At 41.0% G+C, this 249,132-nt stretch overlaps 1 protein-coding gene across 1 annotated transcript; it reads left to right on the top strand.

The window, feature by feature from the left end:
- The first annotated feature begins 51,792 nt into the window (after positions 1-51,792).
- Positions 51,793-232,521, top strand: LOC136877075 (shootin-1). Its single transcript, XM_067150892.2, has 11 exons — positions 51,793-51,962; positions 179,588-179,934; positions 188,028-188,141; positions 194,249-194,343; positions 199,283-199,454; positions 203,094-203,368; positions 203,458-203,619; positions 217,824-217,962; positions 225,188-225,433; positions 225,577-225,638; positions 231,834-232,521. The coding sequence occupies exons 2-11, from the start codon at positions 179,643-179,645 to the stop codon at positions 231,969-231,971; spliced, it is 1,695 nt and encodes a 564-aa protein (XP_067006993.2). The 5' UTR covers positions 51,793-51,962; positions 179,588-179,642; the 3' UTR covers positions 231,972-232,521.
- The last annotated feature ends 16,611 nt before the right edge of the window (positions 232,522-249,132 follow it).

The following is a 249,132-nucleotide window of genomic DNA, read 5'->3' on the forward strand; positions in this document are numbered from 1 at the left end:
CCTGAGCATTAACAGAGAAATATCCCTTTCGATTACGATATATTTCGGCCCAATTGCCTCCAGGTGATTGGATTCTTACATGTGTGCAATCTATTGCACGTAGAACAAACACCAGGAAAACGGCTTATTTCATAGAAGTCGCGGATAATTTGCTGACGCTCTTCTACTGAAGGGAATGTTATATACCTCCTTCTCATGGATGCTATTGCTGCAGACACTCGACCAACAACTCTATTAACAGCGGCTTTAGAAATTCCAGCATTGTCTCCGGCCATTATGTGAAAATAACCAGTAGCAAAAACTCGTAATATTATCAGTACCTGCACCATTGGAGAAAGAGGTAAGTTTCTCTTCGTAGGATATTCTAACCTCACTTGAATTTCGTCAACAACCTTAGCAACGACTGTTTTCGATAACCTGTATCTATGAAGAAATTTCGGATCCGTCAAATTTTCAGTCATTACGTCGCTGAACTCTTCTTCGATCAGGATTGTTTTGTAAACGATCTAAATAGAGCAATTCCGCCTCGAAAGCGAGATTCACAGCAGCCATTTTGGAACAGGTTGCTAAATGCTAATGTTAGCCATTTAACATTGCAAATGTCTGATGTTAACTTTAATACGCAGTTTAACATTTGTTAATGTTAACATTTGTTGATGAAACGCAAATTTTCTTAAATCGTATGTTAAAATGATTTAACACCTTGTTAAGTACTAACATGTGTTGATGAAACCGGGCCTCAGTGACATCTTCTGATAAACCGTAGAGTTAGTTCGGTTTTTAAAGTTCAGGGTTTCTCCTGTAGAGTAGATTAAATTGGCGCAAGATTTGAACTTGCGTCGTAGAGGTGTATCGCCCGGTACAATTATTATTATTATTATTATTATTATTATTATTATTATTATTATTATTATTATTATTATTATTATTATTATTATTATTATTATTATTATTATTCGTTGGGATCGTCTAGGACCACTTTAAGTCTTGCTACATTTGGCAGTTTGTTTCGCTTTCTTTTGAGCCAAGAATTCCCTCATTCTCTGTGAGTGGGCCAGCTTACGTTCCTCTGTCCAGGTGGTACCTTGTCTTCTTTTCGGTTGCTTGTCTCGATTTAATCCATTCGTCAGTATCTTTTTGCGGAAGAGATCTCTATTGAAAGCGTCTTCGGGCTTTATATGTAGCATTTGGAGGTCTTCTTTGGAGTTCATAAACCAGGGCATTGTGGTTTTCGGTTTGGAGTCAAAAAGGTGAAAGATCTGTTTAGTCAGCCTGTTTCCGTCCATTCGTTTCAGATGACCGTAATATCATGCCCGTCCCTTACGGATTGTTTCTGTAATTTTCTCAATTTTACTGTACACTTCTTTGTTGGATTTTTATAATGGGTGCCATTCTTGTAATTGGATCACATGATACTTCTGATGATTTTGCGCTCTTTTTTCTCCAGTTCTTCGAGGAGTTCTTTATTAGCATTTAGGGATAGGGTTTTGGCTGCATATATAACTACTGGCTTCAGAACAGTTTCATAATGATGTAGTTTAGTATTTTGGAACAAGCATTTCTTATTGTAGCTTGAGCGCGACGTTCTGATAGGCTATTCCAAGTTTGTGTACTCGTTCCTTAAGTGCTTCTTTGTCCAGTCCATTTTTCATTTTGATCACCCAGATACTTAAATTTTTCTACTCGGTTGATCTTCCCGTATTTTGTCTGGAGTTTTGCTGGGGCATCTTTGATGTTAGTCATTACTTCGGTTTTTTCAAAAGATATCTGCAAGCCAGTTTGTTCAGCGATTTCTTTTAGGAGGTCGATTTGCATCCTAGCAGTTTCTACATCGTTTGGGAGAATGGCGATGTCGTCAGCAAACGCTAGACGGTCGATCATGATCCCTTTAGATTTTGTTCCCATTCTCAGAGGACTATAATCAGCTCCTAATAATGTTGTTACCGGGCGAGTTGGCCGAGCGCATAGAGGCGCGCGGCTGTGAGCTTGCATCCGGGAGATAGTAGGTTCGAATCCCACTATCTGCAGCCCTGAAAATGGTTTTCCGTGGTTTCCCATTTTCACACCAGGCAAATGCTGGGGCTGTACCTTAATTAAGGCCACGGCCGCTTCCTTCCAACTCCTAGGCCTTTCCTATCCCATCGTCGCCATAAGACCTATCTGTGTCGGTGCGACGTAAAGCCCCTAGCAAAAAAAAAATTTAAAAATAATTTTGTTCACCAGGTCCTAATGATCTTTCCGAGCACGCAGTTGAAAAGCATTGGAGAGAGCCCATCACCTTGTCTGACTCCTGACTTGACCTCGAAGGAATCTGATAGGCATCCTAGGAACTTTATTTTGGATTTTGTGTCAGTCAGGGTGGCTCTAATTAATGCCAACAGTTTCATATCAACCCCGAATTCGTTGAGGATGTGTAGTAGAACCTCGAGGTCTATCGAATCGTAGGCCTTCTTAAAGTCCATAAAGACTGACAAGTACTGTTTGGACTTGAGATCACAATGCCTGATGATCGTTTTGAGGTTGTGGATCTGTTCAGTAGTTGAATGACCCTTCCTGAAGCCCCCTTGGTATTCGCCTATTTGATGTTCGACTTGGGTTTCTAAACGCTCCAGGATTGCAAGTGATCGAATTTTGTACGTTACCGGTAGCAGGGATATTCCTCTGTAGTTGCTGACGTTTTTCATGCGCCTGTTTTGTGTAATGGATGGATCAACGCCGCTTTTCAGTCTTCGGGTAGGATTTCTTCTTTCCAAATTTGTTCTCCATCCGCCGGGCCTTTCGCCTTCAACAGCGTCATATGCCCTCACTCCGTATAAACACTGCGGATGGTTTGGAATTTAATCCAGGCTTTTGACACGCTATCCAGTGGTTATACATTGTATACCACTACTTCTACCCAGCTGGCCAACTTTCTGATGGTGAAAATCTTTGCACCAACGGGAATCGAACAGGCTAACCACGGCTGTCAGACCAATTAGACTTGATGCCTTAACGGTCGTGGTCAACAGGAGAGCCCCAGCCCCATAACCTCAGTGGTTTTGCTTGTGAACAGTGAAACAGCATTGCTGTGCGTCCTGTTTGTGCTATGGAGTAAGAAACATGAATTTTCATGCAGCGTGCAGTTATTAGTATACGTGTATAACTCCTCATGGCACCCCACAAAAAATGACTCATTGTCAGTATAATCTAGTGCATCATCTTGATATAGAAAGTTTCAGCATGTCGGAAAACCAGTTTGCTACATCCTGTGATAGTGTGTTACAGTCTTCTTTCTTAATCCATTTACCCTTCAGGGTTGGTTTTTCCCTCGGATTCAGCGAGGAATCCCACCTCTACCACCTAGGGCAGTGCCCTAGAGCGTGAGATTTTTCGTCGGGAATACAACTGGGTAAGAGGACCAGTACTTCGCCCAGGCGGCCTCACCTGCTATGCTGAACAGGGGCCTTGTTGGGGATGGGATAGACAAGGAAGTGGGAAAGATGCGTCCGTGGCCTTAAGTTAGATACCATCCCGGCATTTGCCTGGAGACCATGAGAAGCGGGAAACCACGGAAAACCGGTTCAAGGATGACTGAAGTGGGAATCGAACACCCTCTACTCACTTGACCTCCCGAGGCTGAGTGGACCCGGTTCCAGCCCTCGTACCATTTTTCAAATTTCGTGGGAGAGGCGGGAATTGAACCCAGGTCGCCGGGGGTGGCAGCTAATTACGCTAAGCACTACGCCACACAGGCGGAATTATTCAGTATGTCGAATTTCTTTTCAAGAAATATGACGTCTTAATACAAATGATTGTCTTTAGTACCAATTCTATTTTTAGCTGAATTATCTTATTAGTTCAAACTGTTTAATTTTCTTCAAGACTTGATCTTAATATTGTATCCAAATGGTACTGAGCGTTGTAACTGGGGAAACCTGTTACATTCTCAACAGTTCCTACATAAATACATATATACAAACATAAATAGACATGTCCTTTAGTATGACAAACGCATCACACAACGACAATCAGGACTTGGTGAAAGATGTGGAAGTTAGCCAAATGGGAAACAACTGTTGGAGTAGGCGCCTTTCCCATGAGCAGTATTGGAGGAGGTCCCGTCTTGTTGAAGAACTTGCTTGGCCATATCAAGTTTGTCCAGCAGATACATTGTTACTAATCTCCCTGATGTGACGTTAATTCTGTTTCCATTTGAACAAGCAATGAAGTACGGACCATTGATCCCGTGGGAAGACTCAGCGGCCTGCATACCCACTCAGTTTCTTCGAATGCAATAGTATCTGTGCTTATACATTCGGTTTCTCCCCCAGAGAAATTGAGCATTTTCTTATTGACATGGCCACTCACTAGCACATCACATTCGTCATCGATCTTGACACACATTGAACATAACACGTACACTCAAGTGTGGTTCCTTCTGAAGTCACCATGACTACGTCCCAATCATGCATTCACAATTCAAATTATACCGAGTTCTCTTAATATTCGACGTTTACTTTTCATAAGAGAAAAAAAAACATTTGGCAGATTCGGCCTTTATTGCCATTGGTTCTCAGACTTCCAGACTTCCCTTTGTTATGAGTTTCAACTGAACTTGTTCTCATAAACATGTCCGTCCTATGGAGATTTTTTATTTTTTTCAGAGAGCTGGACTTTGAAATTCTATTTTCAAACCCTCGAGCACAAGTTTCAAAGATACACCATGGGTAGCCGGTTCGAATCCCGTTCGTCGAAAAATGTTCACCATCAGAATGTTGACCGGCAGGGTAGGAGGGGCGGTGGTATACAATTTCCAATCACTTGTTTGCGTGCTAAAAGCCTGGATTCAATTCCAAACCTCTCCGCAGTATTTATACGGAGCGAGGGCATATCACGCTGTTCATGGTGATTGGTCCGTCGGATGGAGATGTTAAGCTTTGAGCAGACCCCTTGGTGTTATTCGACAGGAGTAGGCTACGTGCCGACACCGGGTTTCACCCTCTCACTATCTCGTTTTCATCATCCGACATTCAGACGCGCAGGTCGCCCATGGGAACCTAATAGAAAGACCAGCACCAGGCGAGCCGGACTTGTCTTCGAGCACTCCCGGCACCAAAAGCCATGCGATAAGTAAGTAATGTTCCACAGCCCAGACCATGCTGCATGACGTATTAACTAACCCCATGGCACTACGGCCCTGGATGGCCTTGGCCTACCAAGCGACCGCTGCTCAGCCCGAAGGCCAGCAGATTACGAGATGTCGTGTGGTCAGCACGACGAATCCTCTCGACCGTTATACTTGGCTTTCTAGACCGAGGCCGCTATCTCACCGTCAGATAGCTCCTCAATTCTAATCACGTAGGCAGAGTGGACCTCAAACCAGGTAAAAGTATCTGACCTGGCCGGGAATCGAACCCAGTGCCTCCGGTTAAGAGGGAGGCACGCTCCCCCTACACCACGAGACCGGCTGCGTGACGTATTGCAGCAGAGTTAATTCAGTTGCCTCATAACCTATGATAAAATACTATTTTTAATAGACTATAATACGTCGTATACGAACGTCGGTTACATTTGATCGGGGAGGGGGGGGGAGTGTACGCTCTACTACTCCATGCTTCTTGATTAATGTCGGCCCTTACCGCGTAATTTCTGATACATTTCATCCATCTTTACGCTATAGTTCTATTAATAATAATAATAATAATAATAATAACTTCGTGTGGCTATTTCTTTTTTTTTTTTTTTTTTTTGCTAGTTGCTTTACGTCGCACCGACATAGATACGTCTTATGGCGACGATGGAACAGCGAAGGGCTGGGAGTGGGAAGGAAGCGGCCGTGGCCTTAATTAAGGTACAGCCCCAGCATTTGCCTGGTGTGAAAATGGGAAACCACGGAAAACCATCTTCAGGGCTGCCGACAGTGGGGTTCGAACCTACTATCTCCCGAATACTGGATACTGGCCGCACTTAAGCGACTGCAGCTATCGAGCTCGGTGTGGCTATTTCTAGCCGAGTGCAGCCCTTGTAAGGCACACCCTCCGATGAGGGTGGGCGGCATCTGCCATGTGTAGGTAACTGCGTGTTATTGTAGTGGAGGATAGTGTTATGTGTGGTGTATGAGTTGCAGGGATGTTGGGGGCAGCACAAACATCCTGCCTCCGGGCCACTGGAATTAACCAATGCAGGTTAAAATCCCCGACCCGGCCGGGAATCGAACCCGGGACCCTCTGGACCGAAGGCCAGTACGCTGACCATTCAGCCAACGAGTCGGACATAGTTCTATTTATAGGTATTGATGGATTCACCACATTTCAAGAAGGTCACGTCTCCAGACACGATTATTTTCCTCGGGTGAAGATGTAGGTTGGGCACTTGTTAGTAGCGTCATGAGTGTTTAACGAGGTCGGCAATTTATATTTCTATCAAAGTTCGGAAGTAACGACTCGGGCCCTGAAATAACACCGACCTCAGCCAAGATCGAACCCGAACCGACTGCGCCACCAAAGTCAGCTGTTTCGAAGTGAGTAAACATAGCTCGAAGGCGGCAGTACTCAGCCCTCACACATGTCTGGTACTGGTGCAAGACAATGCTCATCCCACATCAGTTTCTGAAGCCCCATAAAACACATCTTCGTATACGATAAATGTTCGAGTAGATCAACTTCCTACAGCAGTTACAGGAAGTTCTGTTATAGGAGTGGCTTGAAATTCCGTGAAAGCCATTTGAGGGCTGATAAGAAGTAGTCTAAGTAAAGACGCTATGCTGCTGGAAGCTCAGATTACTGACTCCCCGAAGAGAAGACAGCATGCAGTATGACACGTCGTTTTCTGTTCTTTCTAAGACAATTTTATTTTACAACCCATCACCTTTTATTTGTTCTTAATACAACGGACAATAGTTCATTCTAAATGTTAACGTTACTGTCATAAGTAAAGAATAAGATGTTTGCTTTTTAGCTTTATACAAATTCTTCTTCTTTTATTCTTCTTCTACTACCGCACTCCGGTGGGGATGCAAGTGCGAAGTGTGCTGCACGTATGGATTGGCGATGTTTTACGGCAGGATGCCCTTACTTAGTAGCGGAATGTATTCACTTTTGCATTTTTTTTTCATTTTTCTGTAATAGTTGTATAATATAACAAACGGGCGAGTTGGCCGTGTGGGCGCGCAGCTGTGAGTTTGAATCCGGGAGATAGTGGGTTTAAAGCCCACTGTCGGGAGCCCTGAAGATGGTTTTCAGTGGTTTCCCATCTTCACAACAAGCAAATGCTTGGGCTGTACCTTAATTAACGCCTCGGCTGCTTCCTTCCCACTCCTAAGCCTGTGCTGTCTCATCGTCGCCATAAGGCACATATGTGTCGGTGCGACGTAAAAAAAGGTTGTAACTAAAACAATGGTAGTATATCATGTTGTTTTATATGAAGAAGCATATAGTGAGACAAGCATATATATCCAATGCCCGAGCCAAAGGAATTAGCTTAGCAGGGTTACAATCCCCGACCCGGCCGGGCATCGAATACGGAACCCTCTGGACTGAAGGCTACGACGTTGATCATTCAGCCAAAGTAGCTTCGTACAATTAATAATAATATGAGTATCGTGATAAATATCTTATATCATTTTCTAGCACCTTGTTGGTGGGATTACTGAGAAGTTCCGCAATCTTGCTATTATAATCAACGGTGTTCATAACCACAGTAGCATTGCCTTTATCAGCCTTCAACACGACCTAGTCGTTGTTCATTTTCAGTTGTTTAAGAGCGTACCACTCTTTGGAAGTAAGGTTGGTCGTGTTGAAGGCTGATAAAGACAATGCTACTGTGGTTATGAACACCGTTGACTATAATAGCAAGATTGAGGAACTTCTCAGTGAGCCCACCTACAATGTGCTAAAAAATGATCCTACCAACGCCATCGATAGGAAAACAGCGTCTCTTCTTAAGGCTAGCTCGATTCCGAGTGATGTTTCTCGTGGTTTGCCACTGCAGGCTTCTACAGTTCCCCGACTTTATGGCCTTCCTAAGATCCATAAAAACGGACTTCCCCTTACAAGGGGGCATTCCCTACTCGTCACCACCGATTACGCTCAAATTTATAGAACATGCAGGGCTTGGCTAGAAATGAAAGTACCCGAAGTGAGAACTCCAGATGGCCAAGCGTATAGAAAATAAAAATAAAAATAGAAAAATGTTCACGCGGCTCTCGCACCGGACTTACATTAGTCCGCACGCCGAGCAGTTGTTGGCGTAGCGGTAAGAACTTCGACTAGTAATTCGGTGGTCGGGAGTTCGGCTCCCCGTGTGGAGAACATTTTTCTCAAATTTTATATTCTTCTTTTCCTTTTCTTCTTCTTCTTCTTAATCTGTTTATCCTCCAGGTTCGGTTTTTCCCTCGGACGCAGCGAGGGATCCCACCTCTACCGCCTCAAGGGCAGTGTCCTTTAGCTTCAGACTTTGGGTCGGGAGATACAACTGGGGAGAATGACCTTATATTACTAATTTATTTTAATTTATTTTATTTATTTATATGCAAAAGGCATATAGGACGTCATTTTTTAATGAGCGCACAATTGTAGAAAATTTGGAGTTGCGAACTTTCCCGCCGTGTTCAAACAGAAGTTCTTCTTTTTTCTCCCTTACAAAAATCACGTAGTATAAATTGATCCTACGACGAATAACAGAAATATTTCGTTTTTGCATGTTTATCAATTTCCTGCATTCTACCACTGATAATGCTAATGTTTTTTTGTTTGCTATTTGCTTTACATCGTACCGACACAGATAGATCTTATGGCGACGATGGGACAGGAAAGGGCTAGGAATGGGTAGGAAGCGACCGTAGCCTTAAGTAGGGTACAACCCCAGCATTTGCATGGTGTGAAAATGGTAAACCACGGATAAGCATCGTTAGGGCTGCCGACAGTGGGGTTCGAACCCACTATCTCCCGAACACTGGATACTGGCCGCACTTACGCGACTGTAGCTATCGAGCTCGGTAGGTAGAGATAGTGTTAGGGGATATGTCACCTGGGCAACAACCGTAAATTTAGATCACTGGTGATTGATTGATTGATTGATTGATTGATTGATTGATTGATTGATTGATTGATTGATTGATTGATTGATTGATTGATTGATTGATTGATTGATTGATTGATTGATTGATTGATTGATTGATCCCATGCCCTGGTGATTTTAAACTTTCAATTTCTCGGCCCGTACTGGGATACACTGGTTCTGTTTTAGTTTGCATAATCTAAGACGTAGTCTTTCTCTCCATTCTTCTTGATCCTCCAGTTCTTTCTTTCCGCAGTGCAGTTTTTTATATGACTAACGAAGCTATCGAACAGGTCGGCCGTGTAAGAAAACAGAGAAACCAAGTTAAAAGTAGCGCAGACTGTCACTTTTAATGAACAATATAGAGAAGCACAGACTCACTCCTCGCCAACAGTCCTGCTGTACACTTCCGATGTACCAATGCCAAGTTCCAGTGTTGGAATGATAAGTAGGGCGAAGACGCGTTGAATACATGCATGTAACTTAACATAAATTCATGAAGAAACCGTGAAATCGATTACCAGTTCCCATGCGAAGAACGGGTACATATCCTAACAATAATAATAATAATAATAATAATAATAATAATAATAATAATAATAATAATAATAATAATAATAATAATAATAATAATAATAATAATGTTAATAATAATAATCCCTTGCTTCATTTACAACTATAGTACCGTTTAGAATCTAAAAATTGCCAAAATAGTCAGGCTTTGGCACAGACGGTATATTGAAGTATCGGTACCGCTAACCTTTCTAATGCCATTAACATGTAGGAGGAGTAGAAGAACAGAATTTACAATTACGCCTGTCTTTTATAGAAATAATGTTTCGCTAAAATTAGCATTACCGAGCTCGGTAGCTGCAGTCGCTTAAGTGCGGCCAGTATCCAGTAATCGGGAGATAGTGGGTTCGAGCCCCACTGTCGGCAGCCCTGAAGATGTTTTTCCGTGGTTTCCCATTTTCACACCAGGCAAATGCCGGGGCTGTACCTTAATTAAGGCCACGGCCGCTTCTTTCCAATTCCTAGGCCTTCCCTGTCCCATCGTCGCCATAAGACATATCTGTGTCGGTGCGAAGTAAAGCAAATAGCAAACAAACAAAACAAAAAAAAAACACATTAGCATTATCAGTGGTAGAATGCAGGAAATTGATAAACATGCAAAAACGAAATATTTCTGTTATTCGTCGTAGGATCAATTTATACTACGTGATTTTTGTTTTTTTTTTTTTTTTTTTGCTAGTGGCTTTACGTCGCACCGACACAGAGAGGTCTTATGGCGACGATTGGCTAAGAATGGGATACCACGGAAAACCATCTTCAGGGCTGCCGACAGTGGGATTCGAAACCACTATCTCCGGGATACAAGCTCACAGCTGCGCGCCCCTAACCGCACGGCTAACTCGCCCGGTATATACTACGTGTAAGATCGGGAAATGTATGTTATACAACTTTTATTATGTAGATAGTTGAGGGCCTCACCTAAACTACTGTTTCACCCAGCGTATAACCTAGATTGTAATGTCTTCTCCGTTCATCTCAAATACCGACTTTCATTACGCATTATATACTGGCAAATGTACCCGTGCTTCGCTACGGTATTCTACATTGTATACGGATTTCTCCGTAAAGTACTGTAAAGGCAGCGAGTAAGGTATATTAAATTGCATGTCTCTTAGCGCTATCCGAGAAACAAAACAGGGAGGACACCATACTGTACGTTGTTTCCAATGTAAGGTAGGCATCGGGGAACTTTTGTTGATAACGGCAGGCCACATTTCCTGCTGCCAATCAAAATCGAGTTCCGCAGTTTCTACTATAACGGCAAGCTCACTTGGCAACTGCCATTCACACTAGAGATGGAGAGTTTTCATTATAAAGACAGGCCACTTCTCCTAATGCCAGTCACAATCGAGCTGGAGAGATTTGATTATAATCGAGAAATGCAGCGTTATCTAACGTATCGACAATCAAGACACGACAATAAGTCATAGAACCAAAGTTGTAGATCTCTCCAAATTGAACGGCGATTGTGCTATCTGTTTTGTAATGCGACTTACCGTTTAGCCGCAACTACCCCGAAACGAAGGTCTGCGCCGTCATTAAAATGCATCCATTTTCTCTATTTTACGGGGCCAAAAGTTATACATTTGAAGAGCTTGGAATTTTTCCTCAAAGAAAAGAATGTCCAGGTTTTGGGATTAGCACTCGCATACATGCGGAGTAATTAAGGAATAAAGTAATGCAGTTAAGGAAGTTGAAATTAATAGAAAATAGGAGTATAACTGAGGACCGCTGTATAGGACAAATATGTAAATACCAAGTGGATGGTATGAGTTACGGATATAAGAAGGTGGTAACAGAGGAGAAATTTATCCGCAGGGATTCTTAGGTAAATAGGTAAGAATATGAATTATGGTGTTATTACTTAAGCCTAAAAAGGCAAGGCAGAGGCAAGAAATTAAAGCGGAAAACAGAAGTAGAATAGAAATACAGTAAAAATTATAGAAAATACCAGAAAACACCATACGGTGTGAAATAAAGGGCTACAGTCCGTGGTAGTGTTCAAATATTATCAGTGCCCTTTAATGCTATTCGAGGACAATTGTAACCTCCAACGGTATTCCGCCAATACCCTGCGAATGGCCGATTGACGTCTCTCTTGCTTTCTACCCAAGGAACAACCACGAGTTTACAGGAATGATGACGAAAATGGCAATACGTTACGTCCCTGTTGGCAAGCTGTCAGAGACGTTGCCATGGTAACATGTAGGTTCGTTGTCGGTCTGTCGGTCACTCAATGCAGAAGCATGAAACCCGCAGAAAATAGTAATTTTCTCCGTAATTTGCATAGTAAGAGAAATTATGTACATAACAAGAGTTGTTTATAATGAAGGGAAGTTTCACATGTAGTCCACGGATTTTACAGAAAATCAATAGTATAAGAAAAATGGAAGAACAGCGCTATACTTTTTCCTATAAATCCCCGTCTATTCAGAGATTTTTAAATCATGTGCATATTAAAACCTTCCCCCGGACGAGTATACTCTAAATATGAAGTTTGGTCGAGATCTATCTAGCCGTCTCACCGTGATGGTGGAACAAACAGACAAACAGACACGAAAAATAAAAACCACTGATACGGTCTTGAGTTGATCTAAAATGGATAAATATCTGAAAAATTGGCCAAACAAACGAAATTACAGACAGCAGACCCTCTACAGCTTTCGTTATATAGATTTCGGAGTCGATTTTCCACAACAAATTTGTTTTCGAACAGCACAAAATTGTAAATGATCTTGTGGCGACATCACAACTGCGCTAGAGTTCCACAGCCAAAAAGTGCGTCAGGTGACAGTACTAAGAAAGGGTAAGGAATCACCATGACGGTCGCTAGGCAACAAAATCAACACCTTCATTAGTCGTTGTGTTCATTACTGAGCGTCGTGACCTCATAACTCCATTTGCAACCTTGGCAAGATGCCTCCATCCCGAGCGGTTTTCACATTTCGTTAATATGATCTGAAGTGGTAGCCCAGTGACTTTCTTCGCCTGATCTATCCATCTGCTTGCTGTTCTTTCTCGTGGTCTTGACTTGACTTACTTGACTTATTTCCTGTTGCTCCCTATGGAGCATAGGGCCTTGGCGAAATTTCTCCACACAGTACGGTTCCTGGCCATTCACTTCACTTCGCTCCAGGTCTTGTCAACCTCTGCGATTTCCTTTTCGATTGCCTTCTTGGGTCGACCTCGCTTTCTGGAGCCTTGAGAGTTAAAGAATAGCGCCGCCCTCTCAACAGCTCCGTCCGGCTTTCTTAACGTGTGTCCAATCCAGCGCCATTTCCTCTCCTTAATCTGGATGTCAATCGGCTGCTGATTGGTCATGGTCCAAAGATCTTCATTCGAGATTATATCCGACCACCTCACATTTGTTATGCGACGTAGACATCTATTAATGAACACCTGTAGCTGGTCATTGATCTGTTTTGTAACTTTCCATGTTTCACAGCCGTACAGAAGAATCGACTTTACATTTCTGTTGAAGAGGCGAAGCTTAGTCTTCCTGGAGATGTTTCTATTCTTCCACACGGGGTAGAGCTGGACAAACGCACCATTTGCCTTCCGAATACGGCTTCGAACATCTTCCTCTGTTCCCCCATTCATTGTAACTATACTTCCAAGGTAGAGGAAGGACTCAACTCGCTCAATTTCCTTTCCATTTACTGTCAAGCTGGTCATGACATCCGAATTAATCCTCAGCTCTTTAGTCTTGCTTGTGTTGATCATGAGACCTCACGTTCCGCTTCCTTCTGCAACCTACTCAGTTTATCTTCTATGTCACGGTACCGCTGTGCCATAAGACAAATGTCGTCTGCGAAGTCAAAATCTTCAAGCCTTTCTCTCATCCCCCATTGAACACCCCTATTCCGTCCTCCTATTACCTTGTTCATCACACTGTCTAGGACCAACAAGAACAGAGTAGGAGAAAGAACACACCCCTGTCTCACTCCAGACTAGACGTTTATCTTTTCTGTTAGTTTCCCTTCATGAAGAACCTGACACTCATACCCTTCGTACATCTCTTTCATGAACTTGATAATCTTTGATGGAATTCTGTATTCCTTGAGGGTCTTCCACATGATTCTTTGGTTTACAGAATCGAAGGCTTTCTCGAAGTCCACGAATGCGAGGTAGAGGATATTCCGCCATTCCACACTCTGTTCTATGATGATTCGGAGTGTATTGATGAGATCCACACAGCTGCGATGTTGCCGAAATCCCGCCTGTTCCTTTCGACGCCTTCTTTCTACTGAATCCTTTATGCGATTCAGGATGACTCGCGACAGCGCTTTGCTAGGAATTGAGAGCAAGGTGATACCCCTCCAGTTGTTGGAGTTTGTTGTATACCCTTTTTTCGGTAACTTGACTATCAGACCCTTCTTCCAGTCAGTCGGTATTTCCTCCTCTTTCCATATCTTCTCCAGCAGTATGTGCAGCAATTTGATTGTAGTATCAAGGTCTGCTTTCAGTATTTCCGCTGGAATGTTGTCCAGACCAGGTGCCTTCACACATTTTTCATTTGTTTCAACGCTGTCCGTATCTCACCCTGGGTTGGAGGGTCAAAACCGATGCCTGGATACCCTTCTGCTTCTTCTTCATCTTCTCCTTGCTGCTCATTTTCCAGTCCAACATCTCTATTAAAAACCTCCACAAAGTGTTCCCTCCATCTACTCAGCTGTTGTTCGCACGTAGTGAGGATCTCGCCTCTCTTGCTCTTCAAAGGCCTAGTTTTATTAAAACCTTTCTTCGAAAGCATCTTTGTGATGTCATAAAGCTCCTTTATAATCCCTCTTTTTGTCGCCTGTTCTGCTTTCTCTGCCTGTTCATCAATCCACTTCCTGTGATCCTTTCGCACACTCCTCTTTACTTCCCCATCAGCTATTGAATACTCAGCTTGTGTTTGAGCCTTCTGCTGTCTGGTTTTTATATATATTTAGCTTAGCCTTTATCTCCTTCCTATAATTTATCTTGTCTCAGGTCTGATCAGATACCCATTCCTTCAGCAGGTAGTTTTTGTACCCGAGCTGCTTCTCACTTGTTTCCACATATATGTTCTTTACCTCGTTCCATACAGCCTCCACATCCATCTCAGAATCCAACACCTCGAATCTGTTGCTACGTTCCAGTTGAAATTGTTCCAATGTCTGCTGATTCTTTAGCTTACCAACATCAAACTTCTTGTGCCGAGTGATGAACTTTTGGTGGGCTGCCACGATCTTTATACGGAAGTTGGCGACAACAAGATGATGGTCACTGCCAATGTCCGCTCCTCTCTTTTTCCTAACATTTTCCAAACTCCTTCTGAACCTTCTGATCACCGCAATGTGATCAATTATGTTTTCCGCGACTTGATCAGGAGACACCCATGTGACCTTATGACACCGCCTATGCGGGAACACCGAGCCACCTATCACCAAGTCTTGGCTGGCGCAATAATCCGTAAACTTTTCCCCATGTTCATTCATCTCGCCAAGATCGTGTATACCCACGATGTGTTCCAATCCTTCGTTTTTTTGAGCCAACCTTCGCGTTGAAGTCTCCCATAACTATGAGAATATTCTTCTTACTGTTTTTCATTGTTGCATCTTGCAACATTTGGTGGAATTCTTCCCTTCTTTCCAACTCCGATTGTTCTGTAGGTGCATAGCATTGGTGTCGTGGCCTACCTGTCCTGAGAGACGTTCTAGTTGGTTGGTCACCAGGTCATTGGTGTTGATGTATTACCTGTCCTGCCGAGCGGTAAAATAGGGAAGTAAATTGTAGGTGCGAGCTCTGTCCCGCAACTCCCGAAATAAAAGATGAATTAACTTCACTGTCCTTTATTACCCAGGACGATTATGTACACTATTTACAAGTTCATTTACAGATTCTGGATAAGTCGGTCTGGCGAGAGTTTGCTTCACGAGCCTACCCTACGGCTACGCGCTAAGTCCGAATTCTGCCCTGCGGCATTTATGTACACTTCACTGTCACGACTGACTGCTCGAAAGAGCCTGGTCCTGAGAGTACGAATTACTGGTCGAGAGAGAGCCCCGCGCCATGTTTGCTTAGGGTTATATCTGCTCTCCTTGAAGCAAAGGTCGATCCCTTCCCATTACCTTAGGGGTGGATCCATGGGAGTTACCTAGCTGCTCGCCTTGTAGGAGGCGCCCTCAATTACTATTCTGGACTAATTGTTTCAATAGGTGCTGCCCCCTGGGCACTACTGTCTCTGTCCTACTCTTGCACTCTTGTTTCCTTGTCTTTACTAGAGTGCGACTGTACTGGCTTTGTTCCCTTTGTCGGCGAGCCGCCTGCTCTCGTACCTACTCTGCTTGTCAATAAGAAACAAGCAAACATCCGCTGTTGTCAACATGTTTTCGTAGGCGCGTTTCACAAGCTCTCTGTTTGACTAATTCTCTCCACTACTGGTAACTTCATTGAAAAGCTTCTTCATCCTTCTAATTATTAAATCCGAATATAATTACCATAAAAATGTTCTGACACTACAAGGTGTCCCGTATTACTGGTTATTAATCTGACACTGATTTACTTCCCTTGATATGTAAGATTGAATCTAGGCTGTGAATTCCGGCTGCCGTTCCTCTGACAATCCACCGGTTCGAACCCTTGGGGAGGTCGCTACACGACATTGGATAATGGTCACATTCCTGATCTTAGTCTTGAACCTAGCAGTTAGAAGCCTACTGGAAATCGGCTTCCACTCCATAAGACTTCTCACTGCATTTCTACTGAGCAGCAACCCCACTCCATCCCTGTGCTCTTCATCCTCACTACCAGAATATAGAAATGTAATTCCATCTGTTGTCTGTATCTCACCAAATCCTGGCCATCTCACCTCACTCAATCCCAGAATATCCAACCCGTAGTTCTTCATTTCCCATGTCACTTATTTCAGTCTGCCTTTCTCCTCAAGTTCCTCACATTCCAGAAACCAATTTTCGTTATCCTCTTTATGCCGAAGGTCGTCATCAGGTTATCCATCCGGTTTTGTAATTTCGCTTCAGTTTCTATAATCAGTTTATTTAAGAAGAGCGAGTGATTGACCCACTTCTTCCGAGTGCCTTGACGGGGCTGCCATCTTAATCCTGAGGCACCAGGCTGATTTTCTGTCGGGGTTTCCTCCCTTAGCCTTTGAAGCTCCCACTTCTACTGCAAGGCAGCAGTTCTTATTCTATTTACCCAGAATAGGAGGGTTGTTCCTTCCGCCAGTTCCACCGTTCCGAAGTCCCTCTTCTCCGCCTTCACTACCGTTGAATTCTTCACCGTAACCCTGGCAAGGGACCCTTACATGGGAGTACCAGCCGGGTCAGCTGGACCAAGGTTTTTTAAAGAGGTGTTACTCCTCTATCACTCGCCCTTTGTCCTGACTTGTGATAGGCAGAGCCTGGCTTCCCAAACATTGGGTCCAGGCTGGTGGGGCTCCTCGTGGTGTGCTGCCTTCAATTTTGCCTTGTAAAATTACTTTTTCCAAGTTCTCTCCGTCTCGTCTTAAAGTGTGGACAAGGAACTGAAGGTAACGCTCACTCACACGGGAAAATAGGCGTTTCTTGATGCAGAGTTAGTCCAGAATGGAAACATTAGTTCTTCTTTCTGTCCAGAGTACACGTAGCATTCCCCGCCAACACCACATCTCAAAGGCATCAATGAGCTTTTTGTCTTTAGCATTCACGGTCCAGGTTTCACAGCCGTACAAAAAGACGGAGAACACTAGTGATTCTACCAGGCGCACCTTCGTGGCTTTTGATATTGCCCGGGTCTGCCAGATCTTAGTAAGTTTAACCATTGCAGCACGACCTAAGACAATACGTAATTTTACCTCTTTATCACAGCTTCCCGTGTCATTGATGACAGACCCCAAGTATACAAATTCCTAACTATATCCAGGTCCTCTAAGCATCTCGTAAGTTGCATTTGACCTTGCCGATCAACTACCATTAGTTTGGTCTTTATCATGTTTATCTCTAGACCATACTGAAGACTAGTGTTCTTCACCCTTGTAAGCAGGTCATGAAGTTCCTCTTCACTACCAGCGATGAGGGAAGTGTCATCTGCAAAGCTCAGGTTATTCATTTTTCTGCCACCAATCGAGATTCCACCATTCCAGCCACTGAGAGATCTTTCGATGACACACTCTGCATAGATGTTGTAGAGTTGAGGCGACAAAAACACAATAGATAATTTTACGTCCGTGCTAAGACTGACAACAAGATTAAAAGAGGTAAGCAAACTGCACGTTCCTGTACTTCGAATAATAAAGCAGTAAACCTTGTCTAATATTAATGTTGTATTTAATGTGTTTACATGTAAGTAAACGACCATATTGTTAATTAGCTACCCACGACGTGATTGATATCGTGTGATACAGTTTTCTACCACAAAGTCAGTGCTTTTCATACGCTAGTGACCGCCGTCGCTATGGAACAATTCACAACAGCAGCTACAGCAATTGCAAGAGCAAAATCGTATCCTACAACAGCAACTACAGCAGCAAACGCCGCAATCACCACCCTCACAGGTTACGTGTTGGAATTAAGTTACCTGTTTTCTGGCCAGGCAACCCGGTGCTATGGTTCGCTCAGGCGGAAGCGCAGTTTAATGCATCCGGCATCACCCAAGACGCAACAAAATTCGCGTATGTTGTTTCCCAGCTGAACAGTAGCTATGCCGCGGAAGCTGAAGATATTATTACCAACCCTCCTGCGCAAAATGTATGCGCGTACTTGCGTACCGAACTCATTTGGCGTCTTTCTCTATCGGAAGAGCAACGCGTTCGTCAACTGCCCATGGAGGTGGAGCTCGGATACCGAAAGCCATCCCAGTTCTTACGACACCTTAGGACATTTACGGGCAGCACACATGAACAAGACAGCCTCCTAAGAGAGTTAAGGATACAGCGCCTGCCGTCACAAGTACAGGCCATTTTACAAATACAGAGTGAGATTCCGCTAGATAAGGTTGCCGTCCTGGCCGACAAAATACTTAAGGTTTCACCCATGTCACTTCCAGTCACTGTTCACGCCATAAACATACCACCAGTTAGTGAGGTAGGCCAGCTCGCGAAGAGGATAGACGAACTCTCACACCAGATGGCAGCACTGCAAACTTCCATCCGCGCACGCTCACGTTCTCGGGATCGGCCAAGCCGTCCTAACAACAGCCGCAGGTCTTCTTCGACAGCCTGTGCACAAGGTGGTACCATCGTCGCTTCCGCGAAAACGCACAGTAATGTGAATCACCTTGTAGCTTCCCGTCAAACTCCAACGGCAACCAGTGACGACGGTAAATGGTTGCCCAACAGATGGAAACCGCCTCTTTATCACGGATAAGAGCAGTAACATGAATTTCTGATCGACACTGGGTCGGATTTGTGTTGCTTCTCGCATAAATTCCTGAAGGGGCGGCGCCATCAGACCAGTTATGAACTCACAGCCGCCAAAAATTCCACAATTCACACATACAGGACTCTTCAGTTGAAAATGAACCTCGAACGCCGACAAGAACTTTCATGGAAATTTTTTGTTGCCGACGTCGCACTTCCTATCATTGGATCACACTTCCTCGCCTATTACCATCTTCTGCCGGACTGTCGTAACAAACAATCGGTCGACGGCATCACAGGCTTATCATTGTACGTCCAACCTACTAACTCTTTACAGCCCAGGGTGAAGACTCTCAATGTACCGACTACGTTTCATGAAATTTTAAAGGAATTTCTTGACCTCACTCGTCCATCTGGAGCCCCGCGAGAAGTACGCCATCCTACGGTACATTTCATCTGCACTACACCAGGACCACCTGTCTCCTGCCGAGCTCATCGTCTCGCCCCGACGCATCTTTGCCGCCTGTAAAGAAAGCGTCGCTCAAGCTACCCTCCTAGCGCATCCCGATCCGCAAGCACAATTGGGATTGTTCACAGATGCATCCAATGACGCTATTGGATCCAGCCTCCAGCAATATGTGTACGATGCCTGGCCCCTAGCCTTCTTATCTAGGAAACTATCTCCGAATCAAACCGAATGGACAGTCTACTAGCGAGAGTTACTTGCAATTTGCGCAGCAGTGCAGCACTTCAGATACATTTTGGAAGCCCAGAAGTTTACAATTTATACAGACCACAAGCCCCTGACTTACGTCTTCTACCAACGTCGCGACAAACTTACACCTGTGAAGTTGAACCAGTTATCGTCCATCTCTCAGTTCATAACGGACATTCAGAACATTGAAGGCTCGTACAACGTAGTCGCAGATGCACTGTCTCGCATCAACGGAATTAACAGTAGCACCTTGGACTTCTGCGCTTTGGCACGATCACAACGATCACAGAAAGGGGTTGCAGAACTCCTTGATCTGTTGAACCGCGAATCAGCACTTCGTTTGCAGCAAGTCCGGATACCAGGAACCAAAATCACTTTGTTCTGCGACACTTCAACGCGTCGACCCAGACCTTTTCGCAGACAAGTTTTTGACTCTCTTCACGGTCTAAGTCATCTTGGTGCCAGAGCGACCGCCCATTTAGCATCCGAACGCTTCGTATGGCCCCACATGCAAACAGACTGCTGTGCATGTCAACGCTCGAAGGTCACGTGCCATATCAACGCTCCAATTGGCAACTTTACCCCATCGTCTGCTCGCTTCCAATTGAATCTCTGACAGCTACAAGGAAGGAGATGTTCCGCAAGGCAGTGATATATTTGGAATACGTAACACCTATGCGCAAAATGGAATGGTTATCGTCCTCACAACCGATGGAACGAAGATGCACTTAAACACTCCTGCAGAATTAAATAGTTTGATTAGACGGTTATGCGAAATCAGCACTAGGAAATAATTATGACTGTGCTCTTATTATTGCTATGATATAGTATTCTATGTTTTAAGTTAGTTATAGTAAGTGTGTGTGTGTTTGTGTGAATCAGCTGGAAGTTATGTTTTATGCTATATCAAGGTAAGCCGCTATCTGTTTATTCTCAACTCCTGTAACATTGTCATTCACTTCTTTTGCGAACACAGACTTGGACACAGACACCACTCCTTCTTTCTCCTTAGCACCGATTATACTCCTCTTACCGCTCTCTCTTTCCAGATTCTCTCTCCAGATATTTCTGTTCATAGTATTTTAGAAACGGAAGTGAAAACATTTCCACGAGCTTTGTTGTGTGTTCATGTTAACAGTCAATCTATTGTAGCTCACCATGATGAAATGTAAGGCATATTTGAAGATAGTTTATTTCATACAATTGCTGTAAGTGACAGTTGGCTATGTAGTTCAATTCCTTCCAGTATGGTTGAAATACAAGGGTATCGTATTCATCGATTTGATAGGATGATCAGGCGTGGAGTTGGTGTTGCGTTGTTTTGTAAGCTTAATCTCAGGAGTACAGTGGAACAAATTTCTACTCCTATTACAAATCCTGTTCCTGAAATTACGTTTGTTGAAATTGTTACAGACACTGTTAAAGTAATTGAGGTTGTTTACAGGCCTCCAAATGCAGGGGGCATTGGTGAGTTAGAGGACAATTTAATGAGACTTTTGCAATCTTATGAACACGTGATTGTTCTCAGCGACTTAAATACAAGTTTGTTAACTCGGGCTAGTGAAACAATACGTTTTCGAGACATTTTTATCTCCTGTAACATGACAATATTGTCCTCGGAACCAACTAACCACGTTCATACTTCCACCGTCTGTTCTGATACATTCATTGATCTCACGAAAACCAATAATCCACACAAGGTTCTTAAACACGGTCAAATACCTGTTCCTGGAATATCAACTCATGTTCTTATGTATTTAGCGTATTCGCTAAGAGTTCATGAATATAGGTTGAAATACGTGACTTTTAGAAACTTTAAAAGTATAGATTTCCAACACCTGAAACAAGATGTATGTGAATGTCCTTGGGGTGACATAATACTAATGAATGATATAGATGAAAAATTCGAAAATATTAATTTTCATATTCATGGACTTTACAATAAGCATGCCCTTAAGCGCTGTGTGAAAGTAACACGCCCACGCTCCCCGTGGCTGACAACTGAAATCAAATCTCTGATGGCTCAGCGTGATGCGTTGTATACTGTAGACGTTACAGACGAAATGTATCAGCTGACACATTTGAACAATACCCTATATTGCGAAATCGAATTAAACAAATTATCCGCAATAAGAAGTTCGATTACTTCCGGCGTCTATCCAATAATATAAACGTTGGTAGTACTTGGCGACAACTTCGTTCATTAGGTTTGGAAGGCTTCCTGTGAACCTTGCTAAACTAGAAATGCCACTTGACGAGATTAATAGACACTTTTCAAAGGATGCTTTTACTCCTGAGCACGATATTGTGCAGGCAACCATTAAGTCGATAGTACGACAACAATCATCTGATCGCCCATGTTTCGAATTTCTAACTGTCTCAGGGTCTGAAGTGAGACGAGAACTGATTTTAATTAAATCCCATGCAACGGGGGTGGATGAAATCCCTATTTTATTTATTACTAACATTATGGATATTATATTGCCTATTTACTGACTTATGTAATGCACATCTCTCCCACGGTTATTTTCCGAAAAAGTGGAAAGAAGCACAAGTTGTCCCAGTTCCGAAAAGGTCGCCAGCTAATATAGCATCTGACTTTCGTCCTGTATGCATTCTTTCAGCACTGTCTAAAGCTCTAGAAAAGTTTATCTATAAGCAACTTGAACAATACCTGGAAAAATATTCTCTGCGTGACCCTTTCCAAATTGGTTTCAAGAAAGGACATAGCAGAGGGACGGCACTGAGAAGAATTACAGACGACGTTAGACGAGCTATAGATGTGCGGAAAGTAAGTATGCTTGTTTTACTTGACTTCAGTAGTGCGTTTGACACAGTAAATATTGACATATTGTTACCGAAACTACAAAGATTTAATCTGCGTCCCTCTGCTGTTCAGCTATTTGCTTCATACCTCACCAATCGGCGACGACGTGTTGTTATACACGGCATGATCACTGACTAGAAGACGAAGCAAACAGGTGTCCCACAGGGATCCGTGCTAGGACCTCTTCTGTTTACTCTATATATCAATGATATCTCTTCTCAGTTCAGCAAATGTAGGTATCAGTTATATGCAGGTGATCTACAAGTATATTATCACTATAAAGCTGTTGATATTGAGTGTAGAATTCACCAGATGAATTCTATTTTAAATTTGATTAGCTCCTATTCTAATAAGAACTGTTTATTAATTAATCCTAAAAAAGACACAGGCTATTATAATAGGGCAACAAAGGCAGCTAAATATCCTAAACAAGAAGTTATTGCCTTGACTTTTGCTTTGTGGTGTAGCTATACCATTTCAGAAGTCGGTAAAAGTCTTGGGATTATCATAAGCGACACATTAGACTGGAGTGAGCACATAACATGCATCTGTAGAAAAATTCACTCGTCACTTCACCCTTTCAAGACTCGCCGATCACTTCTTCCACTAAGTATGATAATTAAACTTATTCAGACCGTCATATTTACCGTACTTAATTATTGTGATATTGAAATGATAGATGCCACCATGGAACAAAAATGGAAATTAAAGAGGGCAATGAACTCATGCATTAGGTTTATATTTTCAATTAAATTTTCAACTCCTATCTCCCCTATTATAAAATTCTCTCCTAGTTAAAATCGATAAACTACGATATCTTCACATTGTAACTCTCGTATTTCGTCTGTTGAATGAATCTAAATCCCAGTATTTATCCTCAAAGTTTAATTTACTCTCCTCCTCTCATTAACATAACACACGATCGACTACCACACTCTCAATCCCTGCACATCGCTCATCATCATATAACCGCTCCGTTCAAGTGTATGGTGCAAGGCTATGGAATTCCCTTCCAGTCAGTGTTAGGAATTGCACTTCTTTGGCTTTTTTCAAGCGATCTTGCCAAGATTACCTATTTAATGTATAACCAGCTTGTATTAATGGAAGATTGAATGAGGTTAGAATTTTTATTTTATTATTTCATTATTCTGTTTTATGAAGTTTAGTTTAGATATTATATGGTTAAGTGTAAGAGATGGCTGTGAGCCTTAACTTAGTCACAAATGAAAGCATGAAATAAATAAATAAATAAATAAATAAATAAATAAATAAATAAATAAATAAATAAATAAATAAATAAATACATAAATTCAAGGGGACGAATAAAGAAAAGGATCCCCGAAAGCGTCGTAAACCTGATGAAATGTTGCATGCACTTGAAAGTAGTAGCCAGCCAAATCGCCACTTGTCAATCTTCAACGATATTATACCTTCTTTGCAAACATTTGTTGATGATGATGATGAAATCATCAAATTCCAAATAGGTGTCCTTCAACTCATAGAGAATATTAAGCGTTCCAAAAGACAAAGCTTTTATCAGTCTCCAGCCGTTTCCGGTGTGCAAACACAACATGTTCACTCCAGGTCAGCCGCTGACAGTTCAAGGAAATTTCCCGTACGTTATGCTTGTGGCCCATACAACGTCGGCGTTAGAAACCAGTCAGACGGATAGTGCATCTCCGCCGTTATCAACTTCTTCACATAATACAGATATAGACTTTACCTCCTGTAAGATAAGCTAATAAAATGTCTATAGTGAATTTCTTACTTTCTGTACGTTATGTCAATAAAGAATTTTCAGCAAATAACTATACAATATAGTGTGTTACTTACCTTATTTCAATAGCTAACGTCTGCTCAGGTTGAATGCAATTCCTTATCTTGGTGTTCTGACGCTGAAGAGTAAATTTTAACCGCTTATGTAAATCGTCGAAGGTAAAAAAGGACATACGAAAATAGTTAAAGAACTCTCTTCTATCTTTTCTTAGATCTTCAAATAGCGTATAAAACAGACCTGATTCGTCCCTCTTTTCATTTATTGGGTGAGCTCAACGAATTCTATTCCTTTTGTTTTTTCGGTAACGTCTATACAAAAGCCAACTTGGCAAAAATGAAAATGAAAATCCACAGCCTGTTTCCAGTCATTCGACCGGGTCAGGAATGAAGCCCCCATCTAGTGGCGAGGATAGAAAAATGTGCCGGCTGGCGAAGCCTGTCGCACTCCTCTGGGGCAATGAGAAATGACTGACGGATGAAATGAAATGTTAATAGAGAGTGTTGCTGGAATCAAATATGACGGGGAAAATCGGAGTATCCGGAGAAAAACCTGTCCACCTCCGCTTTGTCCAGCACAAATCTCACATGGAGTGACCGGGATTTGAACCACGGTATCCAGCGGTGAGAGGCCGGCACATGGCAATAATACTGTGTAATAATCCATACAGTACAAGAGCTAGCGTATGACTGAACGTCCGGTTTCAACCGGCAAGTATGAAAATGAAACTCAGACCGGTGTGTGTGAATGGAGCCTAAAGGCATCAAGTCTATACCCGGTTTGAGTCCCATCTCACCATCAGAATGTTCGTCGGCAGGGTAGGAGAGGTGATGAAATGAAATGAAATGGCGTGTGGCCTCCAGAGTGGCCTGGTGCAGTTCTTTTGATTTGATTGCTTGTGCCAGGCTCCTCACTCTCACCTATCGACGCCCGTAAGCGACCTGAGCGTCGTGATAAGGATGAAATGATGATGAAGACGGCACATACTTCCAGTCCCCGTGCCAGGAGAATTAACCAAGTATGGTTAAAATTCCCGACCCTGTCAGGAATCGAACCCGGGACCCCTGTGACCAAAGACCAGCACGCTAACCATTTAGCCATGGAGTTGGGCAGGAGAGGTGATGCTATACAGTTTGTAATCACTAGACTGCGTGCTAAAAGCTTAGATTCAATTCCAAACTTCCCTCAGTATTCATATAGAGTGAGGGCATATGAGCTGTTGATGGTAATTCGTCCGTCGGATGGAGACGTTAATTCGTTAAACAGACCACTCGTTGTTCGACAAGAGTAGGCTAAGTACCGACACCAGGTTTCACCCCCTGCCTATTTGATTATCAATATCACACCATATCGGCAGGTCGCCCCTGGACGTCAAATAGAAAGACCTACGTCAAATGAGCCGAACATTTCTTCGGACACTCCCAGCACTAAAAGCGATACGATAAATAAATAATGAAGTGGACTCAGTAAAAGGAACCATCCTCTTTCAGGAATACTGCATTGTCCGGATCTGAACATAACGTGGTCCCTGTGCGAGCCGGAACGGAGTCTACGTACTGCCCATGTTCTCGGTGTATGTCCACGGCAATGTCAGACACCATAGAATCAGATCTAGAATTGCACTAGCATTCTCCCACTGGTAACGAAAATTGCTGACGGTGGAAGCAACCGGAAAATACGACATGATTGCTTCCGACCGTTTGGCGTATGATACTGGATGTGAAATCGACGCCAGTCGGCCAGGAGAAGTCGACGCAGAGACGAACCAACTAATTACTTCAAAGAAGCATATACCATTTCTAGTGTAAGGGCTGTTGGACCTATCATCGGAGCAAGAGAAAAATTTCAAAATTTGTAGTTTTTTTAAGTATGGATATACTCAAGAATATAGCTATTTTGACCACCAAAGGATCCATACAAATGATCAGAAATCACATATACAGTCGTCAGTAATATTGCGGAGAAGAGAACTCCATGTATTTATTGGTATACTTTGTCAGGTTTGGGCAGCCCTTTTCTAATGAAGCACATACATCCGGCTACCTTGGGTGTGATTCGGTGGACTTCGCTCTTTTTGGTAGGGAAAATTCTAGAGATATAAAATATATATTTTTTTAATTGTAATGAAATATGTGGTGTTCCTTAACCATATGAATTTATTAAACAAAATAACTATTCTAATTCACTGGCAGAAATCTGAGTTTCATTTAGCCTATCTTATTTTTCCCTGGGTTCTCTTTTGGTTGTCTCATGCATAATTTGAAATGTATTGATATTTCTCCAAATGTCCTCATTAAATTATATTATGCGTATAAACCAAAACATTACATCAATATATAAAGACTATACACGCATTTTTTTTTAACCTGCAGTTTCACCTCTTCATTTTGTATACTGGCCACTGTATGAAGAAAATCTCCAATTGTTCCCTGGAAAGCCCTAAATGAACACTCAGACACCGTCACAGTGAGGGGGATAGTGGGTTAGCACACACACCGAGACTAGTGTGAAATCTCACCCTTTGGATGGGGGTAGCAGAACAATACCGACTGTATTCCCTGCCTGTCGTAAGAGGCGACTAAAAGGAACCCCAGAGGCTCTGAATTTGGGAGCGTGGTTTGGCGACCACGGAGCCCTTATTCGAGTCTTTAATTTTCACATCCTTCGTGACCCTTGGATTTCTTTCGCCGATACCTTCATTTTTCGAAGTGTCGGGTCCCTTCTAGTTTTCTCTCCAATTAGCCTAGTCGTACTTCCTCTTAAAACAATAATCACCACCACCACTAGTGTGAAATCTATTCGTCTTGGACCAAATTCATCTGGGTATCTTCATGGCGATGGATGGAATGTTGCGAAATTCTGAAGGAGCGAACACCTCCGTAGCATTCTAGATACTGAAGATAGGATTTTTGTTCAAATATGCGACAAGGGCCTCTAAAAACATGACCAGTTTTGGCGATAGAAGTTGTAGATTTGTATTAATTTCAACCGCAGAATTCACATGTATGAATTTATTTTCAAATCATCTTCTGTTTCCTGATGAACGACAGGACTACTGAGCTCTAACATTCAGATGAGTACTCCACAGCGGATGGATCTAGTCGTGTTTGGCATGTGAAGACTGACTTAGGTCAACGTGCTCTCCACTCAGCGGCAGGTATGTCGACCAGAGTCCTTGTGGCAACCAGTATGAACATCGTGTGACCCTAAACCGGAACAGTATGAATGTTCGACATCAGGCCCTCGCACGAGCGGACTTGATCATGTTTTACAGCCGGATGCTCTATCAGATCCTATGTGGAGGGATGTATTCACTAAGTTTATCTAGATCTAGCTTTTACTTGACGTTTCGATAAGTGTTGTCAAGTTTAAGACAAGTGATGGTCAACTTTGTTTCCGCGCAGTATAAACAAATAGCAGGCACATCAGCTGAATGAATTACTCGCGAATGTAGGGTTCACTAGGAAAATGCAAGATCTCAAAACAGATATGATCACTCGCCAGCACTTGCCTTGCATTACTTTGGGGATATGCCAATATTTATGAAACACGAAAACAAAGAGCTAGGAGATAGCTAGGAGATAGGGATCTGCGCTCGGATGGCCTTCATTTAAACCGCAGTGGTACGTATAAGTTAGGAAATTTGTTTGGAAGGGTAATAGGGAGGTACATTCAGGGAAACAGGATGGCCTAGGGAGCGGTGATAAGGGAACAGGGAACTGTAAATCAAGTAGGGATGACATAAAATTGTTAGTGTTGAACTGTAGAAGTATTGTAAAGAAAGGAATAGAATTAAGTAATTTAATAGATATATATTTACCAGATATTGTAATAGGAGTTGAATCATGGCTGAGAAATGATATAATGGATGCAGAAATTTTCTCACGGCACTGGAGTGTGTATCGTAGAGATAGGATAGGAAAGGTGGGAGGGGGAGTTTTCATTCTGGTGAAAGAAGAATTTGTAAGCTACGAAAAAGTTAAAGATGAGACACATGAAATTCTAGGTGTAAGGCTCATTTCTAAAGATAATAGGCAACTTGATATATTTGGAGTGTACAGATCGGGAAAGGGTAGCACTGATGCGGATTCGGAATTATTTCATAGGATAGTCAGCTATGTGCGAAACGACATGGAAAGAAATGTGATTGTAGCGGGAGATCTGAATTTGCCAGATGTCAATTGGGAAGGAAATGCGAACGACAGGAAGCATGACCAACAAATGGCAAATAAGTTAATATGGGAAGGACAGCTGATTCAGAAAGTGATGGAACCAACCAGAGGGAAAAATATTTTGGATGTGGTGCTGATAAAACCAGATGAGCTCTATAGGGAAACTGAAGTAATAGATGGTATTAGTGATCATGAAGCTGTTTTTGTGGTAGTTAAAAATAAATGTGATAGAAAGGAAGGTCTTAAAAGTAGGACTGTTAGGCAGTACCATATGGCTGATAAAGCAGGTATGAGGCAGTTTCTAAAAAGTAACTATGATCGGTGGAAAACGGTAAATAAAAATGTAAACAGACTCTGGGATGGGTTTAAAGAAATTGTTGAGGAATGCGAAAACAGGTTTGTACCTTTAAGGGTGGTAAGAAATGGTAAAGACCCACCTTATTATAATAGAGAAATAAAGAGACTAAGAAGGAGGTGCAGACTGGAAAGAAATAGAGTTAGAAATGGCTGTGGAAGTAAGGAGAAATTGAAGGAACTTACTAGAAAATTGAATCTAGCAAAGAAGGCAGCTAAGGATAACATGAAGGCAAGCATATTTGGCAGTCATACAAATTTTAGTGAAAAATGGAAGGGTATGTATAGGTATTTTAAGGCAGAAACAGGTTCCAAGAAGGACATTCCAGGAATAATTAATGAACAAGGGGAGTGTGTATGTGAGGATCTTCAAAAGGCAGAAGTATTCAGTCAGCAGTATGTAAAGATTGTTGGTTACAAGGATAATGTCGAGATAGAGGAAGAGACTAAGGCCAAAGAAGTAATAAAATTTACATATGATAACAATGACATTTACAATAAGATACAAAAGTTGAAAACTAGAAAAGCGGCTGGAATTGATCAGATTTCTGGGGATATACTAAAGACAATGGGTTGGGATATAGTACCATATCTGAAGTACTTATTTGATTATTGTTTGGTAGGAGGAGCTATACCAGATGAATGGAGAGTTGCTATAGTAGCCCCTGTGTATAAAGGAAAGGGTGATAGACATAAAGCTGAAAATTACAGGCCAGTAAGTTTGACATGCATTGTATGTAAGCTTTGGGAAGGCATTCTTTCTGATTATATTAGACATGTTTGTGAAATTAATAACTGGTTCGATAGAAGGCAATTCGGTTTTAGGAAAGGTTATTCCACTGAAGCTCAACTTACAGGATTCCAGCAAGATATAGCAGATATCTTGGATTCTGGATGTCAAATGGACTGTATCACGATTGACATGTCTAAAGCATTTGATAGGGTGGATCATGGGAGACTACTGGCAAAAATGAGTGAAATTGGACTAGACAAAAGAGTGACTGAATGGGTTGCTATATTTCTAGAAAATAGATCTCAGAGAGTTAGAGTAGGTGAAGCTTTGTCTGACCCTGTAATAATTGAGAGGGGAGTTCCTCAAGGCAGTGTTATCGGACCTTTATGTTTTCTTATATATATAAATGATATGAGTAAAGGAGTGGAATCGGAGGTAAGGCTTTTTGCGGATGATGTTATTCTCTATAGAGTGATAAATAAGTTACAAGATTGTGAGCAACTGCAACGTGACCTCGAAAATATTGTGAGATGGACAGCAGGCAATGGTATGTTGATAAACGGGGCTAAAAGTCAGGTTGTGAGTTTCACAAATAGGAAAAGTCCTCTCAGTTTTAATTACTGCGTTGATGGGGTGAAAGTTCCTTTTGGGGATCATTGTAAGTATCTAGGTGTTAATATAAGGAAAGATCTTCACTGGGGTAATCACATAAATGGGATTGTAAATAAAGGGTACCGATCTCTGCACATGGTTATGAGGGTGTTTAGGGGTTGTAGTAAGGATGTAAAAGAGAGTGCATATAAGTCTCTGGTAAGACCCCAACTAGAGTATGGTTCCAGTGTATGGGACCCTCACCAGGATTACCTGATTCAAGAACTGGAAAAAATCCAAAGAAAAGCAGCTCGATTTGTTCTGGGTGATTTCCGACAAAAGAGTAGCGTTACAAAAATGTTGCAATGTTTGGGTTGGGAAGAATTGAGAGAAAGAAGAAGAGCTGCTCGACTAAGTGGTATGTTCCGAGCTGTCAGCGGTGAGATGGCGTGGAATGACATTAGTAGACGAATAGGTTTGAATGGCGTCTATAAAAGTAGGAAAGATCACAATATGAAGATAAAGTTGGAATTCAAGAGGACAAACTGGGGCAAATATTCATTTATAGGAAGGGGAGTTAGGGATTGGAATAACTTACCAAGGGAGATGTTCAATAAATTTCCAATTTCTTTGAAATCATTTCGGAAAAGGCTAGGAAAGCAACAGATAGGGAATCTGCCACCTGGGCGACTGCCCTAAATGCAGATCAGTATTGATTGATTGATTGATAGGATTAACGAGGAAACCAATAGAAATATCCCGCGCTTAGAAATTTAACGTAAGAAAAGTAACACGCATATACAAAATAATAATACGCAAGATACTAGGAATTGACAACAAATGACAATGAACATAATAACAACACACGATAATGCACTTATTATGACGATATCGAGGCTGTCAATTGTAAGAAAAATTACTTGAAAAATACACTTCAAACAAGCACACTAACCTACTGCAAACGAATCAATAATGAAGATCTTCAAACAATAAATAAAATGTAGCCTATAACTACTGTATATCCTAATACGAAATGAAAGAACAAACCTAAAATGACGGAATAACCTCACTAAAATTCCTATAAAATATATAACCGTAAACGTAACAAGACGCTAAACACTACACTATTTACTACGCATCACAAAGGAATTTAAATAAATGGTACCAAGTGGTAACGAAATATTAGAAAGAAAGAAAAAACACACCGAAGTGTAAACTACAATGAAAGTTGAGGTACAAAGCCACGTGCTGTAAACAAAAATATAATCAGCAATACGGGGTCGTCTGAGCCAATAGAATTTCTTCTTTTTACAACATGGCGCCAAACGTCAAGTAATTTTGTAGAGGTGTGTGTGTGTGTGTGTGTGTGTGTGTGTGTGTGTGTGTGTGTGTGTGTGTGTGTGCGTGTGTGTGTGTGTGTGTGTGGGGGGGGGGGCGAAGAAATGGAGTGTCCCAGGGCAAAAACTCTGCCCTTTTACTCATCTATGTCCAAGGAATAGCCGATGAGTCGGGAAATCTCAATTCATTCCACTGGCGGGGGGGGGGGTAAAAACTATATATCTTATAGGTAGAGGACCCACAAGTCATTAATTTGGAAAATATCATTAGTGGCGGTGAAGAGGAAGGAGTCTTCTTAACAAACGGCGCTTTTCAGGGTATAATTTAAAGGTATTTAGTGAACGGGTGGTGCTAACATTTGGAAGGAAAAGGCCGAAATGACTTAAGGCGGGTCATACATGAGCCAAGGGCCGCAGTATTTATAACGAGTGTTAGGCTTCTTGGTCCTGATGACCCGTTTTAGTGCGAGATGCCCTGATCGGTAGACTGGGCTTGGAGTATTCTAGCCTTGGTCATCTTGGTTAACTTATTTATCCGAGTTCGAATAGTCGGAATACGGACTTCAGTGCGTATCTTTCTATTAGATCTCAGAATGGGAGTTCTTGTCATCTTTCTGAGTATTTTGTTTTGGAATACTTCTAATTTAGAAAGAGGAGTTTTGGGAATATAGCCCCAGGCCTCGCACCCGTAAAGCAGTATGGGCCTGATACATGCTAAATAGAGCTTTCTCTTGATGGAGTTTGAGATGTATCTATTATAAAGCAGAGGTTTCAGGTTGGCCACACGTACCCATGCTCGTTGCAGGGCCTGTTCTATATTCCTTCTCCAGATAAGACTTTTGTCCATTGTTAAGCCGAGATATTTGATTTGATTAGTCCAGGACAGGGGGGTATTGCTAATATGAAGATGACCAAGTCTAGGCTAGATCTCATGCTTCTATAGTGGACGGTACTGTCATGTGTTGTGTGCATTGAGAGTGAGACAAAAACACAAACACCCACTCCTCGAGCCAGATGAATAAACCATACGCGGATAAAATTCCCGATGCGGCCGGGAATCGAACTGAGGGTCCTTTAAACCGTAGGCCGCATTGCTGGCCACATCATATTCTATGATAAAGGATTTTTTTTTTCAAAAAAGAAGTAGAATTTAAAGTTTTGTCAGATAAAGCTGAAATCATTGTTCTGCCTTGGGACCTGTATCCCCATTTATAAGAAAATCTAAACTGACGCTTACCATCACTTTGTGACTTTTACTCTCATCTTGTCGAGCCCTGAGAGTGTGTCAATCAACAGCTCACGGCACTGAGGGCTGGAGAACGATTACTCTTATCTCTCTCATTACCAAGTTATAAGGGCAGCCTTGTTGTAGCTGTTCACCACCGCTATCTCTTGTGGATGGCAATGTGGGCTCACGTCATTTCCGCCCATAACATGTCACTATTTCTGTCTGGCCATGAAGTCCATGGTACTCTGCCTGTCTTCCTGACTCAGTTCGGGAACTTCCACTTGCGTAGGAATTCTTCCGGTGTATACACTTCCGCTAGAGATGACCACCACACCACGCAGCCAAGACCGACTCCAATCCTCAGACCGTAATATATATTTTTAAAAAACATGGAGGCCAAAGTAGCCGAACTGCTGGTATTGGCTAACTCGAAAATATCATGTACATATTGTATATATTACATAAACGGCAGTAATTTAACATGATAAATATAACATCACGTTTCAAAACGCTTCGCCAACAAGTACGTACCACATATACCGTAATCAACTAAAATAACATATACTCTACTAAAAAAAGAGAACAAGAAGCTGATTATTTAGAAGTTTCAATTAGTCAAATAACATTTTCTCTTAGATCTCACTTCGCTGGATGGATGAAAATACAAGATAAAACTGTTAAAATGATATTTATAACACCATTTTGAATGTTTCAAAATAAATTAAGGTGCAAAATTCCTCAAACTATTCGCTCTCACGATAACTATGAAACAATGTGTTGCCTTAGTTTCGAAGTGGTGGGCAATTGCTTATATTCAGCACCCAATGAAAGATAAGTACACGCGAAAGAATAAAGTTATTGGCTTTACATTCCACTAACTACTTTTTTTACGGTTTTCGGAGACGCCGAAGTGCCGGAATTTAGTCCAGCAGTCCTTTTACGTACCAGTAAATCTAACGGCACGAGGCTGACGTATTTGAGCACATTTAAATACCACCGTGTTGAGTCAGGATCGAACCTGTCAACTTGGGGTCAGGAGGCCAGCGCCTTAACCGGCTGAGCTACTCAGCCCAAGTACACCCGAAATGATTATGTTAACCCAATGAACGGCCCTGGTAATGCTAACATAATGTTGACATATGGCATAGCAGCACTTCACACAATGATGGTAACCATAGTAATGAAACGTTCAGACACTAAAGATATACCGTAATAGGTTTTTACCCATTAAAGAACATGAGTGCAAAAGCTCTATTGACTCTAAACTTTGATATTTAACTACATGGACGAGCTTCAGTGTGGTATAGTCTGATTGATAACAGATAACAGATAACCACAGCATGAATCGGAAGGTGTTGGTAGTGTAAAACCCTGTGTTACAAACCCAGCTAAACCCTCCAAGTCACTATTTCTTCTGTGTAACGGTATTATACAAATTGCTACCTTTTGTCACAATTCAGTTTTGTAATACTCCAAGATCCAGCCAAACATTTCCGCAGTCAAGCACAGATTATTGTAAAATACACTTGCATCTAAATCACTCGACACTTTTAAGCACATAGACACTGACGGAATATCACAATATCAATTATATTCTATCTAAGTTAATATTTTTCGAGGAACACGAATAGGTTCGCCGTTTGGAATTAGAGAAAAGTCTTCCCTAACCTCAGACTTATCCTCGAAATGATGTATGCACACCACAGTTATCGATTTCAAAATAATTACAATGTATATTCCTAATCCACTTCTCTCTTAACGTTTTATTCCGTAGAAAACTTACGAATAGTTGTATGGGAGATATTGCCATAGTTAAACTTAAACCTGGTTCACAACGAGATCAAAACAAACACATTCTCACATTACTGCGTATAATTACAGATCCTAAGTGTCCACTGACTCATATAAATACACTCGCACACTTATATTCTACAAAGAAACTAACATTTATCGTCAACTTTCATTAAATTACACCGACTACATGCGCTAACAACAAACCAAAACAAACCCACATTTCCGACATGTCCGGCTACTCGATTCGCCATCTTTGAACGATCGAGAGTAGCATTAAGGTCTGAGCAAGACCGACTACAATATATCAGACCGTAATATCATAACCAAGATGGTGGACGTAGTGGGCGCAGTAGCTGCCGACTGATGAAGGTTAGGGTAGCACGCAATAACTTCATTTTGACGATAAACCAACTCACGATTTTCGGAGATGTCGGAATTTCGTCCCAAAGAAGTTCTTTTACCTGCCAGTAAATTTACCGACACGAGGCTGACGTATTTGAGCACCTTCAAATACTACCGGACTGAGCCGGGATCAAACCCGCCAAGTTGGGGTCAGAAGGCCAGAGCTTCAACCGCCTGAGCCACTCAGCCCGGCGTCACATTAAATTACTTGTGTTGATACCACTGAAAGAGCTACACAATATCTGATTCAATCCGCCAGAAATTAAGAAAAGATCGCGTACATATTTTGCAAACGGTGGTAGGCAATTTAACATGATAAATGTAACATCATAAGGAAAATCACTGTTGCACCTATGAAAACAATTCGCGAACAAGTACTCATCACAAATGATCAACTAGAATCACGCATATTCTGCTAGAATAGATGGACAGCCCCACAGCAAAAGAGAACAACAAGCTGATTATTTCGAAATGTCACTTAGTCAAATAACGTTTTCTCTTAGATTACACTTCGCTGGATAGATGGAAATACATTATAAAACTGTTAAAATGATATTTATAACATCATTTTGAATGTTTATAAATAATTTAAGATGCGAAATTCCTCGATTTATTCACTCTCATAAGAACTATGAAACATAACGTGTTGTCTTAGTTTCGCAGTGGTGGACAATTATGTTCAGCACTCGATGAAAATTAAGAAAATGAAAATGATGAAAATGAAGTACAGCCGAAATGATTATGCCAGCCCAATGAACAGCCCCGGTGATGTTAAGCCTTCCTTACTGGAAACTCTTATATCATATGTTGACATATGATATAGTAGCACTTCCAACCATGGTGGTAAACTTAGCAATGAAGAGTTCAGACACGAAATATATAATAGGATTTTCCCCATTGAAGAACATGAGTAAAACAGCTCTATTGACTCTAAACAATGATGTCTTTAACCTACATGGACGAGCTACAATTTGGTGTAGACTGCTTGATAACAGATATCCACAGCATGAATCGGAAGGTATTGGTACAATAAAACCACTGAGTTACAAACAAATCTAATCCCTGCAAATCCCCCTGTGGGTGCGGGCGGTAGAATAACCCCCACGGTATCCCCTGCCTGTCGTAAGAGGCGACTAAAAGGGGCCCCAGGGGCTCTGAACTCTGGAGCGACCACGGGGCCCTCAGCTGAGTCCTGGCATTGCTTCCACTTACTTGTGCCAGGCTCCTCACTTTCATCTATCATATCCGGCATCCCTTGGTCAACACTTGTTCTTTTCTGACCCCGATGGTATTACGTATGGATGCCTAGGGAGTCTTTCATTTTCATGTCCTTCGTGGCCCTTGTCTTCCTTCGGCCGATACCTTCATTTTTCGAAGTGTCGGACCCCTTCCATTCTATCTCTGTGATTAATGTTATATAGAGGATGGTCTCTTAAAACAATAATCACCACCACCACCATCCCTGCAAGTCACAATTTCTTCTGTGTAACAGTGTTCAGATTGCTCCATCTATCACACTATAAATTTGGTCATACACCAAGATCTAGCCAAATGTTCCCGCAGGCAAGCACAGATTCTTTCAAAATACTATTGCATCTAAATCACACGACACTTTGAAGCACATAGACACTGAAGGAACATCACCATATCAATTATGAATATCTAAATGAATTGTTTTTTGAGGAATACGAATAGGTCAACCATTTAGAATTAGAAAAAATAGTCTTCCCTAATCTCAGACTTACTCTCAGATGACATATGCATACTACTGTTTTGTAGAAATATTCACGATGTATGTTCCTAATCCACTTCTCTCTTAATGTTTTATTCCTTAGAGAACTTAAGAATAGATGTATGAGAGGCACTGCCATAGTTCGATTTAAATCCGGTTCACAACACGATCAAAACTAATATATTCTCACATGACTGCGTATAATTCCGGATCCTAGTGACCAGTGACCCATATAAATGCACTCACACACTTATATTCTACATAGAAACTAATACTTATCGTCAACTTACATGAAATTACTCCGACTGAATGAGAAAACTAAAACGAATAGGCTCACCGTTATCGGTTGGAAAGAGATCTTCCCTAACCACAAATTTTGGTTACACACATAGCCTAGTACGATAGTTTGGTCTTTGACTTCCAAATTTTCCCGGTGAATATTCCTTATCCATTTCTCCTGTAGAGATATATCTTCAGGGAATTTAAAAGCTTCAGCAACGGTATAATTAGATCTTTCAACCACGAACGCAGCAGGAACGACCCATTTTGTGCTATGTTACAGCACGACAATATAAACACTATTATACATCAAAAATACCATCATATAAATTTCTAACAAAACACCATACTGATAAACCGTTATAGATTACTATTTTACCAAACATATACTTTATACTTCAATAACTCGATCAAAATAACACTCTCTAACAAATGTAAACACAGATATGAACCAACCACATGTCTCAAACACTCGCCCACGAAGTCGCCATTTTCCTCCTAATCGATAGTAACATTAAGGTCTGATATTATTGTAGTCGGTCTTGGACTGAGGATTGGAGTCGGTCTTACTGAGACCAACTACAATAGTGCTACTCTCGATCGTTCAAAGATGGCGAATCGAGTAGGCGGATATGTTGGAAGCGTGAGTTTGCTTTGGTTTGTTGTTATTGTATGTAGTTGGCGTAATTTCTTCAAAGTTAGCGATAAATGTTAGTTTCTTTGTAGAATATAATTCTTCGAGTGTATTTATATGAGTCAGTGGACACCTAGGATCTGTAATTATACGTAGTAACGTGAGAATGTGTTTGTTTTAATCCTGTTGTGAACCAGGTTTAAGTCTAACCGTGGTAATGCCTTTCATACAACTATTCTTAAGTTTTCTACGGAATAAAACATTAAGAGAGAAATGGATTAGAATATACATCGTGATTATTTAGAAGTCGATGAGGAAACTGTAGGGTGCATACATCATTTTGAGAATAAGTCCGAGGTTAGGAAAGACTTTTCTCTAATTCCAAACGGTGAAATTCGTGTTCCTCGAAAAATATTAATTTAGATAGACTATAATTATAATTGATATTGTGATATTCCGTCTGTCTATATGTTTCAAAGTGTCGAGTGATTTAGATGCAAGTGTATTTTACAATAATCTGTGCTTGCCTCCGGAAATGTTTGGCTGGATCTTGGAGTAGAACAAAACTTATGTGTGACAGATGGAGCAATTTGTATACTGTTACACAGAAGAAATAGTGACTTGGAGGGATTAACTGGGTTTGTAACGCAGGGTTTTACACTACCAACACCTTTTGACTCATGCTGTGGTTATCTGTTATCAAGCAGACTACAGCGAACTGAAGCTTGTCCATGTGGTTAAATACCAATGTTTAGGGTTTTTGCACTCATGTTCTTTAATGGTTAAAAACCTATTACATCTTTAGTGTCAGAACGTTTCATTACACAGGTTACCATCATTGTGTGAGGTGCTGTTATGCCATATGTCAACATTATGTTAGCATTACCAGGGCCGTTCTTTGGGTTAACATAATTATTTCGGGTGTACTCTGGCTGAGTGGCTCAGACGGTTAAGGCGCTGGCCTTCTGACCTTAGTTGGCAGGTTCGATACTGGCTCAGTTCGGTGGTATTTGAAGGTCTTCAAATACGTCAACCTTGTGTCGGTAGATTTACTGGCACGTAAAGGAACTCTTGCGGGACTAAATTCCGGCACTTCGGCGTTTCCGAAAACCGTAAAACGTAGTTAGTGGGACGTAAAGCCAATAACATTATTATTTCTGGTGTACTTCCCTTTCATTTGGTGCTGAACATAAGAAATTATTCACCACATCAACACTAAGGCAATACATTTTATTTCATAGTTCTCATAAGACCGAATAAATGGAGGAATTTCGCACCTTAATTTACTTTTAAACATTCTAAATGATTCTATAATAAATATCATTTTTACCCGTTTCATCGTGTATTTTCATCTATCCAGTGAAGACAAATCAATGAGAAAACGTTATTTAAATAATTGAAATTTCTAAATAATCAGCTCGTTATCTTTCCTAGTAGAATATATGTGATTCTAGTTAATTATATGTGGTGCGTACTTGTTGGCGAAGCGTTTATACGTGAAAAAGTGATTTTCCCTACGATGTTACATGTATCATGTTAAATTACCGTCGTTTGTACGTGATATTTTTATGTTAGCCAATACCAGCAGTCCAGCTACTTCGGCCGCCATGTTTTTTTTATATGACAGTCTGAGGATTGGAGTCGGTCTTGGTCTGAGGACTGGAGTCGGACTTGACGCAGATTCCCAGTTCGCGAATCGATATTTTAAATTTCGTATTCACACTGTAACTCCCAACAACAATTGTGGCCGTTTTTCCAAAGGTGTGATGGGAGCACTCAAACTCATTATCTGGACTTGGCGGCAAGTACAAAACCAGATGCTCTTTCTGTGGCTATGAGCATGTTCTATTGCCTGCTTATCTCAAGGCTTCAGTGCTCACTGTCAACCGTCACAGAATTATCAATTTGTAATATCACACCTACGTGCACTTGTGATTATGTAAACTCATCAGAATACCCCACTGGAACATCTTTATAGCTTCTTTGCTCTAATATCGTGCTCTCAAATCAAATAAATCCTACTGATCTGCATTTAGGACAATCAACCAGGTGGCAGATTCCCTATCTGTTGTTTACCTAGTCTTTTGTCCGACTCGTTGACTGAATGGTCAGCGTACTGGCCTTCGGTTCAGAGGATCCTGGGTTCGATTCCCGGCCGGGTCGGGGATTTTAAACTTAATTGGTTAATTCCAATGGCCCGGGGGCTGGGTGTTTGTGCTGTCCCCAACATCCCTGCAACTCACACCACACATAACACTATCCTCCAACACAATAACACGCAGTTACCTGCACATGGCAGATGCTGCCCACCCTCATCGGAGGGTCTGCGTCACAAGGGCTGCACCTAGCTATAAATAGCCACACGAAATTATTATTATTATTATTATTATTATTATTATTATTATTATTATTATTATTATTATTATTATTATTATTATCATTATTATCTAGTCTTTTCTTAAATAGGTAATTGCAAGTAAATTGGACATTTATTGAACATCTCCCTTGGTAAATTATTTCAATCCCTAACTCCACTTCCTATAAACGAATATTTGCTCCAATTTGTCTTCTTGAATTCCAACTTTATCTTCATATAGTGATCTTTCCTACTTTTAAAGACACCACTCAAACCGAATCGTCTACAAATCTCATTCTACGCCATCTCTCCACTGACAGTTCAGAACATACCACTTAGTCGAGGAGCACGTCTCCTTTCTCCCAAGCCTTCACAGCCCAAACTTTGCAACACTACTATTTTGTCGGAAATCATCCAGAACAAATCGAGCTGCTTTTCTTTGGGATTTTTTCAGTTCTTGAATCATTTAATCCTGGTGAGGGTCCCATATACTGGAACCATACTCTAGTTGGGGTCTTACAAGAGACTTGTATGCCCTCTCCTTTATACCCTTACAACAACCCCTAAACACCCCCATAACTGCACCCTTTATTTACAATCCCATTTTTATGTGATTGCCCCAATGAAGTTTTTTCCTCATATTAACACCTAGGTACTTACAGTGATCTCCACAAGGAAATTTCACCACATCACCACAGTAATTAAACTTGAGAAGACTTTTCATATTAGTGAAACTCACAACCTGACTTTTAACCCCGTTTATCATCATATCATTCATTAATACATGTACGTAAGTGTGTTATGCTGATGAAGCCGACATAACTGTTGTGGAGTGGGTTAGAATACCAATTAGCGATACCATATTCAGACTTACAGGAACATTGTTTTACCCACATCTGGAACCAATGGAATGAGGAATGGTACAACGTATCCAAAAATACGTCAAACACCTGTTACAAGTACTTAACAAATTTAAAAAACATGCTTCGCAGAAGACAAATACACACGAAGATACACTACCACAATAATACGAATGAGACTGAATCATGCATATACCCCTGAACACGTAGGCCTATTTCGAGTAAATGTAATAGAACCAAATACACTGTCTCTCATATAAACTAAGACCGAACGCACCGAGTTTGTACTCTGCGTTACGGCAGCTGCCTCAGCCGAACTTATGTCGCGCGCGCCCGCCCTGCTTTAAACGTGTAGGCCTATATAATCTTATATGAAATCTTACCTCATAAAAGATGCTGGAAGTGTCGTCCTTCCTGAATTATACAGGCATTGTACCTGGTAAGCACATTCTGGCTGACGCGAGTGAGTTCTGCCACTGTAATGTTTCTGATTTCATTCGCAATGTTTTCTTTCTGTACCTTCAGTTTGTGAGGATTTGTTCGATACACTTTTTATTTCAGTTTACCCCACAAGTAAAAATCACGCACTGTTAGATCCGGAGAACGACGGGGAAACAGTCCAGCACCGATCACTCTATCTGCAAACACTTCCGAGATTGCAAGAAGGGAATCTTCTGCTGTATGAGCAGGGGCTAAATCTTGTTGAAACCACCCACGCGATTTTTTCTTATTCCGTTAACTGATGGAAGATCGGCGTCAAAATGTCATCTTGGAACCTCTCTGCATTTACTGTAGTTCCGAAAAAATAGGCCCAATTATTCGTCTTGCATTAACAGCACACCAAACACCAATTTTCCTATCATAATGAGGGACTTAGTACTTTCTACACACCAATAGCGAGAGGTATGACTGATCACACGACCATTAAGGTGAAACCAGGCCTCATCCGAAAAGAACACAAACTGTAGGTCGAATAAACGATTTCATTGATGCAAGACCACTCACAATATTTAACTCTTGTGGATGGATCAGCAGGTTTTAAACAATGGGCCCGTGTAATCCTGTACGGTCTGATGTGTAATAGCTTTGTAGCTCTTTTTGCAGAAGAAACCGAAACCCCTACTTGTTGTGCTAATTCTGTGAGTGATTTATTCGGTGACCGTTCAAGATTCACACCAATGCTATCTAGCTTTTCCTCTGTTCGTGCGCGCGCATGTATTTTATTGAGCACTGAGCCAGTAGTTTCAAATTTATTTACAGTTACGTGAATCTGTGATCGTGAAGGTGGCACTTCACCAGGAAATTGCTGAACAAACGCATCGCGTACCCGTCGAGCCGATTCGTACTTAAAATAACTTTTACATACGAAAATATGTTGTTGCAATTATAACTCTCTCACCATGTTAACAGCTTAGATTCAGACTGGCGACTCATGCTGGCCAGGTCGAACACTTGCAGGCTGCTTGCAAGGTCTAGAACTATGCGTGCGCCTCCCATACTGCAGCTGCCGTAGCGCAGAGTATAAACACCGTGCATTCGGTCTGGGTTTATATGAGAGATCCTGTATATGTGCATGTGGGAAAGAAATAGGGACTCTAAATCATCTTCTGTTCCAAAGTTCTAATTATAAAATTCAAACAGGAACCTAATGAATCTAGAGTTCCAACTTACAGAGTTTGAGGAAAATAATTAGTCTTATAAAGGAGGACAGGAATGAAGGTAGTCTCCCTTAAACAATCTACAGAGTATGGTGAGTAAACAAGAGGGAGAAAGGAGAGAAGTTCCGGAAGACAAGCGTGAAAATGTTTTAAGGGGTAGAAAATTTGAGAGAGAGAGAGAGAGAGAGAGAGTCAGGTGGAATATCGGTAAGGAATCAGATGAGTCTCTGCTGGTAAAACAGCAGAGGAAAGATATATATATTTGCTAGTTGCTTTACGTCGCACCGACACAGATAGGTCTTATGGCGACGATGGAAGAGGGAAGGGCTGGGAGTGGGAAGGAAGCGGCCGTGGCCTTAATTAAGGTACAGCCCTAGCATTTGCCTGGTGTGAAAATGGGAAACCACGGAAAACCATCTTCAGGGCTGCCGACAGTGGGATTCGAACATACTATCTCCCGAATACTGGATACTGGCCGCACTTAAGCGACTGCAGCTATCGAACTCGGTAAAGGAAAGAGAGAGATCAGGGAAGTTTTACAGAAGAGGAAAGAGAAACGTAGAGGATAGGAAGAGTGCTGTGGAACAGAGTCATGAGTAGTGTGCCTTGAATTCGCAATGAATCCTCTCAGTTACTGCCTTCTAAGGGCCGGGCTGGATAGCTCCGGCCTCCTGAGTTCAAGTTAGCGAGTTCGATCCCGGCTCAGTCCGGTGGGACTTGACGATGCTCATATACTTCAACCTCGTGTCAGTTGATTTACTGGCACGTAATAGAATTCCTGCGGGACAACATTTCGGCACTTCGGCATCTCCGAAAACCGTAGAAAGTAGTTAGTGGGATGTAATGTCTTCTAAGGTTGTATGTGGTCTTTAATAGGCATCGTATGACCTCGGTTGTCGATTGCAAGTAATAATTTGACTACAATTGCGTGTCATTCTCACAGTTATCAGAGCTGCAGTGAGTGCTCCTATACGAGAAATTGGTAACTCGACGCAGACGGACCCGATTGCCGAAAGATAGATTTCCTGGCAGATGCCAATTGTGTACACCAGAGATCTTTTACGTACATACTTGAAAGATATAGCAAAATATTCACTTTTCCCATTTAGGAAAATCCTTCAGCTAAAGCCAGGTTCGAACCTGGTATCTTGGGCATAAGGAGCTAGCACGCTGTCTACTCGTCAATTAGATTCAACTTCAGCGAAATGTCAAGCAGGAGGCGAAATTTGAAAGCTACGTAAAATTGTTTTATTAATAAAATATTGTCAAAGTTAAGAAATATCCAATGAAAGAAAAGTGTAGGAGTGCAGAGAAATAATAATAATATTAATAATAATAATAATAATAATAATAATAATAATAACAATAATAATAATAATAATAATAATAATAATAATAATAATAATAATAATAATAATAATAATAATAATAATAATAATAATTTGCGATCGCTATCTTCGAGAAAAAAGACATGTAAGCGACCCCTGTAAATAAAACAATCTTTAATCCATACAACATATTGAAACAGATTTCCATCACACTTTACACAGGCTTTGGACTGTCAAAATGATAATTATCATCTTACATTATTATTATTATTATTATTATTATTATTATTATTATTATTATTATTATTATTATTATTATTATTATTATTATTATTATTATTATTATTATACCGGAAGGTACACCTCTACGCCGCATATTTAAATCTTGCCCCTAATAGAACTTCTCTACTGGAGGAACAGTGAACTTGAAACTGGACCAACTTATAAATTTACTCTGAAGATGGCACCACTAAAATTTGATGTAATTTTGTTATTGCGAAGTTTCCAGTACTGTGTGAAGTTCTACTTGTTTTGTTTGCCCTTTATCAAGAAGTTTGGACTTTCTTCACAGATATCACGGCTCATAAACTATGATCATGCACCCTGGTGCGAAGTTGAAGAACCCTGATTTGAAGAAATTTTGTATTCATAAGGTTTTTTTTACTAAATTTCGTTCATTCATTTTTGGGTTGGCAATATTTATCTTTTCTTTCCGCCAGTTTTGAATTTAGCCAATCACGAATTTCTGTAATTAATTTTCCGCCTATCACAGGCTTCTTCGTCGATTTTGAGTGTAACTTTTAAATTCTCCAATAAAGTGAGAGGGTGTGGCTGGTTTATTCATGAAAGGTCTCGAACTTTCCTCGAGGGTTTATAAACTGCGGATTTTCACGGCTCTTGGCCATTTGATCGTCATCTAACTTAGTGTGTGTGTCAAGCAGGAGGCGAGAGGCGCCTCTTTCATCAGGCAGCAGTTCTTCAGCAAGGTAATGGCCAATTAACATCTTTATTTCTTGCTAGCTCTGCAATTTAACCCGAGGGAGAGGTCCGAAACCGTAACTATGTAACCTACTTTTCTGTAAATGTAACTTCTGCCGGCTTTGGTAATAACTTCATACAATTTTAACTGCAAATCGGGGATAGAGAGTGATGTACCCTCTCGAGCTCCCCTTCATATTGGTTCGAGGTGACTACGTTTTGTAACTGGTTTCCTTCCTTTCCGTAATGTCTTAAATTTTCTTTCGTATACGAGTCACCTCCTTAGTTTGGGAATAGCCCCTGTTTCATCGGCCTAGTGCCCTTTAGGTTTTAAGGATGCATATTTAGGAGTGCAAGTACTCGCCTCCATTCAATTTGTTTTTCGGTTCTTTCCGCAACGGCCCAATAGGTTGGGTACCAAATACCCCTGTATAATTCCTATTGTAAGTTGTGCCTTCAGAGGCCAGAATTTGTAATTTAATGCTGCCTTGAATAGGCTTGGAAAACTGAGAGCCTGTTAGCTCTTTTTCAAAGTTTTTGTAAGATTAATGAATGCCTCTGGGAGGCTTGATATTATGAGTTGGGAGCAAGCGATTCATGTATTGAGGGATTTCTACCCTTGTGTAAATTTGTACATTTGTAAATTCGAATTAAGAGCTCACAAAAATTGTAAAACTAGGGGCTGGTAGCCCAAGTGTGTTAAAGTTCCGAAATCTTGGATTTTTCTTAAGTCTTGTACCTGAACTGTCATTGTTATCTCACTAAGTGAGAGGTTGTTAAAGTTTTTTTTTTTTTTTTTTTTTTAAATATAACCTTCAGTTTGAATTTTACATTTTGTTCTGGACATTGTAGTTACACCCATTCACCCCGGCACCTTCTTTCACCACTGCTGGTCCAAGGGTAACACCGTAACAATTATTATTTTAACGTCGCCCCGACACAGATAGGTCTTTTGGTGACTATTGTATAGACAGGACTAGGACTGGCCAGCAAGGAAATGTGCCTGGTGTGAAAATGAGAAACTACGGAAAACCATATCTGCGGAATGCAAGCTTACAACTACGTGACCTAAATCACGTAGCCAACTCGCTCGGTATTATTACATTATTATTATTATTATTATTATTATTATTATTATTATTATTATTATTATTTTGTCAAGCCGAAATGCGTATTCAGGTGTAATTAAATTAATCAAATTCTCTTTCTATATCAAAGGCACAACTCGACAAGTAAATGCATATTCTGGCCGAGCCTGACCCATGCCCGACCAGCACGTGTGAATTTTATGCAAACCCAACAGAAATTTTAACTCGAATCCGAAAACCGATCAGTATAAAGCGAATTTTATCCCGCCGGCAAGGTCATGTGAATTTTAATCGCAGTCCGAGCCGAACTTGACAAGCAAATTTTGCCTTGAATCCGACAAGCACATTTCATTTTCATCCATAGCCGACAACAACCCGAGCAGCATTATCCAGAAAGTGTATCAGAAACTGAGTTTAACCTCGCAGGATTGAGGAGAGGCCTTGCGTGCTTCCCGCACCGAATCTGTCAGTGATCAAACTTTCATTGTACGGTAATAGTTTGTTTCCCGATAACCTTGTGAAGCCATAGGGTCTTGCATCTTATACAGAGTGGTCGGAAGCAGGGACGGTCAAATAATTGGAAACAAATAATTCGAAATTTGATCAACTGCTGAAGTTTCGTTTTTGTTTTTAATGCTATTTGTTCGGGGCGTGAATCGTTTCTTCCCATAGATCTTCACTCTTAAACAGCGATCATGAAGACTTTCAATTGTTTAGTGGTCTTCTGAGTAACTTTCCAGGTTTCACGGTTGTAAAGGAGAACGTAGCTTTTTGTTCGTGGCGTCGATCTCTAAAGGTCTTTTGCCACTACTTGCATCATACTTTATGAACCTGCGGGTAATTGTAATTGCGGAAGTGTAAAGTGTTGAATGTGAGGAAAGGAACATTAAGGACGACACAAACACCCAGTCCCCAGGCCAGGGACATTAACACGTTGAGTGCCGAGCCGATTGTAGCACACTATTCCACTGGTGCCAGGCATGTTTTTGAATTGCATTCCGCTGGTGCCAAAGCAATTGTACGCGTTGTAGTCTGTTTATATAATCTTGGGATGTATTTATATGATGTACTAAGTAAATTTTATCTCACCATACCATGGTCATGTGTGACGCCATATGGTGTCACATCAATTTTAGGAAAGATAAAATATAGCGTGACGCCATATGGTGTCACAGAATTTTTTGTCATGGAATGTGCAATACGAATTTCAAATACGGGATATTTATTTGCTAATTCAAATTAACGCAATATTTATGAAAACCTAGTAAAATGCAAAACAAGTACTTATATTACATTACATATTGTTGTGAACAGTTTTCTGATAACTCTAAACAATGAAAATATGCGTCTCGGCACGCCTGAGTTCTTGTTACTCGTTGTCATTTTTCAAACCTTATTGGCATCGTTGTTCAAACATTGTCCTTTGTACACTTGTTTCATGTGCTATTTTCATATTTACGTTTTGCACATCTGATCGGGAAGTTAAAGGAAACGCGCTAACTATACGCTACCTGGCTGCTAGCGCAGCTCGATGCAGCCCGGTTGGTTCACGTCCGCTGCCTCGCTCCTCACTACCTCTCCGCCACACCCCGATACTCCCGCGGCACTTCTAATTTTATGACTATTTATTTGTTTAATTTTGGCGTTTAAACTTGCGCTGGGTACATGCAGTTTTCACCTTAGCATTCTACTGCCTCCCACGAATATTCCTACCAAATTTCAACCGAATCCGAGTGTAACACATGTATGTGTTCCCTCGTAAGATTATTACCAATATCTTCCATTTTTTTAAATTTTTGCACAACTATATAAACTGAGTGATAATACGTACGTAAACGAGGAGTAAACAATGCCTGGCGCGCATTCACCTGTGAGAATGACCACTGGCCAGTCAGTGGCTTCGGAAGAATACTGTGGAGCCACATGGTGGCATAGAGTAAAAATACATAGCTGAAATAGACCCTGAAGTTCGCCCTTCACGTAGTACCAATTTTACGCGCATAGATATCACAGCTGATTATCTATGGTGCATCGCCTGAAACTCAACTGTGCCGCCATATGGCGTCACGCCAACTCTGATTTCAAGAACGGTGTGCCGCTATATGGCGTCACCCCATCTCAAATTTGAAGACCATCGTGATGCCATATGGCGGCACGTGGCACCCAACGTGTTAATCATTTACACTTAAAAAACCCTGACCCAGCCGGGGCCACTGGGTGACAGGCGCACACGTTGCCGGACGGCTGCTGAAGTTAGAATAATAATGTTATTGACTTTACGTCCCACTAACTACTTTTACGGTTTTCGGACACGCAAAGTTAGCCAATCAGATCGCTTCGCGGGCGAATTCAAATGGCTTTGCGGGGCGGTGTTGTTAAATTTGCAAGATGCTTAGACCAGCTTACCAGGAAATCAGAATCAAACACAAACACACCGTGGATTTCAGCCGGTGTCACTGTAGCGTACTTGCTATGGCGCGATCCTGTCAGCTCAGAAGTCTGTGTTCAATTCGCTTCCCTGGCGAAGTTCTTTTTCTTCGATGAGTGCTCTAAAGCCGATCATATAGCTACGTGCAGATTTAGCAGCTCCGCCTCGCAAAGCCCATTTGAATTCGTCCGCGAAGCGATCTGATTGGCTAAATTCAGTAGCTGATAAAATGACAACGGCGCGAGATATCGACATTTTTTTTCGAATTATTTATCAGTATGACCAACCCTCTAACGCTGATATACCCGGTTTACGTTTATTCCGACCAACCTGAATAAACAATGGTGACAGCAGTCCTCGTTACCTTGACAACTGAAAGACTGTTTCCTTGTGACCGTTTAGTTTAATACAAGATTCAAACAAACCTAACGTTTCCGGAGAAATTTGGAAATTCGTGAAAAATGTAATAATCATGAATACAGCTTATAAATATTTCATTTTGGGTTCTGTATTGATCCGCCTCAGTGGTGTAGTGGTTAGTGTGATTAGCTGCCACCCCCGGAGGCCCGGGTTCGATTCCTGCCTCTGCCACGAAATTTGAAAAGTGGTACGAGGGCTGGAACGGGGTCCACTCAGCCTCGGGAGGTCAACTGAGTAGAGGTGGGTTCGATTCCCACCTCAGCCATGCTGGAAGTGGTTTTCCGTGGTTTCCCATTTCTCCTCCAGGTAAATGCCAGGATGGTACCTAACTTAAGGCCACGGCCACTTCCTTCCCTCTTCCTTGCCTATCCCTTCCAATCTTCCCATCCCCCTGAAAGGCCCCTGTTCAGCATAGCAGATGAGGCAGCCTGGGCGAGGTACTGGTCATCCTCCCCAGTTGTATCCCCCGACCCAGAGTCTGAAGCTCCAGGACACTGCCCTTGAGGCGGTAAGAGGTGGGATCCCTCGCTGAGTCCGAGGGAAAAACCAACCCTGGAGGGTAAGCAAATTAAGAAGAAAGTTCCGTATTGACGTATAACGTTGATGAACTCAATTTTTTAAAATAAATAATTACACAGCTCCACCTTTGCATTACTTAATCATAATGATTATATCAACAAATAATCTTAAATATATAGGAAATGTGTCAGCCCTTTTGTGGCCATCTTCAGCTAAGTCAGAATTACTTGATCACTTAGAAAAGTGATAGGCCTACGTGTTTATAAAAGAAATGCACATTAAAAGTAGACCTACACATTAAAAACCACACGTGATTACAAATGAAATAATGTGCCTCTTTTTAATCTGTATTTTTATTCATAACGTATCACTTTTCTAAGTGTTTAAATAATTCCGATTTTAGCTGAAGATGGCCACAAAAGGGCCGAAATATGTCCTAGATGAAGATTGTATAATCAATATGATTAAGTCCGAGAATTATTGTGGAACAAACTGCAGAATGGCAGAATACCCTCTATTTGACTTTCATCGATTTTGAGAAGAACTTCTATTTTGTAAATAGAGGAGTTATGTGGAAAATCGAAAAATTCGGCATACCACAAAAGATCCTGAATCTTATAAAGGATAGGCCCTATGTATGAATGTTGTCAGGTTCCGCATATTGGAGATGTTCGTTGACTTCGGGAGTTCGACAGAGCTGCATTCTTTCTCCGACACTTTTCCTACTTGTATTGGATAGTGTGCTGAAGAGAGTGTATAGAGGTCGGGAAAGGGGGATTCATTGGGGCTTGCTAAGATAGGTTAGAAGACATAGTGTTTGCAGATAATATCTGCCTTCTGGCTCATAGGTTCAGAGATATGGAACAGAAGATGAAACGATTGAAGGAGGAGGCAGAGAATGCTGGAATTAAAATAAATATTAATAAGACCAAGAAGATGAGGTTCAACTCCAAGATTGATGATTAATTTTCTATAGATGATAAAGATATAGAACAAGTGGACTCCTTTGTATATCTTGGGAGTATAGTTACTACAACTGGAGGATCAAATGAAGACATTACGAGTCGTATCAGGAAAGCTATTTTGCTTTACGTCGCACAGACGCAGATAGGTCTTATGGCGACGATGGGATAGGAAAGGCCTAGGAATTGGAAGGAAGCGGCCGTGGCCTCAATTAAGGTACAACCCCGGCATTTGCCTGATGTGAAAATGGGAAACCACGGAAAACCATTTTCAGGGTTGCCGACAGTGGGGCTCGAACCCACTATCTCCCGATTACTGGATACGGGCCGCACTTATGCGACTGCAGCTATCACGTATCAGGAAAGCAAATGGTGCTTTTGTTCAATTGTATCCTTTATGGAGGGACAAGAACATTTCTAGAAATACTAAACTACGACTGTTTAATACAAATGTTAAGTCCGTTTTCCTTTACAGCTGTGAAACCTGGAAAGTTACTCAGAAGACTACTAAACAGCTGCAAATCTTCATGAATCGCTGCTTAAGACGTATCAAGAACAGAAGATGACCGGATGTTAATTAACTGAAGCCAATTGAAATAGAGATAAGGGAGAGAAAATGGCGTTGGATAGATCACACTTTAAGGAAGCCCGCTGGAGCCAGGACAGCACTCGACTGGAACCCCCAATGCGCTAGAAAGCGCGGCCGTCCGAAGAAGACTGGAAAAAGACTGTCGAGGAGGAGTGTGTAGCGATGGGAAAGATTTGGAACGAAGTGAATTGGTTGGTCAACAATAGGAATAGATTGGAAGTATTTCATGGAAGCCCTAGGCTCCAAAAGAAGCAACAGGAATTAAGTCAAGTAAGTCATTGCGATTAAGTATTGAATAGGTGGAACTGTGTAATAAATTCTTTCTAAGAAATGAGTTCATCAACAAAATCATAAACACAGTTATTATTGATCGTGCGGTAAAAGCGCGCCACGTTTACTATGCACATTTTTTCGATACATCTAATATCAACGGAGAGATTTGCCATTTCTGTGTTGGCTGTCTCTGCTGCCGAGACGTCGTAGCAATAAACAGACAAATATTAAACTGAATCAACTCTGTCTAATCCGAGGTACTTTGCCTCATCCTTGACTCTGACAATGCAGCTCATCTCTGTGTTGATGCTACAAACGTGTCGCCCATGAGGTCGGTTAGAGTTAACTTGGCAGATTCTGGCTCGTTGAGGAAAGTAACGGAAAACCACTCCATTCCTCATTTCTCTAGTACGCCTCTTCAATGATAGCTTATATAGATTAACTTTCGAGCTGAGGACTCAAAATCAAAATATGTGGCAAACATTTGAAATGTAGAGACAAAATTATAATTTTTGTAGCTAGAGGAAACCGACATCAACAAAATGAAACGAATTGTTACTGCCTTGAAGATCCACCGCGGCTGTGCGAGACAAACAGCTGTGAGGGGGATGTGATAGAAATAGAACTGGAGGGAGATTATCTTATTCCGGCAGTCATTGTTGAAGAGACAAGATACAACCAGTTCAACAATGACTATCCTATGTTGCGTCGCAGATCGGAAAAAGTAAGTTTGACCAGGAAGTAAAGCAGTACTTTCCTATTCGTCCTTGGAGCGGTACATGAAATCTATAATGAAGACTAGACGTAGCGGCAACGCGGCGAGCCAGTGACACCGCTGCATTGCGTGCGGGCGAGTTCAGTCTGTGGCAAGCAGTGGTTGGAGTAGGTAGTGTTCTGGTGTTGCTGAGCGCGCAGTCAGCGCCGTGTGTGTGTGAATTGTGGCGCGTGAAACTGCCATTGGATAAGTTACACCAGAGGAGGATTACTCTGCTTGAGGACGTCGGTGAGTAAAGTACTAAATCCAGTATTTTAACTAATTACACCTGTGAATGTGACTGACGACGCGCTAATGGCATTTCAAATTCTGATTAAAAATATAATGGCCTTAATTAATTTACTTAAACTTTCCATAGCGCCTGTAAATCATCCCCTGTGTTTATACTTCTACAATTATTTTGTACTGACAAGTGTAGAAACGACCTTTTTGTCAATTTTGAGGCGTATCTGTAGTTCAGAATATGTACTTTTTACAATCAAATGTAGCTAATTTTGTTGTACTGGAGCACTGATCTTATCAGCCACCTACTGCATCTCTTTTAAATGTGATTGGCTGGGGTAGCCGCTCTCATCATGTACCCGAGATAGCTGGTTCGATATCTGACACGCTCATTCTGCGTTTAAGGGTTACTTTAATGTGAAATATCCCTGTCAATAGTTTTATTGGTAATTTAAAGGAGCCCTTCAAGAGCAAAGTTCGCAATAAAACGGTGTCCGTTAAGACCGCCGCAGGAACGTTGAACTTTATTATTATTATTATTATTATTATTATTATTATTATTATTATTATTATTGTCCTGCATAGCGTATTTATGGCGAGTATGTATACGTAAGTTAGGCCTACTGTCTCAGATTCTTCTTCTACTATTATTTTTTTTCATCCAGGCCTTTTTGGGGTCGGCACTACAGGTAATGTGGCCCAGTTTTACGGCCGGATGACACAAACCGTATATGTATTCACTATTGCGTGTTCTGTGGTGGTTGTTTTTTGCTGTCTGCGTATGAAGAGCTGTGTAAATACCCAGTCCCCGAGCCACATGAATTAGACGTGGGTAAAATCCCTAACCCGGTCGGGAATAGAAGCGAGCACCCTCCTAACGAAAGGTCATTGCGCTAACCACTCCGACATTAGCAAGGAACAGACTGACGGTAGGCGAAGGGCTCTTTTTGCCAGCTTTACCTAGACTCGTAAAGTTGGTCGTTAATATTGTTTCTCCGTTGACTGAACAGTGATTGGTTAAACGTTCTTATGACGAATGAAGAGAGCTTACTCCTAGAGAAATGAAGAAATGATGGCGAGGAAGGTTATCAACCCTTCTTAACACCAGTCGAAGAAAGATGAAACGTTCCGCTCCCTTGAATAAGGAAGGCATGGCCTAATGAAAAGGAACAACCATGAAATTATTATTATTATTATTATTATTATTATTATTATTATTATTATTATTATTATTATTATTATTATTATTATTATTTCTGTTATAGTTTTAAAGTGCCAAGCATCTAGGGCATCATCGGGTCTGAAGTTATGAAGGGCCACTTAATCTTCGAAAATATAATGCATTCGAAGTCGAAGAAGGAACCTGGTATAGAAATGTGGAAACTGTACTGATTAGCTGGAGCCCTGTGATCACACACGTCCGAAATAGTGCCCCTGAAGCGGGGAAGGGTCTCTTCTTGGTGAATAAACCGTTCAGTAATCTTTTTAATCTATTAAATAGATGATGCAGTTCTATTACAATTTGCAGCTCTCTACCCGAACAGAAAAAACAGTTCCCTGTTCTGGATACGTGTGTGTTTCGACCAGTATTTCAAGTCAGAGCTTGTTTATTTTATAGCCTATGTGAGCGGACTTTATTCCTTTGTAAGGCTAAATTTGAACTCCCTTCGTAAGTTATTCTGTAAGTTACACACGAGGTAGCATAGACGAGATCGATGCTGGTGCGACTGTTACTTCCCGTGGCTCACCTGGCCGCCTTTACAGTCTCACTCAAGGTTTCACATATGTTTCGCAAGGATGTGACGCTTCGCGGAAGAACAAAGACCTATTCCCGCCATTGGACATCTGTAACTTCAGCTCTTTTGTTCAGCCAGTGCAGTGCAGATATGACATGTTCCGGTTAACGTGCGCGTGTGAAGTAGACACGGATTAATTTACATTGGCAAAGGTTGACATTATTCATATGTATTGCACGTCACACATATAAATATACTTAGGGATGCCCAAGACTTCCTCTGCAACTGGCATTCAAGATCGTTACGTCTCAAGAATGCGGCCGTTGAAGAGTTCTATGTTTCACCTGTCCATCTCCGTAGCGTAACGGTTAACACTATTAAATGCCGGCCTCGGAGGCCCCGGTTCCATTCCCGGTACTGCCAGAGATTTAAGAATGACAGGAGATCTGGTATGTACTATATGCAGTTCACCTCCCTTCGGGGTGTGTCTGAAAAGAGCTGCACCACCTCAAGACAGGGATACGAGTTTACTTTACGGTTGGAGTTCTCAAGATAGATCTGTTACGACTTATTTATTTAATGAGACGACGTCTATTGTTCTTCCTCCAACACGGTTCCGCCGTTCTATTGAGACCCCTGTAATTTTTTTTTTTTTTTTCGTCACCATGGCAAGGTTCTATGAAACATGTTCCACGTAGGGCTCGTCTTTCCCGCTGGCTTTCCATATTGCTTGTAAGAAATACGGAAGTAAATAATTATATTGTATAAAACCGTCGCTTATTAAAAGTTCCGTACGTTGATCAAGTATGGAATGATGGCATATTGGACAGAATGTAAAAACAGAGAGAAACCAGTTGGGTTGTGTAGCTTAGGTGGTAGAGTGGTGGTCTTCTCAACTCAGGATGGCGTGTTCGATCCCGACCCAGTCCCGTGTTCAAATACGTCACCCTCATGTCGGTAGATTTACTGGCAAGTAAAAGAAATCCTGTTCAGGTAGGAAGTAGGACGCAAAATGTAGACATATAAACACAGAAGAAACATCTTACTTCGGCCACGTAATGAGGACGAAGAGAAATGTGTTGTCTCAATAACACTCAAGACGGACATCAATGAGAACGCTTGGTGAACTCCGACATGTGATCGCCAGCATCCGGTAGTAGAAGATAACTGTCACCTACATATCTGCTGTTCACTCACATACTGCCATAAGAATTTGTGTACTTCGCACCGAACAGGTTAGCTCAATGCCGCTAGATCTGTACTCGGAAGACAGATAAGTTCGAATCCCTCATCGGCCATCCTCGAAATGATTTTCCATGGTTTCCTATTTTCAGCTCCAAGAAAATGTCGGGATGGGACAACCACGTCTTTCCCATTCCTAGTCCATACAGTTACATTTTCGCACTATAAGAGTTCTCTGTCGGCAGCTGTGAAGATGGTTTTTCGTAAAGTTGGTCGTTAATATTGTTTCTCCGTTGACTGAACAGTGATTGGTTAAACGTTCTTATGACGAATGAAGAGAGCTTACTCCTAGAGAAATGAAGAAATGATGGCGAGGCTGTACCTTAATTAAGGACATGCCTGCTTCCTTCTCACCCCTAGCCCTTTCCTATCCCATCGTGGCCGTACGACCTATCTGTCGGTGCGACGTAAAGCCGATCGTAAAAAATACAAGAGTTCTTTTACGTGTCTTTTTCTAATAATGCAATATATTGGTACATCCTGTGTGTACGGGTGGGTGGCATTTGTATGGAAAACTGCGAGTTCTTGTTCTTTGACTCTGCTTTACGTCATCAATTATTTCGCCTTTTCTTTACTGATAATATTGTCAAGCATATTTTATAGGCCTATAGGCTACTGTGTTACAATACTTTCCGTCCCTTACCGCAGTTCGTTTTTGCCAGGGCTCTTTAAGATGAAGTGTCAGGATATCATCTCGAGAGCTGTATGTTGCGGCCTGTCCACTTTAAGACTAGGGAGACACGATCCCTTTCTTAATCCTATTCGCATCTGAATAGCGCTGACTCTTCAACACACATCATTGTGGTTATAACCAGTTTCCTTCGTACACTACTTGAAAATGGACCGTTAATCTGTTTAGAATATTTCGGTGTATTCGGTTGTAAGGATTTCGAACAAAGCTCGTTTATGTCATCATCTTTTTCTTGCATGGCCTTTCTCACAATCATCTGGGGTGTGAATGGAGCCCAGTTTTACGGTCGTATGCTCTTCCTGACATATTCACTATTGCATGTTTCTGTGGGCTGTTATATGTCAATGAACACAGTGCCCTTGCGCCCGAAGAGTTAACCAGACGATGCTGAAGTCCGATCCAGCCGGGCCCTCAGAAGTGACCATCCAGCCAAAAAGCCGAACTGTCCAGAGAAGTAAGACTAGAAAGCAGGCTTTAGGAAGTTGCGAGTTAGCATGCAGATGGATCCTCAATCCTTGGTAACCAAAAATTGACACGGGGGTGCGAACAATGGGGAAAGATGTGAGACTGCTAAGGAAATATTTCCATACTCAAAAAGAAGACAGTTTCCCATCATCTTGGCTTTTGTTACACCATAAAAAATGCGCCACCGCTATTTTTTTTTCTATCTACTTTATGTCGCACCGACACAAATAGGTCTTATGGCGACAATGGGATAGAAAAGGGCTAGCAGTGGGAAGGAAATGGCTGTGGCCTTAATTAAAGAACAGCCCCAGCTTTTGCCTGGTGTGAAAATGGAAAATCACGGGAAGCCATCTTCAGGCCTGCTGACAGTGGGGTTCGTACCTACTATATCCCGAATGCAAGAGCACAGCTGCGCGCCCCTAACCGCACGGCCAACTCGCACGGTCCGCTATTCTTCAACAGCGTGGCTTTTCTTCCCAGTTAGTCGGTATTTTCCCATGTAACACTCACCAGTTCCAAAGAAAATGTTATTATGTGCATTGTCTTCGTCTTGTTCTACCGCTTTTCCCACAGCCTGGTGGGGTCGCACATGTGGATTTGGCCCTGTTTTACGGCCGGATGCGCTTCCTCACGCCAACCCTATGTGGAGGGATGTATCCACTATTGCGTGTTTCTTTGGTGGATGGTAGTGTGATGTGTTTTGTGAATATGAAGAGGGGTGTGCTAGGACAAACACAAACAACCCAAGTCCAAGACACAGCAATTAGCGAGATGCAATTAAAATCCCTGACCCAGCCGGGAATCGAACCTGAGACCTTCTGAACCATTCAGCCAAGGAACCGGGCTAATGTGCGGTATACTCGAGACTGAGTAGCCCATGTCTTTGCAAGGTTCTTCGCCCAAGTTCTAGGAGGATGGACCCAGACTAAAAGTTACGTGCACGCACATTTACGTGAAATTCAGAGGCAGCATAATATTCAAAATGCCATGAATGCGTTCACGTTTTCAGAATATCTAATAGAATGATTCAAATCGTTTTTAAACAGTGCCTTGCCTAATTTTGTGGAAAATATAGTTTACACACGAAGTAGTATCTTTTCTCTCTCTCTCAGTTCAAATAATTGTTCATTTACCAAGGCATAGTCGTTCTCAGTATGTTAAAGAGAAAGTTTGTTCTTGGCAGCAGTCACGGGAAGAAGTAACACAATTATAACACACCTTTCATCTCCTTGAAACATCCTTCCCTTTTGTTAATGTTGAGAAAATTTAAAGTGTATTGTCACAATCCTGTGTCAAGAGAGCAATAACTATATATTTGTATAAGTAGTAGTTTGATAAGGTGCAGATGATTTTTGAATTCGTGAATAAATGTGAGAAAGTTTTTGAGAGAAACGGTCTCGAGTATATCTGTATTCTGGGAGATGATTTTAGTCGTTTCGACGGAATATTGTCTCTTATCATCCTGTTCGTGCTCGTCTCCGTTTCTGTTAGCGTCAGTCTTTTCTGACGTTACATTTTTCTAAATTTGAAAATTTCATATTTTGGAGTGGACCAGGTGAGCCTGGGCCACCCGCTGAAACCACCACTGTGGCCCTGTCTTGCACGTAACCACATTCTTGATTACACGTTACATTGTCTATTCTTCAGATTAATAAGGTGATGATTTCATGTAACTAGATGACTGCATAATAATTATGATTGTTGTTAAAAACAAGTTAGTTATACAGTAGCATGCCCCATTGCTTCTAGAGTTACATAGGATAGTCTATATTAATGAATGATCTACCCGACTTAGTGCATCGTAATACAAGTATAAATTAAGGGAAATACTTAAGTACTACGACATTCGTTCTCACATTCGCCCGTACAAGCTGGCTACAAACTTAGGAGGTAATCCCTGCAATAACTTTTAGATGAGGCTAATGTATTGCAGTTCCTAACTAATACCATAGCCCAGCACAAGACACAATGGCTGTTCACTGGTATAATGAGCGAGGGAACATGTAGGCCTAGTTAAGATGTAACTATACTAGGAAATAGTATTTACAATGTTTAGGGTTTTGTATTAGAGAACGAATTACTTGTAACATTTCAAACCTCGTATGGTACTTGGTAACTTCTACACATTTAAGTACAACGGACATGTACTGAAAAGTTGTTTCTCAGTAACGGACATTCTCAATAGCGAACATCTCTATAGCGGGCATTATTAATAATGGACGTTCTCTATAGTGGGCGTTCGCTATAACAAATATTCTCGAAATGCTCACTATAGGAGACATTCTGTACATCGGAGATTCTCAATAGCGGACATTCTCAATTCAAAATTCCAGAAATGATGAATGTGAAAATGAAAGCACTAAATGTGAACTTGGTGAACTTTCAAGCAGGTTGATGATGGTGCGGCAGACTTGGACAGACGATTCATTCATGGATGTAGAGAGTTTCGCCATATGGTAAGACTACTATAACACCAAATACGTATGAGGACGAGTTTGAAACCATGGAAGCAACAACAGCTCACGAAGTGATGCCGTGAGTCATCCATAGCGGAGATACAGAGGGACTTATAATTATTTCAGAAGTAGAAATGTATGTAAAAAATAAATCTGAAAGTGCTTCCACAGCCCCAATATTTCTTTAAAAGTAAAAAAAAAAAAAAAAATGAAAATGATTGTCATGTGTTTTCATTTTAATCGAGGAGAAACTCACTGCACTCTGTGTTGTGTATTACTTTTTCTTTTTTAAGTTGCTTTACGTCGCACCGACACAGATAGGTCTTATGGCGACGATGGGGCAGGAGAGGACTGGGAGTGTGAAAGAAGGAGCCGTGGCCTTAATAAGGCACAGCACCAGCATTTGCCTTGTGTGAAAATGGGAAACCACGGAAAACCATCTTCAGGGTGGCCGACAGTGGGGTTCGAACTCTCTGTCTCCCGAATACTGGATACTGGTTGCACTTAAGGGACTGCATCTATAGAGCTCGGTGTTGTGTATTGCTACTTTTAAAATTGATAGAACATTGGCTACTTTTTGACAGCAGTTGTGAGTGTTCATATGGAAAATGTGTCCCCAAATCTGTTTTTAGTGTTGTAAATCCTCAGAGGTGTCCGCTGTACATTGGCAATGCAGCTGGTAGTAGGACTCACCAGGGAGCTGTAAGAGCTCCTGTAAGGTTTCACGTCCGCTCAGCCGACACAAGGTGCAGATTTCACTCGAGTGGTGTTGAATTTCACCTGCGCGGTAGGGAGCGCACCCTCAACAGATCAACCATCAACCCCTAGAGTCCTCGAGACACACAATAAAGGATTGTGATAAGCAGATTAAAATTGTAAGACTTAAACATTCGCGAAATATGTTTGGAACATGACCTAGAAGTAACATAATTATGATCTGACATTTTTAAATATGCACTGAACATGTGCGTAAGATGAAGGAAGAAATTGTTAATAACAAGATATTTTCCGACAAATCTTCGGTTAATTATCTGATATTTATTGAAACTAGAGATATAGACGAATTAAAAACCAATGATTTAGCCTGAAAATACACAAACACGACGATGTTAAATTTCTTGAGGTATTTGTAGACTACCAAGGTAAGGTTAAGTGCATCTGGGCTACTATGGGTTTGTACGTTTCAGACACGTGCGCGAAGGTTAATTGCTTCCTCAGTAACTCCACCATCAGCGGTTATGAAAAGTCCGGGAATTAACGAAGAGACGAATAGCGGAAGGAGCGTGGTGGTTTATCATTACTTTCCTCAGGAGCCAGAAGATGCTATTGCATAAATGTCAAGCACACTAAACGTATATACCAAGTACGTAACCCTAGAAGCCATAAGGCATTTTTTCACACAGTAAATGGCGTCCATACCTTAGTCACTTTCATACTGTCAGAAATAAAACAGATACTTTAGGTCAGTGAAGGTGAAATATGCGTCACGTGCATATTTAGGAACACTGACGCGCAAAGCCCATTTGAATTCGCCCGCGAAACGATCTGATTGGCTAACTTGAGCAGCTGATAAAACAGATAACATTACAATGGCGCGAGATAACGATTTTTTTTACAAATTATTTATCAGTATGACCAATCCTCTAACGCTCAAATACCCGGTTCACGTTGTTTACGACCATCCTGTGTAACCTACTACACCTCACCGGGCCTTAGGAAGGGTGCTTAAGATAAATCTCTCCTAAACAAACAGAAAGCAACAGGAGCCAAGACAGCTTGCAGTTTTAGACATCATCATCACAGACCACTTCCATTTTAACCACACGAACGCTACTTTTCTTATAAAAATTCCCAAATGAATTGGCTGCAATTCGAAGTGCAGCTGTCTATGTAGAGACCAGTGATAATATCACTCTTGAACAATGTGAAGGAATATCTACATGATCATTATTGAACAAAGAAGAGATTCTGCATATTGAAAACTGCAAAATGCATCTAAAGCGCTAATAGTCATCCACCCTAGTAGTGAGCTTATTTTTTGCCGCAGAGCACCGTACATCACCGCCGTCTGCGACAACCTCGTTACAACTTTCCAGATTAATGGAGAAGCCATGTGTGCATCTTTATCTGTCGTTCTTGGGTTCTTCAGTTGCGAGGCTCTCAGCAATAAAACTTGTACTTTACTGCCTTCCACGCTATAAATGTCAATTTCGGTTGTCAGGGCGCATAATTCATCTTCTATACTGACCATCCTACTTACAGGAGCAGTGACTACGTAGTTCACATCAGACTGCCTCCTATCAACGTCTCACTTACTGAATGACTATAGTGAGCTCATTTGATGCTATTTTGACTAGAAATGTACGATATTCGCAGTTCATTTGTCAACTTTCTGTGTAAAAGTAACTTGAGAAAATTTTCATACACGTCGATTGTCCTTCCGTTATTGTATGCATGATATGTTTCAGCCTTGGTACTGTTTGTTGAAAGTAGGCTTCGTGCCAGAACGGCTTTTCTGAGGACAAGTGTGGGTAAAGATGAGGTAGGTGTGACCTTCAGTCTCTAGATACAGGGAATGTGTGCTGGACAAACAAATGATAACCTCTTATCTGGGACTTTCCCCATTGATCTTGGGTGGAGAGATCACTCTTCTACAGGTGTTCCGCAGAACTCCTTATTAAAACTAAGGTTCTCATACGACACCCACAACCTTTGAGCAGGGCTGGTGATCTTAAGGCTTGTAATTTTATGACCTGAAAGCCATTTTTGAATGTGTTCTTGAAAAGGGGAAAAATTTACTCAAAATGGGAATTTTGTACTACAATGAGATAGAAATACAGAACGAACCGATGATTTTTCCAAAAAGGGGATTTTTAAAAATGTTTTTCTGGAAACTCCCGTGGACTTGTATTTAACTCAAATACATACAGTTTGCTCTAACAGCTCTGTAGGCTCCTCCTAAGATTGTAGATGTAGTAAACAAAATGTAATTGTAAGTGATAAGAGAACGCAAATTTCCTTCAACAGTTTCACTAACATGTAATTTAATTTTGTTTTACATTCTGATTTTGCATTAATATACATTTGTTCTTATTTTCTAATTAATGCTTTAGCCTATATCAATTTAAAATGAATGTACATTTTTTTTTCATTTTATGCAGTTTTGTTTTACTAGTTTTGTGCAAATGGGATTTTAATTTCACATTAATATTATCAAAAGGCAATACCTTTTTATCTGAATAAATTCAAATTCGGTGTTTCTACAAAGGGCTACAAAATTCATGGACAAATAAAACGGCTAAATTTGTGATTTTCTAACGCCAAACATGTACACCCCTAATTATGAGACGTGTGGCCTACCAGTTCTGCTTATTCATACCAAATTCCTCTGATTTCCGACCAGTTCTTTATCGACCTTGATGGTGCCGACGAGCCTTTCATTTTCCTGTCCCCCAAGGACATTCGTATTCAGTATTTTGCTATACTCGCAGAGTCCGACCTCACTTGCTTAATTCTAGTTCTCTTCCGAGCACTACGGTATTATTTTGTGATTCTCTTTTTAGGCCTATACCTTCAGACTACATCCTCTTTCTCCATTGTTTTAGCCTTCGAACGAGCTAGCTACGCGGTACAAATCATATAGTTGTAAACTTATTGCCATTGAATTTTAGTCGGTTTGTTCCCTCTTTCGTTTTAGTTACTGCACCTTCTACGTAGAAGAGGCATTCCCAAATTTTGTTGGTTCGCAGCACACACTGTGGAATATTGCAGCACACCCGACCTGCTTCAGAAGGATTTCAAGTGCTAGAAATCAGTCCCAATAGATCAGAAACGCTAATGGAATGGAAATCTCGAGAAACAATGTCGATCACTCAATCCCGCTTAGTGGCCATAATCGCCTGACACCGAGGTAAACCGGTTCGAGTCCCGTTGGTCGAAAAAAATTTCATCATCAGAATGTTACGTGACAGACTAGGAGAGGTTTCTAATCACCAGATTGTGCGCTATAAGCTCGGATTCAATTCCATACCCTTCGACAGTGTTCATATGGACTGAGGGCATATGGCGCTGTTGATGCTGATGCGTCAGTCGGATGGAGACGTTAAGCGTAGACTGTATGACGGCACCGCGTTTCACCCTCTCGCTTCGTACTATCATATATCACATCATTCATTTCATCTCATTCGGTTGACGTTAGGAAGGGCATCCAGTCGTATAAAGCCACTACAAAGATTCATGTCACCTCATACCCGACTCCGTAGAGAAACGGGAAAATGGTTCGACACACACACCCACTCAAGCATTGTCTATACTATTTGAGTTTTTAACAACGTACCCGTGTAAGTAGGGATTACCGACATTTCTTTCTGCAAATTAAAAATTACGCGTGTGATTGTGCGCGATTCTTTTCAGTTTTGAAACAGTTGACATAAGTAAACAACCCCGCATTTCCCACTGGTTTGCAACAATAATGGTATTCTTCTTCTTCTTCCTCTTCTTGACGTTATTCGAGTCTTACTGCTGGATGCCAACCCTGTGTGGTCTGGTGTCTGTAGATGAAAAGAAGTGCATTAAGACGAACAGAACCACACAGTCCCCGCACAACAGAAATTTATCATATGCAGTTAAGAACTTCGACCCAGCTGGGAATCGGACCCGGGGACCTCTTCGCTGACTGTTCAACCAAAGACCGGAACGGATCGATAATGGTATTAATGACACAATATTCTTATTTTTTTTCAGTTTCTATTACATCTTTGCAGTTCTCTCAGGTTTATACATTTAATAAATTATACATACAGTATACCTGTTTTTAAGTGTCCGTTTTATTCGCAGCACAGCAGGCAATTTCGGGACACATTAGTACACAGAGGACAGTCCTGCCTTACACCTCTTGTTACTTTTGCTTCCCTTCTCGGTTCAATAATTTCTATGTCTGTGCTCTGAGATTTATTTATTTATTTAGTTAGTTATTGCCTTGTTCAGTGGCGAAGTTAGGGCTACACCCAGCACCGAGTCGGAAAAATTAACCAATGTAGGTTAAACAAAATAAAGTTAATGGAGGGCTGTCAAATCAAGTCTGGTGATGCAGGAAATATTAGACTAGGACATTGTGATGTTTGGGACATCACTGCATGTTTTTAAGTATTGAACTATGAAATTAATTGATAAGATGTGTATATTTAATCACTGATAGGTCATGTTTAAATTAATATGTATATATATAGGGTTTTTATCATCCAGTTCAATCATCATTTCATTTCTTTGTATCGCGGCTATAACGTATTCTGAACGAACAAATTATTCGGTAAAGTATTTCAACATCATGCATATTTATAACTTGCAGTAAATTTTCCAATAGCCGTTGTGAGGTGACCAGAGTCAGCAGGCTAATTTCAGCCCAATTCCAGGAAAAGTACGTCATCTAGGTTACGAGAGACCTTACCCTCTCTACCTCACGAAGAGACAGTTGATACATTATTAACACCCACTTTTCAAACTCCGCTTCGGGACGCTTTATTTCAGCGGGAAAGTTCAGCCTATGTGAATGAACGTAATGAAGCAACGTGATGGATTCACAGCAATACATAGGAGAAGGGATGAGACCTCGAATCTTACTGGACCATGTGATATGGCTGATGGAAGGAGACTTTTGAACCGATCTATACCACCGACAAGAGCTGGAGAGGACATTCATACTCTTATTCTTACTCGTGAGCAGATTGTCACTTGTATTCGGACATTCTGATTCTGATTCTCACTCTTGGAAGACACTCTTACTACGATTCTACGTCTGCACATCGGAGAAGATTTTAACTTAGTTCACTTCGCATCTGAGTATATACTACTCAAAAGTTACTCTCATTGGGACTTGTTATCTCAATGACGAGAGGTAGTCAACGGGAGACCGGCTTTTGACTAGTATAGGGCAGGAGAGCTTTTATTATGAATTTAGCTACGCTATTGTTCCGTAATACAGAAGAATACAAGTGTATTCTCTCCATGAACATAACCCATGGTGGTTTTGCATTTAAAATTAGGACTCATTACGACTTTATGTAAGGAGTACAGTAGGAAGTGTTAAGGACAGGAAATGTAGAAGTAGGACTGGAATCCAACAACAGAGAAGGCAGCCGGTACGAGATCCACACATCATCAGCTTCAAGACAACAGAGTCTACATATGGTGAGCTTATGGCATAAGTTACTGCAAGTCTTCGCGCAACAGTTCATTTTTTAAAATTAATTTCATTCAATTTTTCTTTTGCTTCCGTAAGTTCAGATGTCGTTAAAACGCAGTTACGTCACGTTTTTCATCTTAATAAATAGCTGTTTTAATTTGTATTTTATGAAATGATTATTAATGATCCTTAAATTCCAAGTTAGTGTACTTAATGATTTGTGTTCCGTTCACCTCACCCCTGGGAGTTTTTGAGTCTCATTACGTATTATTATTATTATTATTATTATTATTATTATTATTATTATTATTATTATTATTATTCAATTATCTACTTTTGTTTTCAAGCCATAAGCTTGAAGACTGGCGCCCTTGGGATACTGTTTATGGAGAAACAATGACATATCATTTATTTATTTTAATATTAAAGTGACCCGCCACGTTATAATTTTGTCATACATCTGTGGGCCAAGTGGGTACGTCACAACATTAACTCATAAATGAAGTCGATGAATAGTGTTACATGGGTAGTAAATTAACTGACTATGTCAGAAGTAAGGCGGACATAACATGCAGACTAGCACAAGCAAGGATACACATTTTTAAGAAAAGACATTTGCTGACTTCAAACATCGATATACGAATTAGAAAGACGTTTTTTGAAGACATTCATCTGGAGCGTAGCATTGTATGGAAGTGAAACATGGACGATAACTAGCTCAGAATGAAGGAGAATATAAGCTTTTGACATGTGGTGTTACAGAATTTTGCTGAAGATGAAAGGAGAACGATCTGACGACTTAAGACACTCAGGACTTATTCAATTAGTTTTTGAGGGTAGTGAAAAATCCTGTTCCCAGTCATTCGACCGGGCCAGGAATGGAATGAATTAAGCCCCCACCCCACCCATCCGGCGACGAGGATAGGAATTGTGCCGGCTGCTGAAGCCTGTCGCACTCCTCTGGGGCAATGATTAATGAATGACAAACGAAATGAAATGATGCTGAATGGTCAGCGTTGAGGCCTTCGGTTGAGAGAGTCCCGGGTTCGATCTCCGACTGGGTCGGGGATTTTAATCGCCTCTGATTAATTATTCTGGCTCGGGGACTGGGTGTTTGTGTTTGTCCCAACACTTTCCTCTTCATATTCACGCAACACAGAACACTACCAACCACCACAGAAACACGCAATAGTGATTAAATCCCTCCATATAGGGTTGGCGTCAGGAAGGGCATCCGGCCGTAAAACAGGGCCACATCCACATGTTCGACACAGTTCGCACCCGCAACCCCACAGGTGTGGGAAAAGCGGTAGAAAAAGAAGAAGAAGAAGAAATGAAATGGTATTGGAGTGTGTTGCTGGAATGAAATATGACAGGGAAAACCGCTGCCGCCTGAGCCACGGGTAGTGTAAGTGGTAAAAACGGCAGAGGTAGACCAAGGTATGAATATGAAAAACAGATTAGAGTAGATGTAGGAAGTGGTAGTTACGTAGAAATGAAAAGGTTATGATAGTGTAGGGTGGCATGGAGAGCTGCATCAAACCAGTCTCTGGAGTGGCAACGCAAACAACAGATTAAAATTCGCGACTCCTTGGACCATAGGTCAGCATACTATGGAGCCGAGCAGTATTGATGAAGCCTCTACCTGTCTTCGCACGTTCCAGCTGTTACTGAAACAAAGCAGTATTGTAGTGGAGTAGTTTTGGAGCGGCAAGGCCTTGGCACCATGTCCTCGCTTGCTAGTCCGGCAGGAAGCTCGCAGCGAATGCTAAATGTTGTAAACAAAACACTGGAACTTATCAGTCACCGGAAATGAAGTCGCTCAAGATAATTCTCGCGCAGCGTGTGAATCGTATGAACAGGGCCCCGCATTAGTATTATCTACCAGTAACGAACCTACTCGCACTTCACAGTATGTCCATTCCTACTAGTTCTGCATGGAGCGCTTTGTAGCGGTAGACAGGTGTATTCTGTCGCGTACTTGACAAGCTGTGCTGTAAGGATGCCAACCGTAGCGAAATTCTCCTACGCGTAATGAATTCGAATCTTGGGGAGAAAGTGTGACGAAAATCTAAAAATACAGTTGTTAGTTTGCTGCATTTTCATTGCTGAACGACTATAGACATTTCACTGTAATTTAAGACCTTCTGTCATTAACTTTTCAAGATAACTTGAGCAGTGTTAAGCACTGGAAATACTTAAGTTGTATACGGTGATGGCGGATTTAGAATGTTAAACTAGTAGTATTTCTTGTAATATTTTATTTCCATGGAATGACTTGTTGTTGTTGTTGTTGTTGTTGTTGTTGTGTAATTATGTTTTTACTTTAATATAGGGGTTGCCTGGCCGAGGCGGTAAAGACGTGTCCGGAAGGACGTGGGTTCGAATCCCCGCCAGGAAGTCGTAAAATTTAAGAAACAAGATTTCCACGTCCGGAGGTGCATATGGCCCTGAGGTTCACTCAGCCTACACCAAACATGAGTACCAGGTTAATTCCTGGGGGCAAAGGCGGCCGGGCGTAGAGCTAACCACTCTACCCCATCAAGTGCCGAGGTTGCGGATTCTGTCTCTTCTTCTCGTCAAATTTAGCCCACTCAATCTCCTCTCACCAATTCAATCCAGTATCTCTTCATTTGTGATTCGATCTATCCGCCTCACCTTCAGCAATCTTCTGTAATACCACATTTCAAAAGCTTCTATTATCTTTCTTTCTGAGCTACATATCGTCCATGTTTCACTTCCACACAATGCCATGCTCCTGACGAAAGTCTTCCAAAACATGTTTCTAATTCATATATTAATGTTCGAAGTGAGCAAATTTCTTTTCTTAAGAAATCTCTTACTTGCTTGTGCTAGTCTGCATTTTATGTCCTCCTTACTTCTGTCATAGTTAGTTATTTTACTACCCAAGTAACACTATTCATCTACTTCCTTTAAGACTTCATTTCCTAACCTAATATTACCTGTATCACCGGATTTCGTTCGACTGCACTCCATTACTTTTGTTTTGGACTTATTTATTTTCATCGTGTACTTCTTACCCAAAACTCCGTCCATACCATTCAGGAATTTCTCTAGATCTTCTGCAGTATCAGATAAAATATCGATATCATCGTCAAATCTCAGGGTTTTGATTTCCTCTCCTTGGATTGTGATTCCCTTACGAAATTTCTCTTTGATTGCCTTTAGGGGCTGTTCTATATAAACATTGAAAAGGAGGGGAAACAAACTGCACCCTTACCTCACTCCTTTCTGGATAAAATTGAGGCCCAAGTTAATTCGTAGGGAAGACAATATCTTTTTCGGTGGGGAATTAAGTCTTTAATACATCAACTCCTTCCAAACCTTCAGAGTGAATGAAGTGAAATCTAACTTAAAGAGTTTTTACAATGCTGCAATAAATTATCTGGATAAAGTTTATGACTTCAGTGATATTAATATTCTTAAGAAACTAGAGGCTTTGTATTTGAAAGATGTTACATTTTCTGGTTTTGAAGAAATTATTTATTCTTTCAAATTTATTGTAATTTGTCCAGATTTTTATTTGGACAGCTTTTGTGAAGAAATTTCTTTCCATAACATTGAAATACCGTACGTGATGCTGGAGCTAGATATACCTGAACTGATAGTGATTGGAGTTGTAATGTGAACTCAGAATGGGTGAATTTTTTCTCTAAAGTTAATTTAGATACTATTCCAAATAGATTAATGTTGGTATCTTATGTTCTATGTAGACCTGGGTCGAGTACATATATTGAAAGAATGTTTTCAATTCTTAAAAAACAAATAGAATGATGAAAGGAATAGATGTTCACCAACTCTGATGGCCGGCTCCATGGCTAAATGGTTAGCGTGCTGGCCGGGTTCGATTCCCGGCAGGGTCGGGAATTTTAATCATAATTGGTTAATTTCCTGGGCACGGGGACTGGGTGTATGTGCCGTATTTATCATCATTTCATCCTCATCGAGACGCGCAGGTCGCCTACGGGTGTCAAATCAAGAGACTGCACCAGGCCTCTCCGGAGGCCACACACCATGTCTTTTTTTATTTATTTTTAACTCTGATAAAGTAAGAAACTCAAGTCTCACTTAATTTTGACCATAGTTAAATATCATGACTTGATTAAGGGAGATTCATCATTAGACCTATCGAAAAAAGACTAAAAGTGATGAAAAATACGGGTTTTATACTTTTTATGTAGAAAATGAAACAGTCCGACTCATTGGCTGAATGGTCAGCATTGAGGGCTTCGATTCAGAAAGTCCCGGGTTCGATTCCCGGCTGGGTCGGTGATTGTAATCGCCTCTGATAATTCTTCTGGCCCGGGGACTGGGTGTTTGTATTTGTCCCAACACTTTCCTCTTCATATTCAGACAGCACACTACACTACCAACCATCACAGAAACACGTAATCGTGATAAGATCCTTCCATATAGGGTTGGTGTCCGGAAGGGCATCCGGCCGTAAAGCAGGGACAAATCCACATGTGCGGCACGGTTAGCACTCGCGACCCCACAGATGTGAGAAAAGCGGTAGAAAAAGAAAAAAGAAGAAGATGTAGAAAATGAAACAACGAAATACTGTAATAAAGTTTATTCCTGCAGTGTAATTAGGCTATAATATGTATCATTGTTTCCTTGAGTAAATGTCGTTATACCGTTTCTACATAATCTGTCCCTTAATGGCATTTCAAAAACTTGGCAACCCTACGTCAAGACTGTGACTCTCAAGTTTCAATGTGTCTATTACTATCGTCGTGAAAGGAATATTCGCTCCACTTTACCTGTAAAAGATTTCGACGTGTTTAGGGTTATTGAGGTGAGTGGAGAAAGTAGCATGGGGCGTATCTATTATTGCACTCAATAACCCAAAGCGGAAGGGATAGTCCATTACTGACCTGCACACTGCGGAAGAGTTAGTAGCGTACTGGATATTATGTCAGTGATACTTTTTTTTTTAAGTATAGCGTTGTATTACAATATACTGGTAAGGCAGAAATCCAGGTTGTTGTTGTTGTTGTTGTTGACTTCTTGTTCCAAAGATATTTGAAGATCTGTTTGATTAATCTGTTGTCATCCATTTTGTATGAATGTCCAAAAAATATCAGTCGCCTCTTCCGCATTGTATCTGTTATGTTTTCTATGTTCCGGTATATTTCATCATTACTTCTTGATTTCCAGAGTTCTGTAGTTCTTAGCGGACCGAATATTTTCCGTATAATCCAGTTGACTACTTCTAATTTATTCAGCTTGCAATTCAGTACTAGACATTCCGGTTTGACTACTGTGTTGTAGTGTTGTTTTTTTTTTTGTTGTTTTTTGTTGAGGTTTTTAGATAAACACTTTTGTTGTAAAAATTCGTAGTTACACCGTATGCTCTTTCCATCTTGTGTATCCTTTTCTTCTACAGCAGATTTTCCAAACCATTTTCTTGAATTGTTTCTCCCAAATATTTGAATTTCTTTACATTCGTTATTCTACCAATTTCTGTAATACATAATTCAAAAAGTTTCATGCTTGATTTTGATCTGTATTGTAGTGTTTTGTGACTTTCCCTCTAAGTTGAATTTCTGAAAATAGTAGGCCATTTAAAATCTTCAACCATTTTTATTCGAACATCCCCTATAACAGTATAATGCGATCGAGCAATTTTCGCTTTGTAGTAACTTTCTACATAATAACGTTTCGATAGAACAGCAAGCCCTCATAGTAGGCCTACGCATTTTGTACGGTCGATTACAGCGTCAAAAAAAAAAATACTGTTCTTCCCACTGGCTCTCTGCAAGGCCCTTTCTTTTTTATTAGTTTCTGTTTCTGTCCGAATTTCGAATTCGGATATCGCCGCAATGATCGAGTCTGACTGTATGTAAAAGAACCGTTTTGGAGATAGGGCTGAAGGGAGGAGCATTGCACGTGCCATTGCACAGTGTTGCCACATTCCTGCATTCCTTTCTCCTTCCCATCGCTTCCTTCTCACTTGTTCGTTCGTTCGTTCAAATCGCTGTGTTCTGTTGTATGTAATTAAGAAGTGAGAGGTTTGGCAACTCCAAGCAACATGAGCCGGTCAACAGGCTTATCTCCATTGCAAGCGCAGTGTTTTCGCCCTCGTTTCCATGGCAACTATACCCCCTACTCCCTTCTCCCCACCCACGCAGGCAGTAAACGAATCTCCCTCTAATAACTGTCATAACGCATCTTTCAGTATTACGACTATAGCAGGTGACGGAACCACATCACAGTGGCTGAATAACATGGGTTTGGATCACTCGCACGGAGTGACACTTGCACGGAGCCTTCACTCTAACAGTACTTGGTGAGTTAGAAGTAGGATGGTGACATTTGCACGGAGTGACACGTGCACGGAGCCTTCACTCTAACAGTACTTGGTGAGTCAGAAGTAGGATGGTGACATTTGCACGGAGTGACACGTGCACGGATCCTTCACTCTAATAGTACTTGGTGAGTCAGAAGTAGAATGGTGACATTTGCACGGAGTGACACGTGCACGGATCCTTCACTCTAATAGTACTTGGTGAGTCAGAAGTAGGATGGTGACATTTGCACGGAGTGATACTTGCACGGAGCCTCGATTTTCACCTACTCCGGTATTAATACACACGTACAGTACTTGCCATAGCCTCGATTGAAGAGCTGGCCTACCTCCTCGGTGTAAATTGTTGAAATCATACTCTCTAATTTCCTCGTACTTTTTTGTTTTCTGGCTCCATTTGTTCTCACTTAATTCACCTCTTCATCCGGATTGTAAACATGACTTGCCTCGACTAAAACTATATTACTTTTTCTTTTTATTCTTCCTGTACAGCAGGGCTGAGTAGCTCAGACGGTTAAGGTGCTGGCTTTCTGAGCCCAAGTTGGCACGTTCGATACTGCTCAGTCCGGTTGTATTTGAAGGTGCTGAAATACGCGAGCTCCGTGTCGGTAGATTTACCAGCAAGTACAAGAACTCCTGTGGAATGCAATTTCGGCACCTCGGCGTCCCCGAAAACCGTAAAAGTAGTTAGTGAGACTAAACTATTATTATTATTCCTTACATTTACTTTACTTTGTTATTATTCCTTACATTTTTTTTGCTAGGGGCTTAACGTCGCACCGACACAGATAGGTCTTATGGCGACGATGGGATAGGAAAGGCCTAGGAGTTGGAAGGAAGTGGCCGTGGTCTTAATTAAGGTACAGCCCCAGCATTTGCCTGGTGTGAAAATGGGAAACCACGGAAAACCATCTTCAGGGCTGCCGATAGTGGGATTCGAACCTACTATCTCCCGGATGCAAGCTCACAGCCGCGCGCCTCTACGCGCACGGCCAACTCGCCCGGTCCTTACATTTACTTTACTTTAAATGTACGTGGTAATAAGTCAGTTGATTTTTATTGGTATAGTTCACAATGTACTGACATCCATTGTAAATCAACAAATAGTTCACTTTGCTGGTTTTATTGAGCTCCATAGCTGGAGGAAAATTACACCAGTTCAACACGGAACACTAGTTTTCACCAGGTATCAACTGTAGCAATGAAATCTAAAGACTTCTATGTATCTAATTATTATTATTATTATTATTATTATTATTATTATTATTATTATTATTATTATTATTATTATTATTATTTATCAATCTACCGCGTGAGTATTCCCCTCCCTTGCTTCTGCTTTCCAACACTCTTTGGGCCTCCGTGCAAGTGTCACTGTTTGACATGCCCATGCTTAGTAATTTCCAGGAATGTTTGGCGTTCCGTGCAAATGTCAACATATTCCATCCGTGCAAGCGTCAAAACTTCAAATAGCCCAACATACGCTCGTCGCCTGTGTGCCAGCGGGACGAAATGCCCAGCGTCAGCATCTCTGGTATAAATTATATTTTCAATCGTATTGGCTACTGCTTGCATTAGTACCGTACCTGGGGCCACATTATCTTCAGAAACTTCTAGGAGAAAAACTCAGTCTGATGATATTTCCGTTGGCGTTTTAACGACAAAACGACACGATATTCAACGCGTAATATTAATAGAAGGGGAAATAATTCCGACCTATTCGGTAAACAAATGATGGAGAAAAAGAGTAGGCCTAACGTGGCAGGATTCCTACGTTGCCACACCTGTACTGTTATAAGGCGAAATGCAACGTAAACAGCCTCTCTTCGCTCTAATCCACGGTTACGCCTCAAAACTCACGGGCTATAATTGGTAACAAATAGTATCAAAAACTCACGACTACAAACTGGTAGCTAAAGAAAACAATCTAATGAGTCTCAAATTTCACGAATCCGGACAGCAGGTGCTTGCGATGACTGCAGGAGGGATGAGGTGACTCACGCTTCCCTTCAACACATGTTTTTCCACCGACTTAGGGCAGTCACCCAGGTAGCAGATTGCCTATAAGTTGTTTATCTATTTTCTTAAATAATTTACGAACCCCTGGGGCCCTTTTTTAGACGTTTCTTACGACAGGCAGGGGATACTGTGAATGTTATTCTGCCACCCCAACAGACGGTGGAAAAATAATGGTTAGTGAATGAAAGAGACCGAGGTGTATTATTATCATTATTTTAAAAAATTTTGCTGTTGTCTTAAAGTTAATACAATGCATGTTTCCCTTTCACATAAATTTAGAATAATGACGTGTGGGCTCCGGGGAGGTCTGGTGCAGGTCTTTAGACTTGACGCCGTATAGGCGACCTGCACGTCTGTGAGGATGAGGCCCTACCTAAGATGAAGTCTAATGCTGAAGATGGCACGAACACCCAGTCCCCGAGCCATAGGAATTAACTAATGAAAGTTAAAATCTCCCACCCGACCGGCAATCGAACCCGGGAACCCTGGACCCCTTGGACCAAAGGCCAGCATGCTAACCATTTATCCAAGCAGCTGGATGACATAAAATTATAGTACCGGTAGGTATATTGCCCGCTGCTAGTTAAAAGAAACTGTCAGTTGTTAGTACTGGGGCTTAGTTCCAAAATGCGGCCAGAAGGCGGCATTTACTTTAATAAGGAATTTTATTTAGAGATATTAGAGATCAAGACAGTTAATTCACTCATTTAGTTTCAACATTTGGAGGTTCATTTGGAAAAAGGCGTGTTTCTAATTTTCGTAAGTGTTCATCCATTCGTTTACTTCAATCGGTTATCTACCAGACACATTTAAACCGGGAAAAAATATATATCCATGACGCATCCTATTATTCCGCGTGATATAACTGAGTGATATTTGAAACTCATTCGATTATTTGATTTGATTATTCATTCGATTATTTAAATAATCCGACGGAAGTTATTTGATTATTAAAGGTATTCGAACTGGGCGAGTTGGCCGTGCGGTTAGGAGCGTGCAGCTGTGAGCTTGCATCCGGGAGATAGTGGGTTCGAACCCCACTGTCGGCAGCCCTGAAGATGGTTTTCCGTGGTTTTCCATTTTCACACCAGGCAAATGCTGGGGCTGTACCTTAATTAAGACCACGGCAGCTTCCTTCCCATTCCTAGGCCTTTCCTATCCCATCGTCACCATAAGACCTATCTGTATCGGTGCGACGTAAAACAAACAGGAAAAAGAAAGTATTCGATTATCCTGTCACTAATAGGGTGAGCATTTATCCATTCAAAGAAGGACTGGCCTTGCTCATGAGTTTTGAGACTGGCGCAGGTAGAGAAACTTACTCTTTCTAATCCTCTTCCAGGAATTCGTGAGTTTTGAGACTGGCCCTGGTAGAGAAACTTGTTCTTACTAATCCTCTTCCTGGAATTCGTGAGTTTTGAGACGACACGCTAATCCACAGCCTGTTTCCAATCATTCGACCGGGTCAGGAATGGAATGAATGAAGCCCCCATACAGCAGCGAGGATAGGAATCGTGCCAGCAGCCTAAGCCTGTCGCACTCCTCTGGGGCAATGATTAATGAATGACGGATGAAATGAAATGATATTGGAGACTGTTGCTAGAATGAAAGATGACAGGGAAAACCGCAGTATCCGGAGAAAAACCTGTCCCACCTCTGCTTTGTCCAGCACAAATCTCACATAGGGTGACCGAGATTTGAACCACGGAACCCAGCGGTGAGAGGCCGGCGCGCTGTCGCCTGAGCAACGGAGGCTCTCTCTTCGCTCTAATCAGAAGGAAAAAAAAGGAAGACGTCGACCTTTGGAAGAATGAAGATGTCGATACAAGCGTTACGAAGGGCTCACAAACCTAATATCGTCAAGTCGGAAAGATGAGGACCCTAGCATATGTAAGAGGCCTGAAGTTAAGAGTTACTGAGTTTTAGTTGTCAGGAGTCCGGCTTCATGGCTAAACGGTTAGTGTGTTGGCCTTTGGTGACAGGGGTCCCGGGTTTTAACCATAATTGGTTAATTCAGCTGGCACGGGGGCTAGGTATATGTGTCTTCATCATCATTTCATTCTCATCACGACACGTAGGTCGCCTACGGACGTCAGTTCAAAAGACTTGCACCTGGCAAGCCGGACACACCCGGCACTAAAAGCCATACGACATTTCATTTCAGTTGTCAGGATACCGTGATGCCCCCAGCCAAAGGCACCATGACGTAACTTTTCCATGTAAAAATAACTCGTTTGTGATGCATAAGACACATTGATATTATCATTAGCTTTCCAACAAGCCGGGCCTGTTTTGAATTCTGGCCAATGTTTGTAGAAAAGGATTGGAACGAGATGCAGGGACTATATGGAATTCTGCTAAACATCAGAAAGACCGAATGATTTTGGACCATATGACAAACGTAAGGCCATGAGGATAGTACCATTTGAGAAGAACGTACTCAGGTAAGGGAATCTACGTCAATATTACCTAACATTGAGGTTGTTTTAGTATGCAAATCAATTAAACTCCGAAATGTAGCAGTATTGTCACTTTCAAGATACAGTTGTTGAATGCTGCCAACATGCGAGTTAAAATATATCGACAAACAAGGGTTCTTCATCGGCCCTGCACTGCAGGGCTAGCGTGCCTTCCTCTTACCTGGAGGCCCCGCGTTCGATTTCCTGCAAGGTCATGGATTTTTATCTGAATTTGAGGACTGATTCGAGGTCCACTCAGCCTACGTGATTACTGATTACAGTTGAGGAGCTATCTGACGGTGAGATGGCTGCACCGGTCTAGAAAGCCAAAAATAACGGCCGAAAAGATTCATCGGTCCGACCACACGACACCTCCTCGGGCTGAGCAGCGGTCACCTTGTAGACCAAGGCCCTTCGGTATTGTTGCGCCATGAGTGGCAACGTAAAATATAACACAGCAGTTTATAAATCAATCAAATCAATCAAAAGCCGGGCTGAGTGGCTCAGACGGTTGAGGCGCTGGCCTTCTGACCCCAACTTGGCAGGTGCGATCCTGGCTCAGTCCGGTAGTATTTGAAGGTGCTCAAATACGTCAGCCTCGTGTCGGTAGATTTACTCGCACGTAAAAGAACTCTTGCGAGACTAAATTCCGGCACCTCGGCGTCTCCGAAAACCGTAAAAGTAGTTAGTGAGACGTAAAGCAAATAACATTATTATTATTATTATTATTATTATTATTATTATTATTATTATTATTATTATTATTATTATTATTATTATTATTATTTTGCTATTGGCTTTACGTCGCACCGACACAGATAGGTCTTATGGCGACGATGGGATAGGAAAGGCCTAGGAGTTGGAAGGAAGCGGCCGTGGCCTTAATTAAGGTACAGCCCCAGCATTTGCCTGGTGTGAAAACGGGAAATCACGGAAAACCATCTTCAAGGCTGCCGACAGTGGGATTCGAACCCACTATCTCCCGGATGCAAGCTCTCAGCCGCGCGCCTCTAACCGCACAGCCAACTCGCCCGGTATTATTATTATTATTATTATTATTATTATTGAATGAATCAAATGGTAAGGTTTTTTTTTTTTTTTTTTTTTTTCGTAGAGATCAATGTTAAGTGATACATCTATAAATCTCTTCATGGTGAGTTCACTCCACGGTGTAGATCGTGTAGCTGTGAGTTGTATCCGCGTCCCACCGTCGGCAGTCGTGAATATGTTTCTCATTTTCTCAGTACGTAAATGTCGGGGCTGGCCAGTTCCTTCTCTGTTCCTCTTTCTTATCGCAGATGAAGACCTTATACGATATTAGTGAGACCTTAAGCAGATTCTGTTGATTTGTTATTAGGTCAATATTTCCTTGTTAGTTTACTTGTTCCATCAACGAGTATCAGGTTCATCGAGGTGAGATCTGTGTTCGTGAAGAGAGAGTTGAGGGATGCGCTGACCTGCTCGCCAATGACTCATTCACGGGTTAAGTTTCTTGAACAATCGCCGTGCGAGCCTACGGTAATGTCACGGTGTAAGCCAGTACCTTATCTCCGTGACTCACCGGTAGCTTAAGTTTCCTGCTAAATTGTTCTCAGATAACTAAGGCACAGGGGCGTCAAACATGTTCCCCTGCTGTCTTCGAAAAATGCCATATGGGAAAACAAGTGAAAATCAGGCAGCGCAAGTGACTTAACATCGACCACATTTTCACGCCACGTGGTGTTCGCGTGCAGTCTCTTGTTTTCACGTCGCCGCCATGCTGCTTACCACCCCCTGTTTTACAGCCGGATGCCCTCCTTCAAGCCAACCCTAAGATGAGGGATGTGATGTGTTGTCAGACGTCTCGTATTTGTACTAAATGTCCCGCTCCCATGGAGAACTGCAGTCCCCCCGCGTAATTTGAACCTCGAAGGAAATGTGCCGATGTTTCCGCCTCTGAGAAATATTAGCGGTTTTATTTCTCTCAAAGAGGACATATTCCTTCACTCTTGGTTTTTTCTTCTCATGTGTGAGAACTTAAAGAAGCACATTTTGTTTGAGGATACCTGCCGAAATCGATGTTTTGTTGGCATGATTAAGTCTGAGCTGTTCATTTCTGTAAATTTGTTCCGAAAAGGCCTAGTGCAGTTGACACCGTATAGGTGACCTGCGCATTTGTGGGGATGGGGCCATACCTATGATGAATACGGCACTAACGCCCAGCCCCCGAGCCATTGGAATTAACCAATGGAAGTTAAAATCCCAGACCCAGCCGTAAATCGAACCTGAGACCCTCTGGACCAAATGCCAGCACGCTAACCATTTAGCCATGGAGTCGGACAAACTCGCATCCTCGTCGGGATGTGGTGCAGCTCTTTTCAGGTACACCCCCAATGGAGGTGAGTTGTAACTACATACCAGCCCTCCTGTCAGTCTTAAATTTCTGGCAGTACCGGGACTCGAACTCGGGCCACCGAGGACGGCAGCTAATAGTGCTAACCATTACACTACGGACGCGAACTTCTGCGTAATGATAACATTTTTATGAAAAAACTAAGAATGGCAAAAACTGGTAAGAGCTTTTCAGAGAAATTAAAAATATTGAAATTGAATGAGCTTGCACGAGCCACGAAATAAAATGTACGGTTCAGTATATGTTTCAGTGTTACGGCATTTATTGATAAATTGCACTATGATATCAATACAGTAATAAATTTGTAATTCTAAAACGAAGTTTACAACTTGTGGAATATGAGCCCTATTGATTTCCTCGGCCACACGTCTGTCCCGCATTTTGATTTCAGATAATATGTAGCAACATTGGCCCTGAACAATGTAATACTCACTCTCCGAAACAGAAATTAGTCATCCGCAGTCCTGGTCGGACTACGACACGGACCACTCAGCTAAGGACGGTGGCCGTGGTGATGATGATGGTCAGATTATTTTTAACTGATTTTATTTCAATATTTTAAAATGTGTTTTGTTTATTAAGAACGCCAGACCTCTGTGGTGTAGTGGTTAGCGTGATTAGCTGCCACCCCCGGAGGTCCGGGTTCGATTCCCGGCTCTGCCACGAAATTTGAAAAGTGGTACGAGGGCTGGAACGGGGTCCACTCAGCCTCGGGAGGTCACCTGAGTAGAGGCGGGTTCGATTCCCACCTCAGCCATCCTGGAAGTGGTTTTCCGTGGTTTCCCACTTCTCCTCCAGGCAAATGCCGGGATGGTACCTAACTTAAGGCCACGGCCGCTTCCTTCCCTCTTCCTTGTCTATCCCTTCCAATCTTCCACATCCCCCGCAAGGCCCCTGTTCAGCATAGCAGATGAGGCCGCCTTGGCGAGGTACTGGTCATTCTCCCCAGTTGTATCCCCCGACCAAGAGTCTGAAGCTCCAGGACACTGCCCTTGAGGCGGTAGAGGTGGTATCCCTCGCTGAGTCCGAGGGAAAAACCGAACCTGGAGGGTAAACACATGATGACGATGATGATGATGATGATGATGATGATGATGATGATGAAGAACGCCAGATCATATTTAATTGGCTTTATGTCGTACGTAGAAAGTTCGCCAGTCGTGACTTACTTACTCACTTACTTAATCTGTTTACACTCCAGGTTTGGTTTTTCCCTCGGACTCATTGAGGGATCCCACCTCTACCGCCTCAAGGGCAGTGTCTTGGAGAGTGAGACTTTTGTGTCGGGGATACAACTGGGGAGAATGACCAGTACCTCGCCCAGGAGGCCTCACCTGCAATGCTGAACAGGGTCCTTGTCGGGGATGGCACGATGGGAAGGGATAGACAAGGAAGAGGGAAGGAAGCGGCCGTGGCCTTAAGTTAGGTACCATCCCGGCATTCGCCTGGAGGAGAACTGGGAAACCACGGAAAATCACTCCCAGGATGGCTGAGGAGGGAATCGAACCCCCCTCTACTCAGTTGACCTCCCGAGGCTGAATGGATCCCGTTCCAGCCCTCGTATCACTTTTCAAATTTCGTGGCAGAGCCGGGAAGCGAACGCGGGCCTCTGGGGGTGGCAGCTAATCACACTAACCACTGCACCACAGTCGCCAGCCGTGACACACAAGATAATTAAGAAGATGCAAAGGAAGAAGCAGTTGCTAGAAATTAGCAGTAGGTTCCTCTAAAGAACGTGAGTTGAGTCATGTGCGGTGCAGCGAGTCATCGCAGATAAGAAGCCGTTGGTATCCGAACAATGCAAACTATTAAACGCTGAATGCTTGTAATAACTGTCTACAAACAATGGCCGGGCTCCAGCAGTCGCAGCGAAAAGGAAAGTGAACATTTAGCATGTGTTCCGTGAAAGCTGGAAGAGACGTGACCTGGAAACTGACATTCCCTCAGAGGAACTAGCTTTCGTGTTGGAATGAACATTACTTGCGTAAAATACATACGCATAAACACACTTGTAAATGAGCAAGTATTGAAGGAAGATTTGTTTTGACTCCAAGGCGTATTGGCCGTAGGTGTAATACAGTTGAATAACAGGTCATGGTCCATACGCGGCAGTGAAACCCCCAGCAAGCAGCTATACCTTCAAACTCCTTTCTGACGCTATGTGCAGAGTCCCGTAGCTGGATACACTAGCTGCTACTACGAATACTTGCATTCGGGAGATTGTGGTTTCGAACCCCATTGTCGGCAGGCCTGAAGATGGTTTTCCGTAGTTTCCCATTTTCCAAGAAGCCAAATACTGGAGCTCTACCTTAATTAAGGACACGGCAGCTTCCTTCCCACTCCTAGCCCTTTCCTATCCAATCGTCGCTATAAGAACTGTCTGTGTCGGTGTGACGTAACGCAGATTGAAAAAAGTATTGATAGTAGCAAGCATATCTTCTGACGTGGTATTATCGGCGGCTGTTTAACGCTTATTTGATGATAATAATAATAATAATAATAATAATAATAATAATAATAATAATAATAATAATAATGTTATTGGCTTGACGTCCCGCTAACTACTTTTACGGTTTTCGGAGACGCCGAGGTGCCGGAATTTAGTCCCGCCGGAGTTATTTTTACGTGCCAGTAAATCTACAGACACGAGGCTAACGTACAGTATTTGAGCACCTTCAAATATCACCAGACTGAGCCAGGATCGAATCTGCCAAGTTGGGGTCAGTAGGCCAGCGTCTCAACCGTCTGAGCCACTCAGCCCGGCTATATCGCTGATTTAATACGGCGACGAAGAGAAAGAGGGACACTGAAATGTTGATAAGGGAATGGATTTTAAGTCGTGAACATTGTGGGGTTTTCCGCCTCTGTGGTGTAGTGGTTAGTGTGATTAGCTGCCACCCCCGGAGGTCCGGGTTCGATTCCCGGCTCTGCCACGAAATTTGATAAGTGGTACGAGGGCTGGAACGGAGTCCACTCAACCTCGGGAGGTCAACTGAGTAGAGGTGGGTTCGATTCCCAACTCAGTCTTCCTCGAAGTGGTTTTCCGTGGTTACCCACTTCTCTACCAGGTAAATGCCCGGATGGTACCTAACTTCAGGCCACGGCCGCTTCCTTCCCTCTTCCTTGCCCGCCCTTTCCAATCTTCCCATCTCTCCACAAGGCCCCTGTTCAGAATAGCAGAATGGCGGTAGAGGTGGGATCCCACGCCGAGTCCGAGGGAAAAGCCGACCCTGGAGGGTAAACAGATTGAGAAGAAGAGAAGAAGAACATTGTGGAGTTGTGAATAACTTACTACAGGAATTGTACATGGGAGACCAAGTCTTCTATGACTTTCCTACGAATATCAGCAGTTGATTGAATACTTGCCGAGAAGAGTAGCGCCGATTTCATTCAAAGCATTGTGTCGTTTTTGTTTATTTCTATAGTCCGCTGCTTCAGCCTTCCATAAACTTTCTTGTGCTTCGTCATCTTCCTTATCCATTTAATGTAAGTCAGGGTATGAACCTCTCATTGCCACAGGAGACGACCACGTGAGCAAGTTGCGCCACAAAAATGATCTAATTCATGCCTCTTCCAGGGGCAGCAACTTCCTCTTTTCCGCTATGTACACGATGCTACTTTCGACGTTCCACGCAACTTGGAAGTTGCGCTAGATTCGAGTGGCATATGCAACTTAACAACCGGGCGAGTTGGCCGTGCGGGTAGGGGCGCGCAGCTGTGAGCTCGCATCCGGGAGATAGTAGGTTCGAACCCCACTGTCGGCAGCCCTGAAGATATTTTTCCGTGGTTTCCCATTTTCGCACCAGGCAAATGCTGGGGCTGAACCTTAATTAAGGCCGCGGCCGCTTCCTTCCCATTTCTAGGTCTTTCCTGTCCCATCGTCGCCATAATACCTACCAGAGTCGGTGCGACATAAAGCAAATAGCAATGACTGTTTACACAGAGCCAATCTACTTTTCTTGCGTAAATCGAAGTTGCATGCCATTTTGCTTGCATTGTGGACGAGTACCTTTAGCCACGTGGCAGCACTATTGCGTCATACCAGAGACTTGTTGCTACATGCATTGGTTCACTGCCGTCCCATGTATTGTCTAGAAATAATGTCTATTTTGAAAACTTCCACGATATTGTAACGTCCACCGGCTTCTTCGCCGGAGAGTGATAATCATATCTGTACTTGAGAGCCAAAATCGACATAAATCACATTTTATGAAACTTAGAACCATTTAAGTCCACTGCCATTTTATTTTTATGGCAACCAAATAATAATTAACCATTTTAAGTCTAAATTATAGTAGAAAATGTGTTCTGTAATCAAAATTACACAACGTACGTATGTCAAGAACAATGATGAACATTTATTGTCAAAAGTCAGGTTGTGCGTTTCACAAGTAGGAGAAGTCCTCTCAGTTTTAATTACTGCGTTGATGGGGTGAAAGTTCCTTTTGGGGATCATTGTAAGTATCTAGGTGTTAATATAAGGAAAGATCTTCATTGGGGTAATCACATAAATGGGATTGTAAATAAAGGGTACAGATCTCTGCACATGGTTATGAGGGTGTTTAGGGGTTGTAGTAAGGATGTAAAGGAGAGTGCATATAAGTCTCTGGTAAGACCCCAACTAGAGTATGGTTCCAGTGTATGGGACCCTCACCAGGATTACCTGATTCAAGAACTGGAAAAAATCCAAAGAAAAGCAGCTCGATTTGTTCTGGGTGATTTCCGACAAAAGAGTAGCGTTACAAAAATGTTGCAATGTTTGGGTTGGGAAGAATTGAGAGAAAGAAGAAGAGCTGCTCGACTAAGTGGTATGTTCCGAGCTGTCAGCGGAGAGATGGCGTGGAATGGCATTAATAGACGAATAAGTTTGAATGGCGTTTATAAAAGTAGGAAAGATCACAATATGAAGATAAAGTTGGAATTAAAGAGGACAAGCTGGGGCAAATATTCATTTATAAGAAGAGGAGTTAGGGATTGGAATAACTTACCAAGGGAGACGTTCAATAAATTTCCAATTTCTTTGAAATCATTTAGGAAAAGGCTAGGAGAGCAACAGATAGGGAATCTGCCACCTGGGCGACTGCCCTAAATGCAGATCAGTATTGATCGATTGATTGATTGATTGATTGATTGATTGATTGATTGATTGATTGATTGATTGATTGATTGATTGATTGATTGATTGATTGATTGATTGATTGATTGATTGATTGATTGATTGATTGAAAGTCACAATGCAGCAAAAATGATGTACAGCTGACGTTTTTCCTCTCCCCTGTAAAATGACTAAAAAGTGACTTGTGTTGGCTTAGCTCTCAGGTACAGAATGCACAGTACATGTATTTAGATTCTCTCTTCTTAGTAATAATAATAATAATAATAATAATAATAATAATAATAATAATAATAATAATAATAATAATAATAATAATAATAATAATTGTTACGGAGTTACCCGTGGAGCAGAAGAGGTGAAAGAAGGTGCCGGGATGAATTGGTCTAACTACAGTGTCAAGAAAATAATTTAAAAACTTCAGCTGAAGGTTATATTTTCGAAAAACAACAAACTTAACAACTTTTCACTTAGTGAGATAACAATGCCATTTCAGGTTCAAGACTTAGAAAAATCCAAGATTTCAGAACTTTAACACCCTTGGGCTACAAGCCCCTAGTTTTTAAATTTTTGAGCTCCCAGGTCAAATTTTACAGACGAGCATAAATTTGTTCAAAGGTCAGAAATCCCCTAAATTCATGGAGCACTTGCTCCCAAGATACAACATCTAGCCTTCAAGAGGCTTTGGAACAGAGCTAACAGGCTCTCAGTTTTCAAGCCTACTCAAGGCAACACCAAAAATATCTTACACCTTTTGGCCTTCCATGGCCCAACTTACAAATTGAAACAGGGGTATCTCGTACCCAACCTATAGGGCCTTCGTGTAAAAAGAAATAACAGTTAAATAAATGGTCCGAACACAAAATGAAAGGAGGCGAATGCTTGCACTCCTACATATGAACACTTTAAAACCTAAGGGGCACTAGGCCGAATAAACAGGGGCTATTCCCAAACTATGGAGGTGACTCGTATAAGAATAAATTAAGACATTACGGAAGGGAAGAAAACCAGTTACAAAACGTAGTCACCTCAAACCAATATGAAGGGGAGTTCGAGAGGGTACATCGCTCTCTATCCCCGATTTACCGTTAAAGATTTTATGAAGATTTTACATTAGCCGGCAGAAGTTACATCTGTGGGAAAACTAGGTTACATAGTTAAAGATTCGGACCTTTCCCTCAGGTTAAACTGCGGAGCTAGCAAGAAATAAAGATGTTATGTGGCCATTACTTAGTCGGTGTACTGCTGCCTGATGAAAGAGGCGCCGCCCGCCTCCTGCTTGACACACACCCTAGGTTAGATGACGATCAATTGGCCAAGATACGAGAAAATCCGCAGTTTATAAACCCTCGGGGAAAGTTCGAGACCATTCAAGATTAAACTAGCCACACCCTCTCAGTTTTATTGGTGGACTTTACACTCAAAATCGAAGAAGAAGAAGAAGAAGAAGAAATAAAAAGAAGAAGAAGAAGACTGTGATTGGTAGAAAATTTATTACAGAAGTTCTTGATTGGTTGGATTCAAAACTGGCGGAAAGGAAAGATCAATATTGCCAACCCAAAAATAAATGAACATCAATTAGTAAAAAAAAAATATGAATACCAAACTTCTTTAAATAATAAGTTCTTTCACTTCGCACCAGGGTGCATGATCATTTTTTTTTTTTTTTTTTTTTTTTTTGCAGTGACATCTATGGAAGAATGTCCAAACTTCTTGATGAAGGGCAAACAAATCAAGTAGAAATACAGTCAGTCCTGGAAACTTCAAAATAACAAAATTCCATCAGATTTTAGTGGTGACATATGAGTAAAGGTTTAAGTAGGTCTAGTTTCAAGTGCACGGTTCCTCCAGTAGAGGAGTTCTTTTAGGAGCAAGATTTAAATGTGCGGCGTAGAGGTGTACCTTCCGGTACAATAATAATAATAATAATTATTATTATTATAATAATAATAATAATCTCTCAGCTTGCATTCAGGTGATAGTGTGTTCGAAACCCACTGTCGGCAGATCTGCACATTCTGTACCTGAGAGCTACACCATCGTAAGCCACATTTTAGTAATTTTACAGGAGAGAGGAAAAACGTCAGTTGTAGATCATTTTTGCTGCATTGTGACTTAGACAATAAATGTTCATCATCAGGGGTAGAAGAAAATAGAAATAATTCAGTAGCCAGCCCCTTTTCATCAGGAGCCAGCACATTTTTCACAAATATACATTATGAACACCACAGGTTAGACTAGGATAAAGCTACGTATTATTTTTTAAATGTGACCTTAAGTAGTATAGTCTCATTTCATATAAAAATGTAAATTTATATTTTAAGATATACTAACCCAAATAATCACCAGTCACCTTCAAGGGCAGCATCTTTTAAAATTACACTACATGTGCCTGTTTGATTTCCCACCAGTAACATTCAACATGCTTAACAATGCAAACAAACCTTCAAAATCAGTGTAGGGTCTGTTTTCTTTAGCATTCATTTTCTTGACGCACCTCGCTAAAAGTGCACATTCAGGATTTTTCATGAAACTTTCAGCCTCCTGTCGGCCCCGCGGTGTAGTGGTAGCGTGCCTGCCTCTTACCCGGAGGCCCCGGGTTCGATTTCCGGCCAGGTTACGGATTTTGACCTGGATCTGAGGGCTGGTTCGAGGTCCACTCAGCCTACATGATTACAGTTGAGGAGCTATCTGACGGTGAGATGGCGACCCCGGTCAAGAAAACCAAGGATAACGGCCGAGAGGATTCGTTGTGCTAACCGCACGACACCTCATAATCTCCAGGCCTCCGGGCTGAGCAGCGGTCGCTTGGTAGGCCAAGGCACTTTAGGGCTGTTACGCCAATTTTTCAGCCCCTAACATTTCGAGTGAGGATAGAATTTTTCGTTTGTTTTAAACATTTCCAGTTTAAATGGTCCTGAAAATCCGGATACACCTTTAGAATGTTTGTCGGCAATACTGTGACGTACCCACTTGGCCCACAGATGAATGACAAAATTATAACGTGGGGGGTCACTTTAATATTAAAATAAATAAATGATATGTCATTGTTTCTCCATAAACAGTATCCCAAGGGCGCCAGTCTTCAAGCTTATGGCTTGAAAACAAAAGTAGATAATAATAATAATAATAATAATAATAATAATAATAATAATAATAATAATAATAATAATAATAATAATAATGCGTAATGAGACTCAAAAAACTCCCAGGGGTGAGGTGAACGGAACACAAATCATTAAGTACACTAACTTGGAATTTAAGGATCATTAATAATCATTTCATAAAATACAAATTAGAACAGCTATTTATTAAGATGAAAAACGTGACGTAACGGCGTTTTAACGACATCTGAACTTACGGAAGCAAAAGAAAAATTGAATGAAATTAATTTTAAAAATAAACTGTTGCGCGAAGACTTGCAGTAACGTATGCCATAAGCTCACCATATGTAGACTCTGTTGTCTTGAAGCTGATGATATGTGGATCTCGTACCGGCTGCCTTCTCTGTTGTTGGATTCCAGTCCTACTTCTACATTTCCTGTCCTTAACACTTCCTACTGTACTCCTTACATAAAGTCGTAATGAGTCCTAATTTTAAGTGCAAAACCACCATGGGTTATGTACATGGAGAGAATACATTCGTATTCTTCCGTATTACGGAACAGTAGCGTAGCTAAATTCATAATAAAAGCTCTCCTGCCCTATACTAGTCAAAGCCGGTCTCCCGTTGATTACCTCTCGTCATTGAGATAACAAGTCCCAATGAGAGTAACTTTTGAGTAGAATATACTCAGATGCGAAGTGAACTAAGTTAAAATCTTCTCCGACGTGTAGACGTAGAATCGTAGTAAGAGTATGAATAAGAATATAAATGAGAAAGTCCGAATGTCCTCTCCAGCCCTTGTCGGTGGTATTTATCGGTTCAAAAGTCTCCTTCCATCAGCCATATCACATGGTCCAGTAAGATTCGAGGTCTCATCCCTTCTCCCTTGTATTGCTGTGAATCCATCACGTTGCTTCATTACGTTCATTCACATAGGCTGAACTTTCCCGCTGAAATAAAGCGTCTCGAAGCGGAGTTTGAAAAGTGGGTGTTAATAATGTATCAACTGTCTCTTCATGAGGTGGAGAGGGTAATATCTCTCGTAACCTCGATGACGTACTTTTCCTGGAACTGGGCTGAAATAAGCCTGCTGACTCTGGTCACCTCACAACGGTTATTGGAAAATTTACTGCAAGTTATAAATATGCGTGATGTTGAAATACTTTACCCAATAATTTGTTCGTTCAGAATACGTTATAGCCGCGATACAAAGAAATGAAATGATGATTGAAATGGATGATAAAAACCCTATATATATTAATTTAAAAATGACCTATCAGTGATTAAATATATACATCTTATCAATTAAATATATAGTTCAATAAAAATATACAGTGATGTCCCAAACATCACAATACTACGAAAGTTAATGCATAATTTACACTTCGCAATTCCTTCTTCATAGCACAGCCACGGTAGTCATTCAAGCTACGATTCTCTGCATTGTGTATCATTCTCATACTTCTCTGAATCAGTAACATTCAGCTTGCTTAACAATGTAACCAAACCTTCAATATCAGTGTAGGGTCTGTTATTTTTTGCAATATAATAAGATGCCATGAACAATGCATTCATATGCTGTAACATTAGCATTCATTTTCTTTACGCACTTCGCTGAAAGTGCTGAAATTTCCGTTTGCCTGAAAATTGAAATTTCGACGTATTTTTTATGTTTGACCTATCATTGTCTTGAACACCATAAATTTCACGCTGGTCATTGTCGTCCTGAACTCTACAGTCGGCACTTCCATCAAGTGTTTTCTCACATTCACGCCCTTTTGTATCACTTTGTGTTACATTTACGGGCCCTACTTATGAAGAAATCTGAAAGAAGACACTGTTACTCACATCAGTCAATTTGTGCGGTTTTGTTCGTTTCATTTTGCCGATTTTCTCAAGTATAGCATAGAAACGTAAAATACACCAGCGGTAAATGGCTTCCGAGTTCGCGAGCTTCGATGTCTGATGCTCCGTTGCAAATTTTCCGTAAACGCACAGGAATAAACACAACCGTATTTATAAAGTGCAAACCGTTCAATACCAAGATGCTGTAATTATATTAAAAGTATAAATATTGTTGGGTGAAAATACAAGAATTGATAAACACGTCATTCCATATGTTCTAAATGCAAAGAATGAATTCCACGGGAATTTATCAGCACTGCTTAGGCGGCAATAGTTGAGGAACGGCTAGTCACGGGAAGGATGGCGGTAATGTAGTGTTTGTGGAATTATTTCACTTAGTAGTTCTCTGCATTTCTCCACAACTCTGGTCTGATCTTTGCACTCGGCTACCGATAGCTGATCATCTGTAATGGAACTCGATGTCCACATGTAAGGATACTTGTTGGACGAGTTACACCGATATCTCCCATGACCGCGCAGAACTGAAACGTCCAGTTCCAAGGTACGAAGACCAATTACAGAATTCAAGACTGCCAGAAGCACAGAAAATGTTTATTGCACATATTAAAATATATGAGCTACACGCCTTGTTACTTTGTAAAGTGATGGGAACGTACATGTAAGGGAACTCCGGATTTCAAAAAATAAATTTTCAAAACCGAATTTGAAAATTTAGGCGCCAGGTAAAAATTTTCAGGCGCCATGGCGACTGGGCGCCCGGTATTTTTCGACCCCTGTTCATCATTGTTCTTGACATAGCCTACGTATTTTGTGTAATTTTGATCGCTGAACACATTCATCATTAATATAATTTACACTTAAAATGGTTACTTGTTATTTTATTGCCATAAAAATAAAATGACAGTGGACTTACGTTTATATGGCTCTAAATTTCATAAAATGAATAAAATGTGACTTACGTTGGATTAGCTCTCAGGTGCAGAGATTGGATGACGTGTAATTTTCTAGACTTGCTCATGATACGATAAAGGAGTTTGAAGGTATAAGTTTCCTCTTCTATCTACACGTGTGGATAATCACTTAGCATCATGTACGATAACGATATTATCTCTCATTCTGCACCCGTCTGACGTCTATTTTTTCCCGAGAGCGATAAGCTGAAATATGAACACTTTGAACCAGGTGCATCCTTATCGAACATCAGCCCACGATAAATAGTCAGTTGTCAAGGCAAATTCACTGTTCAACAAAAAGTATTAATATTGATTTTTGATGAAATGTTAGTGCATCATTGCGGCCTTCATTTTCTTGGCACTATGAATTTTTCTTCTTCTTCCTCTGCTTCTGAAGCTTTTCATACACTAAGTAGGATCGCTGTTCCTTATGAGACCTCTCCACGTTTGCCTCTTTCCGATATCCTCAGCCTCTAGTTTCTTTTCCCTCAGGTCTTTTTTTTTTTTTTTTTTGCTACTTGCTTTACGTCGCACCGACACAGATAGGTCTTATGGCGACGATGGGACAGGAGGAGAGGGCTAGGAATGGGAAGGAAGCGGCCGTGGCCTTAATTAAGGTACAGCCCCAGCATTTGCCTGGTGTGAAAATGGGAAACCACGGAAAACCATTTTCAGGGCTGCCGACAGTGGGGTTCGAACCTACTATCTCCCGAATACTGGACACTGGCCGCACTTAAGCGACTGCAGCTATCGAGCTCGGTCCCTCAGGTCTACCTCGAGCCACCTTCCCTTTGGTCGTCCACGCTTCGTCTTCCCTTGCACATCCATCTGCGTGATGTTCCCCTTTCACTACGGGTCCAAACCATCTTAGTCTCCCCTCCTGTGTCTTTACTCCTATATTAGTAACTTTTCACTGTCTGCCACATTATACAGTAGTCATTTCTTAGCCTGCTCTTTCCGGCCACTCTGCATATCCATCGGACCTTCCTTATCTCTGCTATTCCATTCGGTTTATGTGCGTTGACCTTTACACTTTCAAGTGCCCTTTAGGACACACGTGTCTTTCCAACCCCTCCATCCGACTTCAATTCTGCATCTCGCTTCTTTCTCCACGTTGCTATCTTTCCACCGTTACACTCAGATACGGTATTTAAAATCTACCTTCGTGATCGAGACTCCGTTTAGTTATAGGTTGCTGTGATGCAACGAGATGGCTCTGCTTGGCTTTTACTTCAACAAGATTCAGGACTCGGAATGTTCATATCAATCAATCAATCAATCAATCAATCAATCAATCAATCAATCAATGTCAACGCATCAGTTATCACTGATCTGCATTTAGGGCTGTCGTCCAGTGGCAGATACCATATCAGTTGTTTACCTAGGCTTCCCTTAAGTGATTTCTAACAAGTTGTGATTTTGATGCCTTTGCTGGCGAGACTTATTGTTTACAGTGCACGATGTCTTCTGGTATGGGCTAAAGCGATTTTGTTACTTTCATTGACCTGTCATCCTTAGCTTTGACAATATGAAAGTGACTGGCTATTCCTTATGCAGCCAGTCCCTGTTCTGGATGGTGTGAAAATCTTACTCATGCATTTTAGTGGGCTTGGCAGACTGATATATAATAACAACAACAATAATAATAATAATAATAATAATAATAATAATAATAATAATAATAATAATAATAATAATAATAATATTACTAATAATAATAATAATAATAATAATAATAATTTATGGCATATTGAGGAAAGCAACGGGAAACTACCTCACTCCTCAATTTCCCTAGTACTCCTCTTCGGTGATGTCTAGGCCATCTACGGCAGCTTATGATGGAGCTGCTGAGGATCAAGCCAGCTTTCGGGCTGAGGACTAAACATTCACATATACATCTCCCTTTGTAGATTATTCTAATCCCTAATTCCTCTCCCTGTAAACGAATATTTGTCCTCTTGAATTCCGCCGTTGACGCGTTAGTGGCAATAGTTTGATAATTGGTAGGTTGGTGCCATCTGCTGTTTACAACAGTATTTTTTTGTACTGGAAACTCTCTTTTATCTCGCAAAGAAAATGCAGTGTGATAGTCCGGTTCAATGGTAGCTTAATAAGACTAAATTACCGTATACAAAACCAAGTACGTAATTTCACAAAAGTACCTTTAACCTCATTTTGGATTAAAATGTAACTTTCTATGGTTAGCAGTCAACAAGAGGACGCAATGGATCAGTTACTGTCGTGGAATAAGCACGTGTGGCTGTGGTGGAGCCACTGTAAGACAGACCCTCCGAAGAGAGTGGGCGGCATCTGCCGTGTATGGGAACAGTTGTGTTAAGTAGAGAGTAGTGTTTTGTAAGGTGCAAGATTAAAAATCTCCGACCCGGCAGGGAATCCAACCCGGTGCTCTCTGAACCGAAGGAGATTACGCTGACAATTCAGTTAAGGAACCGGACCACAAAGGTGAGGCAATTTATGACCAGATTATTCCACTGCTTGGTATCTTGAGCCGATCAAGAGCAGAATGCTGGTGTCTGTCTGGTAGATTTTCAGCGCCACCAAAGTTATAGAGTAACCGCAAAAAGCGATATCTTGTATTTGTTAGGTTTACACGTGTGTCAAATTGTGTAACAATAGCTCATAACTCACGCGAAGACCACAAGGAATACCAAACAATACAACCGAGCAGACAGCTGCATACCGATACCTTGGTGGTATTTACTTTATAGCTTTTGTCGCCCGGTTCGGTGGTTAGCGTACTGGCGAGTACTGGGCCAGAAGGTGCTATTGCTCTGAATGTCCATTACTAAGGTTTGGATGTTAAGAAAAAGTTATATTTCATTCCTGATGTCATTTTGCCCGAAATATGAAAAATAACTGTGAATGATGGGTTCCTGACCCCGTTTAAAGACATTTTATGTGGCATATAAATGCATATTTAGGCCATTTTTAGTGCTTTGGTCTTATTTTGCTCATGTTCGTGATATAGGGTCATCTTTGGTTATATTTTGAGCATTTTTTGTTTAAATTGAGGCATAATTTTTAACAAGGTACATGTTATCTGCGTCGAGTCTCAAACACAGAACTTCAAAATACTGTAGTAGACGTATTTTTAATTCTTTTCCCGAAAAAGATAGGTAACAGGTTTAGAAAACATGATTGCGAGAAAGAGATGCTGTTCGTACGTACGCTAACAGATATCAAAAGAGCATGCTAATACTTAATTTTTGGTTATATTTTTAAGGAAATCAGAAGATAGCCTGAATGAATGTAGGGCTATAAAGTACTAATTTACCTACTGTAGCTCTGTCAGTTTGCATAATTGAACGTGTCTGCCGTATTACCGCTGATCACTTTTTGACGTGTTTAATGTTAGTAATACTCTAATATCCGTCTCTATGGTATAGTGGTTAGCGTGATTAGCTTCCACCCCCGGAAGTCCGGGCTCGATTCCCGGCTCTGCCACGAAATTTGAAACGTAGCACGAGGGCTGAAACTGGGTCTACTCAGCCTCGGGAGGTCAACTGAGTAGAGCAGGGTTCGATTCCCACCTCAGCCATCGTCGAAGTGGTTTTCCGTGGTTTCCCACTTCTCCTCCAGGGAAATGTCGGGATGGTACGGCCGCTTCCTTCACTCTTCCTTGTCTATCCTTTCCAATCCTCCCATTCCCCCACAAGGCCCCCGTTCAGCATAGCAGGTGAGGCTGCCTGGCGAGGTACGGGTCCTCCATCTCAGTTGTATCCCCCGAGCCAAAGTCTCACAATCCAGGACATTGCCTTTGAGGCGGTAGAGGTGGGATCCCTCGCTGAGTCCGAGAGAAAAACCAGCCATGGAGGGTAAACAGATTAAGAAAGAAATACTCTAATACTTGCTGCTTACCCCTAAATTACTCTGTCAGGTTATATTTATCTAGTTTTAGGGCATATTTGCTTGAATATTTTGTACTTCTTTAGGTCATTAAATTCCGAACCCTAGTCGTTACTCAGCAGCTTCCGTACTGCCACAGACTGAAGCTGCCATGACAAGAGACAGATGTAAAAATACTGCACCTATCAGGAAATAAGAACCGACGAGGACCTGTCCCGCTTTGGTGGGAACTTGGTGCCGCCAACCCTATATATTGAGGAAGTCGAGTATTCTGTGTGCATGTGTTGAGACGAACACCAGCCCTCGACCTAGAAGCATTAACAATCCCGGCCGGGGCCAGTACGCTAACCACCGAACCTGGCGACACAAGTTATAAAGTAAATACCACCAAGGTATCGGTATGCAGCTGCCTGCTCGGTTGTATTGTTTGGTATTCCTTGTGGTCTTCACGTGAGTTATGAGCTATTGTTACACAATTTGGCACACTTGTAAACCTAACGAATACAAAGGTGCAGTCCTTATCTTGATTTGGTAACAGCTCTCTGGCTCAGTACTCGGAGATTCAGAGATATTCGGCCACGTTCTTTTCACTCGGCACTGGAAGTTGTGAGTTTCTGTTAATATACACCTCATAAAATAGTCCGGTTCAATGGCTACGGCGTCACCGTCTTGCTCTTAATCTTAAAAATGGTTAATTCCCTTGACTCAGGGACTAGACGTTTGTACTGTTCCTATCACTAACATACAGTTTTCCATACGTTGTAGATACCACTCACGCTCCCCTCAGGTCCACAGCACCATCGTAGCTCGAAATTATTATTATTGTTGCTGTTGTTTCGTTATACCCATCCATAGGGCCCGTTGGAACTTGTTCATTGGCGTTATGACTTCCGCCTTCGTATTCTTAAAAAAACTCTTCATGAACTCACTGTGTCGCCTCTTCCTTTCTTCTGATCACTTTGTACCGGTCCTACTGCTAGTTTTCACCATAAATAATTGTCTTTATTTACTGAAGTCGTGAAAACTTCGTGCTTTCTCATGATTTCTTCCCCGATGTTCAATTCATTTTATTCAATTTACTCTCCTATTTTGGGAAATGATTACATTCAATGATCTTCTTGTGAGTCTATTGTTACCCATCCTAAAAATGTGTCCAAAAATGTCAAACGTCGCCTCCGTACAGTATTGATGAAATTATCAGTGTGACTATTATTATTATTATTATTATTATTATTATTATTATTATTATTATTATTATTATTATTATTATTATTATTATTATTATTGCCGGGATGAGCTGTTCATGAGTGGTTTCATTGTTTGTTACTCCATCGCAGGGAATTGACCAAACTTCACATTTGACGACTACCCATCAAGGAGCACTATGGGATCAAAAGTACACTTACGTGTACTCTAAAGTGTTCTCTAGTTATTTCTTGGATATATTACACAGTACTGGACTTGGCAGGTTCGATCCTGGCTCAGTCCGGTGGTATTTGAAGGTACTCAGATACGTCAGCCTCGTGTCGGTAGATTTACTGGCACGTAAAAGAACTCCTGTGGGACTAAATTCCGGCACCTCGGCGTCTCCGAAAACCGTAAAAGTAGTAGTTAGTGGGACGTAAAGCAAATGGCATTATTAACAAACAAAACACTTCACACCCTCCACATAGGATTGTCATAAAGAGCATTTGAGCGTGACACCACGAGCAAAGCAAAGACTCTCCGCACAGGCCTTGAAAGGTTCTTTTATTGCTATTGGCTTTACGTCGCACCGACACAGATAGGTCTTACGGCGACGATGGGACAGGAAAGGACTAGGACTGGGAAGGAAGCGGCCGTAGCCTTAATTAAGGTACAGCCTCAGCATTTGCCTGGTGTGAAAACGGGAAACCACGGAAAACCATCTTCAGGGCTGCCGACAGTGGGGCTCGAACCCACTATCTCCCGAATACTGGATACTGGCCGCACTTAAGCGACTGCAGCTATCGAGCTCGGTTTGAAAGGTTCTTAGCAGAGGGAAGGAAGCGGCCGTGGCCTTACGTTAGGTACCATTCCGTCACCTGAAATTAATATAGGCCTAGGCTTAAACGCCCTCACAAGGCCTTAAGACCTATAGTATCTGTGTCGGTACGACGTAAAGCAACCTTTAAAATATATATATAATTTGTACAAGAATAATAGCTGCGACGAGACTCGAACTCACGTCGTCGAAGTTCGCGGACAACTACAGTGACCAATCGGTCACGACTCCTGTTGTTTCTTGCTAAGCTGAAGTCAATTGGCTTCTCCCAGAGTGCTCTGTCGTGGTTTGAATCATATCTGTCAATCTCTAGCTGGGAATCAGTAAACTGTGGCGTACCACAAGGATCAGTCCTCGGTCCTTTATGTTTTTCTATTTATATTAATGACATATCTGAAGTCTTTAAAAGCAGTAGCTTTCACATGTATGCGGATGACTTACAAGCTTACTTCCACTTTTGTCCCACTAACGCATCTTCTTCTATAACGCATTTTAACCGTGACATCTCTCGATTGATTGAATGGAGCGCAAATCATAACCTCCAATTAAATGTGGCTAAGACCCAGCTTATTTGCATAGGTTACACAAAACTCCTGAAAACTGTTGACCTCAAATCCCTCCCAGCAATAAAAATTCTAGAGACAGATATTCATTATAGTGACACCGTTAACAATCTAGGTCTAATTTTCGACAGAACCTTATCCTGGTCTGATCATACGTCAAATGTAATCCGAAAAGTTGTGTCATCCATGCATATTTTGAAACGTAACGTGTCATGTACACCACCCTTCATGCGAAAACTACTTGTTCAAAGTCTTATATTTCCAATAATTGACTATGGTTCAGTCGTATACAACGACTTATCTGAAACTTTGAACATAAAACTACAGAGGGTACAAAACGCATGTGTTCGTTACGTTACAAATGCCAGGCGTGATGAACACATAACACCCTATTACATACAGCTACAATGGTTGAAACTCCATGAACGTCGGGAAATCTCAGTAGCTGTTGCTACGCAGAAAATTCTCAAACTGAAGACACCATCCTACCTTTATAATGCATTTAAACCTATGGAGTCGGTACATAACAGAGATAATAGGTTTACAAAAACCACCCTTCAAATTCCCCTTCATCGTACCACTAAATTTAACAAATCCTTTGTTTGCACTGCATCACGTATCTTTAACGTCCTTAATCTTCACCGTTTCGCAAGTAACACTAACTGTACCCAACTAAAGCAGTTCTTAACATCTATCTTTCTGGAGGAGTACGCAAGAGGCTGAGATCAGGCATTCTTGTGTCGAACAATCAGGAATATGTATATTTCGAAGAAAATTGTTTCTCTGCTTTAGCTTTATATTCTTTAAACCCATGTAGTCCAAAATAACAGAAGGGCTTAATGATTTACTATCTTACTTATTATATAATGTATGTCTTAACCTTACTGGATTTGGTATCTGTATTTTCATTTTTTTTTAAGTTTCTTGTTTAGTTTAATACTTTAATATTATAAAAATGTAGTTACTGTTTTCATAAATCTGCATTGTATTATAAGAAGACGCTGCATAAAGGGGCTTTTCAGTCTCAGTGGCATGTAAATCATGATCAATAATTCAATTCAATTCAATTCAACTGTGGTGTAACTCTCCAACTATATGCATTGCATTGACATCGTGGATTCATCAGTTTTTCGGAAATTTTTAGGTTGCGGACTTACATGTTTAAGTAACATTTGTTTGCCTTTTAGTGTTTTATCACCTCCACTTGGTCCGAAGCTAATCCTGCGTCACGACATTTGACCTCATTTTTTTCGAAAACGAAAACGTGTTGACCTAAACCCTTCTACACGAGTTACTGCTGAGTGTGCCCCAAGAGGTACGTTGAAGCTCGTTGAAATCGGTTGGACGCAGGGCCTGACCTCTCCTTGTGCGACTAAACAAGACAAATTCCCGACAAGTTAAAATGTTCTTCATTTTCTGACAGGAAGTATCCTCCCCCCAAACCCCATGGCACTACAGCCCTTGAAGGGCCTTGGCCTACCAAGCGACCGCTGCTCAGCCCGAAGGCCTGCAGATTACGAGGTGTCGTGTGGTCAGCACGACGAATCCTCTCGGCCGTTATCTTGGCTTTCTAGATCGGGGCCGCTATCTCACCGTAAGATAGCTCCTCAATTCTAATCACGTAGGCTGAGTGGACCTCGAACCAGCCCTCAGGTCCAGGTAAAAATCCCTGACCTGGCCAGGAATCGAATCCGGGGCCTCCGTGTGATAGGCAGGTACGCTACCCCTTACACCACGGGGCCGGCGACAGGGAGTATTCGCCTGCTCAAATATGCAGAAGTCTCAGAATCCCAAGTATTTTTAGGATGCCACTTTCTCAGTTCTCTCGTTTTCGAGTTGAAGAGAATATTACAGACTGTAAACCAGATGACGCCGATCTCTGTGCATAGCTCAATCAGGTAGTATCAGCCTGCCACTGCATCGGCACCACGGCGTCTCCGGAAACCGTAAAAGTAGTTGTGAGACGTAAAACATGATTATGTAAATGACAAGCCGCTGTTTGCTTGTACACCTCATGTTTGCATTGTCTTCTCCGACTTGGACAGTGTGACGTCATTTCGGCAGTGTGTTCGTGACACAAGCTACCTGATGTCCAAAGACCTCGGAACAGCAATAAAGAGTTAATATTTCCGGCAGCGAAGTCTCAGCTGTGTGTTGGTGACAACTTCCATGGACCATCGGAATGAAGAAAAACATACAATAGCCCTAAATCCATCTGATCGTATCGAAAACAACTGAGGAGTGTCTGTTCACAAGGTACTACTTGCACCTTAAGAACGTTGTGGGAAAAGCGCAAGAAACGTAAAATAAGTTACACAGAACGTACCCATGGTCTGTTTTGGTACAACATTTTTGTTAAAGTTGCTTTACGTCGCACCGACACAGACAGGTCTTATGGCGACGATGGTACAACTTTTAAGGGATTACATCTTCCTATGTTCTATTTTGGTACAACTTTTAAGGAATTACGTCTTCCTGGTCTGGATTACTCATGGCAATCGAAAATATTCAACTACTGTGATGCACGTGGACGAAAAATTCATTTATTTATTGGAAGTGGAAATGGCACCTTTTGAAAAGACACTCTTCAATTACACATTGGCGACAATAAATGTCTGGTCATTCTCACTGGTATGGCATACAGCCTGGTGATTCTCATACCGATCATTGTACTTTTTATTCATGACGAATTCGTTTTTACTTCACTTAACTATTTGCGAATTGTTCTTTAATCTTTGTTTACTTGTCTGTGGTTTAAATGATTGGTTTGTTTCTAAGCAACTTTCGTTTTTTATATCTCGTTTACTGAATCATGTTGCAAGGCCTTTTACGTCTCAGTGATCTGATGATTATTATTCTTTTGTTATAATAATTTATAATTTCGTGTGGCTATTTCTAGCCGAGTGCAGCCCTTGTAAGGCAGACCCTCCGATGAGGGTGGGCAGAATCTGCCATGTGCAGGTAACTGCGTGCTATTGTGGTGGAGGATAGTGTTATGTGTGGTGTGTGAGTTGTAGGGATGTTGGGAACTGCACAAACACCCACTCCCCGGACCATTGGAATTAACCAATGAAGGTTAAAATCCCGGACCCGGCCGAGAATCGAACCCGGGACCCTCAGAACCGAAGGCCAATACGCTGACCATTCAACCAACGAGTCGGGCATTCTTTTATTATGTTCTCATCCGATTACAAAGCTGCTTCATTTCTCCTTCTGCCAAGCGAGTTGGCCGTGCGGTTAGGGTCGCGTAGCTGTGAGCTTGCATTCAGGAAATAGTGGGCTCGAACCGCACTGTCGGCAGCCCTGAAGATGATTTTCCGCCGTTTTCAATTTTCACATCAGGAAAATGCTGGTGCAGTACCTTAATTAAGACTTCCTTCCGACTCCTAGCCCTTACCTATCCCATGATCGCCATAAGATCTATGTGTGTCGGTGCGACGTAAAGCAAATTGAAAGGAAAGCTTCATTTCTTTGTCATACCGATGGCTTCTCTTATCATTCATTCTTAAAACACTTCCGCCGGAAGCTTCGTGTTATTCTTTATTTGTGTCATTTTTCTTCATCTGCAGAAATATCAGACTATGATAACATTAATATAGAGTAGAAATAGTTCCTCATATAATGATGGTGTTGCCAAAGCAGCGGTTCTCAGACGATACGACTCGAAGGAAATAATAACACATTCCGATAACTGAAGTGTGAAATATTTTACTACAATATTACTCATTAAAGAGCCTCCGTGGCTAAGGCGGCAGCACGCCGGCCTCTCACCGCTGGGTTCCTTGGTTCAAATTCCGGTCTCTCCATGTGAAATTTGTGCTGTACAAAGCGGAGGCGGGACAGGTTTTTCTCCGGGTACTGCGGTTTTCCCTGTCATCTTTCATTCCAGCAACACTCTCCAATATCATTTCATTTCATCTGTCATTCATTAATCATTGCCCCAGAGGAGTGTGACAGGCTTCGGCAGCCACCACAATTCCCATCCTTGCCGCTAAATGGGGGTTTCATTCATTCCATTCCTGACCCGGTCGAATGACTGGAAACAGGCTGTGGGTTTTCATTATTCATTAACGTCAGAGAACAGTAAAGATATAATAGAAATTGATAAATTAAGAATGTTCAGTTATTGCGTTTTTGTTGCTTTTTTTTTTTTTTTTTTTGCTAGTTGCTTTACGTCGCACCGACACAGATAGGTCTTATGGCGACGATGGTACAGGAGAGGGCTAGGAGTGGGAAGGAAGCGTCCGTGGCCGTGGCCTTAATTAAGGTACAGCCCCAGCATTTGCCTGGTGTGAAAATGGGAAACCACGGAAAACCATCTTCAGGGCTGCCGACAGTGGGTTTCGAACCCACTATCTCCCGAATACTGGATACTGGCCGCACTTAAGCGACTGCAGCTATCGAGCTCGGTGCGTTATTGTTGAACACAGTGGGAATGGTTGGGGTTATTTACTTTTTGCACAATATTGTTCAGTACAGAGAAGAATCTAAGGGAAACACACTCGTCATTCTTATTTAATGTTTGTCAATGCAAAAAAGGTAATAGGTATTCGAAATACAATTTAACTTGAACAAGGCAGCGCTAGTGTTTGTTCATCGCAGTCGATGGACGTCAGCGGGGCGGGAGCTGGTACATTCACTGAATGGCCAAAAGCCATGGGAAGACACTGAATGTGGTGTTAAGAACGGGTTGCTCCTCCGCAAGCCCTCGAAACGGCAGCAGTACGGCGAGACATCGACTCTGCAAGGTGTTGGAATTGTTCTGGAGGGATCTAGGCCCACGCATCTTGCACTGCTACCCATTGTCTAGTTGGTGCAGGGTTCATGGAGCGTACACAAGCATCGACAGCATCTCATAAATGCTCGATTGGATTAAGATCGGGGGATCTGGTGGGCCAATCCATAGTCGTAACTTCACAGGAGTGTTACTCCAACCACCTGCGTGCCACCACAGAGAGGTGACATAGCGCATTGTCCTGTTGAAACATGTCATCTCCATCAGGGTACTCTAGGGTCAGAAAGGGATGCAGATGGTCTGAAAGAAAGTCCACATAACGTGCACCTGTCAGCGCTCACTGCAGTCGGACAATGGGGCCTAATTGCGACCATGAGAACGCCGCCCAGACCAGAACTGAGCCCCCTCCCGCCTGGACACGCAGGATCCATAGCTTCATGGGGCATATGCCATACTCTCACTCGTACAACTAGAACCGGGATTCATCGGACCAAACCACACGCCGCCAATGTTCCATGGTCCATCGCCGATGTTCGCGGTCCCATGCACGTCGATGAGCTCCGTGTCGAGATATCAGCAAGGGGACACGGGTTGGCCGTTGCCTGGTGAAACCTATGCGGTGCAGTTGCCTCCTTCCAGTCCTGGTAGAAATGGGTTCCTGACTTCCAACATTCAACTGGGCCGTGATCTGACCCACAGTAGCCGGTCGAGCGCCCGTATGGTTCTGCGTAGGCGACGTGATGTCCGTTTGTTAAACACCTGTGGTCTTCCCGTGCGTCGGCTTACGCGGCTGGTAACATTCTCTCTGCGATAATGAAGATCCACCCTCGATACTGTTGACTTCGGAAATTCGAATTCGCGTGTAATCTCCGCAATGCTATGACCCATGCGCCGTGCACCGATAATCATTCCACGTTCAAAGTCGGTCAACTCGCGACTTGTTGCCATTTTCACGACACTGGTGTCTGTGTCAAACTGCTCACCTGCTACTGTATCTGGCGAGAAAGCTCCGGATGTTAACAGACAATAGTTCGTGGCATGGCGAAGTACAATCATATTTTGAATACGTGATACATTGCTGAAAACTGAAGTACTGTAGACGAGCAATGGAAATGTTTCTCGAACGTTCTGATGGGGTTCGTGAGCTGCTTCCTAGGATTTGAAATTTGCCAAAAGCAGGTCGGACATGCCGCGATGTTCCTCTTCAAGATTTACACTAATGATCAACCTATTGGACTAAATACCAGGCATTTCCTATTTGCTAACGATCTTGGTGTTGTGACTCAGTCCAGATCATTTTGGGAAGTAGAATCACAAAGAACAGCCGGAAAGCATGGACAACCTCTCACAGACTATCTGGCATTCAACCTCACAACACAGGCCATTATAATGTTACTCCAGATCATGAGCCCATCAGCTAATCATGAACAGGAAAGCTGATAAACTCAGGTGGGAAAGTCTCCCATGTCTCACCCAGCCAGTAATTGTTCAGCCCTCTTGTCTGGATATACCACTTACCTAAGAGGAAGTCAAAAACACTATCCAAAAGCTCAAAGTAGGAAAGTCTGCAGGTTTAGATGGTATACGAACAATGAATAGGTCAAGCATTTTGGTGCAAAGACCTTGGAATAGTTAACTAATTTCTTCATTTTTGTTTTTCGTTTTGTTTTTGTATCCGTTCTGAGATGATTCTTCGGATCTGGCTTAAGGCTAAAGTGGTGGCACTCTTGAAGCCAGGTAAGACACCAGACGACCCCAAGAACTTAAGGCCTGTCTCTCCCCTGAGTCACATTTTAAAACCGTTTGAACGTCTTATACTCAGTAGAACGACTTCTCTTGTAGACAGTAAGCTGATTAATCAACAGGCAGACTTCAGTCCGGGACGACTGTGCACAGACCAACTGTTGAACTTCACTCAGTATGTTGAGGATGGATTTCAAAAGGGCCTTGTAACTAGCGCTGTTTTCATCGACGTGACTTCCGCTTACGATCAACCAACGGCTTATCTTAAACAAGCTGTTTAAAATGATGGAAGACTTCGAACTTACAAGAACCATTCAGCGCTGCTGGTTACTGAACAGAGGATTCAAAGTGATATTTCAAGATAAAAAAAGTCATTGGAGGAACCAGATAAATGGCCTCCCATAGGATAGTGTCCTTGCACAATTTTTCTCTTCAATATTGTTGTTGCTATTTGTTTTACGTCGCACCGACGCAGGTAGGTCTTGTGGCGGCGATGGGATGGGAAAGGCCTAGGAATGGGAAGGAAGCGGCCGTGGCATTACAAGGTACAGCCTCAGCATTTGCCTGGTGTGAAAATGGGAAACCACGGAAAACCATCTTCAGAGCTGCCGACAGTGGGATTCGAACTCACTATCTCCCGATTACTGAGTACTGCCCGCACTTAAGCGGCTGCAGCTGTCGGGCTCGGTTCTCTTCAATATTTACACTAACGATCAACCTATTGGACTGAATACCGAGCATTTCCTATTTGCTGACGACCTTGGTGTTGGAACTCAGTCCAGATCACTTTGCGAAGTAGAATCCAGGCTGCAGAATTGCCTCAATGAATTGTCCCTGTATTACAGGAACATCTAACTCAAGCCGATTCCTAGGAAAACACATGTTACACTTTTCCATCTACGCAATCGTGCTGGTAATCACAAACTTAACATCAGTTGAGAAGGAAAGCAGCTTGAGTTTACCCTTGTTGTTAGATACCTTGGAGTTCCGCTTGATCGGTCTCTTACTTTTACAACACATTGTCATTCTGTTAGTATGAAGGTCAGTGCCAGGAATAATTTTCCACGCATGTTAACGGGGTCAAACTGGGGAGCACATCCAGCAACTGTATTAACTACAGTCCTGGCACTTTCTTTCTTTACAGCTGAGTATGCTTGTCCTGTGTGGGTCAACTTTGTCCATTCCAAGAAAGCGGCTATTGCTTTGAACGACACGTGCCGTGAGGTTTCTGACTGCCTCAAATCGGCAAACGTCGAAAAGCTATACCACACTTATGGCATAACTCCACCTTCAATCCGAAGGCAAGTAGCAGCTGAAACTAAGAAACTCAAACAAGAGGTGGAAAACCGTCATCCCCTCTTTGATCATGAAGCAGTAAAAGAGCCGGGCTGAGTGGCTCAGACGGTTAAGGCGCTGGCCTTCTGACCCCAACTTGGCAGGTTCGATCCTGGCTCAGTCCGGTGGTATTTGAAGGTGCTCAAATACGTCAGCCTCGTGTCGGTAGATTTACTGGCACGTAAAAGAACTCCTGCGGGTCTAAATTCCGGCACCTCGGCGTCTCCGAAAACCGTAAAAGAGTAGTTAGTGGGACGTAAAACAAATAACATTATTAAATCACTGAGAAGTTTCATTAAGAACACCAGCCACACTAAGTGTTCTTAGCAATTAACAATGGCAGCGACAGTCCACACTATCTGACTGGAATCGGCCAACAGAAGGAACTACAGCCCAGAAATCGCATTCATGGCCTGTCTGGAAGACCCTGAATTGGATAAGTATTTAACTGCTTTACTTCGCACCGACACAGAGGGGCCTTATGGCAACGATGGGGTAGGAAAGGTCTAGGAGAGGGAAGGAAGCGGTCGTGGCCTTAATTAAGGCACAGCCTGGTGTGAAAATGGGAAACCACCGAAAACCATCATCGGGGTTGCCGACAGTGGGGTTCGAACCCACTATTTCCCGGATGCAAGCTCACAGTCGTGCGCCCCTAACCGCACGGCCAACTCGCCCGGTATTAGGATAAGAACTGGAATGCTACAGCCAAGGTTACCCTCAAAAGATGGAGTTATACATAGAATACGGACTGAGACTGTATAATTCAAGATCTTGATCATCTATTTCGCTGTCCAAACTGCCCTGTGGAAACCAACTTGAGGACTTCACTACAGCCGGTGATCAAACTACTGTATTGTGGCTGCTTTTTACTGTAGCGCTTTCAACATTGGAGAATAATTGGATACGATCATCATCATCACTATTATTATTATTATTATTATTATTATTATTATTATTATTATTATTATTATTATTATTATTATTATTATTTTATTACAATAGACGATCTCAAAAACAAAACAGAAAAAAAAAAAGATACTTCAAGACACACATACCAGGCTACAGACCAAGATAAATAAAAGGTCTAATGGGAGGGTATTTTCAACAGAACAAAGGAAGGCGGCATCTCCCGGAATGAAAAAATATTGGGCTGATAGGAAATCAAGAAATCCTTTGTTTAACTGACTGGAGTGGTCCAATGTAAAATGCAATAAAATATTCTTATTCTTATTACAGTCTGCTTTATGACTCATCGACACAGATAGGGTTATGGCGACGATGGGATAGGAAAGGGCTAGGATTAGGAAGGAAGTGACTGAGTTCTTTATTAAGGTACAGCCTCAGCATTTGTCTGCTGTGAAAATGGGATACCACGGAACCCACTGTCTCCCGAATGCAAGCTGATAGTTACGTGACCCAAACCACACCACAGCCAGTTGCTCAGTCATTATTATTATTATTATTATTATTATTATTATTATTATTATTATTATTATTATTATTATTATTATTATTATTATTATTATTATTATTATTATTATTATTATTTGCTATCAGAGGAAGTTGGCCAAAGTAACATCACTCACGGTATAACAGGCTGTGGAAAAAGCGCCCATTAGGTGTTTAGGTTGCCGGCCACGTATTACTAGTAGCGTAGGAAAGTGCAGGCGCTAAATTACTCAAAAGACGCGCACTCGCTGTGTGGGAAGAATCGTCCGCGTCTTACAAGACATGTTAAAAACTCTGAATTGAACTCGGAAAAATGTGAGGGTTATTTTGCTAGTGGCTTTACGTCGCACCGACACAGGTAGGTCTTATGGCGACGATGGGATAGGAAAGGCCTAGAAGTTGGAAAGAAGCGGCCGTGGCCTTAATTAAGGTACAGCTCCAGCATTTGCCTGGTGTGAAAATGGGAAACCACGGAAAACCTTCTTCAGGGCTGCCGACAGTGGGATTCGAATCCACTATCTCCCGGATGCAAGCTCACAGCCGCGCGCGTCTAACCGCACGGCTAGCTCGCCCGGTAATGTGAGGGTTAGTGCGGCACTTTGTTTGCTGGAAATATTCCAGTGGTTGTTGTAATTTTAAAGGTCAAAACGAAAGGTAATAATGTTATTGTTTCTAACGCCCCACTTTCGTGTTTTTCGGAGCCACTTGGTCCGTTCAAAACGATAAGATTAAAACTTACCTTAATATTAATCAGAGGTCCGAATTTGGAAGAAGGGTTTGGTTCACTATTATTCTCTTTCCACTCTAGCAGTATTAGTAGAATGAACCATGCGTAGCATTTCATTTCAACATCTTTCTTAGCCTTTCAGTTTCTATTGCAAATACAGCGAGTGTAAAACGTATCCGTATGTCCTGCGTATTTTAGAAAATAATGAATTTTCCATACGTTTAGATAGGATTATGGATTGAAAAAAAAACATTCTGGTAGAATTCAAATACCTTTATTTATTCCATAAACAATATGAATACAAGACATTGTCATAAACTTGTAAAAAAGTAAGAAACAAATAATATCTCTTTTGGGACCAACAAAAAGTATTCGTACGACTCCTGTCTTCTGTAAGTTTCTCCATCAGTCCGTGAAAATAATGTTTTGTAGAGTTGCCCTTGGTGGCTATGACAGTTTAGATGCGATTGGGCATTGATTTTACTAAATTAGCACAGTAGGAAGGGGGTATTTTCTCCCATTCCTCCTTGAGAGCATTTTGTAAATCTCCCATGTTTGAAATGCGTCTAGACCTAATTTTTGTTGCAAGTAGTGCCATAAATGTTCAATAGGGTTTAGGCCAGGGGACTGGGGAAGGGTTTCCAAGTGTTTGGGAGTGTTGTACAACAACCAGCTTGTGTTTTGGATCATTGTCCTGTTGAAAAAGATAATCACTTCCCAGTCCCATTTTATCAACACTGACAGGTTAAGTTTTGCTTCAAAATATTGATGTACATTCGACGGTCTATCTTGCCTCCAATGAAATGAGGATTTCCCACTCCCTTTGCGCTCATGCACTTCCACACCATCACTGAACCACCCCCATCTTTCATAGTAGGAATCAGGTTCCTCTGTCGTAGCTCGGTGTTCGGTTGCCCTCCCCCCCCCCCCCCCCCTCAACACACACCTGCAAGCTCCCGTCTGACCCGAAGATGTACTTACTCTTAACAGTCTAAACATTCCTGTTGAAGACCTTCAGATCTGTGTTTCGGTGCTCCGTGGCAAAGCGTAGCCTTTTTCAGATGATTAACCTTGCTCACATACAGATATGGACAAAAGTATTCATACCCCTACTCATCCAATACGAAATGCTTTATTGCTGGACGAAGACGGAGTACAAGTCATAATTACAAACTCAAACGTTTACCTTGTACAGCAGTGTACTTTAAAAAGCACAAAATAAACTGGAAGTAAATAACAGTACATAACAAAGCAATAAATTCGTACTCCATGTCACTACTTGTCTGGACATAAGTATTCATACCGTATCCCAGAAGAGTTCACAACTCAGTGAAGAAACAGATATTACCAACTCGATCAGTAGCGCGTTTGTTTGCCTTTCCTGATATATCTTTTAATCTGCTGGGCATTGAGAACACCAGTTTCCGTGTTAGTTCAGATGAAATGTTCCCCCATGCTTGTTGTAGTAATTGTTTCAAGTGTACTTTACTTTTTATGTGGTGTTTTCTTAGTCTGGACTCCAATTCACTCCATAGATGTTCGATAGGGTTGGTATCCGACGATTGGGGAGGTGTTTTAATGTGTGCGGCGTGTTGTAGAGTACCCACAAAGGAACAATTTCCGCCGTATGTTAGGGGTCATTGTTGCGTTGGAAGTAAGACTCATTAGCAATCCCAAGCTTTTCAGCGCTTTTGCGAATGTTTTCTTTCAGGATGTCCAAATATTGGAATCTGTCCGTAGTCCCCTCGATAAATACCAACTTCCCGACACCTGAAGCGGCCATTGAGCCCAACACCGTAATCCCACCCCCGCCGTGTTTCACAGTGGTAACGAGGTTCTGCTAATCGACCTCTGTGTTAGGACGTCTCCATACTAAAATGCGTCCATCATTTTGGAAAATATTAAATTTACTCTCATCTGTAAACATCACTGTCGACCAAAACGCATTATCTTTCCCCACGTATTATTTTGCAAATTGTTGTCTCTTCCGTCAATTCACTTTCATTATGTGTGGTTTCTTTCTTGAGACCCTGGATCGATACCCAGCACGATGGAGGACCCTCCTTACCGTTTTGTGTGACACTGCATGATGGAAATATTCTGCCAGCTGCGATTCTATTGCCGAAGATGTAATGTGTGGTTGTTTTTTAATTGTGGTTACTATGAACCTTTCTTCTCGTGCGGTCAGTTTCTTTGGATGTCCACTTCTTTTCTTGCTTATAAGAACACCCTGTCCTTTTAACCTTTGTATGATGCTTTGCACAGTTGGTTTACTTCTTCCAGTGACGTTTTCATTCTCGGAATACGATTTTCCTTGATGGTGAAGGCGTAGAATAAGTCGTCTCTCTTCAACAGACGTTTCCCAAGTTTTCCTTGCCGTTGGACTAGTACCGTCTCTGACCAGCTGATCAGTTCGTCTCTGCATCTACTACATAACTAATGCCACGGAACAACACAGGTTTCTGTTTACTCGTTCAAACCCCATTTTTACACGTAAATTATGAATATTTATGTCCAGACAAGTAGTGTCATGGAGTAAGCATGTGTTGCTTTGGTATGCACTGTCATTTATTTCCAGTTTATTTTGTTCTTTGTAATAACCACTGCTGTGCAAGGTATACGTTTGGGTTTGTAATTTTGGCCTGTACTCCGTATTTCCAGCAATAAAGCTTTTTGTATTGGATGGGTAGGGGTATGAATTATTTTGTCCATATCTGTAGAACTTCTTACGTCCCCGACACCCGTGAAGTCCATTTGACGAAGGATGTTGCGCACTGTCGACTCACTCACACTAGCTTCTCGCCGTTCCAACTCAGCAGCAATTTTCGAGGCGCTGCGTCGCGGATTTTTCTTCACTTCTCGGCCAATGAAACGCCTGTCTGCCTAGGCCAGGGCCCGGGGACGTCCAGTTCCAGGCTTGTTATTGCAGCTTTTTGTCTCGGAAAAGCGGTCGATGATCGACTGCACGGTTGTCTTAGGCCCCCCAACTGCTTCTGCGACCCTTTTGAGCGATCATGCCTTGTTGTGAAGGCGGTTGATGACTTTTCGTTCGCTTGGAGCAGTTTCCGGACGCTTTCGTCCCATGCTGACATGTGAATGCACTCGAACGGTGTCCTGTCAACATCTGAGTGGAAATGAGTGAATGGGATACGTCCGAGCCACAGCAGCATGCACAACGTCATTAGCAGGGAGAGGAGGGCTGCTTTTACTCGCGAAAACGGGGGTCGTACGAATACTTTATGCGGCTCCTCAAACGAAAATTTATTGTCTGATTTTTTTATACAAGTTTATGACAATGTTTTGTTGCACATTGTTTATGGAATAAATAAAGGTGAAATGAAATGGCGTATGGCCTTTAGTGCCGGGAGTGTCCGAGGACAAGTTCGGCTCGCCAGATGCAGGTTTTGTGATTTAACATCCGTAGGCGACCTGCGCGTCGTGATGAGGATGAAATGATGATGAAGACGACACATACACCCAGTCCCCTTGCCAGCGAAATTAATCAATTATGGTTAAAATTCCCGACCCTGCCGTGAATCGAACCCGGGACCCCTGTGACCAAAGGCCAGCACGCTAACCATTTAGCCAGGGAGCCGGACTGAGTAAAGGTACTTGAATACTACACGAATATTTATTTTCAATCCATAAACCTACTTAAACGTATGAAAAATTTATTATTGTCTAAAATATGCGGCGTCGTACGAATACGTTTTGACACTCACTGCAAGGTTAGCGTCAAAATGTACAGCACGTAGCCTCACGTGTTCGCAGTAGTGTTGTGTTGGAAATGGGTCTTTCGGCGGAGGAAGTTATCGTCAAGGCTTTAACAAGTTGGCAGAACAGTTCCGAGGGAGATTTAATAAGACAGCACTCTACCGAGTTGTATTCGAAAGACAGTGGGTTCGAACCCCACTGTTGGCAGCTCTGAAGATCGTTTTCCGCGGTTTCCCAGTTCGCACTAGGCAAATGGTGGGGCTGTAACTTAATTAAGGCCACGGCCTCTTACTTCCCAGTTAGGCCCCTTTAGACGCATCATCTCTTCTTCCGGAGGTGGCAGCTAATTATGCTAACCACTACACCACAGAGGCGGATTATTATTAATCATCATCATCATCATCATCATCTGTTTACCCTCCAGGGTCGGCTTTTCCCTCGGACACAGCGAGGGATCCCACCTCTACCGCCTCAAGGGCAGTGTCCTGGAGCTTCAGACTCTTGGTCGGGGATACAACTGGGGAGAATGACCAGTACCTCGCCCAGGCGGCCTCACCTGCTATGCTGAACAGGGGCCTTGTGGAGGGATGGGAAGATTGGAAGGGATAGGCAAGGAAGAGGGAAGGAAGCGGCCGTGGCCTTATGTTAGGTACCATCCCGGCATTCGCCTGGAGGAGAAGTGGGAAACCACGGAAAACCACTTCCAGGATGGCTGAGTTGGGAATCGAACCCACCTCTACTCAGTTGACCTCCCGAGGCTGAGTGAACCCCGTTCCAGCCCTCATACCACTTTCAAATTTCGTGGCAGAGCCGGGAATCGAACCCGGACCTCCGGGAGTGGCAGCTAATCACGCTAACCACTACACCACAGAGGCGGACTGTTATTATTATTAATAATAATATAATAATGTTATTTGCTTTACGTCTCACTAACTACTTTTACGGTTTTCGCAGACGCCGAGGTGCCGGAATTTCGTCCCTCAGGAGTTCCTTTACGTGCCAGTAAATCTACGGACACAAGGCTGACGTATTTGAGCACCTTCAAATACCACAGGACTGACCCGGGATCGAAACTGACAAGTTGGGGTCAGAAGGCCAGCGCCTCAACCGTCTGAGTCACTGAGCCCGGCCATTATTATTATTATTATTATTATTATTATTATTATTATTATTATTATTATTATTATTATTATTATTATTATTATTATTACTATTATTATTATTATTAACACTAATCAGAAGGAAAATAGAAGAGGTCCGACACTTAGAAAAATGAAGGTATCGGCAAAAGAAAAAGAAGGGTCGAACCAAGGACGTGAAAGTGAACGACTCTCTATGCCTCGGAATCTTAATACCGTCGGGGTCGGAAAAGAACTAGAGTTGACCAAGGGAGGTCTGAATAAAAAATATGAAAGCGACGAGCCTGACACAAGTGGAAACAATGCCAGACTCAGCTAGAGGAGCGGCGGTCACCAAGCCACACTCACAAGTTGAAAACCCGTTAACCTGTTTTAGTCGCCTCTTACGACAGACAGGGTATGCTGCGGATGTATTCTGCTGTCTCCACCCACAGTTTGGTCTACTGATAGCCTACCGTATTTGTGGAGGTGAGTAAAGATAAGCGTAAGCCTTACATCAAATTGGAGTAGGCCTAGTATTTGGCAAAACAAACAACGTCTCCATACCAACGAAGTATTTATTTATTGTATGTTCCAGTTTCACGGGGCCGATGACCTAGATGTTAGGTCCCTTTAAACAACAATCATCACCATCACATTAGTTTCACATACAGGGAGTTTATTCTTGTGTTGATTTGTGCAGTAATGGTTTTCACAATCAGAACAGAAAAACGTGGAACATTTTTTCCGGTAATACGAAGCGGGGCGTCAGAAGGGACCGAGTTTGTTTTACATTAATCAGAAAGCATAAAATAACAAAGTTAGCTGCTCTTGACAAGTTTCGTCATTCGTGGTCAGTCTTATGTCAACGGAAGGGGACAACAGAACGCCCAAGAACTGTCACCACACACGAGAATCATGGACGAATTATCCAGCAGGTGTTACAGATCGCAAAACGAAGTCTACAATTCGGTTTGAGCAATAGGTCTATTCGGCGGATGTTTAAAGAAGTGGGGTAAATTTGCATACCGTATTCAAGTAGGTCAGCGTCTAAGAGAGAGGGATAAGGCAGCAGCCGATTGTTGTCAATGCTATGTGAGGATTCAGATTTCTTCTGCTACATACTGTGTAGTTTTCTAATAAAAGTCATATTCATCTTATTGGCTACATCACCCGTGAAACAACTTGTATTTTAGGGTTTGAGCGGCCTGATTTTACACAGTAACCACTAGAACTAGACAATGCCTGGATTGCGATTTGGTGCTCCGTGTCCGGTCATGGAATATTGGGCCCTTACTTCGTCGAGGATGCTGCGCAGAATCCAAAAACAGTGGACCAGCTTGTTATCCCATTCGTGCAGGATTTGCGCCATTTCTGTCGCGACAGAAACTTAGGCCTGCAACGAGACAAGGGATACAGCAAGATGGAGCTACATCCCACACACTTACCTTTCTGCAACGACACTTTGGAGATCACCTAATTTCTCGTGAAACTCCATTCCCGTACCTTTCATGTTCCATAGATCTCAGGCCCCACATGCCTATTTATGAGGCATGTTGAAAGAATCAGTTTTCGAGACAGTTCACCCCACCTAAAAATATTCTCGAATAACGCGAGAAAATTCACTTTACGACATTTACTTTATTTATTTACCTATATTTTCTATATGTGATAGGTTTGAGTGCTCTATTCTCATGAATGTACAGCGGCCGTCATAATTTTTCGGACAGGCAGAGTTCCTTTATATTTAACATAAAAAGTTTAATAACAAATATGAAATTTAATTTTGCTTGTTCAAGAATGAATAGTTACACATACAGATACCAAAATTAAATATGTCATTTATTTCATCATACCCCAAATTTTGAAACGCATGAATGTAATTACAATAATACAAAACTGCCTGTTCATAAATATTCGGACAAAGTGCAAAAACAACAAAAATATGAAGGATAGTGTCCATGTAGGAATATGAATACTACTTCGTGATTCTTCCCTTCCTGCGGAGCACTTCAGTCAGGCGTCTAGTCATGCTCTCCACGAGTTTTCTTGTGGTGGAATGAGACCATTATTCTCACTCCTCTCGCAGTCATCTCTTCAAATCAGCTTTGGAATGTATGGAAAGTTTCCGGATGTTGTTTTCCAGTATATCTCATAAATTCTCTATGGAGTTAATGTCAGGACTTTGCGGGGGAGGATTCACAACTTTAGGACAGTTGTACAAAAACCATACTCGTACATTATAGGCCTATACTTCAGGTCGTTGTCCTGATAAAATTTAAAACAGTCCCCAGCTTCCATATTTTCTGTACTTTTCATCAGGTTGTCTTTTAAAATCTGAAGATACTGGCGGTGGTCCATGTTTCAGTCTATAAAAACCAGCTCACCTACTCCTTGAGCCGACATACAGCCCCACACCATAACATGTCCCCCTCCATGTTTTACTGTTGCCTTCATATTTATTTCTTCAAACTCTTTATTGGGCTGTTTCCAAACTATGATGCGCCCATCTGAGCCAGAAACGTTGAATTTCGATTCATCGCAGAAAATTACAGTCTTCCACCAGTTCATATTTGCTAAGATGCTTCTTAGGAAATTGTTGTCCGACTCGTTGGCGGAATAGTCAGCGTACTGGCCTTCGGTTCAGAGGGTCCCGGGTTCGATTCGCGGCCGGGTCGGGGATTTTAACCTTCATTGGTTAATTCCAATGGCCCGGGGGCTGGGTGTTTGTGCTGTCCCCAACATCCCTGCAACTCACACACCACACATAACACTATCCTCCACCACAATACCACGCAGTTACCTACACATGGCAGATGCCGCCCACCCTCATCGGAGGGTCTGCCTTACAAGGGCTGCACTCGGCTAGAAAATAGCCACACGAAATTTAAAAAAAAAAAAGCAAATTGTTGTCGCTTGATCCTATTTATTTTGTTGATATAGGGCTTCCTTCTTGCAGTTCGCCCGCGATAATCACCTCTATATAACATCCTCCGGGTTGTACTTGCACTGATCTTCTTTCCAAACTCGCTCTCAGCTGCAGCAGCAATAGTGGTTGTAGTAAGACGTGGATTTCTTTTCACTTTTCAATTCCGTCTTGAAATGTGTATCGGCAGATAATATCATACAGTACTTTTCATTTTCAGCAAATCTGCGATTTGTCGACATATTTTCCCTTTTTTCATGTCGGAATATTACTAATTGCCTTTGATCAGATGTACTGTTCTTTCCTCTACGTCCCATTTCACTAATGAATCGTTGCGTCTGCTTTGTGCAAGAGGAAGGCACTGACTGAGACCTACCTCTACAGTGAATAACAAGTGCAAGTGACTAGCTAAACATCTCCTGTCCGAAAAATATTGACCAGCAAATTTTCGTATCTCAAATAAGTACGTTGTAAACTGATCTACAAATCTCAATTGGATAATTACTGTACAGTACCTCCGAAGTGCATTAAATTCAGAGTTTAGTAATTTCGAATTTATTACCTGTTCTTTCTATAATAGCAGGAATATTACATGTATAGATTATTCTGCCCGAAAAATTCTGACTGTCACTGTACATAAAACCAGAGCTCATGGTTGCGATGATAATTAAAAAAACTCGTGTCCTCATCCTGAGGTGGTGCAGCTCTTTCCAGGTACACCCCCATTGGAGGTGAGCTGCATGTGCCATTTTGACCACATACCAGCCCTCCTGCCATTATTACATTTCTTGCAGTACCGGGAATCGAACCCGGGCCCCCGAGGATGGCAGCTAATAACACTAACCGTTACGCTACGGAGGCGGACGCGATGATAATAATAAAGTGATAATATAAACACGATAATAGGAAATAGACAGCTGTTTATTGGTTGAAGTTCCTTGTATTCTTATACAGGATTCGTCATTGGAGTCATTGATAATAGTGGTGGTGGAGGTATTAGTTGTTATTGTTTTAAGAAGAAGTACAAATGGTCAGCCATCCTCTATTAACACTAATCAGAACATGGAACGTATCCGACATTTCGAAAAATGAAGGTATCGGCCAAAGAAGGACAAGGGCCACGAATGCTCTAACACCGTCGGGATCGGAAAAGAACAAGAATTGACCAAGCGAGGTCGGATGGATTAGATGAAAGTGAAGAGCCTGGCACAAGGTAGTGGAAGCAATGTCAGAACTCAGCTAAGGGCCCCGTGGTCACCAACCCACGCTCTCAAGTTAAGATTCCCTGGGACCCCATTTAGTCTCCTCGTATGATGGGTAGGGGATACCGTGGGTATTATTCTACCGTCCCCACCCACAGGGGAATCATTGATGATATATCAGTAGTATATCATTTCCTTTACTAAACAAGGTACCGAGCTCGATAGCTGCAGTCGCTTAAGTGCGGCCAGTGTCCAGTATTCGGGAGATAGTAGGTTCGAACCCTACAGTCAGCAGCCCTGAAAATGGTTTTCCATGGTTTCCCATTTTCACACCAGGCAAATGCTGGGGCTGCACCTTAATTAAGGCCACGGCCGCTTCCTTCCTACTCCTAGCCCTTTCTTGTCCCATCGTCGCCATAAGACCTATCTGTGTCGGTGCGACGTAAAGCAACTAGAAAAAAAGAAGTAAACAAAGTTATTTACAACTTTATATTTGCACAAAAGTATGAAAATCGTATGTATACGCGTTTATAATTATTTTGAGGGGGAGATCACTTATGCAATAAAGATGATTACTATCACAGTTTCTCCATAATATATTTAAACGTGAACGAACATAGTTTCTCTAACTTTACATGCAGTAGGAATTGAACCCTGCAAGTCTCTTGGCGTTGACATTAACCAGAGCTACTGTGGTGTGTGTATTTGAGGTACTATCCTAACATTATCCTGGTGAGGGCGGAATATCTCGCCATAAATCCACACCTATTGCAGCCGAGGTGTATTAGGTAAATGTGTGGTGACGTAGTTTCCCGTTGCTTTCCTCACCGAACGATTACATATCAGTCTGCCAAGCTCACCGAAATGACCCACCAACCGACCCTTTACCCGCCATCCATAACAGCGACTGACTGCTTAAGGAAAGGCATTTCTAGCATCGCTCATACCAGCCTGTGGGTGGGGGCGGTAGAATAATACCCCGCCTGTCGGTCACTCCATGTGAGATTTGTGCTGGACAAAGCGGAGGCAGGACAGGTTTTTCTCTGGGTACTCCGGTTTTCCCTGTCATCTTTCATTCCATCAACACTCTCCATTAACATTTCATATGTCAGTCAGTCATTTATCATTTTCCCCAGAGGAGTGCGACAGGCTTCGGCAGCCGACACAATACCTAACCTCGCCGCTAGATGGGGGCTTCATTCATTCCATTCCTGACCCGGTCGATTAACTGGAAACAGGCTGTGCATTTTCATACCCCGCCTGTCGTAAGAAGCGACGAAGAGGGGTCCCAGGGGCTCTTAACTTGGGAGTGTGGGTTGGTGACCACGGGGCCCTTAGCTGAATCCTGACATTGTTTCCACTTACTTGTGTCAGGATCCTCGCTTGCATCTATTCTATTCGACCTCTCTTGTTCAACACTTGTTCTTTTCCGACCTCGACGGTATTACGTATAGAGGCCTAGGGAGACTTTCATTTTCACGCTCTTCGTGGCCCTTGTCTTTCTCTGGCCATTTTTCGAAGTATTGTATCCCTTCTATTTTTTCATCTGATCAATGTAAATAGAGGATAATTGCCCAGTTGTACTTCCTCTTAAAACAATAATCACCACCTCATACCTCGGTCCCTTTTATATTGTTAAAGCCAAGGATGAGACTGGCGTGAGACAGATACTCTATACTGTAAGGCACACTAGAAAACTTAGTACACTGTAAACACTAGGGCCCGCCAGCAAGGGCATAGTGACACCTTTGAAGACTATTAAAATTACTTTGCAGATAGTGCTATGATAACTTGTAATCTGCTTTCCTTTCAAGTTTGCCTTGTGGTCATATCAGTCGATCACAACTGATCTGCATAGATGTCGCCAGGTGGCAGATCCCTATCCATTGTTTACCTACTCCTTTCTTAAATAATTTGGAAAACAATTGGAAATTTATTGAACATCTCCCTTGGTAATTTATTCCTTGACCTGGGACCCTCTCCTAGTACATTATGCATCAGGGTTCACTGAGGACAATGGAAATGACTCCTGGTTTCGTCTTCAATGCCGGTCTCTTTAGTACACTTGACACAGACAAACAAACAGAAAAATAATCCTTTCAGGCAAGCAACTCAATGTTGAAAACATCCAAGGGATATGAGCTACGAATTTTAGGCAAGTAAAATATAATAAAGTCCGCCTCTGTGGTGTAGTGGTTAGCGTGATTAGCTGCCACCCCCCAGAGGCCCGGGTTCGATTTCCGGCTCTGTCACGAAATTTGAAAAGTGGTATGAGGGCTGGAACGGGGTCCGCTCGGCCTCGGGAGGTCAACTGAGTAGAGGTGGGTTCGATTCCCACCTCAGCCATCCTGGAAGTGGTTTTCCGTGGTTTCCCACTTCTCCTCCAGGCGAATGCCGGGATGGTACCTAACATAAGGCCACGGCCACTTCCTTCCCTCTTCCTTGCCTATCCCAATCTTCCCCATCCCCCGCAAGGCCCCTGTTCAGCATAGCAGGTGAGGCCGCCTGGGCGAGGTACTGATAATTCTCCCCATTTGTATCCCCAGACCCAAAGTCTTACGCTGCAGGACACTGCCCTTGAGGCGGTAGAGGTGGGATCCCTCGCTGAGTCCGAGGGAAAAACCGACCCTGGAGGGAAAACAGATTAAGAAGAAGAAGAAAATATAATAAAGTATGAGAATATATTTTTCATTTATTCCTAAAAATTACAATCCTTTTCTTAATCATCGTTATCAGGTCAATTAGATTACCAGTTTGCCTTTTTTTCTGCCATTACGAGAGTTAATGTGAGTCAATGCAGAGTTTGACTTAATCCCTTACACCTACATTCGGTGTGGACATTTTTCAGAAATGAAAAACCGCCTGAGGGTATTGAACCAAGAAACACATTACGGAAAGAATTATGTAAATAAGTTAATTTGGCTAGGAATTGAATTAAAAAGAAAACGAGTAAAGAAACAGGCGATTTTGGGCTGTTTCTCCGGAATTGCCTTTAGGCCGGAAGTAATTTTCGAAATTTGTTTTTTTTTTTTTTTAGTTTGTTAGAGATATCCAAGACTGGCAATTGGAAACCTTTCCGGGTCCTTTCGCCCTTCGAATTTCGGCACAGTTGAAGAAATAGCATAATTTTACGTTTTTCGTAGTATGGGGACTCCTACTTTATCTGCTAAGAAAGGGTAATAACATTAAGCTCCATGGCTAAATGGTTAGCGTGCTGACCTTTGGAAACAGGAGTCCCGGGTTCGATTCCCGGCAGGGTCGGGAATTTTAATCATCATTGGTTAATTTCGCTGGCACGGGGCTGTGTGTGTTTGTCGTCTTCATCATCATTTCATTTTCATCACGACGCGCAGGTCGCCTACGGGTGAACATGTCCTCACCGAGCTCGATAGCTGCAGTCGCTTAAGTGCGGCCAGTATCCAGTAATCGGGTGGGACGCACATTTGTGAGCTTGCATTCAAGAGATAGTGTATTCGAACCCCACTGTCGGCAGCCCTAAAGATGTTTTTCCGTAGTTTCCCATTTTCACACCAGGCAAATGCTGGGGCTGTACTTTAATTAAGGCCACGGCCGCTTCCTTCCCATTCCTAGGTCTTTCCTATCCCATCGTCGCCGTAAGATATATCTGTGTCGGTGCGACGTAAAGAAAAAAAAAGAACATGTCCTCGGACACTCCCGGCACTAAAAGCCATACGCCATTTCATTTTTTCAGCATTAAAATGAAACCGAAGGTGGAATTGATCATTATACGGCGCATTAACGAAGCAGTCTATAAGCCAAAATTCGAGATGTACAGTCATATAGACATACAGTATTCGTGTACTGAAATTAACTGTTTGGTGTGTGTTTGCTGGAGACCTCGAACCGCTTTAACGCTGTGCTGCGAGATTCCCGAGCTATTACGCAATCCTTTTCTCAGCGACCGGCCGGAAGATATCATTAACGCCTTCAGTGGCGGGCATTCCTCGGAAAAGAGGGCGTAGCGCCAGCTCGTGCTTCACTTGTTATGCAAATCGCAAACTGGTTCCGAGGTGGCAGGTTGGATATGCTGTTGCTCCATGCTGTCGCACTGCATTCTTACCGTTAATTATCTTTACATATATGAGAATACAGAATCCAAATGTTTCCTGCTTATTTCACTGCTTTGAATCTCCATAGTCTTTTTCTTTTTACAAGTTACTTTACGTCGCATCGACACAGGTAGGCCTTATGGCGACGATGGGATAGGAACAGGCTAGGAGTGGGAAGGAAGCAGCCGTGGCCTTAATCAAGGTACAGCCCCAGCATTTGCCTGGTGTGAAAATGGGGAAACCACGGAAAACCATCTTCAGGACTGTCGACAGTGGGGTTCGGATACACTATCTCCCGAATGCAAGCTCACAACTGTGCGTCCCTAACCGCACGGTCAACTCGCTCGGTCTTGACAGTCTTAATATTGTAGGGGCTGGATATGGTTTTCGTCAGAAGGAAAACTTGTTTATTTATGTAACTGACACAGTGCATCGAGTGTTTAAACAAAACTCGCCGACAGACAATACCGACTCATAGGCAACAGGAAATCAAACAATACACAAATCTTCACAGTGACAATAGAAAACGCATGTTAAGATTCAATGGACAAAACAAATAGTTGATTCTACGAAAACAAGTGTAAAGCCAAAACAGGCACAATGAAATGGTTTGGCGAAATCAAAACCGATTTGAAATTGACAGAAATCTTCAGATCCAAAATTCATGGCGGCAGGTTACAAAAATAATAGACCTAATCGAAAAACAAGAGAGGGAAATTGTCAGAAAAATAATTCTAGAACCAAAAGCCGAAAGTAGAGTTTGGATGAAAAAGAAGCTGTCGGAAACTTATCAAACTGTAGAAGACATCACAGACACAATTAGAAAATGGTCATAAATTCACCTTTACACAATGGTAACACTAGACTGATAATGAAACTTCTAAACTTATTGCTATCCACAACACGTCAGAACAATTAGTAAAAATAAACGAAGATCTACAAAAAATTACCAAAGAAACCATTCGAGATAGAAGAGAGTTAGAAGCCTAATAAGTAAACATACATTTGCGGAGAAAGTTAAAAGAAAATATACAGGACGGAATGGCGGCTTCATTCATTTCCTTCCTGACCCGGTCAAATGACTGGAAACAGGCTGTGGATTTTCATTTTCATACAGGATGGACAGAAGAACGCAGAAACGAACTCAGTGAACGAATGAAGAGTTATTGGGAAGAAAATAAAAACCATTGTAATAAAAACTTTAAACCACGCCCCTCAGTTAGACATAACGAATTAATAATAATAATAATAATAATAATAATAATAATAATAATAATCATAATCATAATTTGTAGCGAGCATTGATTGATTGATTGATTGATTCATTCATTCATTCATTCATTCATTCATTCACTAATTCATTCATTCATTGACTGATTGATTCAGTCTTAGGGATATTGACATTACAATATTAAGGGTCATGACATCAGAAATAATAAGAATTCTGACTACTGGCAAAAAGGAGCCGTCTAGTGAAGTCAGGAGGGACCAGCTGCATTGCGGTGTTAGTTGAATGTCGGACTCGGCTAAAAGTTCCGTGGTCACTACTCCATGCGGACCTCTGTGGCATGTGTAAGCAATGCCAGACAAGCTCGGGCGGCACGCATTTCAGGGCGTATGCAGTTGTCAGCGCTTCGTTTCTTCAATCGATGGGGGTAACGCCGGGTGGTTGAGGACAACGTTTCGACATTTCGAAAGATATGTGTCATAGAATGATAAGGGTTATGCAAGCCAGGAAAATGGAGGACTTGCTAGGCCTCGCTAACCTACACATCATCAGACAGAGCACATAACAGAAAGCAGCATGGTCAGCAGTGGTCTGGCTCAATGGCTAAATGGTTCAAGGAGCCCCGGGTTCGATTCCCGGGTCGAGGATTTTAACCTCTGTTGGTTATTTCCACTGGCTCTGGGACTGGGTGTGTGTGTCGTCCTCAAATAGAAGATAAACAGAAAAGAACAAGAGAGAAAAATGAGAGAATATCAGGAAATACAAGTTTAAAGAATATAAAAACATTCTTAAAAAAGCATGTACGTCTCACAAGTCGTGATCCACACGTATAATTCACAAGCGGTTGTTTGTTCCTTCAGTTACTACACTGGGTGGTCGGAAACAGCGAGAACTGGGTATTTGAGAGTTAGAGCGTTGGTCATTCTGGTAAATAATATGAAACAATTGATACTCAATCTGCACATGGGTTAAGATCGACTTTAGAGCACCCATCGAAGAAAAAGAACTTGGCAGAGAAACGATTTGAACACGGACCTCCGAGCTGACAGGATCGCGCCATAGCAAGTCGCTAGGATGACACCGGCTGAAATCCACGGTCTGTTTGTGTTTGATTCTGATTTCTTGGTAAGCTGGTCTAAGCAAGTTGCAAATTTAACAACACCGCCTTGCAAAGCCATTTTAATTCGCCCGAGAAGCGATCTGATTGGCTAACTTCAGCAGCCATTAAAATGACAAGGACGCGAGATATCGAATTATTTGTTTCAAATTATTTATCAGTATGGCCAGCCCTCTAAAGCACATATACCAGGTTCACGTTGTTTCAGACACTCTGTATAGAACGACCGTCTGTGCTCCTCGGGAGAAATGGGAGCACTCTGTCTGAGAGTATCAAATAAAGAAGGGAAGGCGCGTCCCATTACTAAAAAGAAGAAAAATTGTTGATCAAGCCAGGTCGGGAAGAATACTAGTCTAATAATAATAATAATAATAATAATAATAATAATAATAATAATAATAATAATAATAATAACCGTGTGCAGCCACTCTCATCTGACGCCGTCTAGGTTGCCTGTGCGTCACTTTCGACGTTCTATTTTACCAGACGTGTGTTGGGCAATCTATGGCTTAGTTTTAATTAATTTTATCGGATGCGAAATGTGTGAACAGAGGTCTTTCACTTGTCGGTACGATCTTCGGATCTGGAGTCCACTAGGGAACTTGGTTCGCACAGAAAGATAACTAGACGTAGGAGGAAGCAGTGGCGCCCCGTGTTCATCACGCTCTAGAGGAACGCCAACCGTGGAATATCCTCTCTCGTAGCGTGGTTGCGCCGCCTCTGTGGTGTAGTGGTTAGTGTGATTAGCTGCCACCCCCGGAGGCCCGGGTTTGAATCCCGGCTCTGCCACGAAATTTGAAAAGTTGTACGAGGGCTGGAACGGGGTCCACTCAGCCTCGGGAGGTCAACTGAGTAGAGGTGGGTTCGATTCCCACCTCAGCCTGGAAGTGGTTTTCCGTGGTTTCCCACTTCTCCTCCAGGCGAATGCCGGGATGGTACCTAACTTAAGGCCGCGGCCACTTCCTTCCCTACCGGGCGAGTTGGCCGTGCGCGTAGAGGCGCGCGGCTGTGAGCTTGCATCCGGGAGATAGTAGGTTCGAATCCCACTGTCGGCAGCCCTGAAAATGGTTTTCCGTGGTTTCCCATTTTCACACCAGGCAAATGCTGGGGCTGTACCTTAATTAAGGCCACGGCCGCTTCCTTCCAACTCCTAGGCCTTTCCTATCCCATCGTCGCCATAAGACCTATCTGTGTCGGTGCGACGTAAAGCTCCTAGCAAAAAAAAAAAAAAAAAACAACTTCCTTCCCTCTTCCTTGTCTATCCCTTCCAATTCCCCCCCCCCCCCCCCGCAAGGCTCATGTTCAGCATAGCAGGTGAGGCGACTAGGCGAGGTACTGGTCATTCTCCCCAGTTATATCCCCCGACCCATAGTATGAAGCTTCAGGACACTGCCCTTGCTGCAGTAGAGGTGGGATCCCTCTCTGAGTCTGAGGGAAAAACCTACCCTGGAGGGTAATGAGATAATAACCGGGTACCCTGTGTTCGATTCCCGATCAGTCGGAAGATTTTAATTATGGACTATGTGGCTTTGTTGATGACTGGTCAGCGTCTAGGCCTTGACACTTTGAAGTCGCGGGTTCGATTCCGGGCCGGATCGTGGGATTCGGTCGTGAACGGTGAACTGCCGTGACTCAGAAACTTGATGTTCGTGCTCAAACATCCATCTCCCTCGTCAGAGGATCTGCCGTACAGCGGGCTAGTAAAAGTCACACGAAATTCTCAATTTTAATTCTGGACGGCGTTTCACTCGACCTCGCGGTCACGAAACACAAGCAGACAGTCACACTGGTCACAGGCTGAGCAGCAGTAGTACACTCTGAATCGTAATGCCGTGTGGTCATTCGGTAAGAGAGAAAGTGTAGTAGACTTACTTGAAGGATGGGTGCAATTATAAAATGTGTCAGGGAGCACTTAGCCAGTCGCGTCGTGTTGGCCTGGTGACTCACGGCGCTCGCCAGTGACTCACTTGGGAGGAGCAAGTACACGAAAAGTTGCAGGAGTTGTTGAACCTCAGCCCCCCCCAATATACATCACTGTTGGTATCGTCATAATTAGTGTCCGTTTTAGCGGAAGAAATATATGAACAACGTGAAATCATAAAAATTATAAAATTGGAACATACACTTCCAATTAAATATATATTCAACATGTCATTAAAATATGCCACAGATCGTGTGCAATGACTTGGTAATGCAGTTCTTCACCCACACCTCAAAACGTGCTTCTGAGGAAGGGATACAACTCGTTATTTGTAACAGAACGGAAATAATAATCTGAAGTTTATATCAGAAGGTAACTTTAAATAAAAAACTACACTACTCCTTGAAAGAAATGATTGTCCTGTGGGTGGGAGTGGTAGAATAACATCCACGGATCCCTTGCCTGTCGTAAGAGGCGACTAAAACAGGTCACAGGGGGCTCTTTGGTTGGGAGCGTCGGTTGATGTCCACCGGGCCCTTAGCTGTGTCTGGCATTACTTCCACTTACTTGTGCTAAGCTCCTCAATCGATCCTATCTGACCTCCCTTGGTCAACTCTTGTTCTTTACAGACCCCGACGGTATTAGAGCATTGGAGGCCTGGGGAGTCTTTCATTTTCACGCCTTTCGTGGTCCTTGCCTTTCTTTGGCCGATACCTTCATTTTTTGAAGTGTCGGGCCCCTTCTACTTTTACCTCTGATTAGTGTTAATAGAGGATGGTTGTCCAGTTGTACTTCCTCTTATAACAATAATTACCACCACTTGAAGGAAATGAGTTAATGTACAACTAGGGCAATTGCGGCCCGATAATAATTTTTAGAAAATAAATTGAGTTTCTCTTAAAATAGCCTGCCTGCGTCCCAAATCAGAGTTATAATGTACATTTCTCAATATAGGCTACATAACACGTTCTCCACTTCCGCATATACAATATATTCTCCGTGGCGATTGACAAGTTGTTCGATATACCAAACTCCTAAAATCTGGTGTCCTAACCGTTTCACCGTTGTTCTGATATAATCATCTGCTTCAAAATCTGTACACTCCAAGAAATTATTTGAAAGCTGAAGAAAAGAGGAAAATCGCTTGGTGCTAGATCAGGACTACACGATAGTAATAATAATAATGTTATTTGCTTTACGTCCCACTAACTACTTTTACGGTCTTCGGAGACGCCGAGGTGCCGGAATTTTGTCCCGCAGGAGTTCTTTTTACGTGCCAGTAAATCTACCGACACGAGGCTGACGTATTTGAGCACCTTCAAATACCACCGGACTGAGCCAGGATCGAACCTGCCAAGTTGGGGTCAGAAGGCCAGCGCCTCAACCGTCTGAGCCACTCAGCCCGGCACTACACGATGGATCTTCGAAAATCTTCCACCGAAAATCGGAGCACCATTTAGCTACACCCTGACGACTCATCACACTTCCGCCATACAGTTCCACCAATTGACGAAGAATTCCGCTGTTGGCGCGTTATTCACATTTAGAAATCGAATAACAAAATAAACCATTGCTCTAGTCGCCCCTGCATCTTTAACTGGCTTTTGTCACCAAGATTTCCAAGTTATTTTCAAAGAAATCTCGTTTGAAATTCACGACTTCAATACGAAGAGTAGCTTAAATTAAAGATTCGTTGTAGTCCTTCGATCTGTCTTGAAGATCACAAATTGGACGGTACGCTTAACAGACGTAACTCGTCTAAAACTAAAACGTGACTTCCACGTATGACAGATAAGCACAGATAAGCATAGAATACAGTACAGAGTAGTAACTGAGTTGCAGGATTGTGAGCAACTGCAAGGGGACTTAATGTAGTGAAGTGGAGAGCAGACATTGGTACAGTATGAATGTAAATGGGATGAAAAGCTAAGTTTTAAGTTACACCAAGAGGAAACGTCTTCTCAGCTTTAATTATTGTGTTGATGGGGTGATAGTACCTCATAGGGACAATGTAAGTACCTAAGCGTTAATATAGGGAATGATCTTCATTGAGGTAATCATATTAACGAGGTAGTTTTTGCAAGTCGCTTTACGTCGCACCGACACAGATAGGTCTTATGGCGACGATGGGACAGGAAAGGGCTAGAAGCGGGAAGGAAGCGCCCGTGACCTTATTTAAGGTACAACCCCAGCATTTGCCTGGTGTGAAAATGGGAAGCCACGGAAAACCATCTTCAGGGCTGCCGACGGTGGAGCTCGAACCCACTATTTCCCAAATACTGGATACTGGCCGCACTTAAGCGACTGCAGCTATCGAGCTCGGGAACGAGGTAGTTAAGAAAGGTTACAGATGTCTTCAATTTGTTATGAGAGTATTTAGGGGTTGTAGTAAGGATGTAAAGGAGAGGGCGTATAAGTCTCTGGTAAGACCTCAGTTAGAGTATGGCTCCAGTATATCGGACCCTCACCAGGACTACTTGATACGTGAACAGGAAAAAATTCTAAGGAAAGCAGCACGATTTATTCTGGGTGATTTCCGACAAAGGAGTAGTGTTACTAAAATGTTCCAAACTTTGCGCTGAGAATACTTGGGAGTAAGGAGACGAGATGGTCGACTATGTGGTATGTTTCGAGCTGTCATCGGTGAGTTGGTGTGGGATGACATAAGTAGAAGAATAAGCTTGAGTGGAGCTTTTAAAAGTAGGAAAGATCAAAACAGGAAGATAAAGGTAGAATTCAAGAGAACAGATTGCTGCAAATATTTGTAGGACGTGGAGTATGAAATGACATGACGTATGGCTTTTAGTGCCGAGATTGTAGAGGACAAGTTCGGCTCGCCAGATCAGGACTTTTTTATTTGACGCCCAAAGGCGACCTGAGCGGCGTTCTGTGGATGAAATGATGTTGAAGACAACACATACACCCAGCCCCCGTGCCAGCGAAATTAACCAATTATGTTTAAAAATCCCTACCCTGCCGGGAATCGAACCCGGGAATCTTATGAACAAAAGTCAGTACGCTAACCATTTAGGCATGGAGCCGGATGGGTGAGGAGTAAGGGATTGGAATAAATTATTCAGGGAAATGTTCGATACGTTCCCAAGTTCGTTGAAAATATTTAATTAAAACCTAGGTAAACAATCTAGATATGTTATATATAAAGTAACTTGTCCTGACTGACTGACTTACTGATTCATCATCGCCGAGCCAAAACTACTGGACATAAAAAAATGAAATTTTGAGGAAACATTTATATTACAATGTAGGTGCTCGCTAAGGGAGGATTTTTGGATATTCCGTCGCTAAGGGGGTGAAAAGGGGGGTGAATTTTTGAAATAACTGTATCTATATCTCAAAACTTTAAAAGTTTACAGATCTAAAAATTGGTATTTAGAATCTCTTCTAAAAATAAACACGTATTTTTTTGTTTTGTTTTCGGAAAATCCCAATAGGAGGCGTGAAAAACGGCGAAAAACGGGTTGAATGCCTTTAATGAGGATACTTATATCTCAGAAACTGAAGACTTTACAGACCTGAAAATTTGTATTTGAGATCTCCTTTAAAAATAAAGAAACATGTACTTAATTGTTTTTGGAAAATCCAATTAATTGGTGGTGAAAAGGGGAGTGAATTTTTAAAATCTCAAAACTTTGAATGTTTACAGATGTAAAAATTGGTATTTAGAATCTCCTTTAAAAATAAAGAAACACATATTTTTTTGTTTTCGGAAAACCCAGTAAGAGGGGGTGAAAAGGGCGAAAAAGGGGTTGAATGCCTTTAATCAGGATACTTATATCTCAGAAACTGAAGATATAACAGACCTGAAAATTTTTATTTGGGATCTCGTATAAAAATAAAGAAACATATATTTTTTTGTTTTTAGAAAATCCAGTTAATGCGAGGTGAAAAGGGGGGTGATTTTTTAAAATCAGTGTATCTATATCTCAAAACTTCAAAAGTTTACAGACGTAAAAATTGGTTTTTAGATCTCCTTTAAAAATAAAGAAACCAGTATTATTTGTTTTCGGAAAGTCCCAATAGGAGGGGTGAAAAAGGGTGAAGAAGCTGTTGAATGCCTTTAATGAGAATACTTATATCTTAGAAACTGAAGATATTACACGCCTGAAAATTAGTATTTCGGATCTCATTAAAAAACAAAGAAACACGTATTTTTTGTTTTCGGAAAATCCAATCAATGGGAGTTGAACGGGAACGACAAATTGGGGTGAATTTTTAGAAACATTATAACTACAGTGTACCTCAGAAACGTAAAATGTTACAGACGTAAAAATTGCTATTTGGACTCTCATGTAAAGCTAAAGAAATATAGGTGTTTTGTTTTTGGAAACTTAATTTAAGGGGAACGAAAAAGGGGGTGAAATTTTAAAATGAGCATTTCTATAGTATATCTCAAACACGTAATATATTACAGAAGTGAAAAATGGTATTTTTATCTATATTACAAGTAAAGAAACATGTATTTTTTTTTGTTTTTGGAAAAAACCTCGGGTGGGGGTGTAAGATTGAATGAAAAAGGGGTTGAATTCTTTTAATTAGGATACTGATATCTCAAAAACTGAAGATTTTACAGACGTGAAATTTGGTATTTGAAATATCCTTTAATATAAAGAAATACGTAGTTTTTGTTGTCGGAAATCCACTTAAAGGGGAGGGGGAGGGAAATTGAAAAATTAGTTGAAATATTTGTATGAAGATACAATTACAGTATCTCAAAAACGAAAGATTTTTCAGACGTGAACATTGGTATTTGGAATCTGCTTTAAAAGTAAAGAAACACGTATTCTCGGAAAATCCAATGAAGGGGGGCGGAGGTGAAAGAATTGAAAAATTAATTGAATTAATTGTATGCGGATACGTACATCTAATAAAAGATGAAGATGTTACAGACGTGAAAACTGGTATTTGTATCTCCTTTCAAAAACAAAGAAAAGCGCGTTTATGGGGGGGAAATCATTTTGGGAGGCGGGGGTGAAAAGGAGTTGAATTCCTTTTATGAGGACACATATCTCAAAAACTGAAGACGTTGGAGTCGTGATAATTGGTATTTAGAAGATCCTTTACTATTAAAGAAACAAGTATATTTGCCAGAAAATTAACTTGGGGGGGGGGGTGCGAAAGGCGGTGAAAAAAGTGAATTACTTGTATGGGGATACTCATATCGCAAAACTGAAGGTAACAGGCGTGAACATTGGTATTTGGAATCTCCTTTAAACATAAAGAAACACGCCTTCTTTATTCTTGGGGGGGGGGGGGGGGTGAGGGGCAAACCAAATTAACGTCGGTGGGGTGAAAAAGTACTTGAGATCAATTGATTTTACTGTTCATAATGTACTTATTCTGATCATAAACCGATCATTTTCAATCTTTCCTGGGTTCGTTTCCAAGAGCCATCTTTTCCTTTGGATAACTTAAAGTTAGATTACAGTAGATTCTCGTAGCATATAAATAAAAATTTAAACACATTTGAAATAAACTATAGGAAGATATTAACCGTGCAATTGTTCACATCTATAGTAAGGTCAATAATGCATGGAAGTATATCATTCGTATCGCCAGAAATCCCGCGCACTTGCCTACGCGCTACAATGGTGCTGGTCACATTGTCAGTAATGACAATGGCAGCGGATGTAATTTACGGAAAGTAGCGGTCTTGCATCTTGCTGTGGGGTCCAGAACAATAATAATAATAATAATAATAATAATAATAATAATAATAATAATAATAATAATAATGTTCTGGACCGTCGTCAAAATGTGCGGACCGCGCTGGAAACGGGTCCTGGCCGCGTAATGACTACGAATGCAGTCCGGCCACCGGTTCAGTACTGCCAAGGCACCCAATACGACACCACGCCGGATATCCTCAAGGATTTGATCCATATTAAAAATGCTTACAGGAAAGGATGGCAAAGATTTAGGGACCCAACTGACCGTGTGGAATACCGAGACCTAGCGCGGGAAGTACGAAATCGATTGCTGGAAATAAAGATTGGAAAACGGGAGGAAATTTGCCGTAATCTCGCAGAAAACGAGTCAGATAGCGAATTTCGGCGGATTATATATAAAACTTCAAGCGCTTAATTATAAATTTCAGTATAAAACCGTAGCGAAGTACGGGTATCTTGCTAGTTGTAAATATGAGGTAAACAATTGATAGGGAATCTGCCACCTGGGCGACAGCCGTAAGTGCAGATCAGTGATGACTGATTGATTGATTGACTGATTTCGCTACAGAACATGTATAACCTACTGATTTAGATTCTCCGCACAAACAACAAACTAGGTTACAGGACTTCACTCTAGTCTATGATGAAATTGTTCCGATCATTCTTCCCTTAACCCTTGTCTAGTCGCGCGAAAATTATTACGTTACTATATAGTCGCGCACGAAGGTAACCTCCGGGGTTTAAAATGCGCGTGATTTTCGTCCTTTGAGATGTTGTTTTGGCATGTTCGTTTGCAGTTATCTTCGGTATAATTAAAAGAAACCCGTTTAAGTTCTTGTAGGTTATTTTTACACAGTTTGTTTGATCTAAAAGAAGAATACTGTAAACCTTAACTATGTCGAATGATCTAATGATATTGAATTCGTGAGACTCGCCATTACCTACGACGATCATCCACCTCCAAAATAAAAAATAAAAATTATGCACTAAAATATAAGGTAATTTAATCGCACACGGAAGAAACGTCCAGGCGATGTCACTCGTCAAAACAATGATCCCTCACTCGCACACAGGATGCATGATCGCGCCGAAATGCTGACGGGACGAGTCCAAATGAACAAGGAGAAAGGTATAGGGACGGGGAGACCCACAGTTCAACAGGGAAGTTCAGTACCAGTGGCGTATACTGAGGGCTACCAAGGTTATCAGTGAAGCCCAAACCTCAAAAGCGAGCGATGGAAATCTAAAGCACATTATATTGTAAGCATCTGAGCAATGAGAAAACACGTCGTACGTATTTCTGAGAACAAGGCTTCGAAGACTGATATTACAGCCCAGACTCGTCCCTTCCCATCGACTCGCCTCACGCGGCTTGCTGCTGTCTGCCTACAGGCGCGGGGACCGGCGGAGGATACCTGTGCTAGGCTTCGGTCCGTCAGATCGCCACTGCTGTATATACTCACCTCATCCTTCTGTCTTAAATATATAGATAACGGAATGCTGGCATTTCACTCCCGTTTACTTCTACATCCTTGTAGGAAGACACTGCAGGGCTGCTGTTATAGGAGTAATATAGTTTTCTTTTTATTGGTAGATCTGCTAAAATGAAACGCAATCTTTCAGGTTTAGTGTTCTCTTTTGTTGGTTGGAATCGAACCCGTGATCATGGGTCGGACACCACCACTGATCTTCCGAGGAAGATATTTAACCATTGAACGAGGGGTACGGCCACTGTAAAATTCAACATTGTTATGTAACGCTAATAATAATAATAATAATAATAATAATAATAATAATAATAATAATAATAATGGTGCATGGCATCTACATAGGCTTGGTGGTGACCTAATAAGGATAAAATGAATGGCGAAGACGTCATAAACACCCAATTCCCAAGCCAGGGGAATTAACAGTATGAGGGGGTTGATTTTGAAAATTGAACCGGGGCCGTCGGACCAAAGGCAAGCATTCTATCCATTTAGCCTCAAAGCTGGACTTCAGTTTGCTAAACCTTAGGCTACCAACTCGATTGATCAGGTGTTGAGTATTGGCGGTGGCAGAGGCCAGGGCAGTAGCTTGTGAAGCAGCCTTGACAACACAGCGGGCAGCTCCGTTGGCTGTAGGATGCAGCTCAAAATGCTTAAGGCTTGATGTTCCCTAAACCAACTATCGAAAAGTAGCCTAAATCTAGTGGTAGCCCACGTCTTGATACCAGCATACGCCACTGTTCAGTACCTTGCAAAATGTAATCGGCCCGGAGGAAATCTCCGTGAGCGACTAATTAAGGGTTAAAGAACAACGATAAACGACGCTCCGACGTTGACATTGGAAACGAGCATACTCACGACATAACGCAGGAAACGATTTACACATTTCCTTCACACTGACCACTGGACAGTAATATAGACTATGTATTCCACATACTCACGAGATGCCGATATAGTCCATTTCTCAGAAGACATTCCAACTAACTTTCCAACTAACTGTTCTTTGTACCACACCTCGCTACTGCTATAATCTAAAGTAAGTTACAGTACGACTATATATGTCCACATATGAATTATACCGGGTGGAAAAAATAACACTTACATTAGGACTGCCACGGGATTGACCCCTGTTAACGAACAGCACAGGAGATGCTGGAAATAGTCTCATCTGAAGAAATGGAAAACTGGTGATCCAAAAGTCCTGACTCCATTTCATTCAGAAACCACGGTCAGAACTCAACACACGAAGGTTCCGGGCGCTTTAACGTATGCACAACAGTAAATTTCTAAGGATACAAATGCAGGTCCTTTTTGCTAACGTTTCGACACGAAGATCTCTTTAATTCCCACTTGCATAGATAAATGGCGTTGAGATTTCGTCGGACTTCGTTCCAGCAATGTTTTCTGGTGTTCGAACTCTTTTCGGGCAGTTTCGGTTTTTATTCGCCACAGAGCCACTAAATTTTGCATTGCAGACTTCGCTGGAAGTTTTGCCAAAATACTTAAACTCTTGCCACCGATATCGATAGCTGCAGTCGCTTAAGTGCGGCCAGTATCCAATATTCGGGAGATAGTTCGTTTGAACCCTACCGTCGACAGCCCTGAAGATAGTTTTCCATGGTTTCCCATTTTCACACCAGGCTAATGCTGGGGCTGCACCTTAAATAAGGCCACGGTCGATTCCTTCCCACTGGGCGAGTTGGCCGTGCGCGTAGAGGCGCGCGGCTGTGAGCTTGCATCCGGGAGATAGTAGGTTCGAATCCCACTATCGGCAGCCCTGAAGATGGTTTTCCGTGGTTTCCCATTTTCACACCAGGAAATGCTGGGACTGTACCTTAATTAAGGCCACGGCCGCTTCCTTCCAACTCCTAGGCCTTTCCTATCCCATCGTCGCCATAAGACCCATCTGTGTCGGTGCGACGTAAAAAAAAATTGTAAAATTTTTTTAGCACGAGGCGTACACGACACGTTGTAATCTGCAGGCTTTCGGGCGGAGCAACGGGGCTGTCTCACTATGGCGTTTGGTTTGGTTTCCCCATAAGGAATTAAAAGAAATGAGTCAAGTATGTCAACTTCATAATACTAATAGTGAACAAGATAGCACAACACTGTGCAGAAAATCTCAAAGCTTCACTGAAACTGCCTGAAGTGAGACACCGAAAGCTTGATGACGCAGCAGTGGATGAAAACTCCTCGTAGTTTATGCCTTGGCCGTCTACAACTCTTCGCTCTAATGAGGTCGATCGAGGCTCTGTTCAGGTCGGAGCCGCCAAGTCTAGCCTCGCTCCCACATTTTATCTCTTAGACATGAAGACTGGTTTGTAGCATCCTAGAAATTTATCTACCGGGCGAGTTGGCTGTGTGGTTAGGGGCGCGCTGCTGTGAGATTGCATCCGGGAGATAGTGGGTTCCCACCCCACTGTCGGCAGCCCTGAAGATGGTTTTCCGTGGTTTCCCATTTTCACACCAGGCTGTACCTCAATCAAGGCCAAGGCCGCTTCCTTCCCACTCTTAGGCCTATCCCATCGTCCTCATAAGACCTACCTGTGTCGATGCGACGTAAAACAAATTGTTTTAAAAAATCTCAGCCTATCGTATTTGTTTTTTACGGTTTTACGCAAATCCATCATCAGGGCTCCTGACAGTGGGGTTCGAACCCCCCACCTCTCGAATGCAAGTTCACAGCTACGTGGCCGAAACCGCGTAGCCAATTCGTTCGGTACGGCAGCCCTGAAGATAGTTTTTAGTAGTTTCCTACCCAATCCTAGCTCTGTCCTATATTTGCGTCGCTGAAAACGTCCTTTGCGATGGGGCGATGTTAAAGCACTAGAAAAAAAGGAAAAGTATGAGTACTCACACTCGAATGACGAGTCACCCCTTTCGTGCCCTTGTCTTCGTTCTACCGCTACCTTCATTTTTTGAAGTGTCCGACCTCTTCCATTTTTTCCCTGTGGTTAGTGTGAACAGAGGATGGTTGTCCTATTGTATTTACTCTTAAAACTGTAATCACTACCATCACCACCACTACTACCACCCTAGGTCACAGATTCCTTATCGGTTGTTTTCTTAGTACGTCCGTAAATTATTTCAAATAAATTGGGAATATATCGAACAGCTCCATTGGTAAATTATTCCAATCCCGGCTGGGCTATTTATGGTTAATTCGCCTGACTCGGGAACTGAGTGTTTGTGTTCGTCTTAATACAGTTCTTCTCATCTTCCGGACCCCGTATCAAGAAACAGGAATAAATGGATAGACGTACAACACTTCACCCTACTTACCACTATGGTTGACATCAAAATCCCGCCATATCCACGTCAAGTGCTGACTCCAATACATTAGTAAAAGAGCCAGGAAAATGATTAAACAACGAAAGTGAATGTCCTAACTATAGAAATTAAACAACATAAACAAGGGCCGATGACCTCGATATTTGGATAAATCAGCATTATGAACGTTCTGAAGCAATTTTAATATTAAATTTCTCGATTTTTTTATTGAACACGGAATCTTAAAATTCCAAAGCAGACACGTTGGCCACTGGCTAGTACTCCATCGATGTTTTAGGATTGACTAGCTGATGTACCCGTGCTTCGCTACGGTATTCTCAGAAAGACTGACTTTGTGGTTTTCTTAACTGAAATCAACATACGTCATTAGAAAAACGTAAGTATGAATGTAGCGATTAAAAGCAATGCTATCATATAAAATACTGGATCAAATGGAAAGCCGCATGTTTTATCACATTTAACGAACAGTGCTGCGGTTAGATTGCGGTGCCAATCTAATAGCCCGAAGTTCCAGACCTGGGATGACCAGGCCGCAGATTGCCATGAACACTCATCTGCCATTATTCCGCTAAATATGCACACTGTTCATTCCAATCAGTGCCTCAGAGTAGGGATTGAATAGCCCGAATGCTATGATGATCCAGTGTGTTACGTACCAGTAGTATCAGAAAATTTATAAACCAGGGGAATGGCATGCTAAAGAAGAAAGTTATCTAACTCCCCAGCTACTTCCCATCAATATTCAGGCAGGCTGTTACACTCTGTACGACTGGGCGAGTTGACCGTGTGGTTAGCGGTGCGCAGCTGTGAGCTTGCATCCGAGAGATAGTGGATTCGAACCCCATTGTCGGCAGCGCTGAAGATGGTATTCCGTGGTTTCCCACTTTCACACCAATCAAATGCTGGGCCTGTACCTTAATTAAGACCTAAGGCACTCCTAGCCCTTTCCTATCCCATCGTCGCCATAAAACCTATCTATGTCGGTGCGACGTAAATCAAATAAAAAATACTCTGTACGCAGCAGTAGTCCTATCTACCGGAGATGAGGGGCAACAGAAGATACAAAGCACATCACGACAAACAATGGTCAATGTAATGTTATTGTTGATCAATGTTAGGAGCTTTCTATATTGTAGGCCTACACATTTAGTTTTCTTTTTCAACTCTGTGATTTGTAAAATATTTTATACCGTAAACTGTAGTTTCTTATTCATCATCATCATCATCATCTGTTTACCCTCCAGGTTCGGCTTTTCCCTCGGACTCAGCGAGGGATCCCACCTCTACTGCCTCAAGGGCAGTGTCCTGGAGCTTCAGACTCTTGGTCGGGGGATACAACTGGGGAGTATGACCAGTACCTCGCCCAGGCGGCCTCACCTGCTATGGTGAACAGGGGCCTTGTAGGGGGATGGGAAGATTGGAAGGGATAGGCAAGGATGAGGGAAGGAAGCGGCCGTGGCCTTAAGTTAGGTACCATCCCGGCATTCGCCTGGAGGAGAAGTGGGAAACCACGGAAAACCACTTCCAGGATGGCTGAGGTGGGAATCGAACCCACCTCTACTCAGTTGACCTCCCGAGGCTGAGTGGACCCCGTTCCAGCCCCTCGTACCACTTTTCAAATTTCGTGGCAGAGCCGGGAATCGAACCCGGACCTCCGGAGGTGGCAGCTAATCACGCTAACCACTACACCACAGAGGCGGCTAGTTTCTTATTCTCCGACTTATATAGCGATTTTCATTAAATACGGTTTACCCATTTTGTCGTGACTCGGCGCTGATATGGACTTAGTAACAAAAATCCAAATTCATGAATATGTTTGTGATCATAGCCAGTACGGTAACAATGTATAAGACGTGAATAATAGGAAATTTAATACTATATAACCTTAGTTATGTAGCATTCATCGATTATACCTCTAATAAGAAATATTTGAGAATTACATTTTAGGCCTTCCCCTAAACTGCCATTTCACTTAGCGTGAATAAAATAATTTATAGCCTAGACTATAGCGACTTATTTCCTGACTTTGCATACCTATTTTCATCAAGATAGGACTACTAATAACAACAATATTTGAGAATTAAGTTTTAGGCCTTCCCCTAAACTACCATTTTTCTCAGCGTGAATACAATTATTGATAGCCTAGATTGTAGCAACTTATTCCCCAACTTTTCATACCCATTTTCTTTAAAATACGACCACTAAGAACATACATAGTTGAGAATTCAATTTTAGGCCTTCCCCTAAACTACCATTTCACTCAGCGTGAGTAAAATGATTTATAGCCTAGATTGTAGAGGCTCATCCCCCGACTTCACATACCGATTTTCATTAGACCACTAATAACATAAATAGTTGAGAATTCAATTTTAGGCCTTCCCCTAAACTACCATTTCACTCAGCGTGAGTAAAATGATCTATAGCCTAGATTGTAGAGGCTCATCCCCTGACTTCACATAACGATTTTCATTAAATTCTCTTCAACCGTTTTCTCGTGATGCGTGTACATACATACATACATACAGACAGACAGACAGACAGACAGACAGAAATTACGGAAAAGTAAAAAGTGCATTTTCTTGTTACTATGGACATGACCGATACAGAAATACCATTATTTTCAAATTCTGAGCAATGTACAGACAAAACTCTTATTTTATATATATAGATGATAGGAGCAAGAGGCACCATTACTCACACATTTCACAACTTTTGTAAGAAATTTAATTTGGATAACCAATTTATTAAGGACATTGGGTTAGCAGGCCTGAAAGGATTGTTAACAATAGTAAAATATCATTTGTACTCTTAGCTTTATCTTTGTCCTATAAGGAATTCCTCATGGATTTCAAAATTATTGACTGATGCGATTTTTATTACTAAGTAGGCTTTAATATGGTATACCAATCATTAATAGACATACTAGCAAGATACCCGTGCTTCGCTACGGTATTATACTGAAATTTGTATTGAATGCTTACTGTTTTATATATAATCCGCCGAAATTCGTGATCTGACTGGTTTTCTGAGAGATTACGGGAAAATTCCTCACATTTTTCAATCTTTCTTTCCAGCAACCGATTTCGTACTTCCCGAGGTAGGTCCAGGTATTCCACGCGGTCAGTTCGGTCCCTAAATCTTTGCCATCTTTTCCTATAAGCATTTTTAGTATGGATCAAATCCTGAAGGAGATCCGGCGTGGTGTCGTCTTGGGTGCCTTGGCGGTACTGAACCCGCGGCTTGACTGTATTCGTAGTCATTACCAGGCCAGCACCCGTTTCCAGCGCGGTCCGCACAATTTGACGACGGTCCAGAACAGTATTATTATTATTATTATTATTATTATTATTATTATTATTATTATTATTATTATTATTATTATTATTATTATTATTATCAGTAGATATTCTGGACCCCGCAGCAAGATGCAAGACCGCTACTTGGCGGTAAATTACATCTGCTACCATTGTCATTGTTGACAATGTGACCAGCACCATTGTCGCGCGTAGGCAAGTGTGCGGGATTTCTGGCGATACGAATGACATACTTCCGTGCATTATTGACCTTATTATAGAGGTGAATAATTTGACGGTCAATCTCATTCCTATCGTTTATTTCAAATGTGTTTAAATTTTTATTTATATGCCAGGAGAGTCTACTGTAATCTAAGAATGTTCTCCGAAGGAAAAGATGGCTGCAGAAATCGAACACAGGAAAGATTAAAAATGACCGATTTATGATCAGAATAACTACATTGAAAACCTACAGCCTGTTTCCAGTCATTCGATAGGGTCAGGAATGGAATGAATAAAGCCCCATCCAGCGGCGAAAATAGGAATTGTGCCGGCTGCCGAAGCACTCCTCTGGGGCAATGAGCGATGAATGACAAATGAAATTAAATATTGGACAGTGTTGCTGGAATGAATGATGACAGGGAAAACCGGAGTATCCGGAGAAAAACCTGTCCCGCCTCCGATTTATCCAGCACGAATATCACATGGAGTGATCGGCATTTGAACCACGGAACCCAGCTGTGACAGGCCGGCGCGCTGCCGAGTGAGCAACGGAGGCTCCTTGTAAGTACATTATGAACAGTAAAATCAATTGGTCTCACCTCCTTTTACACACCACCGCCGTTAAGTTTATTTACACCCCCCCCCCCAAGAAAAATTAAAAGAAGTCGGGTTTCTTTATGTTCAAAGGAGATTCCAAACACCAATGTTCACGTCTATTACCTTCAGTTTTGAGATATAAGTATCCCCATAAAAATAATTCATCTTTTTCACTTCCTTTCACCCCCTCCCCGCCCCCATGGTGAATTTTCCGGCCAAAAATACTTGTTTCTTTAATAGTAAATGATCTTCTAAATACCAATTATCACGACTCTTAACTTCTTCAGTTTTTGATTTGTGTGTCCTCATGAAAGGAATTCAACTCCTTTTCACTCCCGCCGCCCAAGATGGTTTCCCCTTCAAAACGCGGTTTTCTTTGTTTTTAAAGGAGAACCAAATACCAATTTTCACGTCTGTAACAACTTTAGATTTTATTAGATGTATGTATTCTCATAAATTTAGTCAATTAATTTTTCAATTCTTTCACCCCCCCCCCCACTTCATTGGATTTTCCGAAAATACGTGTTTCTTTACTTTTAAAGCAGATTCTAAATATCAATTTTCAGGTCTGTAATATCTTCAGGTTCTGAAATATAAGTAGCCTCATTAAAGGCATTCAACCCCTCTTTCCCCCTTTTCCACCCTTCCCATTGGGATTTTCCGAAAACAAAAAAATACGTGTTTCTTTATTTTTAAAGGAGATTCTAAATACCAATTTTTACATCTATAAACTTTAAAAGTTATGAGGTATAGATGCACTCATTTTAAAAATTCATCCCTTTTTCACCCCCCCAATTAATTGGATTTTACAAAAACAAAAAATACGTGTTTCTTTATTTTTAAAGGAGATCCCAAACACCAATTTTCAGGTTCTGAAATATAAATAGCCTCATTAAAGTCATTCAACCCATTTTCACCGTTTTCCACCCTTCCTATTGGAATTTTCCGAAAACAATAAATAAGTGTTTCTTTATTTTTTAAGGAGATTCTAAATACCAATTTTTACATCTATACACTTTAAAGGTTATGAGATATAGATGCACTCATTTTCAAAATTCACCCCCCCCCTTTTTACCCCATTAATTGGATTTTCCAAAAACAAAAAATACGTGTTTCTTTATTTTTAGAAGAGATCAAAAGTACCAATTTTCATGTCTGTGATATCTTCAGTTTCTGAGATATAAGTATCCTCATTAAAGGCAATCAATCCATTTTTCACCCCTTTTCACCCCTCCTATTGGGATTTTCCGAAAACAAAAAAATACGTGTTTCTTTATTTTTAATGAAGACTCTAAATACCTATTTTTACATCTGTAAACTTTTAAAAGTTTTGAGATATAGATGCACTGTTTTTAAAAATTCACCCCCCTTTTCACCCTCCCATTAATTGGATTTTCCAAAAACAAAGAAATACGTGTTTCTTTATTTTTAAAAGAGATCAAAAGTACCAATTTTCAGGTCTGTAATGTCTTCAATTTCTGAGATATAAGTACCGGTATTCTGATTAATGGCATTCAACCCTTTTTTCACCGTTTTTCACCCCGCCTATTGGGATTTTCTGAAAACAAAAAAATACGTGTTTCCTTATTTTTGAAGACGTTTCTAAATACCAAGTTTTACTTCTGTAAACTTTTAAAGTTTAGAGATATAGACACACTCATTTTAAAATCTCAACCCCCTTTTCACCCCCTTAGCGATGGAATATCCAAAAATCCTCTCTTAGCGAGCACCTACATCTTAATATGAACGCATCCCCAAAATTTCATTTCTTTATGTCCAGAAGTTTTGGCTCGGCGATGATGAATCAGTCAGTCAGTCAGTCAGGACAAGTTATTTTATATATATAGATTTTATACGACGCTTGTAGTTATTAATCTACTTTTCATGTAAGATTTTTCTTTGTGGCAGCCTCCAAATGGAGAAGCACAAATAAATGCTTTTTCTCTCTTTCTACTCTGTATCGGTGTTGAGCTCTACATTGTTGCCATGTACTCGAGTTCTGACCTCTGTAACTCTCAACCAGGCAACATTGGACATTTTCGTTTGATCTATTATGACTTAATGCTCCATGTGGAATGCCTTAGTGGCGTGTTTTTTTTTCACCGTCCAGTGTGAGTAATTTTTCTAGTTAAATCATATCATCGGTTAACCAAAGTTAAAGATGTGCTAGATTTTCGGCTTTGACATAGATTGACATTGCGAGACTTGGTGGAATTCAGATACGTCGTCCGACTCGTTGGCTGAACGGTCAGCGTACTGGCCTTCGGTTCGGAGGGTCCCAGGTTCGATTCCCGGCCGGGTCGGGAATTTTAACCTTAATTGGTTAATTCCAATGGCACGGGGGCTGGGAGTATGTGTTGTCTTCATCATCATTTCATCCTTATCACGTCGCCCAGGTCGCCTACGGGCGTCAAATAGAAAGACCTGCACCTGGCGAGCCGAACCCGTCCTGGGATATCCCGGCACTAAAAGCCATACGACATTTCACATTTTATTTCAGATACGTCAGAATTAACCGAACAACGATTGAGCTGGTAACACCGCCTTTGAGACAATTAACAGGGTGAATAAGTAGGGCACTCGCCCCGCACCTACAAAACACCTGCTCAGCTATAAACCCTTCTTCCGCAAGCGACAAAGTGACCTGTTATACATTCAGTTGATGCCTTCTTAGTTTATTTTAGGCGTTGCTGCACTGTTAGCTGCTTACTCAAAAATATTTGTAGGATACATAGCCGTGCTTCCACTGTATTGGGACACGTTCTACAGGTCTTGAGAGAAAGATTTCTCCATTCGTCTCAGATCTACGAAAGGAAGCAAATTTAGACTTGCCCTATTATGGGAATTTGTTGGGTAGCTTTGCTTAGACTCTCCTATTCTTACTACCCGTTCCCACGGATACCCATAACATACTGCGACCGGAACAATTCGGCTTCCGGTCGTTTAATACCGTATGTCACAAGGTCGTTTAATATACGCCGTAGCGTGCCAGCAGTATTTTTCGTATTTTTCGATGCAGGGAAAGCTTTCGACACTGGCACCACAATCTACTTGTTAAACGTCTGGAACTGTATAAAGTTCCTAAATACTTAGTCAAAATTATACAGTCATATTTGACAAACAGGAAATTTTATGTTTCCTGTCCGGGAGAGCAATCCACCCCTCGGGCACTCCGAGCTGGAGTCCCACAGGGAGGAATGCTTTCCCCCTACCCTATACGGCCTATATGTAATAATAATAATAATAATAATAATAATAATAATAATAATAATAATAATAATAATAATAATAATAATAATAATATATTTGTTCTACGTTCCACTAACTACTCTTTTACGGTTTTCGGAGACGCCGAGGTGCCGGAATTTAGTCCCGCAGGAGTTCTTTTTACGTGCCAGTAAATCTACCGACACGAGGCTGTCGTATTTGAGCACCTTCAAATACCACCGGACTGAGCCAGGATCGAACCTGCCAAGTTGGGGTCAGAAGGCCAGCGCCTTAACCGTCTGAGCCACTCAGCCCGGCCGGCCTATATGTGAACGACCTTCCAACCCGTCAAGGAGTGGAGGTCCGGCAATACGCGGATGACATTGCCATCTACACCTGTATGCCTGTATGTGGAGAAATGACAATGATGCAACAATGGATTTTATCTTTGGAAGTGGTGCGTCCGAAACAGGGTGAAAATAAATCCCATTAAAACTCATGCAATTATTTTCACCAAGCGTCGGCCTATATTTGGTCAACTTAGTATTAATAATGCCCCCTTGTCTTGGACAAACAAAATTAAATATCTTGGATTAATTATGGACAGAACGTTGTCCTGGAGATACAATATACAGTAGAACAAGCCCTACAGCGTGCCACGGCACGGGTGAAAGCTCTGAGACCTATGTTAGGAAATAAATATAGCCTATCTCTGCAAGTATCAACAGAAATATTTACCTAGCATGTATCAGGCTCTTCCTGCTGTTTGGTTGTGAGGCCTGGGGCTATATTGCTAAAACTCCTCTTTCAAAATTATAAGTTTTTCAAAACAAGACACTTAGAATGATGACCAAAGCACCAATACTGAAATCTAACGAGAAGATACGAACTGAACTTCGTATTCCGACTGTTAGATCTCAGATTAACAAAGTCAAGATGACCGAAGCTAGAATCCTCCTAAGCCATTCAACCGACCCTGGCATACTACTCTTAAAAAGGGTCGTAAAAACCAAGAAGCCGAGCACACGTTATAAACATCAATCAATCAATCAAATCAATCAATCAATACTGATCTGCATTTAGGGCAGTCGCCCAGGTGGCAGATTCCCTATCTGTTGCTTTCCTAGCCCTTTCCAAAATGATTTCAAAGAAATTGGAAATTTATTGAACATCTCCCTTGGTAAGTTATTCCAATCCCTAACTCCCCTTCCTATAAATGAATATTTGCCCCAGTTTGTCCTCTTGAATTCCAACTTTATCTTCATATTGTGATCTTTCCTACTTTTATAAACGCCATTCAAACCTATTCGTCTACTAATGTCATTCCACGCCATCTCTCCGCTGACAGCTCGGAACATACCACTTAGTCGAGCAGCTCTTCTTCTTTCTCTCAATTCTTCCCAACCCAAACATTGCAACATTTTTGTAACGCTACTCTTTTGTCGGAAATCACCCAGAACAAATCGAGCTGCTTTTCTTTGGATTTTTTCCAGTTCTTGAATCAGGTAATCCTGGTGAGGGTCCCATACACTGGAACCATACTCTAGTTGGGGTCTTACCAGAGACTTATATGCACTCTCCTTTACATCCTTACTACAACCCCTGAACACCCTCATAACCATGTGCAGAGATCGGTACCCTTTATTTACAATCCCATTTATGTGATTACCCCAGTGAAGATCTTTCCTTATATTAACACCTAGATACTTACAATGATCCCCAAAAGGAACTTTCACCCCATCAATGCAGTAATTAAAACTGAGAGGACTTTTCCTATTTGTGAAACTCACCACCTGACTTTTAGCCCCGTTTATCAACATACCATTGTCTGCTGTCCATCTCACAACATTTTCGAGGTCACGTTGCAGTTGCTCACAATCTTGTAACTTATTTATCACTCTATAGAGAATAACATCATCCGCAAAAAGCCTTACCTCTGATTCCACTCCTTTACTCATATCATTTATATATATAAGAAAACATAAAGGTCCGATAACACTGCCCTGAGGAACTCCCCTCTCAACTATTACAGGGTCAGACAAAGCTTCACCTACTCTAACTCTCTGAGATCTATTTTCTAGAAATATAGCAACCCATTCAGTCACTCTTTTGTCTAGTCCAATTGCACTCATTTTTGCCAGTAGTCTCCCATGATCCACCCTATCAAATGCTTTAGACATGTCAATCGCGATACAGTCCATTTGACCTCCAGAATCCAAGATATCTGCTATATCTTGCTGGAATCCTACAAGTTGAGCTTCAGTGGAATAACCTTTCCTAAAACCGAATTGCCTTCTATCGAACCAGTTATTAATTTCACAAACATGTCTAATATAATCAGAAAGAATGCCTTCCCAAAGCTTACATACAATGCATGTCAAACTTACTGGCCTGTAATTTTCAGCTTTATGTCTATCACCCTTTCCTTTATACACAGGGGCTACTATAGCAACTCTCCATTCATCTGGTATAGCTCCTTCGACCAAACAATAATCAAATAAGTACTTCAGATATGGTACTATATTCCAACTCATTGTCTTTAGTATATCCCCAGAAATCTGATCAATTCCAGCCGCTTTTCTAGTTTTCAACTTTTGTATCTTATTGTAAATGTCATTGTTATCATATGTAAATTTTATTACTTCTTTGGCCTTAGTCTCTTCCTCTATCTCGACATTATCCTTGTAACCAACAATCTTTAGATACTGCTGACTGAATACTTCCGCCTTTTGAAGATCCTCACATACACACTCCCCTTGTTCATTAATTATTCCTGGAATGTCCTTCTTGGAACCTGTTTCTGCCTTAAAATACCTATACATACCCTTCCATTTTTCACTAAAATTTGTATGACTGCCAATTATGCTTGCCATCATGTTATCCTTAGCTGCCTTCTTTGCTAGATTCAATTTTCTAGTAAGTTCCTTCAATTTCTCCTTACTTCCACAGCCATTTCTAACTCTATTTCTTTCCAGTCTGCACCTCCTTCTTAGTCTCTTTATTTCTCTATTATAATAAGGTGGGTCTTTACCACTCCTTACCACCCTTAAAGGTACAAACCTGTTTTCGCATTCCTCAACAATTTCTTTAAACCCATCCCAGAGTCTGTTTACATTTTTATTTACCGTTTTCCACCGATCATAGTTACTTTTTAGAAACTGCCTCATACCTGCTTTATCAGCCATATGGTACTGCCGAACAGTCCTACTTTTAAGACCTTCCTTTCTATCGCATTTATTTTTAACTACCACAAAAACAGCTTCATGATCACTAATACCATCTATTACTTCAGTTTCCCTATAGAGCTCATCTGGTTTTATCAGCACCACTTACGACCTGTTTTAACAGGAAATTGAAAATGTTTCGGCCTTTTCCTAATTGAATATCATTCTCTCATTAAATTAAACTCTAAACCCCTGAAAGGAGCCGTTTGTTAAGAATGGAGCCCCCCCCCCCCTGACCTCTCCTATATCTCTCCGACTCAAAATTAAACTCCATTCCCTCAGCGAAGAGGGGGGTTTCTTCTCTGACGGGAGGCGAATACCACCTTTCAGCCAGATCGTTTTCCCCCCGCAAGTGCAATACCAGAGATTTTTCCGACTTATCGACATATCTAGGAAGCAGATGAGTAAAGGGGCATAGTTTTCCCCCTGAGACTCTCAGGTACTCGCCCTAAAAAAAACCCGCAGCAGTACCGTATAGTTTATGACCCGATTGTTACATGGTTTTGAATGCAAGTGTCAGCCTGGGTGGATCATTGGTGGGATAAGGACCTGCACGTCACAAGATCGCCGGTTTACACCCACCAGAGGTAGCTGTACTTTTGAAGGGTGCAGAAAAGTATATTCAGTACTTACGTCAGTATTCTGTGTTCACCCGACAAGTCAATAATTAAATAAAAGCAAAGAAAAGCAAAGTCATCTCCGTACAGCCCATGAAGGCCCTTAGAGGGGTTGAAGGTAAAGGCTTCCACTATCCGCAACCTAGGCACATGATGGCGTAGAGTGGTTAGCTCTACGCCCGGCCGCCTTTGCTCCCAGGAATTAATCTGGTACTCATTTTTTGGTGTAGGCTGAGTGAACCTCAGGGCCATGTGCACCTCCGGAAGTGGAAATCTCGTTTGTTAAATTTTACAACTTCCTGATGGGGATTCGAACCCACTTCCTTCCGGGTAAACCGAGCACGCCTTTACCGCCTCGGCCAGGCAGCCCATCAATAATTAAATAGCCTAAGAAAATTCTCGTAGCTATAGCATCTAGTGGAGTAAAATGAAACGTCCAAACTGACACGCAGGGAGCGTAACTGGCGTTAAATCCAATTGTCTGCACACGATAGGTGAGACCACTCGATTATTATTATTATTATTATTATTATTATTATTATTATTATTATTATTATTATTATTATTATTATTATTATTATTGCTGTTGTTGTTGTTGTTTAACAGCGCAAATACCCGTAGAATCTTTAAAAAGCACCCCGGAAGGTTAGCAGTTGTAGAGATACTTTTCAGTATCCAAAGTAGCATAGGTATAATGGACAAAGTGATGTGTTTGTGACTACTATGAGAGGGCTGTGGCAACACCAGCCACTGACTGTGTTCTAAACCACCCCCTCTCTAAATGATACTGAATAGCTGATACGGTTGCTGGGAAGAGTGTGACTGCAGGATCACCGGTCTTCCTTCCACACCGTACCACTCCACAGTGCTGTCCACTACTCCACTGACATGCTGTGCCGGGCGATCTTTTCGCGTTCTCGCTTTTTCTTGTTATGTTCAGTCTGTCAGCGCTTCCGCTGGTGGGATCCTCAACAGCTCTGCCAACAGCTGTCATAAATGGCCTAGGCATCACAGAAGAGGCGTACGAGGGAAATGCGGAGTGAAGTAGTTTCCCGTTGCTTTCCTCACCGAGCCAGAGTTGCTATTACATATCAGTCTGCCAAGCCCACTGAAATGCATCAACCGACCCTATGAGCAACATTTTCACACCATTCATAGCAGGGACTGGCTGCATAAGGAATTGGCATTACTAGCATCGCTCATACCTCAGTCACTTTCATATTGTCAAAGCCAAGGATAAGACAGAGACAGATCTATGAAAGTAACAAAATTGCTCTAGCCTATACCAGAAGACATAGTGCACTGTAAACACTAGGTCCTGCCAGCAAAGGCCTTTCCTTGTTATGAAAACTAATATCAGTGAAGAAATACAAGTGGCATATGCTGTCTTCTGAATATGTTTTAATAGGTCAGTTATCGGCCAGCGTCAGAGAAGAGTGTTGTCGAGTTCAACTTGTACCAATGGACCCCATCATTAGAGCCCTGCACGGATGTGGATATCCGCGGAGTTGGTGCCTTGGCAGATTCAAACTGTATGGCCGTGTGGATAATTTTGCTGATTTTATTTATTTATTTAGCGTATGGCCCATACAATCAAGTTGAGTTTAGATATAAATTATATACATACTGTATTTACATAACAAGAAAACAATGAACAAGAAAAGGCTCCCTACAACTATATGTCAAGATCACTGATTCACTGTATTGCTTCTGGAGTTGCCATCAGGAAATCCACTTTGCTGCCTGTGTATGCCCGCGTTTCACATTCTTTGACGATATGATGTATGGTTTGTCGTGCAGCTCCACAGTCACACGCGGGTGTCGGCAACTTGTTCCATTTAAACAGCATGTCTCTGCATCTGCCATGGCCTGTTCTTATTCTGTTCAGAGCAGACCATGTTTTACGTGGTAGTTGGAATCCACTTGGAAGTTTGGCATTCGAGAACTTACTGTGGAGGTGCGTGTCCGTTGCTGCTTCCCACCGTCTTTTCCACTCTGTAGTTGGGTTGTAGCTTCTAGCAACCATGTCTAAGGCGTTACGTAAAGTTGGATGGCGTGAACGTAATCTGATTTTGGTTGATAGTTCGTAGATCTTTATGTACAGGTAGATCGGGGTTCCTTAAGATAATTTCTAATAATGAAAATTATTGATTTTCACTCAGATATACTGTACTACAAGCAGAAAAAGCAGGACTACAGATTTCTTTCGAAAAAACTAAATATATAACAAACATCAAAACAGCCCCTCGGTACCTGAAGACAGAACACGGTAAAATAGAAAGAGTTGCTAGCTTTAAGTATTTGGGTGAAATAGTGCAATTGAAAACGAATGAAAGAGAAGCAAACAACACCAGGCGGGAGAAAATGGCTGCGGCTTTTCGTAGGACATATCCTATATACAAGAAGAAAACCATCTCCAGACGAGCTAAACTAAGGCACTACAATACAGTGATTAAAACGGAATGTCTGTATGCTAGTGAATGCCTCCAAATGACAGGAAAAGCGGGACTGAGAGAAGCTGAGAAATTTGAAATAAAGATCCTTCGCAAAATAATGGGTCCAAAGATTGTGGATGGACAGTATAGGCTGCGAGGAAGGGAAGAACTTTACCGAGACAATGAAAGGCTAACTGAGTCCATGAGAAAACGGAGACTTAAATTCTATGGGCATTTATTTAGAATGGATGAGAAGAGACTAACGAAAAGGATTTTCACAATACTAGACAGCAGACCTAAAGTGTCGGACAAATGGTTCAGGGAGGTGAGAAAGGATCTCAGACAGGTGGGACTAAATTCGGAAGACATCTCAAACCGAACAAAGTTTAGGTCAGTGATCGACAGATTTCAGGGATTCCATGACGAACCAAAACTTAACCGTGGGTGGACGGACGAAAGAAGACAGGCTGCCAGAGAGAGGATGCTGAAGTTCTGGGCTGTGAGGAAGGCTTCCAGAAACATGTAATTGTTATCTAACGTGGTCTCTAATGGCCGTAAACGAATATATATATACTGTACTGTTATTTTTGCTTGTGGTTAGGCGACCCTTGACACTGGTATGGGAGAATGATGATACATAAAGAGCCTTGAGTCCATATAGCCGTAAATCTGATCTAAGCCTAATTGGCTCCTGCTCGCAATTAGTAGAAGGAAGGAACAAAGGCCCCGAAAGGGAACCACTCAATATGTCGGTAGTTGTCGCAATAGGAAATCCCTCATAAACCAGTGACTGTAGACGGTCTGGTGACAGATATTAGGCCTGTTGTATTATGTTAACAGATCCAAATCCGTTTCAATACCTTGGGTGTAATATAGTTAAGTAGTTGCAATATCCGCAGATAACCATTCGCGGATGCGGATGAAGGAAGTGCGGAAGCGGGGCGAATGCAGATAATATTTTGTATTAAACAACCGAATGAGTTTACAAAAGAAAAATGTCTTCTTCTTGTTACTATTCTTCTTCTTCTTCTTCTTCTTCTTCTTCTTCTTCTTCTTCTTCTTCTTCTTCTTCTTCTTCTTCTTCTTCTTCTTCTTCTTACTAGTCTTTTCCAAATTACCTGGGGTCGGAGTTTATCATAGATTCAGCCCAGTTTTACGTCTAGATGACTTTCCTGATCCCAACCCTATGAGGAGGGGTATTTATGTTATTTATTACATGGCTTTAGTGCAAGGATGTCCGAGGACATGTTCGGCTCGCCTGGTGCAGGTCTTTCTATTTGACTCCCATAGGCGACGTGCGCGTTTGAATGTGGGATGATGATAATGAACCCCCTGTGGGTGGGGGGCGGTAGAATAACACGCACGGTAGCCCATGTCTGTCGCAAGAAGCGACCCTGGCATCACAACTTGGGGAGCGTGGTTTGGCGACCACGGGGCCCTTCAGCTGAGTCCTGGCAGTGCTTACTTGTGTCAAGCTCCTCACTTTCATTTATTCTATCCGACCTCCCTTGGTCAACTCTCCTTCCTTTCCGACCCCGACGCTATTAGGTTCCGAGGCCTAGGGAGTCTTTCATTTTCACGCCATTCGTGGCCCTGTCTTTCTTTGGCCGACAATTTCATTTTTCGAAGGGTCGGATCCCTTCCATTTTTTCTTTTGGTTAGTATTATATGGAGGATGGTTGCCTAGTTGTACTTCCTCTTAAAACAACAATCACCACCACCACTGATAATAATGAGGTAGGGAAAGGGTGAAACCCGGTGACGGCACTTAGCCTACTCCTATCAATTAACACCAAGGAGTCTGCTCAAAGCTTTACTTCGTCATCTGACAGACGAATCACCATCAACAGCGTCGTATGCCCTCACTCCATATGAACCCGGCGGAGACGTTTGGAATTAAATCCAGGTTTAAGGCACGTAATTGGGTGATTAGAAATTGTGTACCACCACCTCTCCTACTCTTCCGGCCAACATTCTGACGGTGAAAATGTTTTCGACCAACGGTAATTGAACCGGCTAACCACTGTGTCAGATCATATAGATTCAACGCGATGATGATCGTGGGCACAAGGCGAGCTGTGGAGGAGTATTTCTGCGATACTTTGTAGTGTGACCTTTTTTACAATTGACTTTACGTCGCACCGGCACAGGTAGGTCTTTCGGCGACGATGAGATAGGAAAGGGCTGAGAGTGGGAAAGAAGTGGCCGTGGCCTTAGTTAAGGTACAGCCCCAGCACTTTTCTGGTGTAAAAATTGGAAACCGCGAAATACCATCTTCAGGGGTGCCGACAATGGGGTTCGAACACACTGTCTTCCGAATGCAAGCTCACAGCATATTCTCAATTGGTTTCCTCATCATATAAGAAGCGTTATTGTTATTATTATTATTATTATTATTATTATTATTATTATTATTATTATTATTATTATAGTTGCAAACAAGCCCACTTAGAGGCGTTTGTTTGCGTTCCGTGATCATCAAATCTCTTTCATTATTTTGCTGAGAGTTTGTTTGGTACAAGTTGTTCCTGCCCTACTCTTTGTGAGTTTGCAGTCTAAACGCCTCCTCATTTCTGCCAATTAAAGGTCGGTTTTCATTTCGTTGACCTGTTTCATAATGTAAGTTTTGCTTTACTTCCGTTTTCGTAGATTTCGACTATTTGTTTTGTGAGTCTGCCTTCTCCAATGTCACTGTGAATGTCTCTTGTGCAGCCTTAACGTTTGTCTGGCAGTTTTGAGTCTAGAATGTTGTGTTCTTTTTCCTCCGTGTTTTCGATCCGTGGTTTCTAGATCAAAATTAGCGTTCCCGATCCCTGGTTCAATGATCGTATTGTTAAGTCTTAATTTTGTGTATTTGGAAATTCATTTTTTATTCTAGATTTTTTGAGCAAGTCTATTATGCTGTTTAAATTTTTTGCATTCAAATAGTGTTTTTTTTTTTCGATATGGGTTTCCTGATTTGTTTCACCAAAGTTCCAGATTGTGGGTATCGTTTTACTTTCTCGCGTCCTATTCCCATGTATTTTGGTGGTTGTTGCAGGTGATGTATTATATCCTCCTCAGTCCTGGTGTCCAGTCGGCTGGACAGTTTTTAAAAACATGTAACACCCTTCCTGCTACTCGAATTCTCCTTGTAGCCATACATAGGTATTCCATGACTTCCCCTGTTAATGGGAAAAAAATCATTTCGACTTAATTTTGGTTTCAACAGTTGCCACCCCTGTCGAAATCAACATGGCTACAGCAGAGAGGATGGTGAAGGCGGGTAAGTACATAAACATGCACATTAGACAATTATTTATTATTATTTGAATTACTTATGTAGTTAAATATCATTCTTAAGACCTCTAGCTACACTTTCATGTATTTTGAAATTCGAATTTCGTTGGAATTATCTGAAATATATACTTTGAAAGTACCTGTTCAGCCGGCTGGACATCAGGTTTTAACTTGGTCCCATGATCATTACAGGCTTAAAATCTGTTGTTACACATGTGGCATTCTGCTGGTTCTGCTGGTTTGATATGCTACCTGTGTTTTAAAATATCAATTGCTGCCTTATTTTTGACAAGAGTAAACTCTAATAATAAGATAAACAATCGACTTTTCATTGTAATGTGCATGTGAGACATAACCTTAGTTACAAATATTATTCTTTTTCTTAGGCGTGTGCCATGAGACACCACTTACGGAAGAGGGGATTTTACAAGCACTGGACAACAGTGATCTTGAAGGTGCATCTTCTGATGACAATGAAGATGAATTCCAACCTATGTCATCAGACAGTGATTCGGAAAGTACAGATTCAAGCCCCCATTCAGAACGCGACGCTATTCCTTGTGAGGTAAATTATTTACTGTATTGATCAGTATATTGAAAATATGAGTAACTATGATGGAGGACTTATGAGACTAATTACGCATTCTACTTTCTTTATTTCAGAATCAGAATAAACCAATCAAAAAATCCAGGGAACTAAAATGGAAAGCACAAGATTTCAATCCCACTCCTAACTGCGCTGAGGACCTTGACTGGGAAGTAAATGGACAGGACCATTGGACACCTCTTGATTATTTTAATGAGTATTTTGATGATGATTTCTGGAACCTTGTAGCAGATCAGAGCAACAGAAGAGCCCTTCAGGACAATGTTTCCAAACCTTTGAGAGCAATAGCAGGAGAGTACAAAATGCTAGTAGGAGCTCATATCATTACTGGTGTCTTGAAGCTGCCACGACTTAGACTGTATTATCGTCCAATTTGAGAATTCCTGCTTTAGTACAAATACCCAGGGATAGATTCTACAGACTAAGAAATTATTTGCATTTTGTGGACAATCTTGCTGTTACAGATGAAGTGAGAAAAGAAAACAGACTCTGGAAAGTTCAGCCAGTTATTGATGTAGTGAAAAATGTCTGTAACAAATTACCCCGTTGAATGAATCCAAGTATTGACGAGCAAATGATTCCGTTTTGTGGCACAACAAAGTTGAAACAGTACGTTAAAGGCAACCTAACCCTGTAGGATTGAAGAACTATGTTTTAGCATCACCGCAGGGTCTTGTGCTTGATTTCTTTATTTATCAAGGAGCAAATACCTGGCCAGATGGGAAGCCTAATCAGGAATGCGGAATAGGAGGCTCTGTTGTACTTAAGCTCACAGAGAATTTAAACAGAGGGCACGTACTTCACTTCAGTTCCTATTCTTGAACATCTATTAAACCGAGGCATTTATGCTACAGGTACAATTCAAGCAAATAGACTCCAAAAGGACCTGAAGCTGAAGTTATCCTCCGATCAAGCCCTGCAGAAAAGAGGAAGGGGAAGCTATGATGAATTTGTACGTGAAGACGGCAGTATTAGTATTTTGAAATGGATGGACAATCGATCTGTTCTGATGGCTTCCTCTGCGACTGGAGCAAAGCCTCTGCAGTATATCCGGAGGTGGGACAAGAGAGAAAAGAAGTACATCCTTGTTCCATGTCCCAAAACAGTACCAAGTTATAATCATAGTATGGGCGGAGTGGATCTCTGTGATCGGATGATCGCTTTCTATAGGATCATTATGAGAACACGCAAGTGGCCAGCTAGGGTGTTCTGGCATTTTAGAGATCTTGCCGTAGTCAATTCATGGATTCTTTATAAAATGGATCAAGAAGCAATGGGAACAAGGCGCTGCGATATCATGGATCTGCTCCATTTTAAGATTTACATCGGTGAATCACTGTCAACAGGTTCTACTGGCCAAGTTGAACACCGGAAACGTGATAACCCACGGCATTTTCCTCTTCCTGAGAGCTCCAGCGATGAAGATGAGCGTCCGGTAGAAAAGAGAAGAAAACTTCCCAGATGTATCCCAACGAAAGACAGCCGACTGACAGGAAACAAGCACCTTCCAATATGCGCTGTAGAAAATAGTCAACAATTCATGAGGAGCCGCAATTACAATTGCACAGGTAAAACCCGTTTCAAATGTGTAGCCTGTGATATATTCCTTTGCATAAACAAAGAACGTCAGTGCTTCTTGGAGTTCCACACCTAGAAAGAATTGGACGGCTGAAGTCAATGATACTAGAATATCAAACGTATTTTTTATGATTTGCTGTAAATGAACAATCATTCTAACTCATTTTTACATTTTTACTTAAATTTTAATTTAATTTTACTCTTTAAATTTTACTTAAATGAGTAGCTGAGGCTGTAATCTGTACTTAATAAATTTGATGGCAATGTAATTACAAAGAAATCTAATGTTATTTTTCTGTGATGTTCCACAAGCAATCCCCATGTTGACCAAAGTAGGTCCTGATGTCCAGCCTACTGGACAGTCCCCCCTTCCCCATCTGATATTTGTAACATTTTGGTAAGCATATTCTCAATATTCTGTGATTATTTTAACCTCAAAAATTCATGAAAATCAGTATCTTACAAAAAAATGGTAACGCGGGACTCAGGAGGATATATTTTCGAATGATTCGTGGAAACTAACTTTCATTGTTATTATTGTGATAAGTATTATTATTATTATTTGTGTGCCGGAACACAACCACAACTTCTCAACTTGATTTGGTATGGAAACGCAAGTTTTGAATGGCGTGAGGTTCGACGTGTAGGCCCATCTCATGTGCTGTAACAGCTGTGGGAACTTCCCACAGGAAAGTATTGGCTCGTGATATTTCAAGGTCCCCGAAACAAAAGAATCAGCGTGACACTCCTCCCAGACCCTCATAGCAACAGTAAATTCGAGGCTGTGTCTTCCGGAGTTTTCGAACAACGTTTTATAAGGTAGCATACTGTACAATTGCAGAAACACTATTTTCATGGCAGATAACATGTCATTTTCTGCTATTTTCTTTTTACGATTTGCTCTACGACACACTGACAGATAGGTCTTATGGCGACGATGGGACGGGGAAGTGTTATGAATGTGAAGAAGTGGCCGTGGCCTTAATTAAGGTGCATATTTCCTTTTGTGAAATTGGGAAACCACAGAAAGCCATCCTCAGGGCTGCCGCTGCCTAGCAAACAGAACAGGGAGAAGGTCGCATAGGGGTGTCTTGTAAGAGCGCTGCCGAGTCACCGCCTCTTGAGGCTATAACCCCAGGGGATGGTTCTGTATCGTTCTGTGCTGCCGTTACACCTCTACAGTACAGTGGCAATAAAAGCCGAGTGAGGCCAATCAGTCATCAATAATCTGCTCTGTTCTGCCCAGGTGGCATATTCCCTATCAGTTGTTTAACTATTCTTTTCTTAAATCATTTCAAAGAATTTGGAAATTTATCGAACATCTCCCTTGGTAAACCATGCCAATCCCTAATTCCTCTTCCTATGAACGAATATTTGTCCCTACTGGTCCTCTTGAATTCCAACTTTATCTTCATATTATGAACTTTCCTATTTTAAAAAACTTTACTCAACGTTATTCGTCTATTAATGTCATTTCATGCTGCCTCTCCACTGACAGCTTGGAACATATTGCTTAGTCGACCAGCTCGTCTCCTTACTTCAAAGTCTTCCCAGTCCAAAAGTTTGCATCATTTTTGGAAATCGTCCAGAACAAATCGCGCTCCTTTCCTTTGGATTTTTTTTTTTCAGTTCTCGAATCAGGTAATCCTGGTTAGGGTCCTATTCACAGGAAGTATACTCTAACAGTGGCCTTACCAGTGACTTCTTCTTTACATCCTTACGACAATCCCCAAATACCCTCATAACCATATCAAAATATCTGTAATGTGATTACCCCAATGTAAAACTTTTTTCCGAACAAAACAATACCCCCCGGCGTATTATGGAGGCTCGCGATAAGGAAGCTCCTCTAAGTTTAACAATAGGACAGAGCCAGAGGATGATCTGGAGGTGGAAACTACAGGCCTTCGTAAAGAGCAGTCTGGTTTCAGTCTTTTCTGCGTTATTCACGATCGCGAGTCTGTCAGCTTTCAAGGAGATGTGCCATTGTGTAGATTTGGACTTAGTAAACTTGATTCTGGTTCTGTAAACCTAGATTTGTAGACAAACCGCTGTTGCACTTTTCATTGACAGCACTTCCTACTTTCTCTTTTCTCTCCATAATGGTCTTGAAGACTTGTCTTGTGCTTGGGCATTGGTTTGATGTAAGCCTACTTCAGTCAAACGTACACAAGCATGGTAAATGCAGTATTTTACTGGTGTTCATGATATTTATGGTTTTCCATTTCACACCAGGAAAATGCTTGGGCTGTACCTTAATTAAGAGCACGGTCGCTTCCTTCCCACTCCTAGCCCTTTCCTATCCCATTGTCTCCATTAGACCTGCCTGGATCGGTGCGACGTAAAGAAACTTGTAAAAGAAAGAATTTATTGTAGACGTCAGTCACTTAATATTTAAAATTAGGCTGCACTTCATAATGGACAATCTTCAAGGTTACCTTTCAGCTAGTAATCCCAGTATGATACGATAAAAGAAAAGGAAAAAAAAATCCCCCTTCTTCTTCTTCTTTTGCTGCTTCTTCTTCTTCTGTTCCCTACAGTATAATAAATATTTTACCGAACGAGTCAGCCGCACGGTTAGGGTTGCGCAGCTGTGAATCATGCATTCGGGTTATAGTGGGTTCGAATCCCACCGTCGGCAGCCCTGAAGAAGATTTTTCGTGGATTCCCATTTTCACATCAGGCAAATGCTGGAGCTGTACCTGGAGCTGTTCTAATATTTGCCTGGAGGAGAAGTGGGAAACCACGGAAAACCACTTCCAGGATGGCTGAGGAGGGAATCGAACCCCCCTCTACTCAGTTGACCTCCCGAGGCTGAGTGAACCCTGTTCCAGCCCTCGTACCACTTTTCAAATTTTGTGGCAGAGCCGGGAATCGAACTCGGACCTCTGGGGGTGGCAGCTAATCACACTAACCACTACACCGCAGAGGCGGACTAATTAATTAATTAATCAAATTAATTAATTAATTAAACAATTATAATTATACTCATGGGAATGCAATACGTTTAAAAATATGATCAGAATGAGGTTCTAACCTATCGTAGGTCCCTTTCGGTTTAAGGACTTCCTTAATAAATACTCATTATGTCCACGGTTTTTATTGTAATTTACGCTTAACCACAACAGCCAAGCAAGGTCAAACTCGTGTTGTGATTTCGTGGCCTGTTCATATGTCACTGTGTGACGATTCTTCTTATATTCTTTTCAAACTACCCTACAATCAGCTGATCGTGGTGTTGGCCTCGCACCGCAACGTGAATGAAGTGGCGCTATTCGCACTCTACGATTATTAATGCTCTAAGCTTTCGGGTAATGGTCTTTAATTTTGCACCAGTGATTCTATAATGCGTATTTGCAATATTTTTCGTCATTCGACAGCCACGTTCCTTTGCTTATGTGATCACCGAAAACATGGCGGGCTTTCGTTCAAGTAGCTTCAGCCAGGCAGCGATTCCGCCTCTCAGTGTTATTCTAGCTCGTTGGTATGTTCCCGATTTTCACATCAGGCAAATGCTGCGGGCTGTACCTTAATCAAGGCCACGGCCGCTTCCTTCCCACTCCTAGTCCTTTCTTCTCCCATTGTCCCCATTAAGACCTACCTGTGTCGGCGAGATGTAAAGCAGATTGGAAGGGAAAAGTTTCCCCGTCCGATGCTCTGAATCCTATGTACACCTCACTCCTAATTCCACACAGATGCCTCTCGAAAGCGATTCCTTAGCTACAAATAAAGTAATCGTTATAAATTTGAGTTTCATGTATTGATACGCATCTTTATGATCATTTGATTTTTCCAAATGGATTTGACACAATTTTTTTTTTCAACATAAAAGGAGACAAGAGTACATTTTCGCTGCAACTCATAGTTCAGGCTTAAGTGAGTGTTTGTTTATTTTATCTTGTAACGAGTTAGTATTCACGGCTATAATATTAGTGTTCTAAATTCCCATCATGAAACTTTACGAGCCCCCACTGCTTCTAAGTGAGGCGAGTGTCTCATGTTCACGATACATTTTGAACTGCCGTTACGTCTTGTGACAGGTGAAGAATGCAAAACCCCCATACAAGGCTCAGTTTCTCGTACAACCCCCAGTATGGTATTATTTCATCTGCCGTGACATCTGGCAAAGAATGCAGTCGGCTGATCGACGATCTGTCTGGGAGTGATCCAGTTTCCTTGAAGCAAACCAAACTAGGAGCAGGTAGCATTCTCCCACTCAACACTCCAGCAGCCTTTGTTTGGAGCCTGTGAGTGGGATAGTTCTAGTTCTCTTCAACTTATTGCAGGGACCAGCATTATTTATTTTGGAGTTATACTGAAATTAAATTAACTACTAATAATTATGATCGTGAAGGTGATTGTTTTTAAAGGGCAGAGCAACTTCTCAACTTTTCTTCACATTAATCGTAGAAGAGGAAGTAATTGGCCCGCGCGAGCTCTATACCGCAACAAACCCTTTACACATCGCCGCTTTTTTGTTTGCTATTCAGATTTAATTATTATAACAACATAATATAATAAATCCATGGATTATAATAAAACATTATTATTATTATTATTATTATTATTATTATTATTATTATTATTATTATTATTATACCCTTTTTGTTATTTATTTAAGGGGTGGTTCACTCTACAGTAACTTGTGTCGTATTATTAAATTATTAGCAATTGTGTAAGGAACACGAAGGGAGTGGTTTTCCGTTCCGTAAGAATATTTTTTTCTCTCGTAAGTGAACTCTGTTGTGGTGTGAATTATTTTACGGACTTGGTAGAATTAACAGCCTCACAACGGAGTTGGAGCTTCATCGACGGGCCTCCGGCCATCTCATGAAGTAAATTAAATACAGTTTTCTTAAAATTATTATAAAAATGACAAGCAAGAATAATTTTCACATTCTAGTTCACGACCTGAGAATGAAATTAGCAATACGCATAATCTGAATAATTTGTCTCAATGCTTACTATAATTATTTGGAAATTATGAGACCATGAAACGAATCATTAAAATGTTGTTTAAGAGCAGTCATTTAAAATAAATCTCACGACAGCTGACATAATCCTGAAAGAATTGGATGCAGTTACTGTCCGCATAGAATTCTATGTATGTGAGTTAAGTTTCGTTTCATACCATCTGAATGGCTTTAACCTGTATGCGTATCATACTTTTGAAATTTGAAATGGATTACGACATTTTCAGACTGTAGGCGATTTTAAATAATACTCGTGCCGAAGATATGTATTTCCAAAAAAATAAAAATATTATTGTTCAATTCATTCCCATTTCCCAAATAATAAAATATTGCTTGATAGTCCTTGATCTATCTGTCTCAAAATATGATATATGACACCTCTTCATTGAACTAATAAAAACCTGTAACCAGAATTGTACTATGCATGATTCCTTTAAATGCTGTGAATAAGATCCCTTCCATTAACTCATGCAGACACTGCATCAAACACTATAATCACAATAGTTAGCAAATAGAACGGCTAGCTTAATATTCTAGGGTGCCACGGAGAAGTGAAGTGATTAACGTATTCATAGCATATTCTAGGTCTTCGTGTCAACTTTTTTAGCATGTCTTTAATTGTTTCTGAAAGTTGAAATAATTGCATTGAATGGCACAGGACGATGGGAAGATAGATGTTCTTAGAAATGACTCCTAGTAGAAAACGTCCAAAACTTGTGTTCACATGCTCTTACCCTTCAGTTCTCCTCAAGGAATAATACTTTCAATAATTTGTAGCCTATACCATTATCGCATTTCCATTTGCAGTTGAAAATAAGAAAAAGGGGTTCACTCGGGTTACATTAGTACAGATGTTCAATAAATTTCCAATTTCTTTGCAATTATTTAAGAAAAGGCTAGGAAAACAACAGACATGGAATCTGCCACCAGGGCGACTGCCGTAAATGCAGATCAGTAGTGATTGATTGATTGATTGATTGATTGATTGATTGATTGATTGATTGATTGATTGATTGATTGATTGATACTTCAAAGAATGCAATTATCGGCTAAAGAACAGGGAAGGGCCACTGAAGTCGTGGAAACGAAAGACATCCCATGCCTCACAAACCGAGTAACGCACGGGTTGGAAAAGAACAACATTTGACGACAGGAGGTTAGTGAAACCAATGCCAGACTAGAATTAGTTTAGACGTGGCGTTTCCGCACGCACGGTTTGATCAGCGTGGACACTGGCAGCTGTTCCTAGATCGGGAACACCACAGCACTTGACTGCTCTTAAGCGGGCCTTACACGATCAATGTTATTGAAGCAATATTATTGACGCAATATTGGTAAACAAGCTGTAGCCCTCACACGACTCAATAATATTGATCAATAAAGTGTCAGTTTCAACTGTGCAGTCAGGAGGATGGATCTACCGGTTCTAATCGCGTCTGCTTTGGTCATCAAGAAGAGGAAAAGGAGGCAAAAACAGTGTGGACAAAAAGCTGGTTAAATATACGTACGAGTCATGGATATGGGAAATTGCTTCGAGGACTCAACAGTGAGCCAGATGACTACAGAAATTTTTAAGAATGGATGAACAACTGTTTCAACACCTAGTTGCATTGGTTTCACCATTTATAACAAAGCAGGATACGGTTATTAGGAAGGCCATTTCACCGGCGGATCGACTTGCAGTCACATTAAGATTTCTAGCAACAGGCAACAGCTTTGAAAATTTGAAATTTTCATGTTACATGGCTGCAACTACCATAAGTGAAATAGTTGAAGAAACCTGTGATGCACGAAATAGAAACAACCACTTCCGCGTCTACAGACTGACTGACGTTTTATTGTACCATATGGCAATATACACCTCTCACGTGGCGATAATATTGAAGCCGCCTCAATATATTGGCGGGCGTTCAATAAAAATCGGACGGATTTTATTTTCTTCAATATTATTGCCATCAATATTATTGTTTCAATATACTCCTTACACGATCAATATATTGATCAATATCGATATTGACTCAATAATATTGACCGTGTAAGGTAGCCTTTAAAGGGCCCATAGACGTGCAATATTATTGCACAAAATGGATTGTACAATATATTGTTAGCTGCCCACAGACGTACAATATTATTGCACGACAATTGGGTTTGTGCAATAAATAGAATCGTGTGGAGATAATATTGATGTTTGTGCAATATATTCTGTATCACGAAGCCGCTTCACTTCCTTCCGGAAGATTGCGCCCAGAGAACTGATTTAAAAAAATAACTTTTTGCTTGTCGGCGATCGGGTATTTTTCGCGATATTTCTCACTTATGCACCTCGTTCTGTTCACTTTTTTTTTTAACGCGATTACTGTAATCTTTGTTCTTAACGTCCCATAGAGCCGGAAGGCCTGGGGCTGTACCTTAATTAGTGCCACGGCCGCTTCCTTCCCACTCCTAGGCTTTTCCTATAACATCCTCTCAATAAGACCTATCTGTATCGGTGCGACATACACCACATTGTAAACAAAGAGCCAGTGTGTTTTTTCCTCTGCACAGACGATTAAAAAATTAAAGCGCATGGTCTCCTTGTTAGCCTTTATCCTAAGTAGAATTACTGTAAGAGAACATGTTTCAAGTGCTGAAAATCTCATGCGGAATGTTGTACCACCAGAAGAAAACTCTCTGTAACTTTAAGGTAAGTTTCGTATCGATATCTACGTCCGCTCTTCTTCTTCTTCTTCTTCTTCTTCTGCTGGCATTCAGTATGTTAGACCATGCATCCAGCTCTATACGTTTATTACTTTTTCCACCGATTTTCCCACATCTGTGGGGTCGCGGGTGCGAGCTGGGTCGCACATGTGGATTTGGCCCTATTTGACGGCCGGTTGCCCTTCCTGACGTCAGCCCTAAATGGATGGACGTAATTACTGTTGCGTGTTTCTGTGGTGGTTGGTAGTGCGGTGTGCTTTCTGGATTTGAAGAGAAGAGTGTTGAGACGAACATGGACACCAGTCCCCGAGTCAGTCATACACCGTTAAAATACTTGTCACGTCCGGGAATCAAACCCGGGGACCTCTGAACCGAAGGAGCCGGTACGTCCTTTCTCTGTGGAATCCTCGCGGCACTGGAGGCGGGATCGAGTTTTCTGAAGGCACTCGGTTCTACCGCGCGTTCGTATGGATGACTCAACAGCGCACGGCCGGAATCGTCAGCCGAAGAGGCTCACAGCAGGGTTGGGCATACCGGAACATTCAGTTGTTCCGCAACATTAGGAGCTTGGAGGCGGAGCGTTTCGGTACAGAGTGCCGCCACACGGGACGCGCGACTGTAACTGCATAGTAGAGAGAGAGAGAGGCAACATGACATCCTCCGCGTCAGCTGGAATGTGCCTGTACCGAACGTGCTGTGTTGAAGGCCGCACTAGATAAGCTAGTTGGCCTTGGCTGTGTGCCTGTGGGCACTTGGGACACGGGGCTGTAACTGCGCAGTATAGAGCGTTCCAACCTTAAATTGCAGTATAGCAGTAATGGGATAATTCCGTCTCTTTCCTTCTCTCATGTTTTGCGGATAGCGCTGTCCTACTCTAATGCAGCGGGTTTGCCAAATATCCGTAAATCAGAATGTTATCGGATAAAATGGGTAAATATCGTGTTATGTATAGAATTTCAAGGCGCATTCGATGCCGTTAACAAACAAAATGTAAAAAAATACTTTAGTGTGAAAATGGTAATATAATGGAAAGTTTCGCCAAATGCAAAATCTTCATTGCATAGAACTTATCATGTCATAACTCCTATTTTATATTCATTACTTTCCTAATTTTTTCACTACTGGTAAAGAAACATTTCAGCTCGATGTAGATAAGTTTATTTTTAAATTTAAATGATAACAAAATGCAGTATATGCGTTTATTTTCAGTCATGTTCAAGGAATTTTATGTGCAGGCACGAAAAAGTCAGTCGCTGGCCAGCGTCTTTCCTATTGAATTTGCATGGGGGGTCAAAGCGAGGCAAATGGTCTTCAGATATGGAAGTTATTTTTAAAACAACCCCGAAGTTCTTATCTTGCTTAGTTCTTAATTTGTGGCAGGAGAAATATCTGCCTTGAATTTTTGTTCCGCGCGTGACTCGGCTGGCTAGCTGGCTGTCTGTCTGTCTGGCTGAAGTACCGGTAGTGATCTCCCGAACATGCGCTTTAAACATTTCCAGACAGCAGCATGCAGTGCAGTGCCCATTTCGTCAGTAGTATGTATAATAGTGATTAAATACATATCAGTGACATATGTACAATTCTTGAGGGAAAGTGTATTTCGTTTGTGTAGTTCGTGAGTTCGTGCTCGTGCGTGAGGATCTAATTTCGAAGAAAAAGTGCAGAAGGATCATGGCGTGGTTAAAGCAAAGCAAACGGTCGTCGGATATGGAAGTTATTATTAAAACATACCATTCATACCTCAAGTCCTTAGCTCGTTATCTCTTAATTTATGACAGGGAGAACGTCTCGTTTGTTTACGTTTCACGAGTGACTCGGCTGGCTGAGCTTTTAAATATACTGACAGTCGTGTGCAGTGGTATTCATTTAATCAATATTATAAGATTGATTAAATAAAGGTCAGTGATATATATATATATATATATATATATATATATATAATATTTAATGGCGTGTGGCCTCCGAAGAGGACGAGTGCAGGTCTTTCGAGTTGACACCGCATAGGCGACCTGCGCGTCTATAAGAATCGCGCCCTACCTGTGATGAATTCTAATGCTGAAGACGGCACACACACCCAGCCCCCGAGCCATTGGAATTAACCAATGAAGGTTAAAATCCCCGACCCGGCCGGGAATCGAACCCGGGGCCCTCTGGACCAAATGCCAGCACGCTAACCATTTAGCCATGGAACCGGACAAGATCAGTGATAAATGTATAGTTCTTGAGGACAAGTGGATTGTGTTTGTTGTGTTTGTGTAGTCTGTGTAGTTGTCAGTTCGTGCTCGTGCTCGTGCGGGGGGGGTTCTTAGTTCGAAGAAAAAGTGCAGAAGGATGTACAATGGATCGCCAAATGAAAAAGAAACGTTCCGTAGGTAAACTCAGGGGAAAAGAACGCAATATTTTAATGAGTGTCCTGGATTATTTTTTATAGTCTATCCCGCAACAACAACAAAAAAAAGCAAAAAAAACCAGAAGGACGGCAGAAAAATGCATGGAAAATTAAATACGATGAAATTTTGCGAAGTGAAGTGCGTCGGGTGGTTCACTCTCTTTTATTTGCTAACATACCACCGACATTGAACGTGATTTTGAGTCGGGTAAATGGAGAAGATTCTTTGCCATGATTTTCCAAAACTACGTTGTATCGCTTCTTACATGATATAGGCTTCCGTTATTTAAGACGGGGTAATAAAGCAGCTTTCATTGAAACCGATGAAATTATTAATTGGAGGCACAGATATCTCAGGGAGATAAAACGTTTGAGGGCACAAAATAAAGTTATAATTTACACAGATGAATCGTGGGTAAATATTGGGCAGACAGTGACAAAAGAATGAAAGGATACGACAGTGAAAAGTGCACGCCAGGACGCCATTGAAGGGGTGAGTTCGGGACTTAGGCCACCGAAAAGCCGAGGACCGTGATTTGCCTTAGTCCACGCGGGTAATGAACATGGTTTTGTTCCAAATGCTGAACTAACATTTTTATGCCATAAAAACATAAGACAACTGGGCAAATTACGTGAAGGAAGTAAAGAAAAATGAAAGAGATCTGTGGAAAGCAGACGAATTACAGGACGATGTCGACGATAAAAAGTTTTTAATTCGATGTTCTTCATCGTCCGGATCATTCTCAAGTTCATCTCCCGAACCCGGTTCATCCAAAGCGGGAACATTGCATTTCACTCTGTCGGGTTTTATTCTAGTAAAAAAGTCCCAAACAGGACTTCTGTGCGACATAATGGAAACTTTACCGTCTTTTGTACGGTATATATTCCTAGACTTCAATAAAAACACACTTATAGAACAGTTAAACACAAAACAGAACACATTAAGTTATTCGCATGTACCGATTTACTACCGAAGGCCAGTGGCAGGCTGCAACGGAACTCACAGAACAAAGAGGATATGACAGAACACGGAACACTCCAACACAAGCAGCACGTGGCGGGACTGGCGGCGCGGGCGGCACGGGCACACTGCACTTCCGTCTGGCGCCTGACACTCAGGAGCCGTCATGAGCCGTCATCGGCTATATCCGCTGTCACTTGACTCATGGTACCGAACGCATCGTGTCGTCACAGGTCCCGCTTACCTTTGATTACTTGCGAATCTTGAAGTGAAACCAATTAAACTAGTGTATTATTTAATTGTAAAATAGCCAAGAATAACTTCGTGTGCCCAGTATGTTGTACCCGTACTTCCTTTTATTATACACAAGGCTTTCTGTTCTTTCTTATAGTGTACGCATTCTCGAAGATCCCGCGTGAAAAGATGCTTTCAATAAGTAATCTGTAGCTTGCGGTAATGAGGTGAAGTTTGTTAAAACGTGAACTTGAGTTTCTTTCTTTCAGAATTTTCAGTGAAATTATTACTTAAGCTAGTGTATTATTTAATTCTCAAGTAGTTGCGAATAACTTGGTGGGCTCAGTATGTCAGAATGTTCTACATCCTTTAATTATAGGGAAACTTGAATCGTCATTTTAAGACGAAAAATTCAGGTGAAGAAGTGATATTTACAAGTCATGTAGATGTGTTTCATAATAATATTAGCGACTTAGTTTCTCTTTAAGGTGTTAGAAATAATGAATGTGTATCATGTAGCATTAGAACCGATTACAAATTGAGCACGCGATAGCATTGTGAGCGTTCAATTATATCACTGAGCCTGTAATTCTGTTCACAATACACTCTGAACTCGAGGAAAGTGAAAATCATAAGTTCTGAAAAGCTCAAGCACAGGGAGAGTGTGGTGGCTAAATATCCTGCTACGACGATCATGCACGAACTTAGCCGATAAAAATGAAATGGCGTATGGCGTTTAGTGCCGGGAGATTTCAGGACGGGTTCGGCTCGCCAGGTGCGGGTCTTTTGATTTGACTACCGTAGGCGACCTGCGCGTCGTGATGAGGATGAAATGATGATGAAGACAATACGTACACCCAGCCCCCGTGCCAGAGAAATTAACCAATGATGGTTAAAATTCCCGACCCTGCCGGGAATCAAACCCGGGACCCCTGTGACCAAAGGCCAGCACGCTAACTTAGCCGATGACGGCTCCTGAGTGTCAGGCGCTAGAACAAAGTGCACACCGCCGGTATCGACAGTCAGCTAGTAGCCGAAGGGGAAGGGCAGTGCGTAGTGGCGCTTCTGACGGGATAGCAAGTCAATATCTCGGTCTCGCTTGAGAATGTTTCGGAGCAATTGACACTCCGTGTTCCGGAACAGCGGAACATAACTGTGCACCGGCACAGAGTCCCGAAACAGGGACATAGTGCCCAACCCTAGCTCACAGGTTGGCTCCTCACTTTAATCTTCCCTTAGGTGAATTGTTATTTGTCATTTCAGAAACAGTAAACCTGGCCGTAAGTGCCAAGCGGACCACATGCGACTCTAATATCTGTAAGGCCATTTTACACCGAACATAGGCCTAAACCATTCTACAAACCTAAACCTTAACAATTATATCTCCGGCATTTCTGATAATAGGTTTTGGGCTGTCCAAGCTAAGTTAGGTAAAGGCCTCGTTTTATAACCCTATGAAGTATAAGGGCCGCACATGTAAAGTCAGGGCCAGAGAGGATAGAGGTCAGAGCGTACGCCCTAAACTTAATGCACTGCGCATTTGGAATGAACATGTATTTGTGTTTCTAGCAAATCATTTTATTTAATTTTAAATAAATGTGTTTGAATTTCTCTATGTACATTTACCTTGGACGTAAAAAAAAAACTCCTCCCTTCATACGCTAATCAAGGAAATAGGTTTCGAGTTTATCAGCAGAAATCGAAGAAGTGTCGTAATGGGTATTGAGATATTATATTGTAGAGCAGGCGTTACCTCCGCAAGATGACAAGTGGGTCGGAAATTATACTATTTGGACGAAAGGTGGATTAACGAAAGACATACGACATCAAAGGCATGACGAAACACTATTGCAAAGTCGAAGAAACAGGCATTTTTTTTTTCTTTTTTTTTAAGGTGTAAGCACAGGGCTAAAACAAATTCCAACAGGGAGGATTACGAGACTGTAATTTTCTTTTCACATTTTGAAAATTATATATCTATGTGGTACATTTTGGAGATCGTTCTACCTTTTTAACAGTTTAACATTGCTCTAACTCACGCACACAAATATAGGTTTTCAGCGATGAGGGGACGGAGAGGGCTTATTAGACTTTATACTCTTACAAGTAGCCTCCGTGGCTCAGGTGGCAGCGCGCCAGCCTCTCACCGCTGGGTTCCGTGGTTCAAATCCCGGTCACTCCATGTGAGATTTGTGCCATCAATCAATCAATACTGATCTGCATTTAGGGCAGTCGCCCAGGTGGCAGATTCCCTATCTGTTGCTTTCCTAGCCTTTTCCGAAATGATTTCAAAGAAATTGGAAATTTATTGAACATCTCCCTTGGTAAGTTATTCCAATCCCTAACTCCTCTTCCTATAAATGAATATTTGCCCCAGTTTGTCCTCTTGAATTCCAACTGTATCTTCATATTGTGATCTTTCCTACTTTTATAAACGCCACTCAAACTTGTTCGTCTACTAATGTCATTCCACGCCATCTCTCCGCTGACAGCTCGGAACATACCACTTAGTCGAGCAGCTCTTCTTCTTTCTCTCAATTCTTCCCAACCCAAACATTGCAACATTTTTGTAACGCTACTCTTTTGTCGGAAATCACTCAGAACAAATCGAGCTGCTTTTCTTTGGATTTTTTCCAGTTCTTGAATCAGGTAATCCTGGTGAGGGTCCCATACACTGGAACCATACTCTAGTTGGGGTCTTACCAGAGACTTATATGCCCTCTCCTTTACATCCTTACTACAACCCCTAAACACCCTCATAACCATGTGCAGAGATCGGTACCCTTTATTTACAATCCCATTTATATGATTACCCCAATGAAGATCTTTCCTTATATTAACACCTAGATACTTACAATGATCCCCAAAAGGAACTTTCACCCCATCAACGCAGTAATTAAAACTGAGAGGACTTTTCCTATTTGTGAAACTCACAACCTGACTTTTAACCCCGTTTATCAACATACCATTGCCTGCTGTCCATCTCACAACATTTTCGAGATCACGTTGCAGTTGCTCACAATCTTGTAACTTATTTATCACTCTATAGAGAATAACATCATCCGCAAAAAGCCTTACCTCCGATTCCACTCCTTTACTCATATCATTTATATATATAAGAAAACATAAAGGTCCGATAACACTGCCCTGAGGAACTCCCCTCTCAACTATTACAGGGTCAGACAAAGCTTCACCTACTCTAACTCTCTGAGATCTATTTTCTAGAAATATAGCAACCCATTCAGTCACTCTTTTGTCTAGTCCAATTGCACTCATTTTTGCCAGTAGTCTCCCATGATCCACCCTATCAAATGCTTTAGAAAGGTCAATCGCGATACAGTCCATTTGACCTCCAGAATCCAAGATATCTGCTATATCTTTCTGGAATCCTACAAGTTGAGCTTCAGTGGAATAATGTTTCCTAAAACCGAATTGCCTTCTATCGAACCAGTTATTAATTTCACAAACATGTCTAATATAATCAGAAATAATGCCTTCCCAAAGCTTACATACAATGCATGTTAAACTTACTGGCCTGTAATTTTCAGCTTTATGTCTATCACCCTTTCCTTTATACACAGGTGCTACTATAGCAACTCTCCATTCATCTGGTATAGCTCCTCCGACCAAACAATAATCAAATAAGTACTTCAGATATGGTACTATATCCCAACCCACTGTCTTTAGTATATCCCCAGAAATCTGATCAATTCCAGCCGCTTTTCTAGTTTTCAACTTTTGTATCTTATTGTAAATGTCATTGTTATCATACGTAAATTTTATTACTTCTTTGGCCTTAGTCTCTTCCTCTATCTCGACATTATCCTTGTAACCAACAATCTTTAGATACTGCTGACTGAATACTTCCGCCTTTTGAAGATCCTCACATACACACTCCCCTTGTTCATTAATTATTCCTGGAATGTCCTTCTTGGAACCTGTTTCTGCCTTAAAATACCTATACATACCCTTCCATTTTTCACTAAAATTTGTATGACTGCCAATTATGCTTGCCATCATGTTATCCTTAGCTGCCTTCTTTGCTAGATTCAATTTTCTAGTAAGTTCCTTCAATTTCTCCTTACTTCCACAGCCATTTCTAACTCTATTTCTTTCCAGTCTGCACCTCCTTCTTAGTCTCTTTATTTCTCTATTATAATAAGGTGGGTCTTTACCATTCCTTACCACCCTTAAAGGTACAAACCTGTTTTCGCATTCCTCAACAATTTCTTTAAACCCATCCCAGAGTCTGTTTACATTTTTATTTACCGTTTTCCACCGATCATAGTTACTTTTTAGAAACTGCCTCATGCCTGCTTTATCAGCCATATGGTACTGCCTAACAGTCCTACTTTTAAGACATTCCTTTCTATCACATTTATTTTTAACTACCACAAAAACAGCTTCATGATCACTAATACCATCTATTACTTCAGTTTCCCTATAGAGCTCATCTGGTTTTATCAGCACCACATCCAGGATATTTTTCCCTCTGGTTGGTTCCATCACTTTCTGAATCAGCTGTCCTTCCCATATTAACTTATTTGCCATTTGTTGGTCATGCTTCCTGTCGTTCGCATTTCCTTCCCAATTGACATCTGGCAAATTCAGATCTCCCGCTACAATCATGTAGTGAAGTACACAACACACTGAATCTGCTTTAAATACACTTTATTTTACACCACAATTATCACTACACAAATATACAAAAACAGCTCACTCCATCTTTACTTTTTTTCTGCCGCTTTTCTCTCGGCAAAGACGAGTTATCTACGGTTTTTAGTTCACTCAAAGTCCACTAGGGGCGGCCAACACCGCTCCCCCTCCAGTAACCAAGTTACGATACAAAGACAATATAAACATAAACAAAATATACCATAATCACAAAAATATTAAATATATACAACATCATCTAAATAGCGAGTGGGGAACCTGACAGTCCTTCCACTACGTGATTTTGTTACCACTTTCTCCTTGCTGGGTTTGTCCGTAGAATCCGCGGTTGATCCATCAGGGGGGCAGAGTCCTTGCAAGACACCTGGTCGTTCTTCATGACGAGCTGTAGAAGTTTCATCATCTGCTGTTATGAAGTAGGCTGGTTTCAGGCGATCAATGGAGACATTCACAGATTTATTTTTTATGGCAACCGTGAAATATTTATCAGTTTTGGCAGTTACCAGGAAAGGACCTTCATATGGGGGTTGCAAAGGTTTCTTCACTCTATCGATTCTCAGAAATACATGAGTACATTTACTCAAGTCTTTATGGATGAACACAGTTCGGGAAGTTTTGTGCTTAACTTCCACAGGCCTGAGTTGCTGCATGTGCTGCTGAAGTTTGGAGACAAACGTTTCTGGTTCGGTATGAGATGGAGGGTTATCAAAGAATTCACCTGGAAGCCTAATATGCGTGCCATACACCATTTGTGCAACTGAACTGTTCGAGTCCTCCCGGAGTGATGCGCGTAGACCTAGCAACACAGTCGGAAGGGTGTCTGTCCACCTTATAGAGTTGTGGGCTTTGATAGCAGTTTTTATTGTTCGATGCAGACGTTCCACTTTACCATTGCTCTGCGGATGATAGGGTGTCGTACGTTTAAGCTTCACACCACACAATTCGGAAAGATTCTTAAAGAGCTGACTTTCAAACTGTCGGCCTTGGTCAGTAACTAGATTTGCTGGGACTCCAAACCGCGTCACCCATTGATCATAAAATGATTTTGCTACCGTCTCTGCTGTTATATTTTGCAATGGTATTGCTTCCATCCAGTTGGTGAAGCGATCTATACATGTGAGGCAGTAGATATAGCCATCAGAAGGTGAAAGGGGGCCAACAATGTCTATGTGAACAGTGCTGAACCTCTCATCAGGTTCTTGAAAATGGCTGACTGGCGATTTGGTATGTCTTGTTATTTTGCTTTTTTGACATCCCATGCAAGCTTGCGTCCATTTTCTGACATCATTCTTGATACCAGGCCAGATAAACTTGGAAGTCATCAGCCTAACAGTAGTCTTTTTCCCTGGATGCGCCATGTTGTGGATCTGAAGAAAGAATTGTTTGCGAAATTCTTTTGGAATGTATGGCCTTATGTTGTTTGTGGAGGTATCACACCACAGTAACTTTCCAGAAGGCAGTGGGTAGCTCTTGAACACGAGTGACTGACTTTCCTCTTGAAGTTGTTTAAGTTCACTGTCTTGACGTCTTTCAGCGACTGTGTCGTAATCGATGACAGTCATAAATTCAGTCCGTGACAGGTTATCAGCAACGATATTGTCCTTGCCACTAATGTGTTGGATGTTTGTTGTAAACTGGGAGATATACTGAAGGTGTCGCAGCTGCCGTGGAGATGCCTTCTCATTTTTCTGATTAAATGCAAAAGTGAGTGGTTTGTGGTCCGTATATATTATGAAGTCTCTTCCTTCAAGAAAATGTTTGAACTGCTTGACAGAGAGGTAGATTCCTAACAGTTCACGGTCATAGGTGCTATACGCTCTCTGTGTATCGCTTAACTTCTTCGAAAAGAATCCGATAGGTTTCCATCCTTTCTCTTCATACTGTTGCAGGACACTTCCTACTGCAAAGTCACTTGCATCTACTGCCAGGGCCAGCTGGTATGTTGGGTCTGGAAATGTAAGCAGTGCTGCATTTGCCAAGTCCTGCTTACATTTTTCAAATTTTGTGATAGCTTCTGGTGTCCAGTTAATTTCTCGCTTATCTTTCTTTTTAGCACCTTTGAGATAAGCATGCAAAAGAGACTGCGTTTCTGCTGCATCCTTGAGGTAACGTCTGTAGAAATTAACGGTACCTAAGAATACACGAAGGTCATGAACTGTCTGTGGTAGTTTGTAGTCAACAATCGCTTTCACTTTATCTGGTAAGGGTCTGGAGCATTCTGTGGTGATTAAGTGTCCCAAGAATTCCACTTGCTCTACACCAAGTACAGACTTTGAGACATTGATTCGGAGGCCAAATGCATGTAGCTTCTCAAACACAATCTTAAGATGCTCACGATGTTCCTCTACTGATTCTGAAGCAATTAGGCAGTCATCAAGATATGGAAAAATAAAATAAATCTAGGCCTCTAAATACCTCATTAATGAAACGTTGGAAGGTGCTTGGTGCATTACGGAGTCCAAACGGCATCACATTAAATTCATATAAGCCAAATGGAGTGATAATAGCGGTTTTAGGTTTGTCTTCCTCTGCTACAGGGATTTGGAAATATGCCTTGAAGAGGTCGAGCTTGCTAAATATTTTCTTACCCCTCAAAATATGTTGAAAATCTTCAATCCGAGGAATTGGATATCGGTCTGGGATAGTTTGTGCGTTCAGTCGTCTGTAATCACCGCATGGTCGAAAAGTTCCATCCTTTTTGAGGACCAGTTGGAGAGGACTAGCCCATTGCGACTTTGATGGTCGAATAATTCCACTGTTTTGCATAAACTGGAATTCCTGTTTAGCAATGTGTAGCTTCCGAGGACCCAGCTGTCTGGGCTTGCAATAAACTGGTTGGCCTTCAGTTGGGATGAAGTGTTGAATGTCGTGTTTGATTTGAGTAGGTAGTAAATTAGGTTTCGTTAAATCTGGGTAACTGGATAAAAGATCGGCAAACTTTTGTGCATTTGACATTGTGCTAACAACATTATCAGCTGTGATGGCTGTTACTTCACCCATGACAGAGAGTTTAGTCTCGCCATCAATTAACTGCTTTTTATTTAGGTCAATTAGTAAGTTGAACTTCTTCAGAAAATCAGCACCTAATATGCCCTTGCCAATTTTAGCTACTATGAACGGCCATTGGAATTGTCGACGGAGTCCCAAATCAATATTCAGTGTTCTAAGTCCATAAGTTGGGATTTCTGTGCCATTAGCTGCAAACAGTTTAAAATCTGGGTCACAGTTTCTGTTACTGGAAGTGACAGGGATTATTGAAACATCGGCTCCACTATCCACTAGGAAGTGCAAACCCGTGTTTTTGTCACGTACAAATAAACGGGGTTTACAGCAATTCTTAATACTTTCAGTAGTGGAGCTTGCTGCCAACTCTACTACTGTTTGGTGTTTTCCGAATTTTTCCACGAGCATGGAGGCTTGCATTTGTCAGGGAAGCACTTATTACCAAATCTGAAGTGGTAGTAACAGTACTTTCCGTTTCGATCGTACTTCTTTTTGCTTCGGTTTCGGCTCGAACTTCGACTGCGGGGCCTAAAAGTGCGCATTGAAGCTATCTGTTGCTCTAGGGCGGCTATCTGTGCAGAGAGTTTCGTGATAGCGTCGTTACTTACGGACGCATCAGTACCGCTATTTTCCACACTGTAAAGTTTACTGCAGGGATTCATTTCAATGATTTTGTCGGCCATAATTGCGATTTTTTCCAAGTTTTCGTCCGATACGATTAGAACATGTTTGATAGAGTCCGGTAATTTCTCAAGCCACAAGGTACGAAGCACTTTTTCGGAAACATTCACGCCTGCTAAGGACTGCATTTTCCTTAAAAGCTGACTAGGTTTCAGATCGCCTAATTCTAGGCCTGTTACCAACCGTTTTATTTGTTTATCTTCGCTTTCCTTGAAGATATTTAGAAGGCGTTCTTTAGCCGCGGAATATTTATTCAGTTCCGAACTTTTGATAATGTCCCAAATGTTTTCGAGATATTTAGGTTCGAGCTGAGACACGAGGTAGTTAAATTTAGTGTCCTCTTGGGTAATTCTTGAGATAGAAAACTGAGCTTCCACTTGAAAGAACCATATTTCAGGTTTTTCTATCCAGAAAGGAGGGATCTTGATGCTTACCTTGTTCGCTTCACCCACCATGTGTCCTGAATGAGATTCGTTTGCCGTTGGCGTACCCGTTGTGTTGTTTTCATCCATTGTTCTTCACGCTTACACTACACTTATGCACTTCGCGATGTTTATTGCGTACTTCCGTCACTGAATCACGTCGGGGTCACCAATTATGTAGTGAAGTACACAACACACTGAATCTGCTTTAACTACACTTTATTTTACACCACAATTATCACTACACAAATATACAAAAACAGCTCACTCCATCTTTACTTTTTTTCTGCCGCTTTTCTCTCGGCAAAGACGAGTTATCTACGGTTTTTAGTTCACTCAAAGTCCACTAGGGGCGGCCTACAATCACATTTCTTTCCATGTCGTTTCCCACATAGCTGACTATCCTATCAAATAATTCCGAATCCGCGTCAGTGCTACCCTTTCCCGATCTGTACACTCCAAATATATCAAGTTGCCTATTATCTTTAGAAATGAGCCTTACACCTAGAATTTCATGTGTCTCATATTTAACTTTTTCGTAGCTTACAAATTCTTCTTTCACCAGAATGAACACTCCCCCTCCCACCATTCCTATCCTATCTCTACGATACACACTCCAGTGCCGTGAGAAAATTTCTGCATCCATTATATCATTTCTCAGCCATGATTCAACTCCTATTACAATATCTGGTAAATATATATCTATTAAATTACTTAATTCTATTCCTTTCTTTACAATACTTCTACAGTTCAACACTAACAATTTTATGTCATCCCTACTTGATTTCCAGTTCCCTGTTCCCTTATCACCGCTCCCTAGGCCATCCTGTTTCCCTGAATGTACCTCCCTATTACCCTTCCAAACAAATTTCCTAACTTATATGTACCACTGCGGTTTAAATGAAGGCCATCTGAGCTCAGATCCCTATCTTCTACCCACCCATTAGGATCTAGAAATTTCACTCCCAGTTTCCCACATACCCACTCCATAGTCTCATTTAAATCCCCAATCACCCTCCAGTCAGTATCCCTCCTACACAGTATTCCACTAATAACAATCTCCGCTTTCTTAAACTTCACCCGTGCTGCATTTACCAGATCCCACACATCTCCAACTATGTTGGTACTTACATCAGCTTGCCTTACGTTGTTGGTACCAACGTGAAACACTACCACCTTCTCCTTCCCCTCCTCCCTCTCTTCTACTTTCCTCAACATCTGCCTCAACCTAATTCCTGGATAACATTCTACCCTGGTTCCTTTTCCTCCACACACTTTCCCCACGTGTCTAACGATGGAATCCCCCATGACCAGAGCCTCAACCCTCTCCACCTCATCTGATCCCCTCCCCTCCTGGTCAGCCCTATCTTCTCTCACTGCTGCAGAAGCTACTTCCTCCTCCCTTTTCTTCTTCCCTTGACCCTGTTCCACCTGTCTTTTCCTATCCTCTACTCTACATTTCCCTTTCCTACCTTTTCCCTTCCTCCTACTTCCACGCATCTCAGCAACAGTTCCCTGTCCCTCATCTTCCCTCTGTTGTTCTACCTGGAGTGACTCGTACCGATTTCGCACAGACACCTGTCCTGAATTCTGATCCTGAATAGAGCCCTTAGCCTGCAATCTCCTTCCCCTTAGAACATTAGACCACCTGTCTTCTACAACTCCTCCCTTTCCTTCCCCTCCCTCTTGTGCTGGACAAAGCGGAGGCGGGGCAAGGTACTCCGGTTTTCCCTGTCATCTTTCAATCCAGCAACACACTCCAGTATCATTTCATCGCCCCAGAGGAGTGTGACAGGCTTCGGCAGCCGGCACAATTCCTATCCTCGCCGCTAGATGGGGGCTTCATTCATTCCATTCCTCATCCGGTCGAATGACTGGAAACAGGCTGTGGATTTTCATATTCATTCTCACAAGTCGTTTTACGTCGCACTGACACAGATAGGTTTTATGGCGACGATGGGACAGAATGGGCTAGGAATGGGAAGGAAGCGGCGCCGTGGCCTTAATTAAGGTACATCCCCAGCATTTCGCTAGTGTGAACATGGGAAAGCACGCAAAACCATCTCAGGGCTGCCGACAGTGGGGCTCGAACCCACTATGCAAGCTCACAGCTACGTGACCCAAACCACTAGGCCACTTGCTCGGTCTGTTATTAGACTGACAATAAAGCAGCCTTAGGTACAGCCCATTTGTGTGGTATGAACATAGAAAATCACGAGAAACTATCTTCAGTGTTGCCACTGGTAGGGTTCGAATCCAAGATCTCCCGAATGGAAGCTTACATCTACTGCATACGGCCCGTACCGTGCACTCAACTTCATATTGACAATAGCAGTGTAGTCTTCAACCCACTCTTCGTGAGATGTTTCGTTGGCACTTTTAAGCACGTATCTAATTGAAATAGCGAACGGCACCGGGCTAACTTAATATTGCAGACGTAGAGCTCACGCAGTGCTTGTTGTTGCGTAACACCGTAATTGCTTCAGGTGACTAATTTCACAACAGTGAGTCATCTCGTATTAGTAAACCTTACATTCATCTAATAAAAGCAAAGCAAAAAAGCAAAGTCATCTCCGTACAGGCCATGAAGGCCCTTGGAGGGGTGGAAGGTAAAGGCTTCCACCATTCGTAACCTCGGCACGTGATGGGGTGGAGTGGTTAGCTCTACGCCCGGCCGCCTTTGCCCCCAGGAATTAACCGGGTACTCATTTTTGGCGTAGGTTGAGTGAACCTCAGGGCCATATGCACCTCCGGAAGTGGAAATCTCGTTTTTTTTTAATTTTACGACTTCCTGACTGGGTTTCGAACCCAAGTCCTTCCGGCCGAACCGAGCACGCCTTTACCGCCTCGGCCAGGCAGCCCCTACATTCATCTATTACATTATATAATTTTACAAATTATGTACAAGCCGCCTCCATGGTGTCGAGGTAGGCCTGTATACGGGGACTTCGGTCCCGAAAGTGTTGAGTCCCAATTCTCGGCTCTACCCAGAGCCACGCGGTCTGATCGTGAGAATATTGACTTGAGGTGAGTTCGGCCATGTTCGAAGTAATTTTTCATGTTTTTCCATTTCAGCTCCAGGTAAATGCAGTATTGTAGCAGCGATTGAGAGTTAGAACTAGGGGGGGGGGGGAGACAAAAATGTATAGACAACAAAACGTACCCTGGTGTGAGGGCTATAACGGTGGGTTGAGTTTGGAAGACATCAAAATTGAAAAAATATATAGCTACAAAATGGTAAGTTTTTTAATGCTCTCTGGGCGAATTTCGATAGAGACGTAAAGGTTTACAGCCTACCAACTTAAGTGAGGTAATAACAGTACTATACAAAACACTATCATCAAAGGGACAATAATTATACATGTATAACAATTAAACAAAAGTACGACGTGATTATACAATTAAAAAGTCATTTAGTATTTGACTATACATTAACAAAGTAACAGACACTAGATAGAACTGAACAGACAAATTGACTGACTGAGACTGCCAGACTGACGAATGGACGCTGCAAGCGGGTGAATCATACCTCCGTGTTCATGACCTTGACAAAAAAAATATACCCCTGCTACCCTTCCCCACAACACATACTACACGCTGCTGCGCAAGTCTCCATTTCTTGCTGTGTCGCTGTACGAATCGCTTTGCCGCAACGAACGACATTTTGTGCGCTTTTCCGCTAAGTATTTTTCTTAATCATTTAAGAAATTAAAAGAAGGAATTAGCTGAAAAAACAGTAGGGATTGTACAATTTTTTTTATAATTCCTAGTTTTAGGCGATTTTTAAAATAACTGTTAGGTTGTTCAGTGCGCCGAAACTTAAAAAAGTCATTTGGCAAAAATGGAATAAAATTTATCAGGTCGAAACTGATTTCAATTTATCGCTTCTTATTTAAGGTAGATTGAAAGATCAATACTTTTTCCCTCCACAAAAATGGGGGTGGGCGATGTCCCTCCCCCCCCCCCACTACTAATTGTGGCTGCTGGGTTGCCAGAACGACCCCAACGTCAGATCACAACTGCCTGCGTCTAATTTCTGGTCTTATCCTTACCTGAAAGGCCCTCTGCCCATATCGCGCGCGCGCGCGGCTGCCTGGTTGTAGCTGAAAGCCGGTTGGTGGTGATGATTGTTGTTGTTTTAAAGGACCTAACATCGAGCTGATCAGTCCCTCTGAGTCCGACGGATCGGCCAAACCTGGAAGTTAAATGTTCTGGCTTTTGCGCCGTACCAATCTCTCTCTCTCTCTCTCTCTCTCTCTCTCTCTTTTTTTTTTTTTGCGTCGCACCGACACAGATATGTCTTATGGCGACAGAAACTGGCATGCATCCCTCCACATAGGATTGGCGTCAGGAAGAGCATCGAGCTGATCAGTCCCTCTGAGTCCGACGGATCGGCCAAACCTGGAAGTTAAATGTTCTGGCTTTTGCGCCGTACCAATCTCTCTCTCTCTCTCTCTCTCTCTCTCTCTCTCTTTTTTTTTTTTTTTTTTTTTGCGTCGCACCGACACAGATATGTCTTATGGCGACAGAAACTGGCATGCATCCCTCCACATAGGATTGGCGTCAGGAAGAGCATCGGGTCGTACAACAGGGCTACGGGAAAAGCGGTGGAACACAAGAAAAGAAAGTAGTAAAATCTTTGTTCTTTCTTTTGCCAGTAGTTGAAGGTGCGCACTAAGACATGCAAGGATATGAAAGGGCTAGAATGTGGAAAATAAAGGCCGCGACATTCAACCCCAGCATTTGTCTGGTGTGAAAATAGGGAACCACGGAAAACTATATTCAGGCTGCCGACGGTGGGATTCCAGCTCAGCATCTCTCGATTGCAAGTCCACAGCGCCATGGCTCAGCTCGCTTGATGGTCAGCTTTACTGTGATGGATCAAGAGTAGCAAATTGTGACTTGACGGAAGGATAAAAGGGAGGTCCGACAACGGCCTGATGCAGTAAATGAGAAGCTGGAAGAATGAAAATTGAGAATCAGGGAGGCGGATGTGAGAGGGAGAAAACAGATGAAGGTGAAGAGGCTGGCTCAGTTAAGTCGAAGAAATGCCCGACTAAGCTAGAGATCCCGTGCTCGAACCCCATCTCCAGGGTTCAGACTGCCTGAGGATTATTATTATTATTATTATTATTATTATTATTATTATTATTATTATTATTATGTCCGCCTTGTAGCGTAACGGTTAGCGCTATTAGCTGCCATCCTCGGTGGCCCGGGTTCGATTCCCGTACTGCCAAAATGTAAGAAAGGCAGGAGGGTTGGTATGTGCTTAAAATAGTACATGCAGCTCATCTCCATTGGGGGTATGCCTGAAGAGATCTGCACCACCTCAGGACGAGGATACGAGTTTATTTTATTATTATTTACCCAATATTGTCATACAGTTTAGGGATGTGAGATGGTGACTGCCCACCTGGGGGCCATGATTGTTATGGCATCGAGTCTATAACGTCTGACACTGTGGTTAGTCGCTTCGAGTCCCGGTGATGGGGAAACAAATCACTATCAGCATGTTGTGCGGCAGGTTTGGAGAGCCGCTGGTATACAATTTCTGATCGGTAATTTCGTGCCAAAAACTTCAGTTCGATTCCAAACCTCTCCGTAGTGTCCATATATAATATGGGTACATTATGGTGTTGATCGTGATTCGTCCGTCGGACAACAACGATAAGCCTTGAGCAGACCTCTTGATGTTATTCGGAAGAAGTAGGCTAACTACTGACACCGAGTTTCACCCTCTCCATTCCTCATTATGATCATCCTACATCCAGACGTGCGGGTCGCCTATGGGCACCTGCACTCGGCGAGCCAACCATGTCCTCGGACACTCTCGCCACTAAAAGCCATACGATGAATAAATCAACCAATTAATTTGTTACTCCTTTAAGTTGCCTCTCACGACTGGCAGAAAATACTATGGACACTATCACACGCCTTCACCCACAGAAGCTCTCCATTATATTTTATTTCCGACTTCTGTTCGAATGTGAGAAACTCTTTCTCGGGCACATTTCTGCTGTCTGTTATATTTCGACATTTTCCGGGTCCTTCTCCCCTTTTGGAGTTTTTACAATTTTGCGAATTTACAATTTACAATGGCGTCGTTGGGATAGGAAGCGACCGTGGGCTTACTTAAGGTACATCCCAGCATTTGCATGGTGTGAAAATGGGGAAACCACGGAGAACCATCTTCAGGACTGCCGACATTGGGGTTCGAACGCACTATCTCCCGAATGCAAGCTGATAGCTACGTGACTCAAATAGTGGAGCCACTTGTTCGGATTGGATTGTTAGAGTACGCCCACTAATTTTCAAAACCCGGCGCCCCTGCATCCAACTATTTATCATTTGGCGCTATTCGGTAGAGATTTATGTCACGCGGTCTCCACATGTTGCAGCACTGGTCGAGCTCTAGTTCTGATTGCGGCAGTGGGAGGAAGTACAGTAGCGGGCTTGCGGTCTGACATTGACCAGGCTTCGCACAACACAAAGACTGTCTTCAGCGACCGCCACTTTGCAGGGGAAACTTGTTTTTACTCTTTTTTATTTGTTTGGCGCTAGCGTTAGGTTCGGGTAAAAATAGCGGCAGCGTACTTCCGTACTTAACAGTTTGCTGGAGGGGGGTTTGCTTCCGCTAGAATCGTCTAGCCATTTCAGGTCCTCCTAAATGTAGTTATGTTTCGGAATCATTCTCTTACAGATTCTGTTTACTCCATTCTTCCTTCTTAGTTTATTGTAAATATTCTAGGCATGTTGCAGTGCATGTTGGAGAATTCTGTGGAATTATTTTAACGTAGAATATGTTTTTAGGAGAGTCTGCAGCGTAATAAACAGTGCTGTGGTCATAAAACGTTGTTTCTTAAACTACTTGCAAAATTTTAACACATTAAAATCAGCACATAAAAAAATGTTGGTGTTATTAAAACATCCTACTCTTTCACATGGAAATTCTCTTCGATTTCATTCCGCTAGATGGAGAGAAAATTTCGATTGTTTTCGATTCGATGCTATTCAGTGATGTAGAGGACAAGCGAGCCTTGTATATTGGATATTGTAGTTGGCCTTAGGTCTTGCCTCAACCATACAGCGTCATTGATTAAATTGCAACACAATAAATGTTGCCATTTTTAGTAATTGCATTTCTATTTTGTATTTTCAGATGAAGAGACCTTGTTCCACAACGCTGGTATAGCAGTGTGCTCACTCCATAAACATTGTAGTTGGCCTTAGGTCTTGCCTCAACCATACAGCGTCATTGATTAAATTGCAACACAATAAATGTTGCCATTTTTAGTAATTGTATTTCTATTTTGTATTTTCAGATGAAGAGACCTTGTTCCACAACGCTGGTATAGCAGTGTGCTCACTCCATAAACGATGAGCACCAGCAACATCAATTTTCACAACAGCCCTAGCTCGCCGGGGGTCTATGGAGGACGTGTTCGAGCTATGGCGACCAGTTACAGCAATGGAACACCAACGTCGCCGTCTCACATTCCACTGCCAAAGTATACATCGACCTTCCGATTCAGCCCCGAGTCACCAACCTCGAAGCAAAGTCCGCAACCAGTTCAACAGTCGGAACAAAACAATGTCGAAAACAGATGGAAGGTGCGCTACGAAGAAGCTGAAAGGAGGAGGAAGCAGTTACTCGCCGAGTCACAGAAAGGTAAATGTCGTGTTCAGAGAGTGTTATCGTATTTAGTCTGTGAGTCAAAATCACTTTATTTTATGACATTGGCAGAAATGGCATGTTCGATACTTAGTTTCTTTAGCTACATTACTTCATGGTCCCGTTTTATAGGTTATTATTTAAGAGTAAATGGTTCTCTCTTCTTGTAATGCCGTTAGTTTACCGATAGGTACTAACTTGCGGGAATTTAGACAGGATCTTGAAAATTGTGATGTCTACATGATTATTATTCATGCCTCTACGGATGATTTATTTTTGCACTGTTTTCAGCTGAAGTGTTATTTTGTGATTTGATGATGGCGGTTATTTATCAAGGGGGAAAACATCTACATTATCAGCCTCTCATACCATCAAGTGTGGGGTGGTGGTGGAGGGGGGAATATGAGTTCTGACAGCTCGAGAAGAAAAGGGCCATGGCAAGCAGGGAAAGAGAAAACAAGACAATTTAGCCGCGTTAATCTATTTCCGTCAGAGTCGGAAGAACAAGAATTGATCAAGAGAGGTCGAACTGGAAAGATATAGGTTTATATAAGAAGTAATGACGGATTCCCCTAAAACCCTGCCAGAATGCTACATCGTGAAATAAGAATATGATATTAAATGTCTATGATAGGGAACTAACACAATAATGATGTCAGCCTGTCAGTTCTTTCGATCTTTTTATGCTGTCTACTCCACACATGTGTACCTCCGTATTGGGCTAAAGAGTAAATGCATACCAATTTATCATTTATTGTCATTCCTACAAATATTAAACGGTATATAAGTTACATTCATTGATAAAATAATGAATTTCATGATTCAGAATTTAGCGTATCTTGTTCGTTTATTCCCCGTACAGAATGTTCGTAAAATACAGTATGAGAGATCCCTGACGTTTGATCATTTCTCTGCTCATTCAACATTGTTTTTTCAATTCCTAGGCCTGTACTTACAGCATCGATATCTATCCTAATTTTGTTATGAAGTATCTAGTATGAGAGATCAAATCAATCAATCAATCAATCAATCAATCAATCAATCAATCAATCAATCAATCAATCAATCAATCAGTCAATCAATCAATCAATCAATCACTACTGATCTGCATTTAGGGCAGTCGCCCAGGTGGCAGATTCCCTATCTGCTGTTTTTCTAGCCTTTTCTTAAATGATTGCAAAAAACTTGGAAATTTATTGTACATCTCCCTTGGTAAGTTATTCCAATCCTTAACTCCCTTTCCTATAAACGAATATTTGCCCCAATTTGTCCTCTTGAATTCCAACTTTTAAAGACACCACTCACATTTATTCGTCTACTGATGTCATTCCATGCCATCTCTCCACTGACAGCTCGGAACATACCACTTAATCGAGCAGCTCGTCTCCTTTCTCCGAAGTCTTCCCCGCCCAAACTTTGCAACATTTTTGTAACGCTACTCTTGTGTCGGAAATCACACAGAACAAATCGAGCTGCTTTTCTTTGGATTTTTTCCAGTTCTTGAATCAGGTAATTCTGGTGAGGGTCCCATACTCTAGTTGGGGTCTTACCAGAGACTTATATGCCCTCTTCTTTACATCCTTACTACAACCCCTAAATACCCTCATAACCATGTGCAGAGATCTGTACCCTTTATTTTCAATCATATTTATATGGTTACCCCAATGAAGATCTTTCCTTATATTAACACCTAGGTACTTACAACGATTCCCCAAAAGGAACTTTCACCCTGCAACGCAGTAATTAGAACTGAGAGGACTTTTCGTATTTGTGAAACTCATGCGCGTGAATAGTAGCGCTAATTAGTGCAACCAGAGTTATTTGATACTGCTAGAGTCGCTCAGCAATGTATTTTCCTTTCCTTCGGAATGGAGAATGGTTGCCCGGATGTACTTTCTCCTAAAACAATCGCCACCACCACCACCACCACCTCCTCCTCCTCCTCCTCCTCCTCCTGATTTCGCAGCGCGACTCCTCACATGCCAGCAATAAAAAAAATGTCTCTCACAAAAGTTCGTCATGCGAGTACTGTATATCCGGCAGAAAAAGGGCGTTGAAGTGTGGCAATCTGGCAACACTGTAACCACATGTAGAGTAACTATCTCTGTCAGCACATATTAGTCGTGCTGTATTGTTGGTGCAGTGGATAGAGTTTTGGGTTAGCATGCAGGAGGTCGATCCTGGGTTGAGGCGTATGTTTTTTTATTCCGTAAATGTAGTCCAGGTGGTATGGTATCTGGCATCTTAATCGTCAACAGCGAATAGATTCACGCCCACGACGTGGAAAGGGCGTCTTTCAAAGCTGACCAATGAAAACGATTGTTCGTCCATTTCTAGGATCGTAGCATGTACGTTCAAATGGGTTCTAGAGGACCCGCAGCAATCGCTTTTGACGATTAAGATGACAGATACCATACCACAGTGTTGCCAGATTGCCACTCCTCAACACACTTTTTCTGCTGGATGTACTCGCAGGACGAAATTTTGTGAGAGACATTTTTTTATTGCTGGCATGTGAGGATTCGCGTTGCGACGCCCGAGTGCGCGAATTTCGCTTCACCCTGTATATTAACCTATAATAGGGCTGTAGGGCCTAATAATTTCGATAGGTTAAGATCTGACATTGAAGAGCACTGTGTTGTTATACATAGTTGCTAACAGCTTAATATGCACTGTCATTGGTATGTCGCATACTATCAGTCCAATTAAGATTAGGTTAGGTTAGGTAGTTTAAAGGTAAAGGTTTGGTTCCCTTCCCACGAAATATAATGCTGTGTAATGCAAATGACACTCCAGCTAACTTTCAGCTCCACGGAAAGAAACCATTCGATTCAAGCGACCCAGGACAATGGCCAGAAGTTCTAGACAAAAATTGTAGAATGAAGTTAGTTGAGGAAAGTCCTATAAATACCCATGCTAAGAACGTGATATTTCCTACAAAGAAACTACTTTGTTGACGTTCTAATGCGTAGTATTGTACGGACTTCTGACTACGCATTTATCCTGAAACTATATATATGTACATTCATTCATCATACGATAAATAATAAATATATGCGTACCAATGCTTTCGCTGACGTCAAATGATGGAAAGGTAAAGCGTAATTGGCTTATATACGTACTTAGAAGAAAACGATGTTAAACTGAGGTAATGGTGGCAAATTATGTAATGATCTGAACATCCAGAACTCTAGTTTCGATTAGATTGATCTGAGGAAAACAAACGGAGGTCCCGAAATACTGCCTTGCAGGAGGCTCCGAAATTCCTTCTCATTGGCTCACTTTTAATTCTTCCTACATCAGTAAGAATACCGGTACTTCTTGGGATGGATTGGTGGGTCCCTGACAATCATAAAGGAAGGATTTCTCTACTGTGCTTCTTCCGGTAGCCTATCGTAAAACACAATTTTTATATGATTCCAAACATGCAAAATGGGTACCAAAGCACCGTCAGTTAAAAATGTGTCGGACTGAATAGCTGGCCTTCTGAGGTCAAGTTGGCGGGTTCGATTCCGTCTAAGTCGGTGCTATTTAAAGGTGCTCAAATATGCCAGCCTCGTATCGGTAGATTTACTGGGGGTAAAAGAACCCCCGCGAAACAAAATTCCAGCACCTCAGCGTCTCCTAAAACCGTACAAATAGTTAGTGGGACTTAAAACCAATTATATTATTTCCCTTCGAGATTTGAATCCGATTCTAACGCTATCTGGACAGGTGCGTTAATCGATCTCATTAGGATAATCCATACACTGTTGGCACACTTCCCGACCTAGCTTTGTTGAACAACGAGTAGCACAGTGGACGATCACCAGAATATACCAGAATGTTAATGGAAATCTGGAACTACAGTAGTTTTGGAAGGTACCTTGTCTTCAGCATTTGAGCCAGCAGTTGAATCACCCTCAATACTCCAACAGGTTTTCATTGCTTTTGGGAAGGTATGCGAACGAGTCTAGGTTCTTTTGATGAGAAATAATCCTGGAGAATGGTCCGGACAAAGAATGAAATGTTGTTATTCCGTTTGTTAATACCAGCGGCTGGTGGTGACGATTTTTTAAAGAGGAATTACAACTGAGCAACCAACCTCTATTAGTAATAATTAGAAGATAAATATTTACCAGACATTGTAATATGAGTTGTACCATGGCTAAGAAGTGATATTACGGATGCGGAAATTTTCTCCCGGTACTGGAGTGTTTATCGCAGAGACAGGACAGACTCTTGAAAAGGGGAGTAGGCTATTCATTCTTGTGAAATAAAGATTTGTAAGCTGAACAAGTGGATGAGAAACTTGAGATACCAAGTGTAAGGCTCATCTCTAAAGGCAACTTGATGTTTTTTGGAATGTACAGACCTGGAAAGAGTGAGTGAGTGGTGGTGGTGATTATTGTTTTAAGAGGAAGTACTGTACAACTCGGTAACAATCCTCTATTAACAGTAATCAGAAGGACAAAATGGAACGGGTCCAACACTTCGAAAACTGAAGATTTTAGACAAAGAAAGACAAAGGCCACCAAGGGCGTGAAAACGGAAGATTCTCTTGGCCTCCACACGTAATTCCCTCGAGGTCGGAAAAGAACAAGAGTTGACTAAGGAAGGTTGGATATGATAGACGCAAGTAAGTGGAAGCAATGCCACGACTAAGCTAAGGGCCCCGTGGTCGCCAAGCCACGCTCCTAAGTTCTGGAGCATCTTTTAGTCGCCTCTTACGACTGGCAGGGGATACCGGGGATGTTATTCTAACCCCCCCCCCCACACGCAGGGGAGTGGAAAGGGTGACGCTGATGCAGAATGATTTTATAAGATAATCAGCTATGTGGAAAACGGCACTAAAGGAATGTGATTGTCATTGGTTATCTAAATTTATCAAATGTTGATTGGAACACTAATGCCAATGACAGAAAGCATGACCAAGAAATGATAAAGTAAGTTTTTCTAGGAAGGACAGCTGAATCAGAAAGTGATAGAATCACTTGGACAGAAGAATATTCTAGACATGCTGCTGATAAAACCAGTAGAGCTCTCTAGGGAAACTGAAGTGATAGGTCATACAAGTGATCATGAAACTGTTTTTGCCGTAGTTAAAAATAAATGTGATAGAAAAGAAGTTCGTGAAATTATGACTATGGATGATATGGAAGGCAAGAGGGAGTTTTTAAAAATTAATTATGATTGTTGGAAACGGGTTCCAGGAAGTACATTCCAGGATTATAAATGATGAAGGGGACAGTATATGTGAGAATTTACAGAAGGCAGAACTATTTAATCAGCAATATGTAAAGGTAGTTTGATATAAGGATAATGTCCAGGTAGAAGAGGTGATTAATACTAGCGAAGTACTAAAATTTACCTGTGATAACAAATATATTTACAAAAAAAAAAAAAAAATACAAGATTTGAAAACTAGAAGGGTAGCCTGAGTTGATAAGGCAATGGGTTGGGATATAGTACCATATCTGAAGTGCATATTTGATAACTATTTGCATGAAGGATCTAAATGAGTAGGGCCTTGCTATACTAGCCTGAGTGTACAAAGTAGTGTGTGATAAACATAAAATGGATAATTTCAGGCCAGTCAGCTTGATGTGTGATACATATAAGGTGTGGAAAATAGCCTACATTTTTCTGATTATGTCAGATGCATTTACAAAATTACTAAATGGTTTTATACATGGTAGTTAGAGTTTAGGCAAGGATATTCCTGTGAGGCTAAACTTGTAGGATTCCAGCAAGATATAGCAGATATTTTAGATGAAATAAAATGAATATTATTATTGCCCTACCCGATGTGTTTGACAGGGTAGATAATGGAAGATTATTGACGAAAATCAGGGCTATTGGAATAGACAAAATTGTGACTGAATGGGTGGCTAAATTTCTAGAAAACAGAACTCCGAAATTTAGAGTAGCTGAAGTATTACTGACCCTGTAATGATTAAATGGGTTCCCACAAGGCAGTGTTATTGGACCTCTTTATATATATATATAAATGATATGAGAATCGAACTGGAATCACAGATAAGGCATTTTGTAGATGATGACTGTATGTAGCAATAAATAAGTTACAGGATTGTGAGCGACTGTAAAAATAACTTACCTCAATAAAGTTGTTAGATGGATGGGGTGAAAAGTCAGTTTGTAAGAGTCACAAAGAGGAGAAGTCCTCTCATGTTTAGTTACTGTATTGATGAGATAACAGTTACTCATGGGGATCACTGTAAGTACCTAGGTGTTAATATAAGGGAAAATCCTCATTGGGATAATCACATAAACAAGATTGTAAATAAAGGTTACAGAACTTTTCATATGGTTATGAGAGTATTGAGGGGTGTAGTAAGGATGTAAAAGAGAGGGTATATAAGTCACTGGTGAGTCCCTAGTCAGAATATGGTTCTAATGTATGGGATCTGCACCAGGATTATCTGATTTGAGATCTGGTAAAGATCCAAAGGAAAGCAGCCTGTTTGTTTTTTGGGATTTTTGACAAAATAGTAGTGTTACAAAAATGTTGTAATATTTGGGCAGAGAAGACTTGGGAGTAAGGTGATGAGCTACTTGACTAAGTGATATGTTCTGAGCTGTCTGAATGAGATAGTGTGAAATGACATTAGTAGACGAATAAGCTTGAGTGGAGTTTTTTAAAAGAAGGGAAGATAATAATATTAAGATAAAGTCTGATTTCAAGAAGGCAAATTGGGGAAAATTTAGATTTGTAGGAAGAGGAATTAAGGATTGGAATAATTTACTAAGGGAAATGTTTGATAAATTTCCAACTTCCTTGGTGTTATATAAGAAAAAAACTAGTTAGCAGTTGGTAGAAAATATGCCACCTGGGCAAGAGCCATAAATTCAGTAGTGATCGTCTATCAAAATATTGCAGAAGCATGATGAAAATCAGGGCCTCTCAAATGCCCAAAATCTCACGCATGCAAATCAAGGCGCAAGGGCTGTGAGCACTGTGCATCGGTTCCACTCGGCTCAGACCAACGCTTCATCTCTGGGCTACTCGGCTAAGCTCGACTCAACTCGGCTTGGATTTGGAGCACTACGGAGCAAGTGAGGAAGAGGGAGACAGGGGGGAGCGAGCGAGACAGGCGTGGGGAAAGAGAGAGACAGCGCTATTGCTCCAAATCGAGGAGTGGGGGTCTGCACTCTGGGCAACCAAGCAAAGTCGTCTTTTGCACCGTGCACAGTTCATGCACCCTGAGAGGCCCTGATGAAAATGGTGGTAACTTATTTTGTTATTTCTTATTTTGTAATTTTACTTACAAATATTTGGTGTGCCTTCAGAAAACCTTGAACGTGGAAGACTGTTGCTGGTGGTGGTAACTATTGTTTTTAAGGGGAAATACGACTAGGCCTAGACAACTATCATCTTTTAATACTACTGTAATAAAAAAGGAAAACCACCAAGAGATCTGAAACTTTGTAGATATCAGCAAAAGAAGGGGAAGGGTCATGAAGGGCAATTAATTGGAAGAACTCCCCAGGCCTCGTTAACCTGATACCCTTGGGGTTGGAAATGGAGAGGAGTTGTCCGAAATAGGTTGATATCTCAAATGAAAGTGAGAAGCTTCAGCCTCCCCTATTCCACCTTCCTTGTTCTCTTCTCACCCCGAGAGCACTAGATTTACAAAGCCTAGGAAATATTTCATTTTCATGCCTACCACATTTTCTCTATTCTCCAAGGGGTCAAAATTTCCTCTCTTTAATGTTAAAAGAGGATGGTTGCCTTGTTGTCTTCTTCTTAAAACAATAATCATCACCGCCACTTACCTCTAATTAGGAGCAAAGTTTAAGTATTTGTTTTTCCCACCTTTACCCGGCACCCTCATTCTTCAAATGATTGGAACTCTTCTTTCTGTCTTTCTTTCTTTCTTTCTTTCTTTCTTTCTTTCTTACTACCTTCCTTCCTTCCTTCCTTCCTTCCTTCCTTCCTTCCTTCCTTCCTTCCTTCCTTCCTTCCTTCCTTCATAGTGGGGCTGATGATCTTGACATGCAAAGAGGATCAAACACTGTCTACTGTAACATGTTGTGTAAATATCTCCATGAACCAATACTAATTTGATCTTTGCATTCCCATTTCTCAGTTGCGAGAGATCATGCTTACCTGGAGAGGAAGTACAAAGAACTGATCAACGAACTCAACAACAAGCAACTTCAGTTCAACGACAAGGATGAGCAGTTGAACAAACTACGCAAAGGTTAGTAACCTGTCTTATGTCAGCATTTTGTGAAATACAGTCTATTTTCTGTCCTGCTGTCATATACACACTTTGTGCAGGACATAAGATCATTTCCATTTGGTTCAATGGTTCACTAAACCCCTATCTCTAACAAGCCACTTATTTTCCTAATGGGTGATGTTGCTGGTGGTTATTATTATTATTATTATTATTATTATTATTATTATTATTATTATTATTATTATTATTGTTGTTGTTGTTGTTGTTGTTGTTGTTGTTGTTGTTGCTGCTTAATGGATAAGGAGCTCCAGCCAGTCCAGCTAAGTGGTTCATTCTTCCAAGTGAACCAGCATAAGCTTCTAAAGTAGCCCTAGGCATGGCACAATTGTTCAGAAGTATAAAGAAAATGTGTGTTTTAAAGTGCAGAATTTGCCATAGAAAGTTGTGGCTCATATGTCTCTCATCTCTGTCACAACACTATCGTCCTCTCTCCAGACCTACCTTGAACCAGTGGTACAAAGGTAGGGTTCATCTCTGCTTTGTTAACACTTTAGAGTGGGTGTGGGAGGATTGTTCTCACATGTAGTTACTATGTTACAAGGCTGTTTTCCTGTGGTTTACATTTATATTATTGTGAATATGTTACATGTATGTTTCTAACAGGAACATCCTAAAACATGTTTCGTAATGGCAGGAAACAGTGTTAGGACTCAGGAAGGTAATTCTTGAGGTCTTCAAAAAACAAAAACAAAAAAAATACAAAAAAAAAAAAAAAGAAACAGCTTGATATTAAAGCTTTGGAAAGTCCAGTTCTACTTCTGAACATTTCTCAGGACCAATCCTGCAAAGGTAAATCCTTTTGTAGAATATTCAATTCTCAAATTTAGTTTAGCTAGAAATGTTCAGCAGCAATACTATCTGTTAGCACAGTTTTGGCAGAGATGAGTCCTTATGGTCTGATTTTATGTTTGTTTTATCTGGAACCAATTAATATGCAAGGGAAAAATGCTATATTGATGTTATACATGTTTAAAATGAAGTACGGTATGTAAATCCCCATCACCAAATTTCACGTGCTGTCTTATTTTGTCATAACATTACTTTTTTTTCCTAACAGATTCAAGTTGGTTCTTAACTGTCGTAGATCTCTGTGTTTGTATGTTTGTTGTGTTTTATCGAGGGGCTCAAGTTGATATGCCATTTGCTCTAACTTACCCATTCTTTTCTTATCTTATTGTTGTGTGTTTTGTCCTTTTGGGAGGATATAGATCTATGGGTTAGCATTGATCTTCTCATTCTTCTTATCTTCCCAAAACTTCCTCATGAAATCAGTGGAAGGCTAAATCAATATATGCATGTTATAGCTATGTTTATTGATTTTCCAAAGGCTTTTGATTCAGTTTCCCATGATAATACAATTATGGTATAGCAGCGTGAATGTTTTTGAAAGTTATTTGACGACTAAATGTACAAGGTAAAATTTGATAATATACACCTCAAGAAAGTTTGGAATATTTTGGGATTAAGCATGTTTTGTAGTCCTTTTGTGAGTGGTAGAGAGTACTGTATTTCATTTCAGGTGAAGACTGGTAGTAGTGTATACAGTGCAGTACGTGCTTCAGCTAGTGTTTGCAAAGCATATTTCCCAGTTTGACTGAGCCAGAATTCTTGAATTGATTCAGGGTGGACATACACAAGCAGTAGTATCACTCACCGTAGGGATTACTCAAAGTGCAGTATCAAAAACGTGGAAGAAGTACTTTTTAAAATTTATTTATTTAGAATATGTTTTACGTCACTCCAACACAGATAAGTCTTATGGTGACGATAGGATAGGAAAGGACTAGGAGTGGGAAGGAAGCGGCCATGGCCTTAATTGAGGTACAGCCCCAGTATTTGCCTGGTGTGAAAATGGGAAACCACGGAAAACCATCTTCAAGGCTGCCGACAGTGGGGTTCGAACCCAATATATCCTGGATGCAAGCTTACAGCTGCACGCCCCTAACCGCACGGTTAACTTGCCCAGTGGAAGAGGTACTGTGAGAACAATGTGGTGACAGACAGACTGAGGGAAGGTTGACCGAGTGTGACAACACCACGTCAAGATGATCGGTAGATTGGTATATCCACAGAACAGTACAGAGGAGACCAACATTGACTGCTCAACAATAGAGGACTTCTTGCAGGCAGCCGAGGTCTGTGTATCTACACAAACTGTATTACAGTCAACTGCGTAGTGCCCAGTTAAGGTCATTTACACTGACTGACAGAGCAAATGCAACACCAAGAAGGAGTGGTCAGAACTTGATGCCAATTGTAGGGTAGACTGACGTCACTGAGGTATGCTCATGATGTGAAATGCGCCGCTGTGCTGCGCACGTAGCGAACGATAAATGGGACACGGCGTTGGCGAATGGCCCACTTCGTACCGTGATTTCTCAGCCGACAGTCATTGTAGAACGTGTTGTCGTGTGCCACAGGACACGTGTATAGCTAAGAATGCCAGGCCGCCGTCAACGGAGGCATTTCCAGCAGACAGACGACTTTACGAAGGGTATGGTGATCGGGCTGAGAAGGGCAGGTTGGTCGCTTCGTCAAATCACAGCCGATACCCATAGGGATGTGTCCACGGTGCAGCGCCTGTGGCGAAGATGGTTGGCGCAGGGACATGTGGCACGTGCGAGGGGTCCAGGCGCAGCCCGAGTGACGTCAGCACGCGAGGATCGGCGCATCCGCCGCCAAGCGGTGGCAGCCCCGCACGCCACGTCAACCGCCATTCTTCAGCATGTGCAAGACACCCTGGCTGTTCCAATATCGACCAGAACAATTTCCCGTCGATTGGTTGAAGGAGGCCTGCACTCCCGGCTCAGAAGACTACAATTGACTCCACAGCATAGACGTGCACGCCTGGCATGGTGCCGGGCTAGAGCGACTTGGATGAGGGAATGGCGGAACGTCGTGTTCTCCGATGAGTCACGCTTCTGTTCTGTCAGTGATAGTCACCGCAGACGAGTGTGGCGTCGGCGTGGAGAAAGGTCAAATCCGGCAGTAACTGTGGAGCGCCCTACCGCTAGACAACGCGGCATCATGGTTTGGGGCGCTATTGCGTATCCACGTCACCTCTAGTGCGTATTCAAGGCACGTTAAATGCCCACCGCTACGTGCAGCATGTGCTGCGGCCGGTGGCACTCCCTTACCTTCAGGGGCTGCCCAATGCTCTGTTTCAGCAGGATAATGCCCGCCCACACACTGCTCGCATCTCCCAACAGGCTCTACGAGGTGTACAGATGCTTCCGTGGCCAGCGTACTCTCCGGATCTCGCACCAATCGAACACGTGTGGGATCTCATTGGACGCCGTTTGCAAACTCTGCCCCAGCCTCGTACGGACGACCAACTGTGGCAAATGGTTGACAGAGAATGGAGAACCATCCCTCAGGACACCATCCGCACTCTTATTGACTCTGTACCTCGACGTGTTTCTGCGTGCATCGCCGCTCGCGGTGGTCCTACATCCTACTGAGTCGATGCCGTGCGCATTGTGTAACCTGCATATCGGTTTGAAATAAACATCAATTATTCGTCCGTGCCGTCTCTGTTTTTTCCCCAACTTTCATCCCTTTCGAACCACTCCTTCTTGGTGTTGCATTTGCTCTGTCAGTCAGTGTAGATCAAGTCGACGTATTCACTAGAAAATCGTCGTCGTGTTGATTCATCATCACTCAACAATGTGATAAGAAGGATGTCCTTCTCGCTAGTACAGCTAGAAATGTCGATGATTGCTGGACGGATCACAAGCTACTATTCTCTCGACTTAGGTTCAGTCTTCGCCATAAACCACCCAGGCATTTTCAAACCCCGTCCATGCAGACGTTCGATACATCTAAACTTTGAGATGGTCCCACTGCCATGAATTTCCACAGCATGATCTCTGACATGTTGGCAAATGTTCCAGTCAACACCAGAAACGTAGAGCAGGAATGGGCTACATTACGGAAAGTAATCACAGAATCAGCTGAAAAAACCATTGGTTTTAAGAAAAAGTTTTGACAAGACTGGTTTGATGACAACAACAAAGAAATTTTGTGTGTTATCAATGCTAACCAAGAAGCCCATCTATCCGTTCTTCAACATCCATCTTCAGACGCAAAGAAAGCGCACTTTCTCAAACTCAAGCGTAAATGTCAGGGGTAAATAAGAGAGATGAAGAACAACTGATGGCAGCAGAAAGTCAGAAACTGCAAAGCATGCCTGATGTCCGAGACCTGTGTAACTTCTATGCAGGAATAAAAGAGTTATATGGTCCAACTTGCTTCTCCTCCGGGACATTGAAAGCTGCTTGGTACTTTCAACATTATTTTTTCTACAACTTTTATTTTAGTTAGTGATTTCACATTTCAAATAATTTCCCATTTACACAATGATTGGTTCTTAAAATTCTCATCGCTAAGTCTCGACCTCTTGGAGAAAAGTACCTGTATGCATTTGCTGAAAACTGCTCTACAGGGGCACTTGAAGGAATGCCTGTGTCATCCCCAGCAGTGATGGATATTGTAGGATAATACTGGAGGTGTAAGAAACTACTTCATCAAGCACTGGTTCTGCTGTAGTAGAAATGGAAAAGTTATAGCTTCATCAGTATTTCATTTCTTCCCATTTCTCATTCCATACGATGTACATCTATTGCTAGAATGTAATGATTACATTTAATTTCAAGAAGTAAATTAAAAGAAAAAGTAAAAAATATTACAAGTTAACATAAAGGTATTTATTACAAGTGATTTGATTACTTTATTCGATTACTTCCCAACTCTGCATGAAAATTACTCTATGGAGCCATTTCATCGCTGCCTTCCCACTATACAGTATTTTACCATTTCAGGTCTAATTTCATCTATTCCTACTGGTTTATTATAAGGTAGTTTATTTACCATACTTTCCATTTCATTGAGTGTATTTTTGCTGCCTTCATTGTTCTCCCCTCCATGAACTCTATTATTCATGTCTTTCACAGAAAAATTTCCTTGTACATTTGGAAGATCTTCAAAATATTCCTTCCATATGTCCAGAGATTCCCTGTGATCTACTATGAGGTCATCTGGTTTATCCAAAGTGCTATTCATTTCTTATTTCCCTCCCAGAAAGAAAGAAAGAAGGAAAGAAAGAAAGAAAGAAAGGAAATTATTGAAAAAGAATATGATACATGTTCTAAAACTGTAAAGTAGAAATTTTTCCTTTGGCAGCCCTGAAGATGGTTTTCTGTGCTGTGCCATTTTCACAGCAGACGTGCAAAGGCTGTCTCCTGCTTCTCTGCTCCTTTCCTCCCCCTGCGGGTGGGGGCAGTAGAATAACACCCACGGTATCCCCTGCCTGTTGTAAGAGGCAATTAAAAGGGGGCTCAGGGGCTCACAACTTGGGAGTGTAGGTTGGCGACCATGGGGCCCTCAGCTGAGTCCTGGCATTGCTTGCACGTATTTGTGTCAGGCTCCTCACTTTCATCTATCCTATCTGACCTCCCTTGGTCAACTCTTTTCTTTTCCAAACCCGGCAGCATTAGAGCATTCGAGGCCTAGGGAGTCTTTTATTTTGACATGGCCATTGTCTTTGTTTGACCAAGACCTTCATTTTTTGAAGTGTCAGATCCTGTCAACTTTTTCTCTGATTTGTGTTAAACAGAGGATGGTTGCCTAGTTGGAATTCCTCTTAAAACAATAATCACCATTACCACCGACACTCCTTTCCCCTTCCTGCAACACCAAAATCTACCATTATTATTATTATTATTATTATTATTATTATTATTATTATTATTATTTTTATTATTATTATTTCAACATGAAACAGCTAGTAGCCTGTGTTGTGGACAGCCAACTCCTCTTCCTATTTAAAATACTGTTGTTAATAAGAATAAAATATTTACTTAAAGAGCTTAAATGTTTTTAACACTTGCAATCAATGAAATTAAATTACGGTTTCCTTTTAGAGACCTTATTTTTTGATTTAAAATATTTACTTGTTCTTCCCTTGTTGAGAGGCCAATTATAAACTGAAATTTAATCAATTAATGACATTAAGGTTAAAAACTTGTTTTATTTCAACTCTAGAATGTGTTGATATCCTGTTTCAGTATCTGAAGCTCTGATCACAGAATATGAGAAACTCAAGAACAAGTACGAAGTGGAAACTGGTGCTATGCACAGTGCTATGAAAACAGCTTCACAGGTAAGAAAACTTGAATTTGCCTGAAAATAATTTTTAACATAAGAAATTCTGTCCTGGCAGTTCAAGGCCATGGTTATTTTGTTTTATTGTAATACAAAACTGGAACAGGTAGATCATTTGAAGCATATAAGGCTGTGTATTCTCCCAGAATGCCAGCATAGTAAGTGAAATGTACAGCAAAGCAATGCATTTGGGGCAGTCGCCCAGGTGGCAAATTCCCTATCAATTGTTTACATAGTCTTTTCTTAAGTGATGTCAAAGAACTTGGAAATTTATTCAACATTTCCCTTGATAAATTATTCCAAACTTTATTTCCTCTTCCTATAAATGAATATTTGCTGCAATATGTCCTCTTGAATTCCAATTGTATCTTCATATTATGAACTTTCATACCTTTAAAAACTCCACTCAAGCTTATTTGTCTACTAATGTCATTCCACGTCATCTCTTCACTCATAGCTCAGAACATACTGCTTAGTCGAACAGCTCATCTCCTTACTCCCAAATCACCCAAATCTCTCTTTTGTTGGATATCACCCAGAATAAATTGTGCTGCTTACTTTTGGATCTTTTCCAGTTTTCATATCAAGTAATTCTGGTGTGGGGTCCCATACACTGGAATCATACTCTAATTGGGGGTCTTACCAGAGACTTATACACCCTCTCCTTCAATCCTTACTACAACCCCTAAATACCATCACCCCCATATAAAGAGATCTGTAACCTTTCTTTACAACCTCGTTAATGTGATTACGCCCAGTGCTCTCCCCAGAAATTTTCGTCAGCCGGGTGGGAAATACTACATAAAAGATGGATATGAAAACATTTCAATTTATTCCCCTCAGGGCATTAACAATAATATCAGACAGATAAACATTAACTGCAAAATTGAACTATTTTCATGACATTATCACAAACATGGCATAACAGAGTATTTTGAACTCCTAGTATTCTATTGCTTGTTCATAATCATGTGACATCAGGGCTTATAACCTGGTTGCTCACATTTGTAACGTCATACAGAATCCAGTGCTCGCATGCGATTCCACGCTAATCCAGACACCACTTGCGCGCGATATTGCATGATAGTCAAGCTAAACATTTCAACTCCAATGTAACTGATGCAGTTATGCTGACAATAATGAAGATAACAGTTTTACGGTATTCGGTATACACGTTAATTTGGAGCACTCAATGAATCAAATACGTATTATGATTATGTTACTAGCACATATGTAGGTTATGTTAGCCGGGCGGTCTGTAAAAAGCGGCAGGGCAGTGCGTCCATTAAAAAGGTCCTAGGGAAAACACTGACCCCAGTGAAGATCTTTCCTTATATTATCACTGAGATACTTATAGTGAATCCTATGAGGTACTATCACCCCATCAACACAGTAACTAAAACAGAGAAGACTCCTCCTCTTGATGAAATTTACAACCTGACTTTGTCTCATTTACCATCATACCATTGTCTGCTGTCCATCTCTCAACATTGTCTAGGTCTTTTTTTATTTTTTATTTTTTTATTTTATAGTCGCTCATAAGGAGCCTCCGTGGCTCAGGGGGCAGTGCGCCGGCCACTCACTGCTGGGTACCGTGGTTCAAATCCCGGTCACTCCATGTGAGATTTGTGCTGGACAAAGCAGAGGTGGGGCAGGTTTTTCTCTGGGTACTCCATTTTTCCTGTCATCTTTCATTCCAGCAACACTCTCTATTAACATTTCATTTCATCTGTCAGTCATTTATCATTGCCCCAGAGGAGTGCGACAGGCTTGTGGGGGCGGCACATTTCCTATCCTCGCTGCTAGATGGGGGCTTCATTCATTCCATTCCTGACCCGATCGAATGACTGGAAACAGGCTGTGGATTTTCATTTTCATTTTGTAGTCGCTCATAATCGTGTAACTCATTTACTACTCCATACAGTATTATAACACCATCTGCAAATAACCTTATCTGTAATTTCAGTTCTTTACTTCATTTATATTTATTGTACCCTTGCTTGCCATCAAGTTTCCGGCTAAGTCAGTATTCAGGGTGCATTCAGTCCTTAAGGGCACACATATGTCTAACTAAATTTGATGGCCAGGCGAGGAAAAGGTACATCGTACTATCTACTTTAAATGAAGAGACTTGGGAAAAACAAGTTTATTAAATCTACGCAACACAAAATTATTGACATAAAAATGTCAACTTGGAAATGACAGATAACAATGAGCTCTCGGCTCCAAAACTAGGCCATACTTTCCTTGTGAAAAGTTTAATAATCTGTGGTTGTTTATCATGACTGAATGTGTGGTAATGCATAGTACTCATGCTACAGATAAGGTCCTCTTCTGATCATTTGAAACACACGACTCTGTGATTTGTTGCAATGATAACAGAAGTAACTCGCTGACATTAGAAATTAATCCTGATATCGAGCACACACATTAACTCATTCAAAATAAATTGCATGAGAACAACATTCTAAAATCAAATCCCAGCGTAATGCTCACAAAAGTAATCAAACAAATAAATCCCACAGAAAAACAAATCAGCCCATGTATAAACCCATGGTTGAGTATGTGTATGAGATCAGAACTCATATTACAACACAAAGAACCAACATAAATAATATGGGATATAAAATACACAATCCCTAAAAAAAGACATCACATGGAAAATATAAACAGTTCTTTGAAGGAAAACATGGTATTTGATTGTGTATCAAATGCAAACCCATGTCCTTTAAAGATGGCAAAGGACCATTCTCCATATTCACACATCACTGGCTATCAGCGGGCTACGAAATAAGAGTGGCCCTTATTCTCAGCTCCCTAACAATGGGCTTTATTGCCAACATTCAGCATCTCGAAACAGAAAATGAATGCTGGGAAAATGCACGATGTTGTTTTAAACAGTTTAGTGGAGATGATATTCAAAGTGATGGGTTCTGAGGTGCAATGTTTGTGATATTACAGTAACAATTGATGAAAAAATCCTATGTAATTGCATCAAGAGGTGAAGAATAAGGAACTACAATGTAGTGAAGGTGGACTGCAACATCAATTTATTGGTGAGGCACTGGCCCCTTCAAATTCAAGAAACAAAAGTTAATTTCTTACTATTATTGAAAAGACATTTGGAACATGTGTTGTTCCACTTTCAAAGCTTAACAACCCTATTATGAAGTCGTATTTGTGACCAAGCGAGTTGCCTGTGCGGTTAGGGTCGTGCAGCTGTGAGTTTATATTTTGGAGATAGTGGGTTCAAACCCCACTGTTAGCATCCCTGAAGATGGTTTTCCATGGATTCCCATTTTTACACTAGATAAATATTGGGGTTGTACCTTCCTTAAGGCCACTCCTAGCCCTTTTATATCCCATCATCACCATAAGATCTATCTGTGTTGGTGGGATGTAATGCAAATTGTAAAAAATTATATATAAAAATTGTATTTGCAGAAATATACTGGGAAGCTTGTTCCAGGTGAGAGCACCTTATGAAAATCATATCTTCAGTCTCTGTATGAAAAAAAATTAAAACAGATCAGACAAGTAGTAGTTGATAATCCAGTATATTGTTTCCTAAATGAAACCCCTGACAGGCAGAACAAATATGTTTTGAACATTTTAGTAACACCGCTAAAAGGACATAAAGTAACACCCTTCATTTGCTATTTTTCGGAGTCATTTGTACTTGAGCAATCAAGAAACATGAATAGCTAACGCAAATGTACCCTCATGGTTGAGAGAAAAGATTCTTTTGAAGAATTTATTCGTAACTGCTAATTCTATACTATCACAGAAGTCCAGTTAATGCTTCACATTCCTGTTAGCTTCCATATCTTCCCCACATTTATCCATCACCTTGTCATATCCTTCAGTTCTTTTTCCTACTCTTGCATTGAAATTGCCCATTAGCACAATCCTATTCTTGTTGTTAAGTCTGGTTACGATATCACTTTATACTTCATAACACTTGTTAACTTGATCCTCATCTACACCCTCACATGGTGAATAGACTGAGATAATTTTCATCCTAATTCCTCCAAATGCTATATCTACACGCATCATTTACTGATTTCCATACCTAACAGAAACTATGTTGCATGTTGCATGAGGGAAAGTCCTACCGCACATTCTGCCCTTCCCCTTTTAACATCTGTTCAGAACACCTTAAAGTCTCCTATTTCTTCCTCATTATCTTGCCTTACTCGAATATCATTTACTACTAATACATCCTGAAGCATTTGTTTTGTTCACTCAGCCAATTCTACTTTCTCTCTTTCATAAACCCTATTAATATTGATAGCTCCTCATTCAATTCCATTTTGTTTGCCAAGTTGTTTCCAGGAGCCCTTGGCCTGTTCAATTCTTCATCATTCCCATTGGTCTGAGGCTTGCTTAGAACATTCTGAGCATGAAAACATTCTACTTCTGTGAAGAGGATGCTACCCTACTTATGCATAGTCTTAGTGAGAATCTTTTCTCTCAGCCATGAGGATACATTTGCATTAGCTATTCATGTTTCTTGATTGTGTAAGTACAAATGACATTGAAATATAGCAAATGAAAGGCAAAGAGTGGTTGGACAGCTCAGCGTTAGCCCTTCATAAGGACTATGATGAACCTTGAACATTATCATCTCTATCTCTCAGCTTGGTAATGCTGAGACATTTTTCATTGTGAGACAGTATGTTTTGCTTGCTACCCCTTATTCATCTGCAGACAGATTTCACTTTATCTGTCTTAGGTGTAGTGATACTTAGCTCACTACAAATCATTGAAAAATCCCTTGAATACCTGCACATTCCTAACAGACTTCCTAAATTATGATATTTTTGTTCATTGACTTATTTCAATTAATATTTCAGTGATATTCCCAGAACCGTGACCTAAATTCAAAGTTGGTGATGACATGTTGGTTCATTGACTTAGTTCAATTAATGTTTCAGTGGTATTCCCAGAACCGTGAGCTTAAGCGTAAAAGTGCAGTATTAGCACAGAAATTCCTAGAAGTATCACCTTCAGGGATATTGGATCTGGATGATGATACTGATGCTTCTAGTTCTGGATCTTCTCCCAGAGAGGATGATGAGTTAGCAGGTCTTAGGAACACTGTTAAAGGTAAGATACAAATAGGTACTTGCTGGCTTACACAAGAAACCTTGTTTGCATGGCATCTAAAAAGCTGTGATTTTTTTTTCAAATACAGATACAGATGAATAGTTGGTGTAAATTTTTTAATACATGCTACTTCAGCAAGTTAATGACTAGAATAATATTTTAGTACACCAAGTTCTGAACTTAACCATTTATACTGCAATGATTTCTGCAACTTCACAGCTAGCCTACTTTGATCATTTTTGCAATTTCTTACAAAATGTTCATGCTACAATTTTATAAAATGATATGAATCCACTTGAATAATATTTTCTGGTGTTTTGCAAAGGCTCTGGGAATTGCATATCAGTAGTGTGTAGTGATTGTAGAAACATTGTGTTTTTTCCTTCCATCTGAAATATACAGCTGCTGCTAAAGCTTAATATTGTTTGTTTGTAAATATTCATTTTCAATGTTTTCATTAAGCATATGTTTCTAAAATATTCAGTTTTATTCCTTTCAGATGTGTGTGCAAAATGGTGAGAGAATTTTATATATTTGATTGGGTTGTGTAGATGAGCAACAACTGCTAATTTATCGTGCTTATGTGGCCGAAGTACCACCACATGTTCTTGAAATCTGATGTCAAATCCTCTTCCAGTTTGTGCAATGTAAAAAACATTCACAGCTTTTCAGATAATTTTATATACACCAGTCTCTTTGAATTGTCTGGTGTATTGACTGAGTGTAGTAGAATCTTACCCAGCTTGTTTATGGCTGAGAAGCTGACTAGTATATTTTGCTTCTTGAGGGCTCTGAATATTTGGTATGATACTGTATATGAGGCTCAGTGTTGTTGCAGTTCAATAGTGCCATGTTCCTTTTCATGGAGTTTCCAGAAAACAATTAAAAATATCAATATTAAAATAGGCCTAAAAGTGAATCCTATATCCATACCAATTTTCAGCTAATTTTGTCCACCATTTACCATCATACCATTATTGGCTATCTATCTCTCAAAATTGTCTAGGTCTTTTTCTGTAGTTGCTCACAATTATGTCACTTATTTACTATTCTGTATATACTGTGTAGTATAACATCATTAGCAAAGAGCGTTATCTGTGATTCCAGTTCTTAATTCATATCATAAAAAACATAAAGGTCCAATGATACTGCCCTGTGGAACCTGCCTCCTAATCAGTACAAGACCAGATAACACTTCACCTATTCAAATTCTCTGAGTTCTATTTTCTAGAAATTTAGCCAGCCATTAAACCACTTTTTTTTCAATAGTCTAATAACCCTAATTTTTGTCAGTAATCTCCCATGATCTGTGCTATCAAATGCCTTGAATAGGTCAATAATGATACAGTCCATTTGACCTCCTAAATCTAAAATATCAGCTATACCTTGCTGTAATCCCCCAAGTTGAGCCTCACTGGAATAACCTTTTGTGAAACTCAAATTGCTTTCTATCAAACCGGTTAGTAATTTCGTGAACATGTCTAATATAATCAGAAAAAATGCTTTGCCAGAGCTTACAAACAATGCATGTCAAGTTGGCTGGCCTGTAATTATCCATTTTATGTTTTATCACCCTTTCCCTTGTACACTAGGGTTACTATTGCAACTCTCCATTCATTTGGTATGCTCCTTCATGCAAACAGTAATAAAATAAGTATTTCAAATATGGCAGTATTTAATGATCCCTGGAGTGTCCTTCCTGGAACCTGTTTCTGCTTTAAAGTATATATACATATCTTTCCATTGCTTCCTAAAATTCATATGGCTGCCAATTATGTTTGCCATCATGTTGTCTTTAGCAGATTTTTTTTTTTTTTGCTGAATTCAGTTTTTTAGTAAGTTTCTTCAATCTCCCCTTACTCCCACAATCATTCATAACTCTAATTTCTTTCTAATCTGCACCCCCTTCTAATTGTTTTATTTTCCTGTTATAATAAGTTATAATGGGTCCTTACTATTCCTTACCACTTTTGAAGGTACATATGTACACACTCCTCATCAATTGTTTTAAATCCATCCTATAGGGTGTAAAGATTTTTATTTACCATTGATCATAATTCCCCATGCCTCTCTTATTAGCCATTTAGTATTGCCTAATAGGCCTACCGTACCTTTACAACATTCCTTTCTCCCACATTTATTTTAACTATGTCAAAAACAGCTTCATGATCACTTATACCATCTATCACTTCAGTTTGTCTACAGAGCTCATGTGGTTTTACCAGCACCACATCTAGAATATTTTTCCCTCTCATCGGTTCCATCACTTCTGACTCAGCTATTCTTTACATATTAACTTATTCACCATTTATTGGTCATGCTTTCTGACTTTTGCATTCCTTTTCCAGTTAATGTTTGGTAAATTGAGATCACTCACTACAATAGCGATCCTTTAAGAAGGACAAACACTCAAAAAGATTTGCACTTTGATGCTCGCAGCCCAGCAGCCACGGGTTTTGCAAGGAACCCTTAACAAGATGAGTTGTCAGACAAATAATAATCAGATAATGAGAGCACTTTACTTGACACATCCAGCCATGGAAACCACATTTGGGAAGGGAAGGGGCAGGAGGGTTTGACAACCAATAGGAAAACAGAAATAGGACAGAACAAATGGTAACACCAAAGACTTTCTCGAATCATCACGGAGGCGCACTTCAAGTGTCTGTAGAGTGTCATCGAGATATTGTTTGCTTTGTTTATTTTCGTTGTTTTTTTGATTTGTCTTTTATTGATCTTTGTTTATTTGATTTTTGTTATTATTTATTTTTGTTTTTTTTTGAATTTTATTTTTGTTTTTTTAATGTTTTTATTTTTATTTTGTTGTTTTTCTTTATATTTGTTATTCTTTTTGTTTTTTGTTTATGATGTTTTTTTTTTTATTTGTGTTTTTTTGATATTTAATTAATATTGCTTGTATGACAATTATATGATGATGATGATGAGGTATGATGAATGATGATGATGATGATGGAGCCTTATAAGATTTCCTTGTAAATGGCATTACTTGTTTTCCTAAGACCTCCTATCAGCTTGCTCCTCTATTTCAGCTATTCTGGTGTTTCACTAAGACATGCAAAATACATCCGATACTGTCTTAATAAGATTATTGAGATGAATAAACAATTTATTTTGATAAGGATTAATATGATTTCTAATTTTATGTTTCTTTTATACTGAAAACTGTAACATAAAGATGCTTATTCAGGACTATCATTTACAGATACAATAAGTATATAATGTTGCAGACTGTTTTCATGCTTAAAAATTCTTCCACACATACTTGTGACTTATCATTAACAGTTTAGGTAGCATAACACAAGAAAGCACTCAGATGGCTGTTTCTTTGATTCCTTCACTAAAATTGCCACTACACGTCTCCCGATTTTCATGGACTGTTTCATGCACGTAAATCCTCCTCAGTAATATTCAATACAGTGATGTAAACTGCATCAAAATGCGGGTGGTTCTCGAGATTAGCCCAGAACTGTTGGGGCTTCATTTAATGATATGCACCTAGGTATAGATATTGATCTTATAATATATGTCCCTACTCTTTGTGTGTGTTTTACTCAGATCTACTGTATATTTCATTGCAGAATATGCCTTTAGGAATTGTTTTTTTTTTCCTTATTTAAGAATTGAGTGAAGAAGTGGCCAGGTTACAGACAGATCTGAAAGCAGCCAGACTCCTTGAATTTGAGGCACAAGAACAAATAGTGAATTTGTCTGCTGAACTGGAAGAGGAACGAACGGCAAGGAGTCGTGCTGAAGAGGAACTCAATGAACTACGGGTTATGAAACAAAACATGGGTCATGTATCGAAGCTTGTTGTTGCCGAGATGACAAGCTTAAGAGAAAAGTGTGAACAGGAGAGAGAAGTAGCGCTTCGAATGAAGAACGAAGCTGATGTGGTAAGTTCGCCGTATTGCCTTAACCTAATATTAACTTACTGAAAGCTATTCTCTTGTGTACATTGTGTCATTTTTCTTTATGCTGATAGGCTCAGAAGGAGAGAAATGTCCTGGCGCACCAAAGCACTCTTCTTCTGTCCGACATTGCGGGTGATGAGAAGTTTCTCCTGGTTATACAAGAAGTAGAATCACTCAAGAGGCAAATAGAAGAGGAACGTCAGAAACATAATAATGAGCTGCAAGACTTACAAGTAGGTATCTCAGATTTTCATCATATTTCTCTTTTCACTCTCAATGGATAGGCTTCCTAATTGCCATAGTTTAGTGATTCTGATTATTGTTCATTCATTCATTCATTCTGTTACCGTGTTTTTGCGGTAGTTATGCGTGAAAGAAGGTGCGGGTGTGAACGGGTCTCAAGCTACGAAATTATAGTGCATGTAAAATTAACAAGGTTATATTTTCTTTTCCAAATAACGAAATAACAATCATGGTAGGTACAGAGTAGCAAGGCAATAAAAATACAATTACAATATTTACAGGATTTGGGCTTCGAGCCCCAGCCTCACACTTCTTGAGCAATTAGCCCAGTTTTACCCCAAAACAAAAGTTTCAACAGAGAGGCAGAAAACCCCATTCATGCCTAGGAGCACTTGCTCCAAATTACACAGAAAGGCCTCCTTGAGGTGCGCAGAAAACAAAATTTTCGGGTTTATAGCAACTTGCTCTCAAAATTCAGGCCTGTCAAAGGCCACACCTAATTCCACCTTCAAGCTGTCCTCCAAGGACATATACACAGGGGTAAAATACCCAACCTACTGAGGTCTATTAAATGAGAAGAAGGTTAATTACATGACCTCTAAAATAACAATTAGAGAGGAGGCGATCTACACTCCTAATGCATTTGTTTTTAAAACCTAATCTGGCTCTAGGCCACTAATACAAGGGCTAATCCCATACTACAGAGGTGACTTAAGAAGGACACAATTTACATTACGTTAAAGAAGAATAGGTAGAGAAAAAAAAATAAGTTCACCTCAAAACAATATGAGTGGGAGCTCGAGAGGGTTAAGCACTCTCTATCCCAATATGTAGTTTAAAAGATAGAATAGATCCAAGTTTCTTTACATTTTAAGGAAGGTTACATAATGGAAAAACTTCGGACCCGCCCCGAGAGTTAAACTGCTGAGCTAGCAAGAAAAGAACGGACCATTATATTGGTATTATAAATTTACTCATTCAGGACAAATATTTTAGGTTCCCTATGGGAATCAACATCTACATCATTTGATGGCCAGGCAGGCATCTATTTTTGGAAATGAGACATGGCTCTCACAGTGCATTGGCACTGCTGGTGGCTTCAAATAGCCTATGCAGTGGCCTCCACGGTATGCACCAGCCTTGCGTCTTGGGTGGTGTGCTAAGTCCCAACTGACGAGCCTAACTTAGCACACGAGGGCGAAACGCAGGCAACCGAGAATGAGTTAGCTGGAAAATTTATAATGTCCAATAACGGACCATTATATTGGTATTATGAAAAGAAGTAATTAGTCGGCCATTACCTGGTTGTTGACTGTCGCCGAAGAAAGAGGCGCTTCCCGCCCCCTGCTATGTACTTTACACACTGAAAGATGGAACAGAAGTGGCCCGGAGACCCTAAAATCAGCAGTTTATATCCTCTCGCGGAAGGTTCGAGGCGTTAGGAGAATGAGAACACCCTCCCACAAAAACTTTTATTGGGTAGGTACAGCAACATATTCAAGTTGGGGGAAGATACATCCAATTGGTCAGAAATTAATTAAAGAAATTCGGGATTGGCTAAATACAAAACAAGGGGAAAGAGAGGGGTATACAGCCAACTTAAACAATAACAGAAAGAAATTTAACAAGAAACAAACTTTTGAAATAAAAATTTCTCCAAAAAAAACAGTTCTTTCACTCCGCACTAGGGTGCACTATTGTTGATCTTCAGTAGTGTCCTTTAGAAGAGAAAGTTCACACTTCTTACTACAAGCAAAACAAAAATACGTCAAAAATGACACAGTTCAAAAACTCCAAATTTTCCACGTAGTGACATCTTCTGAGAAACTTGAAAATTAATACCGTCAATAAAGTTCAGACTTCCTCCAGCAGAGGAGTTTCAATTGGTGCACATTTTAAATTAGCGGCGTGGAGGTGTACCGCCCGGTACACATTCATTCATTCATTCATTCATTCATTCATTCATTCATTCATTCATTCATTCATTTAGCTTCCACAGACTGTACATCTACATATTAGAAAATATGCAGATAGTATAGTAATTATCAAGTGATTTCTTAACACTAACAGTAACCTATGTACATTAAAGTAAATTTCATATTGCACCATTTGAACAACACATATTATTTTACAAGAAGGAGGTACAACCAATGACATGTCAACACAACATACACTCTTGAGCAACTGAATTAGAGATACCTGGCAAGTAGTGTATAGCACCCGCATTCACCTTGATGATGGCTTAGAATGGACTCTACAAGATACCAGAAGCACTGGGGAAGCCATACTGATCCACGATCACTGCATAGCCTCCCATAATTCATGAAGATTGGTCAGAGCTGTGTCCAGGACATGCACATCCCTCTTGACAGCATCCCAGATGGGCTCAATGGGATTGAGTAGGGTCTCTTCGGGGGCCAGGCAAGCATCTTCACATTCATGAAGTGTTCACTGAACCAGTCAGGCACAATTCTGAAGTGGTGGACTAGAGTATTGACTTTCTGTAGATACAGGTCGCCTGCATGGTGATGAAGGTGATCTGCCAGCACGTTCCTGTAACATTTGTCGGTGAAGGATACGAGAATCAAGACTAAGATGATTTGGCCACATCATGAGGAGAGGGAGTGATTATGTGGGAAGAAGCCTCTTAGATATGCCTCCTCCTGGGAACAGAAGAAGAGGCAGGCCCTGTAAGAGAGGTAATGACTCCTGGATCTCAAAGAACTGGAGTTGAAGGACTTAGTATTCAACAGATATGAACGGAGGAGATGGATCCTCATCAGCAGCCCCATGTCAGGGAGCCTAATCATGTTTGAGAAGAAGAAGAAGAAGGAGAAGAAGAAGAAGAAGAAGAAGAAGAAGAAGAAGAAGAAGAAGAAGAAGAAGAAGAAGAAGAAGAAGAAGAAGAAGAAGAAGAAGAAGAAGAAGAAGAAGAAGAAGAAGAAGAAGAAGAAGAAGAAGAAGTGAATTTTACCTAAAAGTAGAACAGTGTGTATGGGTACTTCAAGGCAGAAACAAGTTCCAGGAACAACATTCCAGGAGTAATAAATAAACAAGTGGAATACATAAGTGAGGATTTACAGAAAGCAGAAATATTTAGTATCAGTGTGTAAACATACTGTAGTTTTTTAATTTCGTGTGGCTATTTCTAGCCGAGTGCAGCCCTTGTATGGCAGACCCTCTGATGAGGGTGGGCGGCATCTGCCGTGTATTAGTAACTGCGTGTTATTGTGGTGGAGGACAGTGTTATGTGTGGTGTGTGAGTTGCAGGGATGTTGGGGACAACACAAACACTCAGCCCCCGGGCCACTGGAATTAACCAATGAAGGTTAAAATCCCCGACCCTGCCGGGAATCAAACCCGGGTCCCTCTGAACCGAAGGTCACTACGCTGACCATTCAGCCAACGAATCGGACAACATACTGTAGTTGGATAATAGGATAATGTCCAGGTTGAGGAAGCGACTACTGAAATTTGCCTATGATAAGAAATATATACAGAAAAAGATAGAAAAGATGAAAACTAGAAAAGCAGCTGGAATTCATAAGATTTCTGGGGATGTGCTAAAGGCAATGGGTTGGGATATAGTACTATATCTGAAGTGTGTATTTGATTACTGTTGGCATGAATGAACAATACCACTTAAATGGAGAGTTGCTATAGTAGCGCCTGTGTGTGAAGGAAAGGGCAATAAACAAAAAGTGGATTATACAAGCCAGTCAGCTTGCTTGTTGTATCCAACACATTGTGAGTGAGGTACAACTGATGAAAATGTAAACATAGATTATATAATATTCATAGTCACTGAGAGACAAAGGATACTGCTTTGAAAGGTATCACATCGTACAGAAATACTAAGCAATCTGTTGAGTACATTTTCCAATTTTGAGGTTGATACTTTCAATACTTTTTGAGTTATAGTAAAAGTAAACTCGTATTCTTGTCCTGCGGTTGTGCAACTCTTTTCAGGCACAACCCCAATGGAGGTAAGTTGCATGTACCATTTTAACCACATACCAGTTCTACCACTATTCTTAAATTTCTGGCTACCGGGAATAGAACTCAAGCCCCTGAGGACAGCAGCTAATAGCACTAACTGTTGCACAGTTACAGTAACTTGAATGCAGCAGTGTAATTTTGTTCTTGCAGACTTGAACTGTCCAGTCAATAGGGGTAGTAGACTCTGTTCAGAGCCTGTCACCAATGTGTTAGAATGGTGGCACATGCTCTTCAACCAAGTGACCCTGTACTTAGGCACATGTTTTGTGAGTGGAGTCTGGAAAATGTAGTCAGTGGGCAAATAGACAGATATTTAATATTCTTCTTGAACGAGGCTTAGTTGTGTGTGTACGCTAAACAACAATCGTTAATGGGGTGCTGTTATACCTGACTTTGTACGTTAAGTGCCCCTCTATGATTCAAAAATCAGTGTACAATGTGCCATCAGTGGTGTGAGAATTATAGGACCTTTTTTGTTTTTGTTGAGAATACAGAAGATTCTGTTACTGACGTGAATACCATGCTTAGCCCCCTTTTTCAGAGAATTAACCAACAGGGAGTGTGATTTTGTATTTTAAAAAAAATCAGAACTCTGCCACTGCTCGCGCATCAAATAATTCCATGATAGAAATTTGCTAAGTTGTTCCACAGAACAGAGTTATTAGCAGGGATTTGTTGGCCCCTCAGTCCCTGCTAACACGTTACTTTTACCGAGAACGAACAGAGCGTTTTAAGCATCAGACCTATGGGAGCAATGGAGTCCCACTTCCATTTGGCAGATGAGGGACTCCATGGAAACAACTTGGTGAACAAAATGGAATTCGATGGGGAGCTATTAACATAATTGGGGCTGATGGAAGAGAGAAAGTAGAACTGGCTGAGTCAGCAAAGAGAATGCATCTGGATGTATTAGGAGTAAATAATATTTGGTTAAGGGGAGATATTAAGGAAGAGATAGGAGATTATAAAGTGTTCTTAATAGGTTTTAAAAAGTGAAGGGCAGAGTGTGGTGTAGGACTGTTCATTGGGAATACTATTGCATGCAACATAGTTTCTGTTAGGCACATAAATGAGCGAATGATGTGGGTAGATTTGGCAGTTGGACAAATCAGGACAAGAATTGTCTCAGAATATTCATCATGTGAGGGTTTAGATGAGGATGAAGTTAATAAGTTTTATGAAGCACTGAGTGACATCGTAGTCAGGGTCAACCACAGAAATAGGATAGTGTTAATGGGCAATTTCACTGCGAGAGTTAGAAAGAGAACTGAAGAATACAAAAGGATGATGCATAAATGTGGGGGTAGATATGGAACGGGAAATGTTTACTGGACTTCTGTGCGAGTATTGGATTAGCAGTTACGAATACATCCTTTAAACCATAACGCTTTTCACCGCTACACATGTGAGGGTAGGGGCATCAGATCCTCAATAGATTATATTATAATTGACTTTGAATTCACAATATCTGCTAGGAATGTACAGGTATACTGCGGATTCTTTGATGATACAGACCACTATCTGATCTGTAGTGAACTAAGTATTTCTAGGCATAGGATAAAGTGAAATCTGTCAACAGATGGCTAAGGATAGAAAAATCTCCAGACCGAGGAAATTAGACAGAAGTACATGGATATGATTAGTGAAAAGTTCCAAATAATAGATAGTAAGAGGGTTCAGGATATATAAAGAGAATAGGTGGCATGCAGGGATGCTGTAGTAGAAACAGCAAAGGCATGCCTAGGAACAACTGCATGTAAAGATGGGAAAAAGCGAACAACTTGGTGGAATGATGAAGTGAGAGCAGCTTGTAAATGTAAAAAGAAGGCTTATCAGAAATGGCTCCAAACAAGGGCTAATGCAGACAGGGAACTGTACGTAGATGAAAGAAACAGAGCAAAACAAATAGTTGAATCCAAAGAGAAGTCATGCGAAGATTTTGGTAATAACCTGGAAAGGCTAAGGCAAGTGGCAGGGAAACCTTTCTGGACAGTAATGAAGAAACTTAGAAAGGGAGGGAAAAAAGGAAATGAATAGTGTGTTGGGTAAATCAGGAGAACTCATAATAGATCCCAGGGAATCACTGTAGAGGTGGGAGAAATATTTTTAAAATCTTCTCAACGTAAAAAGAAATCTTTCTGGAGATGTCATGAACAACCAAGCTCTTGGGGAGGTGGACAGCAATGTTGGTGAAATTATGCTTGAGAAAGTGCAAAGGATTACAAGTGAACTCCATTGTCATAAAGCAGCAGGAATAGATGAAATTTGACCCGAAATGGTGAAATATAGTGGGAAGGCAGAGATAAAAGCGCTTTATAGATTAATAAGATTAGCATGGAATGTTAGTAAGGCACCTTCTGATTGGACAAACACAGTAATTGCACCTATCTATAAGAAAGGGAACAGGAATGATTGCAACAACTATCAACGTGTTCTCTGTCATTTTAGAAGGGAGAATGCGATCAGTGATTTAGAGTAAGTTGGGTGAAAACCAGTGTTGTTTCAGACCACAGATGGGCTGTCAAGATCAGATTTTCAGTATGCGCCAGGTAATTGAAAAATGCTGCGAGAAGAATAGAGAGTTATGTTTATGTTTCATAGATGTAGAGAAGGCATATGACAGAGTACCGAGGGAAAAAAGTGTTAGCCATACTGGGGGACTATGGGATTAAAGGTAGATTATTAAAAGTAATCAAAGGTATTTATGTTGACAACTGAAGAGGTTATTTCCAAAGTGACGTAAATCCATGAAATGCAAAACTCTCTTGTAATTCTTATAATTAAATTTAGATATGATTATGAATATAATGTAGTTTTATTCATTACTTCTATACACCTCTTGACACTGTTTTTTTTAAAATATCTTATCAATGGAAATGGTGGTAATTATCTCATGTAACTTGGAGTTAGGATGTTTTGGAACTAAATCATTTATTGACGTATGTTTTGAATGACATTTATGAACATTTAAATGGCTGAAACACAACAATGTTTATTTAGATTTCAAATATTGATCATGAAGTTAATACAGCACTTACAAAAACAAAATAGCGTCAAAACATGGAGTAAATTACATTGTCTTCAATCATTGCCATTATGAATATTGCCAGCTAGAGCAAATACATGTTGATAAAACAGCATTGCAGCATGGTCCTCCGTTATGCCGAATTTATTTAGAAGCATTTTTGTGTCATTTACGGTATCTTCTCCTGTTTCACTGGGTGGCCTAACTGTTCTCGTCTGGACTTGAGAGACCATTTTTTTTTATCCCTCTGTGAAAACATCCTGACAGCTCTGAAAATGAAAATTTGCAGAACACTTGGTTTGCACTTCTCTGAATGGATTTCAACTCTGAGATATTAACATCCAGTTTTGATTTAATATGTTCCCTAGCTGAGGTTGTCCACATGTCGAGATACAGTCCCTGCCAAGAACATGTACAGTGAGAATTTCTCTAAAAGTATTGTTATACTCAGTAGGCAAAAGGACAATTTCTGTTTTCCTCAGCTTTTTTTTCAACCCTTCCAAATATGCGATCTACATAAGGCACAATCACTATTTCTCTACCAGCTGTAAACAGCCATGTTTCTGCATCATATCACATGAAATCCATAGAGCCAGCGGATTGGTCAAAATGGATATAAGCTGCATTTGACTTATTTTATATGGTATGGTTCAGGCTATGAAGCCTGCTGTTTTGCCGTACCATCTTATATGTGCTATGTTGTATAAACTACAGTGTCTTAAGCTTCCTAATTACATATAATTAATTATGAAATTAATTTAAATTATAGTTATAAATGAAAGGTGAATTTCTGAGAGTTACTATAAATAAATATCACATTATATACTAATTTCTACTATGTATATCTCTAATTACAGCCTGAAGGGAATTCCGGGAGCATATGGTTGCAGGTATAAATGAGTTGCCTAACTTGTCGTGCGGTAAATTGGGAAGCTCAGCAAGGAAGAGGTTTCTGAACTTTTAGGTATACTGTTTGGGGATGACAAGTATTTAAGATCCATTCTCAAATAACTTGGTGTGTGTGTACGGAGGATATTGTGGACTAGCGAGCCCGAGTGAAGGTTTCTTCTCTCTGCCTAATATAACCATGTCAGCTGTTCAAGACAGCAGTAGCGGCAATTGGGAATACCAAGTGGGGGGGGCAAAAATGTACAGACAAACAGAAGCTACCCGGGTTTGAGGGATATAGCGGCCGTGCGTGCGTGCGTGTGTGTGTGTGTGTAAACATCAAAACTGAAAGGAAAAAAAAAAAGCTACAAAATGTAAGTTTTTATATGCTCTCTGAGTGAATTTCAACTAAGAGGTAAAGTTTGACAGTTTACCCACTTAAATGCGGTAGTAATAATAATAATAATAATAATAATAATAATAATAATAATAATAATAATAATAATAATAATAATAATCTATGACCTCGGCTACCGTGTGCAGACATTTCAATTTGATGCCATCTGGCTGTCTGCTTGTCATTTTCAACTTGGACATGTATGGCTGAGATTTAATAAATTTTGTCGGGTAAACACAAAATGTGTCACCAGAGATCTTTTACATGCTGGCATATCAATAGAAAATAGTTTTTGAAATTTTGATTTAATACTATAGGCTACAATAAAACTTTCACCAAAGGAACAATATTGTGCACATACTACTGTTAAATAGAAGTATGGTGTGATTATCTATATATTAAAAGAGTTTACTAAAAACAGCTTCGGCAAATCTGTCCATCCGTTCTACTGGACCGATTTGCTTCATTTTTATTTTAATCTCTCTGGAATGACCTGCCAGTGAATCATGAGACACTGATAGGTCTCTCAAGTTCAGCCAACTTCAAGTGATCATAAAATAAAGTCTTTAAATGATCACTCCAATAATGGAAGGCGAAGGCTTACCCTACCCGCAATACATTCTGTACTTAGCAGATTGCTAAGCGACTAACACTTCCATTAATATTCTGATTATGTGGTTTTCGTCTGGCGGCCCTGGGTTCGATTCCCGGCTGGGTCAGGGGTTTTTAATTGTAAATGATTAATATCCCTGGCCTGGGGATTGGTTGTTTGTGTCGTCCTTAATGTTCCTTTCCTCACATTCAACGATCTACATTTCCGCAATTACAATTACACGCACGTTCATATCATATGGTACAAGTAGTGCCAAAAGATCTACAGAGGTCGACACCACAAACAAATATCAAATTTTTTTTTAAATGTGGTTTTCATCGTTAGTAATGTCATTGCATGCATCTATGTTTGATTACTACCTGTCAAGCCAGAAAGTATACACTTCCTCTGATCACAGAGAATACTATTCCTTGCTAGGTACTCTTTGATGTTCAAACTTTTGCCAGCTTCCAGATATTAAGAACATTCTGCCATCCGTTGAATATAACTTACATGCTTATATAGTTCATTATACGGCATAAACTCAAAATATTCATCGTGAATAATAACATTCTGTTTAGAAAAAAGTCTAGGTATAAACAGACAGGAAGGCATTATGCAAACTGCAATATATCAGATCGTAATACAGAATCCAACATGGCAACTGCCTTTGGTGTAGATTTGCAGTCTGCTGTAAAGCAAGAGTAAAGCAATGGACGTAAGTTCTAGATACATTAATTTAATGCTGATAATGTTCGTAATTTCCGTACAGAAGAACTATTATATTCAACATTAGCTACATTTAAGAAGTAAAAAACCATGAAATGATATTATTTATCATTTAAAAATATGTAAATCACGAACACATATTCGACCCACGTAACCCCAAAAACAGCAAAACTGAAAATCATAAACGTTAACAAAAATCTATCATAACAACGAAAAGTATATTTAAAAGAAAAAACACAAAACACCAACTCCAGTGCCAGGAAGTGCCATTATCAACTGCTATAAAGTACAGTAGCCAACTTTAAATGTACACGTAATTATGTATTTTTAAAGATCGGTTTACGTTCAATGATATTCAAATTGAGGGAAAGGACATATAATTAAACTGACACCAAAGAAGATCATTTGCTGTCAAGTTTCAGTAATTCGCATTCCCCTGCCTTTACTCTTGGAAGTTCACTGTTAGGCTTGATATCTTCACATTTTTGGTCTGGAGGTTCTTAGCCAGTTTCATTGGAAAAAATTCAACATAATTTTTGTAATTGTCTATAAAATTATTTTAAAGGGTCAGTTATTTTCCAGGCGATCTGGACTGTCACAAAGACAAAGTCCCACGCAAAACATAATTATATAAAATTAAAACTTCAAATTAAACCCACAACAATAACTCCAAAGCTACAGAAAAGTTCATAAAAATCGAGTGAGTGGCTGCGCCGTTTAGGTCACGTAACTGTTAGTTTGCATTTGGGGAATAGTGGGTTCGAATCCCACTGTCAGCAGCTCTAAAGGTGATTTTCCATGGTTTTCTATTCTCACACCAGGCAGATGCCGGGGCGGTATTTTAGGGCCACGGCCACTTTCTTCCCAATCCTATCCCTTTCCTATTCCATCGTCGCCATAAGACTTATGTGTCGGTGCGATGTAAAACAAATTATTTAAAAGGATCATTAATTATCAGTCACCATCACAATAAAGAAATCTAAAAAAATACACTTCACACATAATCAACAGGTAATACAAATCCTAAAATTAAACGTCCAAAATAGTACCCGGGCAGCGCATGGAGCAATATTATATTCGATATATTTATAACGAATGCTGCAGAGCAGCACGGGTTCTCTCATACAATTAAAAGTAATTTAGTATTGACTACACACTAAGAAACTAACAGACACTAAAGAGACTGCCAGACTGACGAATGCGCGCGACACACAGGTGAATCATACCTCGTTGTCACGACCTTGGTAAAAAATATTCCCCTGCTACCCTTCCTTACAACACATGCAAAGTTTCTACTACTTACTGTGGTGCTGTACAAATCGGTTAGGCACCACGGAAGAGATTTTGTGCGTATTTCCGCAAATTACTTTGTTAATAATTAAAGGAAAGAATTATTTGACAAGACAACAGGGCTTGTACAAATTGCTTCTTTAAAGAAGTCATATAATTCTTAATTTTAGTCGCTAAAATTTAATAAAAATGTAATGTTTTCTCCAGAAAATGGGGGGGGGGGGGTTGTGTTTGACTGCCTCCCCTAATCGCCGCTGCTACCCGGACATATGTAATACAAAATGGACGCATGTATTATAAACCTGCTGAAGTTTAGCATTAAGTGTGGTGTTCAGGTTGTTGTATATTGTCGCCATAATCAAAGATGGCTTAATAGCTCTGAACAAGAAACTTCTTGGTATTTAGTGGAAGGTGATCCCGTAAACGTTTAAGGGTGAGCAAAGGAAAAAATACTCGATGGCAAATTTTTGTGGTGAGCTCTGTCCAGTTTAAGTGCTTATCAAAAATGACACCAAGGTTCTTTGCAGTTTCGTTTATTTTTATTGGTCTTGCGTGGAATAGGATTGGAGGAATTTTAAAACTTTTCAATTTGGTACGATTATTTTTAGATCCTATTACGATTGCTTGAGATTTTAACCCGCGAGTGGTCGCTATATGAGATTTTCTCTCACATTATTTTTTATTGTGGTATTACTTCACAGTGATGAAAGGGAGGTGACTGTTCCCTCTTCTAGCTGAGTTTATAACTGTCGTGAGTAGAGCGATTCACATTTGAAGGGTAAGCACCCCCTCCCCTAGTCAGAAGAAAGGTACCGGGCGAGTTGGCCGTGCGCGTAGAGGCGCGCGGCTGTGAGCTTGCATCCGGGAGATAGTAGGTTCGAATCCCACTATCGGCAGCCCTGAAAATGGTTTTCCGTGGTTTCCCATTTTCACACCAGGCAAATGCTGGGGCTGTACCTTAATTAAGGCCACGGCCGCTTCCTTCCAACTCCTAGGCATTTCCTATACCATCGTCGCCATAAGACCTATCTGTGTCGGTGCGACGTAAAGCCCATAGCAAAAAAAAAAAGAAGAAAGGTTCCTATGTGTCCGTGCGCGGTGCGTGAGAGTTTCTCTCATCGCGCGACTAATGGCGTTGGTATTACATTCAAGTGGAGCGGGAAACTTACGCCTGTTGTACGCGTTAGTATGTGTATTATGAGCACTTCTTGTTTTTGAAAATATTATTGTGTTCACAAAGCTTGCTTTTTACGTAAATATTACTAGATATAATGCATGTGTGAAATTTTATTTTTTACAACTTCAGGACGGAAGTTATTTTTATGTACATTTTAAGTAGTAATTTGTGTCTTTAGTAAACAGCTAATCATTTCATTTTTGTGTCCGGCTCCATGGCTAAATGGTTAGCGTGCTGGCCTTTGGTCACGGGGTCCTGGGTTCGATTCCCGGAAGGGTTGGTAATTTTAACTATAAATGGTTAATTTCACTGGCACGGGGCATGGTGTATGTGTCGTCTTCATCATCATTTCATCCTCATCATGATGCGCAGGTCGCCTACGGGAGTCAAATCAAATAAGCTGCACCTGGGGAGCCGAACTTGTCCTCGGACACTCCCGGCACTAAAAAGCCATACGCCATTTTATTTTTCTTATTTCATTTTTATAGAAAATATCTAAGGTAGAACTTGCGTCTCATTTCAACAGCAAATTTCAGCCTTTCTCCCCATAAAACTGTGAAAAATGTCATACTACTTTAATGTGAGAGAAAGTCTCACGCGCGACCACTCACGTTACATTTCGGCTAGCGACCACTCGCGGGTTAATGGATTGACTTTAAAAAAATATTTTTAGTTCGGTCTTTTATATTTTCCAGACCATCGTTTAGTTTGTTAATGTCTTATTGGATGTCTCTTAGGTTTGTATATACAGTATATATAGCTAAATGTCATCTGTGTCATCTGCATTGGAAATGAATACATGCTGTAATTACATCACTTTGTAAACAACCGTATTTTTCACCTCTCTATTAACATGGTATATAATAAGACGTATTGAGGTTTAAGCTTCTGCTATATGATGAAAGAGCCTATAAGCTTTTTTTTTTTTATGAAAGTGAAATATGAAAAATAATTAAAATTGGGATTTTGTCTTTGGAAATAAGCTCTTCATTTGAACTGCAGTGACAGATTGAGTTCTTATTTCAAGTTACAGGGGTTTGACAAGGCTATAATCTTCCTTTGTTGTCCATAGTTTTCATGGATCATCTACCAAAAGGTATAAAGTGGCAGGGAGGGATTCAGTTAGGAGGAAATGTAGTAAGCAGTTTGGCCTATGCCAACAACTTGTTCTTAATGGCAAATTATGCTGAAAACCTGCAGTCTAATATCTTGGAACTTGAAAATAGGTGCGATGAGTATGGTATGAAAATTTCCTGTATGGGAGTGAAATCTGGGTTGGATTCAGGGTATCTTATTCATAAGTTAACAGTATAACACTGATCACTGGTACAAACAGATGGGAACAATGGCAGGAGGGTACTCAGAATGAGGAAATAATGGCTGAGTTAGGAATTAACCTGATTGATGAAGCTGTACGCATAAACAGGCTTCGGTGGTGGGGTCATGTGAGGCAAATGGAGGAGCATAGGTTACCTAGGAAAATAATGGACTTGGCCATGGAGGGTAGGAGAAGTAGTGGGAGACCAAGGCGATGATGCTTAGATTCAGTTTCTCAGGATTTAAAGATAAGAGATATGGAACTAAACAAGGCCATAGAATTAGTTACAAATAGAGGATGTAGCAGAGTTTTATAAAATCACAGGGGCTTGCAGACTGAACATTGAAAGGCACAGCAGTCTAATAACTAAGACGGACGGATGGATGGATGGATGGATGGATGGATGGATGGATGGATGGATGGATGGATGGATGGATGGATGGATGGATGGATGGATTTTTTTTTTATTTTTTTTTTAACTAATATTATATATTTAGTGATAATCTTCGGACATGACAGCAGGAATGTCACTCCATAAATGGATCCTGTAGATTTAAGCCATTGTTGCAATTAAAGAATAAAGGACAGATATCTTACAGTCTGTTATGAAAATGTACAAATGTATTTTGTATACATATATAGGTGTTCATGATATGGTAGAGAGTAAGATTCTCAAGGATTCACTTTCTCTGAAGACCAGTTGTGGACAGCTCAGAAAGATTTGTGTGATGTCTCATTATAATATTCTAAAGTCTTATCATTTTTTGCTCTTTGCACAGGAGAAACTTGATCAGAGGGAAGCAGATGCTCAAATTGAGCTGTTGGAGGAGAAGCTGAAACTCTCTGAATCAGAATTACAGTGTGCATTGCAGAGGGCTGAAAGAGCAGAGACTCAGTCTAATGAATTGAATACAAGAGGTAAGAAGATAAAGTTAGAATAAATAAGGATAAGGTCTAAAACATTAATGTTTATGCTGATATTTCATCACAATGACAATATCATTATCAAAGTTAGATTAAATTGAAAAGGAATATGAAGAAAACAGACCATTAATGTAATTCAATTTTAATGATCCGGTAAGACACCTTTACACAGCAGAAACCTGGTCTTAATAAAAAAATTCCATGGTTCCATGAGATTAACATAAAAATATAAAAGGACATCACTTAATGGAACCAGTCCTGCTCAGAAATGGAAACATAGTTTTACTGTGTACAACAGAAAATATTACGCATACCTCTACGTAGGTTACCTATCAATAATACAATCAGCATAGTCCAGCATTGACTGCGCTGAGATATTGAGAAATTAGAAACTCAGAATGACTCAGAACAATGTTCACTTTGAACTAATGAAAATTAAGCTCAGTTAGAAGAGGTTAAAGATTTAGGAACTTAGATATGGTACAATCTGCTATATTTCTAGAAAATAGATCCCAGGGAATTAGAGTAGGCAAAGCTTTATCTGACCCTATAATAATTAAGAGGGGAATTCCTCAAGGCAGTATTATTGGACCTTTATGTTTTCTTATATATATAAATGATTTGAGTAAAAAAGTGGAATCAGAGGTAAGGTTTTATGCGGATGATGTTATTCTGTATAGAGCAATAAATAAGTTACAAGATTGTGAGCAACTGCAAAATGACCTCGATAATATTGTGAGATGGACAGCAGGCAATGGTATGTTGCTAAACGGGGTTAAAAGTCAGGTTGTGAGTTTCACAAATAGGAAAAGTCCTCTCAGTTTTAATTACTGCGTTGATGGGGTGAAAGTTCCTTTTAGGGATCATTGTAAGTATCTAGGTGTTAATATAAGGAAAGATCTTCATTGGGGTGTTCACATAAATATGATTGTAAATAAAGGGTACAGATCTCTGCACATGGTTATGAGGGTGTTTAGGGGTTGTAGTAAGGATGTAAAGGAGAGGGCATATAAGTCTCTGGTAAGACCCCAACTAGAGTATGGTTCCAGTGTAAGGGACCCTCACCAGTATTACTTGATTCAGGAACTGGAAAAAATCCAAAGAAAAGCAGCTTGATTTGTTCTGGGTGATTTCCGACAAAAGAGTAGCATTACAAAAATGTTGCAAAGTGATATGTTTCAAGCTGTCAGCGGAGAGATGGCGTGGAATGACATTAGTAGACGAATAAGTTTGAGTGGCATTTTTAAGAGTAGGAAAAATCACAATATGAAGATAAAGTTGGAATTCAGGAGGACAAATTGGGGAGTTAGGGACTGGAATAACTTACCAAGGGAGATGTTCAGTAAATTTCCAATTTCTTTGAAATCATTTAAGAAAAGGCTAGGAAAACAACAGATTGTCTTCTTTCCCTAGAAGTGTTTTTCCATCTGATCTTTTAATGTTCATACACCTACTTTTCCTTTCTCCAAAGGGTTCTTTGATTTTCTTGTGTGCAGCATCTACCTTTCCTAGGGCCAAACAACATCATTGGACTTCTCTTTCAGCCATTCTTCCTTAGCTGTCCTGCACTCTCTATCTACTTCATTCTTTATTCACCTGTATTCTTTTCTGCCATCCTAAATTTTTTGCATTCTTTTACTTCCATTGTTTGTCAATCAGGTCTAGTATCTCTTGAATTATCCATTGTTTCTTAGGTGATCTTTCCTTTCTTCCTAAATTTCTTCAGTAGCCTTACTGATCTCATTCCTCATGACTGCCCATTCTTCCTCTACTGTGTTTCCTTCTGCCTTTTCATTTAGTCCCTGTGTTACATGTTCCTTGAAATGATCCCTCACGCTATTTTCTTTCAACTTGTCTAGATCCCATCTCCTTGCATTCCTTCCTTTCTTTAATTTCTTCTACTTCAGATGGCATTTCATGACCAACGAGTTGTGGTCAGAGTCCACGTCTGCTCCTGGGAAAATCTTGCGATCCAACACCTGGTTTCTAAATCTCTGCTTAATCATAATGAAGTCTATTTGATACCTTCCAGTGTCTCCAGGTCACGTCCATGTATACAGCCGTCGTTTGTGGTGTTTGAACCAAGTGTTAGCCAGGACTAAATTGTGATCGGTACAGAATTCAACCAGCTGGCTTCCTCTTTCTTTCATTTGTCCCAGTCCGAATTCTCCTACTATATTACCTTCTCTTACTTGGCCTACCACTGAATTCCAGTCTCCCATCACAATTAGATTCTCATCACATTTTACATACTGTATTAAATCTTCTATCTCTTCACATATTCTTTCAATTTCTTCATCATCTGCTGAACTAGTAGTCATATAAACCTGCATTATTGTGGTTGGGCATTGGCTTGGTGTCTATCTGGACCATAATAATCCTTTCACTATGCTGGTCACAGTAGCTTACCTGCTGCCCTATTTTCTTATTCATTATTAAACATACTCCTGCATTTCCCCTGTTTGATTTTGTGTTGATAATTCTTTAGTCATCTGGCCAGAAATCGTGCTCTCCTTGCCAACGTACTTCACTTATACCGACTACATCTAACTTTAGTCTATCCATCTCCCTTTTCAGATTCTCTAACCTACCACAGTGATTCATTCAACCTTCTAACATTCCACGCTCCGACTCACAGAATGTCAGTATCCATCTTCCTGATGATTGCCCCCTCTTGTGTAGTCCCCACCCAGAGATCCGAATGGGGGACTATTTTACCTCCGGAATATTTTACCCGGAAGAAAGTTATCATCTGTATATCATTCATACAGAGAGAGCTGCATGTCCTCGGGAGTTAGTTACTTCTGTAGTTTCCCATTGCTTTCAGCCATGTAGCAGTATCAACACAGCTAAGTTATGTTAAGTATTATTACAAGACCACATCAGTCAATCATCTAGACTGTCGCCCTTGTAACTTCCGAAAGGCTGCTACCCCCCTTTCGATGAACTATTCGTTAGTCTGGTCTCTCAACATATACCCATCCAGTATGGTTGCACCTATGGCTCGGCTAACTGCTTCATTGGGACACGCAAGCCTCCCTACCATGGCAAGGTCACACGGTTCACAGGGGAGGTATATTTGTGGAATACCGGTGGAGGTTACAGTCGTCACATGGGTAAATATTCCCGATCCCACCTATCTATTACAAGTACAGTGAACAGCTTATAAATCTCATATTTTGTCCCGTATTGGCTCAACACAACTAAGGTTAAGTTATAAGGAGGATCCCACCTTCCAATACTTATCAGTTTCTTTATAATGGTTTTATTAATTACATGATGTAATCCAGCTTAATCTCTAGGACATGTTTCATTCCAATTATGGAACATCTTCAGCTAAAAGATTTGACAAAATGGCATGTCCTAGAGATTAAGGTGGATTATATCATGTAATTAATAAAACCATTATATAGAAATTGATAACTATTGGAAGGTGGGAATCTCCTTATAACTTAACCTAAGTTAAGTACAGTGAATCCGAAGTGGGAAGAAATGTAATTTAAAACGGTCAGTCACCCAGTGATGTCACAACATTATTTAAGTGTATTTCACTTGTAATTGAAAGCTCTCTTTGACTTACTAAATGAACTTCAAATATTTGGACAAACTCTTTGTTTTATGTCCTCAGTTGAATGGCAGATGTGAGGTTTGCCTGTACTGTTACGGACCAAGGTTAGGATACTAACTGCCAAAATTGAGATCATTAGGGCTGAATTGTCAAAAAATGTAATGACACACAGCTTTCCAGCTTTCTTAAGTCACATAGGCCTACTATAGTGCATGGACTATGAGGATCTCTAAAGTGACGATCGCCATGTATGAAAGACGAGCGATATTCAGGAATTTTGATCAACTGAGCACACATTGGGGCAATGGATAGTATTCTAACCAGTGTCAGGACTCCATCAACGGGTGTTCCTCAGCGAACCTGATGTTTCCCCATTTCAGCATTTACATGACATGTTCTAAATGTAGGCTGTATCTACTCAGCTATGTTGTGTGGGATCTGTGCCTTCCTATCGGTGATTGGTAGCTCCACTGTTAATCAAGAAAATAGAGGGAATGATGATGTTTGTGGCCCAATTGGAAGTTGTCTAACACTTTCAAAACTCTTCCTGATGATGATCCATAGGAATTCTTTCTTTTGAATATTTTGAAATGACTTACATTCGCAGAAGAAGAACCAGGAAACGCCAACAAGCAATTCCTCCTCGATATACGGTTGAACGATAGAGCCAATAAGATTCAGTACTTCAGCGACTTTCAAGGACTAATAAACCTTTCCGAGATGATATAATCACCTACAAACTATTGTGGGATACGATCATCTAAGTCCTTATTAGTTCTTAACCGAGCTACAAGAGACATTGAAACACTACTAAACCAACTATAACTTGGTCAAAAGTGAAAAAATTTCAATGCCGCCACCAATAAAATTCAGAGTCCCACATTTTAAACATTGCTTTCCAAATTCCAACGATAGAAAGTATAATTAAGAGCTATTGGACATAACATAACATTTTTACTGAATTTGGAGAAAGCATGTTTGCAAATGTTTACCTCAGGAATCCTAATTTCTTGGGACAACAGTTCTATGAATTAAAGTTATTAAGAAGAATGGATTGGAATAGAGTGATATAGAGATCGTTGTTAAGATAGTCGTGCGAGAATTAGGACATCTTTTCCACCAGCTGCATTATGCACTTCATCATCTAAACCTCAGGAAGAACATCTATGTTGAACTGCAGATGATAGTGGTTTTTGAAACCTGCAGTATTTTGAGGAAAGTAATGAATAGTTATTTGAAGGATCCTTCACAGGAGAAAATCAGAGGGTGCATGATATTTTACTTAGCTTGAAAATTAACCCCACCTAATATAACTGAACACCAAGAAAACATAGGTAGAACTTTTCCCTTTGGTGTCAGTCTGCCTGTCTGTTTGTATATTCCTAAAAGTGGAAAACTGCTGGACTTACTTCAACCAAACTACTTATTTGGAATCTACTCATTCAGGATTGTGTTATCAGGTGCATATGATTTCATGGTAATCACATGGAGTTGGCATTTATAGGAAGATTATCCTCAAATATTTTTGTTAACATTATGTCTATCAAAGACTGTACATAACAAATGTTTATGAATATGTTATTTCCATTCCTTTGTGCCATGTACATATTTATCGTACGATGGTAGGTAATGGGAAAAACTAAGGAGCTATTTTACTCTTTTCAATAGGGCAGGTATAAAGGGAGATATCATCAACATTAGAGCACCATGCCAGAGGTCAGAGATACAATATGCAATCTGAGAAGCAGGGAGAATTTCGCACAACTTCGGACCAGGAACTGTAACCTATAATCATTTCGGAAATCGTCCTCATTCTCTCTTGACTTTGTTCAGCTTCATCATATTTCACATTACTGCCATGTGCTTTCTTAGGAAAATATCAGTTTTACACATTGCATTAAACGTGTGAAGAGAGCCATGTTATTTTGCATAAATTCCTGAAGAATATATGTAATCCATTGTAAATTCCCTTGCGAAGAACTGATACAAATGCTAGTACTATATACAGTATATAATAGAAAAGACCTGAAGACACCGGAAGATGGTTACATAAATGTTAGACAGAGTTATAGAACCATCCCAGTACCAGATGTAGTCTCTGATTTCAACTTGGTGGTCATGAAGTGCCAAATAAATCTGGAGAAATGGTATTATCATCCTCATAGCCTAATTCTTTTGGCAGTTACAATTCTTCCCATGGTGCTTGTAGCTCATTAAGGGTACTGAGCTGCCAATATGACTGCAGAATTGGAGTGCCATAACACCCTCACCTTTCATATCAAACTGCTCCTCCATTGGTCTCGTTCCAGCCCTCAGTCCGAGATAGAAATTGTTGGCAGGCACACCAGTCCTTTACCATGCAAGTGAGAAAGTCAGTGTATAGTACTGAACACTCAGTATACTACAGTAATAGCCTAGTGTTTACTTCTGTAACACTCATTTTGAGTGAAAGGTGAGGCCAGTATAATACAATGCTTGCTCATGGCATTTTAGCACATTGTTACGAATAAAACTCCATTTCTTTTGTTACTCTAATTTTTTTCAGTATGGTCTAATAAATGCACACACACCCACAGACAGTCCAGGAATTCACACAGTCACATGCAGTGAAAAACTAAACAGCTCAACAGTATTCAACAGCAGGATGACACTCACAACAGCGAACATTAACACAGGTCTATTTACCTTCACACTCGCGACAGCGGCTTCCCTCCACAGAAATACACTAACACACATTCTGTCATCTCCACCCACTCACTGGTCTCTCCGACACCACAACAACAGCTCCTGGTTTAGACCTCGGTGGGACACTAGCGACGGCCAACACTTCTGTTACCCTCAGCCCAACCACCGAACCCCAATACACCGAGTCTCACACTGACTCCACCTCAGAGCCCAACTGTCACCGACTGTCCGCGGCTAGCCTCCCTTTTTTATAGGTTGGTTGATTTAAGCCAGAATTTTCGCAAGGTGGCTAGAGGTAGAACATTCCCGTTGAATCTCCAAGAACCCCACACGTAAGCCGGCCGACGAGAACAAAACACGGAAAGGCCGGCCCCACCCCACAAGCCGGCTGGGAGATCCCAGGTCGTCTGAGTCACTAGCCCCTTCCTGGAAGTACTGAAAGGGGCTACCACAGGGCTGGCACATAACACTATATAATGTGACATTGGGCTCATGCCAGGTGTATGCTTATAGACAATTTCCAATTAACTCAAAAGTAGGAAAATGAAATTAAACTCTGCTAATCATTGCTGTTACGCTATTTGTGTATGAGTAAATAGGTAAGGCTGTACTGTCGTCCCTTCTCGTACGATTGTTTCTCTTTCAGGGGCTGTTGATGACATCATTAAACTAATTAGAGGAGGAATGTTTACCTTAAAAATTAAGGTCACCTAAATGTATTGCGTACATAAACTCTGATATTGCCAACATGATTCCTGAACTGAATCAACCGTTTCTTTCAGCTAACAAACAGTTACATAACCCTCACTACTCTTTAAATATCTCAGTTGTGATTCTTTTTTTAAATATTTGGTGATGATCATGCAGTATTTTAATTCTCAGTTACCATTTCTTTTACCCATGTAATATCTTGTGAGCCAGTAGAAGAACCCATGAGTATACTGTTGGAATTTTACTTGTTTACAGTGAGTCAGCTTGAAGATGAGCTCCAAACTCTCAAATGCCCACCACCCCCTCCTCCACCCCCACTACCTCCACCTCCAGCTGTTGGGAACTTCTCTACGCCTATCATCAAAAAGAAGCTGACGACAGTCATCGATTCATCACGGGTTGTAGAAGATGATGCCACTGTAGCAAACCCTGTGCTGGATATGGCCAACATGCTTGGTATTCCAAGGAAACCAACAAGCAAAATAACTCCTACGCAAAGTGGTAAGTCACCATTATGCAATAAATTGTCAACAATATTTTTAAAGGGGAAGTTGTTGGACAAGAAAGCAAATATATTATTTCTGCATGAGTGAATAGATAAAGCTGTATTGTCCTCTTTTCTCATGTGATTGTTTCTCTTTCAGGGGCTATTGATGACATCATTAACCAAATTAAAGGAGGAAGGTTTACCTTAAAAACTACGGAGGTAAGCATAAGACCTGTATTTCAACTTCTAAGGAAGGCTGAGGCTCCATTCTGTACTATAATTATAGGCCATCAAATTAACGCAGAACTGCAGCTGAGGCAAGGTCATGGCTGGCTAGCTGTTGGCAGTCTTGAATATGGTTTTCCATGGTTTCCCATTTTCTCACCAGGCAAATGCTAGGGCTGTATCTCAATTAAGGCCATGGCCACTTCCTTCCCACTCCTAGCCCTTTCCTATTCCATCGTCGTCATAAGATCTATCTGTGCCAGTGCGACAGAAAGCAAATTGTAAAGGAATGGAGGCAGACAAGCTGTCACTTCCTGCCAGCTGGGTAATACGAGAGCAAGTTAGAGTGTCTGCCTAATAAATTCTAAAGTACTCGCCCTTAATTTCTCATCATGAAGTCGTTCCTCGTGGAGCAGATTAGATTTTTCAGCGTTCCAGTATCAGCTGTTTTCAGAATTTACATAGCCACCTAAATCCGTTCACAAAATCTAATCCTACACACTAAGGATCACCTGGTTTACGTTTTTGCACCACAGTATATTTATAGGGTTTTGATGTTCAACTGCTTCACTTACTTGGGTGCCCAAGGAGGTATATTCATGAAAACATTTCAATAATGGATTGACCCTATAGCTTTCATGATCACACTATTTTCAGCTATTTGGTCATGTCCAATACATATAGTACATGTCAAGTACAGAGCAGAAATGACCAAATTGTATTACTGATGGTTACTAAACCCACATCTTTGGATTTTGTGTCCGATGCTCTACCAATTTAGTGCCATTTTTGCTCTATGGGCTGTTCTAATTGAACATTTAGCTATCGTGACCGCTTCATGCTCGAAATGAGTTGCCTATTTGCAAAGCCTGTATGTCCCTTTAGACAGAACTGGGAAATGAAGAAAATTGTAGATAAATATGTGTTTCCTCTTGAACATTGTTCTTAAACTCTTTTTGAAATAAAGTGAGAATGTATTCAAATCTATCTCAAAGGGAAATATATTATCTATATATTAAAAGAGTTTACTAAAAGCAGCTTGTGCAAATCCATCCATCTGTTCTCTCCGGAATTACCTTTTGGTGAATCATGAGACATTGATAGGTCTCTAAGTTTAGCCAAGTTTGAGTAATCATGAAATCAAATCATTAAATGATCACTGCAATAATGGCAGGTGAAGGCTTATCCTAACCTGCAATACATTCTATGCTTAGCAGGTTTTTAAGTGACCAACACTTTCATTAATATTCTGATATACACATAATGTGAGTTTCAGTCTTAGTAATGTGATTACAGCAGCCATATTTGATTACTACCTGTGAAGTCAGAGAGTATACACTTCCTCTTATGATGGAATAATACTATTCTCTGCTAGATACTCTTTGATTCTCTGACCTTCCCCAGCTTCTAAATAATTATGCTCAACGGATGGCAGAACATTCCTAATAATTTACGTGCTGTTAGGAGAAAACAGTCAAAGTACGCACAGACGGAAAGGTATCAAGTCAACCATCAATAAAGCACAGAGACAAACTCTTGAAAAAGTGGGTGTCTACTTACCCGAACCGGTATTCATTCACGGCCAATTGTATGTTGCACTATCTCGGGTAAGATCGTTTGAAAATGTTAAGATCCAGATACGACCGAATGGTCGAAGCACAGAGAATGGAAAGAAGTGTTATAAACTAAATTACGAATATGTCATTTGTTATGTATTGGTATTAAATGTTCATAAAACTATTGAAGAGGGCGGGCAAAACAATATGACTGCAATGGGCATATCAAGATGAGATATCTCACCTACTGATAAAGATTGCTGTGGAGCAGTGTGGGTCCACTAGTAATACTTAAAATTCTTTGGATGCAACATGTTTCAGAAACTCATGCTTGTGCTAAAATTGTTCTCGAATAAGCTCAGTCAGGTATTAAATAAAACTTCTGGAACTAAAACAATTTGTCAACTTAGCAGAAAGCTGTGTGGTAAAGAAACTGAAATAGAAGAGGAGTGGTGTTTTCATATGCACCCCCACCACTACCGAGCTCGATAGCTGCAGTCGCTTAAGTGCGGCCAGTATCCAATATTCGGGAGATAGTGGGTTCAAACCCCACTGTCGGCAGCCCTGAAGATGGTTTTCTGTGGTTTCCCATTTTCACACCAAGCAAATGCTGGGGATGTACCCTAATTAAGGCCATGGCCATTTCCTTCCCACTTCTAGCCCTTTCCTCTCCCATTGTCGCCATAAGACCTATCTGTGTCGGTGTGACATAAAGCAATTGGCAAAAAAAAAAATGCAATGCACCTGGGGCATCATGCAATTAGGAAAGAATGTTTTCATTGTTTAAAATATTATTCACTGACAAACATAGCACTACTTCCCACATATACTGTAACAGCCACAAATAAGGTCAGATTTCCCACAAAACAAGTAGTTTATTTGTGTACGCATATTATGGTGCATATTATTATATTTATGCATATTTGCACACATATTTTACTGTTAAACCCTCAGCAAGCATCGTGACACTTGTGGAACAAAACCATGTTGTGAGGTCCAGGGGACTGCACATGTCTAAGGCTGAATAAGGTTTTCATTTTCTGAAAAATGTCATTAGATCAAGAATGCTGTGATTATTTTATTATTAATTCTAATAATTCATCCTAATTTCACTAAAAAATAATTAAGTTTCAGAGAACCCTTCACTGCACAATTTTTCAAATTTTGATGATTTTTTTAAAATTACTTATAATGTACTAATTTGTGGTAAAATAGTAAAAAAATTATATTTACAAAATGTGAAGATTATGGCTTAAAGAGGGGTTTGGGTCTCAGGAGGAACACTGCACATTGAGGGTAAAATAATGTTTGAGAACTCTTAGAACACATAAATACTGTCTTTTTAAATATGTAATTAAAATATTAACCTTCCAAAGCAAAAAGCATGGGAAACTAAAGGGCACATATATACAGTATGTACAAAACACATTGTTTGAAAAATTTAAAAAAACTAACATGAAAAGTGAACATTCACGCTGATTATGAATAATGCATTGCACAATCAGGTAAATTTAGCACATATGTTTGATTTCCTTTTATAAGCCTAATTATCACACAGATAGTAGGCTATTACATGTCCGGCCCGGCGATGTAGGGGGCAACGCATCCGCCTGTCACCCGGCGGCCCTGGCCGGGTCAGGGGCTTTTAATTGTAATGATTAATATCCCTGGCCTGGGGACTGGGTATTTGTGACGTCCTTAATTTTCTTTTACTCACACACAACATTTCACATTACCGCCATTCGAATTACACGCAGTTTCATAGAATATGGTGGCAGTAGGGGCAAAAGATCCACATGGATCGACACCCCGAACAAATAGCACTTTAAAAAAGTATTTTAAAAAAATCTGCAGCAAGGATCAGTTTGAAAATAAATTTTATATTTTCCTTTCAATGGGAAATATCGTGTCTACTCAACTGTAAAAACAGTTTTTCTTATTGTGTAGGCACAAAAATACTGCACACTTTATGCACTTAGAATGTGTTTTAGCACTACAATCAGGCAATTTACAGCGCTGTTGATTCTCGGTAAATACTGGCAAATGAGAAAGTTAATCACTCCGAACATCTTGTGGTGGTGCTGGTGTAGTAGGGCCTTTCCTCTCCTTTAGCTGTAGCTGCACTTCAACTTCAGATCTAGGCCTTCCCCGTGAGGGAGTAATGGGTTTTCCAAACTTGCAGAGTATTACACCAAGATCAGCACGGAATTCAGCAAGTGTCATAATTGGCTGTATCCCTTTTTCAATTAGGCATCTCTTAGACAAAAGCCAAGCATTTACGACTAACAAATCTAGCTCACACATTTCATCTGGTAGCATTGTTTTGCCAGAAAATTTGAGATCTTCATCAGCCCATTGCATAAATCATCTTTTCCATATGACATTTCTATATTTCACTTTGTCTGTTGTTTGATTTGCTAAGGTAGGTAGGACCCCTCTGTTTTGCACCATCTGAGACAGACTCTACACTGACAGATGTTTGTGGCTGAGTGGAATAAGGCTCAGTAGGTGGTTGTTGTCCGGTACCAAATGTTGATTGGTTTGGCTCAGGGACAATTGGCGGTTGTCTGGAGAAAGCCTTAGGTATTCTGTCCATCTGTTCCATCCTGAACTCTTCATCACTATCATCTGAATCATCCAGTCCATCTTCACTATTTTCGGGTACTGCAAGAATTTCTTCCAGGGCAGTAAACAATTGTTTATCAGTTAGTTTATCATTATATGATATTTTTAATACAATACAAATATTATTAAGGCATAAACACACTTTAAAACACTGTCAACCAATTTAAAAACACTTCATTTTGGTCCCTGAACAAAACCAAGTCAATAATAACAAAATCATATAACCTCAAACATGGTCTCCATAAAAATATTCATGACTGCACAGTGGATCTCACAAGGAACAAACAGTTTTCACTAAATTTTCTGTTGTAAAGAAACATAATTCCACAAAAAACCATGTGTATATTATCCTAAAAGCCCTCAATAACACAGAAAATATTTTAACAACTGAAATTGTCACTCTATGCACTTCCTATTCACCCCCCACCCCCCATAAAGGGATTTTCCAAAAAAAAAAAAAAAATGTGTTTCTTCATTTTCAAAGGAGATTCCAAATACCAATCTTTATGTCTGTAAATTTTTAAGTTTTTGAGGTATAGATATACTCATTTAAATAATTCACCCCACTTTTCACCCTCATAGCAAATTAATATCCAAACATCCCCCCTTAGTGAGTACCTACACTCTAATATAAATGCATCTCCAAAATTTCATTTTTGTCCAGTAGTTTTGGCTCGGTGATGGTGGATCAGTCAGTCAGTCAGACATGTTATTTTATATACACAAATTACCTGCCAGCCACAGCCAGAACTTCTACAAGAACTCCAAATGAATAGCCAGCATGATGGCTTATATTGCCTACTGACCATCAGTGAATGGATACAATGTGGCTAGAAAATGAACCACTTAATGACAAGGCTCCCTGTGTATGGACTTTTTTTTTTTTTTTTTGCTACTTGCTTTACGTTGCACCGACACAGATAGGTCTTATGGCGACGATGGGACAGGAAAGGCCTAGGAGTGGGAAGGAAGCGGCCGTGGCCTTAATTAAGGTACAGCCCCAGCATTTGCCTGGTGTGAAAATGGGAAACCACGGAAAACTATTTTCAGGGCTGCCGACAGTGGGATTCGAACCTACTATCTCCCGAATACTGGATACTGGCCGCACTTAAGCGACTGCAGCTATCGAGCTCGGTATGTGTGTATGGACTCAATCACAAACTGTGCTAAACTAAAGGTTTTATAAACCATGCCCAGAATGAATATGTACTAAGATACTGGAATCCCTGTTAAAGATACCACATATTGAATTGCAACTGGTGCAGAGAACCTCTTAAGAAATTTTGTACTGGAGAATGAAGTATATAGCCAGTGGTTTGATTCCTAGCAGGGTCAAGGTGTTTATGGTTGCTTTACTACACACATATCACATTAATTACTTATCACTACAGACACATCCAATAATGAATGTAGTGTTGACATAAGCAAGGGCATCCAGCTCCACATGGAGTGCAGTCACAACTCCACCAAGGAATGGCAGAGAGGGAACAACAACAACTAGCATTGAGTGGCTAAAAGGATCATGAACTACTTTGGGGTCACTAGAGCCACCTCGGATCATTTTTGTTTTAGCCAGGGATTTAAAGCTGGATGGCCTTCCTTATGTTTTACATGATATTTCAGATGAAAATTTCAACTCACGATCCATAGGAATTTGAACCTCTGCCGACTAGGAGGAAAGCCACTTGCTAATCCATTACAGAAATCATGTGTTGCATTGACCATATTCTGCCATAACTGATAACTGTTTCTGATAGACAACTATCACCACATACTAGGGGGTTCTTTCAGTGCATCTTGGTTGGCCACTTTTCTAGTTGTCTGTTGGTCATGCATATGGCTACTTAAATCCAAAGCTTCTTTGTTTGTAAATCAATTGGCATTTCATAGTACAAATTAACAAGTTGTGCTTGAGAATTAGGAAACCTTACCATTCCATTTGGGTTATTGTTGAACTCATATGATCTTGTCTAATCGTTTCTACTTTCATTTTATGTTTTTGCTGTAGAAACAACAAAACAAGAAAGAAGAACCACCTGCGGCAGTTCAAGAGATGCTCAATATTCTCGGAACGTTAAAACGGCGAGCAAAATCAAACAACAGCACAAAACGGTCACCGCATGTACTTGCTGATGTAGCACTGTAATATAGCACCTGTACCCTGCACTTGGGAAATAAACTCTTGCCAAGTTTGATCCAAAGATTGATTACAAGGCCTGCTTGTGATAAGAACTCTGCTTTGTGCATATTAAACCTGTATGAGAGATTGAAGATGATACCACTCAAAACTGTATATTATTGTTGAATTTTGTAATTTTTTAAATATTTTTTAACAACAGCTACTATATATTAGTACTTAGTGACGGAGCTACATTACATGTTGAGCAGTTGTTATAAGAGGATATATTTTTCTTAAAAACCACTGTAGAATCTTGCTTGAAATTGTATAATCCAAGCAAACGATTATAGTTAATTTATTGAACGTTTATATACAAACTGTTCAGCTCTATATAGCTGAAAACCCATGACTATTGTGTATATATGACTTCTTTAATGTAAATGATCCTCTACTTACAGCAATGTTTTATGATTACTTGATAAGCTAAGAGTTCGCTCTGAGGTTACATAATACTTAACATGTTGTTTGTTCTGTTCTGCTCATTTTTTAAGAGAAATAAAAATATAGTTCTATGTAATTCTCAATTCTAACCAGATTTGCCAAGTTTACAGTTCCTTCCTCCCTTCCTTTCCTTTCAAGATGACTGATATTGTATTTTATATTTTCATGAACTGGACAGGCTGTATTTTCCAGTGTTGCTTAACTAGAGTTAAAATGAATACTGTACTTTTGATTTTCATTAGAAAGCATGTCATAAACTCTTGATAATTTTGGATATGCAGTAAAATAAAATAATATAAATTCACTCATTACTCATACACAATAATAATAATCTCTCTCTGTTATCATTCCCTCAATTCTGAGGATTGTGATCTCCGAGGAGGCTATTGATCGGTTGTCTCCATCTCTCATGGACCTCTGTCAGCAATACTCCACCAAAGACATTCAACCCAGTTATACTCTGATAATGTTCGACCATCAAGTGGGAACTCGAACACAATCTTTCTTGCCGGATTTTTCTTAAGGTCTGTAACTTGAAGAGTCCACATCTTGGCTCAATAATAATAATAATAATAATAATAATAATAATAATAATAATAATAATAATAATAATAATAATAATAATAATAATTTTTTTTTTTTTTTTTTTTTTTTTTTTTGCGAGGGATTGTGGAAAATCTTCAAAAAGACACTTGTGAAGGGTCCGCACTCCACAAGTGTGTGGGATTCTTACCTACTAAAAACCACACACCCTTTTCCCACGATGTGAGTCATCACCCCGGAACCGCTCTCGCATTACTTCAGGGTGATATCGTGCTTTGTCTTTCAGACGTCTTCTTTCTTCATTTCTCCTTTACGAACGTTCGTATGCTTCCAAATCCTTCTTCTTCTGACGAAGGATGTCCTCCACATGTACTGCCACGCGATCCCAGGATTCCTGGTTTCGCAGCATCACCGAAATAACATTATCTGTTGTCAATTCTCCTAGTTCAGTTTCCACACATCTTCTCTGAATTGTCCAATGGCCGCATACAAAAAAGGTGTGATATACGTCGTCATTATCAACGCAGTATATGCATGCTGCGTCACTCGCTCTGCCCACTTTATACAGGAATTTCCGGAAATATCCTTGTCCTGTTAGAAGCTGCGTGAGGTAGTAATTTACTTCACCATGGGCCCTTTCAACCCAGATATCCAAGCGTGGTATCAGTCGCTTGGTCCATTTGCCTCGAGGATCACTTTCCCATCTGAGTTGCCATCGCCTCATCAGTTGACTGAAGGCGCGCTTCTTTGCACATTTCTTTCCCAGCTCTCCTTTGGTACGCCAGATTTCATGCCGCTCCAATGCGAGTAGATCTATTGGGGCTATTGCTGCCACCGTGAGGATTGCCGGTTCGGAAACAGTACGGTATGCACATGCAATACGTAAAGCCGCTCTCCGTTGTACGGCAGCTATCCTTCTCCGATACCAAGCAAATCTCAAGGATTCAGCCCAGATTTCAGAACCATATAGAAGCACTGACTGAACCGTCGACATGAGAAGACGTCGTTTACTGGATTTCGGACCTTTAATATTTCCCATTAGTCTGCTAAGTGCAGTCATGTATTTTACTGCCTTGTCTGTCACTCTCTGAATATGAGTCCAGAATGTGAGCTTGGAGTCAAGTGTCACTCCTAGATATTTTGTGCTCGCAGATGTTTCTATTACTAACTCTCCAACAGTCATTGGTACAAGAGTTTCGATCCTTTTCCTCATCAGAAGAACTATCTCCGTTTTGTGTTCGGCTAACGTTAGACTGTGGCTCATCATCCATTCTTTTATGCGCCGCATCACCTGGTTCAGTTTAATTTGAGCCATTTCAACATCACGAGCTACTATCAAGGCGGCCACATCATCAGCGTAGCCCACAAGCTTCGTGTCCTCTGGCATCTCCGCACATAACAAGCCATCATACATTATGTTCCAAAGATCTGGACCAAGGATCGATCCCTGCGCTGCACCAGCCGTCAGACGCTTTGTCTTTTCTCCATCTTCCGTATCATACAACAGAGTGCGATCTTTGAAGTAATCTCTCATTATGCGCATAAGATATTGTGGTAGCTTGAAAGTTTCTTCAAGAGCTACCAACATGTCGCTCCATCTTACCGAATTGAAGGTATTCTTCACATCCAAGGTCACAAGAAGTGTCAATTTACGGGAATGATGGTTGCCCGTTTGTGCCCTTTCTGCTGTATTCACCACCTCCCACACTGCATCTAGCGTCGAGTGTCCTCTCCGAAATCCATGTTGGCAAACAGATAGATCCCCTGCTAGTTGAACTGCTGAGAGGATTCTGGGTTGCAGAAGTTTCTCCAGGCCTTTTCCAGCTGTGTCCAGCATACATAAAGGTCTATAACCACCAAGTTTTCCTTTGCTGATCAGAACTAAACGAGCCATTTTCCATCGGGGACTAAAAACACCCGTTTGCAGGCAATGATTGTACATATTCAGCAACAGTTCTGGGCATAGTTCTGCTATTATCTTTAGCACTTCTGCAGGTATACCATCTGGTCCTGGAGTTTTCTTGTTTCTAAGAGAGCTAATAGCTCTATTCAGCTCTTCTACAGTAAAGAGGGGTATATCATCCAGTTCTTTCTCGTCGTCACAGTCAATCCTCTCTGGATGGTCTGGGAATAGTGTATCCACAATTTGTTTAATTGTTTGCGGATCCACACTCGGGGTTGAAAATGTCCCGAGTTTCTTCATGACAATCTTATAACCTTGTCCCCATGGATCTTCTTCTACTTCTTTAGCCAGTGCCCACCATTTATCGGCTTTACTTTTTCTGATTGCATTACGGAGTTCCTTCTTCGCTGACTTGTACTCCGCTGTGACTGAGGTATTCTCTTGACTGCCTCTCATCCTCTGAGCCCTGCGTCGAAGTCGCAGACAATTCTTTTTCAGTTCAGCAATCTCTTCGGTCCACCAGTACACTGGGCGCTTGCTGTTTCGCGGTCTCCTTCGGGATATTGAGGCATTGCATGCTTGATGGATTAGCTGCATAGTGAGTTCAACACATATACCAGCTGCTTCTTTCCCTCTACGAGCAAAACATTTTTCACTTATGTTGTCCATTCCATTCCGAATTACATCAATGAACTTTTCCTTGTCAATACCGGCTATGTTCCACCGTTCTAACCTGCGCAAGATGTTTCTTTCTTGAGGAGATTCTTGGAGCAGTCGAAAGATGATATATTGATGATCGCTCCCCGTGTAGTTCTCGATCACTTTCCATTCGCAAATCTTAGGCGTAATATCCTCTGATGAGAAGGTTACATCCGGTATTGTTTCCTGACATCCTGGCCGTCGAAATGTTGGCACATTTCGAATGTTGTTGACCACCAAACCTGTTTTGGCTACCATCTGCATTATACGATGTACTCTGGAGTCTGTTTGTGGCATGCCCCATTCCAACGCTTGAGCATTTACGTCACCAGCGACCACTAGTTTGTTTTCCATTCTGCGTATTACGTCCTCAAGACCATCAAGTTTCATCTGAAAGTTGGAAACAGATTCATTTGGTGTAAAATAACAGCTTACAATAGTGATTCCCCCAGTCTGTACCCAAACAAAACCGTCATCGCATCCATGCTGTGTTACTGGGTCTTTTCCTGGATCTGGTATCCAAATTGCAGCTGTTCCGAGGTTATCCACAAACCACCCTGGATGGTCTCTCTCTTGATATGGTTCGCTAATAATAACGATGTCTACTTCCATCTCGTAAATCAGCTGTGTCATAAGATCGTTAGCTGTTTGACTCCTTTGCATATTTGCTTGAAGTATTTGCATCATTTACTATGATTTTTTGCCTTTTCCAGAGCTTCACGAAATATTGCACATGCTCCCAATCCAGGAATATGCTTTCGTTCAGCTTCATTGACACCCTTGTCTGAACAAAGCATGCATCGTGGATTGTTCTTTTTACAGTCTACTGCCTTGTGGCCAGATTCTCCACACTTAAAACAGAGCTTGCTTCTGTCGGGGCCTGTGCAGTTCCTTGCCAGATGACCATATGATAGGCATCGGAAGCAGCGAGGTAACATAGTTCTAGCTCGTACTCTGCAGTATAGCCATCCTACCTTGATTCTTCCTGCTTCCAGTAGTTTCTGAGCGTCCTTGTCTTTGGTTTCGAAGATGGGAAGTTTCTGTCCCCAGCTGTTTGGTTTCGAGACCGATATTTTCAGTTCTCCATGGGGGTTGCCGGAATCTCGTCTTACAGCTTCCTCCACGTCTGCGGCGGTAGTGACACCATCCATGTCTCGAATCTCCAGTGTAGTTCGGGGGATTAAAGCCTTTACATCGCCATCTCGTCCGAGGGCATCTCTCAGAGAATTACTGAATACCTCCCTATTTTCCATCTTAGTTGTTTTGTTAAATTCAAGAAGAACAGCTCCCGCTCTTGTTTTACGGATAGATCGAATGCCTGCTCCACTGTCTTCCGGCTTCACCCTGTCCCTGATATCCTTCAAAACATCAGCGAAAGTCTTACCGTTCATTGGTTTGATGATTACGGCTTCTGAACGACTCCTAGATTTAGAATGAGGTCGTTTCCCACTTTCGCTAAGCACTGTACTTTCAGGATTATTACTGGCCTGTTTCGTTGGGATATCTTCTTGCTTCCTATCCTCACTCTTCTTCTTTCTCTACTTCTTAGACAGAAACGTTTCCCATTTTCCTTGATCTTCCTCCGAGTCATATGTCACTGGTGATGTGTTGGACAATTCCTTATTCTCCGTGGTAGTTGGTCTCTGCTCTGGTTCTTCTGCAGATTTCTTCCACGACATCCTGCATGTTGCTCCAGCCTCTAAAGCTTCTTCCAGCTTCATGAGGCCATTCTTTATTTCTATTTTTAGGTTTATGAGAGGAATAACCATTATCTTCTTCAACAGTGATCTTGCAGTCTCAAGATGCACCTCTTCTTTGTATTGATTCTCCATTATCTGCCGACTGATATCATCAGTCAGATTTAGGTCAATACTCCTACCATTTCGGCCATTGTGGATACTTTCCCTTGATACAACAGGGAGCTCCACCGTATCACGCAGAATGTCTGCTTCTGCCATCATGCCAATATGGGAGTCTAGTTGGCCGTGTGTTAAGTCAAGGAGATGAAGTTGTGGGTGGGCACTGGGAGCGCTTACACTAGAAAATGATCGTCTATCTACCGCAGTGTACCTTCTACGTGATTTTGATCTTTGACAAGATGGCTGCTCACAACAGGATTATTTCAATGCAAACTTTTCAATATTGCACTTAATATTCTGTCGTTCTAGTTGTAATCAAACACATCTACCATGAAATGGGGCTTAAAATAACCATACAAGCTTGTTTAGGTAATTGCCTTCACAATGTAAACCCGCTTTCTTGAGCTATTTTGTAGCTGCGAAGTTCACGCGTCTTTTCATGTCCAACAATCAATAATAATAATAATAATAATAATAATAATAATAATAATAATAATAATAATAATTAGAGTCAGTCTGTTTATGCAGTTAAAATTGTTAAGCAGGTAAAAAGTAGACAGAACATGTAAAACAGGCACTGAAAAATTATAAAAGGAAATTTAAAATATATAATTTATTACATATACTGATAACAAAAACTACAGTTTATACATTACTGAAAGATAATTTTTCAAAGTATAGTATACAGTCACCACGCCCTTTCAAATAAAATTGATTAATTAACGTTACTGCACATTGCTACAAGGTTTTTCCTCACACATTCAGAATTTTAACTCTGCCTCCCATCATACAGAATTGTATTTAAAGTATAGTAATATAGGAAGATTCACATCTGTCTGCTGAGAGATCACCTTTCAAAACTTGCCAAATTTGTCTCAGTTTCTATAAACCTAGATTTTCAGGCGAGGGCCGATGAGTTGTTAGGCCCCTTTAAACAAGCAAGATTTACAGGCAAAATACTCTTGCACTTTTTACTGACAGCCCTTTCTACTTCACCTGGAATAGCTTCAGTAAGTTTCACACTTTTGTTAACGAGCTACAAGAGGCTTTGTGATCACTTCTGGCAGTTTACCATAATAAGTTGTTAGAAAGACCATTCCTCGCACTCGGATAGGCAAAAATGTTCTTCATGACACAAGTTGATGCAGAGTCCTTTTCAGAGAGTGCAGCAATCACTTCAGATACCTTGTCTAAGTTGGCACCAGAAATCCATGTCGACTGATTGTTTTACATTGAGGTCACTTGAAGAGTAAAGATTATTAGACACAAATCTGAATGAGATCTAGTTGCATGCATTACCATCTCAGTTATATATTCACGCAATGACTTTTTTTTTTTACTTCATTAGTTTTTATCCCATTTTGCTGATTAATCCTTCATAGCCATATAGAAAGGTGATACTTTGAACATTCGCTGTGATTTGAAAATGACTGTTAAAAGTTTTTACAATAAACCTCATTTTGAAGCTCCCTAAAGTATTGGGAGAAATAATGCAAAATTCTGGAAATTTCATCATTTTCTTTGCCCAACCTAAGTTTCCTGGACCAAGAGACTTTAAATTATCTCTATAGAGCAAATATCTAGGATGTACTCAATTATTTGTAGATGTGATAGTTAAATGAAAATGGACTAGCTTCTTTCAAACTCTGTGATGGAAAGTCAAGAAATTGCATTAAACTACAAGTATTGTGACTTATTATCCAAGGCTACAAGTATTGTGACTTATTATCCAAGGATTTAAAGTCTGCAGTTTTGAAGTTTGCATTATAAATGATTTGCTATTAGATTTACATGAAGGTGGATAGGCAATGACCAACAACGTTTGATATACTTTTTGCGATATCATAATTGATGTTACTTTTCTTTACAAATTAATCTAAAAATGTAGCAGATATTAGATAATCCAAACTCTTGTGAAGTGTTTTATTATAAACCTAATGCAATAGTATCTTAAATTTTGTAAATTTATTGCTCCATATTTTTATGTTAGGAAAAGGAAGATTAATTTTTCTTCCTTGGTCGGTTTTAAGATATTTTAAGTAGAGAAATACCAAACGTACAAAAGCTATTCATGAAATATCATAACAAATATAAAGTAATTAGAGACAGCAATTTAAAAGGAAATGCACCTTTATTAATTTTTGTTAGGATTAATTAAAATATAGTAGGAAATTTGATTCAAAACATAATACTCTTCATTTCTGGTATGTTGCTTTGTTGCATTCTTAGGAAATGCCATTGCAACAACCTTCATAGTTCAAGAATTATTGTGATTTATATGAGGTAATTTGAACAAGGACCAATAAAGGCCCCTTTGAGGGGTGGTGTTGATTATATATTTTTTTTGTTTTATGTCGCACCAACACAGGCAGGTCTTATGGTGATGATGGGACAGGAAATGCCTAGGAATGGGAAGGAAGCGGCCGTGGCCTTAATTAAGGTGTGAAAATGGAAAACCACTTGCAGGGCTGCCGACAGTGGAGTTCGAACCCACAGCTGCTCATAGCTCACAGCTGCGCAGCCCAAACCACACGGCCAACTCGCCCGGTCAGCAACATTCTTGTCATCAGCTAGTATGAGTTTGAGTGTCTCCTGCAGGTTGACGTTCTGTCACAGGCCAGAAAGATCCTGCAGTCAGCGAGGACGTGGGCCACGGTGAATTCGGCACCACAAGAACACACTGGTGGAGTGGGTCTTTGGAGGTGGTGCATAGATCTTCCATGACTTCTCCTCAGCTTAAACAGGGTAGTTTTTATGAGGACATGTGAAAGTGCCACTCTAATGTAGTTCATTGGAAGGAGCCACCGGGTGGTGGGTTGTGGTAGGACAACTCAGCAGGAAGCTCATGACCAGGAGGAACAGAAGATTTAGAGTTGTTTAATTCTGTAGTTTATGGCAAATATTCCATGTTGTTGGTAGAAGTAGGTGAAACAGGAATGACCCAGGATATTTAGCTCAGGGTGAATTCAGTAGGATAGTCCCTCTTTGTGAAACAAAAGGGAGATTTGTGTGTGTATTTCTAACACTTAGTCCTATTTTCTGACATGGGGCCGGGGATGAGGTGAAGTTATATGGCTTGTTGTTATGGCTGGATGATCTTCCTGGTGCCAACTTCAGTTGAGCAGCTAACGAAGATGAAGTGATGAAGGAAATTGAGTCATGGGGTAGAAGGGATCAGCTGTGGCCTATGAATAGGCATTTGCCTGGAAGTGAAAATGAGACACCACAGAAAAACATTCTCAGGACAGCGAACAGTTCAAACCCACTCTTCTCCCAAACGCAGAGCTTGATTCCATAGCCGTAGCATGTTAACGTGTGCAGCCACTCTGGTTGGTAGAAGGGAGTTACATACATGCTGATAAACTGATGAAGATCTGCAAGTAATAAGTTAACATATAAACAGAAGAAAATTTTTACACAGATCCAAAATTTTTGGTATAATCTTATGGGGACTGATGAATGAAATTTTCAACTTCTACAATTTTGCAGATGTTGTTGTTGTTTGAGTCATCAGTCCATAGACTGGTTTGATGCAGCTCTCCATGCCACCCTATCCTGTGCTAACCTTTTCATTTCTACGTAACTATTGCATCCTACATCTGCTCTAATCTGTTTGTCATATTCATACCTTGGTCTACCCCTACCGTTCTTGCCACCTACACTTCCTTCAAAAACCAACTGAACAAGTCCTGGGTGTCTTAAGATGTGTCCTATCATTCTATCTCTTCTTCTCGTCAAATTTAGCCAAATCGATCTCCTCTCACCAATTCGATTCAGTATCTCTTCATTTGTGATTCGATCTATCCATCTCACCTTCAGCATTCTTCTATAACACCACATTTCAAAAGCTTCTATTCTCTTTCTTTCTGAGCTAGTTATCGTCCATGTTTCACTTCCATACAATGCCACGCTCCACACAAAAGTCTTCAAAAACATCTTTCGAATTCCGATATCAATGTTTGAAGTGAGCAAATTTCTTTTCTTAAGAAAGCTCTTCCTTGCTTGTGCTAGTCTGCATTTTATGTCCTCCTTACTTCTGCCATCGTTGGTTATTTTACTACCCAAGTAACAATATTCATCTACTTCCTTTAAGACTTCGTTTCCTAATCTAATATTTCCTATATCACCTGCCTTCGTTCGACTGCACTCCATTACTTTTGTTTTGGACTTATTTATTTTCATCTTGTACTCCTTACCTAAGACTTCATCCATACCATTCAGCAACTTCTCGAGATCTTCTGCAGTCTCAGATAAAATAACAATATCATCGGCAAATCTCAAGGTTTTGATTTCCTCTCCTTGGACTGTGATTCCCTTTCCAAATTTCTCTTTGATTTCCTTTACTGCCTGTTCTATGTAAACATTGAAAAGGAGAGGGGACAAACTGCAGCCTTGCCTCACTCCTTTCTGGATTGCTGCTTCTTTTTCAAAGCCCTCGATTCTTATCACTGCAGACTGATTTTTATACAGGTTGTAGATAATTCTTCGTTCTCGGTATCTGATCCCTATCATCTTCAGAATCATAAATAGCCTAGTCCAATCAACATTATCGAATGCCTTTTCTAGATCTACGAATGCCATGTACGTGGGCTTGTCCTTCTTGATTCGATCCTCTAAGATCAGACGTAAAGTCAGGATTGCTTCACGTGTTCCTACATTTCTTCTGAAGCCAAATTGATCTTCCCCCAACTCAGCTTCAACTTGTTTTTCCATTCTTCTGTAAATAATACGTGTTAAAATTTTGCAGGCATGAGATACTAAACTAATAGTGCGGTAGTTTTCACACCTGTCAGCACCGGCTTTCTTGGGAATAGGTATGACAACATTCTGCCGAAAATCGGATGGGACTTCTCCTGTCTCATACATCTTGCACACTAAATGAAATAACCTTACCATGCTGGTTTCTCCTAAGGCAGTCAGTAATTCAGAGGGAATATCATCAATTCCAGGTGACTTGTTCCTATTTAGATCACTCACAGCTCTGTCAAACTCTGACCTCAAAATTGGGTCTCCCATTTCATCAGCATCAACAGCCTCTTCATGTTCCAGAACGAAATTATCTACATCGTTACCTTGATACAACTGTTGGATATGCTCCTGCCATCTTTCTGCTTTGTCTTCTTTCCCTAGAAGTGGCTTTCCATCTGAGCTCTTAATATTCATGCACCTAGATTTCCTTTCTCCAAAGGTTTCCTTGATTTTCCTGTAAGCAGCATCTACCTTTCCCAGGACCATACAGCCTTCAACATCCTTGCACTTCTCCTTCAGCCATTCTTCCTTAGCTACCTTGCACTTTCTATCCACTTGATTCTTTAATCGCCTGTATTCTTTTCTGCCCTCTTCATTTCTAGCATTCTTGTATTTTCGTCGTTCATCAATCAGATCTAGTATCTCCTGAGTTATCCACTGATTCTTAGTTGATCTTTTCTTCCTTCCTAACATTTCTTCAGCAGCCCTGCTGACTTCATTTTTCATGACTCTCCACTCTTCCTCTACTGTGTTTCTTTCGGCCTTTTCATTTAGTCCCTGTGCAACATGTTCCTTGAAACGATCCATCACACTCTTTTCTTTCAACTTGTCTAGATCCCATCTTTTTGCATTCTTTCCTTTCTTCAATTTCTTCAACTTCAGATGGCATTTCATGACCAACAAGTTGTGGTCAGAGTCCACGTCTGCTCCTGGGAAAGTTTTGCAATCCAGCACCTGGTTTCTGAATCTCTGCCTAATCATAATGAAGTCTATTTGATACCTTCCAGTGTCTCCAGGTCTCGTCCACGTATACAGCCGTCGTTTGTGGTGTTTGAACCAAGTATTGGCGAGGACTAAATTATGGTCAGTGCAGAATTCAACCAGCCGACTTCCTCTTTCGTTCCTTTGTCCCAATCCAAATTCTCCTACTGTGCTACCTTCTCTTCCTTGGCCTACCACTGCGTTCCAGTCTCCCATCACAATTAGATTCTCGTCACCTTTGACATATTGTATTAAATCTTCTATCTCCTCATATATTCTTTCAATTTCTTCATCATCCGCTGAACTAGTAGGCATATAGACCTGCACTATTGTGGTGGGCATTGGTTTGGTGTCTATCTTGGCGACAATAATTCTTTCACTATGCTGGTCGTAGTAGCTTATCCGCTGCCCTATTTTCTTATTCATTATTAAACCAACTCCTGCATTACCCCTGTTTGATTTCGTGTTGATAATTCGGTAGTCGCCTGACCAAAAATCCTGTTCTTCCTGCCAACGTACTTCACTTATACCAACTACATCTAACTTTAGCCTATCCATCTCCCTTTTCAGATTCTCTAACCTACCACAACGATTCAAACTCCTAACATTCCACGCTCCGACTCGCAGAATGTCAGTATCCATCTTCCTGATGATCGCCCCCTCTCGTGTAGTCCCCACCCGGAGATCCGAATGGGGGACTAGTTTACCTCCGGAATATTTTACCCGGGAGGAAGCCATCATCAGTACATCTTTCATACAGAGAGAGCTGCATGTCCTCGGGAGGTGGTTACGGCTGTAGTTTCCCGTTGCTTTCAGCCGTGTAGCAGTATCAACACAGCTAAGCCATGTTGAGTATTATTACAAGGCCGTATCAGTCAATCATCTAGACTGCCGCCCTTGCAACAACCGAAAGGCTGCTACCCCCCTTTCGATGAACCATTCGTTAGTCTGGTCTCTCAACAGATACCCATCCGATATGGTTGCACCTGCGGCTCGGCTATCTGCATCATTGGGACACGCAAGCCTCCCCACCGCGGCAAGGTCACATGGTTCGCAGAGGAGGATTTTGCAGATATCAGCATGAAATTTTGTGAGCACATTCATGAAATAAATATACCTATTATACCAAGTTTCAAAGAAGTGGGTTGATTCAATCAATTATTATTTGTTGATATTCAGTTACATGTTACAGAAAAAAGTTTCCTGAGACACAATTTTGGTTTCTATGACTTCAAAATTTGATAATAGTGATTACATACATATATAAACATAACTTACTTAAAAATGTATTTGTCCTCAAATATGTATCAGACTAGAAATTTTTGAATTTCTGGCTTCCAATCAAGAAATAAAATTCTTTATAAGTATGTTTTGTTAGTTGAAGATATTACTATAACTCCAGAAAGTTCCATATCAATCAGACAAGAACTGCAGCACATGGAGCTTTTCACAGGAAGCAAAGCACTGAAAAAATGAAAGGTGAGAAAAATGCATCTGAAGTTTTGAATGTACCTGTTATTTTTTTAAGATTATGAGGTAAACCGTGGAACATCATAAAGCGCTGACACCATATCACTGTCATTTGTCAAATCTTGGAGTCAAATTCAAACGGAAACGGCAAAATACTGCCATGTATGTTCAGTCTTCAGCCCTAAGGCTGGTTGGATCCTCAACAGCTCTGCCATCAACTGTCATAGATGGCCTAGGCATCACTGAAGAGGCGTACTAGGGAAATCAGGAGTGAGGTAGTTTCCCGTTGCTTTCCTCACCAAGCCAGAAGTTGCTATTACATATCAGTCTGCCGAGCCCACTGAAATGCCAAATATGCGATAATGCGCCATCAGTGCGAGGTGGGCATGGCAGAGACACCCACACTGCAACCCATTAAAATGGCTGTTCAGCCTTTAAAATTGGTGGAACTTGAAATATTCTGCCAATATCAGATATTAGATGGATTGGTGTTATTTTTAACAATAATTCCGAAAATCGATTTTTTGTAAGGAAATCACGAAATTTTAGTCATCAGTCTATGGAAGTGCCACAAGAATGATAATGAAGAACAGCTCTTCCTAATGTTAAAAATCTGGACACTGCTCTATGATTCAAAGAAGAGGGGGCAAATAGAGGCTGGGTGGTTACATAGACTTGTGCTGACAATCATCAAACATGGTTTCATGAACTCAAATGTACAGGTGGAAAATGCCCTGATGGTCTGATTTTTGTCCCTCGGAACAAGTGTAGGCCAGCCCCGCAGTGGAGGGGTAGCATGCCTGCCTCTTACCTGGAGGCCCTGGGTTTGATTCTCGGCCAAAGGTCAGGGATTTTTATCTGTACCTGAGGGATGGTTCGATGTCCACTCAGCCTATGTGATTACAATTGAGGAGCTATCTGACAATGAGATGGCGGTCCCGATCTAGGAAGCAAAGAATAACAGCCAAGAGAATTCGTCATGCTGACCACATGACACCTCATAATCTGCAGGCCTTCAGGCTGAGCAGCGGTTGCTTGGTAGGCCATGGCCCTTCAGGGCTCTTGCACCATGGTGTTTGGTTTTGGTATTTTGGAACAAGGATAGATTTCTCCTGTGTGATGCCATGTTCTGCCATACACTTGCAAGGTTACTGGCTCTGCAGTGCAATTATCAAATCAAATCAAATCAAATCAAAATCTCTTTATTTGCAAATGAGGTGTCTACCTCGGTGGCAAATGGTACACTAAAATACATTATTGTCAAGTACTAAATATTAAATTAACAAGAGAAGAAAATTTTCCTATAATACAATATTATACTATTTACACTAACAATTTTTTCTATTAAAGACAGCTCATCCTTAATAAATTTATATTGTTTACAAAATTCTACTTATAATATCTCCTGTACTACTTACAAATATAGTCAACTAATATACAAAGCAAAGCAAAGCAAAGTCACCTCCGTACAGGCCATGAAGACCCTTGGAGGAGTCGAAGGTAAAGGCTTCCACCATTGTTAAACCTCGGCACGTGATGGGGTTGAGTGGTTAGCTCTACGCCCGGCCGCCTTTGCCCCCAGGAATTAACCTGGTACTCATTTTTGGTGTAGGCTGAGTGAACCTCAGGGCCATATGCACCTCCAGAAGTGAAAATCTCGTTTCTTAAATTTTACGACTTCCTGATGGGGATTCGAACCCACATCCTTCCGGGCAAACCGAGCACGCCTTTAACCGCCTCAGCCAGGGCAGCCCCTCAACTGATATACAGTATGTGGAATTACTTCAAATGATACTATACTACTGGTATATGATTAATGTTCACATTGCATTTATTTACGTATTTATTTTTTACCTATTCTGGAACCTAAGTAGCATAACAACTTGCTGTGTCTTAACCAGAGCCCCTTTTGTCACCACTTTTCAGAGTTGCTGAAGGGCCTTCACAGCTATCGCAGCAGTCCCAGGGCCCTCGAAGTCCCCACTGTACTTCACCCCTACAGGCAGTCCCCTACTTTGGCTGTCCAAACTCCTTAGACCAGGGGATGGAATTAATTTATTCACACACATTTTTTATTTACAATAGCCTGCACTGGTCGAATGCCCTCTTAACACTTCATTTATTTTCTCTGTTGCTGTTTAGTCTCTTCTTGAATATCTGTACAGATTTTGGAAAAGGATGAAACACTACCCCTGGTAAACTGTTCCACTCCTTCACACCATTACCAATAAATGAAAATTTACCCCAATCGCTTCTGCTAAAATTCCTTCTAACTTTATATTTGTGGTCAGTCCTGCCGATATAATTATTTTCCAATTGAAGCCTTTCATGGATATCTGCCCATGCTTCTTCTCCTGTATAGGCTCTATATAATCCTATAAGTCTACTTTTTCCCTTCTCTTACTTCCCACCCAAGTTCCTTTAACATTTCTGATACACTACTCTTTCTCCTGAAATCCTCTGTTACAAATCTTGCTACTTTCCTCTGCACACTATCTATTTCTTTTATTAGGTATTCTTGGTGAGGATCCCAAACACTTTGCATATTCCAATAATGGACGAACCATACTTAAGTAACTTTTTCCTTTTAATTCTTTGCTGCATCCTTTAGCCTCATTAGGACATGTAACGATCTGTATGCTTTCCCAACAATGTCATCAACATGACCCTTCCAGTGCAAATTACTTTCAAATCTCACACCAATGTATTTGCACTTGCCATCTTTTGGGATAACTACCTCATCCAAAGTATATTCAAATTCAGTTTTAAAGCTCCTGTTTGTAGAAGTTGTAACAGTTGATTTGCCTCCATTAACCTTTATATTATTTTCTTCAACCCATTGTTGGATACTCTCAAGGTCCCTTTGTAATTCTGAACAATCCTCAATGTTATTTATTTCCCTATAAACAATTATGCCATCTGCATACAATCTGATTTTCGATGTTATATTGTTCCCTAAAACATTTGCGAATATTAAGAAAAGTAACGGACCGATTATACTACCCTGTGCAATTCGCTTCCAAACTTTCTCTTCCTGCGATACATTATTTCCTACTTTGACTTTCTGAACCCTTGAATTTAGAAATGTTTTTATCCAACGTGTAACCCTTACGTCCAATCCTATTCCCTCCAATTTCTTTAATAATATTCCATGTTCCACTCTATCAAAGGCTTAAATATGCACAATAAAAGGACCAACTACAGGGCAATAACTGATAACTTTACAAAGAAAAAAATTAAATGTATCCTCCTAATTCAATACATTACATAATTCCATCACTGGAAGGAGTAGTAAAATTCAAACATGTTTCGATTCGCTTGAGACATCTTCAGTGAAATAAGGGCGCGTTAAAGTAATTTACATAACACAAGCTAAAAATGTGCTAAAAACATAATGAAGGAACAAATGAAAAACAAAAGAGACATGACCGAAATAAAAACAATACAATCTATATATATAAAATAAGAGTTTTGACTGTACATTGCTCAGAATTTAAAAAGGATTATATTTTTGTATCGGTCATGTCGACAGTAACAAGGAAATGTACTTTTAAATTTTCTGTAATTTCTGTCTGTCTGTCTGTCTGTCTGTCTGTCTGTCTGTCTGTCTGTCTGTCTGTCTGTCTGTCTGTATGTATGTATGTATGTATGTACACGCATCACGAGATAATGCCCGAAGAGAATTTAATGAAAATCGGCATGCAAAGCCGGAGAACAACCCACTACAATCTAGGCCATAAATAATTGTATTCACACTGATTGAAATGGTAGTTTAGTGTAAGGCCTAAAATTGTCCTACATAATTTTATTCACGCTGAGTGAAATCTTAGTTTAGGGGAATGCCTAATATTTAATTCTTAAATATTTGTTATTAGAGGTGTAATATATAGTAATATAGTAATATAGTATAGTATAGTATTAAATTTCCTGTCATTCATGTCTTATACATTGTTACTGTACCGGCTGTGATCACAAAGATATTCATGAATTTGGATTTTTGTTACTAAGTCTATATCAGCGCCGAGACACGAGAAAATGTGTAAACAGAATTTAATGAAAATCGGTATGTAAAGTCGAGGAATAAGGAACTACAGTCTACGCTATACAATTTTTTACAAATCACAGAGTCGAAAGAAAACTAAATGTGAAGGTCTACCAAATAGAAAGCTCATAACATTGATCAACAAGAACATTACATTGGCCATTGTTTGTTGTGATGTGCTTCGTGTCTTCTGTTTCCACTCATCTCCGGTAGATAGGATTACTGCTGCATACTGAGTATATTTTTATTTGCTTTACGTTGCACCGATATAGATATGTCTTATGGCGATGATGGGATACGAAAGGGCTAGGAGTGTGAAGGAAGCGGCCCTGGCCTTAATTAAGGTACAGCCCCAGCATTTAACTGGTGTGAAAGTGGGAATAAACGGAATACCATCTTCAGCGCTGCCGACAGTGGGGTTCGAATCCACTATCTCCCAGA

Source organism: Anabrus simplex, chromosome 7 (assembly GCF_040414725.1).
Source record: "Anabrus simplex isolate iqAnaSimp1 chromosome 7, ASM4041472v1, whole genome shotgun sequence".
NCBI classification, from domain to species: Eukaryota; Metazoa; Arthropoda; class Insecta; order Orthoptera; family Tettigoniidae; genus Anabrus; species Anabrus simplex.

Coding starts and splice junctions, on each gene's coding strand:
- LOC136877075 (XM_067150892.2), top strand. CDS start 179,643: ATGAGCACCAGCAACATCAATTTTCACAACAGCCCTAGCTCGCCGGGG. Junction 217,963..225,187: donor TAATGAATTGAATACAAGAG/GTAAGAAGATAA, acceptor ACTTGTTTACAG/TGAGTCAGCTTGAAGATGAG. Junction 225,639..231,833: donor TTACCTTAAAAACTACGGAG/GTAAGCATAAGA, acceptor TTTTTGCTGTAG/AAACAACAAAACAAGAAAGA.